This window comes from Ammospiza nelsoni, chromosome 11 (assembly GCF_027579445.1).
Source record: "Ammospiza nelsoni isolate bAmmNel1 chromosome 11, bAmmNel1.pri, whole genome shotgun sequence".
NCBI classification, from domain to species: domain Eukaryota; kingdom Metazoa; phylum Chordata; class Aves; order Passeriformes; family Passerellidae; genus Ammospiza; species Ammospiza nelsoni.
Window position 1 is genome coordinate 9,586,681 of NC_080643.1, and position 288,358 is coordinate 9,875,038.

Sequence of the window (288,358 nt, forward strand, 5' to 3'; positions counted from 1 at the left end):
TGAACTAAAAAAAAAAGTAGAAAGCATCTGTGTCAGTCTCTTCTGAACCTTCCCTAACCCAAAGCAATTTCTGTTGCTATTAATATCATTTTATATGCGGTTGGAACGCTGGTGTTCCTCTGCGCTAAGTGCATCTGGTTGGGGGTTTTTCCTCATCATCTTCTTGTGCCTCACTGTTCATTATGTTCATTCAGCTGTCTTCAGAGAGTCTCCTGAGACTTCCTAATGTGGAGTGATGTAAGATTCTCTCCGTGTTCTCCACAGTTCAGAGCATGTTCAGTGCTAAATGGTTCATATCAGGATCTTGTGTGAGTGTTCCACAGTCCTGTGGCTTCTGACAAGGATCCTTTTGGATGTGGTTAAATAAGTAATGGTTACAAACACCCATCAAACACTGGACTAAATAATGGATATTCTGAATAGCCTGTGATCTTCCCTCTGCTGTCCTCCCTGTCTTGTTTGGATAAAAGTGTATTCTGTAAATGTCATCCCAACCAATTTAGGCCATGTAAGGTTTGCAGCATCGCTCCCACTGAGGTCCTGGGAGGATTTGTAAGGCAGCTCTGGGGAAATATGTATGAGGTTCACAAGCAGGACAGGATGTGGTGGGTACAAGAAATGCACAACCAAGCACTAGTACATGTCTGTGCATGTAAGGGTAGATACTCCTTACTTACAACAAATGAACTTTACTCGAAGAGCAGCCTGTTCCTGAGAAAAGTAAATGCCCATTTCTGCAGAGTGGGTGCTTATTCACTGGCATCACCACTTCTGTTGTATGGATGAGAGATACCCACGAGCCTGCATGGATGAATGTTTCCAATAGGGACCACCCAGAGCTCTCTAGCCATGGACTGTCCTCAGCCTGTGCTGTCTTTTTCCTTGAGCATTTTATACTGAAGTGGAGGTGCAAGAAAGCATTTCCTAAACCCTCTTTCCTCCTGGAATGGTAATAAGAGATCAGAATATGCCAAAAAAACAGAACTGAGATTTTTTTTTTGTTTTCTTTTTTTTTCCTTTGAAAAGACTTTTTAAACATTCCACCTCCACAGAATTAACTTATTTTAAAAACCATGCATTTGTAGGTGAGGATTGTGTGTAGTTGATGTTGCCAGAGAATTTTTTGAAAGTTGCTAATTCTGAGCACACAAAGTTTATGTCAAGAAGGTACAGGACAATGCACAGACTGTTCCTGAAACATCCAAACTCTACATATTGTTCCTTGAGTTTGTCACCATAGCTTAGGTTGATGTCTCATGCTCTTTTATGACACCTACACACTTTGATGCCATATGTTTTTGGTCTGCCTTGTTTTGTTGGGGTGTGGGGTGTATCCTTTCCCTTCCCCATTAGAAACTCAAGCTGTTCAACTGGTTTTAATACAGTGCCACCTGAAACATGAAGAAAGTGTTGTGTTTGTGGATTTTGGCCAGAAACCATAGAGTAAACATCTCTGTCCTCTCCAGGCTCCTGGTGCTCTGGTGTCTTGCCAAGCAGCTCAACAAATGCCACCAGCAATTCTGGGCTTGAAATGCCCAAATGTCTCTTCCTTCTCCACCAACATCAGAGGAATGGGGCAGCTCCAGCCAGTTTTCATCCACAAAAACAAACAGCTTCAATTGGATATTAGAGCTGTGTTCTCACACACTTTTTTCATGCAGCAGATAACCTGGAAAGAATTTTATGGTGGTCTAATCGCACAATTATTTTAAATTTTTCTTTAAAACACCATTTTGGAGACATCCATTTCATGGAATTCAAAGCAATTGGCTATTCTCAAATTAGCAGCTTCTTGTATTTGTGGTGCAACTGGTAATGTTTTTTCCTTTAAGATGAAATTTCTCTGCAGCAAAAGCATTAATAGCTGTGTGAAAAGATTTCTAATTATAAATTTTGCCTCAATTACTAATTAAGTCTATTGTCAGACTGAATAACTTCTTTTAAACAAATTATGGACCAAAATATCTCTTTTGTAAGTAGTTTTTTTATTACTTAGTGATTTTATTGCTTTTGTAGAAGTTATCCTCTCATGAAACAGCTGAATTTGAACCACAATAGAGATGCTGCTGCATTTCAATCTGAACAAGAGCTCTGGCATTAGGCTGAAACCCAGTTATCCTCCTCCACACAGAGTTAGGGCCCCAAGGTCTGTAAAAATTTCCTGCTGGTGCATTCAGATGTGTTTAGTTCCTCTTGATTTATCCTGATTTCTATCCTAAGGAAACAAGGCTTAACCTTGCTGCCTTTCCATGAGCTTCCTTCTAAATCTGTGACCTCTTGGCTACTTTCAGACAAATTTAGTAGCAGTCTCAACCACGACTGGACCCTCATACAAAAATGTAGATGCCTTTTGTGTCTTAGTCCGTGCTCGTCTTGATCTCTTTTCACTGTTTGTGGGCATAATCTTGCTGTTATAGATGACAGTAGTTCTCAAGGCAATAGGGTGACTATGGAGAATGCTGCCATGAGCTGGTTAGCACAGTTTGCCTCTCACAGCTTGGCTGAGAAGGGAACCTGCACAGTGCTGGAGGCAGGATCTGACCCTGTGCACACGCTAATAGCCCCATGGCCAGGGCATTGGCATACCTTGCATGCTCTGGATCTTCAACACAAATCAGCCAACTTTTCCATTTTAATAGTAAAGGAAGAAGACACTGGTTTGCTGCAACCATTTCTTCCAGGGCCAGTGCCCTTTCCCTACCCACAGTGCAGGGCCAGCATTTTCAAGGGAAGCCATGCAGCATCTTGGAGGGCCAAGCTCTCTGTGACCAGCTGGGTCCCAGCACTGCCCTCAAAGCCTCCTCTCGCCAAGATCTCAACACAGGACTTGCATGACTTCTGTCCGTGCTGATTCCTCTGCCCTTCCTAAGGAAGGGTTAAACCGAGTTCTCAGCAAGGCTGTAGGGAGGACACAAGGCTGCAGCCTCATATTTCCTTACGAGCCCCGTGTGTGTGTGTTTGGGAGGGACTGTAATGCTTTGACAGCAGCTTGACATTGCCTTGAAAGGTGCTGGAGGCTCTGCAAGCACTTGCCAAGAGGGGGTGGGGGAGAGGAAAGTGTGTCAGGCAACACTGCAGTCGCAGCCTCTTCGTGTGCTCAGCCCCGCTGCTGCTGCTGCTGCAACTGCAGCTGCAACTCGGGGCTGCTGCGCGGCTCCGCTGCCGGCCAAGTTCTGGCGCGGGGGCAGCGCTGCCTCCGCCGCAGCACCGCCTGCCCGCCCCCCTCCGTCTCTGCCTTTTTTAATTCCCCCACGCCCCGCCTGACATGCCCATGAAAGCCTCGGAGGGGCTCGGGCAGGAAGGGGCCAGCGCATCCCCGCGGGATGATGCCCGCTCTCCGCCGGCGGGGCGCGGGGTGGAATTCCGCCGGGAATGAAGTGCTCGCTCGACATTTGCTGCATCTGCCGGAGCGTCAGGGTTCAGTGGCTGCCTCCCCTTCAACCAGCTGTTCCGGTTAATCACTGCGCTTCCAACTTTTGCTTGGCAATGCCCGATGGACAGTGCAGCCGAGAGAACTAGCACCGGATTTTTAGGACCTCATAAAAAAAATCCCCCATTCCCTTCATTTTCCTATTTCTACACGGGACTGGCGAGCCGCACGTTAAACAGCCGCGTAAAGGTATTTCTTCCTAAAGGATTGCCAGATTTCTGAGTCCTCGCAAGCTGGAGAGCCCCGGACGGTGGGTGCTGATCTCGGTGCCGGGCGGTGCGGGAGCCGCGTGTGCGCTGCGGCCGCGCTCGGCGCTGGGAGCCGGCCCGGGCTGCCCGGGAAGGGGCTTCGGCCAGGCAGGGAGGAGAGAAAACCGAGCGGCTCTTACAATTAATTGAATGGTTTGATAGATAACAGCAGACATGCTTTGTGGACTGAAAAAGGATTTGCAGTCAGACTTTGGTGAGTGAGCCTTGTTTGTATTTTTCTTTCCCTTGTCCAGTAGTTTACTTTTGTTTAATCTGATTTTCTTTAAGCATCTTCAATATCATGAACGGTTTCATGTGCTACTTTCAAAGTGGTTTTACAAATCCAAACCGTTGCATGCAAACTTAATTACTTTGATTTGTGAAATATTTCTTGGCTTCTCTGTAAAGAATTTCTCCCTGTGACCACTGGAGAGTACCCTTCAGGCTGCCTTCTCCTTCTCCACCTTGAAGATTGGCAGTCACAGGGGCTGTTCTGGTACCTCAGATATTGTGGAGTCTTTAAAGCTGTTTTAGCTTTTTAAAAAACAAAATCTAAATGTAGCTCCTTATTTCCCAGGCTCAGTGTGTGAATGGTCTGGGCATTCAGCAATAGCGATTAGAGGGCTGGGAAGGAAGAGGGGAGAAGTGCTCTGCTGAATGTGGTGGGATCACTGCCAATGCCCCCCATCCTGTATAATCCACTATTACCTTGTCTAATAAATATTTCAGTTCCCGCTGGAAATCTGACATTTCAATGAGCTGCTAACCCCCACTTTAGATATGAGTTCACTGTTACTGTGGAGTATAAAAAAAATCTATTTCATTTCTACAAAAGAGTAGATAGATGAGTGTAGAAGGACACCTTTACAAAGGGCAGGCATCAAATTCCCACCTGACTCTTTCCAGGATGGACAGGCTCTTATATTTCTAGCTGAGTGCAATATTCAGGTACTTTGTTGCATGTTGTAGCTCTGCTTGTTGCAGCTGAATGTGCTACATGGAGCTTGTCTTCCGCTCTGATGCAAGCATTTCCCTTCTGAAAGCAAAGACATTGGAGTTGGAAGTACAGAGGTAATTTATGGTTTCTGAATCATTTTGCACTGCCTGAAGTGATGTAGTGAGACTGACTTCGTCCTCTCCTTGGCATCAAGAAGCCCTAAAGCACGAAACCTAACTTTAGAAAATTGTTTTCCCTCCCTAAATCTGAGGGTAAAATAAACCAGGTGGAAAGCATCTTAGCCTGGCTGTGTTGCCTAATCCCACAGACAGTGACTGGAGGCAATGTCCACCTACTGTACCAGCACAGCAAGAAGCATTTTGGGGGCTTAATTTGAAGCTGCCAGAGACACGCTAATGAGTCCTGATAGGCTGAGGGAGTCTGGGCGTGTGACTTGGCAGGAATGCACTTGTTCCATGGAAAGATCAAAAGACAACTTGGCAGAATCTCACACTGCTCTTGGGGTTGAGCCAGGACCTGGGCCCTGGTTTGGAGGTGGCTGACACTGAGGGTGCTCGAGGGGCCTCCTTGGTGCCACCAGCCACAGAGGGGGTCATTTGTGAAGTCCTTCCAACGTGACACCAGAGACATCTGGTGCTTCAAGATGGCTGTGTTGTTGCAAATGGTGATGTCTGGATCCTGGGTGATCAAATGAGAAATTTTCCTGATGTCAGCCCCAAACATTTCTCAAGAATCTTGGGCCAATGTTGTGTCATGTACAAGGGAATGGTGCAGTCACTGGGTGGGTACGAAGCCTTTTTTACCCTGGTGTCAGACCCTCACAGCTTATGCTTGTGGTGCTCCTGAGGACCAAGATCATGGCTTTAATGGGAATGCTTTCTGGAAGTCTAGAATGGAAGCAGTGAAGGGAATTGCAATCTTACCACTCATTTTAGCATTTGAGGTGAAATAGGCAAAACCAAATGGATTGTTTCAAAGAAGCATCCAAACATTTCAGAAGTGCTTTTTGGGCCCACCACCATTAGGGTATTGATGATTTCTTTTCTTTCTGTCAGTTGCTTTCAGACATTTTTTGATGGGACATTTTAATCATAGAGAGATTTTGTGTGTCCTTCAGAATGGAAGGGTCAGAAAACTCAAAGCAGCAGTGATGTTTTATGGGAGGTGGTGTTTATTTTCTATTTAGAGTGAGTGGTTCTGCTGCTAGTAGGGTGATTGTGTTTCCACAAGAGCCTTTGTAATCCTGCTGTTGGAGGACTTCCCTGAAATCCTTTATGGCCTTTCTGAAGTCCAGGAACATCCTCTATGTTTTGCTCTAGCAAACTTCACATTCAGTTAGTCCTTACTGCAGGATCACTGCAGAAAAGGGCAGAGCAACAGAACTCACTGAATCTCGTTCGTGCTGCTCCAAGTCACACACTGAAAATCCCATCTCATACCAGCTCATGTAAAATGTTAATTGAGGACAGTACAGACACTTCAGAAGACCATTTGTCTTTCAGACTTATCCATTTGGGTGACTTAATTATTTTTGATTTTTTAAAAATACAATTTGTATAGAAGGCAAAGGAAGAATAAAGATCGTAGATGAGTGAGGATGTTCAGTGCTTTTCTATTTGGGTTTGTTGTTTGGTTTTAGGTGTGGGGTTTTTTGTTGCCATTAGAAGCCATGCTTTTAGCAGGAGATGGACTCTCTGCAGACCAAGGAGAGCAGAATTTCCTGTCCTTTTTTGAGACTGGCAAACTGCACCCTTTATTGCAGGATGGGAATGGCCAGAAAAAGAGACCTGTTAATAGATCTCTGCCCCTTCCTGCTCCCAGTTTTCAAGAGATCAGCTCCCCTGTGTTCTCTCTCTGCTTGCCAAATAAGCAGGGGAAAGAATAGAAAAAAAACATGCCTGAAAGGGATAGAAAGCTAATGTGAGGAGCAAGAATAAGACAGGAGGAAATCTTCATAGATAAATCTCCTAGGAAGAAAGATTTTATCTTTGTTATTGAAGAATTCATCACAATAGTGCTATTTAATATAAGTCCTGCTCATCAGGCTGCTTACGTCACTTGTCAGCTTTGCCTCAGTTGCAGCCAAATGAAAGATTAAGAGAAAAACTAACTGGGGTGTGTGTACCAAGACAAACATCTCTGGGTCTGAATCATTGATCTTAATTTCCTTGAGACAAAACTGGGCAGAGAGAGTTTGTGCTATTCCTCTGCCTTGAGATAGTATCAGCCATACCTGTGATATCACCCATCCACATTGCATTTGAATATATCCAATCTGGGAACAGTGCATCAGCTCAAATTAATTCAGTACTCTGAAATATTAAGGAAAAGCTTTGCTTACTTGTAATTTCAGTGCCTTTGTATTCCATCCTAACACAGATGACAGATTACTCCTTTCCCTCTGTGCATCACATCCAAATATTTGAAGAGAGCAATAACACTTTTTTCCCTCCTCCCTCTCTTCTTTTTAGCATAGACAACTCATCTCTCCCCCCAGCCTCAGAAGTTGTGGTCTTGCAGATATCTGACCAGCCTGCACTGATTCAAGCTGAATGAACTCCAGCTGGGCCACATTGTTGTTGAGCTGTGGTACCCAAGCCTGGGGTCTGCATTCAAGCCAAGGCTTTTATGAGGGCTGAGTAAAAGAAAAGAATGATTTCACAGATTTTGTAGAGTATACCCACCTTGCTTATAGCAGGGTGTTAGCTCTTCTTGCATATGACATGGCACTGTGGATTTACATTTAGTTTGCGGCCCACAGTATCTGAAGAGTCCTTGCTGTCACTTTGATAGTTTTTCCCCATCCTTCATTCATTAGATTTTTCCTGCCTGGGTATGGTAACTTGCATGCCCCTCTACCAAATTGTACATCTGTCCTTTCATGAATGAGTCATTCTGGGTTCAAAATTTACTTCCCAGCCTGCTTCCAGTCCCTCATGCCTTGTGGCTGTCAGTAAACTTAATAATATCTTTGCAACCATCCAGGTCATTTAGAGAAAACCTACCAGGAAACCTACCAGGCTGGTGGAGAGTCCTCACAGAACTTCATTTAATACCTCTTTCCCTCCTGATTGTGAACAACTGATGAATTTTCTCAGTGTGTGGTTTTCCAATCAGTTTTGCATACACTTCATAATCATCTGTATCCTGCTTCCCAAACATACTTACAAAAATAGCACATGAAACAGTGTCAGAAGCGTTTCTAAAATTGAGATATAGCAACTTGCATTTTCTGTCTATCCAGAAATGTTACTCTGATATGGAAAGCAATTGAGTGGGCATTACTTATTTGTGGTAGATCCAGGTTTGCAGTTAGTCCTCCTCATTTGGTGTTAACAGCTCACACACAGTCAGCTCCAGGGACTCAAAGAGAGGGTGATGGATTTGTCATTCTCTCGCCCCCACTCTGGTAGCATGTTGTTTTGGTTTGGTTTTTTTAAACTGAACATTGCATTTTATTCTTCAGCCTTGTGATCTCTTACCCCCTCCTCCTTAGGTTCTCATGGCTACCTCCTGATGGCTTTAGGACTTTGGTGACCAGGTCTCTAAAGCTTTGTTGACTAAACTTTTAAGTATAAATGAGCTGATCTGTGCTGTCAAAATGAATTCTTGCTCTTTTCTAAAGATTACCCATTCTACTGAAATTTCTCTTTTATAGAAGAAAACAGATGAAAGTAATATTCTACAGCTTTTCATGGCCTATAGAAACAATTTTTTAAATTCAGTTTTTCTCCTCCAGTATGAGGAGGGATGAGTATGAAAGGGATGCTTTTCAGTGCAAAGACCAGGGAGATTTGATACAAATATTGGTCCACAGTGTCAGTTAAACAACTGCTATGGAGGTTTTTCTCTCCAGTGTTAAATGTTGGAGCCCAGTTTCCAGCCCAGGCATTAACCTCCCGGCCACCCTCCTTAAGAAAATTTCATTGCCACTGGAAGAGGCACCCTCTGACTTAGAGTGACCCACAGAAGGGGACTGAGTTTCATGTGGTGTGTCAAGTCTTGCTTTTGGCTTTATATCTGGGATCATTGTTCTTTATAATGTTGTTCTGTTATTAATCCATGGAAGCCAAGGGTAACTGCACTGCCAAAGTGCTTGCATAAGTTAGGGCATGTAGGATTTGATTTCTTTTGAAAATGGACTGTTAAAATTGATTGTGTGCGGATGTCAATGTTTACTGCTTGTGATATTATCCACCTAACTCAAGGATGCAAATCATGGAATTTTACCCAGAAGGCTAGAAAAAGGTATTGGGCAACTTGGAGGGAAGAGCACCTCTACTTTTGTGTGTAGGCATGTGTAGGTGTTGCAAATAAAAGCAACAATTAAATCTAACAAGTAATAATAATCAGAAAGATGTGCTAATGCAGAGCTGGAGAGGAAAAAGTAGAGCAAAAAAATATTTAGCAATGTTCATCAATTGACAATGAAATGCTACCAGGCATAAGAACATTTAAGGCTCTTTCCAGCTGTCGGTTCAGCTACTGCATAAATTTTAGCATGTGAGTAATCCCATCAGGGTAGGCATGGTCTTAAGCCTTGATGGGATGGGGCCCCCAGGTCATTGTACGCCTGTCTATTCAAGGTGGCAGAATTTGGTTTCAAGACAAACGTGCTTGTGTGGGCGTTAGGAAATTCTGGGTCTGTGACAGTCTGACTGCTAGTCTGCTTCTGATTTTTTATTTCTTATAATATTATTATTATTATTCTGTTCATAGCAACAAAAAAAAATTACTAACTGAGCTTGATGTTCTTAGCCACCAAGTTTATTAATCTGTGGATTTATAAATCAGTCTAGTAACTTGAAATGTGCAAAATCACACAGGATGAAGAATTTCTCTCCCTCCATTCCTAACAATTGCCACCCCCGATTTTTTATTTCAATGGAAGTCTTTTTTTTTTTCTTTGACCGTGTGTTTTTGTTCAAGGATCTGATAATTGCATGCTTGGAGATGATGGCTTTTCAAAAGCATCTTTCCCAGCAATTTTCAACTGGAGATGTGGATAAAAATATCTCCCTATTTTTTATCAGAAATGTTTTCAGTAATGTGCAATTATGAGCTCTGCCTTCATTCAATTCATCCTGGAAGAATTTGCTTCACAGGGAAATTCGTTTCCTAGCTGCTGTAGATGCCAGCATAGTTGGCAGCTGCAGGTTTTGTGGGGAGGAGGGAAAAGAAAGGCCCTGAAATTAAAATTGCTGTGAAGTAAATTGATCTCAACACCTGGAACCCATGAAAAGATGGAATCTCATACTTTTTTGTTAAATCATTGTTAAACTGCTTTGCATGTCAGTCCCAAAACAGCCCTGTAAATTATTTAGTGTGGCTGAGGGATGAAGAGATGATCCACTTCATCACTCCTCACAATTGATCTGTTTCTTACTGTGCAGGTTCATGTTAGCAAGGTGAAGGCATTGTGGGTTTCTTCCCAGCAGTACTCCAACTTCCAGCCTTAATATATAATCAACACGTTTGTGGTTTATCATAATGAAGCTTTGAGGTAGGACCTGGCTCAGGTCTGGGGAGAACAGCACTGGTGAGAAGGTCTGGGGAGCAGTTTCAAAAGCATAAACATGCTTTGGTCCTGGGAGGCAAGAACTTGTGCTGGAAAGAGTATGATCTGGCTCCCTGCTGCCAGGTGTGTGGATGAAAACAGGACTTGTTGCATTCTTCTGCATCATTGCATCTTCCCCTTTCCCAAAGTAGGGATGTAGGTCCCTGATCTGGTGTGTGCTTCTGTTTTGGAGGTCATGTGTCCAGCTGTTTGCAGAGATTGAGTAAATGAACGCATTTGAGACTCCATTAATTCTTCACTTCCAAGTTCTGTCCTTCCTCAGAGCTATCTCAGTATGTGGGGAGCCCAGAGGTCCAGCCCTCTCAGCCCCTGCCCTATGGGAGCTCTCACCTGAGGCTGAGGGTGGGATGGCTCAGCTCCAGACATCTGCTTTTTCAGCCAAATAGCCAACTTCAGGCATGGATCTGCTCCTCATCTTTGAGCAGCCATATGCATGACCATACAAATGATGAGGGTCTGAGTCAGACCTCCAGCAGTCCCCACTGTTGTGCTACCAGCCCACATGGAGGAGGTGCTACAGCAATAAATCTGCTTCTCCATCAGATTTCAGTGGAGATCTCTTCCTTTCCCCTTGTGGGCATGATGGCTGATCCATACAGGGTCCTTATTGCAGTGAATCCTTCACCCTGAAATGTGAGGGAAGTGGCCTGCTCCTGCCCAGTGATTTATAGAGGATAATTTCTTTATGGAATGTGGTGCCATTTGGGTAGGATTAAACTCTTGGCATCAGATGAAGGTATGTGTTTTGCTAAGGGTTTTTTTTTTTTTTTTTTAATAATGTAATGCATTTCCCTTACAACCCACTGTGTAAAGAGATCTTGTTCCTTCCTGCCATGAGATGCTGTGCTCTGCTGCTCCTGCCCCCAGAATGCCTCCAATCTGCAGCCCATGAGCCCCCAGGAGCAGGGGGGATTTTGGGCACCATCTCTGCAGGGTCAGCCTCAGCTGATGCTCTGCAGCAGTGAAGCCATGCAGGGGAATCAGGGGGGTGTGAGTGTGAGGTAGGAATGGACTACGTGGGGTCCTGGGATAGAGCCACAGAGCTATGCCTGGAGTCAGTGGGAAGATGCTCAAGGATGTGCAGATCTGGATGAGACAGCCCAGGTGACTTGTAAACCTTGTACCCGTGGAGTTAAAATCAGAGTGAAGTTAGAAGAGCTCAGAGACAGAGGGTGCATCACTCATTGCTCCCTATTTCCCTCCGAGCCCAGGTGTCACTCTGTGGTCCATTGCTCCCTTGCCTGTCCGTGCTGTGCAGCATGTGGATCTTCTCCCTGCCATTCCCTGCTCCTTGTTGCTGCAGCCAGGCCATGGGAGGTGACTGCTGCCATCAAGGTGGTGGCAAATACCACCCAGATCCAGGCTGGCTGCAGAGACAGTTGAGAGATAGATGCTGCGATTTGTGAGGCTGGACAAGAACCTTGAGACAACAGAGAAAGTTTTGTTATTATTAATAATAATAATTTCAAAAAAGAATCAAAGAAACTCCTCTTCCCCCTTGTATTTCAATTTATCCTAAATCTTTTCACTCAAGCAAGCTTGGCAGAAGGGCCCCATCACTTAGAGGGGGGATAAGCATTCACCTTACAGGAACTGGAAAACAAAATGTTTGGAAACTGTGGTGGAGGTGGGCAGGCAGAACTCCACTGGCTTTCCCTCCTTTGTAAAGGAGCCTTTATAATTCAGCAGCTGACTCCAGCAGCGTCATGAGCTATAATAGGCAATTAGCTCCTAGCAGATTTATGTGACACTGTGTTTTATAAGCAAACAGTCATGTGTGTTTAGTCATTAAATGGACCTGCTGTATCTGACATTCACTGAGACAATCTCTTCCCCCTCACCTCCCTGAGCACGCACTCAACTCTCCTGCAGCAGTGTGGACACACAGACACCCATACTTGTGTGAAACTGGTGGAAATGTATAATCAGCAGCTGCTTTTGGTTCTGGCATGTAGTGGCAAGAGGTAAACTTTTGACAATACTTGCTTTTGGAGAATCCAGACTACATCTGGAGGTTAGAGAGGTGGGAATGGCAGATATCTGGTGCAGGGATGTTCCCCCACAATCCTGAGGACCCCTGGTGAGGTGAGGGGTTGGATGGGCCCTTGCACAGCACCCTGCCAAGGACTGGCATCCAAGTTTTTGCAGTGCTCCCCAGACTTCTCCAGACTTGGAAAGTAGTCAGGTTTAGTATTCATAGTTAATTTTAGATATACCTGCGCACGCATCTCTTCCACACATCCATTACACACTCTGCAGAACCTGCTGGTTTTAATTTTTATTAGCACAAGTGCCTTGTTGAATCAAAATTAAGTGGGTATTTGGAAGCATAATGTGAAGCATTACATTTAATGGTCTGTGCTCCTGCCTGGAGAAAAGCTGTCACGTGCATCTTCTCTCTTCCCAAGACTCTGCAGTCTTTAGCTACACCTGAATTTTCCCGAGTTCATTGCTACTTCCTACTGTCTATAAGCTTTAAAACTCCCAGCAGCAACCATTCAGGTGTGTTTTGCATCTTTTCAGATGTAGCCTCATTCTGCTGCCCACCTGCCTGGCCTTGGGTTGTGGTGTGTGAGGAGAGGGCAGGTTTGGGTGCAGGTGGAGCTGCGCTGCTGGAACTGCTCAGTCCAGCCCTGGGAGAGCTCCTGTGCCTCTCCCCTTCTTATCCAGGCTCCCCTCCCTTGTTCAAAGGGGAGCAGGTGTCTGCCTGGGGCAATGCAAAACTGACTTTTCCTCAGTCCTAGGCATGAGTCTGCCAGTCCCTCTGGCGTTTGTGATGGTTGGGAGAGCTGGGACTCTCACCAAATTGCAAGGGCTGTTCTAACCAGTGTCCCCATTTCCCAACCTGAGCCTCCTTTTGGCCATACCTTGCACCTGGCTAATCCTTTGATTGCCACAGTTTTGGGTTTCAAAAAAAGGCCAAGGGAAAACTGACCCACAGAGCTATGGGGCATGAATTCTTCACAGAGCAGGATTTCCTTGTGAAAATTTCAAGGTTGTCTTGGCTTACAGGTACTCGCAAGAAGCATCTTTGTGAGCTTTTCAGAGACTCACAGAGAACAGCTTGCGGCATTTTGTTCTGAATTTCACCAGGAGTTTCCATGTCTTTTGTGAATTCTTGTGCTGGCTGAAGTTGAGACTGGGTTCTCCACCTGTTTTGTTTCACCTGTGTGATATAAAGCAATTGGAAAGCAGCACAGCAGTTTGCATTAAGGCAGCCATGGGAAACAGCTGGAATACATTAATAAGTCTGCTGGAGCAGGGTCTCATCCATCTTTCATACTGAACAGATGTTTGCTTTCATTGAAGTGGTGCTGTGCTGATCTTTGACATCAGCCTGTTTGGAGGCTGGCACGTTGGCAGAGTCTGAAGCCAAGTCAAGGCTTAATGGGAAGCAAGAAGTGGGCAAACACAAGAGCTGAGCTTGTTGAAAGCAAGATTTAATGGGCAATTCAGGCAAATTTTTAACAGCTGGTTTGATGGGATCAGGCTGCACCAGTTCCAACGTCCAATAATTTGGAGCTTTGGAACTTTCATATTTCATGTTGTTGTCCTGCTAAATGTGATATTCCTGACTCTTCGATTTCTCTCCTTCTCCCTCCTTGCTTTCATTTTAAGTGAGGCTCTTGCTTACTCTTTCTTTAGTCATTTAGCAATAAGCTTATTCCATCTCTCACACAGCTCCCTTGAATCCTCCTGACACAGTCTAGGATAAATCAGCCTGGGCTCATACATGGGCCATTGCATAAGAGATGGTTTGTGTGTCAGAGTCTAAAATCTACATATGTTTAGATGAGTCCTGAAGTGGGAACATCTGTATGTATTAATATATAATGGCTTTTACCACATGAATGAATAATCCAACTCCCACGATTTGGTATTTACTTTTTTTGAAACATTGCTACTTAGCTGAACACTGAGGGAGAATCACATTTATGGGAATTAAGTCCTAGTAAGGTTTAGCAGAGCTTCTTGGATAAGCTGGAAACAAGTCTAAATGGGGTGCCAGAAATCTTTCTTTTACAATAGTTAATGCTGTCTGGAATTTCTTCCTGAATTTTTGACTCCCACTGGCTTTTAAGCACTTTGCATCAAAATGCAGTACAAATCTGGGATAAAGCACCTGATTTGCCACCTACTGCATTAAATGTCTTCCTCTGTGATGTCACCTTCCTGCAGCATCAGCTGCCTTTGCAGTGCTAAAATCGGTTCCCAAACCTTGGGGGCTGCACTGTGAGCTGGGGGCTCCAGCTGGGGCATCACCTTATTGCTGGCAAACCTGACTGTGAGATGTCTTAGTGCACTGGTCCGTGGGATGATGCAAAAAGCTGTTGGAGATAAGTTTTACCCGAATCTATTTGCTCACTTCACACCTTGATCCCTGGCTCATGCTTTTATTGAATGTTACTGCCCTGAAATGCACCTCTTCTGTTGCCTGATTTGCCAGTGTTTGTTTTGTTTTGTTTTGCTCTGCTGTTTTTGTTTTCCTGTGGTTTGCAAGGGTTTTCTTATTGCTGTTGGCACTGAGATTGATGTATACCACACATGGACCTGTATCAATCTCAGCCACCTCTTGAACTGCCACTGTAAATCTCCCAGATTTGATCCTTCATTTAATTTTCTGTGCCTTTCCTGAGTCAGAGCAGACTTGTGATTGGGAGCAGAGAGAGGCTGCTAACCTGGATATGTGGTCGGGTGACCTTCCTTGAAAAAGCCCTGCTGGGCTCCCCTTGCCCACCCCTTGTTATATCTTGCTGGTACAAGTGTTGCTTATGTCAAACTGATGGGATCAGCAGGGAAGCAAGATGTGATTTGCTTTTCCAGAAGCAAAAAGAAGGGTCTTTTCTCAGCTTATCTAAGGAGCTGTGTTTTCTAAAAGGTTTCCTTAAGCTTGCTTTACTTCTCTTCAGTTGGTCTCCACATGGACTGCTGTACGTTTAGAGCTGCTAAAATTTTGCATGTGCTCTTTGGGGCACATAATTTACTTTTGTAACAAGGACTCTCTTTAAAATACTATAGAAGTAAAACAAAAAAAGGCATTACAGCTGTAGCTAAGTCCCTCTTTGTAAAGGATTATGAGGCTGAATGTTGGCACAATGTTCTTTTTGCCACCTCATCTTCCCTGTCTGGTGAAGAATCCAGTGGTTTTTCCTTTGCTTTGTCTACTGCCTGTCACAAGAGATTTGCTCTTGACAATTTGCCTGCTGAACTGGGAAAAGTTATCTGTCTGTAGCAAAGCCCAGAATTAAAAACTGTTGTCTCAAGTCCTAATTTACAAACTCCACGATATCCAATGATAGTTTTCATTACTCCTACTTCTATTTCAGAACTCATGTTCTGTTTTTTTACTTCCTATCCAGGTATATATTTGGAAGTGGGTTTTCCAGTTTTCCTCTGTTTGAAATAAAACATCTTTTCACCATAAAAATGTAGCTCAGGGAACCCTGTCAGTCATTGCTTTTTGTCTCTGCTGCAGTAATATTGATGTATCCTTCTGCTTCATTTGAGGTGGGATCTTCAGCTTTGAGCTGGTCAAAACTGCAGAAAATATTTATTATGGGCAAAAATTACCCTTTCACTGAACGGTGATATTTCTTTTCAGCCAATTTAATCCCGAATGGCACCTTCACCTGTTTTGTTTTGGTTTTTTTTGTAAGACTGGGTTGTGACTGAGCCATTCAACATCCAGTTTCACTCCCTGCATAATACAGGTCAAAGAGCTTAGTTCCTGGGAACCATCCTCTGAATTGCCTAAGGGCTGCCAAATGCTTCTGAGAAAGATGTCCATCCATCATGCCAAGATATTCTGTAACACAGTGTCCAGGTCATTAATTCTTTGCATTCAGTGGAAAGAGAGGACATGCACATGTTCCAACATCTAGGATGCATCTATAGCTTCCCTTCTCAAATTCTGGCTCTCTAGCTCTGCCCTGAAGGGTTCTGTGCTCTCCAGCCAGGCTCACACACCAGACCAGATTGCCTTCTCCCTTCTCTACAGTACAGCCCTACCTTGTACTTCTTAAACTCCTTTTCTCCTTGGAAAGTTAACAGCCTCTTGATTTAACAGTTCTTTTGTAAGATCTTGGAGGATGAAAGACAACAAGTACCGTTTTTAAAGCAATCATAATAGGGATCAAAGGAGAGTTTGTAAAAAGCAAAATAGGTGCAAGAATTTGCTATCACTATCACTGCAGCAAATTGATCTCCACTTCAGAAGATGGAAGTCCTGACTTCTCCCTGTTCTGTCACCCCCAAGCTGTTGCTTTGTGCTTCATGCTCCCACCCAGGCTGGGCATGAGGGTGCCCAGCTCTTGGCACTGCCAATGGCCCTTGAGTCTTGTCTCTCTGTCTCCTCCCTGGACCTCTGTGAGTCCAACCCCGGCATTAGATAAGACAGTAAAAACCCCAAAAAGACACCAAGATGAAATATATTTTAATATGAACATTGATAATGTTTTTGGCTTCAACTATTTATATATCAGAAAATAAAAGCTGTTGCCTGCTAGGGTGTAGCTTTTGACAAGCTGCCTTAGTTGGAAGGCAGCTTGGAGCCAAACCCTTTGCAGTGAAAACATTCATGATGGTTTTCATTAAAGGAAACCTTGTTTTCCTTTTTTGACTAACTCCAGGGTTTTTAAAGAAGTAAGTAATAGTGGCCTCTAGACTTAGGTGGCACCAGTGATTTGAGTGCTAAAGTCTAATAAACTGACAGTACTTAATTTCATTTGATTGAAAACCCACAATAGAGCTGTCTTTTATTATTTGATTTTACTCCACAGTCACTTAGCATGGCATTTGGAGCTTGAAAGAAGGTAAGTCCTCAGGGTTTGGATTCAGCAGGCTGCATTTCTTATCCACCTCCATATTTAAGAAAGAGTTTGGAAGCTTACATGGAGTTAATAGGGAGAATTGATTCCCTTGCCAGCTAGGATTTACTGCTGCCTGCTGCTTAGATTAATAAATCCAGTTGTATCTAGTGAAGCATTCTTCCTTGGAAATGATGTTAGACTTTATTGGTAATTTCTCACCATATTACAATTTCTAACTTGGATAATTTCCATGAAAGATCAGTCTGAAAATGTATCTTATTTGTCTTGAATTTTTACTCTTGAAAGTTAGTTTCTTCAGATAACACAATCAATATATCAGCAATATTTCATCTTTCTAGCTTAGTGTTGGACTGTCCCCAGTATACTCTATGCTGCTTAATAAGAGAAATTGCCAGATTGACTGGAAAATGTAACTTTAATAACATCATTTCAGGCACTAGAACCATTGAGAAATAATAATCTCATGGAGTTGGTTTTTGCACTATTCTTGTCTCTTGTGCACAGAATTACTGTGGATGCTCTGTGTGAGTCTGTGTGTGCAAACAACCTGCAAGGGGGTGAGGCACTGCAGGGCTTCCTCTGCCACTGGGTCATCCACAAATATAAACTGGTGAAGCTGTCTGAAAATGCCTGGGAGGATGAGAAGGATTGCAGGAAGGGAAGTCTCTCTCCATTTTTCTCTTTCTATTTTTTAACACTAGAAATGCAAATCTTGCTGGGGACTGCTTAAGAAAAGTGAACAGCAGAGAGCTCAGTGAGTGAAGAGGGATCTTCTTGGTGTTGATGTTGTTAGAGAATTGTTAGGAAGAGATGGATAAAAGTGAAGACTCTTGGGTTTTTTTTGGAAAAGCTATTTGTGCTGAAGATACAGCCTGTGAAATCCCTCAAGCAGCTCTTAATAAGCCTAACTTAATGCACAAAATCATATCCTCACTGGAATCAGAAAAGAGTCATCCCTGATACTTTTAAATGGAGGAAACAAAATCACAGGGTACTTCAGAAGAGCAACATAAGCTCCTCTGTGAACAGAAGAGCAAAGGAATGCTTCATTTCCAGCTGATCTGCATCCACTATCCCCTGGGCTCCTCCCTACCATGCAGAGGAAAATGAGTGGTGAAGTTGGGCTAGACCTGGTTTGCACAACAGCTCTTTGCTTTTCTGAGAGCAATAACTTAAATTTTCTCTACTCAAAACACTTTAATTGAAAGTTACAAGATTATAAACCTCTTTCAGGCTGCAGTCTCTCTCCCTCCTCCAGGCTGATGGATATTGGCCACTGGCTTCCAGAGGTGCAGAGGACAGTAGATGAAGAGCATGGGAATTAAACTTTCATACAAAACCAGAAGAGACAAAACAGGAGGTGGTTTTAGTAATTTTTTTTTTTTTACTTTTATAGGTATTTTTTCTTCCATCTCTCAATACAGCTTGAGTAGCAATTAAGAACTGCTTCCAGGTCCTCTATCACAGAGTCCCTTGGATGTGCTGATTAGATAAAGCGACTCTGTGTTGGCTTGCAAAGCAATAATGAGAACAAACAATGCATTGTAGCAAGGTATAGAAATTATATGAGTGCATGAGTGTAATGATTCTTAAATTGAGTTTTTTTTTTCCTTTTTTCCTTTTTTTTCCTCCCTTTGAATGTTATGTATTTAATGAAAACAATGAAGAGCACCAGATGTTGGCACTGCAAGCTGAGTCCAGCATTCATTCTTATCAGATGGGACTTGGATCAGTCTTTGAGAGGTGTTTAATATCCTGTGAAAGCTGATGTGAGTTAAACCTTACCAAAGCCTGGCTTTTCTGCAAAGTTAACTTAAATGGGTTTTGTGCACACAAAACTTGTTTACTAAAAGCAGAAACTCTTCCCACATCTTCATGCAAAGCAGGAGTCTTCCATCAGTGTTATCTGCTACAGTCTTGCAGGGGGTAAGAAATATGCTTTTATATCCCCTGGAAGCCAACCTGCTTGGTAACAGAGACATGTTCTGGCTCATATCTTGGTCCCATAAAGGCCACTGCTGTGCAAATAATTATCTACAGCATTTCAGTTGAAAATGATTGCTTGAAACAAATTGTTCCTTTAAAAGTAATCTTGGTTTCTTATTAAAAATAAAAAAAAAAAAAAACAAAACCCAGAAGAACAAAGCATGGAGTTTCTGTTGAACAATAGGCTATTGTATTTTCCTAGAACTGATTTCTGTGAATACAGCAGCAGGTGTTATGAAATTGTACATGCCTGAGAAGGGTTGGTAGGTGAATGAATACAGAAGAAAAGAAGGAGATGTGGAGGGTGTGGGGAGACGAATTTCATGCTGTGTCTATTGAGGAGAAGGAATTAAAAAGTACAACTTCCTTTTGGAATACCTTTGAAGTTTGGGCAAGTTCTTCCTGGCTCAGAAGCCAGGAGCAGCAGCTACACAAGTGGATGGAAGAGCTGCCACAACAGCCTCTGGTGGCACAAGAAGCTGCAGTTGGTGGAGCACGTTCCCAGGCCAGGTTGGGAACACAATGTCATTGCAGTGAGGCTGGCACAGGGACTGGCAGCAGGTTCAGAACAATTTTTTTCCCCAGAATCGTCTGGGAAAACGGGATAAAGCTCAGTTGTTTTTGGGGCAAGAGCCTTATTTCCAGCAAGGGTATTTCTTGTATAGTATGGCTGTTTTCCTGGGCTGTTAACTCAGAAATTTGTGATGAGAGAAGTTAAGAGGAAACTTCCCCAGCTTCTCATTTGCCTCTGGGTGGCTCCTGAGTATGAGCTGGGAGGGGATTTGTTGCCAGTAAAGGGATAAATAAGAGGCTTTTCTTTACAAAAGGCAACAACCTCTGCAATGTTTAGTAGATTTGTTGATACATGTATTTATGAAATTAGGGAGGAGCTGCTCCCTAAATAGCTTGGTCTGTTCCAGCCTGAGCTCACTGGTTAAGGGGAATTTTTTTTTAATCTTTCTGGCTCAAAGGAAGGGAAAAGCATTTCAAAACACTGCTTGACTTTGGATTAGTGCTGTGGGAGAGTCACATGGAAGGTGCCCTGGGCTGAGGGAAGAGCTAGAGCTGTGGTGGGCACTGGGTTTTTCACTGGCATTCTTCAAGCCCACCCCACCTTCTCAAGAATAAAAAGTGATGAAACACTAGGCCCTTTCAGAGTTTAGTTGGCATTTTTGTTTGTGGTGCTTTTTGGTTTTTTATTTATTTATTTTTTTTTTAATGCAGCAAGCTAAAATCAGTGTGATGAAAATTTAAAGCAGAAGTGACTTTCTCTTTTCTTGTTTTAAGCACAGGAGTGTGGACTATCTTGTCTAAGGATTTAGTGTATTTGTTGCTGTATGCTTGGATTAGTTTTATGTAGGGCAGGATTATGCTTTAGCTCAACTTTTTCAGGAAAAGCAGTCTAGAGATCACTGATAGAAGTGTTTCATCTGTTTCTTGGGGTTCTATTTATTTCTATTTATTTCTCTTTTCTTTAAGTTTAATGATACAGAGCCAAATACATACTGTATTTCTAGAGATGGGAAACGACCTGAGCAGCTGTACTGGTTATAGTGAACTCATGTACAGATTTTCCAAGGGCCTGAGGAGCTATGGATTTTGATGGGCAGAAGAAAATTCAAGCCACCTGCTGAGGAAGGCTTGGGGAAGGTGGGATCCTTTATGCAAACAGCTCCTTGTCTGAAGCCAACACATGGGAGGAGCTTTTGCTCTGCAGTGAGCTTTGTAATTAAGTACTTTCAGGAAATCATGCGGTCTGTAGCAGTATTCAGTGGGCTTTTTGTTTTCCTGTCCTGGGCTCTCTGGATCTGTCTGTCTCCCATGTTAAAGGCTAAGTGCCTTGAAGATGAGAGGCCACCACTGTGCTGCTCTTGTGCAGAGCTGACACTGGCACTGCTGTCCCCATCCTGCTGTGGTGGTGCTGAAATATCCCAAAGTGACCTGGGGAGTTGTGCTGGAGGGGCAGTTGGGTACAGCCTTGCAATCCAGCCCAAATCCATCACTGGTGCATGAGATGCCTCTGGCTGTGCTGCCATGTGGAGTGCCAGCCTGGGGAGAGTGGGGAGGATTGTGTTCCTGTCCTCCTCTGATGATGGTCCAGCTCCTGGCCAGACTATAGTGGGGGCTGTGCCATGTGTGAGCTAAAAACAAATTTCAGATTCAGAATGGGTGTGCATGGATATACCACTTTCCTCTACCCCTCCTTCTGGTAATATATCAAATTTTTAAAGGTGATGAGATGCCTAAAGATGCAGCTAGATGATTATAGTCTGTTTTTGAAGTACATGTCTGCATCTTCAGGCACTCAGAGATCTTTAAAATCCCAGGCACTGGAGGTTTGCTCCCAGAACCGCAGTTTGAATCATCACTGGTTGCCTGACCCACGCTCGTGTACCCTTGGCTGCTCTTTGCCTGACTACACATAAATGCCTCCCTTGACTTCCAGAATTAACTCTCCTCAAAATGGATCAAATTGCAATTAGTTTTAGTCATTTGGATTTCTGCTTCCAGTCCTATGCTTTTATTCTAGCAAAAAAATACCGGCTTGCCTTAGTGTGAACAGCTTTTGGTTCTTAATGCTGGTTTGGTATTCATTTGCCTAAACAAGGAATGCAATTACCCTGTAGCAAAATAACTGTCTCCAACTGTCTTTTTTCCATTAAACAAATGGGAGGTTTTACCCCTTGGTCTTCCCATAAGATTAATGCACTTTCTCTGCAGGAACTGTCTTAAAGTGATCCAGGAATCTGAACAACTTGCATACAGCAGTCTAATTGTCACAGAATCTGATTTAGCCAATGCTCATTTTCATTAAGAAGTGATCTCTGCTAATAATAGACACTAATAGCTCTTCTAAATGAATAAACCCCCAAACTTTCCTTTTTCCCCCCACAGGCAGGGATAATGAACTCCTAAATCAGTGCTCTTTCCAAGGAAGCTTTTTTCCCCCATTTTAACAATTTGGTTTGGCAGCTAACTGATGTCAGGAGATCCTGGTGCCTGTGCTTGCAGGGGCAGTAGAGTCTGCCCTGGCTGTCCTTCATTCCTGCCCCCCAGCCAAAGCATGGAGATTTTTCCTGCTCCTTCATCTGTCCAGTGTGTTTTGAAGGAATGAGATGGGGATTCTCTCTTATTTACTGTCACTATATATGGTACACTGTACACTGATGTGTATCACTGTTCTGCACTGCTTCTGCAGGGGAGGAGAGTTCAAAGCTCTGTGGGAAGGTGAGAGGACTCAGAAGTTCTTCTCTCTCTGGTGTTATGTAAATAGTAAGGCATGTAAATAGTAAAAACTCTTGTCAAAGGCTTACAGGAACTTTGTATGTTGCCACAGATTCCCATCAATATAGGGATCAATATACGGAAAATGTTGCAATCTCAGTTTTATTGAGGGTCTTATGCACTTGGTGAGCTTTTCTGAAAGGTCTGGAGCCAGCATTACCATCACTGCTTGAAAACCATCAATTACACAATCTTTTTTTGGAAGATTCTGGCCCTCTTGCTGTGAGAGAAAAAGCTTGATAAATCCAACTCTAATAGCTCTAGCATGGATTGCTTGCAAAAATAACCTGCACAAGATTTAAAAAGAGAGTTACTTTCCCAATTTTAAGGAGAAGAGAGGTTCATGGATTTTCAGTGCTTGGGTTGGTGCTGCAGTTTTGGCTGACTGAGCAATCAAGGCTCGTTAGAGCCTCACCCCCAAACTAGCGCTATGCTAGGCAGAAGAAATTACTGAGAGCACAAAAAGAAGGAGTTCCTTTATTTTAAAAAAACAATATAATCCCTTGCACAAACAAACAAAAGAGTTCATAAAAAGTGACTTCATTATTACCAGCTTGAGTGGCAGAGCAGGAAATGGGCTGCAAATGAACAAAGAGCTGTGCACAGGCAGAGATGCTCTGCAGGCAAATGCCAGCTCCCATTTCCGCAGGCCACATGTGGCAGCCTCCTTTCCTGTGCAAACGTTGTAGCCAGATAATAAGAGGAAAAACCCAAACATTTTTCACATAATGCACTGAGTTTGGAAGGGAGGAGCAATAGGAGGAGGGTAGCTGTGGTGCTGGTTATTTGCTGGCTGATGTGACTGTCAGGAGCAGTGGCACAGGGCGGCGTTGCTAATTGCCGGCAGGGCCTGTAGCTCGGGTCACTGCTCTTGGCCACTTGGCTGCTGCTGGAAGCTGTTGTTAATGCACAGGCAACCTTTTTCCTTGCTCAAAGGGAAGCCAAGGCGTGTTTGCCAACAGCTGTTGGGGTAGGAAGGGCAAGCAGTAGCGAATTGGGGTTTCCTATCAGCGCTGATTGGGGTTGTGATGGGGAAGTGGAGCGTAGAAGGGTGCTGGTGCCTGTCTGCTCTGGGGCGGTGTGTTTATGTGAAACAGATGGTTCTCTGCTTCAGTTTGCCAGCAGATTATGGAGCTGGCTTTGAACCATCTTGTGTGGTTTCCCAGGAATGCAGGGATCCCATCCACAGCAGAACCTCGCTGCCTTGAGCACATTACCTGGGGGTAGAGCTGGCAGCAGTGCTCTCCTGTGGAGGGCAGCTGCATGCTGGGGTGGTCCTCGCCTACTGCAGTGGCCTGTGGCACCAAAGGCACACTGATGCTCCAGTGCCAGCAAAAAGTTCCAGCCCTGGGCGGCCCAGGGTATGTTGCAGATGCCTTTTCCACTGTTACCTTCGGTGTTTCAAAAGGAACCTTCTGCTGCCTTTCCTGAGCTTGGAGATTCCTCTTCCAATGTGCTACTGCATTTGGGAAAGAAATAAAGGGTGGCTGTAGCTGTTGGGAATGTGTGCACGGAGCAGTTGGATTTGTCCTGCTTCTCCTCTGGGAATTGCCACCTTCCTTTATTCACCCAAACCATCCCTGTTATCTGACTCTGCAGTTCTGCCAGGGATGAGGTGACTGATAGAGAGAGGAGAAACCAGAATATTAGGAAAAACCTCCTGGTGAGAGAGACTAAGATTTTACACTGTCTTTTTTCTGTTTATGGGGAAAGTGGGCTGCCAGCAAACTGAATGTTGGGATTGGGTCTACTCTGTACAGACCCTTGTCTTGAATGAGGCTGCATTAAAATTTTTCTTCATTTTGTATGGAGTGGGACAAAAACTTCTTTGTACCTTAAATGTAACTTATTTAAGGGCTGTGGACAGGAATAAATTGATAAGGTTTTCAATAACCTGTATTTATACTATCATGTACCGCTTCTAAACCTTCACAGCTACTGAAAAATTCAAGAATGTGGTCACTGAGAATGGGAGTTATTTGGTACTATATGGTTACTGGAAATTATTGATTGGAAAAGTGCCAGCTTTTTATGAAATGCCGTAAAAATAGACATTTTAGATGGATGGAAATGAGATCTGCAAAAGCATGCTGCCTTCTCTGCAGATAAACTCTGTGATAACACTGTAGCAGTCTTCCAATAGGACAATACAAAGATATTTAGATGCTTTAAATTTCAGCTTATGCTGGACAGTGTATTTACAGTGTATAATGCTATTCTCTCTCCACTCTGGCTTTTTTTCCTTTTAATCATTTAAAAGAGGGTGCTCTCTATATTGTACAGAGGCTGGAACAGCAGCTCGAAAAGGTGACTGAAATAATGGGATCTATAAGAATAGGCAATTTCACTCAAGTATAGTGATTTAGTGCCCTGTTAGTGTCCTGATGTATGACTGCATTTCCAAAGTTTTTTCACAAGCATAATGACAGGCTTGAAACTTGTGATGTTTCAAGTGTCCCAGCTTTCTCTATCCTCAGCTGTTCACATAATTACAGGAGTAAGGGAATTTTGTTCCCTCCTAGCAGATTAGCTCCAAGAAGAATAAATCAGATAAAGTTACTGTCTTCCTGTTTCCCTCTCTACAAGGTGAGAGTCCACATGGTGCAGCGCAAACCTTGGGCTGGTAATGTTTTTTCTTGCCTGCAGTCTGTGATGCAGATGGGATTCCAATTTTGGTGTCATCAGGACAATTTCTTAAAGAGCTCTGGTTCAGTGGGTTGTGGCTTTTGGTACTAATTTCAGCTTCTGTGTTTGCTCTGCTCACAGATGATGGCCCTTACTCAAAGGGGAGCAAGGACTCTGGTGGGATGGACGCAGCCCTGGTCTCCAGGAGGCAAAGCATCCCAGGTAAAGGAGGGGGTCAGCTCCTGCTCCAAAACATTGGGGTTTCCATTACAGTTTACCTGGATACCCCTAAAATGGGTAAAACCCCTCAAAACACTAATTTTGGTGCATCTATCAGCAAGGCTTTTGCTGGAAGACAGAAATGGATGGTGGTAACTGGTCTCAGTGAGTGGTGTGTTACTGGTACAATCCCTGTCTTGTGTGGGCCTGTTGACAGTAGTTACAAGGGGGCTGGGAAAGGACTAATTCCTGCACTGAACTGACACTCACAAAGAAGAAAACAGCAGCAAAGAAGAGAGGGAAGAAATGCTGCCATAGCTGAGCTCATCAAGCTCAAGGAGGGAGACTAGCAGTGTCTGGCAAGCTTTGAATTTCCCACATCTGACTAAGTTTGTTTTGATATTTAGTCAGTCACAGCCAATTTTTGTGTGAGATAAACCTCCCCAAGCAGAAACACCCCAGGGGCTGAAGAGGAAGTGGTAATTAATTTGCCTCTGCTGGCACTGGGCTTCATGTGCCAGCAGCACTCCAGCAGGTCTGGATGGGCTGCCTTGGACAACTCATCTCCTTCCTAGGAAAGCCAGGGACATGGTTTTGACTTCTGGCTGCTAATGACCCGTCACAGGGTTGGTTTAATGTGTTCTAGGTAATGGGGAGGGAGGGGGGCCTTCTGCTATTGCTTCATTATTCAACACTTGTTCCAGAGGATATTCTGCATCACACCACTGTAGGGCAGCCCTGATGGGGAGAGGCTCACAAGAACCAGTGCATCCAACAACCCCAGCTCAAGGCATCTCAATGGGGAGGGAAAAATTCAGGTGTGCTCTTCCTGCCCTGGGATGCAAAATCCAATCATATATGCCAGTAGAAGAAATCAAAATCTGCCCATATATGGTGCTTAAAGACTATATCTGGCACGACTAGATCCTCTACACTTTAAGGACTAGCTCACTTTTACTGTGTGGGTCTGTGACAGTGGCAGTAGATTTATAGAAGGATGGGTCAAAATTCCTTGTGACTGACCTTGATTGGTTGATCTCAGGGATCTGCCTTTTTTTGAAGCAGTAATTTCTCCTTGAACCCATAACAATGGGTAATTGCACTCTGGGAGTCCTCATTTTAAACACTTATCAAGGATCAAAATTAAACCTCGTTGAAAAGCTAATAATCTCCCCTTGTGGCACCATCTGTGTTGATCAGTCATGTCTGTAGTTGAGAGGAAATTTGCAGGATGGTGCTGGATGTTGTTCTTTCCAGCACGGTGGTGAGCCCCCCCAAGGTTGTGGCAGTCCCTGGGCTCCTGGGTTGGTGAATTGAAAATTAACTTACTGCAGCTGGCAAGGGATCAAAACTGAGTTTAAAGAGCAGAAGTATTATGGACCTGACATTTTTACAAGGAGCTGCCAGTGCCACATTAAATGGGTGCCCAGCAGTGCCTAAACGTCTGCCAGACTGGAGCTGGATTGCAAAGAGGTTCCCTACTCACGTTAATCAAGTGCACAGATTATTCTTGGAGGTGCTTTACAAAACAGGTAGTGCATGGCAGGGCTCTAAGTGAGCTGCAATTTCTGGTGTCCTGGTGGCTTTGAACAGGAGCAAAGTGCTGGTGATGAGGCACCACAGTGCCAATAGATCCTGTGTTTTGGATGGATGGAGAAGGCCCTGCACCAGCATGGATCTTCTGTGTCAATATGCTGTTTAAGGGGCCCTGCCTTGGTCTGGAAGTCAGAGTGCAAGAGGTTTCAAATGTTTCCTCTCCAAACAGAGCATCTCATTTAAGCCTGGTAAGGTTTACTGTGTAAACAAGCACCTGGGCCATTTGCAACATGGGGTTTTTGTCCACATCTGTGGGGCTGCTGTTTGTTGTGTGCTGCCAGTGCCCATCACACCCTTCTCCTCACAGACTTGGAGAAAGGCACCCTGTGTGAGGGTGACAGGTTTCCTCCTGTAAAATCATGGAAGATTTCAGTACACTGAGGTAGTGGAGATGGATGGATAATGCTATGGACGAATTATGTAAAAGCTTCTGAGAGGAGGCTCTGACAAGGTGTGGATGTTGTCCTATTTGCCCCCCTTTGATCAGAGAGTGAGGTCTGTTGTATGCAGCATTGTAGAGCTGCCTTTTGCCAAGTCTTTGAAGCTCTTGGTCTTTTCCTTAGGCCAGGATTGATTGTCCTGCTCAGTTACTGCCCTTTCCATGCCAAATCCAAGCTGGAATGATTAAGGAACTCTGTTTTTGTAAAATCCAGACATGATCTGTGATGAAATCAAAACTAATACTGGGTTGGGCTTATATATATAGGTGCTGGACTGACAGGAGTGTTGTCTTGGACTAGAAGAGGTAAAATGTGCAGTGCCTGCAGCACCCAGAGAAGCAGAACTGGTGCAGCAGGTGCGGGGTGGGCATCCCCTGGACCTGGTGGCAGATAGTGCATGTGGAGCAGGTCATGGTGTCAAAGTGACTCATGTCTTCAATTCCAGCTACAGATGAGCTGGTAGGAGGGAGCTTGACTTGGACTAGTGCAGATAGGTGAGCAAATTGCTGTGAGTGAAGGTCATGCCTCCCCCTCCATCCCCTGATGATGGCAGGATCTCACCCCTCTCCACATTGTGTTCTGTATGTCCCAGCTATACTGATGTCCCATGATAGTTTTTTTATCACAGTATTTTAAGATCCACCCTGTTTGGTCCATCCAGTCAGCTACTGCAGGTCCACATCTCCTGGACCTGGCTGCAGGAGCATCCTTCTCCTGTGTAACTGTGACCACCTGACAGCTCTGTTGATGCCCTCCCCACTCTTTATCAAATATAGTTCCTGAGGTGGTCTCCCTGAACCATTGCTGAGCTCCCATCACCCTGGTTTTAAATTTTTCTACTGCCTCCAGCACCTTGAAACACAAGGCTTTTACTCTCTCATAAGCCCATATTGCTCTGCCTTGTTTTCCTTGGTTCTGCCTGCCAGACCTGCATGCAAACATTGCAGTGGGTCTACCAGGACACACTTCTGTTTTGCAGCTTAACTTCAAATGAACAGAGGCTTTTTCTTCATGCTAGGTGTTCAAATCTACTTTCCCACTACCTGTAGGAAAAGGGTGTCCTTGGGACTGGGGGAATGTGCCTTCCACTGAGTTGTTTTTCTTTATTCCCAATCTTTCAGAGGAGTTCAGAGGGGTCACAATCGTGGAGCTGATTAAGAAAGAAGGAAGCACCCTTGGCTTAACCATTTCAGGGGGCACAGACAAAGATGGAAAGCCAAGAGTCTCCAATCTGAGGCCAGGGGGACTGGCTGCAAGGTGAGAAATGGAAATGGGGTGCAGAAAGCACAGCAGGAATGGAGAGGAATAGTTACATTTTCCAGCTACTGAATGAATAGAGTTATAATTAAAGTAGTTGGCACCCAAGACCATTTTTTCAAGTGCCCCAGAATGCAAAGTTGTTGCTTCAGGAAGCAGAACATGTTCTATTTTGAGTTATTTCCTATGCTCTGTACAATTATGCTCTGAAATTTTTTTGTAGGGATATTTGTGGTTCTGTGAAATTAGGCAGCCTTGTCAGGAGAGCTGCATGGTACAATACATCTTGATCAAGCTAAGTGGTTTAATATTGTATCTGTTCTGAATACTGAGTGTATAAGTAACATTATTGGCTCAGAAAAGAAATGGGTAAAGAAAGGCTCCAAGAAGCAGGAAAAAGGAAAGAGTAATTGAACAATTTTGCAGAAAACAGGCAAAAGGAAAGATGTTTTCTCTTTCCCTGCTGGATTTTTTTCAGACAGCTCTTGGTGTGCTTTTCTTTGACTGATTGCTCTACATGAATGGGAACTGAGCAACAGCAGAGAGGTTGTGAATACATACACTGCAATTGTTGTGTACGTACAGATCTGAGCACTTGCCACCAGGAAAGATAGATGGCTTCAATTCTAGCACTTCCCTCTGATAGCAGACACATGCAATCAGACAGCAGAGATCAGTCCAGCATTGCTGGGCTTGTTCAGAAAGTCCTACAGTTACCAGCCAGCTGGAGACTTTGTGCTACCACTGCTTTTTATTTTATTTCTTTGCAGGAGTGACCAGCTGAACGTGGGGGATTACATCAAGTCCGTGAATGGCATTAACCTGACCAAGCTGCGGCACGATGAGATCATCAGCCTGCTGAAGAACGTGGGCGAGAGGGTGGTGCTGGAAGTGGAGTATGAGCTCCCTCCGGCCGGTGGGTGCCTCTCAGACAATGCTGCTCTCTCTTCTTGGCTGCCTTTTGTCCTGGGGTGCAGCTGGACTTGCTTGTGCAGAGGTGCCGTGGCCAAGGCAGTGTCCAGGGGCGTTTTGCCGTTGCCTTCCCCTGCTCTTGCGGGCGGTGGAGGCTGCTGAGCTCTGTGCAGTCGGAGCAGAGCACTTTTTCCAGCACAGTGGGTGCCTGCTCATGCACACTGGCAGGGGATGGCTGATTAGCTCTGTCTTGCCTCGGAGTGACTCGACAGCACAGGCCAATCTGCCTCCTGATGCTGCTTCAGCTTCTCATTTTCCCTTTTGGAGTGTGGCTGCAAGAGTTTTAATTCAGTCTTAAACATGTATTACCAGATGCCCTTTTCTGAACCGTGGCAAGTGCTGTTAGTCCTCAGGATTCTTTGAAGTGTTATGTGTTTTTAGAAGGGAAACTGAAGCAATCTGCTTTCCAGCTAAGGGGCTTTGGCGGAAGATGGCAAGCCCAAATAACAGGGTTTATGTCCTGTCATGGGAGACTGTATGCTCTTGCCCCCATTTGTTTTGATGATTGATGTTCCTGGTCAGAACAAATTCCTCGATACAGCTTCTCATCACAGTCTTTCAATTGTGAATACAATCCCCCAGTTATTCCTCATTCATTTACCCAGATCAATCAGACAATGACTGGGCAGAAGAAATAGAACAACTAAAAATAAAACGACAGGAAAAACAAAACTAATGAAATCTAACATTTTGCCCCAGATAAGAAGATATTTTACACTTCAGAGCTCTGCTGTATCTGCTGCCTTTAGATGAAAAGTATTGAATATAGAAATGACAGTGTAAAGCCCAAAAGAATAAAATCTAATCTGGAGTGCATGAATCTGTATCCATCACTCCCCTCTCTTCTGCTCTACATGTTAGTGAGTTTTTGCATACACATCTGGTAAAGCCAGCTGTGGCTCAAGTCTTCCATGTCCTCATTCTCCCTGGAGATGACCACTCAACCTTTCTCCTTATTCTCTGTGATATTCCTCATGAGGAATCTGATAAACTGAATTTGCCAGCCAAGGAGTGGTGCCAGCTCAATCAGTAGCAGCAATGCAAGATGTCCTCAGCTTTAAATGAGCAGGAAAAGCACAGAGATAGTGATTTCTCTCCAGTGAGATTATTGGGGCAGTTTATTGATGGTCCAAAAAAAGAAACGTTGCAAAATACAGGGAATTGTCAATTATTGCCTGATTCCAATTCATTGTGGGCTTTTATCTGCTGTGAGGGTTTGTTATCGCTGTGTATGCTCACCATCCCCCTACCTCTCTCTTTCCCTGGGCAAAGAACAGAAATACAGTGCAATTCAATAACTTGTGCTTGTGGGTTTGACTTTTTCTCCCCACTCTGTAATTTCCTGCTTTGAAAGGGATCTTGCAAGTCCAAATCTAGTTTTCAGGCTACTGTGTCCTATCATCTCTTTCTTAAATAAACCAAACCCTGTGTTAACACTGGCTTAGGTTTTCCACCTCCCACTGATCTTATGAGAGGCTGTTGCAGCACTTCATACTTCAATGCTTAGGACAGAAATTGGATGGCTTCTGAACTCATTTGTGGATACTTTATACCCTTTTCTTGGTATTTGAGCATCACCCCTTGGCTGGGAGCCTTGAGCACTCCCTTCTGGAGTATTTCTAGGCTGTGTCCCTGTTAGCTGTCTGTGCACAGCAGTAGGAGCAAAGTGGGGACAGTGTTTGGACCTTTATTTGGCCTCACTGTAGCTGGTCCCCAGGGCTGTTTGCCTGCAGGCAGTATCATGCCTCCGTTGCATGTCTTTTGGGTTAGCTTAAGGGCTGGGCTAAGCCTAATTTGGCTGCAGGTTGCAAGCCCTCAGGGTGCTTGGCAGAAGGGTGAGTGTGGTCAGTGAGGAGATTTGCTTTGAAATTCTCCTCCTGAGCCAAGGGCAATGGCAGTGTGGATGTGCCTAGGGCACCCTTCTTCTCCAAGTCAATTTCTTGGTCTTTTTTTCCAGATTATCCTTGTGGCTATTCCTGGCACTTGGTTTGAAAATTAGGAATTTTCAGAGTGGACCAGGCTGAAATGTCACGTGCAGTTCTGGGTAGAGAAGACTGGGAAATTGTCCCATATTCACTGCAGTAGTGCAATAAATCATTAGCTAGTAGGGGACATCAAGAGGTGGAAACCATTTCTTTCTTTTTGTCTTTACTTTGTACATTTTGTATTTTGTACAAATAGTACTGTGTATTTAACATAAAAATACTGAATTGCCCCAAGGATCAGTTTAAAGGATTCACTTAATCTTTTTTAAAATCCAAAATATGAGAGGTAAGGGAAAGAAACCAAATTTATGCATTGAGGATTTGGGATTTTCATTTTCTTTAAGGTCAGCTGGTGACTTGATTCCTTATGCTGCTCCTGTTTTTTTAATAAGTTCTATCTGTGGCAGAAGCTTTTGAGAAAAGCAGAATGCATTAAAGCCAGTTGATAAACGAGATGGTTTTACTTGAATGTCAGGGTATTAACCACGACAAATTTGAGGGGAGATGCACAACACTGAGCTGGTGAAATCATCCTAATACCTGATGTTGGCTCTGATAAAGGTTCATGTGTCCAGGTTGGGCTCTTTTTGCTTCCAAGCAGGGAAAATAAAATATGGGTTTTGGGCTGGACTTTAATTTCAGTGTTGTTTGGATGAATTTTGATACTGTTTTGCACTGTGGTTGGAAAGGTTTAACTGGGGTAACTGGGTCTTTCTCTCTTCCTTTTAGTGCCAGAAAGCAGTGCTGGCATTATTCCCAAGACCATTGAAGTGTCCCTCTACAAGGAAGGCAACAGCTTTGGCTTTGTGCTGAGAGGTTAGTAGCTTCTCCAGTAAAAAGCAGAAGCAGAGGTGGAAAGTGGGAAAAGTAAGAAGGTGAATGACAAAAACCTCAGCTAAGCAGTCAAAGCATGTCCTGGAGAGGATCCCCTGCTGCCTCTAAGGACTGCTGGCTGTCTAATCTAGGGCAGTGATTTTGCTGGCAGGCTGTGTCGGCTGTTGTGTGATAAATGTCTCTTTCTCAGTGCTCTCACTCAGACTTTCAGTCCTCTGGTGACTTACGGCTTTCCTGCTTTCGTTACAGGGGGAGCCCATGAAGACTGGCACAAGTCCAGGCCACTGGTGCTCACCTATGTGAGGCCAGGCGGCCCTGCAGACAGGTACTGCTCCTCCACATTGCCTTCACAGGACACACAGCAGCTGTCCCTGAATGTGTCCCCTTCCTGTCCTCCTGCTGGTGCCCCCTGAGGCTTCTCATGCTGGTGGTGTGCAGTGCCAGCAGTGTTGCGGTGCCTGTGCTGTGAGGGGAGGTGGGCACGGCGCTCCCAGGCTGGCACGGTGCACATGTTGGAGTTAAAGGCAGAAACTGCTCCTGCAGAGGCAGCCCCTTCATTGGCCCTGTGCAGCTGAATTGCTGATGCTGTGTTGGAAAGCAGGAGCCAGTCTATCTATTCTTGTGCTCATAATTTAATGTGATGGGCCTGGTACTATAAATAACCCAGACTACTGTCCAAGGAGTGTTCTTCCATCCTACAGGATGAGAGTAATTGACTTCCTAATATGTGTATGTATGTATATACACACACACATACATATGTGTACACACACAAATAAAATATGTTCGTATATTTACAAATAGATAATACAGATATACAGCAAATATAGATATAGAAATATAGATATATTTATAAATATAGATGTTTTATAAATATATATAGATTATTTATATCAAATAAAATATGTTCATATATTTACAAATAGATAATACAGATATACAGCAAATTTATAGATAGATATAGATATAGATATATTTATAAATATAGATATTTTATAAATAGATATAGATTATTTATATCAGTATAAATAAATACATATACATACATAAAGAAGGGAATTTATGTATATACATACATAAAGAAGGGAATTGCCTTTGGCTTCTTACAGGGAAGGGTCCTTGAAAATTGGGGACAGGCTGCTGAGTGTGGATGGGATCCCTCTGCACAGCATGACCCACGCTGATGCCCTCAACATCCTGCGGCAGTGCAGCCAGGAGGCACTTTTCCAGATCGAGTATGATGTGACCATCATGGGTAAGGACAAGATGGTTGTGATGGGGTTTTTTTCTCTGACTGCCTAGGAAGTATGTGAGACTAGAGACAGTAATTGGGATACTCAGTTTCAGTGGAAAAATTGCTGAGCAATGTGCTGCCAGCATGGATGTAGGGGGTAAAGTTCAGCACTGGCTTTGTTAAATGCATTTGAAATGCCCTTCTGCAGGGATGTGTCTTGATAGGAATGATGAGTGGCTTTAGAGGAGAGGGCAAAAGGGGATTTTCTAATGTAGGCAGGGAGGGCACAGGAGAAGCCAGAGCTAAAGGGGGCTGGAGTGCTCTGCCAGCACTGCAAATAGCACTATTAAATGTGAGCAGAGGAGTGAGCTGCATGCAGGCAGACTTGCTGTGGCCTTGGTTCTGAATTTTGACCCCGCTTAATTCTGGAGCTTCCTTTTCTAAGAAATGTTATTTCAGATCTTCTTCTGAAATAAATGAGGGGTGATCAAATGCTTGACCCCAAATAAGACAGAATTTACTGGAGGACAGAGGATGAGTATTTCTAAAGAGCATTTTACACAGTTTGAGGGTTTGGTGGGTTGGTGGTTGTTTATTCTTTTTTTTTTTTTTTTTTTTCTCTTTTGTTTTGGTTTTTAAATTTAATTTTAAATTTCAAGCCCTGGGAAAGGGTTTATTATTAGCTACTGTAAAGTCATTTTGAGCTGGCTTTGTGACACACAGCTGTTACTGCAGGGAGCGTTGTTAATGAGTTTAGGGTTACCACAGAATTTGAAGCTGTGCTGGTTCTGGAAGCTTGTTGAGCTGTGTAGTAGGTTGTGTTGTTTCATATCCATCTCCAGAGGGGTTTGTGCCTCCCTGGAGCCATGAGCTTAAAACCTGACTTGGAGCAAATACCGCCATGGAGGTGATTTGTTGTCTAGGTGTTTCTTCTTGGGTAGCTCTCTCACCTAAAACTGCGAGGGTTGAGTGAACTTGGAGGGACAGCAGAGTTTTATACAGTGGCTCTCCATCTTGTGTTGCTAATCTGTGGATCAGAACTAGATACTTCCCAAAAATGTAAAACCTGCCCCTTTCTTAGATCATTTTTGCCTAGAGACTGCTCTCTGCAACCATGTAAAGGAATATATTTGCCCTGCTTTCTTTTAAGGCAAGATGATACAGAACATGTTGCTTACAACAATCTCTGCAGAGAGTTTTGCCAGGCAGCAGCTAATAATTGCAGTGGGAGATGAGTACATTGTCCCCAGTTCACAACTATTACAGCCTCTGGAAGAGGATGAGGGAAGGGAAGAGCTGGTGCTGAGTGTGGTCTGGTGATATTTTCAGCCTAAAGGAAGGAGTCTTAATTCCCATTTTGAAAACCTGGTGGGGGGCTGGGCACACCACAATGAGGTGGCGCTTGTCCTCTTCATCATCAGGAAAATAGAGGTTTTTATATGGTGCTCACTCTCTGCTGCAGCTGTATGTGCTGGGGTGGTGTGGGCTGACCCTTGAGGAGGGAAAGTTGTTTTTCTGCATCTGCCCTTGGTGAGAGCCCAGGGTTGCTGTGGGGGAGTGTTGAATCATGGCATTCCCCAGCTGTCTCTGTGGTTTTCCAGCCAAAATTGAGCACTGGGGATGATCTGCATGGGGCCAGCCCTGCTCTTGGTGTGAGGGATGGGGCAGCTGCCTGCCATTGCCATGAGCATGCCCTGCCTGCAGGGATTTCACCAGGGAGGCCAGTGTGGGATGGGACCATGGCAGGCTTTTTGTCAGGTTGGCTAAGATTTCTCGAGGCCACTGAAGGAATTAAAATAATCTGCTATTTCCATTTTGAGTGCCAACTGCCCATGGACCCTCCAGGGGCATTGGGAAAATCTCTGCCCTTTGCTGATGCCAGATGATCTTTGCAATGAACAGATGCTTTCCCATGGCTGAACTTTATCTTATGGGCCTTTTGTAAAACAGGGGAGAATGCAAAAAAAAAAAAAAAAAAAAAACCAACAAAAAAAACCCAACAACAACAACAAAAAAAACCCTAAAAATCCACCTCAAGTAAACTGACCAGCCAGAAAATGGTATTTGAATAGTTTGTAAATAATCTGTGTGTGCCATGTACCAGGGATCTGGGCTGCAAGCCCTTAGGGTTGACTCATGAAGGAGGGAAGGTTGCTGCCAGAGATGATGGATGAGCAAAGCAGTTTGCTGTGTCATTTTCCTCCTCTCCCTTCCCCTGGCTGCCTCTCCACCCATTCAGTTTTAGGCTGAAGATTTTTAAGCCTGTAGAGCCCTCCTGCTGGCAGAGTGGAGGGATGGTAGTGTCCCACAGGTGGGTGACTTGTCAGTGTCTGCCGAGCAGTGGCAGAGGAGGGCCAGCCTGAAGAGGGGCCCAGGAAATCAAATGCCTCCATGAGCCTGTAAAACTGCAGGGGACAAGAGCTGGTGGGCTGTGTCAGGAAGGGGGTAGTTGCTGACTTTGGTTCTTCTAGGAGTTTTTGGTTTATTTTGTTTGCATTTGTAAGGGATGTCCCTTTCCCTTTCCTTCCCCCTTCCCCTTTCCTCTTTTCCCTTTTCCCTTTCCTCTCTCCCATTTCCTCTTCCCCCTTTCCCTTCTTCTCATTTTTCCTTTTCTTTTCCATTTCCCTTCTTCTCATTGTCTATTCCCTCCTCTCTCCCAAAGTGCATTACAGCAGGAAAAATTCATCCCCTACCATTACACTTGGCTTGTTCCCCAAGCAATTGCACTTTCTAGGCTGGTTACAGGAGCCATTCCTCCTTACAGAGGTGAGCAAAGCCAAATGAAGTTCAGAAACCTAGTGCAAGAATGAAACTCCCCCCACAGTACTACCTTAAAAAGAAGCTGCTGAGAGAAAGATCTAGAAAACACCTGCCAGGCCCCTGTTTTGAGTGATGGGGTGATCACCTTTCCCATATCTTCAGCACTGGGGTGAGTGAGAACCTGGAGCAGGCTCTGTTCCCCTTGTATCCATCACAATATTGCTGGGTACCTTGCAGGTGTATGGGTGTGAGCAGGTGTTGCACAGCCCTTTGTGTCCTCCTGGGAGGCTGTAACTGTGCATGATGGTGCAGAAACACCTCCTGGTGCCAGTGCAACAATGCCAATTGACTCCTTGCAGTGAAGTTATCTCATGGCCTGCTCTGTCCCTTCTGTGTTTATTTTAAAATTAGCTCGAGTGTAATAGCTCCATGTTAATCACACCTCACAAATATTGCTGGATTGCTGACTCCTGACTTTTGATTTGAGACAAATCTTCTCCTAGAATAATTAATAGAGGCTTGGCTGGTATTTCCTCAATGAATGCCTCTATAAAATGGATTTGGAGCAATTCTTGTCTGTGATGGAGATGAGAATTAAAAGGGACAGTGAAGTGGCCCATGCTATGTGTGGCAGGAGGAGTGACCATGGACTGGAGGCGGGGCTGTGGTTTCCTACAGCCTCAGTAATAACCCTGGTCCTGAGGTCCTGAGGCTCTTTCTTCTCACCATCATGCTGAGACCTCTTTGGGAAGAATTTTGCAAAGCTGAGCAGCTTGGATACTGGGTAAACTGGAGAGGAGGAGGTGTTTTCCTTGCAAAGAAAGGTCCAATGGTCCAGCAGGACCTTTTTATTTTCCTTATCTTCTTCCCTTCAGGTGGAGGGACATAAATCCATGTCCTTCTTCAGAGGACATGTGCTGGACATACACAAAAAACTGGCTGCAAAACTGACACATACCTGGTGTTTGCAGTCGGAAGAGATCCTCAGTCTCTTGGTGCTTCCTTTGCTAACAAATGCTTAAGTGCACCTTCTGCAGCTTTAGCTGGGTGCTTTGTGTATCTTTTGATTAAACTGGGACTGTGCTTTTTACCAGACTTGCTGATCTCCCCAGTGGTCCTTTTCATCAGAGAATAAACAAGTGTTTTATGTGAAGCCTGCATAACCTTTAATGTGGCTCATTCCTCCTGCTTCCTCCCCTGTGAAAAATGGCACTGTGAGTAGACCAGAGCCTGAGCATCCCTTGGCTGATCCCCAAGGTGAATTTCCAAGGTAAATTTCTATCTCCAGAGACTAAGTATCTTGAACAAATCTCAGAAAAGACCTTGCTGCAGCTTAGCTTCCCAGATCTGCATTAAAGTTCCCGTTTATCAGAGAGCAAGAATGAGCCATGCATCAGGTTTGGAGCCAAGTAGCATCAGCATTTTTAGTGGAGCGTATCTTTGGAAGGGAAAGGCCTTAATATGAATAATTAAGGGTTGAGGAGGCATCAGGTACTTAGAGGGCTCTGCAGGCCTTTTCTTTGAAGCGATGGGTCTTCATGAGTGCTTTCATGGGGGCTGTCACCTGCACATGGGAGTGCTGCTTATTGGATGTCTGATGGTGATAATACATTTTTGAATCCCACCTCTTTGTGATGGCTTTAGGTAATCTGGAAGCAAAGGTGTGTAACAGAGCTGGAGGGAATTTCTGTCTAATCAGCCAGAAACACAGGCTTTCTTTGTCCTCCCCCTTCCTCAGAAGAGATGGATAGGTTTGGTGGAGGCTTATGCTAACAGGTGCAATTTCGTAGGAGTTTCATAGTCTAACTTACAGCATCTATTAAGCTTATTGCAGAGATGCATCTTTTAAAAATGAGTTGCCCCTGTATTGTCTGATGGGAGAGGAGGCTGTTGTGAGCAGGGGGTTGTCAGTACTGTGTCTGCTCCCACTGTCACACTGGAGCAGCTCAAACAAGCAGTTGAGGTGGTATTTTGAAGGTGATGCTGAAGCACAGAGGAGTTGGTTGGCTTGTCATCAGCCATGGAACTTCTGAGTACTTCAGATAGTGGGATCCTGTATCCATATGCCTTTTCATTTTAGTTTGTTTGGGAAAAAGCCAATAACAATGATGTCCTTATGATCTTCCTTTTTTGTGCTTATAACACCATTGATGTGACTGTTGCAGGACCTTTGAGCAATCTATTCCTCAATATTGCTATTTAATCCAAAATAAAAAGAGAGTTCTTTCCATGAGTGAATTGTTGTAATACTCTTCATTATCATGTAGATTTTGTGCAGAGACAATTTTTCTTCTTGAGTGTTCTTCTTTGTTAACTCACCATGTGACTTGGACCATAGATGTCCAAGCTAAAGATTTGCTGCTTCACATGGCAAGTCAGCACTGGCCAACCCCTGCATTTAGAGATGGAAATGGCTGTATGAAAAGTGTCTTCAGGTGCTCTCTTGTTTTGCAGATACTGTAGCCAATGCTTCTGGTCCTTTACTAGTCGAAATAGCAAAGACTCCAGGGTCCACGCTGGGAATCACGCTGACCACAGCCATGCACCGCAACAAGCAGGTCATTGTCATCGACAAGATCAAGCCCGCCAGCGTGGTGGACAGGTACAGATCTGCACAGGTTGCTAGCTCTGCTTTTCCTTTCTCTGCTGCTTTTTTCTCTCCTTGTTAGTTATAAACTATTCTTCTCAGTCTTGCCTTGAAATCTTCCATGTCCATGTGTTCTTAGCAGTGTTTGTGCTAAAAATATCTGACCCACCAGCAGTGGGCGCTCCTCACCAGGAGTGCAGGTAACTCAGTGCATGTGGGAGCTGAGCTTTAGAAACCTCAAGTGTGACTGTGCTGGAGCTGGGAAATGGCTAAAGCCTGTTAAGGAAGCTTCTGTCTGGAGCCTTTTCCTCCTGGACAAGGCAGGAAATCCTTTACATGGGGATGCACAGACAGGCTGCTGTGCAGCACTAGCTGTGTTCAGCTGTGTTGCTGAGCTGAACTCCTGGCTCCCAGGATGTAAGTATACTGCTGGGTGAGCCCTTAGACATCCAGACTTACAAACTTGAAAGATTTTTTGTGAAGCCACCAGCAACACTGACTCAAAGATGAATATGTTGGTTTTGCACAGCCTGGTTTTTGGCACCAGGGGGTGCCACAGCAGTGGCTTCTGTGAGAAGCTGCTGGAAGCTTCCACCATGTCCAGCAAAGCCAATCCCTGATGGCTCTGAAGATGGACATGCTGCTGGCCAGGGCTGGGCCAAGTAGAGATGGTGGTAACACCTCTGTGATAGCATACTTCAGAAGAAAACCAAAAGGAAGTTTTGCGCGCAGTGTTAATTCCAGCTAGAGAAGAGGAGAAGGGGAGAATATGTGAGGGAAACAACATTGAGACCCCACGGGCAGTGGAGAAGGAGGGGCAGGAGGTGCTGCAGGTGCCAGAGCTGAGATTCCTCTGCAGGCTGTGGTGAGACCATGGTGGGGCAGCTGAGTCCCTGCAGGGGATCCACAGGGATGCAGAGATCCACCCCCAGCTCATGGGGATCCACAAGGATGCAGAGATCCACCCACAGCCCCTGGGGGAGCTGCCCATGCTGGAGTGGGTGGATGCCTGGAGGAGGCTGGGATCCAGTGGCAGACCCAGTGGAGAGAGGGGACCCTGCTTCCAGGCAGGAGCAGCCTGTCCTTGGAGGACTGCACCCATGGAAGGGTGACCCATGCTGCAGCAGTTTTGGGAGGGCTGTGTGCCCATGGGGGGAATTCACATTGCATCAGGTGTGGTAGGACTGCTGCTGGTGAGATGGAACCGTGTTGGAGAAGTTCACTGAGAATTGGCTCTGTGGGAGGGACCCCACAGTCTCACAGGGGAAAAACTCCTCTCCCTGTGCAGTGGAAGAAAACTTCAGGTGATGAACTGACCAAAACCCGCACCTCTCTCTTCCTGCACTGTCAGGGGAAGAAAAGGTGTTTTAATGGCTCCTACTTCTCATTATTCTCTGATTTTGTTAGTAATGGACTCACTTTGTGCTTTGAAGTTGAGCCTGTTTTAGCCTTGGAGTGTTTTTTCTCAGTCATTATCTTAACTCATGAACCCTTTGTTTAATTTTTTTTTTTCTCTCCTCTGCCCAGCTGTGGAAGGGAAGGGTGAGTGAGTGGCTGTTGTGGGTGCCTGGCATTGGGCCAGTGTTGGAGGAGTTGACAACCATCCTAGCTGGGTAATGCTTGAACCTGAGCTTCAAATTGGAATGAAAAAAAATTATATATGAAAAGAAATTAACAAGAATTTGAACACTAAATTGCAGTTGAATTTTGTGTGTATTCCCCTTTCTGAAAGGACGTGGATTTTGGCTGTGTATGTAATTACCTCTCCTGCTGTTCCCTTTGCAGGTGTGGTGCATTGCACGTTGGTGACCACATTCTCTCCATTGATGGCACAAGCACAGAGCACTGCTCCTTATTAGAGGCAACTCAGCTTTTAGCTGCCACTTCTGAAAATGTCAAGCTGGAGATATTACCTGTTCACCAAAGCAGGCTGCCTTTGAAGCCTCCAGAAACAGGTGTGTCTTCTGTGCCTACACTGTTGGTCACTCTCAAAACTCACTTTAGGTCCCTACAAGGGGTTCTTGCTTTTTAGTGCTGGCAACAGATTCCAAAGAGAGACATCTGTAGAGGAAAAAAGAATGGATGTTTTGATGAAATGTATGTGATTAGACGATGTTCTTCAAGGATGTGAATAGGAAAAGAGGCAACATCTGAACATCTGTGCTTGAATAGGGAAATGGGAGATGGGAATCCCAGGGTTTTGCAGTTCTGAGTACTGTGCAAGCCACTTCCTTAGTGCCTCAGATAAGAGACTTGATAGGGAGGGAGGAAAACAACCTTGCTGCTGGCAGATATATTTCCAAGCTCAGTTTTTATTTTCTGATTCCTTTGTAAGGAATTGAAAGGTGAGGTTTGGAAAAGATGTGTTCAGTAGCTGGACAGGGTCCTGATGAACTGCCAAAGCTGGAATGCAAATGTTAATCTTTCAGACCAGCCTGCTTGAGAGGCAGCTGTGTCTGGGCAGCCAGGGGTAGAGTGAGCCCATCTGTAGCTGCTGGTTTCCACCACCCATACAAAAGAAATACCAAGGAAGTAAATTCTGGCTGCAGTAAGATCAAGCCCAAAATGCCTGTAAAATGTCATTAGAAATTCACCCTGGTGAGCATTCTTGTTGCCCACTGTTAGTTCCTCTCTCCACATGAGAAGCTGTCTCAGGCTTGCCTATAAATTTCATTGTGGCCATGGCCTCAGTATTAGTGTATTTATTGCAGCTCTTGCCTGCAGTTTTGTTACACTCTGTACTGGCAGTCTTGTAATTCAGGTGTTTTGGGTGTGACTGTTCAGTACCAGTCCCTTTTCCCACCATTTTGAATCACTTGTCTCTCAGGGACATGCATTTTAATAAAATTGATGCACAGTAGCCCTGGGCACATCTGCTCTTTCCACTCTCTTCTAGGGAGGTTTGGGGAAAGGAAGAAAATATCTTATGGCCTTCCTTAAACTGATAAAGTGAAACTTAAAACCATCTCCATGTCTAGAAATAAATTCCTTAAATGTCCAGTCTAAATTGTGCGGAATTGAAGCAGTTTAACAAAGTGAATGGGTGACTTGACCTTTGTGCCCAAGAAAAAATGGAAAACTATAATCCTTTTTCAACAGCTGTTAAAATGAATTATTCTCCTCTTTCCATTAGTGTCCTGCTCCTAATTTTCTTGAGAATATGTGCATTGAGCAGCTGCTCAGGAGAAGGAGGCTCTGTGGAAGGACAGCTTGGTGTGATCAGAGCCTGTTCACCCAAACGCCATACACAGATCAGTTTGCTGTGGCAGAAATATAGAACACAAACTTAGGTCAACTATTGCAACACATGAGTATGAAAACTCAGGGATGTAACAATTGTTCCCATTTTTGATTAAGCTCTTTAATCCACATGAAGGATCACAGAGAAGGATGCTATGCCAACTCCACAGGCTGCTCTTTCTGAGTTTAGCAAATAAGAAGAGTGATGAAACATGGACTCTGCAAAAAAACTCTTGTGGTTGGCAAGAGAGTGGAGCCCAGGGAAAGAAGCTGAGGAGAGGATATTCGCAGATCCATCCCTGTTCAGCACTTGCATTACTGAGTCCTTTCAGCCTGTGAATGCATGGTGTTCATAATTCTATTTTTTAAAGTGGTTTCTAATGCAATCAGCATCTGGTTGGAGGAGATGGAGAGGGATCTGATGCTGGATCAGCTGCCATGTAAAAATATGGCCTAATGCTGAAGCATGGGATTTGTCAAACTGAGTTGGCTTTCTCTGTGGTTCTGGGGGCACTTGGAGAGTTTGTGGGAGGATTATGCCCTGCTCACAGGATCAATGGGGGCAGATGGTGCCCAGGAGCAGTGCTGGGATGGATGGGTTCCCTCAGGCAGGGATGATGTGTGAAAGATTGGGGAAGGCTGTTGTAGGGGTTTATTTACAGAATTGTCCAAAATGCCTCCTCTCCCTGAATTTGCTGACAGCTCTTTCAAAGGCACATTTTTTCTGTTGTTAATGTAAGCTAAGAATTAATAGACAAATGGGAGAGTTTTAGTTATTATAAGTGGATTAAATTATTTTGTATATATGCCCATAAGCTCTGTCCCCTATGTTCAAAGTGCATAATTTTATTAAGAACTTTTTGTTTTGTCTAGCTATAGCTATTTTGATTGTTGTTTTTAAAAGCTGCCTGGCTTAAAATTTACTTTTGAAAATACACAAAATCGAAACCCAAGAGCTGGAAGTGTATTTTTAAAAGCTTGATAGACTAAGTGTTAAACTCACTAAATGTTTAGCAAAGATTAAATATAATCACTATATTGTCTGGAAAATCTGACCTAAATGATTTAATGCCTGTGATACACAGAAAATGGATTTCTACTGTTCAAGGCACTAACAGATGACCTTTAGAGGAGAACTCTGGGTGGGCTCAGTAAACTAAATAAGTCCCTCTCTCAGGTTTGCACCCTAAGAAGGTTCTGATAGTGCCAGTGCTGGTGGCATTTCTGCCTAGTCAGAGGCCCCAGAGGGCAGGAGGAGATGTCATTCTTCATGGGAAGGTGCTGGCATGTCAGTGCAAGTGGCTGTGAGATGAAGAACCCTTGGATAATGTGTGGGTGTGGTGATGCTCTGCTGCGGGATGCTCTCCATACTAGCTGAAAAAAAGCTTGAAATCTTACTTGTTAGCCAGAAATTCCTCTTGGAGGAAAACAGATTCAGGCAGCATGGTACGGAGATTTGGAATAGAATACCTGGTGTTGGACAAGGAAAACCAAACTGACCCTGTGCTGCCTTGGGGAAAAAGGAGCATCAATGAGAACAGACAAGGGACCTGTGCCTGGGCACTGTTTGAGGCACTTCAGAAGAGACTTGTGGCTTTGTGGCTTGGTGTTGCAAAGCTGCAGTTCCTGGGCAGGGGTTTCCAGATGATGGATGTCACACTGCAACAGATTCTGCGAGCATGTGCTGGGGTTAGGGTTGAAGTTAAAGCAGTGCTGTGCCCTTGAACAGGCTCTGCCATGTTGGTGCTATGCTTTCATTTGCTGTTTGCCACAGCATTGGCATATTTCCTCTGCTGGTGCCCCCCTTAATTTAAGCAGTGGTGTACAAACCCCCTTTTGTTGTGGTGAGCTGGAGGTGGCTCTCTGCTTCTCCTGTCTTTCATCCATGTGTGCATCCCTGTGCAAGTGTAGCTGCTAAACTACTCAATGTTTATGCTAAAGTTAATGCTTAAGCCAAGCTAAGTGCTCACAGCACGTGGGGAAGGCATTGAGCCTTGTCACAGGGAGGGCAGCTCTGGAGCAAGGTGGGAAACAGCACAAGGAGGCTTCCCTGGTGCTGTCAGAGAGTGCTGATGGCCTCTGCAGGAAACTCCTGGCTGGATGGAGCTTCTGCACATCACACAACAGACTGCAAATGGCAATGACATGTGTGCACTGCCAGCACGGCTGAGTCAGGCTGGTGGCCCTGGATGCAGAGTTTATTGTGGGAAAGGGGTGGATTTCTGCCACTTTGCATCAAGTATCATGAGGTTACATGGGGTTGCATTTTTGCTGCTGATGCTTGACATGGTGTGGTTGGGTCCTGGCTTATTCAAAGTCAGTATAAAGCTCTTTTCTACAATCTCCTGGCTTATGGTTCTTACCTTTTCTTTCTCTCATTTCTCTTTCCTGCCTGTGGCAATTTTTGCTCCCCGGGATGCCATCAGTCAAGGTCCAGAAGAGTGACCACCATCACTGTTGGGACCCCTGTGTCAACTACTGTCACACCCACCACCCTGGACACTGCAAGACACCCACTTGGACCCAGACATCTGGACAGGATTACTGCAAATGTAACCTCAGTGCATGGCATTGCCCTCATCCTGCCCGTGTTCGTTCTTGTTGTGACCCTCCATTTCCTTAATATTCAGATCCATAGTGTGGCTTGTCACTTGTTTACTCCTCAGTCATCTAGTTCTGCTTCCAGAGCCCAGTGCTGAGGTGCAAAATCAGTATCTGCAGCCCAGCACACACAGATCTGGTAACTGAGACAAGAGGAGTGTGCTGGGCAGACCCATCCTGTTACCCCATGTTCCCATGGTTTCATACAGCAAAAATGAGTTTCTGTGGGACAGGGAAGAGTCTCTCTGGTGTTGTGTAGGAATGTGATACAACTCATCCAGCTCAGCCCTAGTGTCATACAACTTGTTAACAGCAGGATTATGGCAACTTCAAAACCTGCACTTCTTGTCAGGAGTGGGCTCTGTGCTGCCCCAGGTTTCTTGTCTTGTGGTAGTAAGATAGGGAAGAGGACACATTGCGCTGTGTCCAAACTGTTGGAAGCAAACATTCCTTGAGTCTTGCACCCTGGAGCTGGACAGGAGGAGCTGCTCCAAACCCATGAGGTGTTTGGTGACCCTGTTAGTGAGAGAACCACTGCTGCAGCCCCCTGTGCATGTCCCTAACACACTCTGTGTGTCCCCAGCTCTGGTGGCTGCCAACTTCTCGTCTCCCACCATGAACGCGCAGGGATTCCCGTGCCAGAACTCCAACACGCTACCTCGCAGCTCCCACCCCATGAGCCCCCGCACCACCATGCTGAGGAGGAGGCAGAAGAAGAAGGAGCACAAGAGCTCATGTAAGAGCAGTCCTGGGCCAGGCTGGGTTGGAGGGGACATGCACACTTGCCTCGCCATCCTTGTTGTCAATGGTTAGCTGGGGTAGAGCCTCTCATCTCAGCACTGTCAGTGCCTCCCTTGTCCTTGGTCACTGTCCCCACCACCACCGGACCAAGGTGTGGACCCAGGCTGTTACACTGACCGTGGCTGCCCTGACCTTCTGCTTCTCTTATCCTCTCAGTGTCGCTGGCCTCCAGCACGGTGGGTCCTGGCGGGCAGATAGTCCACACGGAGACGACAGAGGTGATCCTCAGGGGAGACCCTCTGAATGGCTTCGGACTTCAGCTCCAGGGAGGCATCTTTGCTACGGAAACTCTGTCTTCCCCACCTCTCGTCCGTTTTATTGAGCCTGACAGCCCGGCAGAGAGGTTAGAGACCTTGCCCTTGGATGCTGATGGTGCTGCTACTGAACATTTCATGGTTTGGTTTGTTTTCTCTCCTCAGAGGCTCATTTAGATATTTACTATCATCCTTGTAATATCTCCCATTCTTCACTGGGCATGGTTTACTGTCACTGACATTTCTGCACTCGTCGGCTGACCGCCCTCGCACCCCAGGTGAACGTCTTGGCACCAGGCTGCGGCTGGTCTGGGAGGAGGAGGAAGGGAGTGTGTGTCTGCGTGAGAGTGCCATTCCCATTCCCTTTCTTTCTTTTTTTTTTTAATTCCTCTTTGAAAGATTAACCTTTTGTATAGGTGCAAAAAGGGGAAAGGTCTAAACAAGTGGCCCCTGTGAAATGTTTTCTGACTGATTTCGTTGTAGCAGAGCCCTGCTGTATAAACTGGCCATAAAGACAAGGCTTTGAGCCTCAGAGACAGGGCTCTAGTTGAAGAGCAGGTAGGTGCTGTAGTTAATCCCTCCTGCTTTTGGCTGTGTAATGCTGGGGAAAGTGCAGAAGGGAGGAGCAGCATTAACTGCTCTCTGTCCCCCTCAGAACACTGGGAGCAGTGACTCCCCCAGTGTGGAGCCTCAGCCCTAGAGTTCAGCTGCTCCCAATGCTGGATTTAGAGTGCTGCTGGCTGGATTTAGAATCTGCTTGAGTGTCTGTGCACTACAATCTAGGTGTCTTCTGGTAAGGCTTTTGTTACTAAACACATCAAGTCCTAGCATGGCTTGATCTCTTCAGGGGTTTAAAGGAGAGATGATTTCTTTAGGCTGGAACTTAATGTCCCTGTGCTCATCTCTCTTCCCACCTTTGATTACCACTGTGGTCTGTCCTCCCTAAGGGTGCCAAAGGTGCAGCAATGTGGCAGTATTGGTGCCTGCTGCAGAACCTTTCTTGAAGAGATCTCTGATGGCCCCATCAGCATGTGCTGAAGGTTTGGTGCCTCCAAGCCAGCCCAGAAAAGCAGCACACGAGGGAATTGTAGACTCATATGGCAGGGAAAGAGTCTGCAAAATGAAATGCACGTGCTGTGCATTTCGTGTGCAAGTCTCTGTGTTGTAGCTTCTCTGGTCAGCCAATGCAGAGGCAAGGTGGAACAGGAGTACCTGGTGCTGGTGTCTGTGGGAGGACAGCGACAAGGGGCTGGCACAGGAGAGAGAGCTGTCTTGATGCATGTTAAAAGAGATTTTAAAAGCCTGCTATGCCTTTTGTTTGTTTGATTGTTTCCAAACAGGGTTTAAAAATTAAGGTGATGGTTTTATGGGTTTTTTTATCTTCTATTGTGGGTGAACTTGGTTCATGTTGTGAAGCACCAAATTCCTTTTATAAATCAGGCAGCAACAAAGCCTGCTGTCCCAGGGGACGAGAGAGATGTGCTGAAATCTGCCTGGCTTTGCTTTATCCTCTTGCCAAGCCTGGAGGAAAAGCAGTGAGTGGCAGGGCAGCCTTGGCTGGCTCTGATGTGTCACAGCCGCCGCTCGCCCCGCGCTGCCCGCCCGGCAGCGTTCACGCTCCTCTGGCTGCTGCTTCCTGGAGACTGGGAGCAATCCTCTCTGCATTTGCAGCCTGGATTTGATTTGGGGATTAAATCTCTGCTGTGCATTTCATTCTCTCCTAAATCATACTGCTCTTGCTAGCTGGCAGGAAAATGCAGTCTTTCCTCCCCATCTTGAAGTGATAAGTGCACTGGGTTTGCAGTGAAGTGAAAAAGGCAGTTTTATGTTTTTATTTCATTTTTTGTTTCTTGCTGTTTTACAAAGCTCTTTGGTCCATCATTCAAGATACATTATTCCCTCCTCTTCAGAGGTTCTGCTGTAGTTGCGGCCCAAGACATTAGAGCCCTTTTCATCCCCTATACCAGGCTGTGTTCCCAGCTGAGGCTGGGCTGTGCCCTTTCTTGTGCTGCAGTTTTTGCTCTCTGCCAAAAAGGTGAGCTCTGGGGATACAAGGATCAGGTTTAGCACCTTGGATCTGACCTGGATGTTCACACACTCTGCAAAATCTGTGGATCTGAATGTGCTGTTGTTCAGCACATGATCCTCGCTGGCTTTGTCCATCTGGATTGTTGTGGAGGAGCCTCCTCTGGGGTGCCCAGCAAGTGAGAGTACTACCAGGGAGGTGCATGACATCACCTCTTTTCAGGGATGTCAGGCTGCCTCACATTTATTATCTGCTTTGTGCTAGCTTGTACCAATAGATTTGATGGAAAAAATTCACACCTGCCTGACTTGTGATTTGTTTTACTGCAAATAGCCTCTAATAGACTTCCCTCCCAACCTGTTGTTTTGTTTCCAGGGTGCATGATTAAGCCTTTGGGTTCTGAACGAGACAGTGATTCAGCCCGTTATCAGCAGGGAGGGTAGAAGGGGAAGAAGCCTGACATCCCCTCTTGGCTACCTTGAAGCTCACAGCTTTTGTGTCCTTCCTCCTCCAGCTGTCATTGGCAGCAGAGGGAGAGTATCTGACTTCTCCATCCTGGTATCCAAAATCAATGCTTCCTGCTGAGCTACATGTTTTGTAGCTCTGCTCAGACACAGTTGTTTGATCATTGTGTTTCTGCCTTTTGGGTATGAATAGTTTGCAAAAGTGAAGTTTAGCAGCTGGCTGAAGCTGTCAGCAGAGCTTTGATCCATTAGGGGCTGAGACCCACCCACCAATGTGCAGGCACAGATGTGCACACACATACACAGATGTGCATGTCTGACCTGTGCAGGCTGGCTCAGGGGCATGGGAGGGCACAAGGGATGAGTTTCTGCATCCAGCAGTGTTGCCATGGTCACAGCTGCTCCCCCCACTGCTGAGTGACCATGCAGACATGGATGATGCTGAGTGAGCTCTTCAGTGTAATCCCGCCCAAGGCTTGAATATGTGCTGCTCTGTATCAAACAAGACACCTCCGCTGCTCTATTGCTGTCTTCAAGCCCAAGGAATGAGTCATGGCAAAATGCAAATCTGTTCTACCCCAGGGAGATATTCCCATCATGGACTCCAGCACATCCATAGTGCTGTCTTTCACTCCAGGAGATGCCTGTACTCCTTGCTTTCTGATTTTAAGACACTTATGCTCCCACAGTCTGAAAGCACTTTTTAGGTGCTGATGTTAGACTGAGCATTTCTGTGACAAATGCCTTCTCTTTGGAAAAACTGTCTGAAGATTCTTGTAGAATCCCATGGCAGAGCAAAGGAGAGCTCTGCAAGACCCTTGGCTCCCCAGGCTCCACTCCCAATGCAAGGACTCATCACAGGTGGATGTCTCTGGAATGATTCTGAAGGGTTAACAAGAGATGTCAGGCCTCCTTGTACTTGGCAGAGGAAGCCAGAAGGTTGTGGCATCACACCACAAACTTTTACAAACCTACAAGACCAGGCCTTAAACAGCTGTGATTAACTGAGGCTAATAATAAAAGAAATAAAATACCTCTGACCTAGCAGAGCTGTTGGCTGTAAAAGACTCCTCAGGCAAATGCACCTTGAGTGAAAAACCATGAGAAATGGCTGTTTTGGGAAAAGCAGCTCTGGTGGAAAAGCTGGCAAACATTTACCTTGATGCAGTGTAAAACTATCTTTTGAGCTCCCAGCCCCTGTGGCTGAAAGAGTGATGCTAAAGTGGATTGTGTCCCTGTGTGAACTCTAGATGACAGTGATGTCTGAGTGATGCAGCTGTTGATCCCTCCTTTGCAAAAGGTGCACTGCCAGGATAGCAAGAGACCTCTTGGTGGCAGAGGAGTCATCTCTGTTCTGCTCGGTGCCATCTTCATATTTATAAGCTGATATTTCTATGTGGCTGCATAGCCACAAGTCCAGTAAATGACTGTAATTAAACTTGATGTGATTTATTCACAAGGGTGGGTTCATTTATACATCATGGAGTTGTCTGTCCTAATCCAAGAATCCTTGAACAAACAGGTCTGAATTTGCATCTCATAAAGTAGCCAGCATTTTTCCATGGAGAGCATGAACTCTGGCAGAAGTGTGAATATGCCTTCCTACCAGTAAAATAACCTCCCTGGGCTCACTCCAAACTTGTTCATATCTCAGCTTTTGATGGGCCACTGCACAAGCTGTTGTGCTTGTTCATTTTCCTTGAATTCAGATGTGTGTACTTTTTCTTGATGCCTCGGCCTTTCATACACATCTTGTTGTTTGGACATGAATAACACAGCCAAGTGTCTGCTGCCTTTGATGCCTTTGTGTGCCTGGAAGCTGTGGTGCTGTTTTCTTACAACTGAATTGGGTGTGTGTGATGAAGAGTGACTGGAAGGTTTAGTAAAATCAAGCTGTCTTCTGTGAAGTATCTGTGAAAGAAAGGGGAAGACAAAGATGTGTTTGATCATTAACAGGAAGGGAATAAAGATTCTCTGGAGAAGACTTAAAACAAGATAACTAATGTCTTCTGGAGAATCTTTGTGGTAAAATAACTCCACATTTTGAGAGGAACCTTAGACTTGATGCCATAACCCTAAACCTCTGTTGGAGACTAGCTAATGTTAGTGATTGAAGACTGGTTTCCCAAGCTCTGATCTAGTGGACAGCCAGGTGATAAGTGGAAAGTCTAAAAAGATGTAGTTAAAGTGAACAAAACTGATAGATGAGAAGGGAGATGAGCATTTTCCCATGGTTGCAGGGAGCACTGCAGTCTTACTTTTGTAGAGCCATGGGCCAGCCCAGGTGGGAGCTGAGATAATGTGGGAGATGAGATAACTTAGAGGATCATCTTGCTGGTGTTGCAGTATATGTAAAAAAAAGGAGTGTGGGTGGATACTGAATGTAGGAATATGTGAAAAACACCTTGCTTATAAATGCAGGGGGTCCCAAGAGGCAAACTGTGCTGTAGCAGTACATCTCCAGCATAGCCTTGCCATCATGATCTCCTTCCAAAGTAAAAATCCTGCTGATCTCTGTTCCTGGAAAAAGGGGGTCTAAAGCAAGAGCCCCAAAGGGTCAGTTGTGGTTATATTGTCAGGTCATCAAACTGGAATAATATTGGCCTTTCAAGGCAGTTAAAAAGTATCACTGTGCATTTGGCTTCCAGAAATGCAATTAGAAGGGATAAATGATTATCTAATTTGCTGAGACATTTCGGTGAGTTTATTGGATTGTAGCTTCAGTATTTGCCATGAACTAAGCAGAGGAATCTGTGCAATTTTCAATGCCATTAGTTTGTGTTCCAGAGGGTGCAGGTGCATGGGAAGAGCGGTTTGTGGTTAGATTGGGAAGGAAGTCACATTCCCTTGTGTTTATCATTCTCATCTCTCAGCCATGGTGTTGATTATTAGAAAGGTGATGGTTTCTTTTTTCCCCCCTTGGTTGTTGCAAAAAATGTGACCAGAAATGGTTATTTAGGAGCAAAGTATGTTTGAACTTTAGAAACCAATAAAGGTTTGCCTCCTTGTGCCCTTCCAGGGACCCTGGGACAGTCACAGCAAAATGAGTTATTTTCTCTTTGGGGCCACCTCTGTAGAATATGTCAGTCCTTTGTGTGTCTTGTAACAGATTTGCCTGGCAAAAGTAACTCATGGCTGGTTGTGGGGTTGTTTTCTTCCTCCTTCCCTCTTTTTCCTTGTCTCCCTGTTCCCTCTTTTCCCACTGTGGACTGCAGGTGTGGCCTGCTGCAAGTAGGAGACCGAGTCCTTTCCATCAACGGCATCGCGACGGAGGACGGCACCATGGAGGAGGCCAACCAGCTGCTGCGCGACGCGGCGCTCACCAACAAAGTGGTGCTGGAGATCGAGTTCGACGTCGCAGGTGCGTTCCCAAAGGAGCTGCCGCTCCTCTCTGCCCATGGGGCTCTGCCAGGGCCTCTGCTGACCCACAGGAGGGAGAGTATTCAGCAGGCTCGGAGGAGTGAGAAACCCTGGGATGACGTTCTCCATTTCTTGTTGTACTCTAACGTGCACTGAGGTGGAGGGTTCTTCTGATCCTTTCATAAATGTTCTGTGGTCATTGCTTGGCTTAGATAAGCCTAAGGAGTAGATGAAGAGGACACACTTTAAATATTTGCTCATTAATAGGAATAATATTCATATTCATTTATGGCCTTGAAGCCAGGAGGGAGCCAAAGCTATAGGCTAGGGGTAAAGTGCAATTTTGTATTAAAAAAGATTTTTTTTTCTATTTACTTTGACAGAGCTGTTTCAGTTTTGAAATACAGTGTGATATGAGCACTTAACTTGATGTTCAGAGCATGTATTTTTAATGAGAATCCAAATTTCAACCTGAAGTCCACAGGGTCTCAGATAACCTTATTTGAACCAATAAAGCAGTGCTTTATGGGCTTGTTTTCTTGGTTCCAAAGAAACCATCCATGCAACTGAAAACTCTCTTTTTTCTTCTTATTTTCTTTTTTGTTTGTTTTTTTGCTTTATAGAGTCTGTCATACCCAGCAGCGGTACTTTCCACGTTAAATTGCCCAAGAAAAGAGGTGTAGAGCTTGGAATTACAATCAGCTGTAAGTATTGCTCAGGCTTGCAGTAGCAGTTGCAAGAGCCTCTCCTTTCTACACAGGCATTTTAGAGGGCTCGACAGAGAGATAAGATCATGTGGGGTTTCTGTGCACTCCAGTGCTCGTGATTTATCCCAGAATGAATCAGATGTGTGGCTCCTGCCTCCATGAGCTGGCAGCTGCAGAGAAAAGCAGTTGCATGAAGGGCTGGCACAAAGGATGTGTCTCAACTGGTCACTTGATCTGTGGTGCAGAATTATGTTATGTTATATGTAATACTATTTTTATTTCCTTACTCACACTTGTGGTATGCTCTTTTTAAAAAGAATTTCCTGGGTCTGGTGGGACCCTTGCAAAAAGAGGTGGAGAGAGAAGAAAAAGTAAGAGGTGACCCCACAGCTTGAAGGGTAGAGAGGGGAAACTGCCAAGAGGAGAAGCATGAAGAGGGTGGTTGGGTTTAGAGGCAGTGGAAGCACTTAAAATTCCAGAGTTTCCCAGGAATTGTTTCATTTTACAAGCTCAAGCCATGCAGAAGGAGAGCCATGTGCCAGGACTTGGTATGCACTGAGAGAAGAGAACATAAACCTTTTTCATTTTCTCTCTTCTCTGCTCACTCTTAATTATCTCGGTTTCCCTTCTGAGCATAGTTTTTAATTTAAAGACCTTCTGGCCTCTTTGGAGAGGGTGCTTTAGGGGGGTGATCTAGGCAGATCCATCCCAGTTTTCTGGCTAACCTGGGGTCTTGCTATGCCTTTTGTCAGTGAATTTTTCCTGTATGGCAAACACATGCAGCCCTTGGATCACTCATCCCTCTCTCACTTCTGGGTAAAGTCAGTTGAATCATCTGAGGTTTGCCATGCCCAGAGACTGCCACCACCTCTGGTGTGAAGCAGAGCAGCTTGTGAGACTGCAGTAATGGGATCTCTTGTCTGAGCCCTCAGGAGCACAGATCCAGCTGTGTCTGGGGAGTGGAGTCGCAGGGGACACTTGGAAACTGGGTTTCATTAAAAGAGAAGCTATGGTAATTACCTCTTGACATTTACAGCATTAGTTAGAGAGTTAATTGGAGGTGTTCTGGTCTAAGTGGGATGATTCTCAGGAGTGACTGGAACATTGACAGGATGATGCCTTTGCACCTAGTGATATTTCTTGTCCCTCTTCTCAGCTTCTGCTATTTGTGCCACAAGGACAATCCTGAGAAATAACAGCACAGTGTTTAACATTTGGCTTGGTGGCAGTTAATGTCTGAAGACATCAAAGTGCTTTCTGAAAGCAGCAGGCTGTCTGTAATGGCATTTCACTGGTGGGGAGCAGTGCATGGTGCAGACTGTGCTGGGTTCCAACCTGCTGCCCTGCCACTGCCTTGGCATTCCAGCCTCAGGGAGCAACCCAGGATAATGGATCTGGTAGCAAAAGCTGGATTGAGCAAGGCCCTATTAAGTTTCAAAGTTTAGTTTATGTCTGGGGCTAGAGAGTAAAATGAACTTGGGAGCTGCTGGCAAGAACAGAAGTTTTTATTTGTGAAGTCTTATTTGAACAGGATCTGCTTCAGATATGCATTTACACTTCAAACATGTTTTTATGTTGGAAAGGTTTTAATTTCAAATCTGTTAAAAGAAGTGATTTCACACACTTTTTTGAAATCGCTGCTAATAGAAAGGAACTGACCCCTGGGTTTTAAATAGATGCCCATTATTCAACTACAAAGCAGCTTTTTAACACTATAATTGATTTGATCTTTTTGATTGCTGAACATGTTTGTAGGACATTGTTTAAGTAATGCACATGCATAAACCTGAAATATATTGCAGTTGTTTCCTGAGTCAAAGCCAAAATTATACTTAAAAATGGAGAAAAAGACAGACACCCAGAGAATGTGGTGGCAAAGATGAAATTCAAGCTTAATCCTAATTTTGTTTTCATATATTAGTCTATATAATCCTATGTCCACATGATCCTTAGCAAATAAGTTCATAATTTTTTCACTCTGCCTCTGACCAGGCAGATAAATATACCAGCTTCAAACATTAAAACCAAAGCAAGCAGCCTTATGTTAAGTACTTCCTGCAGAGACATGATGTGCATGCAGGAGTGTGATGCAAACAGCAACAGAAAAGAGGTAAAAATAACCCTTCTCTGTTTTGCTCAGTTCCTTTCCTCTCAGTTCTGCTGAATTGAGTGTTTGTGTAGATCTGGAAACAGCTTTTACAGCTTTCCTTCTGATATGGAAAAGTATATAACTACTGTTTTAAAGGGCTTGGTTTACTGGCCTCTTGCATTGGATTCTTGTTACCTACTCTGTAAAACTGGAGCAGCTTGAGCAGATGAGAAGGTGAAGGGGTCAGAAGAAGATCCACTGCACTGTCATGGCCACAGAATTGGGTTTATTCATGAACTTTATAGTCTAGCTACACTACAGAGGTAAGATGAGTTGCTTTCACTGAGTTTTACCTCTTGGCTTCAGCTGGCTTCTCTGTAGTTAATTCCTCTGCCTAGGAAGGTTTGCCTCTGCCTTCTTAAATGGGCAGAGGTGTTATGACCTCATCAGAGGAGCACTACAGAAATAAATGTGATCAAGTTCTTGCTGTGCTGTGGCTTTCTGAGCTAATTGGGAGATGGGCTAGGTAAAGGGTGGGGGGAGAGCAGGATTCTTGATGGATGAATTGGAAGAATTCATGTAATGGAGCTGGCTGTAGGAGGAGCCATAAATCTGCTGGAAATGCTCATAAAAGGACTGGAAACCCAGGAGATTTGTGTATGAGGAGGGCAGATGCTGCTGGTTCTGGGATGAACTTGCAGAGAGGGGCTGTACTTGTTCCTGGTGAGGGGCAGATGTTTGCTGAGGGCATTTAATTTTTCAGAGATTTCAAGGATTTCCAGAAAGAGGAGGCTTGGGCTGGATGAGTCTTCAGCTGTGGTGTGAGAGCATGGATGGGTTTCTTCCCCCTGCTCCAACACAGTGTGGCAAAGGGGCACAGCAAATCAAGATGTATGGTGGAAATACATGCATTTAGCACTATTTCCCTTTCCATTCTCAGAGGATGAGTACAAAATCCAAGGGGTGAGCCTCTCACTGACAGTGCTTTGAACTCCTGAGGGATCTCTGTGCCCTCAAGCCTCATTTCAGTCTCCTCAATATGCTAAATGACATACACTGAAGCTGCCACGTGTGTGCTGCTCCATGCACTTTGTCCAGAGGTGAAGGATACAACGCCAGCTAAACTCTCATTTTCTCTGAGAAAATACCCAGTATCTCAGCCTCTGTCTCAGAGAGAAGGGCATTTGCTTGTAGAGCAGCTACTCTGGCTAAAGCGCAGACCATACTCCTTTCTGCTCCAAGAGCTCTGAAGCTTACCTATTTGCAGCAGCCTCTGGGGCTCAGAATGGTAAGGATGCAAATACTGCTAAACTGAGAGTTTTGGCACAGGAATGTGAAGATTTGACCCTTGTTAGCCTGAACAACCCCTCTCCATTAGCAGAACCCATGCCTCAAATGCTCTGATCTTGCTGGCTGCAACCAGTTCTAATGATGCAGTTGCACCTTTGAAGGTTTTGTGTAAATCTCTTATAAAGTCTCCAGTAGTGAGAAGCTAATAGTTACGTATTCTCAAACGTTCAATACCTCAGCTCTTAAAATAAGGTATAGATTTGTTATTCCCTTCTGCAAAATGATAGTTGATTACACAAAAGATTACCTTTTGTATTGAGAGTTTGGGATTTTTTTCCTGTCTCAAATACCCTCTCCGAGGGCTGGTTGTGACATTCACTGTAGGGTAGAGATGTGTTGGTGTTGCTGTTTCAACAGATACCGAAATTGCCATTAATTTTAGATATGCATTAATGTTTTATATAGCTTGTTTATCAAATTACCTTTATATATCTTAACAAATCAATTCCTGTGCCCTTGGTGTGAAGCACTGCAGATAAGGAGGAGGCAGTATATCTGCTTTCAGGTGATAAAACCGGAATTTGGGTAGATAGATAACTTCGATTAAGTCGCTTAAGCAGTGTAATCACTGTCCTAGTGAGAAGATGGATCTCTGAGCCCAGCAAATCCAGTTTTGCTGGCTCTGTATCAGCCTGTGCCCTGCCACCAGCCCAGGCGAGCGTGTCTGCAGGCGGGGCAGGCTCAGCAGCCACCTGTCCTGCCCCCTCACTCACACTGCAGCTGATTCACTCCACTGCTTTTATCCTGGTGGGATGTCCTGATCTGGTTTTGCTACCTGGAGATTGTGAAAGGAAAAGGATCTGTGATGAGGCAGATATCCTGCTGGAGGCACTGGTAATTTATGCACCTGCTGCTAAACTTAATGAATGATAGAGGAAAATTTGGGTACTGAGGATTTGATTTTCACTGCTGCTCTTTGTAATCAATTCTGATTCACTTTTTTCCTCTTCTCATTCCTTAGCTATCCTGAGATTATTTGGTTTCTGACTTTGTTGTTTCCAATTCAAAAATTCTTCTTATTTAAATGTATTCTTATGGCATTATTACAATTTCTTTAATTACACATTGGCAGTGTTGCTTTGGCTTGGTCAATAATGAAGGGCATTTTTAGCAGGTTGATGCCTGTGAAATATGTGCTGGTGCTCCTTCGAGGGGAATAATTTACCAGCACAAGTCATTATGCATTCTATTAAAAACACAAGCTGGACATGTGTTCCTGGCCTCGTCATCCATCACAGTGTAAACACTGAGTTAGCCACAATCCCAGCAGAGAGACTGAAAGCAATTTATGAAAAGTAAATAACAGTATTGATCAATTCACCTTTTTATCACTGCCCTGTCACCACTGCCAAGCAGTGTTTTCATTTTGAGTTTCTTCCCCACCACATGCTTCTACCTTTACCAGCTGTTGATTTATGGAGCCTTCTTTGGGCCACTGGAGCAGATTTAAACTGTCTTTTGTACTGGTAAATCCACCAAAAATACAAACGGGTCTGAAAAAGAGCCTGTTTCCACCTGCAGTGGGTTGCCCTGGCAGATGGAGACCACAGCCAGGATGCCTGCTGAGAGTGAGCATGGGTTTCTGCACGCCCGCTCCTGCCTCCATCTCTTCCCTTGGCTTCCTTTGCTGCCATCTCCATTTCACACACAGGAGAGCAAAACCCAGAGGCAAGGCTGAGTGTCCAGACTGTGTCTTCCTGCAGCAGAGTTCCCAAGACAATGTCCTTTGAAGAGATATAACCACATTAACAGCAGAAATGAATGGATAAGGAGGCTTTATTCATCTGTGCAAATGTCTTAATGCCAAAGACCACAGCCCTAATAATGATGTACTTTAGGTTGGTGCTGTTTTAATTGCAGGCAAATTGGAAATTGTCTATTCAAAATCTCACCAGGGATTCATGAATCTAATGGCTCTGACCTCTACTGAGCCACCCCTTCAGTGACATTTCAGTCTCTCACTGTCAGACAGGCAGCTGTTGCATGGATAAACATTGTCACCCTGTGTGAATGGTCAGGATGGTTAAAAATGTGGGGCTCAGGGGTGCTCAGGGCAGCCTGATCCCAGCAGACAGGCAGGAAGCCCATCTGGACACTGCTGGGCTGCAAAGAAGGGCTTTGGGATGCCAAAGGTTAATTAATGGAGTCAGTAACCACAGGTCTTTAGAATGAACAACAAGCCTCTGTTCTGTGCTGTGAGACTTCATTATCTTAACCTTGTATCTTACGCCTCTTGAGAGAACATGGTTACTCTTTAAGTCTCTCTAACTTAATCTTCAGATTTGATGGTTTTATAAAGCCTTTGCATTTACATTAAGAAATTATGTATGTGGTGATCCCCCATCCCTGGAAGTGCTCAAGAACAGGTTGGGTGGGGTTTTAAGCCCAACCTGGTCTAGTGGAAGATGTTCCTGTTCCATGAGTGGAACTAGATGATTTTAAGGTCCTTTCCAATCCAAGTGTTTCTATAATGACTCTGTGATGAATATTTAGAATGTTTTACATTTACAAGGACTGCCATTTATTAAAGTTTGAGTTCTCTGTTGGTAGAGACAGTTGTATGCAGTTGTATATGGCTCTTCCATTTAACTCAGGTCTCAAGGAAATCTGTTCTGAGAGCAAAACTTCTAAAAAAAGTCTGCGAACAAAACCCAGAATGAATTTTACTTAAAACTTGCTTTGTTCTCTAATGGATAAAGCACTTGGTTTGTTATCCCTGCTTCTGTCATGGGAAGCTTTTGCTGTGTTCAGTGCTGACACCAACTGTGGAGCTTCAGAAGGACAAGGTCCTGTTCTCTGCTCAGAAAGTGACTGTGTGCAGGATCCCCCCACATGCCACAGGACTTGCAAGGCAGACATTGAGATAAACAGAAATCTGCTGAGCTTGAGGCATGTTGTTGTCTGTGCTTTCTTACTGTTTTTTTTTTCGCCCCTCCCTCTTTGCTCTCTTGGTGTTCATGGTCTCTGGACATGTTGTTGAGCTGAGCCTTGGTCAGGTTAGGGATGGCCAATCCCAGCCCACCACCAGGACAGGTTAGGATCCTCCCTAACCCCTTTCTGTCACACTGCCTCTGCTTTGAAACTAGTAAACAAACCTTGCAGTGAAAAGCATTTTTGCTAACCTGGATTGTTTTGACAGAACCAGGCTAGGGAGTGATTAAACATGCAGCAATGCCACCTGACCCAGGGCTTAGGGTGTGCTCAAAGGGTCTGCCCTCACTGCTGCTTGGACACCACTCTGTACACCTCTGTCAGCAGCAAATGCATATCCAATACTAAAAAGGAGAGCAACAATAATAATTGTACATCTCAATCCCTGTGCTGTTAGTCCATGGTGTGTGGCCTTCTCAGTCAGCATGGAAATTTCTGCATTGTTTTTACCTGAACCTCACCCTTACTCCCACTACTCAGCTTTGCCCAGTGTCTCTTGTCCTGACTGCAGTCTGGCCCATGCTGTGGGCAGGCTGAATATAGGCACAAGCCCTCTGGGCATCTCCACAACATCTTCCTCCCTTAGATCTGCAGACAGAGCACAGCCTGAGTGTCCAGTCCAAAATTGTCTGGTACCAGGCTCCAGTAAAACGTGGGGAAAATAGTTCCCCCAGGCTCTGTACCATTCAGCAGTCACATTGCTGTGACTATTATAAAATCAGTCACAGTCTGCTTTTTGCTGTCTGACCTCACTGTGGCTCTCAGCCCTGCCACGACTGAGATTGGCTGTCTTTTTTCTCTCTTTAGTACAGAAGGTTTGGTTATTTCTGGGAGAGGATATCCTTAAAGGTGTTGGGTTAGACATATGTTTTCAAATTTCATAAATGAATATAAACAACAGAAAAATCTAGAGCAGAGAGGTTGGTAAACACTTACTATGTCTGACTTTCTGGGTGCTCTCTAACTGCTGTTCAGGCAGGTGGATCTCTGTGTGTTTGTGCCACGTGCCTCACAGATATTTTAATCTCTGCCCTGCACCGGATATGTTCAAAGGCTGTGAGTTTCTTTCTTCCCACACAGTTTTTGTGAGAAGCTGAGAAGCTCTGTCAACTTTAAATGAGGCAATGCAATTCCTGTAGCAAGGCAGGGTGGAATGGATGCTCTTTCTTGGTGTATGTTCGGCATGTGCATGACAAGGAGGTCAGGAGGAGTTTGAGTCATAAATCTCTCTTGGGTATCTCAGGAGAGCAGCGGGTCTTGCAGGCAAGTCTGAAAATGTAAATGCTCCCAGAGATGCGTATTCACATCTCGTGGGCTGAAAAAGTTATCAAGGTCAGCCAGGAGATAGGAGCTGGAAACCACCCACCCCTTCCAGCTCCAGCACAAACCACCCCTGATTCATCTGGTTGTATGATTAAGTGCCCTAGAGAGCTGAACCAGCTGAAAAACTGAGCTGGGTTATTTTCCCTGGGTTATTTTCCACCTGGAAAATTTCACAGCCCACTTTACTTGAAGAACACAGAAATGCTTGTATGGAGTGCGGGGCAGAGCTGGGTGCTCTCCAGCAGCAGTGCTAATTCTGACTGCAGCCATGGCCTTTGGCTCCCTTCTTTTGTATGTGAGGGGTGGTCAGGGGTGTTCAACAGTGCTGGGACTGGCAGTGCCACCTCTTCCTGTTGGACACCACACATCTGCTCCTTCAGGAGTCCAAAGGAAATTACCCTGGGCAAAGGGCAACGAACAAAGTGCAGGGATTTATATTTGTTTTTTTTTTTTTTCCTTTCTTTCTGGAGAGGCTTCCAGAGTTCAGCTGTGAGGCATCATTTTGTGATGGGAATATAAATCCCCTTTCCTTATGGCTACTTCTCCCCATTAACTCTCCACCATCCCTGTCCTAGACAGCAAACTCACCATCAGGCTTTGTACCGTGTGTCTCTTTTGCAGCTGCAAGCAGAAAGCTGGGGGATCCTTTGATCATCTCTGACATCAAGAAGGGGAGTGTAGCACACAGGTAAGTGCAGGATTTTCCATCTGTCAAACCCACTGCAAAATGGGTGAATGTCTACCAGAGAAGCTGAATGTAGCCCAAGCAGTAGCACTTGGGTCTGGATATTTCCAGAATCCAAGGAGATCTCAGCACTAGAGGTTTTTCTTAGACCACAGTAGGGTTTGCAATAAATTTTGTCTGTATTGAAGTGAGTAGAATTGAGAAGATGACCAGGGCACTGGTTTAGATGTCAGCTGAGTCTCTAGGAGATGGATGTTTAATATTTAAGAGCATGTGGTAAAAGGCTTCATATATCCCAGGAGGTGCTATGGCTCATCAGGTAGTTTGCCATGTCTCAGCTCCTGCTTTGGTGAACAGAGAGAGTGAATTGTGGGCACTGGTGGAGAACTGTGCAAATAACTCAGGATTTATTGACTTCCCCTCTGGTCCCAAGACCTCATAGCAAGGCATTCAGAGGAATTTAGTGTGTCTGCATTGCTTATTTCTAAAAGTGCCCACACAAGATTTTCCATAAGGGGTAGAATATCTGTCAGTTAAACATCAGGCATTTTCAGGGTTATAGGCAACCCAGGATATTTATCTAACCTTCCTGGCTTGTTCTGTCTGGATGCATGCTCTACACAAATTTCCTCTCTTTAAAATTACAGGTGTAATTTTGTAATTAAGCTCATGGTTGTTTTCCAGAAAATATCAAGGACAGTAAAAAGTTAACATTGTCATTTCCACTGCAGAACTGAATGTGTTGTGGGATCTGAAAGGCAAATACAAATGTACTCATAGTTTTCTTTTCCTCTCCATGTAGAACTGGCACCTTGGAGCCAGGAGACAAGCTGCTAGCCATTGATAACATCCGACTCGACAATTGCTCAATGGAGGATGCTGTGCAGATTTTAAGGCAGTGTGAAGACCTGGTCAAATTGAAGATTAGAAAGGATGAAGATAACTCTGGTACAGAAATCCTCATGCAAACTGGTGCCTGTCCACTGTAATGACATTTCCCAATAGGTAGTGCAAACTAACAAAGATAAGGGCTGCTGCTATCCGGTCACCACTTTCCAATTGATTATAGTCTATTTTTGTTATTCTGCCCTTAAGTGATGTCTGGAAGGTTAAAATCCTATTTGGTATGAGTGTCACTGAAGACTTCTGGCTTTTGCTTCTAGAGGCTGCAAGTCTTTCCTATGACTACTTTTATTTGGGAAATGACAAGAATTCAGCATTCCTGTTTTCTCTTTCAGACGAGCAGGAGACAACTGGTGCTATTATCTACACGGTGGAGCTGAAGCGATACGGGGGCCCTTTGGGAATAACCATCTCTGGGACAGAGGAACCTTTCGATCCTATTGTCATTTCAGGCTTGACTAAACGAGGGCTGGCAGAGAGGTGAGGTTTGGGGACAGAGCAGTTGAATTGATTTGAGAAGGGGTCTTGAACCATGCCAAGTTTCCTCTGCTGTCATGAACTCTTCTTTGGTGCCTTAGTCTGCTAAGGAAGGAAGGTGCTCTGAAGGTACCAAGTGACATGAAGCAGTGGTGGGGGCTGTGCTGCTGGGGCAATGAGAGGGATGCTTGAGGAAAGTCAGACCCAGTGAGTCAGGTGAATTCTGCAGCCAGGAATACATATTTATTTGCCCCTCTTCCACAGTGGTGCTTCCTGGTCTGGGATTTGCCATGCATGCCTTGTGTCAGGAGAGTACCCATCCTGCCTATGAAACCTCCATAGGCTCTGTCCAGGACTCCCCTGTTGCTAAACTGGCTTATGGCCATTGCAGTGGTGTGTCCTGCTGAAACCAGGGATCTCAGGTGTATTCTGACCTGTCCTAGCTTCTTGCTCACTGTGTTACATGTGAGGTATCTCAGTGCAGGTTGCTGTGCCCAAGCATCAGACATTTATACTGAATAAATGTAGGAACAGATTTACCTTCAGTCACTGGGGAAGTTGCTGTGTACCTGGGTCTGAATATATGTGGATGTGTGGGATTTAAAAGATCAGGACATTCCTGAGAGTGTAAGTGGAGCTGAGTCATACACTCTATCTTAATTAATCTTTCTATACGGGAGCTGTGACTTGTAAATAGATAATTTCAGCAGCCCTGACTCATGCTTCTCTGAGGGTCTCTTACTTTGTGCTGCTGAAGCAGAACAGCAACAAAAAACCCCCTGAACAAACTGGTGTAAAGTGCAAGACCTTGGGGACGTTTGACAGCATATCTGGCCTTTTGGTTTTTTCTGTCTCAAGACCATGCTCCCTCTTAGCTGGGCTGTGAAACAGCTCCGTGTCCTTTACTGCAGTGGGTCCCCAGAGCTCTCAGCACACTCCTGTGCATTTCCATTCCTTCCCTTTGGGGCAGAATGCAGAAGGTCTGTGTCTCCTGGGAACGAAGGGGATGGACTTAATCATTCGTGATTCTTCTCACTGGGGATTTTATATCACTGCCTGTCACTGCAGAGTTTGATCTTCTTCCCTATAAAATAGTAGCCACAGAGTATCTAAGGCTTTTCTATGTAGCACTTCTGTATTGTACCTGCAATCCAGCATGAGAGAGGTTAAGAACAGCAGCTCAAATGCTGTCAGGTGTCAGAAGACAGGATTGTACCTTTGTTGATCTCAGTTCCCTTTGCAATTCCACGGCTGTTCCTCCTTTGAACTCGGACGCACATCGGTGCCTGTGCCCAGGAATGCAGTGCGGGCGAGTGCTGCAGTACCACTGAATTTTGATCAGAAGAGAGCAGCCAGTGAGCAATGAAAAGCCTTGTGAGAAGAGTGATGGAGCTGTTCAGCATGCTCACTGTGGCTGAGTAGCAGATAACAGCATGGGGACAGGCAGCACAGGGATGTCTCTGGGTAACCTTGGCTCCCTGTGGGGAGGGTGAGGAGCACTGGGATGAAGGCTGCTTGCAGGAAGGGTGCATTATTTCTCCTGTGAGTGAGAGAAGGGGATGAATTGACCTTGTCAAGGGAAGAGGGGTGCTCCTAGTGCCATCCTAAATTGTCGCTTTCCTGATGTCTCAACCTTTATCTGTGCCACAGATGCCCTTAGCCAGGCTCTGATTGAAGGAGGGGGTCTTGAATCCAAATCCATGCTCGTGTTGGAGCACAGGATATTGTTCAGCAGCACTGACACTGGGACCTGATCCCAGTGTCTGATAACAGGAATGCACAGGCCATTCTTGTAGAGGCACAAGTGAAAGTCTGCTCTGCATTTTGGGCTGCTGGCAGTGGGGGAGGCAGGGTGTCCTCTAAGATTTGTCACACATCTGTCTGTGGGTGACTGGCTGCCTAAGTCAAAAAGGCTTCAGAGTCAGATGATTTAAGTTTTATCTTGACCTTGAACAATTTTTTTTTTCCTCGTGTCTGATCTTACAGAAACCTCCAAAAACAGCTCAGGCTGTTAGAGTGGTGTGGAGCTGTGGCTCTCTCCCATGTTACTGTCTGTGTCCCCTCCTTGAGTGCCTGCATACAGCTTAAGCCTGTGCCACAGGACTTGTGCTTTCCTTCTTCTTGACCAAGGGAGTGTGCTGAACACTGAATTCTGGTTGAGGTGTAATGGTTCTCCTAGAGCAATTTCTGGCTATTGCTGACATCTTAAAGTGCCAGACCAGCCTCCTTTAGTGCCACCTACTCAAGTAGATGGGGGTGGCTGTAGGAGAGTTTGGTCTAGGAGTATCCAGCAGCAAGCCATCTTGGCAGGGAGGAAAACGGATGGTGACCCTACTCACGTGCCACGTTAATCCCTACAACGTGCATGCAGTCACCTCTTCCCCAGTGCTTGCTGAGAAGTTCTAGCAGCCCCTTTTACACCTTTCTGCTTACCTGTTACTCAATTCTGCTCTTGCATGTCCCCTCTGAGCAAGAAGGGACATGCAGCCCATGGCTCCTTGGGTGTTTGAGGTGAGTTAAGGACTGTTGGTAGTAATGGAGAGGCACCAGGTCACTAGCTGGAAACTGCTTTCTCTGTCAGTCCTGCTCAGCTTCTGTCTGCCTGGCCTCACAGCGGGGGGGCTGAGAGGGCTGGACTTTGGTTTGCTTTCTCCCCTTTGAAGAAAACTACCTGGCTGAACATGACCTTTCTCTTTAATTGTTTCTGTATTTTTTCCTGCTGAGAGACTTTCACAGTTACTGCAGAGCCATCATGTTGTTCAGGGCTGGGTTGGGCTGGTGTCTTGGATGGATGTGTTCCCATGCTGGGAAACCTTTGGGACAGCAGGAAACCCTTGAATGCTGAAGCACTGCAGTGAAAAAAGGATCTTCTGTAAACAGCCAGCAGTTTAGTTTGATTTTTTAAACTACAATAGATGAAACTTTTAGGACAAATCGTCCAGCCCCAGTTTCATCTGTAATTTGTAATCTGTAATGTGTTTGAACACAGAAATGTTTGTTTCCCTGACAACTTTTCCAGGCTGATTTGGGTGGCACAAGATGGACATCTAGTGGCTGGTGGGACCATCATGGCACTGCTGAGTTCCTCAGCAGCAGCAGAAGCCTGAGCAGTTCTGCCTGCTGCTTGGCTGCATTTCCTGATTTGATGTACTTATACTGGATGTTTCACAGCAATGCGTCTACAGAACTGTGATATTCTGGGGAAAGCCAAGCAGCTGTGTTACCTGCCTTGATATATCAAATTCCAGTTCTGCAGGAACTCTCTGCAGTCCAGTTTGGAGATGCAACCCGAGGGAGACAAGTTGCCAAAAAGGACAAAAAGATATTGCAGTCCAGATTTTCATCTCCTCCTGACTCCATCACAGAGGTTCCTGATAGCAGAACTCCCACAGTACTTGAGGAGGGGGTGGTTGCTGCTCTTGTGTGCTGGCATTTGGGAGCTGGAGGGTGAATTTGGGAAGCTCAGTCCAGCTCCAGGCTTGGCAGTGGCAGTGGACACATCCTGCCCTGCCTGCTCCTCCCAGAGCTTCACTGGGAAGAGGTAAAGTGAGCCTTTGTCTGTGAGCAGACAGAGGGGAAGGATGGAGAATGGAGAGAATTGCCATGACTTGTAGTTTCTTCATGCCTGTTGCTGAAGCCTGAGGATTTGTCTAGGTGAGAGCAATAGCCAGTGCTGGAATGTGGCTGAGCAATGAAACACAGCCTCTTCCTGAGCTGGTGGAGAAAGTCACAGGGGTGTAGCTGAGTAGGGTGAGCTTTAAGCACACCATTAACTGCAGCTGGTTCAGCTCATGCTTGCACACACATGAGCAATTTTGTTGATTTGTTTTGGTTTGGGTTTTTTCCAATAGGTTTCTAGGTTTGTCTCATAATTTCTTTCCATCAGGGTGATCATGTCCTTCAGTTCCATGTTTGATGACTGTGTTGGACTCCACATACTGAAAATGTTTGTGCTTTTAACCCCGTTGCATTGAAGTGTTTTGTCTCTAAGCTGCTCTGCATTCCCAGTTCCCAAGGGGCCTGGGATTTGAGGAGCTTATATGTTCCCATGTGTATTTGTATGTCTGTGCCCATGGAAGCTGGGGAAGAACCAGATTCCTGATATGTGGTGAAGAGGAATTCACAGCTATAGAGTGTACCAAGAGGGAACAAAGACATATTTTAAAGTGTTCATTTCTTCTAGCAAGAGCTGAGTGTCCTGTCCTCCAGAGGAATTGCTTCTCTGGAGTTCCTGACAATGCCTTTTCCCTCCAGAACCGGAGCCATCCACGTGGGGGACCGGATCTTGGCGATCAACAACGTGAGCCTGAAGGGCAAACCACTGAGCGAGGCCATCCACCTGCTGCAGATGGCAGGAGAGACCGTCACCCTCAAGATCAAGAAGCAGACAGAGAGTGAGTTGAGGAGCTGGGTGGGGAGGGGGAAGGCTCACCCCAGCAGGGACCCTGGGCCATGGAACAGGCACTGCTGGGCGGTTTCTGTCCTGTTGTGGAAGGTGGGATGAGGCAGTGTGGTCATGGGCATGTGGGAAAATGTGTGTTTCTTGAAATTCAGACTCACAGATGAAAGAAAGGCAACCCAAAGCCTCTCTGTGGTGATGGGAAGAGATGAAACAGCAGGTTTATTGGCAATAGTAATTTTTAGTTCAGATTGAAACCTTGTACTTGTTGTTGCTTCCCTGTCTGTGTTGGTATTTCTTACAGAAGTGAAGCAGAAGTTACTTTTAGAAGTATAAGAATATGGGATTTTTTAAAAAATATAACCCTGCTAAATGAGCAAGGAGACTCTGATTTGGGAGAATCCATGAATTTCCCACACACCCCCAATCTTTAATTCAACTTTTTGAAAACAATTGACAATAAATCTGTTACACTTCTTTTCTTGGCTTGGGGTTCTAAGATCATCTTTTGAAGCATCTAACTTCATTCTAGGGATCCCCTTCTGATTTCTCTGCCAAGCTCCCTGCGGCTTTGAAGGTGTTGTTGACATAGTATAAAAAAATCAGAAGCATACTTAGTACTGGCTAGTCACTGTTTTTTTTCATTCCAGTCTCTCCCACCCCCGGTATTTTCCCTTTTTTTGGTGCCATGCTTCTGCAGTCTGTAGATTTGTCTGGACTTACCCAGCCAATGGCCCACAGTGCTGTGGGAATTAGAAGAAATCAAGAGATAAACCTTTCTAAGCAAGCATAGCCTGTCCTGCATCTGAAAAAGTGGAATCACTCTTAAACATAGAACCTCTATAGACCTCAAAGCAGTTTGCAGATATGTGGCAATGCACCTTTTTTACAAATGGATGAAGAGTGGGCAGGGAGTAGGGATGTAGCAAATAGAGATAGAACTGGAGAATTGATTCCTCTTCAAGAAGCCCCAGTCTCTTCCCCTGTTGCCAAATGTCTTGGTCTTTGGTCTAAAATGCTCTTTTCTCCCCCTGCTGACGCTTAGCATTGTCACAGGCGCTTGGTGAAATAATTGACATGCAAGTGCCTGTTCGAAACTCGTTAATCATTCTGAGAATGAAGCAGGTGTAATTGAAATTTCAAGGTAATCTTGAGTTAATCATGGTGAGCAATCTTTTGAAGGCTTGGAAAATAGGAACTTTCAGGACACCAGGCTTTGTTTGGTAAAATAATCTGTCCTCATTGACAAATGCAGACTTTCAGAGGGCTTTTTATCCCTCAGGTCAGAGATCCAGGGTGTGGATGGCTAACAAGATATCTAATCAACAAGAGCTTTAAAATACTCAGTACAAAGAAGTGCTTATGCTGAGAAACCATTCTTTGCATAGCTTTTGCCTGAAAGGAAATTTGATGTAATGATAATAAGAGCCTGTTAGCACTAAAATAATGAAAGGGAAGGTCTGAGCTTCATCATTCACATTCAGCTCCCATTTTCCAATCACTGATCAGGGGAAATTCTGCCTCAAAATACCACACCCAGGAATTCCACTGTTGTCACATGTGTGGGAGACTCTGGAGAGGTGGTGATCAGCTTTGAGTTCTGAGGTTGTACAGTCGTGGAAGAGGGCTGTAACTTCAGCAGTGGTGGTTGTCATTGGAGTCTAATAAAACAACTGTTTGTAGCCAAGTTTGCAGCCAGCACCTGCCCTGGTGCTGCTCTGAGTATAAAGGAGGCCCTCTGAGTCCAGAGAAGCTACAGGGTATTGCTTGCAGGAGCCAACATTTCTCTGGGCAAGGCTGTTTGGAGGAAGCTTCCAAATGTACAGGAAGATGTGCTTGTGAATTGAGATTAGGTCCCAGCTCTCTCATATGTGGTAATCCTCAAATCCCCATGGCTGCTCCTTGTATTCTATGTGCTAAAAACTCAGAAAGGCATTTTTTCTTGATTTAGCTTGAGATAAGGATAATGCATTAAATCCTTTCAGCTTCATTGCACATGACTTTCTCAGCTACTTTTGAAGAGCTAAAGAGGCACTTTAAAGACTTGCAGTACCTGGCCTTGCTTCCATGTCAGCATAAGCTTTTCCCTGAGGCTTGCTCTTCGTGCCTCTAAAGCAGGATGTTCTGGTTGCAGAATCCTACCCCAAGAAGTCGGGGAGCATAAATGAAGTGAGTGACCCAGAAGATGACCTGACAGACTCCCAGAAAACTAGCAAGCTGTCTGAGATATACTCCACCACAATTCCAAGCGTGGACAATACTGTGGAGTCCTGGGATGGCTCTGCCATTGATGCTGGGTACGGAAGCCAAGGTAAGCCAGGGTTTTGTTTTCTTAGGGGTCTCTGCTCTGTCTGGGTCTTGTCTCTGAACAGGAGCCAAAGCCTGTGGCCTGACCACATTTGTACGGCCTATTGCTTCCAGAAAGGAACAGAATACATTTCAGAATGCACTCAAGTGGTGCTTTGAATTGGTGTATCTCTTTAGGCTTTTATTGGCACATTTGTTCTGGCTTATATGGCATCACACTGTTCTCATAATTTTCAAAACCATTACAGCACTTTATAATTCTCATAATCAGAGACAGTATTCACTGGCCATATGTTTTACAGAGTATTTGGTCCATAGCTTACTTTTATTTCTCCAGAGAGGCCTTGTAGGACATAATAATCCTCCTCAGGATGTTTTAAAATCCACTAGAATGTCTTGTGACTAGAAGCACTTGCTTAACAAAATAATTAAGGTAATACTACAAGAAAGTATCTCTCTCTAGTGAGTGATCAGATGAACACATCTCTTCAAGGTCAGGTTTATTCAGCTGTAGCTTCCAGCAGATGTGAAACTGGAGTAGAGGATACTCTATGGGAATATATTTTTACTTGGAGAAAAGCCCTGGAAAATAGCTATACCAGTTCAGATTTAGTGATGTAAGCTAGCATTAGCCCATGTTGAAACAAACCAAAATCCTGAATCAACACACAACAGGAAACTGGTGGAAAGGCTCCTGTCCAGAGCAGAATGTGAAACCAGGGAGGGATGCTGCCTGGTGCTGCTGCAAAGTGTGAGTGTGCTGGGCTCACTGCACTCTGGCTGAGTTCAAAGGACAGCACTGCCCAGGTGTCTCTTTCCCCATCCATGTGTCTTCCTTCAGCCTCTCTTCATCTGAAGTCTTAATTAGGGAGCCCAGTTGGGACTGGAGGCTTCATTAAGGAGGAATCCCCTGGCCTTCACAATGCTGCAATCCTTCTCCATCTAATTGAATGTTAACACAAGTTGGACACTGGGAAGTGATTGCTTTGCCGGTAAATTGAGAGCAAGTAATTGAGCACAGCACCCCAGGGAGCCGGGCTGGTGCCAGGCTGCCCAAGATCCACACACTGCAACTTTGCTTCAGGGGCTCTCTTGTCTTCTCTGCTAATTGCATTTGGCTGCATGGTGGTGCAGTGGTGCTGGCTGGGAAGGGGGTGCTGGAAGGTAGGGAGAAGGGCTTGGATGGTTGCCCATGGGATGGCACAGAAGGCAGGGTGCAGGGAAACCTGTGAATCAAAGAGCCTGGAGATTGGGGGTTACACCCCAAATGGAGAACTACAGATCAGGCTCTGCAGCCTTGAAGGCTTTTAGGTTCGTCCACAGGAGTAGGAGATTGCTCAGGGAAGGATTTTGGCAGGGAAGCTGTGCTGGGCCTGGTGGGAACATGCCACCAGGTGGCTCTGAATCCCAGGGATCCCACCCTTCTCCCTGGAAGGAGGAGGTCAATCTATAATGACTCCAAGTGACTGCTCTGGACACGTGCCCCTGTGCCCAGCCCAGATCTGCTGCCCACCCTCTGCAGGGACCTGCATCCAGGGCCCCTGTCCTGCTCTGGCAGGCAGTGAGTGCTTCCCACTGCTGTAAGATGTTGGCAAGCAATTTTCCTGGGGCTTTCTGCAGAGAAGTCTAACCTTTAAAAACACACAGAGGAAACAATCAGTTGAATGAAATAACAGACCTTGGCATTTTCAGAGAAAGTGTTGGCATTGTCTTTGGGTATTTCCAGCACTGTTAGCAGTTTAGGACATCAAGTCTCCCTTAATTACATGTTTCTCCATTACTTCTTCCTGTTTGCTTGGCACAGTGTGTGATGGGAGCATATGGTGCTTCTTGGAAAGGCTCTGAGGATTTCTCTGAAACACTGAATGGCCAGTAGGAGGTGGGCAGGGGACTCAGGAGATTTATTTCTCCTGCAGATGGCACTGACACTGCTGAGGAATGGTCTGTTTTGAAAGTTTTCTGTTTAGGCATCTTCTCATGAGACTTGAGGATCTTGTGACTTGGTAGTGATGGATTTTCATCTCTGGAGTAATACACTGCAGTATGGAAAAGTCCATGGGGGCAGATGTAGTGAAACTTGTCTGATTTCATACTAACAGTCTGTATTGATCTCCTGTCAAATGTGATAGAGATGAGCCTCCTCTGCTCTCAAGCCAGCAGAGCTTTTCATCCTATTCCTTGCTTTTCACACACACGTCCCTGAAGCAACTTCCTATATCTGCACCAGCTGATTCCAAAGACATGGGAATTCTGAGAGAACTGGCTGGCAGCTCTTAGGATAAGAGCTGTTTTTTTCTTATCACCACCACTGAGGGAAGCTTGTCAGGATCTTCCCTTTGCCCTTTGAAGAACTTGTTGTATTTAAAGGTGACTGATTCAACTACATAATTTCTGCTGGGTTCAGTGTGGAAACAGGAGCTATTAACCACAGCTGGCCCTGGCTGGAGGCAGGATCTGCATCTGTGTGTATGCGTACTCCCAGGTCTGTGGATCCCAGATCCACACCATAAAACTACTGGGAAGCAGGGGAAAAAAGGAGAAATGGGGCATCCCATGTCAAAATCCTGAGAAGCTGCTTTGGTTAAAGCCAGAAGAGGCTGGAAGAACTGCTTTTGAATGACTGAGATGGAAAATGTACAGTCCATGTGATCTCACTTTTGGGACCTAGGGAAGGAGGCTCTCCTGGCTCTGCATGTCCTACTCCACTTGGGGTTTCTGACCAGGTATTGCCCTCTCTCTTCCTCCACTCCTGGCTTCCCTAGGTACCTACATACCCCAGGCTGCTGGCATAGCCCTCCATCCACACGAGTGGAGACACAGCAGGCAGAAGAGCAGCACCCCTCCAGCAGACCCCAGGAAAAGCTATCCCTACATGGATGGAAGCTTCAGTGAAGATGACTGGGACAAGCCCAGCAGGTAAGGAGAGGTGGGAGGAGGATGGAGGTGTCTGGAGTGTCAAGGCACAGGGACAGGGGGACATGGGAATGTGATGGAGTGGCCAGTAATGTCCCACTTGGCATCAGGGAGCTGTGGGGAAGGATGCTGGTGGTGCACCAGCTGTGTTGGGCCACCTCCCCATTGCCAGGTACCCTGAGTGTAGCTGTGTGACAGCTCTGCCATGGCCAGGTGACATTTTGTGTCTGGAGTTAGGGTGGTCTCAGCTGCATGGACCACAGGTTCCCTCCATGTTTCTTACTCCTGCCATGTAAAGGCTGCAGTATTTTTGTAGCTTAGGTGTAATAAATAGACATGGTCAGGGCTGTCCCTCTATGTGTTGGCCAGGCTTTTTTGAGTAGGGATGCAGCTTCACACCAGCTCAGTGCCACAAAGCAAAAGAGGCCAAGCAAACCCTTGGAGGACCAGTGTGAGGTTGCATATCCATGTTAAAATCTACCAAAACTTTGGCTGGATTCTCTCTCCATCACACTTTGGCTCTTCCAACACTTCAAAAAAAGCTGTACTCAGTGGACATGGTCAAATTAATCCCCAGTTCAGCATGGGGAAAATGCTGTAACACCTCCTGAGTTCAGGGAGGCAGCTGCAGCTGCCCTGTGCTTTGGGTGGAAATCCTGCTGGATCTGCATTGGCCACAGGCTGCCCCTCACCAAGCCACACATAATGGAAAAGCCCCATTGCTTCAAAACTTCCCTCCCCTCAACATCCTCCCGAGTCCCCACAGTTGTGTGTGTCGTGTTGTTACTGTCGGTTCTTTTTTCTCCTATCTTTTTTCCTTAACTTTTGTTTGTCCAAACAAAACCCTTAGAACATCTCATGGCCATTTCCACCTATTTAAAGATGATCAAGCTGGCAGGAAGGCTGGCAGCGCTGGAGACTTTGTTCTTGTTTTGCCTCTCAGCAAGAGCCAGCTCACAGAGGTCACTGCTCCCTCCTGGCGAAGCTGCTGGCAGCTGGAGTTGGCAAATCTGAGCCCTTGAAACCCCCATGTCCCTAATGAGGACTCCAAGCCCTGATGTCAAAGTGCAAGTGAGATGGTTCATGCTGCTGAGCCCTCTTTATTAAAGAGAAAAACAAACCCTGACAGCCTTTAGCCTGGAAGAACCTGCTGACCCAGTGATGTGGGAGCCCATTCTGATTCATCTGTGTCCTGGATGTGTTTGTGTATTGCTGCTCTGAAAGGCAAGATTGGTAACTAGAAGGGACATTTGCCTCTTTGGGAACCTGGGAGCAGAGGAAGGAAATGAGTAAGGGGAAAAAATAAAAAAATTCCTTTTTGGGGAAAATTTTGGTTTGTTTTTATAAAGTCTTGCTGGGTGTTTATTTGACCTTTCTGCCTGGCATAAAGGCTACTGTCCTTTAAAAGCTGATGAAAGATAGGGGGTGAATTTAAAATACAATAAGCCATATCATGTACTGCTCTCTTCAGGAAGTCCATGATCCCACAAGGAGCAAAAGGGTGTGTGAGTGAGTTTCTGCCTGCTACAGACTCCCATTTAAACCAGTGGATCAAAGGGAAAGTGTGTGCTAAAGACTTTGCAGTCGTTAAACATCTGGAAAAAAAAAATGGGTCATTATATATTTAATGGAGGCCAAGCTCTCTGTGACATGTTCTCAAGTAAAATGTTTTGACTTTATTGAGTGGCTGTGGTGGATGAGTTTCCCTTCCTGTCTGTGGAGCTGAAGACCATTAAACCATGCAAGATACTACCACAAGGTGCAGAGCTGGAGCATCATCCATGCAGCTCCTTATAAGATGTATAAGATGCATTAGGGCTGCTCCAATATCACTGTCCCCTTGGGGCTCTTCCCATGACTCATTAATGGGTTTATTGTGGTCTTGATTTAACACCACAGAGAGTTTCCTTCAAAAGGCTCCTGTTAAACAGAGCACTGGTGGTCTGAGTTTTGCAGTCTGGTGTTCAGTAAGCAGTGTCCAGCATCACCTGCTTTTTTGTTCAGAGGATTTCACCATGTTTAATTGCTGTTTGATTTGGAGATATGAGACTTGACCCTGGTTTGTGGTCAGAGATAAAAAGTGCTGCAGCTGCCAAGGTGGGGAATTGCAGAACCCCCAGCACACAGTGGTCACATTAACGTGTGTTTGTACCAGCTTGAGAGAGGTTCTCTCTAACCTTACTCTCTGTTGTAGACAGAACTGATGGCAAAATTTACACAGCTGTAAGTGCCAAGACTGTTATACAGCAAAAAAAAAGAGAGACCTCCTGAAAGTAACAGCTCAGTTCCCTGGCCATCCCAAAGCAAATGAAACTCGGTTTGTATGGGTTGTACATGACACTGTTGGTACTGCTGGCTGTAGTGTGTGTTTGCTTGTCCAGCCCAGGGCAGTCATTTTTATATACATCTTTGCATTATTTACTCTCATAGAGACCTAATGTATTTATCATTTTCTCACCATGTCTGTTACCCTCTGTGTTTTTCTCTCTCTTCTCAGGTGTTCTGTGTCTCAGATCTGAGCTCTATCCCATCAGCCTTTGTACTAACAGTCTCTGAGGCTCCTGGTTTACCCATAATGCATCCTTTTTTCTTTCACTTCTCTATTTCACCAAAAGGTCTTCCTAAACCTACAATCTTCCTACAGGCACTTTTTAATTTACCCTTTGAACTTTGACATTACTACACCAACTTAATGCTTCCTTTGAAGGACACTTGCCCCGTTAGTAAATGCATGGAGGTCTCGTATGTGGACTCTTGTTTGAAAAGTTCATATTGTTTGCTTTTGTATATGAAGATTCTTCAAGTCTGCTTTTACTGGTGAGACACTTGCTGTAGCCTTGCAGCTTTCACCCTGCTGCAGAAGAGTGCTGACAATATTTGGTTCCTACGTTACAACAGATACCCCAACCGCCAAAATGGCCTTGAGACCACTCATGAGGACAATTTTTGGCGTGTTTTTGGAGAAGCTTTGGAGGATTTGGAAACATGCGGCCAGTCTGAACTTTTGAGGGAGATTGAGGTAAATCACTTTCTGAATTTGTTGCTGACCTGACTGTTTTGCTATTTCCATAAATGTTAGACTGTTTCCCCAGATGTTACTTGCCCATAACATCCCTTAACTGCCAGTGGTACGAAGAGTTTGGGTTTAATTCCTGTCAGGCTTTGTGCTAATGGGTAACTCTGCCTTATTAGACATCTGGTTGTGTGTGCTCTTTCCCTGAGCCCATGTCTTGCCTGCCAGGAACTCCACGCCCTTTTCACGAACCATTGCTGGCCAATTATCTTCACATGACTGTTGGCAGGCCTTCCCCATCCAGTGGTAAACCCTCTGCTTGGGAAGATATTGTCTGTCCAAAGCACTTGAAGGCCAAGCAAGAGGAGCCTGACAGGCCCCCATTGGGACTGGAGCTTGGCTTGCTTCAAGTGCCGACAGACACACGTACCTTGCATTCAGCTGTCACTCTGCCGGAAACTTTCAGTGAAATAGGTGATTGGAAGCTTTTCAGCCAGCCTTCCCCATGGAAAAATCTGAGAAAGTAATTGCTTCCTGCAGAAATAAAGGTGTTTCCTCTCTTCACATACCACTTTCTCTTTTCTTTATCCAAAATGCTTTGGAGGTCATGTTATTGTGTCCGGTTATAGGATGAGGAGCCTGGATTTCTAAGTCTTGGGATGCAAATAAAGGGCCCTCTTGAGACTGTGAGCAGCAGGAAGCAAACCTGCCTGGCAGGATGGGGCCTGTGCTGCTCCCTTCCCTAGTTCAGCTCCCAAAGCCTGAACAAAGGAGCAGGACCCCATAGGACCATCTCTCCCTGTGCCCTCCAGGTGCAGAGAACTGGGGAGAATTCTCTGGGTCATGCCCTCCATCACTCCCAGTGGGACTGGTTTTCTGTACACTTGCATATTGCAGAGGCCTCAGAGAAAAAAAAGGCAACTTCTGACTAATTGAAGGTCGAAGAGGAAAGTCCTGTTTTGGTTTGTCTTGTGACAAGGGACTTGCTAATTGTTCTTTCCTCCTTGATCCTTAGCAACTGTAAGTGGAGGAGGAAATCTCAATTAAATTTATTGCGCTGAAGCATGGAATGCTGTTTTTATTATCCTAACTGCTTAAGAAAATGCTGACTTAAAAAATCCCACAACACACTCAAAATCCCAAATCCTCAGCCCTCTCAGACTATAACTTTTTCCCTTGATCATGTATTTCCTGGATCTGAATGTATTTAGAAATGAGTTTAGGCAGCAGTTGATGACTGCTTAAGAGAAAGTGCCTCTCTGAAATGATGCATAAATATTTCTTTTCTGCTGGTATTTAAATACAAAAGACAGGATTTGTTGGACTCTCATTTGTTTTCCAGGGATCTGTGGTGCAATTGCTGTTTTATGCTGTTTGGAGCTTGATAGATATAGAAATGTTTTTAAACATTTAAAGGAATCTTACTGAAAGCTGAGCACCTCCAGGGTTTCTGTGTATTAAGCATGTTTCTAGAATATTTTGAAAGTTTTGAGGACAGAAGGGAAGTGCTCTAGTTTTAGCAGGAATCTGTTGGGTTCAACTCCCCTTTTATCAAATCCAAAACACTACTGATCCTTTCCTCCCTCTCCATGTGCTCAGCCTTTGTGAAGTGTGCTGTGGGATGTGCAGAGCTCACTGAGGCCTTTGCTATATTGCAGCTTTCTTAGCCCCAGCACTCAGCCTCCTGTGATTTTATGACCCTTAGAGATTTGATTTGTTTGTATTTTTTTTAAGGCCCTTCATACTTTGATTTTAAATAAGAAGAGGAGTCATGCAAGGTGACCCCTGATAGTCCAGAAACAGGTTCACACACAGTCAGAATCCAATTCCAGGCTATGAGTACGGGAAGAAACAGGCTTTTTCCAGTAAAGTGTGTGTCTCTGCTTTGCTTTGAGGGCAGCCAAGACATGGGAAAAAATAATGCAGAGCAGCCACAGGCTGGAGAAGTCTGGAGTTGCCCTTTTTGCTGCACTAAACCTAAAGCTTATGGAAAACTTTAGGAAATTGCTTATGATGCTGCAAGGAGGATTTAAATGCCGTGAAGATGGAGAAGGAGCCCAGTGCTGTTGGGTCCTGGTTGGTTGGGTGTTTGCAGCCTGTGGGAGAGGGCAGTGGCATGGTGTGCACAGACCTTTCTGTTCTCCCTGGCTCTGCAGAGCTGGGACAGCTCAGCACATCACCCTGGGGGCTGAGGCTACCAGAGGGCAGTGACCAAATGTACCCTGGCTGGCTGTGCTGTTGTTTGTTAGTCTGCCTTTCAAGTATGTGGTAAGTCAGTGTCCTTCCACGTAACAGGTATTTGAGTTTTGCCCAAACTTGAGCTGATCAATTCATGTGTGAAGACCTGAAAAGTGCAAAGATGAAAGGTTTTCTGTATTTTATCCAACCCTTTTTAGGATAACGTGGGTAGTGCTGGCATTTTCCTGCTGCTACCATAATTCATTTTATTTGCCTTTGTTCCACCCTGGAGCAAAGAGCTGGGGGGTCTTGATTAGAGATTTAGTTGGATATTTCCCCTGTGCACAGGAGCAATTGCTCTTTGACTTGCCACATTTAGTGTTGAAGAATTTTTCTGCCTGCTCCATACCTTTCCTTTAATTTCTTCTACCTTTTGACATTTATTGGCACTGCAGACCCTTTGAACTTGAACTTTGAAATTACAGGTTTCATTACACTGTTCAAATGGACTCTGTGACCTGGAGCCAGCTGAGGTTCCACAGACTGGATTCTTGACTCCTTCGTTAGCTTTGATCAACATAATCTCATTAGTGAAAAGCATTGCCAAATGGAGTCCAATCTACTTAGGGGCATCTTTTAATGGATGCTATCAAGGATGACCAGGCTTAAATACTACTTAATTTCATATTTTTAACTCAATTTTGCTCAGTGACAGCTCCTATTTACTGACAGATAAAATCCTAATTTTTGTGCTGAATTGCCCTCAGTGGAGTCCAAGGCATTCGCTCCCCTGGGCCACTGCCAGCACTGTGTGATGCTGGAGAAGAGCTGCAGCCTGCAGAGGTAGGCTGGAGAGCCAGGCTGACACTGGCTCCTCTGGGAGCTCCCTGAGAATGGTGTATTCGTGCTCCTTGACTCAAGATGGTTCATGCACAAGATGAGGCCTGCCTGGCCCAGTTGGTGTAGAAGGGCTCATGGAAAAATAAGGCAGTGCTTCACAAATGCTTCCTTCTGAGATTAGCTCCCTGTTGGGGTGGGGGTGGAGAGCACAAAGTGGCTCAGCCATAGACCTGGAAGCAAGCTGCCAAGGTCTGGGAAAGGATCTTACAGCCAACAGGAAGAGCCTCTTGGTGTTTATTTTCTGATTAATGGGAGCAGTGGTGCTGCCGTGTTGTCCGTGGCGCTTTGGTGGCCGCGTGGTCCCGCTCTTGCTGCTGCTGACTCAGCAGAGTGATGCTGTGCCCTCGCCCTGCAGGCATCCATCATGACAGGGAGCGTGCACAACCTGGGCTTGGAGGGCAGCAAGCTGCTCCTGGACTCTGTCAACCCCTCAGGAATGAGCCCGCTGAGGAAAGCCAGCTCCAGCTGCACGGACGGACAGATGGAGGGCAGCAGCTCCCCTGCCAAGAAGAACGAGAGGAACCTGGACATGAAGAAGATGGAGAAGGAGATGCAGGAAATCATGTCCCCGACCCCCCTTGAGTTTCACAAGGTGTGTTGCCAAGGGTGGGTGTAACTGTGGGTACTGGTGGGGTACTGCACTGCAGTACCTCGGTGGTTAAAGCTGTAGAACATTTGCAACCTTGTAAGAAATCTGCTTTGCTCAGAGGGACCCCCAGAAACTGTTCCTTGTTAAAGCTGGCCCTCACCAAGGTCTGCAGCAAAGGTTTACAGAAGGTCAGATTAAAATGAAGGAGCCCCTTCAGAAGAGTAATGGGATTTAGCTGCCATCATTCAGCAGGGTTCAAACCTGGGCTTTGCTGTTTCTCTTTATGTATAAGATTTCCAGGTCCTTGTGTTTTGGCATTTGTTAATTGGTGCTACAGATAAAAGTGAGAGAGCTCAAAGTATGGCCCCCTGGAGACCCATCAGCTCTTTTCCTGTGGTACACTCCATTTAGTAGGCCACTTCTCAAATAAAAAACTACTTCCCTCTGCTTCCACTCCACTTCAGTGATGGGATGCTGGTTTGATTTCAGCATCCAGCTGAATGTAGCCAGTTTAACCATTGTGCAAGGCAATGGTAATTAGGAAAAGTAATTAACTGTAGAAGCTGCTGATGTAGAATGCAAGCAGGGAAGGGAGCTGGAGAGGTTTCAAAAATTTGATTGCCTTTTTCTTTCCTAATTTGACTTCAGAATGCAGTTATGCTAACTGGAAAAAACAACTTTTTCATGTTTGATCTGCTTTTGCCCTTCAGGGCATGGCAAATGTGTCTTTAAATAAAACTCCTGGGTACCTGAAGGAGAAGAGCTATGTAATTAGGCATGTCATAGGGTGACTCTTCATTCTGCTGGAGCATCTGGTGTTGGCTGTGTTTGGAAATGAGGGTGAGACCAGGTGGGATGCTCCTGTGTGTCATCCTGAGCATTGTCCTTCCCCAGGACTGCAGATCCATGAGGCTCACCCAGCCTGGAGCACAGGCATGGTAGAGATTCACTCCCAGCTCATGGGAGGCAAGGGGAGATTTTGGCAGTGTTGGGGAATCAGTTGTCCCTGGTTCCCAGTGTTACCCTATGGTAAGACACTGCCAGCAGTGCTCCTCTCCTTTGGGCAAGGCCAAAACGTGACATGCCCAAGGGAAGGATGATGAGGTTGCCCATTTCTTGTCCTCAGAGCATCAACACTTACTGATATGAATTTTCTGAAAATAACTTGTAGATAATATGGAGAATTTTAGATGTTCCTGCTGAGTGATGTATTAAAAATGAGCTGTCTTCACATTTGACTCACTACATTAAAAATTCCCAGTAAACATGTTGGTTTTTCATGTGCTGGTCTGGCACACCCAGAGGATACACAGCATAACCTGAGCCAGGGAAGGCGATGCTCTCTTACAAACACTTGTTTGCTGCTCTTTGGGTGAAACATGAATGCTGTCTGTATGACACTGCCTGTGTTTCCTTCCACATCCAAGAATGAGGTACTGTCATGGGGTTGGTTTTATGCCAGTCACCAAAGCAATTCTCCTGTGGTAATGGTGTCATAATAAGGTGTCAAAAAGGCTCAGTTTGTGTTATCTGCCCAGTCTAAGAAAAACCTGCCCATGAGACCCAGAGCAGAACTGCTGTAGGTCTGCACACATAACTCATGCTGCTCCCATCCTGGCAACCCTTTACATCTCCTCCTTACTCTGCTGCATTGAAACCTGCTTCTTCTCTTTCTGCCTCTGCAGATGACACTCCACAAAGACCCGGAGAGCGAAGACTTTGGATTCAGTTTGTCGGATGGCCTGCTAGAAAAAGGTGTCTATGTAAATATGGTCCGTCCGGATGGGCCAGCAGATCAGTGTGGCCTCAAGCCATATGACAGAGTGCTTCAGGTAATAAATGCAAAATGCAGTTCTGGAGGCTGGGACGGAGTGAATGAGTGGCTGAGAGGAAGAGAGAAGTGAGACCCATCCATGGCAGCACTAACTTTAATGAAAGGTAATAGTTAGCCAACTAGGTTGGCTCTTAGCCACCAACACTCAATGGGACCTGTGTTTTATAATAAGTAATCACTAGGTATACCTTCAGGTGGTACCCCAGGTGGTACTCCTGGGTTACAGTGGTCCAGGGCACAGTCTGTTCTGGCACTGGCCTTTTTGAGCTTGGACAGCTCAAAACAAGCAAAAAGCTGTGTTGCTTCCTTTCCTCACCCTCAATCCTACTCCTATTTTTTGGATGAACCAGACTGCATTGACCAATATGTGTTCCTGTGAAGACCCTTGTGGAATTAAGTGAAGTTCATGAAGTTCTGTGCATGCCTTTGACAACTAGAAAATTTTTCTAGGAAACACATCCTTCAAGCAAGGTATTTTTTTATGGATATTTTTCTTTGAAAAATGCTTCATCTGAAATAGCTGATGCAGAACAGAATAAAAACTCTGGTCAAGAGCACAGTCTGTAATAAATGTGCCCTGGGAATATCGACTACTGGAGGGGCAGAAAAAGCCTGGTGAGTTTTGGAGATTGGAGAAGAAGAAGCTCTGTGTGGATGAAAACCAACTGTCTTAGCTTTGAGGCAACTCAAACAGCAACTGAAGGAAGTGCAACCTCTGTGGAAAAATTGCTACCATTTGGAAATGCAGATATTGTGACCATATTTGGAAACACTCAGATGTTTAGTTTTACTAATTTCTAGGTGGGGGTTCTTAGCAGTCGGATTAGAGCCAATACTTTATGTACATCAGGTAACTGGAGGACTGGCAGCACTGTGGGGAACCTTGTTTAAGCTTGTTATGGTCTCTCGCCGGTTGGCTGCTATACAATTATTCCTTCTCAGCTTCAAATAAAAGATGGTGCAAGAATGAACAAGAAGCTAATTAGGCTCTGGGCTGCCTTTCTGTTCAGTGTTGGATGTGCTGCTTTTTGTGAGTGCCAAGTGCTCTGGGAGGTGTGCCCAAAATCCTAAACAGAGCGGCATGGAGACTTTGGACACCCTTTTTCCACACGCTGTGCCGCACAGCTCACACCCACGGGCACACGAGGTGCTGCCATCACGTTGTCATGTGGAGCTGGGAATGAGGGACTGCAGACCTGCTACAGGTGACTCCCCTCAAGAAGTGCAGAGCTGCATTGCTGAGGATGCTGCACAGTGCTGCTGATTGTGGGCACGATGACGTGCCCGAAGGCCATGGAAACACCTCGTCCCTGCTGTCACAGACCCTCTGCCTCTTGGCTGCATGGATGAACTGGAGCATGGCATTGCACTAGGGGCACTTCTGCACTGGAGCTGCCTGGCTGGCACAGAGCAGGGGTAGAACAAGCTTGTGGTTTATCTCTCCTTGTTCACAAGTGGGTTAGAAATTGTCCCTCTGCTGTAAGGGGCAGTACTCTGTGCGGACACTGGCTGGGGTGGGGGGACACTGCTGCTTTCACAGACCCAGCACCGTGGGCATGCATTAATTCTGGGAAGGGGCTTGGGATGGAAGGGTTGTATGGAGCCAAATACCCACCCCTTATCCAAAGAAGGAAGCAACCCCTGGCCCAGGGTAATGTTCACTCCAAAGGCATATGGGAAATTGCTTTTCCCCTTTCCTTTTCCTCTTCCCATCCCTGTGCTGTTTGCCAGCCTGCTCTGTCCCAAAGCTGTCATGGCACCAAGCCCAAGTGTTCTTGTAGCTGTAGGTGAGAGAGCTGGAGTGATTTCTCCAGATGACCCAGCCTAGAAACGTGCTCGAAGGTCTGCAAGAGCCAGCAGAAACTGCTTTCACAGTTGAACCCTACAGAGAGAATTTGCAGCTGCCTCCTGAGCCCACATGAAATGTGTCCAGACTCTGTGAAATGAAGGATATAAATGGGGAGAGAGGAAGAAGAAATTGTTTGGTATAGTCTGAGTTTACCTCTGGCTGAGCTGGAAAATGGTTGCCAGAAGCCTCAGGCCTTTATTTGTTTTCTATGTGCTGGATACTTGGCACCACAAATTTAAGGCCAGTAAAAGCCATTATGGCAAAAAAATAATGGAAAATGGCAACTTTTTTTCTACAGGCTTGAACAGGAGAAGTGGTTTTGAGCCCTACAGTGTTTAATACTTGTAATATTTCCCCAGGCACTGAGGGTCAGGGTTCATTCCTGTCCAGACTTTTCCCCCCTTCCTCTATCAGTTACTGGATTGCTCCTCAGCTAAGCATCGCTGCTCATTCTGAAGGGGTGCTTCTGCTCTTCTCCATTGTGAACCTGGAATCAGGGACTCTCATGAGTTGTGTATTATTTTCCAGCTGGGGTTTAGCACTAGTCTTGCATTTGCTGACTAACAAACATGATCTTTCTGTTGTTCCTTCCCCTGGCATGTCCTAAATCCATCCTGGCAGGTAAACCGCGTCCGAACGAGAGACTTTGACTGCTGTCTGGCCGTTCCCTTGATTTCAGAGGCTGGAGATAAGCTGGACCTTGTGATTAGCCGGAACCCCTTGGCACTGGCTGCCAATGCTCCCTCGGAGGGGAACAGAGAGCTCCTGGCACAGGTGCCCCGCAGCGCCGAGGTCAAGGCGAGTGTCCAGACGCTCTGAGCAGCAGGAGCAGAGCTGATGATGCCTCTGCTGAGCTCTTGTGGTATTTGGGGTGTTTTTCCTGATTTTTTGCACTGGTATTTGTAAATGCTCTGTGTACCATAACCTGAAAGTGGGGAGGTGGGTCTCCAGTGAGCCTGTAGACCGCCAAATATTGCTGGGAAGGTCAGAGCTGGGTGTACGTCTGGGGCTGCGGCAGCGATGGCAGCAGGACAAACTGCCAACAGGAGGAAGGAGCATCCACAGCCATCCCCCATGGCAGAGCATCCCCCTGTGCTTCTGCCATCGAGTGTGCAGGGTCCTGCCTCCGACATCCTCCTCACCCTGAAAGGCCTTGGTCATCCTACAAACACACATGGTGCTATTATGTTCTTTGTTTGCTCAGTTAATCACATACAGCAAGACTGAAATGCCTTTCCTTTTATGTTGTGCCCAGCTCCATCCTTTCAACACTCCTGGCAAATCAATTCCTGCAGCCCCTTGCACTCCCAGTGCAGGGCTGTGGGGAGAACCAGTTAAAAGACACTTCAAAATGTGCTTGAGAGTGGCTAAATGCAATTCTTGTGCAAAAACTGGTATTTGCAGCTGTCTCCTGCCAGCCCTATCCACACTGTCCCCTTGGCTCACCCTGTAGTGGGATTAGGCACCTTGTGTGGCTGATTCCCATGAGCAGTGTTGTTACCTGTGCTCAGTGGTGACGACAGAGTAGAGGCCAAACCCAAGGCTAAAGGCCTTGAGTACCTGCCTGAATCCCCCTTGTTTGTCTGACCTTACAGAGATGTCTTGCTTGCAAACCTGGCCTGTGCTTGGAAGTAAATAGCAGAATAGCAAAATTCTCAGGGCTGCCCCTGATAGTTTGGATCAATGAAACCTTGCTGTCTCCCCTGAGACAGAGGAATGACAAGCCCTTGTTGGGTGGGGTTGTGTCCTGTGTCCCTGTGGGCTGGGTGGTGTGTGCCCCTTTGCCTGTTGCTGGCCTCTTGTAGCTCTGTGGTCGCTCCCCTCCTGCCCGAGAGCCTCAGCCCCGCGTGGCAGAGGGGCTGTGGCAGAGGGGCTGTGATGCTTGCATTGCCTGCCCTGTTTCCCACATTAGCACTTTATGATGATGTCCCTGTCCTGGTGGCAGCGTGCAGCTTCTCTTTCCCTTTTGGCCTGGGCCAGGGAGTCCAAGAGCTCCCTCCATCACACACGGCAGCTCCAGAGCCCACTGTCCCCGTTCCCTGCCTGCCCTTCCAGTTCCTCCATCCCCAGCTGCACCCGGGGGTGTGTGGAGGGAGTTGGGTGGGTGTACAGCTTGTGTGTGTCGCTTTGCTGAGCCAGGACTTGTCCCTGCACTGTCTGTCCCCTCCAGCCCCTGTGACAGCACAAACGAATCCAGGTGTTCCTTCCAGGCACGGCCCCATCCAGCTCTTTGTCGTTGTAGCCATTTTCTCTTTGAGTATGCAATATCCCATACCATTGCTGCCACAGCTAGATAATGTGCCATAATTGATACTGTGGAGCATTGACAGTGCGGCCGAAAGTGTTTTTATATGCAATATTCTAAGCAGTGGAAGCTCACTGGGGCTTCTCATAGGTTTTTAATGAAGACTTTTATTAAAGGCTTTAAAAAAAAAAACAAAGGAGGAAGAAGAAAAACTTGGTCCTTGTATCCCTTCCTATGCATTTTGAATGATATGAAGATGAAATGCATTACTTAAATGTGTATTTTTATCCATATATTAAAGTGTATTCCTTGTAAAGTATTTTTATATGCTAATTTTCTTATGTATCTATGAAAGCACAATATTTAAAAGTACAGCATTTCAAAGAATATTTTAGTCCTGTTTTGGACCTATTTGTAAATCTCTGTATTTAAATGGGATTGGAATGACTTTGACTTTTTTTTTAAATTAAATAAAAGCAAATGAAATGCATTTATTTTGGTTTGTGTTGCTTTCTGCTGGAGGATGATAGTGAGGCAATGCTTTGCTTCCAGCCCCATTTTAACTTGCCAGGGGACGTTTTGTAAGACACTGGAGGACAAGGGGGAGGCCATGTAGAGGGTTTTGCTGGGAGGCCATTGTTTGTAGGGCTACCAGTGTTGTCCCTTCCCACTCAGCATAAGCAGCAGGACTTGGGTTGCTCCCTTCCCTGTGCCCATGGAGATAATTTTGCTGTGGTTATTAACAGCAAGAGCTGGAGATGCTCATGCATGTGGTTCCAGCACTGCTTGCAGCTTTTCCACACGGGGAATCTTGGCTCAAAGCTGAGCTGCTCCGTGACAAAACACTGACGCAGCAAAGCACGTGGCAGCCGTGACGTGGCAGCGTTTGCAAAGCTGTGGTTAATCCCTGGGGATGGGTTAGAAAACTCCAGGAGAATGATGTGCTGGCAGGAGATATCCCATCTGGTGCTCAGAACCCTGCAGCTCCAGCGGGGTGCCTTGGGGATCTGGATTTGGTAGCCACCCACCTCTGAAACCAGACATCCCAAGGAATGACTGCCATGAAGCCAGAACACAGCTCTTGTGTCCTTGCATTGAGGATTTGTTCCCTCTGCTTCCAGTGTGGACAGCACAGGCTGGAATGTTCCCTGGGTAAGGCCTTAGGGAATCTCTGCTCACCATCACAGAGAGGCTGAGCTGGGTTTTACAGCCCTTCATGGCCAAGTGGGTAATGCAGGAATTTTCAGAGACTGAGCAGGGTCTCAGAGAATCATTGCCATCCCACTTAGACTGGGGAATCATTGCCAATCACATAAACACCCTTTATCTGCCATCTCTGGCTGCCCTCCGGGGGTGAACACCTCAGAACAGGGCCCTGCACAGAGGCCTTGCCAAACCTGGAGCCATCTGAGGCACAGGGGATGCAGGAGGCTGAGTGAGCACCCATGGAATGAGAGCTTCAGGGCTCAGTGTGTGTCCAGGGGTTCCCTGTGTGTCCCAGGGAAAGGTTAGAGCAGAGCTGCTCTCTGGGATGTGCCTCAGTGGGCAGCACATCCCCTGCTGATGTCACTTCTCATCCCACGGGCCTTGGCTGATGGGAGCAGCTGCAGCCCTGGGCAGTTGATGGCCACCGGGGCAGGTCCTTCAGTGCTCTTGTGGCACTTAATGGCTTTTTAAATTTCCTATTTATTTATTTTATGTTAACCTGAGACACATTGCAGTCGCTGTCTGTGCTCTTTTGAGCCTGCTTAGCCCAAGCATTGCAAGCTATGCTGGTGAGAGGAGAAACCCCTGACAAAGTCCTTAATCACATCCAGCAAAATAATCAACCAAGCCAAAAAACCCCAACTAAAGACAGCTGTGGGAGTGATCCTGGGCATGGGGTGCTGGAAGCTCAGCAGTGATGCTCAAATGTTTTATTTTCACAAGGAGGAGCCACCTACATGTTGGTTTTTTCTTTCCCTACATCAAATCAGGACTTCAGGAATGGACACTGGTTTCACCTCCATCTGTTTGACTGAAGCCAAAGGGATCAAGAGGTCAGTGAGCTTTTAAAAAACAGTCCCATTCACTAGAAATATAAATGTTGGGATGCGGTTTTTCCCTTTCTTTTTCTTCCTATTGGGCTTTTCTGACATATTTGAACTCTCACAGTAGTGCCATGCATGGGCTGGGCACTGGCTGGTGAGAAATGGCTTTCTTTGGCATAATTTGTTTTTTTAATTTTGTTTTTATCTCTTTGATGTATTTTGTTGTGGTTCTTTTCCTCACCCCTTTTTCTTTTGCTACTTATTAACTTGTATCCCAATAATTTTTGCACTTTTACCCTTCTGACTCTTTCCCCATCCCACTGAAGGAGGGGGCGAATGAGTGGCTGTGCGTGGGCCTGTGCTGCCAACTAGGGTGAAACCATGGCAGATATGAAGTTAGATAAATTTCATATATATATATATAGTTAGACATATTTCATGTATATATAGTATTTTATAAGGGCAAAAAACCCCCACACCAACAACCCCAAAATAAGTAATAAGTTTAAAGGAAAAACTGAGCTACTCAAAGACCAAAAAAACCCCCATCCAACAGCATAGGTGGTTTATAAAGGAAAGTTTTATTTTCAGTTAGAAGGTGATTACAAACTCATCTAAAAAAGCAAAGATGACTTAAAAATATCCATATACATTTTATTTATCTAAAAAGCAAAACAGAAACTGCAAAATACAAACATTTACCATATACACAAAGGCTATGGGGTTTTAGGATTAAATTACACTCCAGGGTTTTTTTTCAAATACAAATATTCCGTTTTGGAACACACAAAAAATGTTTTAAAAATATTTTTAAGGTTTTTTTTCTTTAAAAAAAGTTCAGATGACATTTTCAAGGAGGCTATCATCGCCCTCGCCTCCTCGCTGCATGTGCTACTCATTATCACATTACTGTAGTCACAGTTGCTAGGAATTTAAATAATTAAAAAAACACCACTGTTTTTTAGCCAAACACATCAAACAAGATGGATCACCTCTTACAATGTGAAGTCCCTGGCAATATTATCAGGTAACAATCACAACATTACACTGGAGAAAAATAACATCCTATTGAACAACGAGCACTTCAGAACAGTACTGGGATGCTGCGGTGCTGAGAGACCGGCGCTGGCTTCCAGGACAGGAGCAGGTCATGAACTGACTCAACTTGCCCCCTCAGGTTTTGTTTGTTTTATCAGCCTCTCAACATAATTTTGCCACTGTTTGGTTTTTTTTTTTTTAAATTTTTTTTCTTTATATATTGAAAAAAAATTTCAACTCTTTCTAATAGCTGCAGAAGCAGGTACATTTAGGAACAGTGTGTATCGTGCTCACTGTGCTACAGGGCTGAAGCCTTCCCCCACAAATGCACACACACACAGCACGTGCACAGCTCCTTAGCATCATTGAGTTTTGCCTTTTTTTGTTTTTAATTAGCTTTATTTTTCCCATTATTTCTTCTGATTTCTCAAGTCAGGCCACCTTTTCCCTGTGCTGCAAATGTAAAAGTGAGCAGCACCATTCTGCTGTGCACTGCAGAGCCACAGGGAACAAGCCTCCCAAACTTGCCTCTTTAAAATTATCTTCAATTTACTTTACTCCTGAACTTGTGGTAATTAAATTCTGACACTTCTACTGATTATTTCAAATGAGGACACAGCAGCAATACAAAAAGCCTGTGTCTGCCATTCAATTGCCCAACATTACCAGCAGGGTCAGGCTCTTTTCCAGGCACAATCCCTGTCACCAAGGTTTTCCATCTTTGATGGGCATGGGTGGGTGATTTGTTTTCTTAAAGTTTTCAGCCTGCAAAATTTTGAGCTTGTCCCTGTTTTCTGGTGAAATGGTGTCTCAAGCTATTTCTGCTCTTGTTTTAGAACATGGGTAAATTGAAATCACCAATTCTCAATGACAACTGGAAAAAAACCACACAAAGAATGTGACTTTTTCTGTTTATTTTTAATAGAAACAAACAAATTGAGTTTTTTTTTTTCTGGAGAAGCACTGTCCATGTACACATTTCTTTTGGGCTGGCAGAAAAGAGCCACAATCTGGTGGAGGGTGTGGGGCTGGTTATATTCAGGCAGTTTTCCAGTGGATGCTGGTGCTGGTTATATTCAAGTCTCTCTTGAGCAATCTTTCCCATAGACTCAAATTGACTGCTAGCACCATAAGAAATTTTTTGTGACTAAAATATGGAGCTCAGGGCACCTCTTCTGCACAAGTTCAAGGGTTTCTTAAATGTCAAGTGTCACCAAATCAACTAAATACTTTGTTTCTTAAGCTTATTTTTGATTATAAGAAATAAAACAAGCTACCAGGGTCTGACAGTTCCTGACCTTTGCTCATGCAAATATACAAATACACAACTACACGTCAATCCTAACCACAAGGCTTTGGATGCTGATTTTGGAGAAAACAAGTCCAGGCCAGCTGCCTGAACCCACACCACACCCAACCTCCCATGCCAGGAGCCATGTGGTGCCTACAAGGAGCCAGGAGAGCTTACAAATCAAACCTTAAGGCTTCTTTGGAGGGCCATGGCCCAGGATTTTGTTATGACTTTCCCTCTTCCACCACCCCCATTTAGGAAAGACCATTTGGACACCCTGGCAGGTTGGCTCTTTGCAGGCAAGTGGTGTCTAAACCTCCTCAATCCTCATCCTGAACAGCTTGGCAAGATTTACACACATGATTTGCAGCCTAGGAATAGAAGCAATGTCCCCACTGTGTGCGTGCATATGAGGGTGGAAGATTTCATCTACTAGTCTACTTAAACACAGATTTATTTTTATTCTTTTTACTGAAAGTGAGCAACTTCCATTGAATCTCCTTGGAAATGATGTCAGGGTCATCTTTCTTCCAAGTGTACTTGAGCTGCTTAACTAACTTGTCCACTGCATTCAATGCACAGCTTATTTAACATCTTATATACATTATGCCTCCACGAGTGATCCTGCAGGGACCACAAGACATGGAAGCTAATAATCAGTTATTCAAAAGTGTTCAAATCCTTCTCCCACAGCTGGAAGTTTGCCAGTGATGCAACAAGTGGGAGCTTTGAACCCAAAAGTGAAAGCACAACCTCAACAAAACAGAAAGTCTCCTTAAGCAAATAAAAACAGACCAGGAGGAGACTTGGAAAAGATCTATTGAATGGAGATGTCCATGTGTCTTCAGATCTACGTGAGTTATCTAACGCTGAGACAAAGAGGAACCAGGAGGATCTGCAGCTGGGAAAGGAGGATGAGCACAGGAAGAGCTGCAGGAGGTGCTGTCCTGGCGGCGGCAACAAAAGCTCTGCTGATGTTGTTTGGCTTCTCTTGGTGTTACAGCATATTTTTAAATATAGCAGCAGCTATATTTTTCCCCCCTTCTTTTTCTCATTTTCTCCTCTCCTCAAGAACAGCAGTGAAAATCAATTTTGCTGAGCTGTTTCAGCAGATCACACCTAACTCCTTCCACCCCACTGTTGCTGCTGCGGGGTGGCCACCAGCACTGCTCTAGATGGCAAATACAGCTGCCAGGCTTCTGTATTTTCATTTACAACACAAGAACAAATCCATTGTGGACCTACTATCTCAAACTTGAAAGAGGACTTTTCTAAGTGTGTGGATCTGTTTGGACCAGATGAAAAGGAAAGCTATAGATGAGAAGGAAAAATAGAATAATAACAACAACAACAATAAAAAACCAGTTCTATTTATGAAATCATACTGTTTAAACACTGAGATACAGACTACTGGTAAAGTCCCTTAGAATAGATACTCAGAGAGATCATCACTAGTGACAGGTGAACTGAAAAGGTTTGGAAAATTGAGAAAAATAAGAAATAGATCAGAAAAATGTCATGGGGAAATATTCCCCTTTACATTTTTACTATCTCTTGATTTCAGTTCAGCTGGAAATAAATACTGCTGAAACTCTGCTGTTTTCAAGCCCAGAAGACCCCATGAATACAAAGGTACATGAAACATGAAAAGGTGTGCGTGTTGTCTTGGTTTATGCTGGCTTAAATCTCAGGGATCTGGTTCTAAAGACCTCATGCCAAAACTGCACTGTTTTCCCAGATCCAAACCAGTTCATCTATAACTAGTCATGATGCTTTAACACAGAGTTCCTCATTTACACAAAACAGGTAAAATATGTCATAAGAATAACAAGTAAATATTGGAAAAAAATCAGTTGTCTTTGCAGTCAAAATAGGTAGAAAACACAAACATTTTTTTAAAAATTACGTTTTAATAAATTTGGCAGAGGATCATGTTGAAATGCAAATTAATCACCAAGAAAAGTTTAGAAATCTGATAAAATTGTTAGGTAAAAACCCCAAACTGTAAAAATGCAAATGTGCTCACTGGAACTCAAACCCCAGATAAAACAAGAATTAAGTACATTTTTTTTTTTTTTTGTTGTTGGGGAAGGGAGGAGGGGAGAGGGGAACTGTTTTCCAGAAGCAATGATTTCTTGTCTCTTGGTGAGTCCCAGCCCTCCCTTGCAGTGGTGCTGAGGAGCACAGCAGGGCCAGGGAAGCTGACACAGAATCTTCAGTGAGGTTGTTGCATATGTGCGAGACCTTTCCCTTGGAACATGGAAGCGACTGATTTGAATGGCACAGTTTGTACTGAAATGGGGCTGGGTTCTGTTCTCTGCTAGTTGTATTTTGAAAGGTGTAGTATTATTCCTCTGGTTCTTCCCACTGAGGCACTCTCCACAACATGGGAGATGCCTGAACACCCAGCTGACTCGCTGGAGACATCGTTGATGTAGCCAAACCATTTTTTTCCCTAACTAAAGCTTGTCTCAGCTCTGTAGCAAAACAGTCATGTGCAAACTATATAACCTCAAACACAGTTGTATGACAACGTATATATATAAAAAAAGAAATGAATCAAGCATCAGTGTTTCATCTGTACTCACAAAAAACATTAATTTAGACCCCCCCTAACCTTCTACTTCCTCTTCATCCATGTCTGTTGACTGCAGACACCGACTGTAACTCAAAAATGAGAGTCCAAGCTAAAGCCCACTAAGAGAGTGGTTTTGGTTACATTTCCTTGCCTTTGATTGTTAAAAAAATAAAATTGCTGCATGCATATTTCTGTATTTTGATGACACTCACTGGCACTCAGAATTCCTCCTGTAACCTTGGGTGGTTTCTGCTACCAGCCCAGTAGGTGTTATTTAGATGTTTGCCATCTCCAGCTGTGCAAAAGTTTCCTTCAGAACTCTCATAATACAGCAATGAGAAAAAAGAAAACACAATTCTACCATGGCTGGTTTTGTTGCTGCAACTCAGCTCTCTGTTGTAAAAGTATCTACAAATTCAAACTAGAAAGATTTGGAAGTTTGAATGCAGCGATGTTTTTCTTTAAAAATTAATAATTAATAATTATTTTGGTCCATCTCTTAGTTTTAAATCTCCCTGTTTCTGTTACAGAGAAACCAACAAGTTAAGAAATGTTTGTGCTGCTGTGGCCAGTTAGCACATGGGACAAGAAAAACTGAAATAAAGCTACTGTGTAGGAATGTTAAGAACTGTTTATGTTCCTGTTTAAATAAGTGACAACCTCTGCCTTGACAGACTAAGCTTACAACAGAATAAGCAGATACAAACTCTGCTTTTATCAAGTATTTCTTCTAAATACCTCTGGAAAGACTACCTGTGTTATCAAAGAAAAAACCTCTCTCCCTCTAATACAATGCCCATGTGACAAGGCTGAGTTTTGCCAGAGAATGCGTTCCCAGCACAACCGGCTCAAGTTAAAAAAAAAGAAAAAAAAAAAAAAAGAAAAAACCCTCAAAAATAATAAAAAGGCTTTTGTCCATGTTTTGGACAGTTTACAGGACAGAAACATTCACCTGCATTACATGAAGTGGAACCCCCACTCCTATACTCCTTGTAGGGGGTTTCTCTTCACTTCCCAGTCTCACCTGGAATGGAATCCAATTCCTTTTGACCAACACAAAATATTTCAGTGTTATGTGTTCCCTTTGCTTTAATTTAAATTTCAAAGAGCCCTGTCCCTTCAGCAGATAAGAATCATAAATATGTTTGCCACCCTCCAGCCCCCTTAAAAATAAAATAAAATAGAATGAAGTAAAATAAAATAAAATAAAATCATGGGTTAATCCAATGATGAGCAAGGAGAATGGGGCCTCCAGGTCCACTACTGCTATTTAGTAACATGGGACAAGGGACTCTCTTAGTCCTTTTGTCTGTTCCTCCAACAGCAATGACCTCCCTTCCCCAAATAAATAAATAAAGCAAATCCTGGTTACTGAACTTGGAAAAGCATTTTTGAGATACATGGATGAAAAGCACCTGTTTGCTGTGTGATATTATTATCATCATTACTATTATTATTAACATGTCTGCTATCAATACCAGTTACACCAGGTGAGTGGTTTTGTTCCTCCTGTCAGGGATGACCTGGTTTGTGTTCACCTCTGGACGGTCAGAGTCCAGAAGTGATTCCTTTATTTTCCTGCCCAAACCAAAGTCCAAATGAGCAAGCAAACACCTTAAGAGCAGGTGCTGCTTTCCCCCCTTGGCTGCTCTGTGCTCATCCCTGCTGCCCTGGGGACAGGCTGCCCTCCCAGTTTGCAGAATTCAAGTTTACACCAGTGCAACCACACCAAAATATGGTTTGCTGGAAAACTCAGGAGCAGGTACCCAACCTCCCTGCTCACACACAAACAGCAGGCATTTCACTTATGTTAAAAAAAAAATCTCAAAAATTTTAAAAACAACAACAACAAAAGACTGAACCATGCCAAATCCTGCAAATGCCTTCCCCAAGTTCTCTTCAGTTGGTGTGACAGGGTGCCAGTGCTGTCCCTGGGAGGTACAGCCACAACACTGTTCACATCCACCTTCTCTGCATCCCTTGCAAACTCTCCACTCCAGCTGTTTGGCTATTTCCTTACCCAGGGACTGCACTAAACAAAACTCTCCCCACTCCCTGAAGTGACCCTGACACCTGTCGTTTACCACAGTTGAACCAGAGGGTGGAAATACTACACCTTTGAAAATTCTCTTGAAACAGCATTGTTTAAAAAAATGTAACTCTCAACAGAGCTCCTTTTGTGTGTTCTGTAGATTACCCTGCTCCCAACCATACCAGCACCTAAAATTGCTTTCTGAGACTTGAATGTATTGCTGGCAAGACAATCAATTCAAGTGGTAAGGTGTATAATATTTAGAGATAAAGATATATATATTTAAAAAAACCCAATAATAGTAAATTCTTGTAATATGTCTAGTCTGATATGAAAGCTCTCCCTCTACAGAGAGACGTCTGCTGTGATTACCTTACAAAATATAAAAAAAAAAAACACACACAAAAAATAACTTTCTCTGTGAGAAATAAAAATAAATCCTAGTGCAAATATAAAGCTCTGTAAACCTGGTCCTATGAGAATCTATGGTTAGTAAACGGCAGTTAAAGCAGGTTTATCCTCTCACAGAGAGAGCTCACATCATGGTTTCCACAATGATATGAGTTGGCTTGATCAATCCGCCATTCGAAGTTCCATTGGGGCAGAAGGGGGTGCCACTCTCTGTCTCCTTGGACCATCGATTCACCTCCTTGGGGGCAGCCACCGCCTTTATCCTCTGCAAGAGAGAAGGCGAGCACGGGTGAGAGGAGCACAAAACCTCTGTGGAAAGCACAGGTGAGAGGAGAAAGAGGCCTCTGAGGAAAGCAGAGGGGAGAGGAGCACAAAACCTCTGTAGGGAGCAGGAGGGAGATGAGTAGAAGGCCTCTGAGGAAAGCACAGGTGAGAAGAGCAGAAAACCTCCAAGGAAAGCACAGGTGACATGAGCAGAAAACCTCTGTGGAGAACAGAGGAGAGATGAGCACAAAATCTCTAAGGAAAGCTGAAGGGAGACGAACAGGAGGCCTCTGAGGAAAGCAGAGGAGAGATGAGCAGAAACCCTCTGAGCAGAGCAGAGGGGAGACGAGCAGGAGGCCTCTGAGGAAAGCAGGCCCCTTCTCAGAGCAGAAACCCTCTGAGGAAAGCAGAGAGGAGATGAGCAGAAGGCCTCTCTGTCTCCACGTGCAGGACATTCCAAGGACAGGGATGGTGGCTGTGGGAGATGTGTGGCTCTGCAGGGATGTGGGGATCTGTGGAGCCTTCAGCTCCTGCTCAGCTGCAGAGCCTGACTCGAGGCAGGGAAGTCAGACAGGAGCTTTACCCAGCTCCTGCACTTTGGGCTTTCAGTGCTGCAAATGGTGTGTGTCCTCCTCCCTCATTTAGAAACAGCTCTGCCTCTCAGCCCAGCCCTCACTGCCAAGTGGCAACTTCTGTCCTACATCCAGTTCACAAAGGAAGAACTGAATGGCATCTGACCAGTGTTTACTCTCTTTCCTTTCCTAACATGGGCTTTGAGCAGTGTTTTGGCTACTTTTAGACTTGTCTCTCATGGTGACAATGGTGACAATGAACGCAGGAAAATTAACACTTATGCCCTTGGCCATAGCTGAAAAAGGCCATTAACACTTGGACGAAAACAAATGCAAATGTTTGTGCTCTGGGATGTTTGGGTTTGGTATTTTTTTAATTCTATTCTCTTTTTTCCTAACCCAAAGTGTCCCACTTTCTTCTCCAAGAATACCCTGAGCTGCATTTAAGAACAACTTGTTAGACAAAAAGAAAACTAATCTGAAAACTTTGAAGAGAACTGCAAAGTTTCATGCTTGCACAGCCTCTAAAAACTTTACACTGCAAGAAAAAAAAAAAAAATTACAGGAGCCCAGACCGAACTGCAAAGGGCAAAAGATTTCCTGCAAATCCAAACCTGAGGGAATCTGCACTGTCAAGTCTCAGTCAGACACAAAGCTTTCCAAATACCAGGGCAATCTGGATCCAGTTTTTCAGTTTGAAATAAAATAAACACAAATTTTAAAAGCTAAAAAGTGAAGCCCTCTGTCAAGAGAGTTTGACTTTTATTTAGTCCCCCACAGTGAAGACCATGCCTGAGAGCCACATAATCCACAGGTGTATCTGAATTTCCTTGAAATTCAATGAGTTTTCACACAACCAGGTTTGACCCAGGTCTCTCTCTCCTTATCTTGCTTTTGCAGCAATTTTAAGGATGGTGCTTCTGTGTCCCTGGGGACTGGAGAAGAGAAACCTGAGACTCAGATACACCCCAGTCCTTGAATGTTTGTCTGCACGTGGAGGTAATGATTTGCCAAGCTGGAAGCTGCACAAGTGGGACATGAGTAAAATCACTTGGTGTTTATCTGGGGACAGAAGGCTTTGTGTTTGTTCTCTTTCTACTGTTTGCCCAGAGGACAGGTGATCTTTAACAGCCTTATTTGCCTTACCTGGGCAAGGTGGCAGTTTTCCAAGCATTACTTTGTATAAAACACAACAAGTTAAAGCTCCCTTTCTCCTCTAGACAGACAATTGGTTGCTCTTACCTCAATGAGTGACCCATCTGACCGAATGATGCGGATGACCATCACCATAGGGATGCAGATCATGGAGGAAAGGGCGAGAACCCAGCCCAGGCCAATTGCCCAGTCTGGGTATGTGTAGACCTTGTTGTAGGTCAGTGGTTTATACTTGGCCAAAGAAAAGATAAAGCACCCCTGTGGATGAGAAAGGAAAACAAAGTGAGGCTCAACAAATGCTTAAAGCAGCAGGGCTGTGGTGCAACCACTGGCCTGAGGAAGACAGGCAGTGAAAGGCAGAGCTGATGGATACCATATGTACTTTAAACCAATGGGGGAATTGTTCTTCCATTTCAATCATTGGAAGAGCATCTGCATCTGCTTATAGCATCTGCTGTGTGATGACAGAGTGCTGTGAGATGGTGCTGAACAGCTGCAGTACACTGCCAATTCTTCAGGGCTCAACTATTTGCTGTACACTGCAAGATTTACCAGGATGTTCTTCCCACCCAATGAAACACTTCAAGCCAAGCTCTGCCTCAGACTGCTAAAGTCTCTTTATTACAACGGCCTAGCAGTCCTATGTCTTAAAGTAGAGACTGCTCTTTGGAGAGTGAGTTTTCTCTTCATGAATGTAGAATTTTGCCAATCCTAAGAAAAATCCACTTAAATGTAGCCAACTGCAATTCATGCAGGCACAGTAGAGACTAGAGAGCTGTCATGTCAGAAGCTGACATCTGAGAACATGATGTCTTTGAGAGGTATGTTCAAGCCTTCAGCTTCTCTTTGCAGATTGGCCTCTGAATGCAAGAGCCCTCCCTTGAAGAGAAGCAGCAAGAGGGGGCTTAGCACTGCCAAGTGTAAGACTTGAAAGAGCACAGGTCACTACTCACCACACAGAGAACTGGTGTGATCACAATCCAGCTCCACTTCATCCAGGGACCAGGTCTGTATCCAATCATATCCTCAATGGCATCATAAATATTATCAGCGCCTGGAAGAACCAAGCAAATGAAAGCTCTGTAAACACTGTAGGATTAAAGCTGCTCTCCCAGGCTCCCCAAGGGGTAATTTAAAGGGAAGGTAAGGATGTCAGATGTATTCTTCAAATGCTTCCCACAGCTTTGAAGTCCAAGATGATTTTCTTGAAAAGCTCAAAGGTTGGGGGGTCTCCCATCCCACCCTCCCCTCATTATTTGGCTGCAGGAGTGCGAGGCTGATCTCTCCTGCCCCTGTCACTCCCCCTCTCCTCTCTCCAGACTCTCTGAACTTCCCAGAGGAATCACCATTGACAGCAAACAGTGCACCTGCTTCTACAGAAATCTGACTTTGTTTGTTTTGCTTTTCTGAGGCAATGGAATTCATGGAGAATCAGAGAAATAACCAGTCCTAATCAGCAAACATCTGATTATTGCCCAGCCACAGCTCAGCTAGAGAGGCCACTGTCAGACTGTGGTGCTTGGCATTGCCAAAAGTAATGGGGCAGAATATACTTTCAGCTTTCTTTTTGTACTTTCTGTTTGGTTGGCTTGTCCCTGCAGACACTGCAGCTCTGAAAGGAAATTCTCTGAGAGACAAACAGAAATTTTCACGGCTGGCCACACTTTCAACTCTCACCTCTAAACGTAACACATGAAAACGCTTAATTGTGCCCTTATTAATTAGCAATGGAAGAATACTCATTTTTTGGTGGAAAAAACACTGGAGTTTGGATTCATCCCAGATGCAAATTTGTCTCCAAGAGGTCAGGGCAAATTTATATTAATGGCATGTGTCTGTTGCTGCGAAGAAGACTCTGGGGCAGCTGATGATTAAATATTTAGCTAGAAAAATTGTCAGTGACTCATCAAAAGTTATGAGATTAAAGGATTCTCACTTACCATAAACCCAGGCTACAGCAATACATTCAAAGAATGCAACCCACAAAAGGCATACACCACTAGCTGCATAGTAGTCAAAGAGTTGAAAAACATACATGCCACCCTGTAAAAGAGAGACAAAAATTGTTAAGATCCAACAGAAAAAAAAAAAAACAACAAACCAAGAATTCAGGCCCAGCCCCCAGTAACATCTACCAGCACATCCCAATGACTCCTGTCCAACAAGAAGCAGCATCTGGCAAACAGGTAAGGTAAATATTTGGCATTACCTTCCCCAGGGAATATGCATGTTTACTACAGGAATAACTCCAAACAAGACAATGATTAAACAAAATTAAGCCACTTAATATAATCTACTGAGACACTTAGATCTTTCCTTCTTACAAATATTTCAGGATGAACATTTAAAGAAACAAATGGTTGCCTCCTAACATTAACACCTTAAAAACACTAAAAATGAAGTCAGTTCATCAGGAGGGTCTTCATTTATTTATTGAGTGAAAGGGCTACTTTCATGAAAATAGTTCATTTTTTGTTTTATAACTCTATTTATACTCTGCTGTTAGACTCTACTCTTACTACACTGCACTTTCCCTTGAAAAACTGTGGGGTTTGGGCATCTTTGCTACAGGTGCTATTTTACCTCCCACAGTCATGCTCCTCCACTTGTTTTTAAAATCTGACTTGGATCTTATTTTGAAGATAAATATCACAACAGTGCAGGCACTGGAACATATCCCTGTCTTGTTTACACTAGAATAAACCAAGTGGAATTTAATCAATTCAAATCTGTGTAAGATAAAAATCTCTTTCCCTGCATGCCACTGGATGGGTTCTTAAAGTGCTCTGCTGAAGGTTTCCTCTATGTTTCATCATTTAGAACTAGATGTTAATGCTCATAGTCATGCTGACTGGTACCTGAGATCAGATTGAATTTAATGAGGTTTCATGTTTCTGTTCCTGAGACTGAAAAGGGAAGGGACATGTAACTCCCATTCAAAATGCTTTCAGATCTAGGGATGAAAGATGCTCTGTCCATCTAAAAAGCACTTCTCTGAGTCACTAATTCTTTGCAATCTGAGTCACAGCTAAAACTGGCCTGAAAAATGGCTGAAGAAGAAGGCAATTTGCAGCACTGGTGCTACTTACCTCAGTCACCATAGTTAGTCCCAGAAGATAGCTAAGGAAACACACTATAGCGATGAAGATTTCCCGTCGGTAACCCTTCCTTAGGAAGGATGGGTGCAGATCAACTAATGACGTGATCTGTCCTTCAACTTCAACAAACTGTACAGGGAAAACAACAGTGGAGAAATGACTTGAAGGTTACCATGCAGTTCATCCAGGCTCCTGCTTGAACAAACCCTCCCCAGCACCACCCCAGCCCTGTGCTCTGCACAGCTTTTGATAAAGGAATAGAAACCGTTCCTTTGTAACCCTGAGGTTGGAGCCTGGGGGTAGCTTTCAGGTTGGAACAAGTTTTCAGAATTTTTTTTCATTACCTAGAAGCCTTATGAGCTAAAAAGGGGCTCTGCAAATGCAAGCCACAAGGATGAAGGAGGCACTTATGTGCCTGATGACAGGAAGGCACTTATGTGGCTTTTATGCTGTCACTGTTCCAGATGAACACAGGATGTATGCTAGAGAAGAGGCAGAAGGAAAACACTCAAAAAAGTCCAAGCTAGGAGAGTACCTCCCAGACTTTTGCTGATGTACCAGGAAAACATCACAGATACCAGTTAGGTTAATTCCACAATTTGATATAACTCTGCTCTTGGGTTTGTTAGTGAAAATCCAGCCAAGGCAAAGCATACTGTGATGTGAAACAACACCTCTTCTTGACTGAACATGTCCTTTGTGGAGCTGTGAGAGCAGTGTCTCTGACTGAGGCTCTGGGTACTTCTGCAGCAATAATGGAGCTGTTCATACAGTCCACATTCAGTGATCTGGCAAACTATTTCCACTTGTAAACCAAAAATGAAGCTCTGAATAAATGAGCTAAAAGTCTTTATATCACTTCATGATAACTGTATTTATACTTACTTGTCTTTGGAAAACTATACAACTGTGTAACTTGAGTTAAACAAATAACACTAACTGGATTTGAATAAAAGTTGAAAGTTAATTAAAAACCAGATCTTTCTGCACCTGGAGGAAAGCAACTACTGAACTTCCCCAAGTAAAATCACGGAAGGGATCTTTTGACTGATCTGTACTTTCAGCCTGGCAAGGTACAAAAGCACCAAGCTCACTGAAGACATGAGGATATGGATTGGAGCTATCCATCAAGGCTGCCTCCGTAGAAAAGATCTTCACTTTAAGTAGAGACATCATCTTAACTAACAACTTATCATGAGGAACCTAAAAAGAAGTTATTTCAGAAAAAGCTGCATTTTCCTACCTAGCACCTCATTGCTCTTACAGCACCCAGAAATGCCCTGTAACAACCCTGCCCTATTTCCTGAAGTTCTATTTAGGAAATACAGACTGTTCTGCAAACAGATTTTGTCCTCCACCAAATTTTATTGCCTCCTGTCTTGGTACTTTGACTTGTGTAAAACTGGTTTTCTTTTTAAATGCAGCCCTTTCCTTTGAGCTGATTTGATCTGAAACTGCTCTGGCATTCCAGAAACCTGCTTGACTGCACTCCAAAAAACCAGAGGGGTGGAGGAGAGAAATTAAGCGCTCCAATTAGTTTTAATCATTCTGCACAGTGAGGAGCTTTTTAAAATTACTAGACAGCTTCCAATTTGCATAAGCATAGGGTTGCTGAACCACAGCATTGGCTACTTTCACATTTACTTAGGAGCAATTGAGAGTTGCTCAGTAGAGTTCAAAGATTAAACCATAAAGAGCAATTTAGAGCAAATGAAATGAGAAAAAAATGTCAGAGATTAAGTACACAACAACTGGGTAAAAATTCCATTTACAGAGCTCTCCTTATATGAGAGAGCATTTAGGCTACAGAAATATTTCATCCATATATATATACATATTTATTTATTTATTTATTTAGTCTTAGTGACTTTCCATTTGAATGCAGAAAATTTTGGCAATTTTGAATATGTTGTTATTTCATAATCCCTAGTCACTCATGTTCCCTTGTAAGTAGACTATCTAGAAATGATTTACAGGTTCCTTGGCAGTACTTAGTCCAACATTCCTACAAGTAACCACTGGGAAAAATAACCTAACTTCCTGACCGAACTTTCTGATTTTTTTCATGCTCACTAATTAATAGCAGCATGTGCTATAAAATTAGTACAGCTGGAATCTGAGATGCTTTCTGGCCTGTCTGGAGGTACTGAATGCATGCTGCTGACGTGAAAGTCAGCAGGATCCCACATTGCTCAGCACCTCGAAGCCCAAAGCCACCAAAAAAGGCTGCAGCTTTGTCCTCTCACTGAACACCCTGGATATACTGTACAAAACACTATGTGCTTTTTTGTACCTCATGCTGACTTTGCTTTTCTTTTTTGACACTTGGCAACCATCAAAACCCTTACTCTTAGTGGTTATTAATTGCTAGTTTTTTAATGATGGTGTATACACCCTGCAGGTGTTTGCAATGGCACAAAGGACTCTGTGGAGCAGACTACTGCAGTCCTTTATGTTTTAAAATGATTCAGCTTTTTCTCCAAAGTAAGAAAATACTGTGACCAAAATGGTGGAATTTTGTGGCCGGACAGGAGTGAAATAGTGAAATTTAGATTAGGGAGTACTGCCTTAGTGGGATAGACCCTACTAACCCTAGATGACAAAGATTTACTGAGCAACACAATATAATGAATCAACAGTTCTAGATTCATCAAGGGCAGCCCCTACACTAAAAAGCAACCCAGATGAATTCCTCTCAAGCAGCATTAGAGATTTTCTCTTGTTAATTCACGCCTGTAAAACCAGCTTTTCTCAGTGAGCAGTGCTGACACAGTAAGGCACACATCCCTTATCCATTGTACTAACCTGGCTATCCAGTCCAAGCAACAGAAGCATAATAAAAAAAAGGATTGCCCAAAAGGTGGGCAGTGGCATCATGGACACAGCTTTTGGGTAGGCAATGAAGGCCAGGCCTGGACCTAGAGAAAGAGAAAATAGGGAGGGGGGAAGGGAAGGGAAGAAAAGTAGTAAGTACCAGCTCTTTGGTAAAGGCAGCCACCCTCAAATTCAGGGATGCCTGGTTCCGTTCAGATAAATCCAAACGCAGCTGGGAGTACCAGAAATGAAAGAGTTTGGCTCTTTTATCTGAAATCGAAGCACGCATGACTACAGCAGCAACCAAGGGCAAACCCCCAAGGCCAGTGCTAACAGATCTCCAGTTTTAACATCTGTCTCAAACATGTCAATAATGGAGCTGTCCTACACCTGCCCTGCATGGACACAGGACAGACTTGGGGCCGGGGGACAAGGGGTGACCCAAGGGAATGGCAGAATCCCACTGCTAGCCCACATGGTCATGATGAAGATGATGATGATGAAACTCTTTTGCATGCAGGGAAGGGGACTCTGCTATAAACATTCCCTGAGATTTCCACTAATGCAACCACTGCCTCCCTCTGTATGCAACCTCCAAACCCTGCATAGCTTTTCTCAGCTGGGGTTTGCACTCCAAGGAGTTTGCTCCTTCTCTTCTGCAAACCCTCCCTGCTGCACTGAGTGATCAGGCTACTCCTAATTTTATCAACTGAAATTTGAGGAAACTGCTGTTAGGAACTGCTGGGGTGTAAAATCACACTGTGTAAAATTGCTTCCCCATGCTGTTACACCATCTGCCCCTATCCAGGTCAGCCTACATGGACCTGCCACGGTGACACTGAGCATGACCATCATCAGCCCCAAGTGCAGGATGGGCTGCAAGTGTAGGAGAGCAGCAGGGCTGGGGCTGAGTGCTGGGGGCTGAGTGCCCAGGTTCTCTGCTCTGGGACCCAAAGTGTGGAGTGCTCCTCCCTAGGCGGGGTCTGGCCTGCCCTGTGGGCAGGTGTCACCTCATTTGTACCCACACACGGAGCACAGGTGCAGTGCTCCTCTCCAGAGGCACCCTCACCTGCAGCCAGGTGCTATCAGCTGTCCTTTGTGAGAGCTTTAGTGGAGAGAGGAAGAGCCCTCCACCAGTGGGAGACAGGAATATTGGCAATTCTGCATCTATGGCAGGCTCTCAGAGGAGATGAAGAAATTTGGTGAAGCTGACAAAAAATTCTGAGGGCAGATTACAATTCAGAGTGAAACCAGGAATGCCTGGCTCATCTGCTTGTTTACTTTGAGGAGCCTTCGAAGTGCCAGTTTTCAAGTGGATTCATGTAATTTTCAATGGGAAAAGGATTTTTTTAAAGATGCTGCAGTGTGGGGCCAAAAAAAATCTTATCTCTGGTCTGTACAGAAAAATCTCAAACACTGCTCTCCCTACCTCCCACTTTTCCTTTCCAACAAGAAAGATGGAAAAAGAAGCAAGAGAAAGAGGTAAAATGAGATGACTTTTTTTTTTTCAAACTAAAGAAAACTTTTAGTCACTGAAAATATTTGAACATAAATAAATACAAATTAGCCAACAATCAAACAACTAATTTTATTTTAATGAAACACAACTAAGATTTTATATGCCAGAGGATACCAAAAAATTGGTGAATGTCTCAAATTTTGGGGAGTTTTGCTTTTTTTCTCCTTAATCCAATGGATACAGTAGATCCTCTCTGAGGGAGAGCTGCTAATAGATGGCATTTGCAGCTGATCTGTGCAATTGATGAGACAGATGTAAAACTGCTCTCCTCAAAATTTGCTGCAATTTGTATGCTTTGGCCAGTGAAACTGTTCTTGCACTGTGATACCAACTAATACCAAGTGCCCTGACCTCTGAGCTATATTTTGATTTTCCTTTGAAACTAAGTGTTGAAATATAAAAAGTCCATGTGAAAGAAAATGTTCCTGGCAAGCCCTCAACTGAAACATAAATAACTAAAATTTGTATTTAATTTGAAACCCTGTTGTTTTGAAGAGTGTTTTGCAAAAGTGAAACACTTGTGGCTGCTATTAAAAGCCAGTGAACACTGCTATGATCCCAGCCCATGCACTGGCTGATTGCCATGGGCTGCTGTGGCATGGCTGGAGAGCTGCAGAGGCAGAGACCAGGCAGGCACCAGGAAACCCAAGGCACTATTGTCAGACAAGCTTAATCTGAATTTGTTTGCAGATGGAATTAAAAAAAAAAAAAAAAAAAAAAAAAAGCAAATCTTGTGCTGGTGTAACAGTGCTACAAATTGCACGGGTGGTAAAGTATTTTTTCCAGCCAAGCAGAGGCCACACAGATTAGACAGGACTCACTATGGTTTTGTTGAGCTCCCACTGCTTTCCTCTCTATCTTTAAAAGAATTTCTCAAAAGAAAATGAAGCTGTTTATTTAAAATCTGCTTTCACTCAGGAGTCAGAAGTCTGAGTTAACTGTTGAGTAAACCTGCTAAAGCCAGTGAAGGCCAGCAGTGACCAGCCCTGGCTGACAAGTGTGTCCCAGGCACATGGCACCTACACTGAATCTGGCACTGGGAAAAAATGTGGCCATGAGATTCTGCTCTCAGCAAATTTGCTGATGTTCCCGTGGCTTTCAGGAGGGCAAACAAATGGTGTCATGGATAGGGCAGGAGGAATTTAACTCGCTGGGCAGAGATGGGGACTCAGCCCTGCGGACAACATCTTCTGCCAAGTGCTGCAGCCAAGGGGCAGCACCTCTGCTTGCTTTGGCCTGACCCAGGGGAGCAGCTCTGACCTTGCACCAAAAGAAACCAAAAAAGGCAAGGCCAGAAAACAGAGGCTCAAGCACCTGCTGAATCCTCCTGTGCTGAGGAGAAGCAGAAAGGAAAACTTCTCCCAGAGCCCCATGCAGGTCCTGGGACACTCATCCCAGGGGGTCTTCAGTAGCTCTGCACTTATCTCTCTGAGAAAAGCAGCAAGAAAACACATGGGAGGTGGTTTGGATACTTTTGGATAATTTTAGTAGTGTTTACTGTCATGTAAAAATGACTTGGCCAAAGACCAGCAGTGATGGGCACCCACAGCATGGTGAGCCGGCTGCAATCTCTGGCCATCAGTGACATGGATTTAAATAAAGGAGTAGGCAACAAAATATGCAAAAAAATCAAAAGCCGAGTTCAGAAACTAGTCTGTGCCCTTGCTGTCCCTATAATCAATTATCAAACTCCACCCTTTAAAAAAATGCTTTTTGAGGTATTGGAAAAAGGCTATTTAAACACTAAGTGAATTAATTTGTCTTTAAAGATTACTTAACAGTCCAGTGTTACTATAGAATTGTTTAATTCTAGAAATGTCAGGTGACAGGAATGTAGCTGCCTCTATCAGAGATATAATAATAAAAATTAGAATAAATATTGACCAGATAAAAACATAATGTACAAATACTTAAAAATAGTACTCTTGGAATTGATCCACTTACATATAAATAAAAAAATAGGGCTATTTATGATTCATTTAATAGGATTATTCCCTTGCTTCCTGTTTCCAAACAAAGCAATCAACCTCCAATTCAAATAAGCATTATGGCCAAGATTGTTACTAATTGCACTTGCAAGAGCTATGCCAATTGCAGCCACCCAAGAATCCAGCGGTGCCATCAATGCCATTAGTTTTTCATTAGCCCTTGTGAAGTGAGACATTTTTCTTAAAGACTTAACTCCCAGATCCATGTGATTAGAAGATATATTGACTTTTTCATTTTAACAGCATGTTTGCAGGGGAAAGCTTTCAAATTCTATGCAGGTGAATTAAAAGTGCTCAAAAAATTAAAAAGAAATATCAAAAGTGCACTCAGGTGACATTGTTATTACTAGAATCTGATTAGCTTTAAGCCTCATGGCTGTCAAGGCCTGATTCATTATTTTTCCATGGTAATTCCCAACTAATCTGTCTGTTCTATGTGAAAACACATGGTTACACCTGCCCTCATGGACTAGAAATGCACAGAGGAAAAATGTCATCTGTTTTGTTTGAGATACAGTCACAAGCTATGAGGATAGAGCTTCTACCTCTGCCTGTACATAGGTGAATGTTAATGGGAAGGACACTTCTGGAATAAGGGAGGAACCTAAGTGTACATCAGATTTCAAAATGGACTTTGAAAGTTCTGTCAACCTCACACTGAATCTGCAGAGAACAAATGCAGGATTGCAACACCTAGAGTTCCTGCAGGTGAAATGGTCCACAAAACCCTGGAGATGGAGCTCTCCAACTTCTCTTGCCTTTCAGTGAGATTTGGGAATATATGTGTGTGTGTCCCTTCAAAAGGCCAATGTGCTAATCCTACTCTAGTGCTGTGAGCAAGCAACACTAAGCTATAAAGATAAGTAAACATGGACAATTTGAATTTGAATGGAAATAAAGGCAGTCTGAAAAGAAGGATGGAATAAATTCTTGAATCAATGGCATTCTGGACTCTGGATAATGGTTTAGTTATCTTAGCTCTAATCTCTACTCAAATGGATTAGCACAATCTAGGAAATGTGTTTGCTGCCCTGTTAATCAAGACAGAGTAAACAGTACAACCCCAGCTAACCCTCACTGCTCTAGATTAAAGCCCAAATCAACAACGTGCTTATTTTTTCTGGCAATTATGGGAAACCTTGTTCTGTTTTATCACTTAGATGTTAGCTGATTGGGTCTGCAGAACTTTGCTCACACGCTGGGCGGCAGTGCCCACCACCACTGCCACCAACACCATCGTACCTGACTCTGCCACATCAGCAATGTTCACCCCTTGCTCTTGTGCCATGAAGCCCAGGACGGAAAAAATTGCGAAGCCAGACACAAAACTGGTACCACTGTTCAGGCATCCCAGCAGCAAACAGTCCCTAAGTCACACATATGTCATGGAGCAAGTTAATTAAAAAAAAAATTAACCCATTGTCCCTACTTTATTTACATCATTTAGCTAAAACACTAAACCCCCTTAGATGGAAACTTGCCTATAGCAGTTGTATTTGTACTTGTTGTAGCTCCCCAGGGAAGTCATTGCTCCTAAGCAGATTGCATATGAGAAGAAGATTTGTGTCCCTGCATCTATCCAGACCTAAAGGGAAAGATAGAAATACTGTTATTACCAGCATTGTTGCATTGCAATAATCAACACAAACACACAGTTCAAACTAAGCAAAATCTACTAAATAATTGTTTCCATTGAGGGTGAGAGCTAAAGGACCAGGGAGACAGGGAAAGAGAACAACACATTCGCAAGTTTGGCTTTCACAAGGAAAAGAAAATTGTTAGCATCAGACCCCAGAAGAACACAACCTCTACAATAGTTCCTGTTTCCCCTCCCCAGAGAAGCTCAGTATTTCTAGTTTCTTAGTCATTCAGCTGATCCTTCCTGTTGGCACAACAATAAACGTGTTCAGTGCAATGGGAAATGCAGAAGTATTTATAACATTGCTCATTTCTCTTGTAACTCATTTCAGTTAGAGCCAGCCGACAGTCCTTAAACTGAGGATGTGAAAAGCTTGAGAAACAGGTTTGTGTATTTGTTGTGCTTATTTTTCTAGCTTTCTGGTTGTTTTTGTACCCGTTCAAACGCAAGATAAAAAGCCACAGGGGTGGGGGGAAAACAAGCAAAATACAATGCACTTTATAAGATACATATCTGATCTTGGTCTCATGATTCTTTGTCCTGAGTACATTAAAAAAAACACAGAGTGAAATAACCATATACTATGAACTTCTTGGCTAGTAAATACATAGCAAGCTATCAAAACACATCCTCTGAATCCCATCTGTTCTCTTCTTTCTGCAAATTCAAGTCTGCTAACACCAGTGGAAACCACCAAGGAGTTTGAGGAAGTGTGAATGTAGCCTGAGGACCATTACCTCCTCCCTCCCACCATCACTTCCAGCACCTTGCTGAGAAGATTCAGGAGACTCCTGTCTCCTCAGAGAGATGCCTTTGCTAGACTGTGGGTGGGAGCCAGCCAGCTCACATGAACCTCTCCTACATTATCTGCTGACACTCTGGTTGGGGCTAACAGTAGATCATAAACGTGATAGGGTCCCATAAAAGAAGATTAAACCATAAAATATAATGTCTCCTGTGAAAAGGGTGTCTTGTAAAAGAGGACAAGACTAGACAAAGAACCAAATTTTCATGATATTTCTTTCAATTACCCTTTTCCTACTTCAGTGCTTTAGTGACCATTGGAGTTTTATTTTAACCTAATACTCATTAGAAAGCAGTAGCAAAGACAGATGTTATTTCCTATTACTGTGACAAACATTTTACTATTTTCAAAGATCCCTTGTTTGCTTTTTTTTTTTTTCATGGGGGAATATTGTACTTTTCATTTCTCACATGAACACTGCTGGCTGAAACAATGCTGATCTGCTCAAGTGTCCCATACTTGCATTCCGTGAGCACAGACAGAATTTCTATCTATACAGAAAGAGTAAGCCTGGCTCCCACTAGCCAGGGCTAAGCAAGTAGTTCCTGTGCCTCAGAAAGCATTTTCTCCACCTTTGCATGGCTTTTCATTCTTCTGTAATTTCATTCACTTCTCTCCCAGTCTCGTCCTCTTGAGCAGTGGGAGATAAGTGACACTGGTACTCACAGTTGTTGCTTGTGGTTCCACCTGTGAAGCTCACGTGTCTTTCCTTTGAAACTAAAGACTATCCTCATTAAAAAAATGCATCTCCCTTACCTGACCAACAAGAAAGCTGAGATTGTATAACGGGACAGAGTCTACAGCCTCAGAGTCCTTTGACACAAAAAAAATACACACGCATACACACACAAACACACACATGGAAAGATGCATTAACACATTTAACAGTGACCTTCTCAAGCAGAGCTCTGGAAAATATAACCCAGCATTAAAGTTCATGCTATATTTGGACCTCTAAAGACTGTGGAAAAAAACTGATTGCCATTACATCACCATCACCCTCCACCATCCCCCTTTGCACAGGAAATCAGCCCGCTCCCCACTCCGGGTTCTGTACCTGTGGGTCAGCTAACCGTGAGATATCAGGGTACAGATAAAACTTGATGCCTTCTGCAGCTCCAGGCAGGGTCACGCCACGGATGAGTAGAACAAGGAGCATGATGAATGGGAATGTGGCAGTGATGTACACTACCTGGAAATAAGAAAAGAAAAAAAAGGAATGTTTAGTCTGTGGCAGCCAAAGCTACATAACCAAGAGAGGTCAAGCAATGGGAATTCAAAGCCCCCTCATACCTAAAAAGGGTCTGACCTGATTTTCTGTGTCTACTTTTAGTTTGGCGGTCTTTACTGCCTTAGGCCTGAAGGCATTGCATGAATCCCCCCAGAGGGCCCAGTCAATGGTCACATCACTCAGACCTGATATTGTACAATTCATGACTTTTGTTCAAATTCTGCCTTTGTGTTTGTCCTCCTCACATGACAAGTGCCAGGGAAGGGAAATGGTTTACTCACTGAGGGCCCCTGAAACATTATTACCTCATTCTTTATTGGAACTTTCAAACCTACAAATGGCAAACTGTTTCACAAGTTCTGCTGCTACCTCTGACCCTGCTGTGCAGCCCCACTGCTGCTCCTACAGTCAACCTCCCCAGAACTGCGTGCAGAGGTGAAGGTCATTTTGTCTATGCTCCTGGTTCTCCCTTCCTATCTCCTTGAACACATCAAGCCCTTCAGGTTGGCATCAGCCTCCACAGTGGTAATTTCCAGTCCTATAACTTCGTTCTTGCCCTTGCTGTCTATTCAGCAACATCATTACTGGAAACTAAGGCTCTATTCATCCAGTTTGAAAATATGTCTTCATTATCTTTAACCTCTATTCCCACTCTCTTTGAATAACAGCCTACTTTTTCTCTTCTTGTTATCTCCTCATTCATTTGATGAAAGAGCTCTTTGCTTTCATCTCCAGCACGAGGGTTAATTGAGCTTGCATTTGGACAGTTCTATCTTTAGACCCACACTTTTTGACCTCTAACATTTTGCTTTCTTTGCTAATCAGTGCTTTCTCTCATTTTTTATATAACTGCTGTGTTACAGTCACTACTGTCCAAGAAAGGGCATTTTTCTTGGAGTCAGATGATTCCCCCAGGTAATTACAGTTTGCTGCCATGAGTTAAAATGCATTTTTATTTTCCAGAATTTACTTAACTACTACAAAGCTCCCAGGATGCTCCATTTTTCTTCATAACTGTGTCCTCTGAGAATAAAGAGGAGAACTCAAACCCTGCATTGCCATAATAATTCACAGAGTGGGGTTGATTTCATAGAATGAAAGGAAATTTTTTCATACATGCTCTTTTAAATTATCTCTGAGTTTTCTGTGCATTTTCCACAAATACCATGTATTGCACATTAGCCTAGTTTCACCAAAACCAGGATAAAAGGAGGATTTCTGCACCTTCTTTTTTTTTTTTCAAATAAGCCAGGACTGTGAAAAAATCAAAGTTTTCCTACCAAAAAAAAGTTTTGATGTATTTGCAGGAACCAAATGAACAAAAACCCACAGAGAAGTCTTTGCACTGCAGGTAGAGGTTCTCTCACAATGCTGCAGGAATTTTTAAGATCAAGCACATTATCTGAAGCTTAAGCATAACTAATATTTTCCATCATGATTTCACATTTATTTGTCCAAAGCTTTACCAAAAGATTTGAAAACTACAGCTTCCCCCCACCCCCACCCTGCTCTCCAAAGAGCCATTAACACACTGGAAAGCAGGGAAGTGCTATAAACAACCCTCTACTAAAGTAAACTAGACTTTTCAAATAATTCAAGTCCTCCATTAGAGTTTACAGTTTACTTTTCTTTGACCCCAAAGTTAATGGAGCCACCTGGAGACTTCCCAATGGTTTTGTTGGTCTTTGGCTACACAGCCGCACGAGCTCTGATGCCGTGGAGAGCAGAGAGGGAATTCCTACCAACCACCCTGCTCTAGAGGGAATTCCTACCAACCACCCTGCTCTAGAGGGAATTCCTACCAACCACCCTGCTCTAGAGGGAATTCCTACCAACCACCCTGCTCTAGAGGGAATTCCTACCAACCACCCTGCTCTAGAGGGAATTCCTACCAACCACCCTGGTTTAGAGGGAATTCCTACCAACCACCCTGCTCTAGAGGGAATTCCTACCAACCACCCTGGTTTAGAGGGAATTCCTACCAACCACGCTGCTCTAGAGGGAATTCCTACCAACCATCCTGCTTTAGAGGGAATTCCTACCAACCACCCTGCTTTAGAGGGAATTCCTACCAACCACCCTGCCTTAGCCATGAGACCATTTTGCAGGATTTGCAGAGAACACAGGTTTTTAGATGTCTGATTTTTACAGACCTGTTTTCAACCTTTTATCTTCATGGGGAGCAGAAATAGCACCACGGGGAGGTTGGAATGCATTTTCTGAGCAGACACCAGGGTTGTCAAAGTGCTGCAGAAATGTTCACTCTCACCCTGCTGCTGCAGGAGATTTATTGCACCCACCTTTACCATAAAACTTGCATAATCTCCTCACTAAGTCACATCGGTCAGAGGGAATAGAGAAACAAACATTTTTGTCAATGCATGCTTTACAGGTGTGGAAGCGGCTCCTCGGGGGAAAGGTGGAGGGAATCCAGGGCAAGGCACCAGCTTTTTAATGAGGCCCATTGATAAAAATCACAGAAAGCAAGGCAGGAACTGCAGTAAAGCAAGGGGTTTAGTCAGCAGTGGAACTCATGAGGTCAGGCTTCCTACAAAGTTTTGTCTCCTGGCTGATGCTGCAGTGTGCCACAAGCTAAAACTGCTAAATGATGCTCTCTCTGCAGCTGAGGCACTTGGAATTTCTCCCCCTGACTTTTCTGGGGACTTATAAAAGATGAGTTCACACTGTGGCCTTTTTCTTAGGAGGGGCACTTATGGGGTCACTTCCACCTAGTTGAGAAGAAATATGAGGAACATAGTACTTTGAAATCCTTCCTCCTCTGTCAGACTTATCTGAACAGTGCCTCAAGCAATTTTGAAAGCTAAGAATTACACAAACATTGGCTTCAAAAACTTATGAAAATAGGTATAAAACCACTACTGAATGCAAGGGGCAATAGTATTATGCTGCACAACAAGTGCCTGGCCAAGATGTGCAATGGAGCAGGATGTTCAGGAGCGATGCAACTGTTGTCCTTTACAAGAAAACATGATTTTGAAAAGCATGTGATGGGACCAAACCCACAAGCTATGTAGGATCTTTGTTAGTGACAATGCTCCTGAAGGATTACCTAAGTTTAGCCTTGTGTCCCCACAGAACTCTTCTGTAAGCAAGTGGCATTTCAAAACTGCTGTGCCTCCACAACACTCCTACCACATCTCTGTTAACACCCATCCTGCTGCACTGGGATGAACTTGGCTGGAGTGAGAACACAGACACACAGTGCAGAGCACCATCCATCACAGGCCTGAGACCTTCTGCACTCATGACACCAGTGGGATGTTCATCCTCTGAGAGCCAAGGTGGGGCTCAATCTGTGCTTGTGTCTGCTTCTTGATGCCCTTTCAGTAGTGGCACCTTGACTCACAGGAATTTTGGACATTGATAATGACTTTCAAAAGTCAGTTGAATTCTCTTACTCAATGGAAAAATATAGTTTTTCCAGGAAACAGTGAATATCTTCCAGAACAGCATTACTTAGTATTCCTAACATCTCTATCTGCAATGATTATAGAATGGGTAAAAGAGCACTTACCTTCCCGGTGGATTTGACTCCTTTCCAAATGCAGAAGAAACAAATCACCCAGACAAGGAGGAGACACAGTGCTAGATCCCACTTGATAATACCAATATCTTCAATCCCCGAGGACAAGCTCAGCACATTGCGCCTGAATATTTGAAAGGAAACAAATGAGAGATGCAGGAGCTCAGTTGATGCAGACTCTGTTGTGATGGCTAAGAATACATGATGGTGTGCAGGGCAGCTGATGCACAGACAGATCTCTGCTCTCAAAACACATGCTAAGTCAGTGGATTATGTGACCAAAGCTGTGCTTTGCAAACCTACATCTCCCTATGTCTGTGGGGCTCCTTAATTCAATATACTGCATTTAAAAACCTTCAGCTCTTTTTAGCAGCCTATGAACACCCCAATATGAGATAAAAGAGAATTTGGTTTCTTGAAGATCAAAAAACAGCTTGCCCCAGTGAAGCTGCCTTCACCCCACGTGGTACACCCCATGTCTCCATCATGGACACTTGCAGATGACCTGTATCCACATGTTTTTGCTCCTTTTCAGTTCATAGCAAGGCTGCCACGAGGAGGAAAGGGAAAAAGCAATGCAGGGAAGTGTCAGGCCACGTAACTTTGCAGGGTGAAGGTTGGAGCCATCATCTCTTCTCCCTTTGGGACCCCCAAACCATCACTGCCCAGGTGCTGCCCCCTGCCCTCAGCACCTCCAGCACTGGCGTCTCATTTAGCTAATACCAGATTATTTGGGAAATTTTGTTCCCTCACTTAGATTAATAAATAAAAAGTAATTCCTGAGCTGTGTTTTAAGGGAGCAACATCTAACCATTAAAAGAGCCTGATCCAGAGGGGAAATATTCATTAAGGCTTCTTTTTTTTCAAAATTCTCATGGCTTACCATTACGTACTTAATTTAAAGTATTTTTCAAATAATTTCATGCAACATTCACTGTCCTCACACACTACACAGGCCTTGTCATACTCAACACTTCATTTGTCAAATATGTAAAAGAACAAACTGTTTCTTACTGTTCACTAAGCTAAAACTCTGCAAATGAACCTGGTAAACTCAGCAAGATTTTTTTAGTCAAAGAAAAGTTTTGACCTCTATTACCAAAAAAATGCCTTGCCCCAAGACTACAGAAGAGAACTTGCTGCTTAACAATTTTTTTATTAATTATTAGTTAAAATTTTCTTTCAGGCAGCTGTAAAAGTCAGGCACTTTCATTCACCAGAGTCAAGGAGAGCAGAGCCCAGAGCAGTCTGGGTCAGGCTCATGTGTGGGGAGTCACAGCTTTGCATGGGGATCCAGTACAAGACAGACCATGGTGGTTTGCCTTTCCCCTGAACTAATGAATTATTTTTTTTTGCTATTACCATGGAAATAATAGTGAATGAAGTCACTGATGGAAAATCTGCAATTAGTTTTTGGAAAAAGCCCTGGATTGACCAGTTTAATAGGACTCAAGCCCGTGCCCATCTGTTTCTGCATCTCTGCTTGCCAAGCTCACTTGGATTACCTGTGTGACCGTGTTCTCACACCAAATGCTTTCTTCTCTCTGAACGTGTGTCTATTTTGTTATGGAAAAGGACTAATGGCACCAGACAGGGTAAGTCTGCCCTAATCAGCACAGCTATTCAATAGTTATGAGAACTCCCTCAGTAATGAATATTTGGCATAAAGTTGTAGTCTTGCTTCACCTGAGTCTAAAGAAACAAAGGAAAATCCTGCTGTGCATATACAAAAGAAGAAAATACATTTATAAGATGAAAAAGTTCAGCCACAATCTCTATGCCTTTTTAAAAAATAAATGGCAATTTTCCAATCAAAGGGGCAGTTCATATTAAAAAGGCAATCTATAGAGTTGGCTCTTGGGAAACAGTGAATAATTAACTGCAAATGCCTTTTGGAACAGGGAGCTTTATTAATGCATTCAGCTAAGACTTCTTTGCTTTTTACAGCAGAACTAAAAGCAAGTGGCCATCTCTCCTAGACTTTGCCCCAGCAACTCTTTCAGGATTTTTTGGAAGACACCCCAGTGGGTGACTGAGAGCCAGATATCTTGCTTTTCTATGCTTTTCTTGCTTATCCCATCCCACAAAGACTGACTTCCTCAAGGAATATGCTCAGAATTACTAGGGGAGATTCTGCATTACGATTCTTTTATGACTTCTAGCCCTACATATTTTTGCAGAAGCACTCAACATGGATATTTGATCCTGTAAATTCAAGTTCAGGAAGGAGCATGAGCTGGGCTGTGCTGATAGCTCTTCAATCTTGTTACGTAACCCCCAAGCTACTGAGATTCAGCCAAGCCCACTAGCTACCTTCACACCATCACATACAGAGTTGTTAGTCATTCAGATTTATAGTCTGATGCTGTCATTAACTGTCACTCATTTATAATCAATGGGACAACAGGCTGGGGCTGAGTTTGTTATAAACAGGAGTTCTTGACCCTTGAACATTAATATGTTCTAGTGTGTGCAATATGGAAATGTAACAGGAGCTGTAACTGGCTCTACAACATAAACAAAAATAAAATGAAGAGAGTTATGCAATCCTTGGGGGATATTCCAGCTCATTAATCAAGTGAATGCTGACAGGACCTTTCAAACCAGGAAAGGTGAAGCACCCTTTCATGTTGGATGGATAAGAATAATTAACACTGAAGAGTTTGTACAGAAGAATATTAAAATGAGAATATTAAACAATTTAAAAGACTCTCACATTTGCTCCTCAAGGCAGAGACAGCTGCTCTAGATTTTGTTTAGTGTTTTGTGCGGCTCCCTTTAGGATTACATGCCATTAGCATGTGATGGTCTTTCTTGGGATTTGGACGAATAAAGTCTGCTGATTACCAAATATTTATAAACACTTGGCCAGCACCAGACAATCAGAGGTTTTGTTCAACCCTAATTACCCTATTACACTTATCCCTTATGTATTAATATGTGCGTAAGCCTGCAAGGTTTTGAACTTCAAAATAAAATCTTCAGAAATAAGACCTGAAGCATGTGATACCAAGAGGTAAGTCTCCTCATATAAAGCCTGATTTTCTTAACCCCCTTTTATTGCTGCTCAAGCAAGCATGTGATTTGCACCAAACATTAATTCAAATGAACTAAAATGTCAGGCTGCACAATATATCCAGCCAGGCTGAGAAGTTCAACCTGAAGAGGTTAATGCATCCATGTGGTCAATTATACCTGGGCAGCACTAGTTGTACAAAGCAGAACTGATGAGGACACTATATAAATGTCCCACAATAAAAATGGCATTAGGTTTCAGAAACCAAATACTCACAAAGCTCTGAATTAAACCAGAATTAATTGTGCCACAAAGAAAATGGATATCTTCAGTTAAAGACTAATTATTTACCTGTCCTTTCAATGTTGGTAGCTGTTTGGCTGGCAGCCAGTATTGTCTGTGGCAGCATGGTACCTGAAGTACCTCAAGTAGTTGGTACCTGAATAGTTTGAAGAACTATTTTTAATTTCAGAATTGTAAAGAATACTAGCATGTCTGGGAAAAAAAAATGGGGATATTCAGTGCTTGCACCATGTGGAAGCTATGCTACTTTTATTACAACAGTGCTGCATGATCTATGCTCTTACTTTAAGACATCAATAGTTATTTATGCACAGACAGCAGCTATTTTTAATAGTCCTCTAAGTGTCATGACTCCTGGAGGCAGCTTGCTCTGTTAAGGGCAGTTTTGCCCATGATGAAACAGTGAATTATGGGCAGTATGTCTGTCCCAGTAGGATTACAAAGCCAAACTCCTCCCTAGCAAGACTCCAGGGAAGAGTTCAGCTTACAGTGTCTAAAACTGTTGAGGACACAAGTTAAAGTGGCTGCAAAGTGCAGGGAGAGCTACTCGAGGAGCACAGATCACTGAACAACCTTTGCTGCAACTCTGCTACAGACACAGTGAGGGCACAACTGAGACAGCAAAGTGTGTGAGGATCAAGGATTTTCTGTCCAGCCTCAGCTCCTCCAGCCTGACTACATCTACAGGAGGATTTGGTTCAACTTACAGAGGAGTCTTCTGACTTGGCTTCCCTTAGAGGGAAGGCAACTAAAAGCTCCATCACCAATGTGCTCCCATGGGGACATCATTCCCCTTATCCCTGGCTGCCCTGCCACAACACCCTTCATCAAACACCTGCTGTGGTGTGACCCACAGAGAGCTCTGCAGTTCCTCAGAATTCTGGAGTCCTCACTCTTTTACAATCCCTTTCCCAGCTCCCAGCCCTTTTCCTTTCTGTTGTGGTATCTTCAGTCTCCTGAATTGAACATGCTGCCCGGGGACCCCAGGGAGACAACTTGGCCCACAAATCTGGGCAGTACAGTAGGAGTTTCCAGAGCAGCAGGACAATTCCATGGCCACATCAGGAGCCACCAAGCTAACAGGTGCCCCGGGTACAAGAGGACTGTCAGCAAAATCACTGCACAAAAGCAATAATGAACACAGTGCTTTGGGAATCTGGGGGAGCAACTATTTCAGGAGCAGCACTGTAGACCTCTGCTTCCTTAGGAGGCCTTGAGAAGACCTTGGAACACTTGATGAAACCTCATTTGGATTCATGGCCTTGAGTCCGAAGTCATTGTGGGAGGGTCCAAGGAGTGAGAGCTGCTTTCCCTTCCCTCTCCTGCAGCCTCTCAGTTCCCCCAAAATATCCAAAGGTATCACTTAATCGTTTTCCAACTTCCCCCATATTTATAAGGGAGGAAATCACCTGGGAAAGCAGCTGTTCCCCAACATGGAAACACAGAGCTCATGGTGAAAACGCTGCTCTCAGAGCCTGCACCCTCCCTCTCACACCAGCCACCAGAGCCTTTTAACAAACTACCAATCCCAGATTCAATCTGCCCCTTTATATTTTGGCTCTCGTGTTACAAATTTTAACACAGCTCCTAAGACTGCTTTTTTTCTAAACCTAATGCATGACAAACATCTTCAGCATGAACATGATTCCTGCTGGGGCTTTGGCTGATGCTTATTTTTAAAAATAGAGAAGTAGGTACAAGTTGATCAGAGATGAAACTGCACTTTAAACATGCTGAAGAAGCCAAGCTCGGCCAGAAACTGATTCTACCCATAAGTGACTATCTATCTGAGTAAGCAAGCAAGCAAAAAAATTATTAATAAACTATTTGAAGATCCTTTGGATTTAAGTTTCCCTACAGGTGTCTTCCTCTGCTGCTGTGTTTTGACTTATATAAACATACAAGAGTTTTGAGGTCATGCCTGTTCAGAGATCATGTTATGCAATATGATTTAAAACTTGAAAAATAACAGAGAAATGAGAATAAGAAGCTTATGACTGATGAAATTCAGGCATCTGGCAAAACAGCCTCTTCAGAAAAAAACGTTCTTTTCTGCAGAAAAGAACGTTGTAACAGAGATGACCTGAGAAACCTAGAATACAGGACAACGTTCGCCACCTCTGTCATATTTATTACTGAGGTCAAAACCTTATATTGTCATCAGACTGAAGAGAGATGTGTTACAGCTACACAAAGTGTACAGCAAATTCTAACAGCTGGGGAAGAGACAACCACAAAGGTGATGATTTGTCGCTGTTTCCACTGTAAATCCCTGCTATCAGGGTATCTGCAGTGACTTGTTTGTGTTCTCCTGCCACACTCAGAGAATCCAGCCAAGAAGGAAATAAGTTTTCTTTCAAAGAAGAAGCTGTATTGGGCTTTTAAAGCTCTCTGCACGGTGTAGGATAAATACACTTACACATCTATCACCTGCCTCCACCACTCCCAGACTTACCTCAAGATAGGTGAGAACCAGTAGCAAACACTGGTCAAAACACTGACACGCTGCTCAGTTTTCTTTCCCTATCTAACACTCCCCACTGGGCTTCCATAAAATCTCAGGACTGACCTCTGGCATGCCACTGAAAGTTCCCTGAAGGCACCATGAAGAGGGGATACTTACTCCCAAAACTCTGTGACAGGAGAGGTGAAGTTAGTGGCATTCAGTGATATCCAGAGCGTTTTGTTCTTCCTGAGAGTGTCCTCCACACAGGTGGGCGTGTTCCACTTCTGGTGGCAGTGTGCCCATGGCAGCACGCTCTGGAACGACTGGAACAGATAGTAGAGTCCCCAGGCCAGGATCACGATGTAGTACACATTCAGAAGGGACACAATCACTATGGAAGCATAACCAATTCCTGGAAAGAAGGGGAGAGACAAGAAGAACGTGCAGATGTGACAGCTGCTGCATCTCCTGGGGCTGGTGCCATTCCCATTGTGCTGCAGGCTTGTCTCCCACCCTGCCCCACTGCTGATGGAAACTCAGCTCAGCCACACATACACACAGACCTGCCACCATCTCTGGCACTCAGGCTGAGTTTCTGGCTCTGGTGTGCTGACACTGAGGGGAGGACTGCAGGAATTTACCCAATTTAACACTGACACAGCTATTTCAAGTTTTAGTAGAGGGAAGTCAAGGCTTTGCTTGTTTGCTGCACCATCTCACTTCTCAGGTACCCATGTGGGCAACCTCACTCTTGCCACACTGTGCCCCAACTTTCCTGGCAGCAGCTCAGCTGGACACCACCTGCACCACTCAGTTATCAACTGGCTGGGCTCAGTCTATGTGGGGGGAAAAAAAAAAAAGACATCTCTTGAATGAGTTAAAAAGGGATCTGTGTGAAAGTGGTGGTTTTTGCCTCAATTTCGCTTGTGCAAAGGAAGCATGGTATTTGTGGATCTTATGGTTACCTGGATCAATCTCTGCTTACACAGTTTGCCAGTTATGGACCACAAGCAAAATAAAAATATTTCCTTTAAAAATTTAGAGCTGTCTCTTACAAGAACCTGAGGCTCCCTTTAACATCACTCCAATGGATATTCCAGCACGTGGGGCTTTTTATATATAAAATATACTGCCTCATATTTTGCAGTTTAAAAGCTTGTTGCAGCAGAAGTCTTTATCACCAGAGATTATTTCCATGTCAGATGGAAACAAGCAGAGCAAGTGCTATTTATTCTGTACATCTGCATTTCTTTCAGCATATACAGCTAGTCACATTAGCTGCACTTTCTCTTTATGGATGCCTGGGAGATTGCTATTTAAACAAGGAACATTCCTTCTTCCTCCTCCTCCTCCTCCTCAAAAAGAAAAAAAAGTTTTCACAAAAGTGGGAGGAGGAGGAAGAAAATTAAGCTAAAGCAGCACAATTACATCACCCTCAGCAGCATTTTGAGTATGAGGTGGGAGGGTGAACCTCAGAGAAAACCCCCACTTGTGCTTGGGGTGACATCAGGGGAGAGAGATGCCTGGAACAGCAACAGTGGCAGAGCTAGAGGCACAGCAGTGTGAAGCGCCCACTCTTTCCAAATGGGATTTGAACAGGGCCACAGGTTTAGCGTTGTTATTTCAAATTATTCTGCCTGTGCTGTCCAGCTGTAAAGGGCAATCTACACATAAGACAGGCATTCTCTGTCATTTTTCTAACCTTTCATTTTTCCTTCTAGCTAACTTCCAGAGCAGCCTTCACACTGCTCCTGTGAGTATTGAGCAGGCAAAGGCCCTTTGATGAAATCAGACAAACATTTGCCAGGACCTGCTCAGTTATGATCTAAGCCCTGTTCCTGAATCCCACCAAAAAATGCTGTCCAGGTTTGGACTGCATCAGTAGCAGACAGATGATGCCAATGATAAACTTTCACATGGAAGATGGATTTTAATTTCCAGACCTAAATAACATTTCAAAGATGGTTTCATTAATGCCATCTAGCCTTCCAAGACAACAGTTTCTCTGCTACCTGTAAACAAAATGTGCAATTGCCTTAAAAGGCATAATATGCAATTTCTTTCTTGGTTATTGGCAGTTTTGCCAGTTAACAAGCTGATAGCATCAAAATCAATATCTCACTTTGTCCTTCAGACTCTCTGACTTCTACCTTTCCAGGAACCAATATCATACCCTTAATTACTAGAGCAAATAGCTGAGTTAATGGGCATGAGGGGAATGGTGCTGCTACATATGGCTTACAGAGGGGGTCTTTAGGCAGCAAAGCACAACAAGATGTACTAACCAGTGAAAATAGGGCAGATCTTTTCCCAGCATGTAATTCCACCTTCGGAGGTATACTGTCCTAGCACCACCTCCAGGAAAAACACGGGAAGACCTCCCCCAAACAGGAAAATGAAATAAGGTATAAGAAATGCACCTGTTGAGAAAATACAATAGTACATAATGAGATTAAATAATAGAACTTACACAAGATCATCAAAAAAGTGGCAACAGGCACATATGAAGAAAGATATTCGATACTTTAATATCACTATACAATAATTTTATTCTGGGGTATTTTTGCTCATTTTTTCTGAAAAAAGGATGAGTATAGGCTGGAAAGGACATATTCTTACCTCTTTAAAGTGAATATCTCCAATAACAATGGCAGATTGTTAGGCACATAATACTTTCATATGGCTCAGACTGCTCTTACTCTGAAAACCCCTGGTCTGAAATCCTAATGGTCCATATTAATAGCATGTCTTCTAGTTAAAACTCAGTTGTAGCAGAAGTAAAAGAGCAGGAAAGGTTCAATAGCACAACATCAGAAATTGCTGCATTTTTTTTTCCCGATTAAAATTTTACAAAAAAACTATTGAGTGATGAAACAATCTCTCTTGAAGACTGTGAGGGAGGCAGAAAACACAGGTATGAACAGTCTTCTTAAAAACTGGATGAAGGCACTGAAAAACAGTGAGCATGGGGCACACAGAGCGATTCAATAAAGTTATACTAAAAACTATTGAGTGATGAAACAATCTCTCCTGAAGACTAGTGAGGGAGGCAGAAAACACAGGTATGAACGATCTTCTTAACAACAGGATGAAGGCACTGAAGAACAGTGAGCATGGGGCACAGAGAGGGACTGCTGGGCGTGGATGGGAACTCACCTCCGCCGTTTTTGTAGCAGAGATACGGGAACCGCCAGACGTTGCCCAAACCGATGAATCCCCCCGCCACGGACAGCAGGAAGTCGATCTTGCTCGCCCACTTCTCCCGCTGCGGGGGCTTCCCCTCAGCCTCATCCTCAGGCCGTGTCCCCGGGCTCTTGCCGGGGGAAGGTTTGAGGATGTCCTTGTGGAAATCTTTCAAGCACTGAAGCTTTTCCTTTGTTGCCATATTTCTGCTTTCTACACAGAAAAAGAAGAAAAAAAACAAGAGGGGTTTATTAAGCAGTCTTTTCCAGCTGAGCTCTCTTAACACTGCAAGAACTGTTTAGCCAAACTCGTTCTATACAAAACAGTGTTGTTTATTAAGCTGAGACAGGAAAATGCTCCTGATGACTTCACTGACCAGGAGAGGCAAAGTCCCCCTGCCTGTGTGGTCACCTCTGTGCAGGCAGAGCGGTGCAGAGCACCGTGAAGCGCTGGCTCTGCTCGCTGCTGACCTGCTGCCCCAGCAGCGCTCCCCGTGCCGCCTCCCGCACGTGGCGCTCCTGGGCAAGCGTCTAACGCTGCTTCCATGCCCAAAATAAAGCACAAATCACTGCATCTGGCTCCTTCTAAAACATTCATGTGAAATACAGAATTGTAAATCTCACCTTTCCAGATAAAACCCATTCTTCTACTTCCCAATAATTTGAGCGATCCTGTGTTATTTACTGCCTGCAATTTCCATTCCCTCAAGTACTATAAACCTTTCAGAAAACTATACATTCATAAAAACTGCAATGGAAAGTCATCTGTTCAAATCAGCCTGCAGGAACTGAAGGAATCTTTTCAGTTTATTCCATTTTCATAACTGCACTGTTTTCCCTTGACATCAATAAAAGGACAGAAATAAGCCTTTATATTCAATTATTGTGAAATGCACACCTATGCAATGGAACAGTTTGCTGAGAATGATGGTTCCTTAGTTAATTAAAAAGTCAGTGGCATGAGTCATATTAAATAATAGCTGGTTTAATAATTTATATCTATAATTTTTTCTCAAAATCATAGACATTCAAAAATAATAACAGAAAGAATTATTCTAACAAGTGTCTTTTTAACCAAGATTTTCTAATGAAAACAATTTAGGAGTAACTCACAGCTTTTATGTTAACTGAGATGTCAGGCATATGTGGCCAATTAATTCCCCACATAACTCAAGTGACTTCAGCTGGCTCTGACCAGTTATTATTGCATAGTGTGTTGATACTGAAATTTTCACCAGAACCAAGCAAACAATCACGTTTGTTCCAGATCATGACCACTCGCTGCTTATACATGTCATTATGAGTATAGTCATAAAAAAATCATGGTGCAGATTATGCTGTTTGATAGCTGCCAGCCTCCCCCATACCTGCACACTGGTTTTGATCTCTAACCTGACTGAGCTCATGGCAGTGACCCGAGGATTGAGCTGACATTAGCTCTGCAGGAAGTTTTTAATCTGCACAAGATTTTGAGATAGATATGCATCACTGTACCTGCAATGCTTTCCAGTCACCACGGAAAGTTTCAGAGGGCTAACACAGCCACAAACCACAGCAGCTCCGCACTCACCTCACTGGTGGCCTTCCAAAGCAGGCACTGTGACAGCACCTGCCTATCAGGCCATGATCTAAAGAGGGACTTTAATCTCCACTATGTTAATCATTATGACTTTCTATTGGTTTTTAAACCAGGCCACTGGTGACACGAGCACTGCAATACCTCGTGACCAACAGCAGAGAGAGCTCACAGAAGGAAAAAGTGAATCACAGGGTGATGGACCATCACACCACTGCACGGGGATGAAGGCAGGGCATATCCCACCAAAATAGCTCCTGTTGGTCACTGTTAGAGACATGGTATGAGATAAAGCAGTAATGGAATAAAAATGGTAGGGCTGGCTCTGTAACAGTCTTTAGGCCCTTAGTTGCTTTTGGGCTTAATTCACAGTAGCTAACCTGAGTTGGGTATCATGAATTGAGATTAATGGAGGAGCCTCCAAAGGGGATTCACAGCAGCCTTAACCTCCCTGAGAAACCTCCAAACTCCAAACAGGCACCATCCTGCATAAACTTCTGGAGTCCTCTTTTGAGGAAGAAAAGAAAAGTGGACATAACTGATTTTCTTCAAAGAGGTGGATGATGTCCTGCTCTCTCTGCAACAGCTACCAGGTATGGAAAAAGCTCATTTTTGCTTTGTTTTTCTATTTGTGCTCCTTGAATCCCTATCTTTCATCTTAGTGGAGCATGTCACAACCATCAGGCAACAGGCTATTCTGGGCTGAGGAATGGAGGGCATTTGGATCGTCTCATGGAAGTTGTTCTTCACAGGGGTTATTGAAACACTCATCAACAGAGGGGGAAAGTGTGCATAAGAGAGAGGCTCACACCTAGTGTTCAGGGTATGCTCTTTTTTTCACACAGTTTTTTGGTGAACCAGTGGGACAGCCATAAACCTGCTTAAGAGGGCACAGAGATATAGATTTATAGATCCCTGCAGGATTAGGTTTGAAATAGCAGCTTAACTGCTCCCTGTGGAGACTGATACTGGAAATACCCTGAAACAGACCACTGGGAACACAGGCTCCCCTTATGTAAAAAAACCTAAGGAGACCTTCAGCATTAGCCACCTCTAAGATTAAAAACTCTTCAGGATTGCAATTTTTTGCAATCTACTTTTATCTTGTGACACAGGGTTCTTTATTTTCCTGCCAGCTCTAATCCTCTTGCCTGTGGATTTACTTTGACCCAGGTGTCAGTCAGTTCTACCCAGAGTTTGGAAGGCTGACCAGTTGATTGCATTCTGTAAACCCTGGCTCTCCCTGGGACAAAGTGATCACCCTATGGTTTGTCCCAGTTAGCAGCACACAAAATGTGAAGTGATGCCTGTGCAGACTCTTTCTTTGTAAGTGAGTGGAACTACATTATAAAAAGGGATTTCTAATTTGTGTCAAGATACCCCAAATTAACGGCTGTGCCTGAAAACCTAATTAGTAAGTGTAAATTATGCTTCAGACTCAGCTGGTGTGTGGTGAAAGATCGTGATCTCTCCCTTAGTCCAAGAACCCTCAAGGTCATGCTTCCTTTTGGGGTCATTTCACTGTATAGGTGGCAGGAGATGAGCCACCAAAACTTTGGTGCCAGTCACCAGCTCTCAATAGTGAATAGGGGCACGCTACCTATCCAAGGCTTGCACAAAATTAGTAACAGCCCAGCTTCACTGTGTACAGAGCCAAAATCCCAATTGTGTCTGGAAGACGGCAGCTGTGGCTGGCAGGCACGTACTGTCTACCAGTACCACAGGAACTGTCACTAAGTGGCCACCTGGGACTGTGGTCCCAGCCCATGTCACGTTCAAGGGATGTTGGATTTATCCCCCTTTGCTGCCAACCATTGGTGTCCACCCAGCCATTCCCAATTACAGGAACTGTCTACAAAGGCTGCAAGGGTGGGGGGTACGGACGATTCTCCCTGGTGAAGAAAAGCCAAGAAAAGTAAGTTTGTTTAGTGAAAGGCATTGTCTTTTTCCTTAATGGGGTTGGAGTTTCATTTCCTTTAGCTATGTCCCACTGGGTGAGGCTAAAATGGCTCTTAAGGGAAATAGTCTGACAGAGATGCTGAAACAATATGTTGTCACCGCCCAGGTCAGAACCAGAGAATAATAGGTTATTTTTACTGTATCACTTAGTGGGGATGGTATCCGAGATCTAAGTCCATCAGATTCCCCCAAGGAAATATATTGTGAAAAAATGCTCTCACAACCACAGAGTCCAAAAGGAGCGATCCAAGTCTGAGGCATGTGTCTGCCTCCCAGAGACACACGTCTGCCTTCCAGGAGCCACATCTGACTGTGAGAGTACACCCTCCAGGAAGCTTCAGATGGCCCCAGGAAGCTTTGGCTCCATCTGATGAACTCAATATGGATAAATAAAAAGCAGCAGTCAAGCCTGCTATTTATGGTGTGCCCCTAGGCTGAGCCCAGTCACACTGCAAGAGCCTGATCCAATAGCAAAGGGGAGAAAAAATCTGGCCAGGCCCAGAACTGCTCTCACATACACTGGTACAAACCCTCATTAACTGAGGATGGAGTAATCAATTATCAAATCAATGCTGGTAAAATATGGAAAAACAGAACAAGGGATCAAGCATGGACACTTTGCACTTCCCAAGTATCTGCTCACTGGTGCAGCCAGGAGGCCCTTCCACACGTGTCTGTGTCTTGCACAAATTTCATCAGGTGAAATGCCCTGCAATAACCCAGGCTCTCCTGCTGCCCCCATGACTGATCAGTCTTTGACGCACGCACAGGTGAAAATATCTCCATAAGAGGAGCACTTTCACAGCCAGCTTGGCTTGGGCCATCCCCTGGGCTACAGCTATCAGGAGCCTGCACCTCAGATAACCCATACCCTTTAAAAAAACACTGGCATTGAAATGCAATCCCTCATAACACGCAAAAACCATGAGGGGTAGAGGAAGGAGAAGGCTGCACAGAGGGGGCAGATGGTGAGCCATGCCCATGAGGGAAGGCCACCAGCACAGCCAGAAGCTACTGGTTGTCAAAACAGACACAACTCCCAATACTGCTGAACCACTGACTTTTTTTGTCAGACAACCCATGGATTACACATCTGAAAATACACTGTGTTCAGTTTTTGCTTTGGGATTACAGTAATGATCCGCCCCAAGCTTCTTACAGCTGAACACAAGCGACCAATGCACAGCAACACCTTCCAGGAGGAGCCTTGAGGACAGGCACATCATGGATGCCACTTCATTTAAAGTCACTAAAAATCAAATCTTTCCAAATGCTGATGGAAATGGGAAAATCAAAGTCTGCCTGAACACACAGCTATGTGTTTGTAAATATTTACACATGCTAAAATGCATGCCCTGTCTTGCATGTGAACACCAGAAACCACAGCAAAGAAGATACTTATTTTTTGGCCAATGCATATAAACTTCGATTAAAGAATCAGAATACTGAATTGCTGACTAGAGTGGTAACTGAATGTGTTTTTTTCTAGCTTCTCTTTCTGTTGGAAAACTAAAAGCCAGGTACACATTCAGCATCTTTCACCTTGATGGGAAAGTTGCTTGAAGAATAATTGTATGGCTGTACCACTGTTTAATGGACTATTTCTGCAATATCATTAGTTCTGCTTTCAAGGACCCTTCTCTAGTAAGTTCAGCCTGTGCAGAATGTATATCTTGAGCTTCTCAGTGCTGTGTCATCCTTTTCTGCCTCAATGACTTTTGAAAGACATCAGTTTACCACATTATAATTAATTCTTCTAACCCTGTTTAAGCTCACTGCTTCTTTAGACACTGCCATCTATCTTATTTTCTGTCATTTATTTTGTATCCTGCAAATTGAAGTCAACATTCCCTTAAAAACTGAGCTTTCCCAGAACTGCCAATCTATTTGTGGATTGGCTCTTTGAAAAAATTATTATCATTTTACATTCACATTCATGAATATTTCAAAATTAGATGCCCTGATTGCTGGATCAGAGCTGGTCTTCAAATAAGCAGCTTCCACTTTCATTGAGAGCAATGGAAAAACTGCTATTGATTTCAACAGTAGTAGGATCAGGTCCCAAATAAAACTGCATTTATTATGTTTGGCTCATTTCCTAGGATTACTTGGAACTTTGAAAGCTGTAATTCTTGATGTTGACAGCTCTTCCTCCCTCCCAGGGCAGTGTGGTTAAGCCAATCGATACATGATTAAAATAAACAGCCCCTTGATCAAACTCATGGCTTCAGTGCAAGTCTTTCTGATCTGGAGGAAAAAAAAGCCTTTATGTCTGCCAGCCCTCAAGGCCTCACCAGTGTCCAAGGAGCACCTGACTTCACTTATTGTCCCTAATTCATATCCAAGTTCATTCTGCTTCATTGAACAAGATACCTACAATTTCTGAAAAATAACACCACTCTCTTTACTGCACACACTGCCTCTCCTCCTCTTAAAAAGTGACTCTAAAAATTCCCTGAACTACAGCTCACTGCTCTGTCTTTAATGGACTTCTCTTTTCTGTATACTTTTCCCTGAGTTTGGGTTATTTAAACACTAGAATCCATTTGTCCTTTCTTAGTTTTTGCTCCAACTTTCTCTACCTCCCTTCTCACTTCTTCATAATTTCCTTTTCTTTCACTGTGATGCTTTTTTTAGTCTTCTAAGACTGACTGGAAAATCTGCTACCGAAAATTTTCTAGGAGGAAAATGAACTTCTTTATAAAGCTGAAGACTACTCTGAAAGAAAAGCCCAGGGCTTAATGCAATTTCTTTTTCATCAGTTGTGGTCTGGACAAAAGATATCTTTTTTCCCTATATGCTTTTTTTCTTGCTGCTCTTTCCATTCATGTTCTTCAAATGCTTCAAATAGGCACCATGTCACAGCACCGAGCTATTATAAAATCCTGCATCTTTGCTCAGATTTCAGCAGCAGAAAATCTGCAGTCACATAATACTCTAGATGCTCATTTTGTTCTACCTATTTATGTCAAAGAACAAAGCAGTTATAACTAGACCCGGAACAGGAGGAAATGAAAAACTCCATTTCCGTTGTGTGGGGTGGAAAGGAGGAAAATGAACACCTACAAATTCCAGTGGATTTCAGAGGGAGCATGACCCTGACCCTAAACAGGGGCTGAGGCAAAGATGATGCTCCTCAGCCTCAGAGATGGAGCCTGATTCCTCAGGAGATGGCACAGGGCAGCGCTGGCAGTCAGCACGGAGGAGCATGGCATGCAGTGGAGCTCTGGCACACTGAGCCACACTGGTCATGACTCTGTTCTGCTGAAATCCTCTGTGGGATTTCAGTGTCTCCTGTATCCCAAATGTCCTGTCTGGACAGCCATGGTGCTCCTGCTCTGTCCCTCCTCTGAGAAGGGGTTGCTCTGGCAAAGACAACCAAGGGAAGGAGTGAGGGGTTGGCAGAGGCAGAGAGACTGAGGGGAAGCTGCTGGTAACTCTGTGCAGGAGAACAGCCAGTTAAAACTTGGGTTTGCTCACGTGAGGCCAACTGCTGACCCAATGTAATGCCTCTGGGTGTGCCAGCTCACAGCCTCCTGACTGCCAACAGGCTGGGAAGAAGCACCAGCTTCCCACTGCCATCCCTGCCTGCTCCCTCTGCTCTACCAGCTCACCCACTGGGAAAGTGGAAAACCATTCCTTCTCTGGGTGACACCACCTCTTTGTCCTTATGACAGGGACCTTAACAAAATGCATTCTATCCATGTGGGGTAGCAAGCTGATGGCTTTCCAAGCAAGATGGGCATGGTTGAAGAAGATTCAACAAGCTGTGCACATCCTCAACTCTTCAGCCTCCTTGCACCCTGAAGTTATACACCTTCTGACCAAGGGAACGAGCATTGTTGTATTTTACTTTCAATTCTGAAGGTCTGCATCTGAATGGATTGAAATTCTCTATCAAGCATGGTGTCAATTAAATAATTTCTATTGCCACAAATGAACCACATCAAAATCAATTAAGGGATGTCCTTCATCCTGCTATAAAAAAGGCAAACCCCCTAAAGCTCACAAAGTTTATGAACTCAAACAGCCAGTGGTGTGCACTGTGCCTATTGAATTTTTTGCATGTGATTAATAGTGTATTGATCCTATGTGACACTTCTGCAAGGCACTTGCAACACATGATAATGTCAGAAAGCCAATTTCCATGCTACAATAATGGAGCACTGCCCCTGAGCATGGAAGATAAACAATAAAGTAGTCATTTAGTGAGGCAAATGTGCAATAAAACATACAAATTCATTACATCAAAGTAGTTTTTTCTTGGAGATAAATAATTTCACCCTCACCTATTTTTTCTTTCATGCTAATTCTAAATTTAGCCTTCAATTAACTGAGTTTACCAATGCTAATGTTTAGGGCTTTCTCACAATTAAGGAGTACTGTACTCTTTCATTATGCTTTCTAACTAAGTAAGAAACAGATGGATGTGTAAGATTACACATTTTTGGAGAAACAAGTAGAGTCTTCTATACCCAGCAAAGGCTTTGATCAGCTGTTGCCATACCTGCCTAGGCCACCCCCACACAAAGCCAGAGTTGTGTTTTTACTGCCTCTATCCATTCATCTTAAACAATAACTGAGGAGAGATTTTTATCCCACCTGTGGCAGCTGTACAAACATGTCACACAGCACCTTATTCCCAGAAATCTAGATCCCCACACCACCAGTGGAAGGGAACAATCCTTTCTTCTCCTTTGTTCCCGTGCCCCATCTGCTCAACACCTGATTATTTTTTTTCTAGAGTACATTAATGGAAGGAAGAGTTGTGCAACACAGGTCTGTGGGTGGAAAGCAGCCAGCCAACCTGCACCAGGAAAACAGCTATTACATGCATGCGATCCGCAGGGTTAGTCCCATTACAGGGCTATAAAATCTGAGCAGGTTACAAAGCCCTGAGGGCTGGGCTGTGAGCACTAAAACTTAATGGTGAGAGTGATTTTAGCCTTAGTGACTTTTGATTTTAGCCTTGACTTCTCCTCCATGCTGGCAGTATATATCAGCAAAAATACGACTCAGTGACAGAAATGAGCTGTAATCTTTTAAGAAGTGGAGCATCAGCCCTTTGCTGATGAACCAGGCTACTCAGGTGACTGGGGTGCTCTGCCAGGGCACCTCCTCTCACAGGCCTTCAGCCACAGAGATTTCCTGAGCACCTTGAGGTTTAATTTACTGTTGTTGTTTTCTTTCCTTCAAGCAACAAACAAGAAGAAAAAAAAAAGGGAACAAAAACTTTAGGCGTATGAAGTTTCGCACAGGAAATGAAATGGAAACCACTGACACGGCAGCGCAGCAGCACGAGCGGGTCTGCAGGAGACGTGCAAAAAGAAGAAGTGGCAGAGCTGATGAACAAGCTCGGGGAGAGCACAACTTTGCAAAACAGATTGGTGAAACATAGAGTTTCACACACACAAAAAAGTGAAGCTCTGTAGCCACTATGATATTTATTTGCTCTCCTGCAGCTGGTGCCAGGTGCTGGCTTGCACGGCCGGACAATGGCATGTTTTGTTTAATCCCAGAACAGCCTTGGCTCTGTCTCCAGCTGCAGCCCCGTCCTCTCCATTTCCCTGGCTGCCCAGAGCCACTCACTGTGCTCCTGGAGGCCATTTGAGAAGGGATAGCATTATGTCCTACAGGCCTTGCAATGGGCATTATTTGATCAAAATAAAGAAATAAAGTTCTGAGTTGCAAATAGATCCTTTGGTACTGAGCACTCAACCACCATGTTTTTAAATACCATGTGATTCAGACTGATTCCCAACCAGAGGTGTATTTTCAGTTCAGTTTTGCCCATGGGTCTCTGACATTTGCTTTCACAGACCGAGAGCTGTGCTCATTTTTATGTCAAGAGATATGAAAACCAAACAGTGCCAGAGCAAATACTTCACTTTTCCAAGGAAACTAACACATAAACCACTTCTGCATACCACGGGCTGCAAAGTGCAGAGCACACACCAAGCAGGAACAAAACCCTGGGCTCACACACTACTTGGAAAAGCCTCACAGAATTCACTCTTGAATTGCAGCCTCCAAAGGGAATTGTATTAGAGCAAAGGCTGACTCCAATACAAGTATCTGCAGTCCCACCTTCCTACCAAGGTCACTCTCACAGCCTACAGGTACTCACTTGTTTTTTGTTGGCTTTTGCAGGTAAGCTTCCCCAAATACAGCATGTGAAAAGCCTGAGTATTTTTCTCCATCTCTTCTTATCTTTTCAAACAAATGCTAGTTGGTGGTTTCATTGTAGGTTGCTTTTATAGTCCTGGCCTGACTACTATAAACTGAACTTACTCCTGTTACCAGCTGAGGATTTTTCTCAGTGCAATTTCATCTTTGTGAACACACTCAAATAGGATACCAATACGGCACATTAACTTTATTATCTAAAGCTGTCTTCATCATGACTACAATTATTTTTTACTACTTGGTTTTCTTATGCAAAAGTTAATAATGGACAGGTGGGAAATTGTTTGTAGTTCCAGTTTAAACAATAGGCCCCTGACAAGCAGCTGAGACAGTGACAAAACCACTTCACATGCAAAGTAATGGTAGAAAGTGAGAGACTTCCTTTGGTGGACTTGTCTGAATTTCTGGAGGTGACCTTTGCAAGAGTTACATGAACCTGTGATAGCTTTACAGAAGGAGAAATCACCTAGGTGATTCAAAGTCAGATATACTGCTTGAAGTTCCACACTTGGATACTCTCTGTCCATGGAATTTGACTTGTAACCTATTGCTTGTGTACTGCACAAAGAGCAGTGGAGAAGGGAACTTCAACCCTACTGAGCAACAGTATCTCCCATTGCTATATTCCCTTTACCAGGCACAAACCCCTTTTCACACTTGAAAGAGCAGTACCCTGCATCATTTAGGCAGGATCTGTAAGAGGTATGTGGTTACAGAAAAGGGAGGGCAGCAGTGAAAGCAAGTCTACCCTATTAAATCTTGATTTTAGAATCCTGTCTTGCATAAAAGGGGAAAACAAAAGCTTTTGGTTGCTCATATTTAGTCCTTCTTCAATCCACAATGGTAGCCCCATTTGTAAACTTCACTTTTGATAGAACCTGATGGGAAACCAGGTGTTTACACAAACAATATACTTCTTGTTGATAAAGTAGAGAGATGGAGAGAAAGCACCTTATCTTGTCAGACTTGAAAGAGAAACCCTATGAAATATTCCCATTTCTTTTTCCCACCAAGGGAGTTTTTGAAGGTTTTTTTTTGCCTTAGAATAGATACATAATTGTCCAAAATCCCCATGGCTGATATGGTGAATCTGAGTGCGATCTTGCTTTCTCTCAGCACAATTAAAATAACATTGTTCTGACAAAAGGCGTTTTTTGGCTAACATATGGGCTGACCATGAAAATTTGCTGCCCGATGGGGCTGGCAGATGTCCCTGTGCACGTCCCAGCTTTCTGGCAGACAGCTGCAGGGCTGGGAGAGCCCTGAGCTGAGGAGCAGATGATCTGTGCAGCATTAACTCCCTCACGTGGTTACAGCCACATGAGGAAACCAGCACGTAACGGCCCGGCCAGGGCACTTGGTGGCTCACTAAATCCTAAATACCCCAAAGCTCTCTTCAAGGCTGCTACAGAATGAGATTTGTCACTGAAAAGGGGGAAAAAAGGGTGATATTTACTTCTAAATGCTTCCTGGTATAATTATGCTTCAAACTCTTCAATTGATAACTTCAGTTGGAACCTACTGAAGATTTGAAGAGAACTCAAGTGAAATCCTGCTACAAATTCCAAAAAATTTCAGAGATACCCAAATTTCACCTACTAATCTCATCTGAGGTCACCATTTACATCTTGATATTGTTCCCATGTAAGTAAAACTCTGTCACCTCACCTCACTGACCTCCAGGAGGTCTCTCCTGCTCCATGCCGGTATGAATGACAGAGAGTGAGGAGTTAATGACATGCACAGCACTGTGGCTGAATCACTACAGGAAATGGGCATTAAACAGAACCATAAAGTAATTCAGGGTAGAAGGCATTGCTGGAGGTCACATTGCCCAGCCTCCTGCTCAAAGAAAGGCCAATATCAAAATCAGACTGGCTTGCTGATGGCCTTATCTGGTCAAGCTCTGGCCAAGTGTTGAGACTCATGTTGTACAACCCAACTCATCCCATTGCTTCACTCTGCTCAGGATGAGCATTTATTTCACATAAACAACCTGAATGTCTCTATTGGACAAAGAAAGAAGATGAGGAGAAAAAGGAAGAGGAGGATTAATACAGAATGACAAGTTGATACCAAATGGAAGGCTCACTCTTCACTCTTCTGGTACTGCACACACACAATACAAGCAGTTGGAAAGCCAAAGATACTGAGGGGGTCTGTGGTGAGTGACAATGGGTGAGCTCCAGGTGAGGTACAGAAAAAGCAACAGTCCCTGGTGGCAGCATATCAGACAATAGCCATTTTATTGTCAGAGTAAAACATATTCCTTTAAGAAAACCAAACAAAAAGCCTTACTGAGTGCTTCAGTGCATGCCAAGCAATTATTGCTCTCCACAATGTGTCCTGTGACTCACTGTGCCACAATGAACTGGCATATGGTGCTCATTCAGGGTATATAACTCACACATTAGCTCTGAAGAGCTAATAGTTACTTGGATTCTAGTTAATTTTGGGGGTTTTTAATTTTCCCATGGCAATGCAATAAATGTCATGCTTATTATTGTATTATTATTTTTAAAAAGTGTTTTTAGTGGCAGGCAAGTGTCATTAATGCCTCAGATCTCTCGTATGCAATGAAAATCAATTCAGACCAACTCTGGCATGCAAAAGCACATAAATAACTGGTAAATACTACCTGTGGTCTTCTGAGTCCAGATTTGACTGATGCCAAGAGCAATCAACTCCTTTTTGGCTGCAAAGGACAGGAGGGCACTCAATACCTTGCAGAAGGCACTCAGTACCTGGCAAAACCGAAGCTTTCTGTGTGCCAGCTCCCCATGAAAGAGCAAACCATGGAGCACGTGTGACAAAAAAGGTTCTCTTCTCTTGCAAGGGAAGGCAATCTCCCAGAGAGACACAGAGCCAGCTCCCTGTAGGGTGTCAAATACTATTCTGGCCTGGAAAGGGGGCACTTTCTCTTATGAAAGGAAACATAAAAAGTAACAAAGCTTCTCTCTCTGAGTGAGTCTGCCCAAGAGCAGTAGACTAGAAATCTAATTTTCGTCATGAAGAAAACATCAGAGATGCTTAAAAGCAGAGACTGAGTAGTGGCAGAAGAAACTGTGTGTAATTACAACAAAATTCTTCTCTTGTAATCAAGATGCCTCAAATAAGCCCAGGCTGACCATGACTTGTGAGGACAATCAGGAAAACATGGCTTCAAGAGAGTTCTAATGGAGCTTTCCACCCTACCCAGATGACTTCATGGGGGTAAGAATCCTGTAGAGGTAAGGGCTACTTAACACTTGTGTACATTTGACAGAAGTACACCAAAGCCAGTGCTACTCATTAGCAAAAGTGAATCAGAAAGATGGAAGTGGCTAATTCAGATTTTGTCCATGTAGGGACTCAGAGCTGCAGCAGAAGTGAACGGGGTTGAAGGCCAGCAGGGCTGATTCCTGAAAAAGGAGTCCTGACTTCTGACATAATTTGCACAATAAAGCAATAGCAATGCTACTGGAATCAACAAAACTATGCTGGAATACATCAGTTGGGAATTATATCCTGAATTTGTATGTCTTTGAGCTAATTTCATAGGTGTAAAACAACATTAACATCTCAAATGTGACTTGGAAGGCAAAACATAAACACTTCAGCCTAAAGCTCTACTGCTCTGATCCCCAAGGACACAATTATTCCTTCAGTGGTTTCCTGTATAGACCAAATGCAATTATTACCAATACAAATATTTCTCCCTGTGTTTTTGCTTTACAAAACATAAATTTGGATTGTGTCATCTCAGGTTTTTTTCTTTAGCATTTAACACAACAGTGATGGAAGAATTTGGGCATGACTTTACTATGAATGGCTGTGGGGAATAAGGACCTGCTCTGCCTATTTCCTCACCTTGAATCTCCTGAACTCTTTAGTTGAGTGGGAGATAGCTGAAATTGAGCCTGAACCAAGACTCCCAGCATTTGACCTGCACTTTTTGTCACTGCTCCATAGGTTCTTTGCTAATGGTCACAACATATTCCCCATCTCCTCATAAATATCTTTATTAAAATATTTGTTGCATCTCACTCAGCTACCTTCCTCTAGGAATGTGTTCAAGAAAAGGCAAAAGTACATAACAAATAAGTAGAGGTCAGGCCCTTTTCCAATCAAAAGTCATATTCATCTATGCAAAAATGTCAAAGACTTCATTTCACCCAGGAAAAAAACCCCAGCATTTAGGTAATAACCACCTTCTCCTCATTACAAGGACCCTCCTGCCAGAGAAGGAAATGCTGCCCTTGACCAAATCCCAAACATTCATTCTCTTATTGGCTAATTCATGACAGTGCTAGCTAAATTTTCATTATAGAGCATTATTTGTAGCTGCTGTTTTCATGAAGCAGCTGTAATAAACAAGTGAGATTTATGTTCCCTTTAAAATTGCTTGAAATAATTAGTGCTGTTAAATTTAGACTCTGAAAAAATCTGAGTCTACTGATTTTTCTATTTTTTTAATAAATACAGAAGCTACAAAGCAATCTGCCACCACCAGTCAGGCCTGGGTCAGAATAGTATGCAGGCCATATAGCAGCCAAAATGTGTTTCAGATGAGGAAATAACCTAACTTCTCCAAACAACCTTTTAAAAGTAAATGATGGTTGTGCTGAATGAAATGCTTTAACAACTGCACTGTGTGCTATTTTTCTCCAGCCTAAATGCAGACAGGGCTTTATTTTATTCCTGTTCTGGTCTGAACAGGTACAAATGGGCACCCTGGATGTGGATCACACTGGTGAGATCAATGGAAAGCAGGATCAATACCAGGACCCAGACCCAGACCAGAACTTTGCAGCTGATTCCTACCTTGATTTATGTGCATCTAAAAGCCCTGACCCACGTCAGACATTCAGATACCAAACTCAGAGCTTGTGGTTTGCCCTCATCTCTGCATCATTTACTTTTTCCACTCATTGCCCATCGACCACAGCTGGCTGTATTGACAGTCCAGACACTTATTTAGAATAAGCAAACACGGTGCCCTCTCCAGCCCAATTTGGCTGTTTCACTGCTGGTGCTGCACTTCAGAGCCTGATCCAACAAACCTGCTTTGTAGCACAGAACAAACATCCTCTAAAAAGCTTTCCAGTCCTACTTGGGGGTTTTTGGGTTGGTTGGTTGGTCAGTTCTGTGACTCACCAGCCTTACAGTATTTTTCGTGGTGCAGGTGCCACCACCTCAGCGGTCCAGGTTTCCTCAGAGCAGTGGGAAAGACAAGATGAAACTCCAGGGGTCAGGACAGAACCTTAACAGAGAACCTTCTACAAGAGAGGTCTAATGTCCAGCAGATGTTCAGCTGACTACAGCCCCAGGAGAGGTGAGGAAAAAATGATCTGCTATGGGAAAGACCACATCATGCCATGCACAGAAGAGGTACAGAAACAATATTCTTATTGTATAATGAGGAAAGGGACAAAATGAAGACAAGGAGAAGGCTAAACCTGCCAATTTTTATGAACTTTTTTAACTAGAGGAAGGAAAATCAGGATATGCAAATAAGAATGATGAAGCTGGACTAACATGCAAAAGATAGCTGTAATACGTATCAAAATATTAAAATTTTAAGTACTTTTCTCTACATATGGTAAAACAGTAACAATTTCTATGTAAATTATAAAATCCCAGGGTGTTAAAATAAATAATGGCATACTGTTACAAAATATTCCTGGATAAAATAAGTGGCAAGAAATGGGATGGGGATTTAGTGCTCGGAAGTATAAAGCCCAACATCCCAGGAGAGCAGTAACATTGCCTGAGGAACAGCTAGGAAAGCCATGAATCCAAGAATAACCTAAAGGTGACTGCAGGTAAGATTAGCCAAGTAATAGAGTTTCTCTGTGTGATGCTTCTGAGTGATGCAGAAGGGTCAAAGGCTAAGCTATTTCTGGATGTGGACAAGGGAAGGGGTGATAGGAAATATAAAGCATAGTGCTATGTCAAAAAAGCCACAGTGAACAAATTATGAGTTGTTCAAATCTCCACAGATTAGAAAGCAGATAGAGAAATTAAAGGAAATACAAATAAGGACAACAAAAGTGATCTAAGGAGAGAATAAAAGAGCTAAAATTAGTATGTTCTATAAAAGAGAAGACTCCTGGGCTGAGAACCAACTATCCAGGTACTGTGTGTAGAGGAAGGTAATTAATCTAGCTCAAAAGATAGTAAGACAAGAAGCAATTGCTTGAATTTAGGAATGGAAAAATTCAGGATCTATAATAAGAAAAAGTAGCTTGAAGAGACACATCTGGTCAACAGGGAAGATTCCCAAGGTGAGAGCTAAGGCACACTTACTGTATGCAGTCCAGAAGAGATTGTATAAGAATGGGGCTCAGGGAAATTTTGCCATCCCAACTTTCTACTGTCCAGAAAGATCACAACAGTCCAACTTAATGATCTTTTAGTTGTGTTCTTTTATGGGTTATCTTCAAGACTGCTTCCCTATTTAAAAAAGCCCCAAAACAGCACTCAACCTATACATCCAGGCAGTGACAATACAACTACACCAGAGCTCAGAGCTGGGGGTGAAGCACTCCAAGGAGCATGGCAAACCTCTCTGCCTCTTTTCTGCCTGTGCAGTGGTGTGGACAATGTGAGTCTATTGGGTGATGGGCATGAGAGAGTCAGCAAGAACAAAAATGCTGGCCCAGACCTCAGATTATGCTAAGTCCCTCAACATTGAGGTCAAAGGCCAAAGTGGGAACTATCTCTTGTGATACTCGTGGTCTTCCTCAGCCTTGTGTTAAGACATCCTGCACAGAATCTTTCAGAGTCACTGCATACATTATGTACTTTGATTTATGATTAACTGAAAACCAATGCTAGCAGTGTTCAACAACTCTCAGGAGCTCCAAATAGAAAATAAAGAAGAATATAAAATTAAATCCCCAAAACATTTGCAACAGACCTTACCATTTTCAACGACAAACGGGTACACACAAATGTGAGGAATATAAAACCCAAGTACCCTTAATACCCTCCCTTAAACAAATCCCATCCCAACTGCACTCACCAATCGGGACTTCTGTCCCCTCCTCAATGTAGATGGGCAGTGGTGATTCCTCCATAGGATGAGGCACTGATGGAAAGTAATGAATTGTGGTAGTATTTGTCGCAAAGAGACTAAAATAAGATGGTCCCTTTCTTATCATTACAACTACATATGGCTGGTTGCTATCACAAAGAGCCCCCTCTCAGAGTGGTCACCTCCTGTCACAGAGACTGGCCCAAGCCATGGCCTGAGGGGTTAATCCCCACTGAGCACTCACTGCCACAGGAGCCAACTCTGAACAGGACCTGGGAGACACCTCTGTCCTGGATGCTTCATCACCATCCTGCCATTTCACTGTAACCTCAATGCTCCCATCCCTGGCGTTTAACTCTCTCTTGGAAACTCCTACCGGTGTAGAAGCCAAGGGAAGCCAATGCACAGACAGGCACAAACAGAGTTATCAGTCAAAGTCATAATATTTCATGCACAGAACCAGAGGAGAGAGGCTCTGGTGCTCAAAGCTTGCCGTCAGCCATTGAAAAGCCACAGCATGTGATGGAAGGCTGCACTGCAAATGGCCTCTGGACCACTGACTTTTCATTACTCATTTTTGAGAGTATGTATTGGACTTAGGAATTTTCTTTGGGATACTGCAATCCATAAGCAAAACTCCCCAGATCTGCAGTGTGGGGTTATTCTGCAATTTTCAGACACCCTACAGTCACTGCTGTAGGGTTCACCTCTTTGGGTTCTTCTCTATTTGGGAGCTTCTTCCCTTAAGGGGGTTTTTGCTTTACCATTTCCCCTTTATAATCTATGGGAAGCATATGCTTCACAGGATTTTCAAGAGATTTGAATTTTCCATTCTACAATGAAATAATAATGAGCTACAAATGTTGAAAATGTTCATACTCAAAAACCGTCTGCATTTTTTTCTTCTCTGTTACCTTGTAAAAATGATGATGTACCTTCTCAAAGATACAAATGCTTAACCTAGTCTCAGCTAGGATTCCCAGCAGCAGGAAAGGAGGATTCTTTAATCTTTGGTGGGGTATCCTTCACTTAGTTCTGGATTTCTTTGCTTTTGGGTTTTTTGGGTTTTTTTTTAAGATTGTCTTATCCATAAAACCAGCCAAAGAACACTTGTGGTTTAAAGCTATTAAATAAAGCATCTAACAACGTTTCTGCTAGCAACACAATCAGAATAAAGAGTGTTTTCAACAGATGCTTGACTAGCAACAGGCATAATAAGAACCCCACGCTGGTGTTTTGCAGGATGCCAAGGGCAGCTCCTGCCTTTCCATCAGCCCACCCCTCGCTCACGTGGAAGATGAAGGGAAGCACAGGGGAGAGGAAGAACAGAACACGGCTGCCTACAGAACTACTGTACAAGCCACGGAAATCATGGTCTACCGGGACGCCTTGAGCAAGCCACTTTTATCTAGAAGCTGAACTAACATTCCAGCTCAACAATAGCAAAAAAAACCATTTGTTACCACACGGCATTTTGCTACATATTAACCAGCAAGTTGCTACGCAAGCATAATGGAGTGCTGCAATTCCGAGATACATGTTGTTAAAAAAAAAAAAAAAAAAACAAAAAAAACTGATTTATGGGAAATCAGCCTGAGGTGAGTGCTCGTGGGCTTGCCATGCCACTGGACACAGTACATGCTCGGAAGTTATGCGAAGCGGGCCCTGCATTGGGAACAATGCAGTTGTTCTCCTTGCTAAGCTAATTTTGCATAAAGGCAATGAGAGTCTTCATCTATGCATCCCCGTAAAACATTTAATCAGATTTATTTACTAGGAAGAAATACCAGACCAGAGCTTTCTATACTACTCAACAGTTTTCAAAGCTGAGATCTGCGAAAACCAGGTCGCTAGATGGTGTGGAAAAAAACCTGTTGGGTTTTTATGGCATGCAGCTTTCTCAGTCCCATAGGAATACTTTAACAGGCTCCCCCAGACTGAGAGCCAGGCTGGAGCCAAATGCTTCCACAAAACATTAGCAACAGTACCCACCAATGGCTGGTGGCATCTACTCGCCCTAATGGGCATCACCAGAGGTTGTAGAGAAGGCCTGAAATATTTACAGGCAATTTACAGGTACACACACAGACACTCTCTCTTACCCATACACACACCAGCACACAACAAATGGCTCTATGGGCAGAGCTTGGATTCTGTAGGATCCAAGGCACAAAAGCTGACTCTGTCACAGCGTTTGGGGAGCAAGGATTCTAGGTGCTAAATCAAGCTCTCACTTATGTGTCTCCTCTGCTTTGGACAAACCATTTTAACATTATCCCTCCAGGATTTACACACCGACTTTATGGGCATGCTGCTTAAAATGTCTGCAAAGTGCTTTGCAACGTTTTCTAAATTCTGTGGTGATACACACAGAAGAACTGCACAGACAGATTTAAGATATCAGTTGCTGAGCATTATTGCTGTATAACTACTGCCTATTTTTGCATGCTCTATACTTGGTTTCTGCAAACAGATGGTAAGTGTTCAGTATTTTAATGTTTTAATGAGTTTTTTAAGCCTTTTTGTAATTTCATAAACAAGCATAAATAAAACTTACATGAAGAAGAATCTCTGCTGAATGTATTTTCTTTTCCTGTTTGGAAAAAACAAAAGAGAAAAAGAAAAGGGAAAAAATATTTTAAAGGAAAAAAATATGGGTCCAGCAAAATAAGTCAGACATGTTTCAATGCTATAATGCACTGCATTTTCTGAATTTCATCAGTAAAAACTCCTGTTTGAAGAACACCAAGACACTGAATGTAGCATCAAAGCCAGAACAGGAGATCATTCCTTGTGTGTTTCATCCCATGTAGAACATCACATGTAGTTCTATATGTCTCTAGATATGACTATATCCCTCTAAATAGCAGGACAATTACACTGCAATGGTAAAATAAAATACAAATGCCATATGATCTGGATCAAAAAATGAAAAAATAAAAGAACCTTTAACTACATTCCAGCTCAGCGATAACCCCATGGCTCAGTGTATGGGTTGTTCTCCTACCTACAGACATGGGACTCACACCAACACCATGAAGCAGAGCCCTCCTACTGCATTTTGGCACAGCAGGGTGGTTTTTCCATGCCAGTGCTCAAGCATTGACTGCATTCAAGCCCAGGTTGGGCAGCACAGCAGCGAAGGCATCCTTGGAGGCTGTGACAATTCTGAGTGGCAGAGAACCACAACAGGAAACCCAGCAACTGCTAAAATGGGGAACCTTCCCCACAGGCCTTAACAGCCGCCTCCTGCACCATGGCACTGCCACCCTGCTGCCACCCACCCACCCTTGCTGGCATTGATTCACGCTCCCCTTCCACCAGCTGAGCTGGTGGGTCTGGTGGATGCTCTTGGAACAGGGTTTAGGGCTGGCACTAAATGGCTTTTTGCTGGTGTAAATCTGGAAACATTGGGAAAAAAGAGACTGACAGAAATACAGAGGATGCTGTAGGACATCAGCCATGGTTTCAGTCATGGACTGGCAACACAGCAGCCCTTCCAACAGTAGGTTTTTGGGGAAAAAAGTCTTTAGACTTAATTCCAGTGAAGAGTGGAATGTTCAATTAATTTCTACTGTATTACTTTGCATCAATATTAGCTACTATGTAAGCAATTTAAAGTTTACATGCCTTGGGATGTAAACAAAGCTCACACAAATCAATTAAATCCATGGCGCTACAACAGCTGAGGATTCAATTAAATAGGCATGTATGGAAGAAATTCAACAAATATTAAATCACTGAATTTTCATCCTCATGCTTTTCTCCTAAGAGCCAAGGATCCAATCCTGCAAGCAGCCCCCTAAAGTGCCATTAGAATAAATTTTAGTTCTGTGTAAAGAGCTCATACTGGAGCAGACACAGGATTACTTTTTAAAAAAATAACCCTGATCCATTCTGGTCATTAAGTTAGTGATGAAAAGTCGAAGACACTAATCCGACAGGGTAATCTATTCAAAGCTTCACTTCTTAAATGATGTACAATTTATTCATATGACCAATCAAATAAACATTACTTACAAGAGGCTGCAACTACCATGGCTTTCCCATCCATTTTAAAGTGTTGTAGTATGGTTAAATTTAAAAGAAACTAATCAGCACAATCTTTTCAGAGATGTTTGCCAGAATGATTTAAACCCCAGGTAGGGCACCACTGCAGAGACTCCCCTTACTGGTGGAAGTGGCAGCACTGCCACTGGGGCATTGGTGCAATGTTGCCCCACTGCCCACTGGAACAAAAATATGGGGCACTGGAAAATACAGAAGGGGCAAAATTAAAATAATAGGGAGTTGCTGCTAAGCCTTCATGTGCAGTGATGAAAATCCTAGGAATATCACTGTCTGGAAAGTGCCCAGGAGTCTCTTTGGAAACATCCAGCCCATAGGACCTGGCTGGAAGCCACTAAGACACACTAAGAGTATTGATTTAAAAAAACCCTCACTGAAATATTAGCAATGATTAGCTGTACGACCAGATCCTCACCAAGGCTTTACAAACAGAACTCCACTCATGCATGGGAGGTTTCCCAAGCACTCTATAGCAAGAGCAAGCCAAGCTAAAGTGTCTTCCTCGTTTTCCAAGACAATGTGACACCTCTTTTCTGCCAGGATTTCACACCAACTGAAGTCTCCTGCCATTGCCCCAACACTTCACCTCTGACATGAAAGCTACAGGCAACTCACACAAAAGCTCCACATTTGAAACTACCGATGAAGAGCTGTATGCCAAATTTTGTTTCTGGTTACAGAAAAGGAAATAAACCAAATAAACCAGAAGTCAGTAGCATTTGAAAGATTCCAAATTTCTACCCGATTCCAGACCAGGATTCCTTAAGCAAACAAACCAAATGCCCCAGGAATTTGATGCAGCCGCCCCGAGCACGCATCCACCCTCTCGGGGCCTACAGGTATCAGGGTGCCACCTGCGACCTCCTGCTGTTTGCCGAGTCTGACAGAAAGGAACGCTCAGAGCGCAGGTGGGAGCAGCAGGTGGATAAATGGCAGCAAGAATGGCAGCGGCCCCCCCTGTGCCGGCCGCGGGCCGGGGTCCGGGCAGCCCGGGCAGGGGAAAGGTGTCTGCCGCCCTCCAGTGGGAACACGCACCCGGGCACAGAGGTGCGAAGGGGAAAGGCAAATAAAGAGAAAAAAGACAAAAAGAGAACATGCAAAGCAGATAAGAGACAGTTGTAGGGGTAACAGGAAGATACTATCTCTGAAAGTGCCAAAAATGACGTTTCTAATGTCAGTTCAACGAGGGCAGGCCAGACATCTTCCTTCCACACTCGTGCTTCGGACTAGGCTTGGTCCGGGCGAGGGACACTGTCACTGTCACGCTGCTGGCTGCCTCAGCTGCTCACACATTTTGCTTAAAAAAAACCCCCAATAACCTTCAAGGAAACCTTTCCGTGCCACTTGTGGCAAAGGCAGGCAATGCCAGAGAGCAGTCAGCTCGGCTGAGCGCAGACCCAGAGGTAAACACCCGGCTGTCAACAACCATCAGAGCTTTCACCAAAGCCTCTCCCATCGAAATTCCACAGCAGCAGGTTTTAACGGGCTGATTTACCCTCAAACCTAAAGCCATAAAATCTGAACCGGTAGCAACTGTCACCCGAGCCCTGAGTTACACGGCCGATGACATGTGTCCCTGTCAGGACTGCCTCACTGTTTTGCCTGCCCAAAACTCAAAACATTTTCACATGCAAGCAATAAAAAAAATGCAGTTACCAAAATAGCACTATCAACGTAACCAGCTCCTCTTGGCACATTTTCTTAATGCCTTTCCCAATACGGTTAAAAAACATGGGAACTCATCAAAAACCTCCATCTTTACACCTTGGCACAAACTGTGCTGGAATAAGTGTGGGGCTCTATTTCTTAGTGTTTATCTGGATGCTCTCCCACTACTTTTTCCTTTCTTTTATTTTCATCCATGCTTCCCTTTAAACATAACTCCTATTAAACAGCAAAAATCAGCTTCTACAATTTCTAAATACCAAGTTTTGCCACTCTTGGAGCTGCCTAAGGACAACACAGCTTGCCTTCAGTGTCATAAATAACACATACTCTGCACATTTCTTCGCCTGGGTGAAATAAATTCTCCCATGCTCTTATATGGAAAGCTTGTGAGTCCTCCCACATACCTCCCGCTATAATACCAGGCAGCAATGGGCATTCATTATCTTAAAGCCAGCGGGTGAATTTTGGATCCAAGTTACCCCCAAACAAACCCAGAATTATCACCCCTTCGCACCACGCTGAGCTTGGTAACCTGCCCTGTGTAGTCCCTGAGTTTTATTTCTAAGCCCCATCACTGCTTTGATTTCAGCACGTCAAGAACCCACAAAATAAAAGGAAAATGAGGGGAATAAAAAGGAAAATGAGGGAAATCACAAGAAAGCAGCAGCAGCGGTATTACCCACCAGGTAGGCCCATTAGCATCAGATGTAGCATTGCCTGTACCAGTCTCTTCACTCGAGGTTAGTGCACGGCAAACAGAGAAAGCACAGCGGGGAGGGGTGGGAGAAAAAATGGGCAAAAATAGCCGGGGAGAGAAGCGTGCGCCGTCGATGTGCTGGAGGGCCGCCAAGGGGGAATGGCTGAGAACGTTATCGCCAAAAAAAGTTAACGCAAGGTGTGGGGGGGTGTGGGGTAAATAACCGCTGGGGAGGAAAAACACCGCCGAGGTACTGCGAGAGCTGGGGAGGAGGGGGCTTTAAGGAGGGGGATGAATTAATAAATAAATGGAAGGGGGGGGGGGGGGGAAGGGAAAGCGCTCCCGGGGGCACCCCGAGCCGAGGCGGACAAAGGGAGGACGATGCCGCCGCCACCAGCCCGGCTCGGTTCGGCTCCGCTGGGCGCGGAGCGGCCGGCCCTTTGTTCGCCGCGGCGGCAGCGAGGGGCGATCCGCGCCGCTCCGCGCCAGCCCCGCCACCGCCACCGCCACCACCGCAGCGGCAGCCCCGGCGCCCGCCCGCCCTCCCGCCCGGGAGGTGCCGGTACCTGTGTCCGCTGGCCGCGGTGCCTGCGCGCCGCTGCGCCCCTGCGGCGCGTCCGGCGGAGCGGTGCGGCGCGACTAGCAGCGCCGAGCAGGAGGAAACGGTAATTTATAAGCGCTTTCTTCCTGACCTCTCGTGTCTGTTGTCTAATGAGGGAGCTTTGAGCATCACCCATCCTGCTGAGTGGAAAAACACCGGCACGGCCTCTTCTTTGCTGGGGAGGGGGGAGCCTAAAGGAAGGGGTGTGGGGGAGGAGGGGCCATGCCGCAGACACGGCGGCGGAGCCCGGGCTGGCAGGCGGCCGCGGGCCGGCGGGGAGGGGCGGGCGGGTGCGGGGCAGCGGCCGCCGGCTCGGGGGGGCCGCCCGGGGCTGCCGCCCTCCCCCGCGGCTGCCCCGGGCAGCGGGAGCGGCAGCGGGGCCGCCCCGAGGGACCCGGCCCGCGTCCCGCGGCGGGAGGCAGCGGAGCGAGGCTCCCAGCCGCTGAGCTCGTCCCGGCATTTTTCATTTTCCTGCATTTTTTCAGTCGGTATTTTATATCTTTACACAAAGAGTGCCGTTCTCACAGAAAAAGCGTCGCACGGCGCTGTCACCGCCGCTGCCTGTCCCTGCGCCTGGGCCCTAGCTCTCCGCGTTTCTCCCCGGCCCCCGGGGGGACTGGACTCTGGAGCCGATGCCGCTCTGCCAGGCTTTGGGGACAGGTTTGCTCCCGGAGCCGTCTGCTGCTGGAGGAGGCAAGGCGGGAGCGTGGTCTGGCAGGTGCCTGGGAGGCTGGGACATCCCTGCTCTGCCCTGCCGCCTCCCAAGCGCGATCCCCGGCACCGGAAAGTCCCGGTGGCAGCGGGAGGACAAAGTACGGCCGGGGCGATCGGCGGGGAAAATGAGCAGGGCAACGTTTTGTTTTGCCTCGGGTTTCACAGAACCGAAAGCAGGTCCTCCTCCCCTGCAGGCGAACGGGTATATGACTCAAACATGTCCTTGCTCTCCTACCTGCATCCCCCCGGTTCTCTTAATGAAAGGATTCAGCAGCAGACAGTGTCGCGAGGCATTTTCATATAACCCCTGCTGAAGACTTAGAAAGATACGCTGTACTGCAAAATGTCATTTGCATTGTGGGGGTACAGTTGTGGTGAAAAGGAGAATCTGGGGCCATCTGTGTTTCACAGAAGTCCCACGGTGCTAACCTTGCAATGGGTACAGCAGGGATGGACCAGAGGAGAATGAATAATCCCCACACCTCTGCTCTCTAGGTTTTCCCGAATACAAGATGAAACCTTTCTACACCACAAACTAGGACAGCAGTTACCGGGGGACCACCTCCGGAACCCATAACCTGTGCATAGGCTGCTGGGGGGGATCAAATTCCTTCACAGCAGCCTCCAGGGAGGGCTCAGAAAAGGCTGATTTCCTTAGCTGGTTCTTGCAAAAGCTGCACCATTCTGCACATTTTTTGATGGCAATATAGGATGCCAGAAAACCCTGTGCCACAGTCATACAGCCGATTTTCCCTTACTCCAGTGCATTCTGTGATTTTCCATATCCAAGCTGATTTGAAATGTGAGTAGGTTTTTAGCAGAAAACCAGATAGAGATAGGATATACACAGCTAATTGATGACATATCTCCACCGAACAGCCTCGTTTAAACTCCTAACGATGTAGTCCGTGCTGCCACCTACGTCTTCTGATTCAGGTTTCTTGTGTACTGCAACTTGGATTCGTAGGCATCCTTTGCAGGAGGCAGCTCACATTTTGTGAGGCTCCACGAGGGACCACAAACAGGCAGCTCTGGCTGCACTAGGGAGCGAAGCAAAAGGTTTCTCACCGGCTCAGCCACTTGTTTGGTTGCAGGGAGGATGCCTAGATGCAGACTAGGAGCCAGCAGTCACATCAGTGAAATGTAAGTAGTGGCTGGAGCCTTGTCTGTGTGAAGGATCCTGCCAGCACAGCTGTACCACTGACAGCAGTGGAATATTTTGCTCTAGTTCTCTAGAGGAATCAAAGTCTGTATTTTGTCTCTTGCTCTCTCTTCTTCTGTTGCTCCTCACTTCTTAAAAGTCAGCCACACAAAGTACATGGTTTCTCCATGTGTTTAAAAATAAAATGTTTGGGGTAAAAGACCAACAGCCAAAGCTGTTTTGAAGTCAGAGGCATGTAAACAGTACCTGGAACCAATAATAACAATAACGATAACAATAACAACAATAATAATAATAATAAGAAGAAGTCCTTTTGTGCCATAAATGTGCACATTGCTATCTGTTATTTCATTGTGAGACAGCACAACTTCTGAGAATGTGCCTGATGAATATTTGGGGGAGCTCTGCCTTCAGCTGCAGTGGCGCACAGCAGCACTAACGCTTCTGGCTTCTCCACTCTCTTATGTAACAAAAATCACACGTTAGAGCCCAAATTATAAAGCATAAGCATGTGTATAATATTAAGCATACAAATGGTGCCTAAAATTACTATCCTTTTCATGTAGGTCTGTTTTTAATCTGTTAGAATTTTTGCTTCTGCAGCTTTATTGATTTCAGTGTCCGCTAATGCAGTTCATAATGCAATCAAGCCTAACCCCTTAAAAACCCCACTGTGAAGATATTAACCCAAACTTAACTAAGGCCAAAATCACTCTGGCTACAGGTAGGTGGAGTTCAAATGACTTTTATACCTCAAGTGTATCCTGTATCAAGATGCTGTAGCAAGCAGAACACCATATCCCTGTGGCTGCATTGGCAACCAGTCAGAGTGGCAGGTTTCTGCACCCCAGCCCAAGGCACGGGTTTGCCATCACCTTCCTTTGAGTTTTCCCTCTTTCTCAGAGACTATTTTTGCCATTACCGTGCTGATCTGCTTGCTGGAGTTTTAAGGTGCTGGACGCTGATACAGCGAGTGCCTCTTGTATCTGTTTAATCCGATAACACAACTCTTTTTTAATCTCCACGTCTGGGTCACAGGGTTTAAAAAAGACACTGGGCCAAATCCCCAGCTTGGCTACAACGTGTGGAAATGTACTGAGATGGCACGAAAGTCAGGAGAGATTCACTGTGTTTGCACCTGGGTAGAGAGGTCTTGAGGGATGTGAGTACCAGATTTCAGATGGATGAATATTAACCCAAGGCTATGGCAGAGCTAATTCAGGTTTCCATAAGGTGAGGTGGAGGGAGGGATATTACACCAGGACCTAAAATGTGCTCATCAGCAAATTCACATTAATTTTTAAATGGTAACTGATTCAATATTTCTTCATTTTTCAGGAGAAACCTTGTTTTCATTGTTTGGCTGCTAGAGGGAACATGATGTTTCATGGAGTCAGGACCAAGACTGGGCATGGACAAAGAGGAGATTTTGCAGGGATTGGGAAGATTTTACAAATAAACATTAAAATTTAAAAAACCAAAACTTCATCCAGACATGAAGTCCAGCAGAAATGTAGGAGAGAAATGGACAGCACTGTAAAGGATTGTGTAAGCAAGAATGGCAAAAACATGGTCTGAATAAATCCATTGCAGTAATGATTTTCTATACATGAATTTCCTACACAAAGTTATATGGGGTCAGTCTTTGGGGTTCCCCTGGATAGCAGAGGATCCTGAGCCTGAAAAAGGGAAGCAGATTTTGTGAGGGATTTGCATATCATGGAGTGACTCTAGATTGCAGATTTTAAGCATTACTAAATTGGGGAATAAATTGTTGCTATTGCTGTTACATACCAGGATATCTCACTAATCCACACAATCCACTAAGTTGCTGTAGTTTTAGTCTTTGTTTATTTTAGATGAAATTATGGCCCGGACAGTTAATTTTTTCTTGGTTTATCCATATAAATCATATATAAATAAGGTATCAAACAGAAACCAAAACATGACCTGTGTTTTTGGTACACTCCCCATCACGTGAACCTGCCAGTGATAGAGCTCTGCACCCAGCTTACAAGATAAACACAAAGGCAATGAAAAACCACAGATCTTCTTGAAAAGTAGCCAGTTGGTATTAAATTCTCTTGCTTAATGGTCTGGTTGGCCTATTTTGCTTATATTTGAGACTGCCTAGCCATTATGGGATTGCCTGCACTGGTCCTTTCCTTACATCAAGCTAATTACAAATTAACTTAAGGCACTTAGCAGGGCTGAGAGGCTGGAGCTGGTCCTTTCTGAGTTTGGAAATGCCCATTTCTTTACAGTGGCTGATTCCTAAAGTGAGGGGCAAACACACAGGAACCAAACAGCCTGGAACCAAAGTGGTCACACTGGCTTTTGAAAAAAGTGAGTGTCTCAAGGTAACTGACAGTCGGCTACCCGGAAATAAAAGCCTCTCATATATCCAAAGGTTTTCACTGGGATTTTCAAGATCTCCTGAGCAATTTAAAATCCTTGAAAGGAATACGCTATAGAATGAAAAATATAAGTATTATTAAAGAATGTCTCTGAACTGAAAGCCAGCCAGTTTCATAAAAATGAGCTAAAAAAGCAATAACAGGTAGTCTGTCTCCTGCTGGATACTGTATGAACCGTATGTTTTGTATTTTGGAAGTCACTCTAAAACAATGTTTTTTTCTTCACTATTGCTGTTGGGAAGAACAGTAGAAGAACTATGTATAAATGAGATTAAAGTAATCTAATTAAAAAAATAAACAATGTGCTTTCATCTTCAATTCATATCCAGTCATTTGGGATCTAACTTTAAAAAAAAAGAAGATAAAAATTTAGAAATTCAGAAAGGATTCTGAAAGACAACTGTTTCCCTTTAAGATTAATGATAATCATACTTGTGTGTTCAAGGGAGAATAGATCCATGGTTATGTAACAGGATAAAGAAACAAAATCCTTTTTCCTTAAATTAAAATAAACCAGTATGTGTGTGAATTTTAGTCAATCACTGAAAATTCAGGAAACCCATTTTCTTTCACAACTGCATTCCACATGCTAAAATTGACGTCTTCTAACTTTTAAACAGAATCACAATAATTAAAGACAAAAAAGATTTGTTTGTTGCATTTGACCACAGTTTGCCAATAGAGGAATGTTCCCTAGGGAAAATTCTGTGGCACTTGCCCTGTTCAGCAATTCAAATACTCATCTTTTTATTTTATGTGGCATTAGGAAATCCAGTTATTGCACTTCCCAGTTGTTGTTTGTTTGGTTTTTTTTCTTTTTAATCTGATTACCTAGTACTAGATATATGATAACTTATCTCTTTTAATAATTTTTTTGCCTGAAGTATTACATAACAGTTCTTATAAAATCTTGCAATGCCTGCCTAAATTTGCCAAAACCAGGACAAGAACAACAGGTAAAGGATTTTTTGATATTGGCATTGTTCTTTGCTGGCCTAATCATATAAAATTTATTTTAAAAACCACACAAGAAAACAATTTCCTACCACAGAACCTCCATTTTCCACTTCTGTATTTTACAGAAGCACTCATACCAGAATTTCTGCATCAGAATTTGACACATAAAACTCCTTTATCACATGAGTTCAATTTTCCAAAAGAAGGCAAATGGTAGTATTAATAACCAAGATATAAGCCCTGAAAAGGCTAAGTCACTGAATGTACTTACTGAAAAAAAAAAAAAAAAGACATCTTGTTGGATCTAATTCTGGAGTCATTGTTTGACACAATGCAGAGCAGTTGGGATTTGCATAGAAAGGCTTTGCTGAGCTCAGGTGATGTGCACTCGTGCGTGGGAGAAGCTCGTGTGAGCTTTGCTGAGTGACTCTGAGCTTTGTTTGCAGACCAAAATGAACTCTGCAGATGTTGGCCCATCCTTGCACATGTCCACACTCAGCATTTCAGTCCTGAAAGCAAAGCTCCACATCTGGGCAGTGTAAGTGATGTTCCCTCACTGGACCAAGTGCTCTGTTAGCGCTACTGCAGTAGCACAAGGTGTGCTTGGAGATGATGCACATGGTGAATTTGCCTCTTTCCCTGCTAGTAACACACCTGCCATGCTGCAGATAAATATTCTGCTGCTGCACAGCCTGCAGAGATTTCCTGGGCCTCATGAGCACAATAGGTCCTGCCAAGTCAAGATGGTTACATGGGTGCAGCCACGGTGATACGGAATCTGGGAAGATACATCTGAGAGATGTAAGCTGGGAGACAGGGAAAAAGTTGTGGCAGACCCACTCTGAAAGCAATAAAAGGTCAACAGAGTCTGAGGCTGCCCTGCAGAACCACTTCCATTTCCATTTGGAGCTGATTATTGAGCTGGGCAGGGCTGGCCTAACCACATCCCAGGTGACAGTAGACATCACAGTGGAAAATAGTCCAAAAATGTACTGTGGAGGCAGCTGAGCCTTCATGACTTACACAATGGCTCCAGAAAAGCTGATGGATTAAACTCACCAAAGAAGGAGAGATTACTTGAGTGAATTCATACATGCTCATATTTCCTTCTATTTGCCTATGGGTCCCTCTGCTCCCTTCCCTCTCAAAGTGATGGTGAAATAGTTATAAGGAGTGTATAACTGAAAATTATACACTCCTTATATGCTTTTGTTTATTCTGACAAATTATATTGGAAGATATAGGCAAACACTGGGAGAAAATCTGTAAGAGACAAAACCATTCCCAAATGCATGCTTGTACGAGTTCAGACAGATGGAATTCCTAGCTAGGTGAATTAATGCACTGCAAACAGAGAAAGGGCTTCAAATGCCTGAGCGTCTGGAAAAAAAGAAGAAATTTAAAATGAGCCCTGCAAGCTATCCAGCAACTGCTCATCCACTATCATGATTTTAATTACCAGAACTGGAAAGCAAGCATGTAACATAAACTTAAAAACACAGCGTTTTCCAGACTACCGGTCCAAATGCAAAACAAATGGCTTGCATCTGGTGGCGGGGAGGCAGAGCTGGGGCGGGAGCTGAGTGAGACAGGGGCACCTGCAGCTCTGCCCAGCCCAGCCCTGCCCAGCCCTGCCCAGCCCAGCCCTGCCCAGCTCAGCCCAGCCCTGCCCTGCCCAGCCCAGCCCAGCCCGGCCCAGCCCAGCCCTGCCCAGCTCAGCCCAGCCCTGCCCTGCCCAGCCCGGCCCAGCCCTGCCCTGCCCTGCTCGGCCCAGCCCGGCCCGGCCCGGCCCAGCCCGGCCCTGCCCGGCCCAGCCCGGCCCTGCCCGGCCCAGCCCGGCCCAGCCCAGCTCAGCCCAGCCCTGCCCTGCCCTGCTCGGCCCAGCCCGGCCCAGCCTGGCCCAGCCCAGCCCTGCCCGGCCCAGCCCGGCCCTGCCCAGCCCAGCCCAGCCCAGCCCGGCCCAGCCCAGCCCTGCTCAGCCCAGCCCAGCCCTGCCCTGCCCTGCCCACCGTGCCCTGGCACGGCCCAGCCACTGACACCCGAGCATTGCCCGCCTGCTCCAGGAGATGCCTGGGCTTCCACCTCAGCTGGCAGCTGCAGGGATGCCAGCGGCTCCCAGGCTGGGTGACCTTGGTCCTCCCCCAGCAGTTCCCTTTTCTGGACCTTTGGCACCCTCCCAAGTGATCTTTCAGTCGGAATATCCGTGGCCGAAAATAAATTCAGCAATATTCACTGCGGCATCCCTGTACTTCTCTTTTGGGATACCTGATGCTTATGTCCCAACCTGGGCAGAGACTGGTTTTGTAAGGTTTATCTGGGTGCAGTAACACTACCAACCCAGCAGTGCATCCTTGCAGAGAGCGATTTCTGCCCCAGCCAGAGCAATCCCGCTTTGATGTCTGTACATGAAAAGGGTGGTAAAGGGGAGAGGGTGGAATAGGCTCAGCATGAAGCACAAACTATCCAGACTTGAGCCTCTAAATCTCTTTGGCCAATGTTAATTAGCTCTGATTTGTATCAAAGCCCAATATTATCACTTACTGATTATTAAATGTGCCACAAATGGTTAATATTTTGTGAACAGTTGGTCATAGAGTGTCTGTAGCACTGAGCAATTGACTCTTACTCTCTGTGTCAGCCAAAGTCCTCAAGTTTTCTCCTTTTTACTTCTGCAAGTTTGTCTGTTGGGCTCATGAAGTTCACAGAGAGAAGTGTGAAGACTTGCCCCTATACTCCCACATTTCCTTGGGAAGCACATCCCAGCAAAGTGTGGAGCAGCCAAAGTGGGTTTGGGATGCCCTTGGCACTCACAAAGACACCCTTGACTCCTGCTGCCCCACAGCAAGTGCTGCTGGAGGCCATTGGCACCATGGAGGAGCTGCATGGCCAGGCTGGGCTGTGGCAGTGACCAGGCATCATCCTGAGCAGCAGGGCCTGGGACTGCCTGGTGGCAGAGCTGAGGAACTCATGGAGCAGAGGCACACAGAGGAGTGTGTGGTGGACCCCAGGAGCTTTTCCATCCAGTGCCTCTGGAATTCCTGTGAAACAGGGGTACAGCATCTATCAGACACATCCCCTGGCATGCTGAGCTCAGGACACAGGCACCATCTCCAGCCAGAGCAGAGGACACTACCACATGGCCACTCCACCTGGCTTCAACTCAGCTTTCCCCTCAAATGAATTAATGCCACCCTAGCAGTCTTTGCACGTGTCACTGCCTGAATTTTGTGTCCCTGCTGTGAGGCTAAGCTCCCAGTTCTCCCAGTAAGATACAGGTTTAAATACAGGTCATGTTTCTGCTGTTCTCCACCAGCAAAACAGCTGTTTGCTCTAAACATGGAGATATTTTTGTAAGAGCAAAAGCATGAATTATTTCAAACTTGCCTCAGGATGAATTTTCAAGGGTACTGCGGAGACTGTTTCCACAACAAAACGGGAGCTCTTCCCCTACTGAATTGTTCATGTTACTTTCATGAATGCTAGAAAAGAGGCTGGCTTTTTCCAAATGTCAGCAGATACCTGGAACAGGAATTTGTTTCCATAAGTCCTTTGGAAACTATTGTTGTTGATGTTGTCTAATCTGACCAAAAGTTCAATTTGGCAATTTTTATCGAGCCTTGCTGTTAGGTATAGGCAATTAGCTTAACAAAATATCAGACAGGATGTCTGCTGTGTTTGCAATGCCTGTTGCTCTGATCCTTACCTGGTGGGAAATGGCTATGGAGGAGCACAGCCACATCTTTGTAGCTGTTTACATCACATTTCTGACAGAGCTCCACCCTGCTTTCCCCATTTGTACTTTGTTTTTCATGAATAAAGGTCATGGCATTGGCATCACAAAAAAATATTGTTGGAATTCAGCCGTCCCTTCTGGGTAATAAACAATAATTTACTCCAAGGCTGGCAGGGCAGCAATCAGAGATGGAAGGGAAGGCCAAGACCCATTGAGATCTCTGCAGACCTCCAGCATCCCACAAGTCAGCTGTCTCCCTGCCTGTGCTGGGCCTGTGCAGACTCTGCATAGCCTCTAATATTTTGCCCAATCTAGATTTAGGCACCCCCCAGCTGCTGGCAGTGGGTCTGCTGTGCGTACCTGCCTCCCAGCCAGTCACTCTACTGGAATTTGTTGTCTAATAGTCAAAGGGCATTTTCTCTGAAACAATGTCCTACATTAGCCCAACACTCCCTGTGTGTGCTAGTGGCCTGGGGACATGGTTACCAGATGTAGTTGCCAAGCACTGGTTGCCCCTGCTCTAGAGTGCTCTCCAAGGAGGGGCTGTGGCCAGGGCATGTTGTTTAGTCTGCTGCTTGTGTGGGACTCTGACTGGCTGTAGCTCAGCTACACAATTCATCATTTTAGCCATGCTGTATCTAGATCAGGGAATAAATGTATAGTAACAACATCCCTTGATTCAGCTATAAAGTAAGTGAGATCTCTCCCATGTTTCTGTATTAACATCCACATCGACCTGTGTTTGTGCTCATGTCAAAATCACCACTAATCTTTTGGCTCTTCTAACCTTTTGTTACACGTGAGGCTCTCAAGCTGTCTGGTGCTTTTTCCTCCTTTCAGGCTGCCAGTACTTTCCAGCAAGATGAAATTTTAAATAGCTTCAATATTCCAGGAGTAATTTCAACATTAGTGCCTGTAGAAACACTCCCCTAAACTGATGGTCCCATGGTTTTATGATTCCCTGGGCATGGACCAAAATCTCAATTGTTCTGAGGATATAAGGGAAATGAGAAGTTGCTGCATTATTGCTACAGCCAGGGACACACAACAGCCAACAAGCAAAAGCTCAACATCAAAAGCATTGGGAATACTTTTAGCACAAACACTACTCAAGCAATTCCCAATTCAGTAGAAAGCATACTGGAGAAAAATCTCCAGGTTAGACAGACCTTCAACTTTCTTTCCCAGGATCACACCAGTTGAGCAGCAAATCAAATTCTACAGAAGTAGTTGGGGATTTTATTAGTAAACAGCCTAGAGGTGAATTCCTCATTTTTTTTCTCAATTAGATATGTTTGAAACAGAGAATTTTATGAATAATACTTATTACTTGTTTTTACATGGTACTTTAGCATAATCCCAGAAATTGTAATTTAGGAAGTACAGATCTTCCTTGTTGCAAAGCCCTCAAGATTCCTGTGGCAATAGCCAGGAAACAGATAAAATAGAAGCAATTAATAAAGTATTTCATCATTAAAAAATTTCCAGCACCAGAAGATTTTACAAATCACCCAGCAGATTTTGTACATCCTCTGGAATTTGAAATTTTGTCAGTAATGAAAGCTAAATGAATGTTGCATACAAATATTAGGCTTAAAACAATGTCACATGGGTGTCACATGTTAGTGTGCACAAAAATAATATTTGAAGGGAGCTGCTCAAATAAAATCAAAATTATTTATTTTTTTTATAAAGCAATCTCCTCTTGATTATTAACAGACTAAAAGCTGCCTTAAAGAGATTCTAAGGCCCCATGCTTCTATTTTCCCTTAGCATTGACTAAGTAGCGGTTGAATTGACATCCCTATTTAAGGTTTCCACATCTCTTAGTACTATGCATTGTATTTCCTCTGTGAAGTTTCCTAACTTCTGCTAACCATGTAGCCCTGGGAGGCCTGCAGAGCACATCCACGCTCTATAGGAAGTGGTTTTGGCGTTGCTCTAGCAACCCCAAATCAGTACTGAGTAAGCAGAGGTGCTGCTCAGCAGAGAAATCACACAAATGTCTGTACATCCTCACTGCTATTGAGAGTGGAGGCAGCAGTTATGATGATCAAGCCTAATGCCCTTCAAGGAAATTGCAATTCTCTCTTTTATTCCTCCCCCATGTTTTAATTTGATATAACTTCTATTCCTGGTGCTGCCAATTCTTTCCTTTGCCCAAAGTGTCCCCATACAGGAAGTCAGGTTGGATCACAAATCCTTTGTGACTCTGCAGCAGTGTAAAGGGAGAAGGTTCTCACCCACTGGAGAATCCAGGTCCTCTTTTACTTTACACCAGAGCTGACTGCATTTTGGAAGAAAGAAATTAATCCTTTTCTATTTTTTCTAAATGCGAAGCTCCTTTAATTCACCCTTTAAAAGCATTTGGGGATCATCTGATGAAAAGTCCTAAGGAAACACAAGGCATCCCTGCTGCTTGGGTTGCAAAGCTAAAGCTCATGCTCTGAAAAGAGAAGTGTGCGTAGAAAAAAGAGCTTTTGAACACAAAAACAAACAATGGCAATGCATGCTGACAAACACTTCATCTGCCTGCTTCCATTTACATATTTTTACATATCCATGGAATACTGCTGAGGGCCTTGGTCACCTTGACCTGTCACTGACACAAGTCTGTTAAAGCTTTCTTCAAAATTAATCCCTGCTGCCACTCAGGTATTTTTTGCTGTTGCTTTTGTTTGCTATTAATCTTTGAATTGCTTTCAGTCTAAAAGCATTTTTCTGGTCCAGAACTGTACAGAATATATCAGGCAATCCTCTAGGGGCACTGAAAGAAAATCTAAAACTCTATCCCCCATGATCTTATACAGTCAACCCATATCCTTTTGATTTTAGACCTTGTTTTAGGTCTACACAAGAAAGGCTTTGACATCTTTAATTTGGTTTGGTTGTTTTTTTCCCTTTAGTTTTGATTTCTTCCAGTTTTCTGGATAGATTTCACACAGCTTGCCACCACAGCTCTAGAGGACAATAAAAAAGTATGGGAACTCCTCCAAAGTACGTGTTTGCAAGGAGTGCTATGCCAGGAACATCATTACCAGAGTCCCAGTAAATAATCCAGAACCAATGCCATAACTTTTATGTGTACCAGGGGCACTGAAACCCATGCTGAAATACTTGGCAAGTCTGCCCTTCAACTAGGATATATTGTATTGATATTGGCTGTGATCAACCACAACATTCCTTGGTTTTGAGGTAGTATTTCTGAAGGGGGAGGTTTTGTGATGCCAGTTCTTTTCATATGTTTTCCTGTCTCACCCTATCTCCAAGCCCAGCTAATCTGATGATATCCAACTGTCCTAATGAGCTGCATCTACTTCTAGGCTGAAGCGTTGACAGCTGCCTGTTCTATTGCCAACAAAAACTTCTGAGACAACTGTATCTCATTCCTGCAAGTACGCAAATCACTTCATTTCTAGCACAAATATGAGATATAATGATATTTATTTTCGTTGATCCAGGTTGAAAAGGAGGCGTGTGAAAAATGCCATCCAGCCCTCAATTATTTCCTCACGTGCAGTTCAATCCCTCAGTTGGAAACAAGGGCTGTGTCTATTGGCTACAGAGAAATCAAGGGCTCATGTCCCTTACAGCAGAGGTACAGTCACATGGACTAAGGTCAGTGAGAAGGACATGTTCCTCCAATTAATGTTGGCATGTGTTTATTTATATTTTTATACATTGGTAATTCTTCCATTTGCTGTTCTTGGAGTCAGAGCTCTTGGCAAGAGCTTCAGGTTGTTTTTATTCACATAGGATTTAATGCACTTAATTTTTCACCACCACCTTGACCATCTCAAGCACGTGGGATTTGCCCTCTTCCCCAAGACTGTTGGACCCACAGACTCATAAACCTTTCCTTCCCCTGGACTGCCTTCTCAAAGCACAGAAACTGGGTTATAGGTAAGACTAGGCTCACAGCAAGTCATTAAAAACTACTCACAACTTCTGGAGAGAAAGCTATCTAAAACAGATATTTGCAGGAGAAATTTTGTACTGGGGGACTACAGCAATAACAGACAACAATCCCCAGACAAAGATGGAGAGGAGACACACAGAAACACTGATTTTGATCCAAATGCAGTCAGAACAAATAGAAGCAACACCTCCAGTGGCAGCTGATCACAGCAGCTCATCTCCATGTAGAACTAGTACTTCTCTTTGTCAAGAGAAAAACTCACGTCTACCCTCTGCCCCTTAAAAATTTTATGACTTGCCAGATTCCAGGAATCACAGAAAATACTATTGAACCAGGGCCAAGGACCAGAAAATCTAGGGGAAGCACATCTTGTAGCAGCCTAGGTCACCACTGGGGCTCCTCCTTTTCCAGCCTTTCACACTGTTTTTCCAGCTGAAGATGGGGCCCACTTCTCCAATTCAGCTTTGCCTCAGTGAGTTACTCACACTCATACAAGCTCAAAAACTTGAGACTCTTGACTAGGATAAGGCTGGAAGCAGGGAGAGTTTGTTATTGTTCTAAGGGGTTTATGTCGGCTTCTTCAATTAATTCTTGGGATATGCTCAGACACTGAGATGGTGGAAACCATAAAAGTAGCTAGATTAGAGCAACAGACATAGCAGTGGTATTGGATACAGAAATAACAGTCATTGCCAGTTCCTTGGGAAGACAGGACAAATGAATAAACATCAATCACAACATCTGAAACCACCAGGCTTGGAAAAGCCTCTTGATTTTAGGAAAAATCCACTGAAAGATGCCAGGGCTAGATCTGGCATCTGACTTTTTCTCAGGAGTATAATTGCCATTGAGGAAGAAAGGGATTTTTGAGGAGCCATAAATTCAGGAACCTTCTGTGCCATTATCTTTTAGTAATAAGCTCTATGGACAAATACAAGGCTTTGTTTGTTTGGTAGGGCTTATTTTTGTTTTTATTTTAAATATGTAGTTTTCCCTAAGCTTTTTTTCAAAATATTTGTCATGATGAAAAATTGCATGCTGTCCCAGGATGATGTACAAACTGAATGCAAAGGCAAGCAAAATATCCAAATAGGTCTGACTCTTGGTATCTCCCAAGTACAAGATGGTCTCACCTCTCTGCTCTTACCAGATCCAGCACACCATCAAGAAGGGAGGGAAGAATTCAGGAGGAAATGATAAGTATATAAGGACTGAATGTCAGTGTAACTACACAATAAGTCCTATCCCAGCTATGAGACCAGAAAGGTATTTTCAGTTTCTGGTGTTATTTACGAAGATGTTTCTGAAGGAATGCAGACTGTGCTGTTTTGGGGAGGGAGGAATTGGCTTCTTTAGAATTACTCAAAACTTATTAAATAAGAAGCTTTCTGTATTTCCTCACAGCTGGAGACCAGTCATTGCAACACAGATAGAAAAGCTGGAGGCTGGAAGAAGAGAAATTCTTTTATTTAACCCCAGTTCCTTACACACACAGCTAGTGTGTGCAAAATGTGTCCAGGTTCTGTGAAGTGTGACATACTGAATATCTCTGTCTGCCTCAGCAATATTTGAAGCTTTACATTGAGCTGAGTGCTCAAATCCCAGAAGGTGGCCTTGGGAGGGCAATCCCTTAGGACATCCTTGGTGTCAAATTCTTTGATGATATTTGAGTAGACTAAATGCATCACAGCGAGGTGACATTTACCTTCTACAGAGCATGGAGGAGACCATGTGTTATGAAACTCTCTTCAGCTTTGGTTTCCTCAGCAAAAGGAAAATATTAAAGAGTAAATCCAAACATAACCACAATGAAGTTTCAAGAGGTATTGATTCAAGATGGGGATGCCCAAAATACACATTAAGGGTGGAATGCTGGCACCATGAATATCAGCAAGAAAATCTCCTGGTGGCTGCATTGGAACTGTGTCCATACAGTTTATCCAGACAAAGACAGTATAAACACCAGAGGCTCAATTGTCCCTGAGCTAACAGTGCTCAGTTGTTTAAGCGCAGGAAATGGCCCACCCTTTTCCCACCTTTGTACACCCAGGCAGGGGTCAGGCACAGTGTAGCTGCCACAAGGGCAAGGCTGATTCCAGCATGGGTCTGACACAGGGTGACAGAGGCAGGGGGATGGCAGAGCTGCTGCCCTGGAGCTCTGCCAGTGGTGGCACAAATGGGGACAACGTACGGTTCATCTGTGAAAATGCCCCTTGGGCAAGCAGATACTTTCTACTGGTTATTTTGGGGAAACTGGCTTAAACCACTGCTCAAGACACAGGTTTTTTTCTTAAAGTCAATACTCAGGTGAAAGAAAAGTTCCAATAGTTTCCCTCAAAAGTCTTATGTGAGACAGAAGTCCAAGGAAACAAAATTACCACAGTCATTGTCACAACACAATCCCACCTTCTTCCAGCATCTTTTGCCACCAAAACAGGATCCTGAAGTAGTTGTTTTTAGTTCAGGATTAAGATGATTTCATCTTTCACATTCATTATCTGAATAAACGAGTACATACTTCTCTCGTTCTTCATATTTGTCTTGATTATTCACCTTTGGTAATGGAACATGTAGGAGTGGGAAGGCATGAGTTCACTGACAGGGAGTGCCTCTGCAGGCAAAATGAGATGCAAGTACAAAAATCAAAAGCCATGATGGAAGGGAAAACTATTTTTTCATTTTCTCCTAACCTAAAAACTCAAGGCAAAATAGTTGCCCAGGCCTCTTCAGGAACTCTCAACATATTAAGCATTGTGAAGCCCCCATCTTGGGAATAGTGGGATCAGGCATTGAGACCTGAATTTCCATGCTACATAGACATGCACATATTTAATCTGGTTGTGGTTTCCTTAATATGCAAGGATCCTAAAGCCAGCTCTGGTTTGACTCATCAGTTCCAGCTAATTTTCAAGCTAAGGACTCTAATAAGCAGATTCAAGAGCATCTGGGCAAATTTAGCTCCAACCAATTTGCCTCAAGAACATCCTTTGAATACATTTGCATAGTCTGTGCTCACAAAGCTCTATCAAACATGCTTTGCCAGCTGCTGGCTGGGCCCCTCAGCCTGGCACACTGTTCTCACTGCTAATACCCACTGAGGCCATGAAAAAGGGTTTAGAGTCACCCACTCTTCCTTTAGTTGATATTATGTGTACCCCTGTACCATGGTGTGCAACAAATGCCTGGAATAATGATGATTTAAATGCTGGACAGGCAGTGTGCAGGCAGGGAGCTCATGCCCCATGTCCCTGTGCCACAACCTTGACCTGATGACAGGATGTCTGAGAGTGAGAATGCAGAGCCATCACTAGCACCAGTCTTGGCTTTCCCTCTGCAGTGCCAAGTTTGATAGTCTCTTTGGTGATCCAGGCACATGCCCATTAAGAAAGTTTATTTTAAAGATGTCAGGTAGCAGCTGATGGGTGGTAGGAAAGTTTTAGTATTCCAAATCAGGCAGTGTCTGAATGAACAATCTACAGATGTGAATGTCAGGAGATGTACTGGCAATACCAGCGCTAGATTCTTTGTGAACTCTGAGTTCTTGCTCTTTGGTGCCTAATTATAGTCCCTGGAGCAGTTCATTACGTGCAGTGTATCGGGATCTAGGGATCCTGGTCAGATTTGGAGTTCCTTTGTGCCAGGTGCTGCACAAACACAAATGCCAGCTCTGGTAGATCCTACAAGCTAAGACCCTGCAAACTCTTCCCCATGTTTGAACTTTCTGCACAGCTGTAACTTCACTGGGTTTAGTCTGATCTGTGCAGATATGCAGTTCTATTGTGTTCCAGCTCATTCTCTATATAACACCTACTGAACACTCTGCAACTGTTTAAGAGCATGAAGTAAATTGTGCATAAATGTTTGCAGAATGTGGGGCTAAATAAAGATCAGCAGTAATATAGGCAAGTGAGTGAAAGGGAAGATAAAAGTAACCATAAGGGGAACTTGTGATTACGTAGCCTGGCTACATACATGGTTTGTGGGCTTCACAGTTTGGTAGTTTTTTTTTGTTTGCTTAATGTAAATGAGCAAGAGAATTTAAAGAATCCCTGCCACCTACTGAAGCCAGAGCTGCAGTGTTGTAGGCCTCACCCAGTGCATTTATAAAAGTCCTTCCTTGTTCAGCAAAACACTTGGCCATGTTTTGCACTCTAAGAGGAGAATACCAAATAGCATGTTCTGGGCAAGAACTGGGGACCACTTGCCTGCAAAGTGCAAACCCAAATAAACATGCTATCCCTAAAATACTCCTGTACAATGAGCATATGCAGGGAGGAGGTTTGGGGGTGTTTTTTCTTTCAATATTTGTGAACTCTTTTCTGTGTTCCTTGGCTAGCTCTAACCAAAAGCTACCTTTAGGAATGTTCTGTATTCCATCTAATTTAGATGTACCCAATTTAGATGCAAGTTCTCACCATAGATCACTTTCAGAACAAGTTTCTTTGTAAGTTGTTGACAGAAAATGGTTATAGTCCTATTATACTTGAGTAAAAATGCAAACTGAGTAATAGAGGGAATATCTTTTCCTTTGGTCTACTGGAGTTTATTTCCCTGTTGTGCAAAGTTTTGTCACAAACTCACTTTGTCTTGACTTGTACTTTTTGTTCTCCATGAGCAGTTTAACAAGCTGAAGTTCAGAGAATTTGCAGAGTGCATTTGTTTTGGAGTGACAATATTTCCAGGGAACCAGAATTCCTAAAACAAATTATGTTAATCAGAAATATGTTGTAACTTCTCTGCTTTGGGAACACTGAGATAAGAGATCACCTTTAACTTACTGACACACTTCTGAGTTTTGGCCACTGAATTGTTGCAGCAATCTACACATCGAGTATCAGCTATTTGTAGCACTTGGCAAACAGGATAAAACAGGTGAAACTCTGATTTTTTTTATCAGCTCTCTGCAGGTTTAAAAGCCTTATTTAACAAAGAGTTTCTATACTTACTGAAGTTAAGCATACACTGAAGATAAGCAAAGGCCTGAAAGCTTTGCTGAATTCACACTCAGTTAAGTAAGGTTACAGGGCTTTTGCTTCATCTGGGCCAGAGCTAACAGCTGAGTAGTGATACTGGGTGCAACAACCAGAACTCTAAGGAGGGTGTGGATGCTATTTTTGACCCACTTACATTGATTACTATTCAAGTTTTGTGTCAGTTACAACATGTTCATAGACACAGAAAATCTACAAACAAGCCCAAGGTACCTTCTTGGTTTAACAATACCTCTCTTCGGAGCCCTTCAGTTTTTTACCTTGGCTGGTGGCTTTGTTTTCACCCCTGCATGCCAAGTTGGCTGATCTCACTGAATATTGATATGTGAAACAAACAAGCCTCCCCTTTATTTAACATGAGTCTTGTTTGCTCTTCCTGGCATTGGATCTTTCTTAGGTCTGCAGGGAGGGTTAGCTTTTAATCTGTGTTATTGCAATGTGTCTCCATCAAGATAGAGGCATGCCCCAGCAGGACAAGATGCTATGAAAGTTCAGGTTGCTGCTCTTTGCTTCCAGCAAAGGAAATAATGTTTTAGCCCCCCATGTTGAATCACCAGTGGCCAGCATCGAAACCTTTTGTAGACCAAAACCTACCAGACCGTTGATATTTGCAATTCCCAAGATGCAGCTCAGGGACCAGCAAATCTAAGGCTGAATTTGAATTTACTACTGAAGTCTTGATCTTGTTAAGCTTGACTTGCCTAGGAAATCTTCCTTCATGATATTAAACCTACTGATTTAAACATGAACCCAATCCCTTTCCTACTGAAATTCTTCCTAAAGGCATTAGGAGAAGCCAAAACTTGTGGATTACCCTGGTGAAAGAACATGCTATGAGCAGGCATTATGGGCTTTGGGAGGAACAAAACAGAGCACAGTAATGATTAGAAATCCCAGGATCACACTCTCAAACCAAACACAAGGTTCTTACAAGTTTTTCTCCGAAATGAGTGGGAGGGTGGCTTTCAGGGCTATGTCAATGCTGTATTGCAACACACCTTTGCCATAACTTTGTTTGACAGTTCTCCCAGTGTACCTGCCTGTGGACAAAACTCACTTTCCAAAGGTATTCATGACTTTCACGTACAGACCTTGTTCCTTCCAACAAAAGCAAATGAAGCTCATGGAGAAAGACACTTAGAATATGACAATCTGCTGACACACATGCAAAAAGTGTTTTTTTTTCAACTCAGAATAGCCAGAATACCCCTATGAAATATTCTTTCTCACACAACATACTGTTTTCTCATTATGTGTGTTGACATTTTTCAGACTGACCTCAGCTAGATATTTTGTTCCGGAGTCCCCATTTAGTGGAACATTTAAACAATAACACTTTGAAGCATGCTCAGTCTCTCTTTTGAAGTCCATTCAGGCTCTGCCCTAGGGTCAGCAGGCGCATTCCAGAAATGATGCACGGACCATCTGCTGTACAAGTTTAAATCCCACTGGTCCTATACCTAGAGGTACTAACATGTTGCATAACTAGCATTGAAAAACAGCCTGTCAGTTCAGATGGAGTTTGGATTTATTCCTAGAGCTCTCTTATGCTCCCGCTGGAGGGCCTGCGTACAGTAACCTTTGAATGTGGTTTCTGGGAACTACAAAGTAATGAGATAAATAATAAGAAATGACATTAAATTCTTGCATTCAAAACCTTTATTTTCCTTTGCCCATTTACACCATTTACACCCTGGCTCTGTGATTCCCTGGATTTACTGTCTGACACATCATTTAGGTGCCTTCCTATTCCAGGCTTTTCACTAAGATGGGCTCTGGCTTACTTACTCTACATAGTGATCCATGGCTTAGTGTCAATTGCTGAACAAGGGAAAACCAGGATGGTGCAATATCAGGAGTGAAATTTTCAAGAAAATGCCAATGATTCATATGACCAGGGAATATTTACTTGGGTAGGAACCTGGCATCAAAAACTTGACAAAAATCTCTGCCAAGAAAAGTCTTTGTCTATATATTTTATCCATTGTGCTTTAATGTCATTATTAACTTAACAATGCATTGGCTGAGGTTAATGTATATCAGACCCAAGCACTGTTGGTCTCATTGATGCTATGTAAACATAGAGGAAGGAGTGGTCCCTGCCCTTGGGAGTTTAAAATCTAAACTTGGACAATACACTTCAAACATATGGTATATCCTGCAGGCTGAATTACCAAACTTCAATCAGCATTAGCCTTAACAATTAATTTATGTTGCACATATGTTCTGTATTTGGGGGCAATAGCCACGATGGCCCCTTGACAGAAATGTGAATGTATGTACATGGTGACCTTTTGATGGTGCAGAGGGACATGCAACAAGAAGAGATCCATGAGATGGAGAATGGCACAAGGGTGAGCATGGCAGAGAGCCATAAATAGAGTACAAAAGAGGAGATGTGGAAGTCTTGAGACATAAGTGAAGGAGAACAGCCATATCAAAGCAAGTTTTTTCAGAGCAGCTCTAGCACTAGTTGAGCACCAAAAGAAGTGGGCACATTTCCACTTCTGAGTATCTGTCACTTATTTAGATGCCTCCTTGGAAACTGAGTTCTCCAGAAAATCTGTCTTCAGTGGTGGGTGCGGAGCACTAGACAATCTGGCCTGTTCATTTTCTCAGTATGTGGTTCATCTGTTCTAAGGAACAAGTCCTTCTGGAAATGGGAAAAAAAAAAAGGCAGAAAGAAATGCTGGATACAGAAAAGCATGCAAGCTGCCTTGTGGGCTAATGATCAAGAAAGGCAGAATAAGCAAAATTTCATAAACCAAATGAAGTCAAATGTCCTATAAACACTGCAGTAGTCCAGGAAAGATGGTGGACATGGGTTAAAGCACTGAGTAGGAGTCAGAAGATATGAATTGGCTGAATTGTTTCATCTCCCTGCACAAAATGTTCATATCTGACCAAACAAAACAAAACAAAACAAAAAAGGTGGAACATGAATATTTGACCCACTTCCCTACAGGAGGAAATTATGAACATTAGTTAAGATCAAAACATAGCCTCAGAAGAAAGGAGCAGCCCACGGGATTGAGGGGAGATCATCTGAGGCTTTCTGCCTCCATAAAACAGAGCTGAAAACTGCACAACAGAGCATGAAGAGACCTAAAGCTGTAGAGCATAATGTGGGACACGCTTCCATGTAGGCAGAAATCCAGCCCCCAGCTGTGGAGGGATATAAATCAAACATTTGTTTGTCATGCCACACGATGGAGTGTGATGTAGCACTAGTGGTAGCCAGTCAAGTTTTTAGTTAGAGCTCCTCAGACCTTACTGTCACCTCTGAACCCTCTGAGTCAAACAGTCACCTATTGCATAATGAACCTCTCTCTGCGTCACCTCCAAACTTGTCCTTGCATCTCCCTGGTGGGATCCTGTAAGAGGATTGGGTGGGCCATGAGGGAGCAACTCCATTGTGTGAGCACAAAAAGCCACGTTCATTAGCAGGCAGGCATCTCAGGACCAGTTGTGGAAAAAAAGAGAGTGGATTTGCCATTAAATCGGATATTCTTGGAGGTTTTCCTCAACACAACTCCCTCTTTAAAGCTAACAGAAGCAATTGAGAGAACTGCTTAGTAATTCCTGAGTTCCAGTCCCAGCTCTGACATGAACTCTGAGGCCAATATAATCCTCTTGTTCCCTACAATAAGGCCTCAATCCTCCCCTGCTGTAAATCAGCCTAACGCCATTCACACAAGTTAGTGTTACCCCATTGGAAGATTTGGTTCAGAAATTAGGGCACCACGGGACAGGGCCATGCAGAAATACCCTGGAAAATCTGTTCCCCAAAGAAGTTTACACTTCAAACCAAGAATACGTGTGCTTGTGAGCTGTCCTCATGACATTTTGGGCCCACAGAGTGGTTGCCTCCTGACAGGACATGTTCCTGTGAGATGCAGGTTTATGAGTGATAGCTATCTCAGGGTAATTAACCATCTTCAGCTGCTGCTGCCAGTGAAGGGAGGGAGCTTTGCAGTGCCCACTGCACAGCCACAGACTCACTCTGCAAAGGAGCTTCCAGAGACTTGCTTTGTGCAGGAACCAGTTCAAAGGGGCCAGGTCAGGATCTGGGAATGACCCAAATTTTAAACAAGGTTCCTAGCTCATATCCATTGCCATTTTCTAGTTACATTTGCCCTCTTCTTGGTAAACAGCAAATATTTTCTTGGAATCAGTCTAATTTCTTATGCCAGTGGCAAAATAAACCCCAGCTCATCATGGATGTGTCCTTTCCAAAGAATTACCACAAAAATGTCTGAAACCCTATGAAAGCTGTTAATGACTATAAATCTCCATAGGGCTTTTCCCCCCCTTCCTCTTCCCTCTTTTCTCCTTGCTCTGATGAGCTGGTGAGTTGGGAATGGCTTTAAATACCACAATAGTCATGGCAGGACATCAAGAAAGAAAAAGGAACAGGGTTTTGAAATACTTTGTGTAAGGCTCCAAGCACTGGAGTTGGTGCTGAGCTGACTGGCGTGTACCACACAGCAGTCAGATGATCTCTGCAGCTTTGGGAAATAGGAGAAACTCTGGAGAAGGGTGGGGGGGAAATGGTCTCTCCCACATTGGTCTTTATTGTCTTATGGATTTTATCACAGTATTGTTCTTTATTTCCTGCTATTTATAGGCTCTCATGTTTTGTGCTGCTTTCATGTTTGTGTTATCTGCCTTCCCACGACATGCTTCACCCCAGCCCTTGCCTACAGCTGGGTCCATAAAGGCACATGGTTTGGAATGGCACATCAGGGCTCATCTTCTTTCCCTGGGCAATGAAAGCAAACTGCCCTTTTCTGAAGCACTGAGCAACCTAAGATGGTGATTTAAATGATGGTGGTTGTTCTGGAAACTCTCAAGACAGGGACTGAAGAGTTTGTCAGACAGTGATGCTGGGGCTGTTTGCTCTGAAGTCCACATTTTACAATGAATTTAAACCATCAGCCCATCAGTATATGACTTGGTGATAACCACTCCAAAACCTTCATCTGACTTCTTTTATAATTCTTTGTACAAGATAATGCAGAGAGATGTGCTACAGAGGCTATCTCTGTCGTAATTCTCTGTGATTTAGGGATGCAACCCCACTGACCTGAGCTAGCAAAAGTGAAGCTAGTTCTGGTTTGAAACAAACATGAATTTTCCAAAAGTCACATCCTTAATAAACTTGCTGCCTAAAAGATGGCTCCAAAAGGCCAAGGGGCTAGAAATAAAAATGGGAGAGGTGAAAAATAGTGCTGAAATCACTCAAGTCAATGATTGAATCCTATCAAGATCCTTGTACCTTACCCCAAAGTAGTTTCTAGGAAGCCAAAACACCAACTCCCAGCACAAACCAGGCTGCTGGTTGGGCAGGCTGATGCTGAGGGATTTGCCCGCACCAACAATCCCTTTTGTGCACTTAGGGAGTGACAACAAGGCTCTTGCATGATTCTACAACTTGCATCACTTCTCATGTACCAAGCAGCCTGCCTTGGAAGAGTCCACACACCTCAGTGCCAGTAACAATAGGAAAACCCTTTCACCTAAACAGAGAGGAACAGCAAGCCCTGCTCTGGGACCCTTTCACAACATTTACTCAGCAGCAAAACCTACTATGGGCTGCTGGAGAATTTTAAAGAAAATTAAATACTTGCAGAAAGATGAAGCCAGACTTTGGCAGGTTTGCTGATGGGACTTTTGGGCAAGTTACTCCCACTTTTTTACCTGTGAATGTGTGCAAAAAGGCCACAGAACATTGTTCTTTGGTGCTATGGAACAGCATAAAGGCACCTGTTTGCCAAGGGGGGGTCATTCTGTTTTGTTTCTCAAATTGTGTCTACTTTGGGAACATCCCTTGAAAAAAGAACCACAATTCTGCTGTATGCAGTGTGAAATATAGGTTTCATTCAGACAGACAGAGGTTTCTGTAGTTCTCCTCATTCCCTGCACCAGCCAGACTGAAAGAAGAGAATGGACAGAAATTGGAATCATGTATAATGCACCAGACTAAGCAAAGATAAAGTGTGGTGCAAGGAGAATTATGTGGTGACAAAGAGCGTACTCATATTGGTGAATCCCGGGATTCTTTATAGGTGCTGCTAAGAAGCCAGTTTATGTCAAGCCAGGAACATCACTAAAGCACATTTCTTGTCTCCCAAGCACTAGTGAGTCCCAAAAGCTGCCATTAAAATTTTTTAGTATCCATTACAGGGAAATCATTGGTTGTAAACAATGTGAGGAAAGCTATGTGAAAATTCTTTTTCAGGGTGGGATGAAAAAAATGTCAATAGGGAACTCCACAACACTGGAAAACAAAGACTGAACCAACTCTCATTCCATCTGAGAACCAATTAAAAGCGCGAAACCAAAGATTTCCAGCAGAGACTGCTGCAAAAGCTTAAAAGATAGTGGCTCTGGAGCAACTGCTGTAAAACATAGCCCCAGCCCTCCCAAAAAGTGCCAAGTGCCTTAATGTCCATGGGAATCAGCGTGGATGGGCGTGTCACCTCTCCCAAGCCCAGCAGTTACATTCTCCTTCTGTCCTTTGTTTCAGCTGGTGAAAATCCGACTGTTCTCAGCTCGGTGCCTGGTGCAAGCCAACTCCTGTTTATCTCCTGAGCCACACTTTGCAGAGTGTCATCAGGTGCCCTTTTGGCCACCATCTAAGGAGCACTGACAGGTTGTGGTAGTTTTCCAGTCCGACTCTGAAATGGTTATTCACACTTTTATCATGGCAAGATTAGATAATTGTAATTCTTTATTGGCTGTCTTCCCAAAGGGGGCTCTGCACAAACTCCAGATGGTGTGAAATATGGCTGGCAGGATTTGAGTTAAGAAGGGACAGTATCATCCATTCTGTTAAAACCTCCACCTTGGCAACTGGTTAGACAGCAAACTGATTTCAAACCTGTCCTTTTCCCCTCTGTGCCCAGCTGAGGCCAGGTCTCCGTCAGCCATATTTTGATTCATTATAGTCCAGAGTATATTACCCAGGCACACACTACCTGGTAAATAATTCCCTGAGGAGTCATTTCAAAAAGGTGAGGGAAGTATAAACCTGATTTCCATCTGCTCATTCTACTCCATAGCCTGTGCAAAAGCTGGGCGGGATTCTGCAATTACACCCTTTGCAAACATCACACAGTGTCAAGGATCAATCAGCTGCTCTTAGTGAACTGCCCTAACCAAAACTGCAGCCTAAAAACCCGTTCCTGGCCACCTGCTCCCAGGCATGAGACACCAAACCATAGCCATCCTCTGGCATAGCTAGGGAGAAATGGCAATGCCAGCCTTATTCCACAGAGGCAGCCATCTAAATGCAGCACATCCCTAAGGCTCTTCTAATTTTCAGGTGGCCAATCCCTTCCAACCCCACTGTGAGGTGCCAAGGGGACACCCGGACAGCAGCCAGCTCCCTGCTCCTGCCCCAGCACTGCAGGGCCTCATCAGAAAACACAGACTGCTGGTACGTGTTCCTATGTGCCATCTTTCACTTTGTATAAACAGTGGTTACACAAACAATTGATAGGATAATAACTGGCTTAATACAGACCAGCACAAATAAAACCTTCCGGTGTTTTGGGCTTTTGTCTTTTTAGAACTTTCCCTTTCTGGAAGAGCGTGATACGAAAGGTGTATTCCTTCCCATATGCTTTGCTTTCATATTGAGCCCAAGAGTTAAAACCTTCCCTGATTTATCTCATAGTGCCTAAACTCCTACAGGCCTTTTGGGCAAGGGAAACGTCCTGGGCAGGCTGTCATTAAAATCTAGTAAAGAATGATAATTTGGTTTCTTTTTATCAACTGCTATTTACACAGCAGAATGTGATTTGCTGCATAAGGGGGAGAAGGGCTGGGGAAGGCTTTGCTGTGCACTGGAATGGCATGGCAAACACGGCGTGCTCTCAGCTGTTTACCTTCCCCGTCACTTCTGCAGGGAACCTGTGACCTGCCACTCATGGACGTGGATATAAAAGCTCATGCTGTTTTGGTTGGTTGTTTTTTCTGTTAGTGCAAGACAGCTGACACAGACTGTTTGCTTTGGGAAAACAACCAAACCCTTTTGTTTTGCATGAAGGGGGTGACAAAACCTGTATATAAAGAATTGCCCTGACTCTGCAAACAGCTACTGCACAAGGAAGAACGACTGGTGGTCAGCTCCAGGGCATGCTGACTGTCATTTTAGACCTACAGTGCCACTGTCATTTTAGACATTTAGAAGCCTTGGGAAGCTGAAGACACAAAAATATTTCCCCATATGTATAAAACAAAATTGTAAGAAAAATTCCAGCAATGTGAGAGAATAGACAAAATCAGGATGGTTTACTTGAAATAATGAGAATTTAGAGTTGAGACAAAATGCTCTCTGCACCTTGTGCTATACTGTTCTGCACTTTCTATAGGACTTAAAAGTATATAGCAACTTTTTGTACTGCTTTTACAAACCATGTCCTGCTGGACCAGATGTTTGGCCATTTTAGCACAAGAGATATAGTGAAAAGGGCTTTGGGATGACTGCAGCCTGTACCACCCTGAGAGCAGCTTCAAGGACAGGAGCTACCACAAAGTAAACCCAGCACTTTGATAAAGCCCTGCCTCAGTGCTACTTTCAGCATGCTACAACCTGTGAGAGATGCTGACAAACACCTCTCAGTCACCCATTCATTCCATTTCCAGGTTTCTCCAAACCACACTGTGAAGGTGCCAGTCCAAGTCCCACCAGTACTGAGGTACAGCCTTAGCTTAAATTTAGAATGAAATTTTTACACATTTTAATTTTCTAACAGTTCATTTTAAAGACAAATTTTATCAATATTTTTTCAGCTGGAGCATTTCACAAGTGGGTGGGTTCTAGGTATCTAAACAGGCATCTAGAACTATTTGAAAAGTTTGTGACCCTCCCAAAGGCAGGCAAAAGTCAGGGCCTACAGGAGATTCACATCCTCTTTTAGGACAGACAGAGCTCATGTGGGACACACAGAGGCACTGCAGTATATCACATATCCTATATAGTGCCAGACATATACTTAAAACTGTGTAAACTGATAACTGGTTAATTGCTTAAAAAGGCCTGGTTTTTGCAATAAAGCCACTCTCCTTTGCACTGCCTGGGGACTCTGTGTTGTTTGCTTCATACAGGTAAGCAGCTTAACTGCCTCCTATGAGTGAGTCAACTCCATGTTTGCAAAGGATCTGCTCCCAGCTTGCCTGCTGAGAACTGAGCCATGAATGCATTCTGTGCATTTCAGAAAACTCTCTGAAGGGAGTGCTGTGAAAGCAAATACCTGCTTACATTACATAAAATATAACAGCTTAGTTGTATTGCCCGTGAAGTCACTAGAAAGGTCTCAATAACACCAGAGAAACCCAAGCCATGATCTGCTCAAGCCTTCATGCACACAAACATCAATCCATTCAGCACATGCATATGATGCTGATAACCATCTGATGAGCCATGTGACAGACCAGAAAATCAGACAGCAAACCTCACCCCAGTGTGTGACACAGAGCCCACCAGTCCCAACACATGCCATTTCAAGCCTAGCTCTTTATCAGATGAAAGGAAGGCTCTCCTGATCACATAAACAGCATAATAAGTGCTGGAGCCCTCAGCTGTGAACATGAATGCTCAATATGCCAGGTGGCTCAAGCTGCAAGCATGTAATCTCCTGTTGTTGTGTAGCTTTCAGGCATCTTTCCATGTTCTTAATTCTCCTGATAAATTTAGAGAGATTTCTTTCCAAATACCACATTTTCCAGCAATTCATAACATATCACACATCATGAACTCTATCTACCACACTGCAGCCCAGAGTGAAAGAGCTCAGATATTCCTACAGATCCACTCTTGAACAGCTGGGGGGAAGCACATTAAAAAGAGGCATGTTGTATTCTCTAGAGACCACCACTGTGATCAGAAGTGTGAATGACTACCCAAACCTCATGTTATTTGCAAAGCTGTAGAATGAGTAGAAAAACAAATAGATCACAGGCATTCATACAGAGGCTTTAATTAGAGAGAAGAATGTAGCTCCCTGCATAGGAAAGCTATGTCTTCATGTGGTGCAAATCAACACAGCTCTATTATGGAATTACATCAGTCTGTGCCAATGGGGATTCAGTCCAGGTATGCACACAAGGATGTCTGTCTTTACCATGGAAACACAACACCTGGGTGAGGGATCACACAAGCAGCTTACCAGCAACTGTATTAATACTTGACAGAACAGGAAAGAAAAATGGAAACAATTGTTCTAATTGAAACTATGGGGAGTGTGTAAGTCGGGCAGAATGCACAGCAATTACCTGATTTGGAGCTGAGCCACAACACCAGCACTGCTGCTCCTGCTCTATGGGACTGCAAAGGAGCCTAAATAAACAGGTTTCTGGTTTTTCCATCGTTGGCTAAAATGGTTGTTTAAACAGAAAAGTTCCCCTTTTTACACAGGGAACTGTGTAAAAAGACATGGTGCCTGCCCAGATCTGAGGACTGAAGCAAGGCCACAAGCTGAGGAGCTGAATTGCTGTCCATACTTGCACCAAACAGCAAAGAGATATGGTGCTCCCTCAGAGAGATATTTCCTGCCTGGATAGTGGATAGGCACAGCTTTGACCAGCTGGGGGAAGGAAACTCCAGGTTACTACAAATGAAATCAAGACTCCAAAAGAGTTAACATGAACATTCTGGATTTCCTCAGACTGGAGATAGTACCAGCTCACAGTTCCCTCTCCTTGCAGTCTACTTGCCACATACCACCGATATTCCTCCCTCACAGCCATCACCAGCAGGCTGCAGGCACTGCTCCTCACTCACCACCACATCTCTCATAAAGAGAGGCAAACCTGCCCAGAAAGCTGTCGAGAGGTTGGTCCCCAGAAATCCCCCATGGCAGTGGATTCCCAGGCACAGGGTGCATGAGAGGCACAGAGACAATGGTTAATAACAAAATGAGGCTCCACTGGTAGCATGGAGAGGGTATAACCTGGCCTAGAGTTATTTTGGAGTATCACTTGAGAAGCAGCTATAGTGTCTACAAGAAAGACCAGATGAAGTCCTGCAGAAACAAAGTTCCTTTTCTGAGGAAAAGCCAATATGCAATAGCTTATCCAGTGAAGCCATTCATGGTCCAACAGGGATGTTAGTCACATAACAGAGGAACATCTTGAAGCATCTGCTCCATCATCAGTCACTGCTTTGTGGCAGTGCCATTGACTGCAGCCACAGGGCTCCAGTGCTGCAGACCCTGCACACACCCAACACACAGGTCTGAACCTGTGACCTGCAGCTTCTGCAGACCATCACAAATCCCCTGAGACGTACAGCTCCCCACAGCATTGCAGGTTGTTTTTAGTTAGACAAATTCAAATGGCTGCCACAAAAGCTTAATCTCTTTCCAGCCACACTCACGCTGAGTGTCAATAGGAAAAAGTCCCATGAATACGCTTGATAATTACAGAGCCATGGCTGTAGCAAAGAACAAAGTATAATGCAGGCTTGAATACTCAGGAAATTGACTGCTGATATGTTTCCATTCATTGTTTTGTTCTCTGTTCTCAGTGTTATATTAAAATCTCCTACTAAGAATGAGCTTTCTTGTTTAATGGAACTTGTCAGTTAGAGGAAATCTGCTTGAGCTGTTTGATCTATTCTTTAAAATAATATTAATTGCAAATTTAGCACATGACCCTATCTTAGTTAGTTCAAAAACTAAAGCTGATCTTTTCCATAATGTATTTGTTTCCCAGAAAAATCACGGGCCATCACTTTCCCATTTGAACGCATTCACTGTCCCTTTGCCCCACTATTCAGTCCTGGCTATTCATTAGATATGTTGATCAGTTGTACCAATCACCTGACATTGTTTTCCTGACTCTGTTAGTGAAAAGTGATAGTAGTGAATAGCAAACAGTAAACATGGAGCAAATCTCTGGTCACGAGAAAATCCATGAAACCTTGCAGTTTGTGAGCATCTTTACAAAATCAACAACATATCCATATCCCTGACAACCATATCCACATTCAACTGCGACCTCACATCTATAGGAAATCACTCAGTGCTTCTGCTTGCCTCCTCATTCATGGAACTGGCTTGTCTATTTTTAATTCCATGTGGCTCATAATTAAGAACTGAATTTGCATGTTTGCTATTCATCCCGATGCCCAGCATGTGTACAATAACAAATCTTGATTTCAGGCTCAGAAGCTGATGTACAGCAGAATCTGAATTTCCCAAGTCTTACAGTTCAATGGTATTTAAATCTGAAGGTTTCACTTGCTTCCTTGCAGACATAAAACAACAATTTAGAAGAATCAGAGGCAGTGGCCAGTTCAGACTATGTAAATTTATAGGATTATTTCAATTTGGTGGTTCTGAACCTTTAATGAAAATTTGCAAAAAGGGCTTGCATAGGGTGGTTCACAGAAACAATATTTATTTTGTGAGTGTCTTCCTGCACCCAGTTATATTGGAATGATGGAAGAAAGGGGAAACGGTTGGTTTAAGGGCTCATATAATTAGATATAACACATTCTATCATCATCAGTACTCAATCCTTTATTTTAGGCAATCTCAAAAGACTTTTGGAAGTGCTCAGAAACCACTGTCCATATCACCATGACCACAAGTGCTGTCGCTTTTAGGAATCTGACTTTACAAACAGAGAAGTGGTGCTGTGAGCCCGCTCCATGAGAGGCAGCAGCATCAGTTCTGCAGCTGGCCCCTCTTCCCCTCCATTCCAGCACCTTTGGCAGGCATTGTGAATCCCCTCCCTGGTGTCAGCAGGTTTGGTTATCCCTCTTCTCATTAATTTGCTTCACCTGGACTTGCTAAGAATGCTGCCGTGGTGCTGTGCACCCCCACCAGTGTGAATTGGGGGCAGCGAGGCACCCCCAGAGAGGCCCTCACTGAGGGCTGTGCCTCAGCCACGGCTTGTGGGGAGCCTGAGCTCCCTGCCCACACACCTCTCAGGACATGAACCATCCTCCTCTGCTCCATCTTCCCTGCTCTGACTAATTCAGGGAGCTCAAGGTGCAGGGAACTCCTCTCTAATAAATCCATCCTCCCCCGCCCTGATCTTTTATTAAAGCAAGAGAAGAATTGTTCAAACCAACCCAAGGGAAGAAACCCGAAATAGGAGATGACCTCCTTCCAACTCTGAGGTGTGGACCCCTTCTCGAGCTCCCTGGTTATTCCCGCACCTTTGCCTCATTCCCTCCTAGAGCAAGGCCCTCCCTCGTGTTTTCCCCGGCCCATGAAGAGCCCTCTGTTCCGCATGAGTCACGCCGCAGGCCGGGCAGTGACATCAGCCCCTCACAGCCCCTCGGGCTGCCCTTGGCACAGCGGGGTTTGTGACAAGGGCCGGGCCGGGCTGCCGGGGGAGCGCGGCCCAGCACGGCCCAGCACGGCTGCATGGAGCGGGCTGCTGTGCGGGATGCCACCCGTGAGCAGCTGCAGGAGCCCTGGTTTTCCTGCCTGCCAGCAGGCAAACCCTCTCCTCGAATCCCCGGCAATGCTGAAGCCCTGGCGGCTGTCACTCCCTATGCCAGCCCCACCGGGACACGGCACATGCTGCAAACACCTTTTTCTTTGACGGCGCTGGCGCTTCATCTGAGCCAGGATAAAGAGGGCGCGGCCGGTTTTCAAGTCTGCTTTGCGACTACAATAAGAGCTCTTTATGGGTTTAAAATTACCATTCTGCAATATTGGCAAACCATTACCTCTTCCAGGAAAGCTGCTCAGTAGTACTGCAGGAAAGTTATCCCTCTGGTGTTGTAAGCTGTGCCATCGCAGTCCTGCATTCCTGAGCAGAGACTACTTCAGCAAGGGATTGAATGGCTTCATGACCTTGATGAATGCACAGAGTCAGTTCAAGAGCACTCAGCTGTGCAAATGAAATGCTGGCACCTCACTGATAAGAGGGGAGAGTGCCCATGCCAGGGCAGAGGGGGGGGACATGTAAGGATGCAGCAGATAATGGTGGCTCGAGGTGATGGCTCCAGCTCTGAGCTTGCCGTTTTGGGCAGATAGGCACCCTACCAACTTCAGGACAGTCCCTTTCCCTCTATGGCAGGAGTAACTCGCCTGGTTTGCCAAGGCCTCACTATAAACAAAATGCCTAATGAAGTATTTTTCTAACAATTTTCTTCTTCTAGAGCTGCTGGAGGTCAGAGCCATCCCAGAGCAGTTTGCTCACCTGTGGACTTCAGCAAAGACCTTCCATGTCTACTGGGGAGAGGTGACAGGTGAGCTCCCCCAGTCTAACATTGCTTTGAAACATCAATAAGGCAATTGCTCACAGAGAGGAAAAAAACAAACTTCTCAGTTTCAGTGCAAGGAGAGTTCTGCTTTTGCTCTCAGCTCACTACTTTGGTGCTGTTTGAGGGTTAGACTACAGTTCAGACCTACAATTCTGCTTTAGATTTAGCTGAACCTCCATGAAATGTCACGTACACTTATGATATTTCAGCACAAGAGATGAGAAATGCCTAATGCCTGATATTGCTTTCTAAGGCATTTTTCATCCATGAGACTTCTATACCCTGAACCCAAATCCTTCCCCCAGTTTGTCGCCCAAGCCTAACTCTGTAGCTAGATAACATCCCCCTTTTCTCTTTCCTTCTGCAGACACAGCAGCTGTTCTGTTTTGCTGCTGAATGAAGCAATGTTTTACCAGCTACAGTTTCCTGATTTGCACATTTTGGTGGCAGCGCTGTCACAGAGTTCCCACCACCAGCCCCTGCCAGTGTCCCCCCTGCCAAATAACACTCAGGCCTTTCAGCTGGGCCAGAGCAGTTGCTCCTGGGGGCAATGCTGATCAGGCACTGATCTAGTTGAAGCAAAAAGCAAAGCAAACCAAAACACATACACAAAAAAGAAAAAAAACAACATCCTTTCTATTTTACAGGGTTTTTTGTTCACAGTCTTAACCACCAGCAGTTCCTGATGTGGCTTGCTGCAGAGTCACATGAAGAGTTGTTTAGATACAACTGGGAGGGGGCTGAGCTGGAGTAAAACAGTGTGGAAAAAAGCTGAGATGGGAACATCTCGAGACAGAGTTACTACTAAAGCTTCCTTGTCCTTAAACCATGGCCAAGGTTTCTTATCTTGGACCACAACCAGGAGATCACCGTAATTTTCCAGTAAACAGCCAATTCATTTCACAATTTATACATCATCACACATGCCCCATGTAGCAGAGAATCGGCTCTACAGACTCCTTTCAGACCTTAAAAGGATCCTTAGGCTTCAGTTTTCATTTTAAAATGAATACAAGCATTCAATTGAGCTCTAAGCTATTAAAGCAAGACATCACTTCACTGATAAACGAAATAATTTCACAAAAATTCACCTAATTGTCCGATTCACCTATGCCTTTAGACCAATGTTTTGGGATTCCAAATTACACAAATAATAACAAAAATAACAGCAGCACATTCCATCTTACTGAATGAAACAGTGATATATCAAAACATAGCTCATGATACATTATCACTGGCTGTGCAGGAGTGTGGGTGGGAAGCAGGAGGCTGCAAGAAGAGACAGATAAAGCAGCTCCCACATGCGACTTTTCCCTCTGTACTATTTTCCTTTTGCTGAAGAAGCGCAGCAAATACATTAACACATGCATGAAAAATGAGCTGAGGTAATTCCATCTATGAGCATGTGATCGGTCCTGCTGCCACAAATGTTTTCCCTCTAGGTCCATATCTGAAGCTCACACAGACTGACTCACTCTGCGGCCGCACGCGTCACTACTACCCGGCAGCGTCAGGCTGTCATTTGTTTCCTTTTGGAACGGGATGTTCTATTATAGCTCCAACTCCCACTCCATAGTTTATGAAATTGCAGTTCTTTCACATACTCCTTTGTTCCTGAGCTGCCAGGAGTTTTCAGTTTGTTTCTAAGGTGCTAAAAGAGGATCAGAGTGGCCTGAGCTCAGGGATGCCTCACGTGAAGCTCTAACAGGATGTGTCTTTTAATAGAATGAAGGTGTGATGGTTCTCAGTGCACTGTAGAGTTTGTTCTTCAGGAAGACAAAGGAAGCACAGTGCAGAACTGTTGCTTCTGGAGTTTCTCCCACAGCCAGGGAGAGACTGTCATGGACATGGAAGCTGAAGCTCTGGACATGCTGATGGAGCCATGAAAGCAGAACCAGCTCTGCTCAGAGTGTCTTGCTATGATGCTCAAATATGCAACACTTGTTTTTCAGCACTGATTAATTTGACCCTCTGCTCTACAAATGCTAATCTACATCTGTGTCTTATTCTGGAATAGGTAAGTGTTTCTGAAGTGAATCCCTGGCTGACTGTGCTTCACTTAATACCACATAGTTTTTTGCTCAGCCTACAGGGCTAAACTCATGCTAGCCTCGGGATAAAACCCCCAAGTGTCGATAGTATAGACACGGAGTTGTCAGCACCAACTCTTTTGTTCTGCTGGCTTGGTGCTCCTGTCATATCAAACTACCCCTGCTTGCTACCTGTCTTTCAGAGCCCAAAGTCCTGGATCTGTTGTATCTCAGCACACAATTGCAAAAGTAGGAATGTGATGTGATTCTAGAAGTGCAGCAGAAGGGAGGAAGCTGCACTTCCCCAAGGTTCCCTGCCCACTTAAAGACCATGTTCATCAGGATACACCTGCTGAGTTTCCTGCTGTGAACATCTGACAGGCAGCTGATAAAAAAGGACAGAACCGAGGGAGCAGAGAGCCAAAGAATGAAAGGATGCAAAAGATGTTGGCATTTTCCTGCTTACTTTTGGGATGCTGCTGTGATTCAATGCAGGCTAAAATGGCTTTGTCCTCACACTGAGTGCACAGCAAAATGGATGCATTGCTGTGCATTGCTGTGTCCCCTGCTCCAAGTGCTGCTCCCCTATTTAACAAAGAGATATAACCAAATGGGGAGCTGACATTACTTCCTAAGGGTGCAGACATTCCTAACAAGGAGGTCAATGACAACTTCAAGCATAGCAAAAAGAGTATTCCTATAATTCTTCAGAACAACGTTATCACTTATTACCTGTCACTGGGAATACAATAAGAATCCTAAATATGACTTGGAGACGATTTGGAAAAGCAAAACTTACAATTTGCAAACTGCACATAACATTTCTCTGAGACACAAAAAGTTCCTGAGGTTCCTGCCTGCAAGAGGGTGCCATAAGCATCCCTGCAGATATTTATTCTGACCTCCTGGACCTTTGTCCGAGGCTCATTTATTGGGTTTAAATAAATAAGCATTAACAAACCCAAGGCTTCAGATCTTCCACTGTCCTGCACTGAGCCAAGATCTTAAGCAAAGAGGCTTAAGTCACATCTATATTTCCTTTGACCTAGAGACAGAGCACAGCTCAGTATATCCCAGTTATGGAGCAAAAAGACCTCTATGGCTGTACAACCTTGCGTTCAGCTGCCTGAGAAATCTTTAGAAACTGCTGTAAAGGCAGATCACCACAGGCTGGCATTCCCTGCTTGCTGCAGACACTTTCACATGCAGCACTGGCTGGGCAGAGCAGCCAGAGCCCCAGCCCTGACTAACTTGCACGACAGCCTCAGGAATCCTCCTGGTGCTGCCTCGCCAGCCTTGGGTAGTGCTGCACTGCAGGAATACAGTGCCCAGCCTCTCAGAGCCAGCCCTTGAGCTTTGGTAGCTGCCAGGACAAAAGACAATCTCTAAATGTCAGCCAATATAATCTCACAGACATCACCTATAACTTTTCCTGGGCTTACCTGGGTCGCTGTGGAGGGTAGGGCACTGTTTCCCCTGACATTCACAATGAACGCGTGCACCAGAGAATACGAGGCTCCTCGTACACAGCGTATTGTTCTGGATTTCCTATTTCTTCAGGGTTGTCTTGGCAACGAAGAGGGATTGCCGCTAGAGGTGTGTGAAACACTGGGTAACAAAAACCATCACAACTCCCACTTGTTTCATTCCATCACCCCTTTAAACCTGACTCTTTTTCAACCTGGAACTGCTCTCAGCGTGCTGTGTGTCAGGAGGGGCAGCGCAAATCAGCGCAGACTCCTCTGCCTCCCCCTTTCCCCCAACACAGTGATTTTGAAAATAACAAAAAATGACATTTTTCATTGGAAAATGATGTCTATCCAAATACCCTTACATGCTCTGTTCCCATTCTGCCTTCAACTACCTTTTTAGGGAGTAGTTCCCTGGCAGGCAATGGAACTGGCAGCTCCAGAATGGATTTAAGCAAAATCAGGATGGGATTTTTCATTTGTTTGCTTGTTTTAATTAATGACATTTTTAGTGATGTTAGTGAAGTCAATGAGGTGACTGTGAACTGATTTCAATATGATCAGGTCTGCCAATTTGCCCTAAATAAAAGGAGCCTTTCCTTTGTACAGAGAAGTGATGCTGGACAGAGAATGCTACACCTGGTCAGCAAACTAATGGAAGTGCCCCACTTGCCCTTCTGACTCAGCTCCTTCCATGGACAACAGACCTTTATTTACTATGGATGGAAGTATTCTGAAAAGTTTTTAAAGCATCTGTGGATGCACACAGATGCATCAACATCACCTTGCTCATTCATGTAATTTGCCTTTATTTTTACTTACTGAAGGCATTAAAAAATTAACCCAAACAGCTGTTCAGATGCCTCTATTTTTTTATGCAGCAAAGGGAAAAAAAGTCTGAACAGCTGTGTCAGTGGAACACATCCAGGTGGCATCCCTAAGGCAAAGTTTTTACAAAACCTGTAAGATAATATTATTATCTTAGTTATTTTATTTCTTTTTTATTACTTAGCTCTTGTAGATTCTTAAAGAGGTATTAGCTAGTTATTTCTTCACCCTCATCCCTCAGTGTTTGAGCTGTGCTGTAGCTCAACACAGATGATGCAGTGATTCAGCCATCAAAGGGGAAAATCACCCTTTCAGCAGAATCCTTCTGAATCTATTCTGGGGTCTTAAATGGGATGTGAGTCTGGGTAAGGAGCAATTTTGCATATCTGGCTTTTCTACAGGGAGAAACTCAAGATGTGGCACCAAAAATTGCCTTAGGGACGCTCAAAAGCAGAGGGAATTTGTTTTCCAGATTGTATAACTAAGCTGAGACACAGAATTTTGTTGCAGTTCCTTGACAAGGTAGCTGGGTCATCCCCAAGGAGAGGCCAAGACTCACAATTACACAAGAGTCTGAAAGAGCAGCTGTTTGGGACTCCAACATGTGTAGCACTGGGGATTTGGAAATGGCTGGTCAAATTCTCAGCTGTGTGATGCTGAAATCTGTATCAGGTTCACTGACAAAGACTCATGAAGAAACTCCCTCACTGAAGTTCTGAATTCCTCAACTAGTGTCCCAGAAGTTTCCCATTCTGCATGGAGTACATTTTAGCTTTCTAAACTCTGGCACCCTTTCCATGCATTTACTATCATGTCTCAAGCATGAGAATCTTCCAAACACCAGTTCCAAGCTCTGCATTTTCTGGCACCACACTCCCTCTGTGCCATCACACCAGAGTCCAAACCCTACACCCTGCCCGGTCATCCAGGGCTCATCTGCTTGGTGCCTTCCACAGAAACCCTCCTAAGAGTGGGATTCTGTTGCTATAAGGCAGCTTGCTGAATTATGGATGTGCTATCCATAAACTGATGGTTGCTATTTTCTGCCCTGACATCAGTCCTTGGATTAACAACTCTGTAGAACAAAGTGAAAGCACTGAAGTGTCAAAATTACCAGCCACATCACAGGTGTTACAGCAAATGATATTCATAATAACGAATAAAAGTAACTGTAGTGATTAAGCAATTTGTTGCTGTTATTGTTTTTTCTCTTATTCCCACAATATTTGACAAATATGGGCTCTCCTCTCCAGAGAGTTCTGGAGGCTGAAGAAATGTTTTCAGGAGACAGAGTGCAAAGAAAAGAGTTGCTTTTCAGCTTATAGCATTTAGTTATATAGATAGCTAAATGCCTGAAATCTGTTTCTATACAACTAAGACTTTTATTTTATTTGTTTAAATTAGCTTGAGGAATAAATTATGTAAAAATATCTGTACAGTCCTGAGAAGGACAGTCTTCCAGAGGAAAGCTCAGCAGAATCATCCCTGAGTCTAAAGGAAAATTTCATTCTCCTCTAAATCATTCCCTTTTGGTACATTCTCTTCATATTTAGTAGGTGGATGCAATTCCCTCTCCATGTACTAAGCTTCTGTTATTACAGTTTGAGCACAATATATGTTTATTTGGAGTCTAACACGATCATCAATCAGGAAATACCACTGCACTTCATATTATGTATTTATTTATGATGTTAGGATGAAATTTACCTGGGTCCAGAGAACAAAATTAGGCTGTTACAACCCTTGGTTTCATATAAGTTATTTTCCTCTCAATGCCTATGCCCTGTGGACACAAATTTATTTCTCCAATACTGGATGAAAAATCTCCCATTCTTTCACTGCCTCTAGGTAATGATGTCTATACCTTTCCTTCTGCTTCCAATTTTGTGTCCATTACTTGAATGCTTGAAAACATGAAATACAATACCATAAGTCAGAGAGCAAGAAAATCTGCAGCATGTAGGGAATATTTATCTTTCTTTTCAATCCTTTTGTAATTAAAGAAATTCTTCTCAATCATTTGATATCTTCAGTGACATTATCATACTTCTGATCTTAACCTTCCAGTTAAGTTTTAGGAGCTGGTTAGCCATTAGAAAGAAGGAGTATTTTGCAGACAGGTTGTGGGATGAAGATTTGGAAAATCTCAGTCCTTCTCTGAAGTATGTCACACACTGAGCAATGAAAGATGACTTTAAATGGAACATGTATTAATAAATGTAAATATGAAAATGGAAAATTACATCACAGAACATGAAAGCTCAATGTAGTTAATCATAACAGTAATTATCTTAAATAATAATAAAAATATCAATGAAAAACATTGAGAGACCTTTGCTAAGTGTCCAAATGTGTTCTGATTGCCGTATTTGACAACTCTGCAAGAACCTAAGTCTCAGAGACTTGGAATCTCCATGAGATTAGATAGTATTTGTACACAAAATGCAGGAGAGCAGTTAAATGAACAAATGGCAAGTTTATCTCAAACAGAAGTGTTATAAAACCATTAAGCACATAAAAGCTTATTCAGTTAATTGGCTAAGGCCCAGCAAAGATTTCACAACACTATCAGCAGGGTGTTGAAATACTAAAAAAAAAAAAAAAAAACAAAAAACAAAACAAAACAAAACAAAAACCCAGAAAACAAAAAAACCCAAGAAACCAACAACTCAGCAACCAAAAGCATGATTTCAGAAAAGCACTGCCATTTAAGAAACACTCTCTTCAGTATTTATTAGATAAGAAACTGTTTATCAGAATGTATGTACGTTCTTCCTGGAATCAAGGTCCATGCAGTTTATTTCACATACAGCAATATTCTCTCAGTGCTTTGCAATTTTTCCTTGCTCAAGTACCAGGAAAAGTGGGAGACATATACCATTACTTAGAAATATAACACATTTATATTTACTTAGTGATTTGTGCTGAGATAGACATGCAATCACAGTGTAATGAGTTAACCAACAGGAGCTTCTGGCACTTCTTGTGCACAGAGGAAAAAAAAATCTCTTAGGACATGGATGGACAGGAATGTGTCAAAGCAGGGACACAAGGAAAGGTAGCTTATGCAGCTACTGATACAATAGAAAATTTGAATGTTGTGAAATAAAATAAATAAAATTGAGGTGTAACTTATGTAAAGCAAATGAAAGATGTGCCCTGGACATCCAGTAAAACTCCAATGTACTTGTACTGATCCTGTAGCAACCTTTGAAACAGAATGTTTCTGAGTTTCTACTCTCTCGTATATCTTTTCTTAGGAATAGTCTGGCCATCTAGGAAATATTTCACTCTACCTTCCAGCACACACAGAAGTTTGAAAACAATGCAAATGTAAATAGTTTCTGATGCCAAACACTTCAGCTGCCAAGAAGAAATGATGCATTTTGTACCAGGGTTATATTATGACCAAGATTAATTTTTGGATTGTCTCCGGCTATTCTTTAACAAAAACACCTCCTGATGAAGTTACAGCTTGTAACTCACAGGTTTTGTATATTGAGGGGAACTTTTCCCAACAGGTGATTTACACTGTTCATACAGAACAAGCTGTACTGTGACTTGCCTTCAATCCAGCTGCCAGATATTCCAGAGGTAACACTGTGGGAGAAGGGACCAGGTATTTGAAGATGAACCTACTCAGTGATGAAGATCTTATGGAACACCAGAATAAAACCAACCAATGAATATACCCTAAGTTCTCTTAACAAAAGGAAAATTTCTCACCATTATGAGATAGGAAACTATTACCCAGTGAGAATTGGGGCCAGGCCTCAAGTGATATTTCACAGCATGAGTTATAGATCAGGTCACTTGGTGCAACTGCACCAATTGAGTGGTCACACATGTGCTTGGAATGTCTCTAACCAGGTCTGCTCTCTTGCTTTGTAGAAGAAGAAAACCTCCATAAAAAAGAAACCATTTTATATATCTACATTTTTATATGCAGATTCATCAATGTTCAAAAACAACTACTATAAATTCAAAGATGAATACTGGAATCAAACCAGGCATCATCAAAAACAAACCTAAGAAAAAGTAGAAGGCAATAAAAGAAAAGAAGGGAGAACTCAGAAGTGGTAGAGAAATAGTGAGAAAATATTGGGAATGTGTCAGATCATTATCAGATAGAACTTTCTTTGCATCCAATTGTAGTTACTTTTGGGAATAGCATGTGACCAAAATTTGCTTATGACTGTCATACCAGAAGAATCATTTGAGTTTTATGGATTCCTACCATGTCAAAACCTTTTGATTAGAAGTGAATTTCCCTGAGTAATGTGGCAGCCTCTCCTTCCAACAATCAAACAATATTTGTCTGAGTCAAATGCAGTTTACAAGGCTTAAGTCATTAAGCATGACTGAGCTGACCAATCACACCACATGAACACAGACTCATTACCCATAAATGATTTCAAAAAAATAACCACATCAAGTAAACCAAAACCTCAGAATCTGGAACAGTGGAGGGACTGAAAAACTTCAGTTTCTACACGAGAAATTTGTCAAAAGACAAAACACTGCACTGGACAAGGAAATTCTTTTGCTGAAAGTTGCATGCTCAGTTATATGATTTCATTGCTGGTATCTCCCATTCTTTTTCCTCCCATGTTTCTCTCTAGGAAATATTTCCAGAACTTGCTGGTTCAGTTACCTGTTTCAGAGCTGTGGCATTCAGTAGTTCCAGGAACAAAGCCACATTATTATAAGTACTTCAGCTGCAACATTTCTAAGGAAATTAGACTGAATATCATAATCTCCTGCTGACTCTCACCTGGCAATTTTAAATTCTCTAGTGTGGAAGTAGACTCTGAGGACAAAACACTAATTTTTAAAATTTAATTAATAGCAAAAGAATAAATTCAGGATAAAAATTTCAAAGCCTGGAAAGGTGAATCAGAAAACAGCAAGATGAGAAAGGATGAAAACCAACACCACACTGATGACTCTGGAAAATTCCACGTCAAAGTACATCATGGTACATCACAAAGTACACATTTTGTTTTGGTATAAGATGATAAACAGTACACTTGGAGTTCAGAGGCTTTTTTTAAAAAGTGTTTTTAACCTTTCTTATTTAACCTTGTACTTGAATAACAGGCCATTCCTGAATTTACAGTCATGAATATTCTCCACACTCACATGTAAAGTTACATTGGCTTCCAGCAGATTACGTTTTGGAGTGCAGACATCAGCCCTGAACATTATCTTCTGGCCTTCAAGCTTGTCAAATAACATTTAGTATTTAGATAATGGCTGCTATCTAGAAATGAGCCATCTTGATGTGACCAAGGTATTTCGCCACTCTGCAGAAGCTCATGCCGTGAATCAGCAGCAGCATGAGAGATGCTCTGTCACTCTCTGGTACTCAGTGCTGCTTTACAGAATGACACAATGTCAAAGATAATAGCCAGCCTCTGGACAAATCACAGACTAATGAATACAGAACATTAAAGCCCAAAGTAATTTTCCCTGTACCCCCCTAGAGAACTATAACCAACACTATAGAAAAGTCTCAATGAAATCTTGCTGAGTTCTGTGTGGAGCTCTGTTGAAAGCCAAGAGTGATGTAAGGTTTGCTTGGAGTTTGAACTGAACCCTCTGCATTGTTCTGAGAGCTTACCATTAAAAGAAGAATAAATGTTAGCAATAAAAAGGTCAAGAAAATGAACATCTGACAGCATCTAAAGATCTGCAAGGGACCTCATAAATATATAGCAAACATCCTCCCTGATGGATTCTCCAGAAGAGAAGAATTCTACATCACCCACACAGCACATTTTTTACAATCTGTTTATTTCTGTCTGGATACAAAGGACTGAAGCAGAGTGTTTAACATATGAGTTGCAAAATTCAAAGTTTAAAGCTTAGGAGAACAAGCAAGATTAGAGCTGTTCAACAAAATCGTATCTCCTTTCACAAAGTGTCTTTTTATTATTATAATTTGTCAATAAAACAACAAATGAGACTCTCAGCTATCAATACTGTTAGGTGCCATGGCTTCAGGTACACCAAAATAAATTAAACAGCATGGCCTTGAATTATACCAACACCACAGGCAACTGCTGTGGGTTTTCCCACCCGATGCGTTGGTGAGGGCTTAGGGTATTTGCTGGCATTTCATTCTCTGGTGCCCTAAACTTTGAAGAATCTCATAAGGTCTGGCAATTTTTGTTTGGTTAGGTCCCTTCTACATGGGTCATGTGTGACCAAGAGCAACTTTTCATGAAGAACTTAGCAGAAACTTGAGCATGCTCTGCCAAAAAGCCCCTGGGAAGCAGGGATTGTTGGCATATCCTTGCCTTCAAGCAAGCAGGGAGTAGAGGGGCTCCAGGTAAAAATGGCCTCTTCTAAGACTTTGAAAGCAAAATTACAGAGGATACAAGTGGTAAACACAAAAGGGGAAGACAGACAAACATGTACAAAGAACATGCATAGACAGAATGGGAACATTGTCCTGTCAGAACAGTATTTACACACATAGGATAGAGGTGTACAGGATTCTGTTTCTGCTCCTGGCATTCAGCCCTGGGTGGTGAAACAGCTGATGCTCTAGGCTGTAGTGGTCCATCCTTCTTCCAGCTGGTCAGAGACCAGCTGAGGGACCTCTGTAAGCACCACATAGCTCTGGCAGCAAGGACTTGCAAGTCAAGTTGATGCCTGCACACAAATGCTTGAAGGAGCCTTTAGCTGCTGAAAATTCTACTGCCCTCTCCTGTACCCCTTGTCATCTCTTAGATCACAGCAGAAAACAAAATGGGCAAAACACAGCTACCTGGTCATGAGCTAACTCTTGAGGTCCATCGTGTTGAGTTTGTGCTCTGGAGCTGAAGTGAGAATATTTGAGAAAAGGAAAAAAAACCCACTTCCAAGAGAAACCACACAAAGCAGCTAGAGAAAAAGAAGTGACAACAAACAAGCTCTGCAGTCAAGAAAAGGGTAAAATCTTGGCTCTACTGAAGTCATTGGGATGTTTGCCAGAAAGCTGTAGACAGCGTGTTTTATCCAGGACTTTAATTAGTTATTAAATTATTCAATGGCAAGTTGGCTGGTTTAAGGCACAGAAAAAAAATCATAGAATAGAATAGCTCCAGCATGCCTCTCCCTGCCCTGCCTACCCCTTGGAAGGTTCAGATCATGCACAGCTTTTTTTATGGGAGACTTATTCATTGAACCTTAGTTGAAATCAGTAGGTTGCCAGGCCAGGCCCTGCCTCCTTCCCAAGTTTGGGGATGAAGATAGGAAACACCTGCTAATGATACCAGAGACACAGCAAACATCAAAGCTGTGTGTCAGCAGAAAGCACCCTGGAAACCTGGCCCCTGCAGGACTGACACAGCCTGTCTGGTGGGGAAAGTGCACATGAAGAAATAGGATGCTGTGTTCACTTAATTGACGTACATTTGAGAGGATTTGAATTATTCTTGAATGACAAACCCACAATTAAATAAGGCAGCTCACTGCCTTCAGGCCTTTGCCACTTTGTGTAGATCCCCACAACCTGAACCATCTATTCCCACCACACACTTGTGGTCTGCCTCATTTTTCTGCTTTCCTCACTCTCCTTCTGCCTTTCCCCCCTCCAAAGTACACCGGTTTCTATGGGAACAAAACACATCATGGGAATGGACAGAGTTGGGTGATGTCCCCACATGCAGACCCAAAACAAGGTTGAAATCAGTGCTTTGCAGGTTCTGCCAGGAGCAGACCCAAAACAAGGTTGAAATCAGCGCTCTGCAGTCTCTGCCAGGAGCAGACAGACCCAAAGCAGGGCTGAAATCAGCACTCTGCAGTCTCTGCCAGGAGCCGGGCAGGCGATGGGCACTGGCCCCACGTGTGTGCACACGTGTGAGCACACGCTGTCCCCGTGTCACACCAGGCACACACATGCACAGCCACCGGCTCCCTGGGATGGCAGAAGGCTCGGCAGAGCTCCTTCCATCCCATTCTGCTTTAATATAGCTGAAAATTGCTTTGACAGCTGAATAGCTTCTTTGTTTATAACTCGTTCCTGGCTGACTCTGCTGCATTATGGAGCTTTGTAAAGAGATTACTTTGTCAAAAAATGAACATATATGGTCTAGGCATGAACAATTTAGTGTGATGAACTGCATTCATTTTCTGTGATATGCAGTCTGCACATCTGCTGCCTGTACTGCATATGCCTTTCTCCGTGGGTTTCATTTTCTGATCTCAAGTGTTTTATGAATTTTCTTGGGGTCTTTGGGATTATCTGTTATCTTCTTTACCCTCTTCTGGACAGATGCAGAGAACTTACATTATGTCAAATTTCAAGACAATTTGTCTCACATTAAATGTATGAAATCAAAATTTTGGCTGCAAAGAACAGATTATCAATGTTATCTACCTGCAAATATCTTATTCCTGCCTTGAATTGCTAGAGGTTTTTTGTATTTGAAATAGGAGTTCAACAGAGTAGACCGCCAGCTTAGAAACTGGACCTGCTATAGGGAACACCATATGGAACATATGCAGCTTCTTACTGTGTCCCTTCATCCCCAGTGCTAAAATCCTAAGTAGACAGATCTCTATTCATATGACTTCAGCTCCACCTGAACCAGTCCATTGTCTTTACAGAACATTATCTATAAAATATTAAAGCAAATGTAACCTCTACTGCACTACAGGCACTTATCAGGGCCTAGCACAGTGCCCTGGATGAACTTTGCAGGCTCTGAAACCATTGCCTTGAGTTGACTGCTCTGGTCATCTCTGATCATCATTGCAGTTTTTACTCCTAGCTATGGCTTGCTTAGAAATTACATTACTGCAGATTGACTTTGTGCCCTGCCTGGAGGCACAACAGAGACTCAGGGCATTTTTTATGGTTTCTCCTGTCTTATTCCCCTCTCCCTCAGTTTTTTAAACAAGCAGCATTCATTCTGATGGGTAGATGATATTATCCAGTATAAAAATGACTAAGAACATTAATTGTCCTAACAGTAAAATTCCTATCAGCTTTGTAGTAGGCATTGATTTTTCCTGGATTGGAGATTGAGCATTTTTCTTACAGACATCACTGGAGGCTTTTCTTGTGCAGACACAGAGCTGGGCTTTGCAGCCTCTTGCATTTCAATGGGTTTTGCTCAGCCCGTGAACTGTCAGAACTCCAGTTTACACTACACCCTGCATTTTGCACTCAGCCACTTCTGAGCACACCAACCTTCTCTATAAGCAGTGGGGAAGTTGGTCAGACAGACAAATCCCTCCTTATCTCTTAGTCATAACGCTGATCCACCTCAGATGATTTAAAGAGCTTCGCACATATTAACCTTTCAAATAAAAAGGAAAAGAAAATGGCTTCTTTGCAAACCACTGTTGGAAAACAGAAACTGCAGAATGATTCCTCACAACCTTACTTGCTCCCACTCATACCCCTAATGAGCACATATTTCACAAGAGATGGCACACTACATGCTGATTTGTTGCAAAAAAGAATATATGTATTTGAAATTCAACATCTCTACGGAAGTCCTTATATTAGAAACTAGTGCCTTGACTACTTAATTCCTTAACTTTCATGCCTATGGCAAATGATGGACTGGTGTCACTGACAAAAAAAAATATCTCTAACCCTGCAATATTGAGGTAAATAATGAAAGGCTGCACAACTGGTTTAGAAAAATTATACTGGGAATTTTCAGATTTAGCAAGAAGTCATGCGGTCTTCAGAGTCAGTAAATTTCCACAGACAGTTTCTGTTCTTCACCCCCCCTTGTGGCAAACATGGCTGAGCCACCAAACATGTCTCAATCGGTCTGTAACCTGCTCCTGCACAGGAAAATCCCAGCCCAGCAGGCTCCAGCTGCACCGGGGCATGGCCAGTGCCAGTACAGGCAGCAGGGATTTGCACTCCTCACTGCTCGTGTGCATTGGCCAGAGAGGCTGAAACACATCAAAAGCTTTGTGCAAAAAGAGACCACGAGGGAGAAGAGAGGAGAGTCATGGTTTGCAAAGGAGAAGTAAATAATTTCCAAGGGCAGGGACCCAAGATACAGAGAAAAAATGAGAAGTAGAGAGGGGAAGGAAGGCATGTCATCACCTCACAGCATGATGTGTCGGGAGTAAATACAGCCTTCCATGTGTTCAGTGTGCCTTGCCCTTTCCTTTAAGAGCTCCGTATTGTTCAATGGTGAATTTCCACATTCATATATCTTCTCATTTCGGCGCTGCTGGCACCTAAAAATCTGAGTTTAAGTTTCCAAAACCAACTAAAATCTCCGCCTCTGACTCTAGTCTTAGCTGTGCTGTGCCAGTGTATGAACATGACTCTCCTTCCATAAGATCATAGTTAATAACAAGCTAAATATGTCCCACCTAGATGACCTAGAGGGTGAAGGTGTCAGTCCACATCTTATAAGTAAACATGAGACCTTATTGAAGGCCACTTTCCCCAGAAAGGACCTTCAATTTTGGACCATGACAATGATTCAGTGCATAACTCCTTTGATTAAAGACACATATCCAATTTTCTGTTTAGGACTGTGCCAGGGAATACACATCAGACACTGGACTCCAGGCTCCTGCCACTTTAGACCCCCCAGTCTATCACAATGCCTCAGATGGTTGACTTGCATCAAGCTCCTCTTGGACATGAGAATACATTTACCCAGAAAGGAGATCTTATATGCTCTGGTTTCTGGAAATGTAACTGACAACACAGGGGTTGATGCTATTAGCAGATGGAGACCTTTCCTGTTCAGAGAGCTTTCAGCCTGTCCTACTTATTGGAAAAGTGGGCATGGTGGGAGCAGTACCACAGGCCCAGCTCTCAGTGCCCATTAGAGGTAAAGATGCTGGACATGAGCACATAATTAGGATTACCAGGTTGGACCTCAATAGATCAAAGCATTTAAGACTGTGTCTGCAGAGTTGAAGAACTGAAGGAAGTCCAAGGCTATTGCAAATGTATTTTTACTGTCAATGACATATTTCCCACAAGTACTGGCAACCTTTCTCTGGATCTCATGAAAATAGTTCCTAAAAGCAATTTTGAAAATCCAAGCCCAGAAAGAAACACCTCAAAGAAGCTCTGAAGTAATTTCCTTTAAAGAGAAGGGATAGGCACAGGATTTTCCTTATTCTCTTGTCTCAGAGACAGGCAGTAGGATTTTGCACAACCACAACAGCCTGGCTCAGCCATCCACGGGATGTTACCAGTTCTCCCTCAGCAGGGCATAAGTCCACCTGAAAGAGTAGTGATAGGGAAGGAATTGCACAGCCACTGCCCCAGCCTGAATATCATGAGGCTCTTCCAGACCAGCTCTGTAAACAGGAATTGCCTTTGGACCCTTAAAAACCACACACCATATCATTCTGGAATGGCGTTAATCTCCTGGTCGTGGAGGTCAAAGCAAGAGTTCTATTACAAGCTCTGTGAAACACATCTCCTTCCCAGCCACTCACTTGCAGGGAACAAAATCCAGTCAGCCAAAATGATCCATGTGTAACAGGACACCAGAGCAGGCATTTGAGGCAACGTGGGCGAGGCATTTTGGAGCTGTGAGACCTCCGAGCTGGTGCTGAGCCCTTGGTGAGGCAATACTGGCTCAGAGCCACAGTCAAGGAAGCAGAAGAGACAGTTTTCTCTTTGCTTCCTTGCAGAGAACAATGGTCTGTGCACAGACAATACCAGCTGGAGAGGCCACAGTCACACCTCTCACCCAAGGTCCAGCAGGGCTTTCCACGGTACTCCCCAGCATCAACTGTGTTCCCAGCCCCTGCTGTGCTTCCATCTTGCCCAGATCAAGGGATATAACATATATCCTTCCTCTGCATAGTCCTGGTTCATTTATCTCAATAGCACTTAAAGCAGCTGAAGCCCAGGAAAGACTGGACCTTGTGTTACAAATGACAAAGCCCCAGCCTTGGAGTCACGTTGGCTGAGCAATGATTGACATGTGCCAGAGCACAGGCCAGAGCACCCTGATCCCCAGGGTGTGGCAAGCTGGAGGTAAGCTGAGGACCCTCCACATCTCTTTCTTTAACATATTTTCTTTGTATTTTCCTCGGGGTCCAAAAAGCACATTGGATTTGCTGATAAACTTATCAGTAGCAGAGTGAAACATCCGTTTCATTTGTGCTGTTTACACAGAGGCTTTTTCTCCAGTTGGTAAGTTGGAATTCAGTGAACAGGGTGACCCGGTGTTTTCTTCCATTCCTCACTAACGCTGCTCCCAGCAGTGTGTGCCACATGTAAGAGGATGGAGAGAGACTCTGCATCAGGGACCAGCCCTCCCCCACCTTCATGCTGGACTCTTCACCTCTACACTGGAGGTGGTCTCTCCCCACACATCATTCCCAGCCCCAACCCAACCCCTAGGGATGAGGAAAGGCTGTGGCACAGTGTGTGGATGCCGATTACATCTCCAAACAGGAGGAGCACACAATCGGTGGGATCCGCCTGCTTTCCAACCCCTTTGTGCTCAGGGGCAGAAATACAAATAAGCCTCAATGTCTTTTTCCTGCTTATATGAACCAAGATCCGTTTTTCAATAGCAGGCCCTGTCAGATAAGTATTCCCTATTCTCAGTGGTTATTTTTGGGAGAGAAAGCCTTTTGCTGGCTCCCATGACACTCCCCTTCAGCACTTGGGAGGTGCAAGGGGATGGCAGGTAGAGCTGTGATTCAGGGATGCTCCTACACCCACTGGAAGCTGGTGTTGCCATGCCAACCCTGTAGCCTGTGCACAGCCAGCCCAGGGCACTGCAGGCTGCTGCAGTGTCTGTGCTCCTGCACTTAGATCACACTCAGGACCTTCCATGGAAGATTTGTTTGAAGTTTTGATTGCAGGATGGAGGACAGTGTCCCACTGAATTTTCAGTTCACCAGCCCATCTCCCCACTTAGTCTTGTCTCAAAGAGAATAGCATCACAAACTTTATGAGGGAGTTTTCCGCCCTAATGAATTACATCACACAACCATTGCTAGTACCCCATGTTGTTTCAGAAAGACCACAGAGAAATGGGCAGGAATGGCAACAATCCTCCCAACAAGCCCAGGCACCCCTGGCAGAGCCGCACCCATCCTTCACCCACTCAGCATGTCGGGTCATGTGCTGCCTGAGACAGCACCCAGAGCCCAACTGAAACACTCATAGCACGTGACCAATTACCTTTCCTCTGCTTAGACTCACCAAAAGGGACATTTTAAAAACTGTTCATTCCAAAAAGCACCAAGTGACAAAGTCAGCTCTATGCAAAGCCAATGGAGGTGGAGGGCACTGCAGATGGCTCAGAGCAAAAAGACTCGTTTGTACTTTATTGCCTTGGAGAATTCCCTGGGTAATTTCCTTGGTATTTTCTAGCTTACTTCCTTATTGCTCTCTGGGTAAACTAGGTCAAAACACTTGCCTTGTCTAAGCCTTGGTTTGTCAACATATTAAACAAAGGCGATGGAACAAGTTGTTCCTTGCATTTTCTGCATGCAGTTCAACCTTACAGAAAGTCCATACAATGACCTTCTTCTCCTTCATTAGAGCCAGGAAGGCCATTGAAATCCCCAAATTCAGACAAGCTGAGGAGTGTTGCATATTGCTATAGGCAGTTCAAGAGCAGCATATCTGAAATGTGAACAACTAGATTATTAAGTAAGATGTGCTTAGAGTTGCTTAGCATTTTGTCCCTAAAAGAAAAAAGTGCATCACCTATAATTGTTTTTTCTTGATCAGCCTACTGGTTAAAGTAGGAATATCCTTACAAATCACAATATCTTGAAGTCTCAAGAAGTATTATAGGAACAATGAGATTCTACCACCCACTTTGCTGCATCCCAGATCTGGTTGCTCCTTCCTGAGATACTGCAGTACATCCCAGCTATGTTGGCTGCCACTCTACTCCCACTGTTCATTCACCTGCACTGATTTTCCCAATAAAAAGCTGAGCATTTAAAACCACAGTACCTTTGAGGGGCCTGCAGCATGTACAGTGGGATCTGATAAAAGGAAAACTACTGTGAGCAGACAATACAGACAGAGGTGGTCAAGGGTCTTTGAATCTGAATTAATACATGTGGCTATCAAGTTTGCCTTAACAGAAAGGGTTAGTCTACAGCATCCCAGATGGGGAATGAAAAACTTTTTTGAAGAAGGTAGGGGTTTTTTTAATAAGATGTCAGCCAGCAGTAATGTTTTACTGCACTGTTAACATGCAGGTTAAAATATACTGACAGATACCACATAAGACATAAGATTGCTCTTCAGAAAGCTTCTGTATTCAGAAATATGGCAATAAACCAAGACCAATATTATTGCATATTACATGGTATCAGCATTCAAAGACTTCCTAATATAAGAAGATCCAGAAATCTGGATAGATTTTTTACTTATGTGATTCCTTTTGCGTTTCAGAATTTGGGAGCAACTTTGGCATCAGGTCTTCAAAAATGTTACCACAGTCTTTTCAAGGGTAGAGATAACCAAAATGAGCATTTTAACTTAGCAAGACCTCCTCAGGGAAGTGGCGGAAGAAACTGTTGTCAGAACAGTATTGCCATGACTGTTGTTCCTACAGCATCCTTTAGCTGCCTTCCACTCCCTAAGTTGCCCTTGCCTGGCTCCTCCTCTGCCTGTCCCACCTGTGGGCTCTATCTTCTGTTTCCTGGCCCTGCATGGCTTTCTGCAGTTTATGATATCATCACAAGTCATTACTTCAATCCACACAGCCAGGCTTGGTACACAGGTTCAAGAGTGCAAGATCTTTGAACTGCATTCCTCAAGTCCACTTTTCGTCCCACTATCAGATTGGTACTGACCAAGGCCAAGTGGAAAATCCCAGCATGACAAGCACAGGCTGTCATTCACATAATGGCTGTGATCAGAAAAGAGTTGGTGAGAGACCTCACCATACACTGAACTATGTGAATTATGTGTGTTTAGTCTAACTGGAATGATTTCTGATATCTCAGGGTCAAAGTCTCACAGTTCGTAGGCAAACATTTTAGAGGACTTGTATATTAATGACATGTCATTAGCCAGAATCAGAACTAGTTCTGCTTAGTCAGTTACCTTGGAAGGAAAACATTCAGCCAGAGACTCTGAGACATGGTCTGGCTCCAGGAGTTAAAATGAGGACTGTTTCCCTCACTGCCCAGCTATCGCAATTACACAGCCAAGGCTGGGGATTCCAGACAACAGAGCTACTTCAAGATATTGGGAAGGTCCCTCACTGCCTGTTGAGAAAAAACCCCAATTACACACCAACAAAACAAACATCTAATTTTTGACAGTTTTAAAGCTTGTTTGCCTGATTTCTTGCTACAACAAAATAAAAGCAAGTGCCATAGTGATGACTTTGGGCCATTATTGATCAGTTCCTTTGATGTTCATGTGTCTTGTGCTGCACTGCACTGAGTCTGTAGGGATGTACATCCTGGAGCATCCCAGCACATCCAGTCCCCAGAGGGGCTTTGCAAGCTGCTTAGGTAACTGTTGCATTAAATTACATTTAGCTTGAGTGATCAGTAGCTCGTCAGTTGACTTCTGGCTCTGATTTCTAATAACTGGAAGCATCTGACATAACGAAAGCCCTTAGAGAAGGCACAGGGAAAGAAATAAATGTGCTAATTAAGCTATGCAGAGTGCCTTGGAGAAGAGTGCTCCACTTCAAGGATACCCTGACATTTCTGACCCATTACAAGTAGCAACATAGAAATTTCAGGAATTTAATGTAGAGTGTTTAATTGAGACACAAATGAAAACAAATCAGTAGAATTTAAAACTGATTTCTTCCCTATAGCTTAGTAAATATTCTTAGCCACTAATGTGGCTGACTTTGATTACAGAAGGTAAATTATCCTCATAAATGTGATAGAAAACCATGCAGGCCCAGCACATTTATGATGAATTCTTTGCTTGCAGTGCAAATGGAAATGTAATAGTCCTATTGCTGTATCCTGCTTAGCACTTAAATACCATTTTTCTCATTTATTCCATCATTTCAACCTAAGGACATGGAGGAATGTAACTGGCTCTCCCTGTCTCAGTCTTGTGCTATTAATAAAGTCCATGTGAAGAACATGCACATTTACAGCACATCTGAAACCTGTGTATGTAACTGGTCTCCAGCTAGAATAGTTTCCATGCCATGTGTCTCCATATAGTCCATCTTTCTGGCACATGTGACCCAGAAATGTGTCATCGGGACTCATGTAGTCACTGGGCTGATGAAAAGAATTCAAGGGAAACAGAAGAAGCATGCTGCCTCCAACCTTTGCTCAGCTTGCTGCTGTTCTCTGAAAAAGTTAGCAACACATGAAAAAGATGTCCTCATCCCAACCTGGCCATGGTCTTACCTTTTCATACAGCTGCCTTTTATGTAAAGCCATTTTCCCAGAGATTATTAAGACAAAGGTACTAAAAATTCACAGCTGTCCGTTTTTGAAAGCAAATAATCACTCCCATGCAACGGCTGAAAGGCAAACTTGTACCTAAAGACTTGCAATTGGCATCACTGAGAGTTTTCATTGTCCAATTGAAATGTTAAAAATAAAAATAAACAAAATCCACAGAGAAAAATACACTGGATTTTAACATTCTTTCACATTTCATAACCAAAGCTGCGGTCAGCAACACGGAGCAAGAAAGATGTTTGGTTATAAGTCATGACTACAATCCAACAGTCTCACTGGCATTCCAAATTAAATGGATGTCCAAATTAAAGACATTCAGACTAAAGATGAAGCATCACTAATAACCCTGTTTTGTCTAGAATGAAGAAAAATCAATCCAGTCAAGTGCTCAGGAATATAACTGATGCAACATTGTTCTTTTGGGCATTCTTGTCAGTGATTTACCCCATGTGTTTTAAATGCCTATAACAGTTAAAGCAGTGGACAAGATATTCTAGTCCTCTGGGCATGAACTGTCCTCCTCATGTTTGCTCTCCAGGTCTCCCCACAGCCACATCCTTCTAAGGTCTCCCTTCTTCCTTCCAGCCTGCAGCTGGTGACTCACAATTTAATCAGTGCAGGATCAGAATATTCACCTGCCAGATCACAGCAACCTTGGTCTCACTGCCATGACCTTCACTCTGCCCGTTCCCCACTTTTCCTTGTGACTCCCACTCATTACTCCACACCTAAACTTGAGACTGTCAGCACTGCAGGGCAAAGCTCCCACCATGTGTGGCACTGAGCCCACCCTCCATCACAGTGCCTGCAGACCCTGTGGAAGGCCATAAGCATCTTAACTGCCCAAAGGATGAAAGGACCACAATCCTCAGGCCTCATCAGGTTTGAAATCCAGGGTAAAACTTCCACGAGTATCAAGAGTGCTGGATGAAGCAGCAAGGGGCTGATCCTGAAGGTAATGCTAAATGCCAGTTGAAGGACCTGCATCTTCTCATTGGTAAGGGATTTCATCTTGCAAATGGAAGTCCTAAAGCCAGCAAATCATTTTAACAAGGACTGTGAAACTCCTCCAGCAACACTCATTAGAAAGTTACCTGTCACAAAAGACATGAGGCAATAATGAGTCTGGAGGTGTAGGGGTCACCAGAGGGTGTTTTATCCTTCTCTCTATATTTTCTCCAGAAATAATAAAGGAGATACAAGATAAAATGTGAGATTATGTCACAGCAGAAGAATTTCTCTACCCAGAGGAAGATAAGCCTTTTTGACTAAAGTCAAGTAATCTTCAAAAAATGACTGAGCTATATTACCATGCACTCTGCAGTTTTGTACAATCTTTCCACTTCCCCTATTTTATGTAAAAAATATTATATGTTACATTATATAGCTCAGCTGATCTTAAGGTGTGCTCCAAGTCTCAGCTGATCTTAAGGTGTGCTCCAAGTCCAGTTACTAATTAGAATAAGGAAAAATATCAACCTAAGTGGCAGGAATTTCATCATGTCAGACTGGCAATGGAAACTTTAACAAGGAGAACAGTCAAATCATGTCAGACACAGTGTTTGATTATCCATAGATGGATTACCTGAGCCATGGATTGGCCCATTCTGTCTTTTCCTTACAGCTTTGGCTGTGTCACAGCCAGGACAGAGACTCTCACCTGCTTACAGCTTCCAGGAGCCCCAGGTTGTCTGTGGCTCTAAGGACATGCATTTTCTGCATATTAAAAAATGGAGACACTGAGTAGTTAGTGTCTCACTGGCACATGTTTCACATTAGCTGGGGACAATCTTCCCCCTCCCTCTCCCTGCCCTTCTTCATTATCTGCATAGCTGGCTGCAGACTGTCTCTGAAGGAGTATGTTTGGGAGTCATCGCAGGAGTGTATTATGAAGGAAAGAGCTCAGCCATGATCATATCCTAATTATAAGAACAGAAAGGCCACATAACACAAAATTTCTGCCTTCCAGACCTTTGTACTTCAGATCTCATTTTGCATCCAGCAGTCAATGCTGACACTTTTGCACAGGCCAAGCTCATGAGCCCACAATTTGTCTGGTGAAAATCTGCACTTCAAACATGGATTTTGGTGAAATTTCACGATACAGAAATGTTTCAAGACAGCAGCCTGCAGAAAAGCAGGGTATAGACAGCAATGATCTCCAGTTCTCTTTGCAAACACTCTGCTGCAAAGGTGCTTTAATTGTATTTATGTTGGTAAGTGCCAGAGGGACTTCAGGGTGCTCAGGCACTTCATGGGCTCCATAGCAGCAGGAAATCTTCCTCAGTGGGGTGGGGAAGCCTCAGGCTGAAAAATCTAGCTGGTTGCTATCCAGACCACAAGGATTTCAAAACATATGGTACCCACAGGCTGGATCTACCCACTTGCAACACTGTGCTTTCCCTGTGCCATCCACTCCCTCCCAAAAATCCCACAATTGCTTTTATTCTGACTTAGCTCAGCTTTCTTCTCTGAAAAGACACGGTTGTAAAAATACAAACTTTTGGACCATATTGGAAATAATGATTCTATTCATAGTTTCCAAACTCTCCTTTAATCATGCTAGGAAGACAGCAAAAGAGCTAAATCTAAGTGAGCTGCACAAACTCCTCCATAGCGCTTTCATAGGTACCCAGAGAGAAAGGGCACACACAGAGCTCAGCGCATAGAACCTGCCTCAGAGACACCAAGGACAAGTTAAGATGAGGCAGCAGGAGCACCTTAGGCTGGAGGAATTGACCTATTTCAAAGCAGCTGAACAAGGATCTCAGCCCATGCAGACCCTTCCTTTCCTAGAGTCTACTTTTTTGATCCTGGTAAATTTGTTACCTCCGTTACACTATTATTTACCTCAGGTTTACTTATTTACTTTGATATTAAAAGTTAGCTACACAAGGCATTGTACATTTTGTTCAACTACAGTCACTGTGAGTTTCCAAAGTCCCCACAGCATCATTCACCACACCTAAAATTCAGGGCTGTGACTTCCCTGAACTATTCAGTGATATAAATTCTTGGAACACAAGGAAAGAGAGCCTTATGCCACACATATGGGAGCATGGCTACACAGAGATAACACCTGCCAGCTTCAGGAGACTTGTAATGGCAAGTTTTTTTTTCATTGCTTTCATTATCTCAATTCTATATATGGGGTGTTGCTGGAAATCATGTGAGTTCTTGAAGGTCAGCTCCTCTGCTAGTAAATGTATTTAAGAGTTTCACTTTTGGACTGCTGGAAAATGAAAGTGAGGTACTACTCAATAAACTTTTGCTCTACAAAAAATTAATGACCATGGAAATAATTTTCATTTCTTATACTAATTTATAACTGCCATGTCCTCCCTTTACAAGGAGAGCTTCCTAGCATGAAGGTATGCCCTAGATTTCGTGAATGATGACACTGTCATCAAACACAAAAAATAGCTAAATGAAATGATAATAATTAAATGTTCTCAGCTGCATTTTCCCTGAGAATTTCTGCATGCTTTGAGTGTGGGAGAAGTGACTCATTCTTTGTGAAGAGAACACAGTATAAATCCTGCTAATTATTTGTGCTGAGAGTGGTATCTACAATTCATTAATTATATGAAAGTTTTAGGGCTCTGGCACTTTTTCATGAAGTACCATTAATATTGCAGCTGGCTAAGCTACAGACACTCTGCAAGATCTTGAGAAATCATATTTCAGATAGGGTAGAAATACTTTAAATATATTTTTATTCAACATATTTTAGTATTTCTTCTTTGAACATACTCCCCTGACAAAAGAAACAATCTCAGCAACCCCGGCAGGACAAAAAAAGAAAGCCTCAGCTGCAGCTAGAATTCAGAAATAGATATTATGCAGCACCAAGAGATATTGTGCACTGTTATAAGATTCCTGGAATGAGTGAAGGACTGGAAGTGAATCCCCTGCCGTTTACCAATCCCCTATTACTGAAGGCCACATTCCAGAATAACTCTCAGAACGAGCTAACAGGTTGTTAATTAGTAGTCACGACTATATAAATTAGAAGCAGGGGACTAACAGGAGCCCAGACTGTGGCACAGGAGCCCCCCAGCCCATTCCACAAATGGTCTCTGTGCTGCCCATGCCCAGCCCCAGCAGTGAAGCAGCACAGCAGAAAAAGCTCTCAGCAGCAGTGTTTGTATAAACCAAGAAGAGATGGCACTATCCAGGGAAGAAGAAAGGAGGAGGAAGGTGAGGAAGGCAACACATGAGGTGATGCAAATTCCACCAAGCTTGAAAGAGCCTGTCAAGTCCTTCTCCTGCTATGGATAAGTTGCCATAGCTAACTGAGCTGATCCACCTTTGTGATAAACTGAATCCTGTTCGGCTGCAGTGCCATTTGTATCCAGGCTGATGTGTGTGTCTGGCTGTCTCTAGGACATACATTAGCAAAATAATGGAAACCACCAGATAGCATCAGTCAGGTAAGATGGCTCATGTTCCCTCTACAGTCCAAAACGTTGCAAAAATACAAAATAATATTTTAGGCTGGGATGACTCAGAAATCAGCATCAACTTGCCAACTTGGAAGGCCTTAGGATGTTTGCTTCAAATAGTATCTTGGTAACAAATTCATATGTCACATTCACATACACAGATCTATACATAATGAGATAAAAGGCCACAGCTCCTTAGGAGAAACCCTGTTAATATAGAAATACTAAGATAATCTCCTGTCTATGAATCTCCTGTCTACAAACAGAAAATTTATAATTCAAAGGCCCTTCATTAAGTGAATAGAATGAATAGATCTATTTCTAGAGCTCTGCCCTGTAACAGCCTCCAGCAAGAAAAGCCCATTATTTGTTTATTTGTTTTCATGGGGGTTTTGTTAGTTTTTGTTTTGTTTTTGTTTGTTTGTTTGTTAATCTAGCATTTTTATCATGCCTGGGTTTCATTTGGGAGAGTTATATTTTGGGTAAAGGATTTATTCTGAATGCTTAGATTTCTAATAGGCTGAAACCCGTTGAGTTTTGTTTTGTTGGGTTTTTTTTTTGGTTTTTTTATTCAGGAAGAGTTCCCTTTGGCATTTACGAGCTCCAGTAGGACAGGGATGAGCCCTTACATTATGTATCAACAGTTAACTTATGAACCTGATAACAGTTTATTTTAAGGATGCTATCACAGAATTGAACTCTATGATCAGCAGTAACAGGAAGAACTAAGAATTGGAATAGTCCGACTGCATGTGAGAATCAAAAGTTCCTGACAGTCCCCTGAAAAATTTCCTTGCAAGGAGGATGCCATGTACCTTAAAATGTTTTCAGGTAGTATCAAAGGAAAAGCCTTGAACAAACCTTCTGACTGAAGCACACTGGAGATTGGGTGTACCTGCAGAGATGGATCTGTCCTGGGTCAGTCAAAGAACTAGATTATTACTGCACTAAAGGAACCAAACACTTAAATCATGACACAAGCTGACCCTAAAGATCCTGTAACATTAGATCCTTTCTTTACTTTGCCTGGTCACCAGTCACATGTGAAAATCATGACAACTTCAAGCATCATAATAAGATTTGTAGTATTTTCCCATGGGTTATTTTCCAGACTGGAAAAAGATATTTGGGGAAAAATGTTTTGGAAACTGAAGTCACATGCTTTGATGTGAAAAAAAAACCAGCCAGCCTGAAATTATATATTCTGACCTCAACATTAAACAGAACTCATCAGTTTCTTAAAAGAAAATACAGTATGCTTTGGAAATTAAAATTAACTTCCACATGATCAGAGCAGAAACCTCATACTTGATTTCTGTGCATTTGACATGAAATACAGAAACCTTTGATTTAGAGTTCATCATATTTCAGTAGGTTCCAGATAGCCCTAAGGGCAACTCCAAAACTAAAGGTAATTATGAAAATAAAACTTTGAATTTCTCAAACAAAACAAAGGTTTGGTTTAAATCCTGAAAATAAACTTGTGGAGACTGGTCCATGATGGTTCACCAGAACTGGATACATGGACTGTTTCCACACTAATCTGGCCACACCTGAAGCACATCTGTGAGCAGTCTATGGCTGGCACTTAGGAGAGATGCATGTAAAAGTCTTAACTTAATCTCACTTACAAATTCAGTCTGGACCATCCTGCTAAATGTGCCTTCAAGGAAAAAGCTCCCAAGGCCCTCAGCAGACAACATAAGATTAGGCATCACTTGCTTGACCAATTAGCTGATATTTGATGTTGTACATGCTTGACATTAATTCCTTTAATCATGAAAAGGTCTACAAAGTCTCTAACTTGCTAGAAATAAGCAGAGACAGAGGGTTCCCCAGTGCAGAAATCTCTAGGTCTGCCCTGCCAGTGGGTTTAAAGCTCAAGAAGTCCTACCTCTCCTTGCTCTCAGGGTCTCACTCACCTCTCCTCTCTCTCCAGAATTTATTTCAGTCTCTGTAGTAGCAATTGGGACAGACAGGCAGCTTGGCTCTGCCTTGCCCTTCTGTGGCTCACAGAACCTTGCTCAGCCCTGAGCAGGACTTGTCCCCGCCAAAAGACAGCACCCAGGAAATGCTGTAGCTGCAGGGCTACAAAAGCCTTCCTGTCAGTGAGCACCTCTCAGCACAGCACTATTAAATAAACAGCACACAGTGGTGTTGACTTTACCTCTGCGTTGTACCCAGCACGTAGCCACAGCTCACTATTGCACCACACACACCTCATGTTTGCTTTTCAGTAATGGCCTCTGTTGGTTTATCCCCTCCAGGCCCATTTCCCACCCCTGACTTGAACCCGTGCTGTTGTTATACTCCCTCCTAATTGCCAAAAATTGTTTGTCTCCTCCATGCCCTGGGACTGTTCAAGGTATCCATTTCACAGCGCTGATGCTCCTCTTGTATTGAAGCCAGTTTGGTATTACAAAAGATGACATTACTAAAACTTAAAATGCTTTTCTTAATAATGACATGATACAAATTTAGTAATGTATGCTACATTAATTTGCTGGTCTGTTCCACTTCCTTCCATTATATGAGCATTATAAAGCAAACCACCCAATTCCCGATAACAGTGTGTTACTCTCAACACACATAAATGCAAGGCCTAGCTTTGGTAGATTTTGAAACTCAAGGACAGTAAAAGAGGCCATTTGGAGACTCACTGAGAGGTAATTATCTTATTCTGTGTATATATTAGCTGTACAGACCTAACTCTGGCTGCACATTAATGCTACTTTGTGTTTACTTCCACACCAAGGTATCCCGTTCAGCACCAGGGGCTTTGCCTTCTCACAAGATCATCCCTCAGACTTCTCAAGGGAGAAGAATTTGACCTTACAAGTTAGACTTTAGAAAGCCACCACAACCTTAAAAAGCCTCTGTTCTCTTCCCATTGAAACCGATAAATTTTAGTTTTGCTTGGCAGATCCTGTTTCCCAGAGACCTGCCTCTCATCCCCTTCTCCTTGTCCCACATCCTCCCCTCAAGAGCTTTCCTTGCTCCCATCTCCCCAGCCATCTTGGGCTCATTTCCAGGGCTGCTTGTATAAACACAGCAGCGTGCTATAAACAGCCAGTCTCCTCAGCTTTAAACTTCACTACTTTCTGTTTCTGAGGCAGGAGAGGGGGAAAAGGGTATTCCAAGGGGAGCCCTTTGACGTGACCGTGCATCTGCCAAATCAGCAGTTCCCAAGCCTGCCTGCTCCCTGCCTCATTTCCGGGCTCATGACCTCCCTTCCATCAGCGCTCCCCGGGTCGCGACCCCACCTTTGGGAACTCCTCATCTGCATCAGTCAAAAGTGACGCCCCGAGAATGATTTTCTAGCTGGTGCCATGCTTGTTTGTGCTCCTGAGGGGCGTGATTACCCTGGGGTTCAGGTTCAAACTTGTCTCTTTGCTTGTTTGTAAGTTTGGAAAGAATTTCTGGGTGTCATTCAGGCAGTTGATAGCAAACTCCAACTTTTGACTGTTCCGGTTAGAGACAATTATACCCCAACTGACCTGGTATGGCTTTAAGCTCTTGGTTGCAAAGTTCATCCGTGCTTGGAAGAAGCAAGGATTTTGTTTCTCTGCAGAGCCTGAAAACATCATTGTTTTCCCTGCTTGCATGTCACGATCCCTCAGATATAACAATTACTGTGCCCAAAGCACTCCTCATGCAGTGACACGATTTCAGCCCCCACACTCTGCACCCTCTGTGCTGCACACACGCATGCAGGCAGCTGAACTCTCACAGCTGGCTCTCTGCACATCAGCATGTCTTTCTCTGTGTGGTCACCGAGACTCAGGCGCTAGTGAACATTCTAATATTCTGATTTCCCCCTCTGCTTTGTCATTTTTGCTTGGGAGGGGGAAAATCAACAGTGATTTGAAGACATCTTGAAAACACCACTAAAAATGCTGAAACTGTCAGAACATTTGCTGTTTGGATGTGCTACAGCAAGTCCTGCCTTGGAATTTCCCTGGAATTAAAACAATTGGCCATTTTTCAATTACCTGTTTCTTCTGTTTTCACATCATATCCTTATTCAGCCTACATGTCTCTGTAGAGTAGTTCTGCTCCTGTATTAAAGACCAATTCCTTTAGCTTTCCTGCCCACAAAATCTCTCTCAGCTGGTACTCTCTTACTCTAAGCCTAAAGCAGCTGTTTGACTTTCTCTTTAACATCATTGTATTTCAATGTTACTGTTTTTCAGTTTAAACAGCCAAGAGATATCTGCCTAGACACACCAGGCTGGAATCTGGGGAATGTAAAGTGGAAGCTCAGCAGTAGCAGCAGCACCTGGGCGCAGCCAGCCTTCATACCTGCCTTGGGAAAACATAAAATATAAACATCAAGTCAAAGGGAAACCAGGTAATACTGAGTATTAACTAAGGGAAACTAGTTATTAAAGTGTATGAAAGGACATAACACCACCCCTGCACTTGAGAGGGATAAAGTTATTCAAGATCAGTCAGGAGCGAGAGAGAAGAAAGACATTTGTGACTTTTCACCACTCAGGCACATGTGAGTACATGAGGCAGTTGGACACAATCCCTTTTTCTAATTATTCAGTCTCCATTTGAGGTTTAAGCATCTGACTTTGGATGCTGCCAATAAAAGAGATTAGGCTGAAAATGTTTCAGCATGAAAGGCAACCACTGAAGACAACATCAGGGCTTCTCTCCCCCAGGTATGAGGGCAAACCCCAAGGGCTGGCAGTGCAGGCCAGCAGGTGAGGAAAACACTTTCTTAGAATGAAACCTGGTGAGCATCAGAGCCCATAATCAGCATGGAGAAATTCCTGTAGTGATGTGCATGAGGCCATCACTTGTTTGTCACTGTAGTGCACTTGCAGAAGGGTTGCAGATCCCTGCTGAATTGCAAATGGATTTCACTTTTGTCCTGGGTTTTGTTGGCACTGTGTGCTTACAAGAGTGCACAGAGGTCAGGTTTGCCTTCTGCCTTCAGCTGTGCCATTATGAAATAGAAAACTGCTGGGGATGTCGAAGTGGTGGACTCGAAGCTGGTGTGGTTATTGCTACTGAGTTGAGAATACTTGAAATATCTGTCTGTGACATCTCCAGTTCCAGCCAGAGGGATTCAGATGGACAAAACTTTCAAGGTTTGAGGGCAGTTGTCTGGTTGTGGTTGGATTTTGCTTTTTTCCTCTTTTTAAATTTATGCATTTGGATTTGTTTCAGCTAGGAGGGAATTAAAATTTTTGCCAGAGAGGACAGAGCACTGGACTGATCTGAGATTTGCAGAAACTAATCCAACCTCTTGCTTAGAAAATGTGTCTTCATGAATACTGTTCTACATAAAGGTAAAACTGTACTGTTAAATGCAAAAGAGATTCCAAAATTAGAATAATCTTATTCATCTTGTTAATATACATTAGAAAAGGATTGGTAATATGCATGGACTAGATGGAATTTAGTAAACAGGTTGACATAAAAATATTTTGACCAGTATAGGAGATAAAGCCTCCTTTTGAAGAAAAGGGCCACTATCAAAGGTTCATGGCTGAAAAACTAATTAGAGCACAGCCATTGTAGTTACACGATATTTGTATAATCAGATCAGACTCCCATTTGATTTATCAAATGCACAGGAGCTCTCGTTTCAGGGGTGTATGGAAGCACACTTTGAAGTGCATATTTGATATCTGGATGAAGCTCTCATGTACAGGTGCAGCTTTTGTAAAACATCCAAGAAAATACAAAGGGCCCTTTTAAGAGAGAGCCTCCCCCCGCTGGGAAAAGTTCTTCTCTTTGGGATTACAAGGCTATTCAGCTAATATTAATATTTGGGCTATTCTTGCTGATCCAAAGGAACCAAACAGCACATGGAAATGTTGGAAGGTCATGGGTTTCAGCTTGTCAAAGATACTTTCAGGTTTGTTTTGTATTTTTTAGTAGAAAGGCCATATGCTTTATTGATCCATTGAAATATGACTCTGGAAAATATTTTTCAGAAAAAGTGGATGCCAAAGGGTAAAGGAGTGGAGTTCAGCTGCATCTCCATCCTGGCTTTGAAAGACATATAACCACAGTGTTTAATGTCACTAAAGGTCCACAGGTCTCTCCTACCACTGCCAATACAGACCAGACTCCAGCAGGCATCATCAATATATGTATTTTAGACCTCGGGGCACCAGAAGGCCTATCCTAAACATGAATAATTTAGGGAAGGGGGTGTTTCTTGGGAAGGTTTTTAAAGGATGAAAGTGCGTTTGAAGAAAACAAAACTTTGCTTGCAAATCACATAACAGCTGCAGAGCAAGGCATGAAGAGAACTCTAAGGTGAACTCTGCTGGCCACTCTGACAGCCTTGCCAGGGAGCTGAATGAGGAGAGCTGAGCTGGCACATCTTGGTAAGGCTCCCAGTGCCAAAGGCTGTACACTAAATGGTGCTAAGGGACCCACTCTGCTCAATTTATTACAGGAAAGATAATCATGTTTGCCCATTTTACTCATTTATCAGTTCTGAATGCGTGCCCATTAACTATATAAACTGTAGAGAGGAAAAAACAGTTGGTGAAAAATCCTACAAAGCAGCAAGGGAATTGACTAAAAATCTGTAATTATGAGTGAGAATGAGTGTCAGAAAGTTCATAGGGCTTCCTGTGTGATCCTGTACTTGTCAAAGAAAAGGATCTAGACAAGGTCTTGTTTGTGAAACTGAAAAATCCACATAGTCCTTGAAAGGAGATGAGCTCTTCAAAATAAAAAGAGGGCAAAGGCAATAATTCACCACAGTTTATTTCTTCTTGCCCTTCATTAGATTATTATTCCCTAAACCAACCCAGCAGGAAACAGAGACATGGAAAATAAGTGCAAGTATGTATTGCCATGAGAGCAGTAAGCCTTACTTCAACAACTCTCAAAGAAGTTTAACTCTATTATATGGTGATAGAACAATTTCATCTGAGACACCAAATCTTCAGTCCCAAAGACAGAAACATTTAAACTGCATCTGAGAAATGGGAATGATTCTACAGACGTGGAGGCTCATGGAATTACAATGGCTTTCTTCGAAGATGCTGAAAGGCGCAGATGCCAAAACAAGATCAAGCTGAAACTGATAGTGCACAGGACTATATGAATCAACCAGACAGCCCAGTGATGCAGGGGTCAAACAGATGGGAGGAAGAAAAGAAAAAAGACTGCAGGCCAAGGGTATTTGAACTGTATATGAACACATTTACATTCAGTGTGGCACTATCCATGTGTCACACACAAAAGTGGGACCCGCGCTAGCCCTGAGGAATGCTGCAATATTGCCTTATGACAAGACATTCACTCATGACATGGACACTTCTCTAAATTAAGTGCTTTCTAGTGCCAGATAGTCTTTCAGATTTGCTTTTTCTAGTGCTTTTTAAATAGCTTGCTCTCCAGTGACCTGGAGTCACATGCTTGTGCCTTTGATCATTCAGAGAGTATTTCACAAATTCTTTGGGAAAATACTCAGATCAGCCTAGATAAATAACAGAGCTATGCCTGTCAGAAACTCCCTTCTCTACCCGGAGCCAGCTAAAGACAGGGGGAGATATTTCCACAGTCAGCACCAGAGCTAAGACTAAGGAGTAAAAGGTGCTCACCTGTAAGTTTGAGCTCTAGGGCTACTGCTATCAAGAATGACCAATGTAAAAGGTCAGTGGAATGACCCAAGTAAAGACATTTACCACATGAAGGTGCAGAATTGAAAAGGAAGGTTGGGATTGTATCTGGGCAGCTCCTGTTGTATCAAGAAGTGCATCTCTGCAGACAGGAACAGGCAGAGCCAGAACTGAACTCAAGAGGGTGGCAGAGATTATTGGGTGGGCTCAGTCACCACATGGGAAGAGCAGTGGGGACTTTCTTTGGGTGTGAAGGGAGTTCACAGCAGTGGGATCCGAGTGAGCTGCATTGGTGTGCTTTTAGCCCTTGGGCTTCACTAATTTTCATATTTACATGTCACTGGTGTGGGAACGTCAGTGTACCTGTGGCCAGACAGTTCCCTGTTCCCAGCTGTCCCAACTGCACAGAGCAAGACAGAAGGAGGCACAGCAGTTTTAGAGGGATGGAGTGATTTTGAGGTCCTTGCAGGTCCTTTGTCCTTTCTGGCATGCACCAGAGCACTTGAAGGTAGCTCTGAGATGTTTCCCAGGGTGTGCAATGGGCCCTGTCTGCAGAGCACTTCAGCATGGCCCATTTCCAGGGTCCCTGTGCAGTGAGCCATGAGCTGAAAGGAATACACCAAAGAGGTTGTTCTTGTCTCTCCTGCCCCCTTTCTACAGCCTCTGAGAGTGGCCAGGACAGCATATAGGAGGATAAGTGCAAGCAGCAGTGAAGTCCTGCTCCAGAAGTGATTGAGAACTCTGTTAAATAAACTGGCTGGTGAAGTCTGATGCATTAAGTCTCATGGTTCATCCTTGGAAGGAAACTACAGAACTTCAGTTATGATGCATAAGATCGCCACAGACTTCAACAAACACTCCACAAGTCAGCAGGAATTCACCAGTATGAATGAAAGCTGCTCCACTGAATCCTGCAATCCACTGCACAGCAGATTGCCAAAGGACTGAACCCCAGAGTGCTCCATGGGGGCCCATCAGGTATCCCTGATGCCTCCACCAGGCATCTCTGTGTGGGTGCCTAACTCATTCTTTCAGGTGTACCTGACAAACTGAAAAAAAGATTTAGGAACCCAGAATGATGCCTTAAAACTGCACAGATGTTAAATGGCACAAGCAAACAGTACAAGCAGCCCTTCTCCTTCCAAATCCCTAGCCCCTCTCCTAGTGCAAATCTAAGACAGGATGCAACAGAGGGCAGTGAGTTTTAATGCATAATCAGAAGCTGCTGTAAAAGTCCTTGTAGAAACATGAAATCTATTATATTTATCACAAATTTGCTAAGTAAGGTTAATACCCTGGCATTGACCCTGTCTCATGTGCCCTTAATAACATTATTATGCTTTGTCCTGTTAAGATTTTACAGCAGAAGAGATAACACCTGGTCGATAATCCATTATAAACAGGTACTTTTCTTCTTGTCCCCTTGCCCACAGCCTCCACCCCCTCTGCAGCAGGGAAGGTACTGCTTCAGCCAGAGAATTTTCCAATGTCAGCCTGTAACCATCATATGCCTGAAGAAAAAGAAACTGCTCAGGCATTATGGTCTTTATCCTGGCAGTGGAAGAGCCTGCATGAATATCAACATTATCATAAATAATTCAATTGCTGAAAGTCGTCCTAACATCTGAAGGAGCTGAATAGCAACCATTTCTCAGTCCTTATGCACATCCACTCACAGCAGCTGAGCTGTGGGAGTATATAGACCTATTTTTCAGCTAGCATGATAATCAAGACATTCCTCATTTAAGAGTGAATTCATTTGCCTTTGTATTAGTCCTAAATAAAAATACCAGAAATTGCTAAGCAATCTCCAACTCAAGTGAAGATTAAATTGAGGCTACCAAACTCCTTTATTCCTTAAAACACATATAAAGCCCCTGCAACATTCTTATCTTGGTGTGAATCTAAACATACTGAATAAAATTTAAAAGCCCCCATTTCAGGCTGGTTTTTCTCAGCAGCCCCAGTGCAGCCATAAAAATCAGAATCTGTCCTTAATATCTCTGCGCACTGGTACTGTGCAGAACTAGCTCCAGACTATTTATAGCTCACTCTATATATACACACTGCAGCTTCCAAAGGAATATTTTATCTTTTGGGAGGACAATGCTTTCAGTAATGTAAGAAGCCAAAGTTTTGCTTTAAAGAAAAATCAAAAAAACAAAACCTCTGCTCAAACCCTTAATGTAAGAAGCCAAAGTTTTGCTTTAAAATAAACCAAAAACAAAAACCAAAAAACAAAACCCCTGCTCAAACCCTTAACCTGGAAGAGTGGCCCTGCACTGCCAATCAGATAATGGGCTTAATTCTTACATCACACTTTATTTGTAGCTCACTGTGTAGTTAATGTTTGCAGCTTATCTAACAGGAGAAATGTGAAACCAGAGTTTTAGAACAATAGAAACAAGGCTGTCACCAGCAGGCTGCCAATGAATCATGTCCCTGCAGTCAAGTTCTCCCAGAAGGTCATTTGTAACAGAAATACATCCCTGCCTGAGCTGGCAAAATGCTGAAAAATGTCTCTCAGTTTTATCCTAATAAAACATCGAACAGATCAATTACCAGAACAACTTCACCTGGTAGGATTTTTAAGTTCTATTGTCTGCAAGAATTAATAGTAAAGGTTACTGAGTGAGCAGGCCTGCTTTCTTCTGTGTCTGGGATTCTAGAGGTGGTTTTACGTTCAATCTAAATTCAAGGTAACAAAAAACCTTTTATAAACCTTAAGAAAAGTGATTTACTGTTCTCTTTCACATTTTCAAAATCAGAAAAAAAAATTTAAACACTAAGTAACTTTCTTCCATATCATTCAGAACAGAAGCCCTGAAATCATGGAAAGCCAGCAAGGTCTGCAAGAATGATTTTCCAAGAGACAGAAAGCAGCAGTGATACTTACTTTCTTCTGTTCAGGGAGAGATGCAGAAAAAGGACAAGGAAGTACCAAACACCCCCCCCCCCCTCAAAAAAACCCAAAAAAACCACGTGCCCAAACCTGAGTCATAAAAGCTACTTTTTGCTCATATGGAATTATTTTAAAGTAACTGCAGCTTAAAAAAGCAAAAACCATATTTTCTGCTGCACTTGCAAAAGAGCTCCAGATTTTCTGCAAGAGGGAAAGCAGATGATGGGGGGAGCTGTTCTTTTTAAGAAAAATGTCATTGGCACAAACAGCTGGCACTTGGTGACGTGTTATTTATATGTGCAGTTGCTGTGTTTTTTAACAGATAAGAAAGCATTATCTCATTTGTGATTCAGGTGAGGAACACGAGCAGCTCTGCAGCGCCTCTGGCTGCTGCACCACGTTCCTTATCACATCAGAAACATCTGTCACTCTGCAAATGGGTCCAATATAAAAGTGCATCAAATGTGCTGTTTCATGATGAGGCAGAATTCTGCAAGGAAACCTGAAAAGCAGCCTCCCCCTGCAAATGCTGGGATAGTCTGTGCCATATTCACCAGTTGGGATGAGAGCAAGGAATGGGAGGGGGAAGGGGGAGAAAAAGAGAGAGACCTTGTGAGTGTCATGATTATAAATGATCCTTTCTCCAGGAGCCAACTGTGCCTGAGAACAACCTCGCCTGTGAGGGTCATGCTGCAAAATGATTATCACATCATAAACAGACCTGGCAGAATCCTGGCTTTCTGATCCAGAGGACTTTACTCAAGAAAACACTGATGGGCTGGGGTAGGAAGGATGCATGGAAAGGTGGCCAGCATAGAGCTGCACTTGCAGGGGCTTTGCTTACAAAGATGGAAATGAATCCGTTTTGAGGGCAGCTGAGGATGAACTGGAAGGAGCTCCCACTTCCAGGGAAGTCAAGGTGTGCCTCTGGTCCAAGCTGAGGGGAAAACCAGGGCATGCTCATGCACCCCTGTTCATCCCTGCAGTAATGCTGCACATGGCACAAAGTAAGAACCCAGCAATTCATCATATGCACCAAGTTTTCCTCTGATGGTGTTCTCCAGAGAGCTGGGCTGGATCTAGTACCCCCATGAGTACAAGGGCATTTTTGTACTCCTCTTTAGCAGGAACAAAGACAACTCAAGGTGCCTTCAAAATCCCTCATGCCTAGAAATGCCTCTGTAGCTCTGGAAGCAGGCAGCTGGACTGAGATCCCCATCTGTGTCACACTGAGCGACTGCTTCCTGCTTTGCCTTTGGGCTTTTATTTAAAAATACAGGAGAAAAATGACTGTTTCTTTAGCCCTTGCTGAGAAATCCCTTGAACTTCAGCTGATACACAGGGGAAAACTAAGGACAGACTCTGAACTGGGTTATTGTTCCTTTAGCCTGTGCACAGCCACATGCTGCCTTTTCTGTCCCATCAAAGACCCCCCTGGTGACCCTTTATGGCTGCTGTACATCCAATTGTGGATGAAATGTGAAACATCCTCTTTTTTCCCCAAGGAGTACTCAAACCAGGCATGCAACTTAACAAAAATAAGTGAAAATACCTATTTTAACTTTGCTTCTAATCAGAAAACATATGTTAAATATGCATACATCAGCAGAAACAGCAGGTAAGGGCTCCCACTCTAAAACAAACAGAAACATGCACTTTGAACCCTCATATGAAATTGCAGTAAAAGCCCAACCCAATAATTATTTTCCTTGATTTTCAGCCAGACGAGGCACAAGACAAATAAGTCATCAAGGACAAATAAAAGGAGGTTCATTCATCGTATTCAGGGCTGGAATCTTTAATGGTCACCAAATGAACTAAGATAACTAAGTAACCATTGTAAATATTAATCTTTAAAGGAAAACAATACTCCCAACAACAGGAAGTCTGATAAGACATTGGATGTGGCCATCAGTGTTATGGAGTCTCTCTAATTTCCTTAGTTTTTTCTTATGCCTCTGGAGGGATCAGGAAGGGGACCATATGGTATCTCTCAAAGGAAGTAAATTAACATTATTAATAGCTAATGTGGGAGAGGTGAAACAGTGATTGTTCGTTCTGGTTGTTATTGTGCTTTTGTTGGGGGGGAAGCCTGCCTGCTAGTAAGCTTAAGCACTCAAGCACAAATTCAAAATCTTGTATTTATAAACAGAGATCTGATAACAGTTGCCTAAGCATCCATGATGCTTTGCCAGCGCACGCACATCGGGCTGAAGGGCCTGTCCTGGGGTTAGCTCACACAGGGACAGCTCAGGCTGCAGTCCCTGTTCCCAGCTAATGCCTCACAAGGACCCCCACAATCTCCCTTGTGTTGGTTTATTTTGAAGCAGAAGGACAAGGATGGGCAGATCTGCATTTTGAGGGGTGCAGGCTGTCCTCTGGCATCCAGGGAGGGAATCAAGGGGCCACAGAGGAGGTGGGCTCTCACAGGCAGTGGTCACCCTGTGGGACAGCTCCTTTGGAGCCCATAGCTGCTTTCCAAGATCCCTCAGCAGGGTGGTATGGAAGTGGAACAATTATTGTGTGGGAAGCAGTGGTAACAAAGTGCTATATTAGGATTGATTGAATTGGTGACTTGGATGAATATGTCAGAGGTCTGGGATCCCTTGCACTTTATCTGCACTACAAGAATTCACCTTTCTTAGGCCTCTGCTTTTATCCCCCAAATACTTAGAGGGTGGCATTTATTCACTGTAAATAATATTGCCACTTAACTTTGTGGCTACTTGAAAGGGTGAGACCCTGATGTCAAACTCATCTGTTTGTCCCAGAGCACCTGGGACCATAAAATACATTTTTCATTTTTTTCAACAGTACCTATACTTTCTATTTTCTTCCCAATAATGAAAACCTGAGGCAATTTCTAGCTGGCCTTGCAGAAGTGGACTTTATGACACCTTACGTGTTGAGACAATCTGCAAAATAAATTTGATAGATAAAACCCAGAGGAGTTGATTGCAATTGCCATTATCCATTGAGCTAGGTAGATTTTAAATAACTTTGGGGAAAATGTTCAATAAATTCCTCAAAAGAAAACAGTGGAATTTGGTATAATTAACTCACTGGACCTTAATAAAAATTGAGTAGCCTAGTAAGATTACCTCATCCTTCAGGGCACATGGTGATTACTTCATAGAGGTAAAGGAATTCCCTCTGCCCTTGAAAGCTTATACTTCAACTGTAGGCTGTCAGCTGGAATTTGATTTCTAGGCCTGAAGAGGACAACTTGAATGTTTTCAGACTATACAGCCTTCAGTTAAACTTAGGTGGAACTGCTCTGTAAGAAAACCCCTTCCCTACCAGACAACTCCACTTGCAGAGAGAAGTCAGTAAATTCTGATTAAGTTTGTGTCTTACATCTGGTCTAAAATACCTCTTCCTGGTTGATGATGGGATGTTTTATTTCTTAAGAAACTCATCACATTGACCAAGAAGTTCATGAAAGGCTGAAGAGATGTGCATTGTTTCCTGGCTCTATGGAGTCATATGACATGGATAAATTGGTCTCTGTGCTGAAGACTGAGTGGTTTATAATGTTGTGAAGTTTTCCACACTGCAAATTTTAGGGCCCTTTTGTATTTCAAGTTACGTAAACTTATAATAAAACTGTTGTTCCTTGGCTCTGCAGAATGGGACTTTCTGCTCCATCAGAAGAGGGTTGGTTTCCAGACACAAAAGGGAGGATGCTTTCGTGATAGCTTAGGAGAAGACATTTGCATAATGTCCACAGAAGTATGAGGAGACAGATGTTTTGTAAGGACAGCTCTACAATAAGGAAAAACACTAACTCAAAAGAAATTTAATGTGTCAAGCCAAACTCTAGTGATTGAAATACTCTAAGATAACAAATCTGCCTATTTTTATGATCCATATCAATATGATGGTATCACCCTGATGATTACATCTCATTAGAGTGTGGTCACACATTTGTTTCTTGTTCCCTGTCCCCCATCCTTGTAGGGCACCACATGTGGTTGTTTGGTGGTGGCAGATGAAGACCACTCTACTCTAAACCCACCACAACCTCAAAAAGCAAAGCGAGTCACAGTGCACTTCCAGGGAATGATAACACCAAAGGTTTACAGATCTCAAAGGTTCACAGATCTCAAGAGTCTCTGTCTTACCCTGATACCAGCGGGGTCTTGGAGTGCACGTGTCTGTGGCAGCGAGAGAGCATGAGCAGCACTGGGCCATGCAAAGGTCACAGGCACACAGTTAACCCCTGCACAAAGCCATTGCAGCTCGTTCCCTATCCTTATCATGTAATTAATCACACTTTGTGAGAGCTTCAGGAAGGAGGGTGTTGTCTGGGGTGGCTGCGATAACGCAGCTGCAACTTGGACTCTCCACCCAGGCAAGGGATTATTGGAGAAACCCAGCACTGCCTCCCTCCCCACCCTGGACCTTCTGGCTTCTGGGAGGGCACAGAACCCATCCCTCTTCCCTGTTGGCACACAGAGCAAAGGGCAGACTTGGCTCCTGCCCTGTTCTTGACCGGAGCAGCAGCACCTGGAGCAAGGCCTCAGGTGATGGTGTCAGGTTATTTGTGGAAAAGCTCAGCAACTTGCTTACTAATCTCTGGAAAGAAGGGGGAAGCAGAGAAAGGAATTTAACCCCAGGTGCCTGTCGGTCAGCTGGCACAGGCACACAGTGCCTCCCAGGGCCACCCCAGGGGAGTGTGCCTCCAGGGCACAAAGCTCTCAAAGCCAGGGCATCTCTGACTGCCACAGGACAATTTATAGGACAAATATTGAGGATAATTAAGGATAATCTCTGCTTTAGGTGTCTTACAAAGAAGGTCAGGTACTGTCTTTCCTTGTCAGATGTGATGAAGTCAGGCAGTTCCCACAAGGAGGAGGTATTTTTTTCTCAGGACAAGTAAGAATAAAACCCCTATTTAGATCCTAAGGGTTTCCTAGATATAATCTTCTCAAAATTTAGACAAGATCATTACAGTGAATTCTGTCTCTAAATAGCCATAACAGTGAATTACATTACCAGCATCCATCTCCCTATGGTACATGCTTTCCTTAATGTTCTCATGCTAGCAAATACAGAGAAATGCTATAATGCTAATGTCCCCAGCACAGACACTAACATCATTTCAAGCAACTTGGCAGCTCAGGGTAGATTAGATGGTCACATGAAAGCAGAGGAGGAATCTGCCCTGGCAACTTGTGCTATTTTTTTCTGTGTTTAATCTGATGATTTCATAATATTTGGTCATAAGATGTTGTTTTGGATATTCAGTCATTATCATGACAGGTTTCTTCCTAAATAGCCTTTGGGTAACAGATATTTGCATTGCTGGTGAAGTGGCAAAGTTGGGACTAACCAATTCCTGCTCTTGAAAGATCCCAGTATCCCCAGCTGACAGGATTTGAGAGGACATGTGTTGCATGATCTCTTCTGCTTATAGATGTGACAACTGAAACCAGAGGAGGTCTGAGAAAAAGGCATGTTCCAGCCTCTGTTTCACAATCCTTGGGTACATAAAAGCCCAGTTACCAAGAAACCAGAGCAACAGCATTTCCCCACCCCTGTGAAGGGGGAATATTCCTTGGAAATATCTGTCTTATGCCACAGTGGGCAGGATGCTGGAGGACCAGTAGCCAGAGGAGGCCAATGGGCCTGTGGTCAAACCAAGACTGTGCTCATGCAAGAGAAAAGTTCTGTGATTTCTTTGAAAAGGCTGATTCAAAACATTGGAAAAACATGTGGCAGCACAGGCACTGCTAGAACTGAGCCATTTGCAGCACTCCTGACCCAGCAATCCCCTTTGTCATGCCTTGGTGTGTCCAGCTCTTTACATCCAAGCACATTGCTGCAGCACTTGAGCAGCTTCAGCAACATTTTTAACCTATCAGCATATAACTATACCTTAATTAAGCTGATGGGATTGAGAGCAGAATTTGATGCTCAAGGCTGCATATGGCAATTGAGCTCTTACAAATGACCGTGTCCACATAATTATGAAAATAAGAACTGAAAGAAGCCTTGCTGTCCAGGTAACTCTGCAGTTCTACATACTTCACCATGTTAAACTAATGCCTGTGATTTTATTTTATGTCTGCTCTGCTCAGTGCTTTCATGATCCTCAGCTCTAGCTCAGTTCACCTTGTCACCCACGACCAAGTCCTGTGAAAAGGCAGGTGCTGAGTTCAGAAGGATACTCCCAGCAATGGACACCATCTCACAAATAAAGCCTGAGGAACAAAGCTGACTTGCTGCATGCTAGTCTCCAGCTTTGGGGTCTTTATTTTGGAAGAGCTCCCTGGAACTGGAGATGGTCCATAATTCTAGCCAAGAGTTCCATCAGAGCTTCACCAGCATCCCATCTAAAGCCTCATCTCATGAAAATCCATCTCATCTTTTGCTGGTTCCTAACAGAGTGCAATGACAAGGAAGGGGGCTAGCATTATTTTAAACTCTAGGACACTGTTCTGAAGCTTGCCACATTAACACCCCAGATTTTTAATTCAACTTGATGAGCACTGAGTCTTCATACCAACTGTGCCTCATGGAATGTTATGCTTGTGTTCAGGACAAGCTGCTGTGCCAGCCTCAGCTCCATTCCGTATCTCATGTACCAACTATGTGACCACAAGTAGTCCTTAAACCTGCCAGCAAAACGGAAGAGAAAGACAAGCTCCATTGCCCTGTCCCCCTCTCAGGAGCCCAATTCAGCTCTGTTTACAACAAATTTTGTACTCAGGCAATAAAAGGTGCTTGCAGTTAATAATATTGCTTGGACAATAATAGGCATATATCCCCAGTACATATGCAGACCTTCTAACTCCTAGACCTTAGAGGAGATACTTATAAAAATACAGATATCATCATATAAGTGTAGAGATTGGAAAACACAGGCTTGAGAAAAGTATCAGATTAATCATCCAGAATCCCACAAAACTAGAGCCAGAATCACACCTACAGCTCTTAATTTTCTAATGTCCAACTGTCTGAATATTTTTCAGTCTGGTTCTGCTGAAAACTTATGTTGTGACAAGAATCTAAACACTTTTTATCACTTTGACTTACAAACTATGAGATCACATTTATCAGATGTAAAACTAGAAGTAATGCATGCAAATTTAAAGTTTTCCCAAAGCAGAAGGGAAACATTTTAGCCTGGAATGGTAAGGATACGGTGGGCTTACTGCAAGAAATTACTTCTTATTCAAGGCAAAGACATATTCAGCTTGACAATGGATCTTTTAGGTTTGACTTAAAAGTAAAACAGGGCATGAAGATTTATTTTTATTGTGCCTTTTCCTTACAGGGCTCTACATATTGCTAATAGCTGAATTCCAGTCACAAAGCACACTTGTAGAGATAAGTCCAGTACCTAAGCGGCTGACTGCATTTTCTGATGTCCTTAGAAAACACCAACCTATAACTAACTTAAAATACCAACCAAGAAAAATAGTTCAGTCTGTAATACACTCATGTAGTTACATCACTGATGCCTTCCCAGAGTGACAGGGACAGTGCAGGATGCACAGTAGCCTAGAAATGGGTTGGGTGCAATACATCTGTAGGGTAGAAGTGTGTTTTTACCACAGGTGCCTTAAGCACAAAGCTGCATCAGGCTTGGGGCTCTTTGGACGTTCTCTCAGCACCATCACGTTTGAAATTTTGGGTTGGAGCTGTGCTTATTCATCCATAATGACAAAGTCAGACTGATCTCTGTTATTCTATTCTGAGCCCAGCTTAACTTCATTAACTATCAGGACAAGGTCATGCTCTGTTAAGTTTGTACTTTCACATCCCATAGTAACTTTGAATCATCCTCACTGTCAATGCACTGACATTTATGGTCTTCTACTATCATCCCTTTGTTTATGTTCAAAGTTCATTCACTGCCTTCTTCCATTAGGGCTCTGTAACATATTCTCTGCCCTAATATCTCTTGTTACCTTTTTCTTACTTGACCCATCAGAAGTTTCTATCTGTCACCAGAGGTAGTTTCCATGGAAACTCTGAAGAACAGGCAAAGTTAACGAGGCATAAAATGAAGACTGTCCTCAAGCTCACCCATTTTGAAAATCTAGGTCAGCAATGTTTGCTTAAAACATTCCACTCTTCTAAAACCATGTTCACTTGACTGTTAAGGATGTAATAAAAAGAGAAGCTCTAGTATATCCCAAACTTAGTATGTTTAATATAATACTGGATGTTCATGTGAATAAACTATTTTTACAATTTCTCCCAGCCTTTTTTCCCTTTCAGTTTCCTTGGATAACTCACAGGAATTTAGTTTTATCATCCAGTTACTTATCTTCACCAAACATTTACTCTGGCCATCATAATCTCTTTCAGGTAGTGTTCAAGAAGCCTGCTATGATCTCACTAGGGGCAGGAGGTATTGGCTCTGTCATCCCTTTTAATCTCATTTAGAGGATCTACAGGAATGAGAGAACAGTCTACATGAAAGCCCAATTCAGTCTTAGCCTGCACAACACACAGGCAGAAGCCCAGTAATGAAACCAATGCTGAAATTTGGAATTTGAATTTCCTTACAGTTGATGTTGTCTGATCTCAGCCACCACCTCCAAGCACCAAATGCTGATCTGTTGAAATGCAATGGACTGTGCTCCAGTAAATGGTTGATAGCATTCAAGGGGTTTCCTTAGTAAGAATCACAGTTTCTCTCAGGAGAAGAAACAACCATACCAAGTGCTAGTGCTAAAATATGCTGTCAAGTACATAAGGTTATGAAAGGCTGCCTCAAAAAAGCTGCTGTGGAGGGAAATAATGCTGATGATTTGTTCATCATTTCCTCTACTAGTTGAAAGCAGATGCAATCAGCTGAAGTCAAATACCTTTTGAGATGCAACTATACAGCCAACAATACCCATGTTTTTGGGCATGTCTCAATCTGATCTCCACTATTTCCCTCTGATTTATACTGACTGAGGGCCTTCAATGCTTTGGGTAGCTGAGTGATGACCTGCTCCTGTTAAAAGGTAAGCTCCTATGGAACACAGAGCTTTTTTTCCTGTTTTTTTTCTGTTCACAGTGGATGGTGATGGGATTTCAGCTGTAGATGACAAGCAAGAAACAAAGGTTAAAAAAATACCTATAACCTCATGACTTCCTGAGAAAATAAGGTGCACATGATGACAGCTTACAAAAAAATCTGCTGTCCCAGTAAAAACCTATTGCAATCCACCCTACATTTCTTGCGCTATCAAATATCAAATCTGAAGTAAATCAGGCCTTTTTCTGGCCAATTCCCTTTTCTCTGCCTAAACCCCTATGTAATGTGTTGATTTAGAAATTATGTACAGCCAGGACAGTTTGAACAACATCTGAAGCAGAACAGCAGTCCCCAAAAACACTTCAGTGTAATCCAATTACACTAATTAAAATAATTATTTCCACTTAGTTTGCTACTGAACTGCTTGCTTGGCACAACCAGAGTCAGTGCATACAAAGGTCAGGTGCTGCCTCTCCAAACTCTAGGGAGGACATAAAAAAAGTAATGTAGCAGGATGCAAGTCTCTGAATGCTGGTTGTGGTTTGGTTTTGCTCAAGTGTGTCAGTTAACAACAGGCAGGCAGATGGAGAGCTTCCAACTTGTTTCTTCTTGTCTACACACATCATGCTTTCCCCCCTCAGCTCTTATTCCATTCCTCTGTTGTGCTGCAAGCTGAACTCCCAGCCTGGAAATTTTCTCCTATGGTAAGTTTTGAAAGAAGATGTGCTAAAAACTTAAAATGTTTCTGCAAATGGGTACTTCATGGCACTGGCTCTAGAACAAGAATCATAAGGTAGACAGATTGCCCTCCAAATTTGCAATTGAAACGTCTGCTACTTGTGCCTACATCTTTTGCAGAATTTCTGGAGGAAAAATCAATCCCTTTTAGAAAGAAACAAATAGAGACATAACTGTCAAACTTATTTTCTACTTTTTTTAGTGAGCCTAAAGGAAAGTTTCCTTCAACTCACTCTATGTTGTCAGTATAGCTTTGTCTCCAGCACTTTACAATTTTCCAGCATGCCTGTCTGCTGCCAAATCCTTCCCTTGACATGACCACAGAATAAAAAATCCTTTGCTTCCTTCATTTGAACATCCAACAAGCCACAGTGGCTTTCTTAACTACTGCCTTCTATGAAGAAGCACAGAAAGTAGTCCTCAGTCATGCCCACTTGAACAACCATGTGAAAGAGCCTGATTTCATTTTTCCTTGTAACAGCACAGCAGACCTCTGATATTACCCTGAATAATGCCTCTGACTGGCTACTTCAGCAGGCCCCTGGGTCTTTCAAAGTGCCACCATTCTTCTCCCCTACACAAGACAGCAAGCCATTTTTCCCCTCTGTTAACCCAGGGCCAGGGGATTTCTGCCCCATTCTCTGCATTTGGACAGAATAGATGCAAAAATTCCACAGAGATTTGGAGCACTCAAACCAACAGTGACTTTGGTATAGCAGATGCTGCTGTAAAGGAACCTGGTGGCTTCAAAAACTGGGGCACTGGTGGTTTTCTCATATGCCTTCATGTGTCACTCATTATCTGATCTGTATCAGAAGGACAAGGCCACAATGTGCGTGCTGTCAGTGTTTCCCTGTGCCTTGGACTTCTAGATTCTTTGGATATCTGAGCCCTTTTGCTGCAGTTCAGATAACACTTACTGTACTCATCAGCAGGTGTGAGGTTATCTGTCAGTGTGTCTTCATTCACAACATATACACACAAATTTCCAGGTGAAAAATGGGTGAGTTTGGATTAGCCTTTGTTTTAAGTCTGGGGTGAAATTAAAGAAGTTGCAAGCAAAACAAAGTAATAGAGTTATCAGTCAACTCTCAGATTATGACAATGATGGGGAGAAAAAAATTAGCCTATTCAGTAGATCAATAGATTTATTGGCCTATCTGGGGAGAACATAAATAATGGAACATATGCCAAGCACATTGGATGGAAGGGACAGAGTGATCCATCTCCAAATGGCGCCTGCTGAATTGTGGAACATATAAAATATGCCCTTGCAATCTATTGATTGTGATGGAATTGGATCAAAGCACTGATCTCCTAGCACTGGCACTGCTCTGGCCAGAGCCTAAAAGACCAAATTATATGACAAATCCCAGCTAAGAATCTTTTAGGTTCCATTGCTTCTGTCATTCTCAAAACTCAGAGTGTTTTTGGTGCATTCATTTATGTTTCTCCAGAACCTCTGAGTTATCTTTAATCAAGACTTACACGTTGATGACAAACTTCATTCTGTCATTCAGATGTCCTACTTCTATCCCAGGAATGCAGCTAGATTAGAGTTTGCCTTATCCCAGGAAAACTGGGAGATATTAATCCATTCTTGTGTTACATCTTGGCTGGGCTCCTCACACTCTTTGCTGTCAGCTTTAACAAGCAGGGCCATGAATTTTTTGCAGCTTAATTTGAATTTATCTGCAAAAGATGCCACCTGAGACTAAACATTCATGTATCATTTTGCCTGACTTTAGAGCCCATCAACTCTCTCCCCAGGAATGTGAGGTATTGATATTAACAATTCCTCTGCTCATGCTTATTGCCATTCACTGATCCTCTGCAATGGCAAACATTGCTCCAGGCTCATCCTTTCTCTTTGCTCCTGGTGGACAGATTTAGTGATCTGAGTGAGGGAAGAGAGCATACTAATTAAATTCAGATATTGAATCTAAATCAGGAGGTGCTGCAAATACCAGGGAAAGCAGGGAAAACACAGTTCAAAAGGAATTCATAGCCCCTGGGACTAAATGGGAAAACCTGTCAGAATGCAAACAGAAATGTTTGGTAAAGAGAAATAACATGAAAGATACTTTCACAACAGAATCATTGCAAAATTTTTGATGTTAAATGGATTGTAGAAAGCAAATCAGATCAAAGCTTGAGGTAAAATATGGCATTAATGAAAACAACACATGATTGAGGAAGTTTCCTTCATCAGAGGCAGAGCACATTTCTATATTTAATTTACTCCCAGGTTGCTACAGGCCACAACTGCATCCATAAAAGCCAAAGAGCAAGAGGAAAACCAAATGTGATTTATAAGGGTAAATCTTAAGGACTAAATGTGAGTGACGCAGCCAAATGGATGGGGAGGAGCAAAAAGATTGGCATAAACCTGTTGGGAAAACTACCGTGGAAAGGAGGAATTTGCAAAAGCTCAGGGGACTCAACTAGGAAAATGAATGAGTCAAATTTTGAAATAAAGGAGGGGCCAGGGTTACTGTCCAGGAAATGGTGAAGTTGAGACATCTGTTCACCTAAAATATACTGTCTAGGGAGGTAAGTATGATGGCTGATGTAAATCTGGAATGGGCTAAAGGGCAATAGAAAGAAAACATTTTTGTATTTTTTGTGCATAAAATGGCTACATTTTTAGGCACCAAAGGATAAATCCTCAGCTGAACTAGACCCCTGCAGATGCACCAAAGTCTGTCAGTTTACACCAGCCAAGATCTGGCATACCTGTCATAATTCGCATGCTGGGCTGTGAACAGTAATTAACCCTGGCTCCACCCAGCAGAGTTCCCTTGCCCTTTATATTTGTTAGTCAATATATGCTTTAGGAAAACAGGGCTGAAAAGACCTTTTGGATTGTCTGATCCTTTCTTTTGCTGTTACAGTGAGCTATAACCTCTCCAGCTGACAAACTGTAAAATGACTGTGGTTTCTTGTTCCCACTGCTCTTTGTTAAAAAAACTCCCTGTATAACTTGTTAGAGAACCTAACTTAACATCTAAAAAACAAAATCCATTTTAAAACCCTCCCTCTTTCTTTGTTAACAATGTTCTTCTCTTATTCTGGTGTTTAACTCTCCATTGAGAAAGAGGGATAAATGCCCCTTCTAATTACAGCTGCTAAATTAGAGGAATGGTGACTTTAGCAAAAGAACTAAAGATGTTACTGTATGGCTTCTTTGGGGTCATTTTCAGAGGTGATGCTTTGAAATGGACCATACCCACACGGTCCCAGGAGGGCCAGGATTGCCAGGACCAGTCATGACAATATTTTGTTTACTTTTTGTAGAAAGTCAACAGTGTTGAGTGGCTGGAGATAGCAGACTGAAACCCTCATCCAGATGAAGTCAGCATCAGTTCTGCCACTGCTGATGATTCTCTTGCATCTGCACACCTCAGATACTTGTGACATCTGCCATTGCTCCTCTGCACCAAAATTCCTCCCCCATCCTAAGTTCACAGCAGCAAAGAACTCTTGTACCCCCCCCCCCGTTCCAACCTTCACACATGCTTTCAGAAGGCAAAATTGAATGACCTTTCACCAGGCCAGAGTACCATCCTCTACATTCAGTGATGCCTAACTTGCCCTAGGTCATCACCAATAGGTTTTTCACAGGGTTAATGATCTTGGGAAGCTCTGAAAAGCATTAGCACAGAGAGCAATATAGAGCTGAGGTCATGCCAGGAGGAGGTGGAAGCCTCATGAGACTGGCCTGACCACAGTTGTCCCAGAAAAAGGGCATTCACCCCATTCCAGACAAGTTGGCATGGGGAGAAAAGGAAAAAAATAAAATCAGGCACTGGCTCATAAAAGGTAGTAGAAATTTAATTAGAAGAAATGTTGTGCTTCATATGTGAAGAATTGCACAGACCAGTAATAACCTTTATAATACCAGGGCATAAGTTCACTGGGGAGCAAATTCACTCTTCAATGCTGCACTCTACAGTGAATGAGGAAATAAAAAGGCCTATTGAAATCCATTTTCCCTGGCAGGTATCTTCAATGAGATTATCAAAACAAAGATACTAGAAATTAAACAGATTTATGAGCCATGATAGTAACAGATCATTTGATACACATGGAAAAGCAACCAAGCTTTCCAACAAACCCTTCAACTCCAAGGCAGAAATCTCTAACTTGAAACTAAACAGAGGCTAGGGAGGCCTGAGCTTATGCTTAGAAATACACCTTTTTGAAAGTTCTGTATTTGTTTTCTTTTGTAGGGCAACTTTCTGCTCAAGTCCTAAGCAGCATCACATACTTTTATTCTGCACAGACTTCCCCTTTCCCCTGCCTTCTGATAGAGCAAATAACCACAAAGAATAGAGTTCAGGCTTTGTTCTTCCTGTTGTTCAAAGAGCTGCAGACAGGGGAAGGCAAACAGAAGGAGGTTTCTGTGTTACAAGATGTAGATTAGAGAGGAAACCCAGCATCATTTATTGGGTCATGCAAGCTGAAGAGGAGGAAACTGGCTCTCAATGCTTCACATGCTGCATGTCCATGAATACCTTGCAAATATTAACTAATCCTCATGAAACCCCTGAGACAAGTTAATATAAACCATTTATATGTAGGCAAACAAACAACAAGAGTGTCCAGAACCTGCCTGGGGGCTTTGTCAGTGACTCAGGAACTGGAGTAGGTCAGTCAAACATCTTCCAACCTTCTCTAGTCCATTGGCTTCAGTGTCATCAGAAAACATAACCAATGTCATGTGAAAGGTCCAAGCAAGGCCCAACCCTCCCAGACAAGCTGGGACATAACATTTCATGGAACTCTGTGCTGGGATTATGGGATGAGAGCAGTTTTGAAGGGGTGGGAGAAGACCCTAAGAGAAAGGCTGGCCATTTCAGCTCAGCTTTGGAAATTTTGGGTTTCTTCCATGTGTGACTCAGTAAAATTTGCATACATGGCATTTACATCCACACAGACATCAAAGAAATTCTTAATTTAGAGAGTTCTCAGCAGTAAGACTAACAAGCTAAAAGGCATTTTCCCATGAAAGGCATACCCTCCTCGTGTGTCTAATCCAGGAATTTAATGCAGCACTTCAATAACTAAATTTACACCCTTATGTTCTGTCTCCTCACTTTATTTAATTTCCCTGATTACTAAAGAATGAATTCCATTCCTTATTTGAGCTGCTGAACACAGAGAAATGGCTTTTTTCTTTCCTTTTGATAGAAAAAGTTTCCATTGGCAACAAAAACCTGGACAGTTTTGTCCAACTTTCCTGCCTGAATTATGAGATTGAAAGAAAGCAGCAAGAGAAGATCCTAATTCTGTAAAATCCAGTGGCTTGGAGTGAAGTGGGGCAGCTGTGACATAGTTTAGTGCAGTAGAACCAAGGGAGTCCTCATCAATCTAGATGAAATAAATTTGGTCTACACTTGACAGCTGAAAATTCAAATACTTTAAAAGAAGTTACCTTAGCAAGAGAAATGATTGCTCAAAGGAAGCGAGGCACATGCAGCAATTTGATACGGGGATGGAATCCAGGATTCCCATGGTCTGTTCCCAGCCTTGGGCTGGCCTCCTGTGAAACTAGGAGGCAATCACTCAACAGCTTTTCCTTCACTTTATTCTTCTTTATAGGATGTTATAGGACTTAAATGCAGGACTTCACAGAGGATATGTTCCTACAATTCATTATTTGGGCTGAAATGCACCAGCTTGTGCTTTGATATCGTGGGCTGAATAGTGCCTGAATTGCTCCATGCCTTGGTTTTCCACTGACATAAAGAGAATATTTATGTGCTTTGAGATCTTGGATGGAAATGAAATGCAAACACAAAAGTGCTACTCTTCTATTGAGAGGAAGAGACAGTTAAATTCTGCCCTTTTGCTTCTCTACTCTATTGGGATTGGCATGAAAACATAAAGATGACAGGCTGGGCCCCATTCTATTAAGATTTAAATTTAGCAAGGAACTGGAAAATTACTGGGAGCCTTATGTCTAACCTCTGCCTCAGAAGAAAATATGCATAATTCTTGTTCCATAGCTAAATTTGAGTGAATTACCAAATGTTGCACCAATAAAAGAACTGTCCAACACAAACCTTATCTGCCTGAGATGCAGATATCTGCTTACAATATCCTTCGTTAGTTAAACAAAACAGAATCATTGTTGCTAAGAAGTTAATATTGTTTAAGATTCACTGGGTTACACACAGAACACTTTCCTGAGTTCCCCCAAACACATTCCTTTTCTGTTCTCTTCATTCCTTCCCCCCCTTTTTTTCCTTTTGTAGTGACTTGGCTACGGCTGAGGTTTCCTTTAGGTGAACTTGCTCATAAGGTGATATGAACTTTGAGGCAGGCAAACATTGCAGCTGATACAGTGAAGGGTAAATAGATGTTCAGATCAGAGCAAACAATTCGTCTGGAGAGCAAAATATAACTGAAGTAATTCCCCAAGCATTGAACAGGAGCCTACTTGCTCTACCTCCTACCAGCTCATTCTTTTCTTGCTTGCAGCCCTTTAAACCTGTGTTGCCAGTGTCCAAAATTCCTTCATCCAAAAACTGACTTATGGGAAAATTAATTGAATGAATTAACACCCTTCAATGCTTTCTGTGATATATTTTTTAATTTGATTGGCTTTTCTAGTGCTGGAACAGTACATGCCACAAACATGCACATGGAAAAGAAAATATGAAGAACCATTTCATTACCAGAGCAGTGTCAGTGAAGATGCCAGATGTAAAACTGAAACCCAGCAGGACATCACTCCATGGCAGCTGCTCAAAGCTACACTTGGGATTGATCTGCTAAAACCATGCCATCTCGTTTTCCTTGTCCTGCAGCATTATAGGGGCTACCATTAAAAGCACATTTCTGTCAGGGTAATTTCACCTGCCTTGCAGGTGTCTGCCAGCAGAGCTGTGCCCTGCTGAGAGGTGACCACACCACAGCTCTGAGTGATGCTGTGTGCACCAGCTGTGCAGAGCTGCCTGGCTTGTGAGCTCTGGGTGCCCTCCAGGTCCTTGGCCACAGCTCTCTGCAGAAAGCTGTGCAGGGTAAATGAGGGCACAGCCCTGCCACTGTAACCAGACATCCTGGGCATCTCCCCACAAGGCTGCAGCGTGGGCAGCGCAGATATGCTGGGGGGATGTAGGCGAGACATAAAACCCAACAAGAGATGTTCTGCTCTCTCAGAAAAAAGCACTGATAAGAGCCACTTTTTATAGCATGTGCTTTCCCATCAGAGATTAACAACTCAAATATTTTTTCCAGTGGTTACCAATTTTTCTAGCCTAAGGACTGATGAAAAACATTTTTGAGAGTCTGAAAAATGAAGCCTTTCATTTTACACACAAAACAGGCAGAGAATTTGAGGCAGTGTTGGAAGCTGCATGATCCAGGATCAGTCTGAGGGTCTGTGTCAGACTTTAATGGGTTTTATTCCACAGGCTGGCAGTGAACAACCCCTTGAGCCATGAGCAGGCCTTGTAACTAAACCAAAAGCAAACTCCTCTCCAGCAAGCACAAGGGGACTGAATCCAACTGAAACTCATGGCCTATGCACAAATTCACTCTGAATTTCTCCTGACACCAAGTAGGCCTCATTATAAGGATAACATTCAGATCTCAATGTGTATCACAGCCAAGCAGGGACAGGTGAAATGAGCTGTCTCTGCACTGAAAGTGTTTGACACCACTTGCTAACTCTTCAAGGCAGAGAGTTACAAGATATGACCCAGCATCACAGAAATGACTGGCAGAATGAAAATGTGATCATGAAATGTGATGACTGAGTTTGTCTTGCAAAGAAACTTTAAAGTCTGGCTGTTAGGGGCTCCTGAAATAGCATTTCCCAAAGGTTTACAAAAAACTACAATGAAGTAGTCAGTGAAGATGCATCATTGCCCCATCCAGGCAGAATTAGAATATTTCATCACATGTCATCAACCACTAAAGGAAGAAGGCACATGTTGACTCATCATGGGTGAGGTGGTAGGGATCTGTGGCTTCAGAGGATGAGGAATTACTCTGCTTCACAGTTCTGTCCACTGGGAAATCACACATGGCTGTGACATACAGCACAAACCCTTTTTAACACTCCCACATTACCCTGCAGTTTGAGTTTGTTTTTTTTTTTTTTAAATATATTTCACAGAATCTCAATGTGAATGTGAATTTAAGAGCTAGATGGAAGAACATGTTCCTTTTCAGATCAAGGAAGATCACTCAATAAAATCTGATTAAATGAAACATTAAGTGATGCCAAGATCAAAGAGTTTCTCATCTCAGAAATGCCTCCCTACTCTACAGTTAGATACAATCACAACAGAACATAACTAAAGAGATTCAAAGCATCTATAAAAGAAAATGAAAGAAAAAAAAAAAGACTAAAGAATGGTGCCCTAGATCTAAATTGCAGGACTATTCCCTTCTGCCTTCAAGACATTGTATAATCTGCTTTCTGGATCAATCGGGGTATCCTTTTTACACTGCAGAGCATGAGCACTCTCTGGAACCAGAAACAGAGAAAAACCTCCCAGGAGCTAAAGGCTGACAAACCTCCCTCTTGCTGATCCAAAACATAATTCTTTCAGCAGCTTGCACAGCCCTAAGCACAGAGGATTGTACACACACACATCACCTGCACATACCTCAACCCTAACATGGCCCACACAATCCATCCCTGCAAGGAGCACAAAGGGAGAGCAGGTGACATGTGACAAACAGGACTGTCACATCCCTGCTGCTTGGGATAGAGGGAATGGCCAAGCAGGAGCAGACAGGAGGCTTCTCAGCCCCAGTCCAGGGCAGTGTGTACTTCCATAAACCCATCACAAACCCAGACCAGGAGTCTTCCTCCCCAAATCCCTCTCTCCCTTACATCACCTGAATGCTCTCTCCTCTGAGAACATCCCTCAGGTTCACCTGCCATGGACCCTTCCTTGCCCTAGTCCAGCCCCACAACAGCTCCTATAACTTTCCCTTTCCTCCAGCTCTGTTACATAAGCTACTACCTGCTATTTTAGGTTATACATAGCAACATGATGATAAAAACAGAAACAGCAAGTTTGGGTTAATTTCCCTCCCTCCTCTCTTTGTTTGGTTTTCTGGAACTACTTCATCCCAAACATTTGTAAATAGTGCTTGGAGCTACATTCCAAGTTTCAGCAGTAAACATTAAACTATCTAATATATATATAGAAGGATGCCTGTTCTTCCAGTGTATCCAGGCAACCTTGCAATACAAAGTTAAAGCACAGTTATTTGTTCAAAAAGTGTTTTCACAGCTATTTCCTCTTCCCCACCCCCCGCCTTGACTTTTTCCACTAGGCACTACTTGTATTTATCATCTGGAGATTATGTTCCCTTTTTCCTTTTTAAAAACTATAACAGCTTGTTTTAAGAGCAGCAAAGCATAGACATTTAGCTTATAATAAATCTTAATTTAGTTTGTGACAAATGAAAGAAAAATAGCAAAAGTTTCACAAGAACACCTGAATAAAAACTCCTTTGTCACATGCTGTGTAACTTTGGAAAGAAGATAATTTCCAAATATTAAAGAAATCAGAATTCTGGAAGGAAGGAAGAAAACCCCATTTATAAAAACACTAAAGCAAGCAAAAAATGTGGTTTACTGCTTTCTACCTAACACTAGCTGAAGGTTTCAGAATAAAACATGTTTCCTCAGAGAGCAAAGGTCAGATTGAACCAAAATTTTTCTAAAGGAAGAATATAAATTTTTATTAGATTTTTCAGTTGAGAGCTCTTTAGAGTAAAAAGCCAGCATCTCAATAGGGAGTGTTTTTTATTTCAAAATGTTAATTCAAAATGAAAAGTGTTACTTTGACACATTGGACACCTTTATTTTGGTAGGCAGTGTTCTCATTTTATGTTATTTCTTATTTGAAAACCTCTTCAGAATATTTTTCTACTATATGGCTCAAAATTTCAATTATTGCTTCCTATTCTGATGAGAAACAATTTTTCCTTCTTATTAAACTTTTCTTCTGGGCTAAAGAATTTTGCGGAACATTCCCTGATTTCATTGCCATTCTTTTCTAATTAAGTGCTACAGTACATAGTTGACATTTTTTATCAGAATAACAGCCAATTAAATACTGAACATTTTGAAAAAAAATAGAAAACATGTATTTTTTCAGCCTTTAGGGTGAATGGAGAGGAAAAATACAGAAAATTCTCTGAGAAAATGTAACTATATATTTTGGCAATAGCATTCTCATGCCATCTTTTGCACAGCTACCTCAGTGTTTTCCAGCTATCTTCATATGCCCAACAAACTAAATGGTGGGCGACATTAAAGTTATGAAATCAACTCTTACTTTCTTTAAAGAAAGAAACCCCACTAAATGATAGTTTTTGCCTTTACAGAATCTGCAGATTTGGGGTCATGTGGATGAGCTAGGAAAACAAGCCTGACACAAGGAAGAGCTGGAAATTAATGTGCTACATTTACGAAGTACAGAGACATTTGTACATCTCAAGCATGGAGAATGAACTTCCATTGCCTTTTCCAGGCAGCTTCAGCTTCCAGCAAAGAGCCTTTTCCAAAGTGTTTTGTTCCTCAATTTACCCAAAAGGAAGCAATGGGCACGAGGGCAGATGCTGATTTAGTGAGCATAGACTCCTATTGGGCAAGTGGCTTTTCCTGAAGTTGTTTATGCTGAGAGATGACTTTGAGAAGCTGAGGTCAGCAAGGGAATATAGTTTATTTTTTGGCCTCAGAGTTCTTGTGTAATTTGTCTTTCAAGTTCCAAGAGGGAATGTCAGTCACAGTTTTTCCTCACTTCAGTGCCAAATCTTGGTTTGTTTTTGTTTTTTTCTTGAACAGGTAAAGGTCTTGGGTCTTTACTGACTGCTTGAGCCCATAGGATGCTGTCTAAGAACAAAGGCAGTAGGTAAGGTAAGGCCTACCACAAATTTCTTCTCATTTTGAAGAATTCCTTAATTCCAGCAGCTTCTCTAAAGGATATGAGGGATTCCACTAAAATTGATGGGACTGGTGAAACAAAACTCTTAGTGATTTTTTCACTTCCAGTGGCACCCTATAAAACTTAACCCCTAGGTCTTTGAATATATAACTCTCTCTCCCAGTGGTAACGCAAGGAGGACATCAATAATTTTTTAAGTTCAGTTGTAAAGTACTTGAACAAATAAAGTACCTGGCAAATAAAACAGCTAATAAAGATCAAGAAAGATGCTGTTAAAACACATCAGTTTTCCAGGCCCTGATTACAGCAGTGATAAAATACTAAGAAAGCAGTAAGAACAACCATAATTGTGTAGATCCCATTTTCCTGTTATTTACCTATTAAAAGAAAAAAAGAATATAACCCAAAGAAAGCAAAACATTTGTAGCAAGTTCCCAAAAGTCTCTGAAATATGTCAAATGTCTGTGTAGACACTGCAACACATTTTCTATTTCATTGCTCCCATACATCAAGGCAAGCAATGGTTAAAAGGAACAATTTCTCATGGTTATAAAATACAGGATTCAGGCAGAAAGTCAACAGTCCTGCTCATGCTTCCGGTGCAACAGAACTTTCTCTTTGTTTTGATTTCTCTTTTTTTCCCTTTTAAACAAAAATTGGCATACAAAAAAAAAAAAAAAAAAAACCCAAACAAACAAAAAAAAAAAAAAAACCAAAAAAAAAAGCCAGAATGGAAGGGAAACAGTTCAAAAGGTGTTTTTAAATACTTTTCCATCTCAGCTGGACAACAATTCACAGCATTACTTGCAGCAACAAGTCTGGGTGAGTACAGACTGCCCTGTGTGCTCCCAGGCCCAGCAGGGTGACAAGGAATATCGGTTTTGCTGGTGATGAGCTTTTTTCTTGATGGTATTAGCACTGAAACATTGTCCACCTTTCTAATGTAAGGTAGCTGCCCAAGCTTTGAGCACAGACAAATATCACCTCCCTTAAGCTTTGTGTAAATAAATGTCTTGGCAGGAGCTCACATTTCTGGATTACCTCTGCACATAAATATGACTTCATTTCCTTAAAAGCAAAAAGTAGCTAGATGGGGGTAAGAGTTGGTTTGGTGATTAACTCTGCCTTTACCCCTTCTCATCCCCTGAAAGCTGGGTATTGGAAAAAAAATTCAGACACAAGTCAAGCCAATAGCGTGAAGGGGTGAACTTTTCCAAAGAGAAATGGAGATTCAGCACCAAAGGTTGTTCTCTTGTGGCACAGGACACGGGCTCTTCCAGTTATCTGAACTCAGCCAGTATCACTGTCCTACACCTCAGGAGTCATCCTGCATCACCCATGTGGGCAAGGGAGGGCAGAGCCACCCTCCACAGGCTATGGGTGCCATTCCCCCCTTCCCTGCAGACAGGCATTGGCATCCAGCAGTGGTACCAGGTGCTGTTCTGGAGCCAAGTGTCTCACTGTCCAACACCCCTGACCACAGACAGCATGGTCTGGTCTCTGAAAATAGGGTTTCACATCCCAAGTAGCTCTAGCAGGTGCACTCCCATCCTGCTTTCCCCATGTGACATAACAGTGATTGCCACAACAGCAATCCTTCCCTCTCCACCAAATCTTCTCTCCAGGATTCTCAGGTGACCATAATATACATCCTCAATGGTGACCAAAGCCTTCTCTACCCTCCTCATTAAAAAATGAGCAGGATCCAGCCATGTGATTTGACAGAGACAAGGCCAACATGCAAGACAAACAGACAGACCTTGCCAGCTGCAGAGCAGTCTGCATTGAGGTGTGAGATTCATCCAAGGCACAACTTCCTTGCCTTCATCTGGATTATACAAAGAATAATTTTGGCCTGGGGGCCAAATTGATCCATCTGGTTATTAACTGATAGCAGTAATTAGAGCTGGTGAGCTACTGAAGCTGCTGGCATCTCTCTTTGCTTGGTTCTTTGCTGCCCAGCAGTATAGTTCAATTCATCACTGTACTAAGCAGTGAAGCTTCTATTCTTAGTAACAGTTTATCCTGCCCAAAACATCATGTTTCAACCCCGTGTTTCAAATCATGTTTCAAACCTGGAAAGAATCTAGAAATAGGCAATGAAAATGTGAGATATTCTGACACACAAAGGCATGAAGGAAAGGCCAGCACAGTTCAAGGTGAAGACAAATCCCAGGGGATTTTTCAGGGAGTGCTATACAGACTAGACAATAGCACAGGGAAAGCTGGCAGAGTCATGTACCCATGGGGGAGGCAAGAACAATCAAATTCTTTACTTATACCACAAGCATTTATCTGCAGTTAAAAATAAAATTATCTTCCTCTTCTCCAAAACCAAGAGTTAGACACATGGATAATAATTCAGAAATAAGCAATAAATGTCAGGAAAAGTTAGTGAGTTATAACTTTGGGTACTTTAGATCCTATGAATAACAATTTAATTTATAAAGAAAATCCCACCTTTCACCTGGCTGTCATCTACAGGCTTCCTTTTGTCCATCTCAAAAATTTGTACTTTGAAGAGGGGGTGCTCATCTTCTGGTGACTGGCCTGTCTTTTTTAGGACTTTCTGTGTTTCATTGGTTAGATGTACAGGAAAGGTTGGTTCAGAAATCCAATAAAATGAAAGTTGCAATTAGAACATCTGAAAATTCAGGTGTGTTCTGATCTGGACACTGATTGAAGCACACTCTCACCAAAGGACTCAGTGAAGCAAGGATACCTCCTGACTTTTATGGGGTTTGGAATACTGTTTATGCTGGTGTTGTATAAATACACCATGGTCCTACTCTCTAACAAGAGCAGAAGCCAAGGATCCTACTGATATTATGAAAGTGCACCTATTCAGTTGCCTTAATATTGGACCAATTACATACCAAGATGTTCAAAACCTCTTGAGTAATTTAGGACTCAAGTTCAGGAGGGACCCATCATCTCCTTATAACTAGGTATGAAGGACACTGTGAAAAGATACTCAAATTTGTAGCCGGACTCAGCAGTTCTGTGCTGGTCACCCTGGGAGTCTTTGCTCTGCTTAGCATAAAAAAGAGCACACAGATGACATCTGTCCAACTCATGTTGCACGCATGCTGCAGGAATAAAACACAGGTGCTTGAAAAGCTTGGTTTCTACTCTAACAGAGCCACATCACCTGAAGTGCTTTACTGGGTTTGCATTTTCTTTTTGGAGAAGGGCTGAGAGGTCCCAAAGCCTTACACTTTATCCATATTATACCTGTTAAGAGCTGAAACTCAGCTTGCCTTTCACCTTTCAAAACATGTAGGTCACAAAACTCTCTTTCCCACCTCCTGCCAGCCACTTCAGAATCTGGAAGGCCACACTTGGGTCGCTGCATCCATGGGCTGTGGAGGGGTGTGCGTGTGACCAATGCCCTCTAGAGGGTGGCCATGGCCCGGCAAGACACAGGTGCTGCTGCCCACCCATCACTCCTGTTCTCAGCTAAATACCTTCCCGAGAAAGGTGGGATCCCATGGGGGGAAAAAAAAAAAAATCAAAAGTGGATTTGGGTTTTAATAAAAGTAAAAACCTGTGAAGGGCCATTCATTGGAGGATACTTGGCAGAGCTCACGCCATGGTGTAAGAGTTTCCTGTACAAACACTGTAGTACTGTAAGCAAAAAAGATGAATCAGAAGCTAATCCTCACCTGAGGAGGTCTTTGCAACAAAGGGCCAGTTTAAGAGCACCAACTGCCATAGGGTCCTTTCCTACCTACCAGCATCTTTAAATAACTTGGCCCATCACTCAAGGCTGTGTCTGCATTTGAGAGAATATGTATCAGCTAGCCAGAGACGTGGCAACACTAAGAGACATTTAAGTGAGGTCATTTCCATTACCAATGGACTCTTTCAGCCAGCCCAGGCCCACTTGTAAAAAAGAGAGAGATGCTTTTGGTGTTATCCTTTTGTCTCAATCCATTGAATGTACTCAATATACTTCCCTCCAGGTATTTCTGAGCACTAACTAAAGAGAAGAAGCCTCCACCTGATTTGGCCTTTTTGAAAGTGTCCACATAAGAACTCTCTCTCCAAATGCAACCTTGGTCTAACCTTTCTATATATGACTTTGATCTGCAGACATGAACACAGCTTTCATCAGGGTGCTGCCATTTTGGAGGAAGGATCCAATGGAATGACTATATTTATATCTCAAATATTTCACAGAGCTGTTACATACAGTACAATCTATTCCTTTCCACTGCATATGTATAAATAGTCTCCTCCTAATCTCGGGGTCAGTTGAGCTGTACCTCAGTGCCACTCAGGACTCAGAAACTCCGTGTGTGCTTGTACCCATCAACTGCTCTAAGTACACAGGTCTCTGCTGTCACACATGCTTTAAATCCTTGCACCACAGATCCACCCAAGAGTCTCCAAGGCTCTTTTAAAACCTAAAAAGCAGGTGCCTGCCCAAAAATCCCATCTATAAAACCTCATATACCAAATACTGTGGAAACGTCTCAAGTTGGGCCTGCCGCAAATAAAACCTCCAACAAAATAAACCAGCTAAGGGGACAATAGGCAGAGCACTGACTGGCTTCTGTTCCTATTACAGCCAGTAATTTGTGGCCAAGAGCATATTACAGGATGTGGGAAAGTAGAATTCATCCCTGGGCTTCCTAGTTTGGGGCCAGGGCTTGATTCCAGCTTTCCAGTGTCTGCACATATACTTGGCATAACACAGCCCAGGTCCTGCTGCAGCCCAGCCCTCCTGGTGCTTTGAGTTTGGGGCTGCTGGGTATCTTCCTTCACATTTCATCTGTGGCTGCCCACACAGGAGCCTTTTTATACACTGCAAGCTTTACTAGCCCCTGCAGACCAGTGTCCCTGTTGAGCTAGAATCTATAGTCCTGCAAGCACTCAAAAGACCTTTCTTTTACCAGGTAAGACAAAAGGGCTCCTGGCTGGTGAGCATCCCACTCATCCCAGCCTTTTGCTGAGACTGAGAAAAGCTGTACCAAGGAGCAGGTCTCTGATGCCAACTTAAAAATGGAGGAACCTCTCTGGGCTCCCACAGCATTTATCCTCCCTCTAAACCCTGCACAGTATTTATCTGCTCTCCAATGCTTTGGCAGTCTGGCTTTAAATGCCTCGAGCATTGAAGCTCCTTGAGTTTAGACAGACCAAGAAGCCAGCAATTAGGAAACTCTTTACCAAAAGCCAGCTCACATATTGCTTTTGCCTCATTTTTATCATCTGACTACTCTTGTTCCAATTGTTTATCCCTCAAGGATTATTTTTTTAATGCTTTCTTTTTTTCTCCTCAGAGTGGAACTTGTTTTGCCAATGACTACTGAAACCTAGCTTTGTATTTGGGAAGCTTCAACATAATAAAAAATTCACCCATTAATGTTTTACAGATATCAGTACAAACTCTAATTCTTAATTTTAGTCATTCTTTAAAAAAAATGCAAGAAATGATCTTTCCAAACTTCTGGCCAAGTCTGCTGGCCAGGTTTATTTATACATGATCCCAAACTCCTGAGGTCGTAATAGTTCCAGGAAAAGAGAAAAAAGGAAAAGAAACACTTTATAGGATCTTTCATTGGTTAAGTCCACATCTATTTCTGCCTGATATCCAAAGCCAATTTGAGCTTCCTGATCAGCACAATTCCCTGGTTATTAGACTTGTTTTTGTAATTTCTAAAAATAGAGAGCAACTATATTTTTTTACGTTAGAACATGAGTTTTTCTTAAAAGACTGGGATGTTAAGGAAAGAAGCCACTAGGGGAAAAGGCAGGAAAAAGTTCAGAACATTTCCTTCAGCCAGCTTCTAAAACACACTGCATTTCCTCTCTGCATGAGTTGGAGAACAGTTTTGGAAAACTCTTGTTTCTCACACACTTTCATCTCATGGCTGGTTTCAGAGACAAGTATTCACAGCTGTGTGAAGCAACTGAGAATCTGCTATTTGCAATTATTATGCTTCTCTTGATCTATAAGAATCTGCAGTGCTTATGCATGGATCCTTTTGTCCTGTCAGTCCCACTCTTGCCCCCAGCCTGCTGGCTCGGTGTGGAGCATCCCTTGAATCCCTGAGAGGACATCTCCTCCAAGGTGGCACACATCCCATCCCTTCTACTCTTGCAGAAGGGTCCTGAACACTTTGTAGTCAAGTGATGTCATCCCCCTCTTCAGCTCCTCAGTCACCTTCATGGACACCATTGGTAGCTCACAGTCTACACCACTAACACCCATTGGTACTAAAATTGCTTTCTTTTTCCACTCCTCTATTTGCTGGACACAACAGATTCCCTGTCATTATGTTTGCTTTAAGCCTAAACAAAGCCATTTCACACACATTCCCCACCAAATCACTCTCTATTTAGGAATGTTCATAGCAGTTTCCCTCCTTAGGATTTTAAGAACTTTGAAAACATAATTCAGCTTCTTCATTCCTGAAGCTGGCAAATGTTAGAATATGGTTTTCTGAAGATGTGCAAGCTCAGGTTCATCAACTGGTTCAAGGTTATATGTCTCCATGGTGCAGGTGAGAAGAAAACCCCAGCTGGAGCATAAAGCCTCTCTTCTGCTGCCTGTGAGCTGTAACACACTAATGGAACAGTCCCATTTTTCTCCCTGTCTTTTTCCCAGCAGGGGTCAGTGAAAAATATCATCTTCTCTTTCCTGGCCTTGTCTTTCTCACATCTGTAAACACCACAAATGATACCTTTGGAAATACAAGTTAGTCCTATTCCAGAAACATGTCCTTTTCCTGATGACTATTCATTTGGGGCTGTCAGTGATGTCCCTGCTGTGTATTTTGTGCAGGTGGGAGGCTTGGCCATGTCACACACACAGAACACACCCTTGCCTGAGAAGGGAAGGCACTCAACAGTGTTTACAAGAGTACCTGAATTTGGCCCTGGGTGCCAAGACCTGAATTTGAATGGACTAATCCCAAAGCAAGCTCAGTATTAAACTCAGCTATGCTTCCCCATAATTCACTGACCTCAGGTCCTCCAGCAGGTCAGACCAGGTATCCATATAATGGTAACAGGTGGTTCCAAGATGAATGACCTTGCTCTTTAAATACACATCTCCCAGTAAGAAACTACACCACATTACACAACACTAGAACATAATTAACATCCCAGCAGTTGGTTCTGAATGTGGAACTTGCACACAGGGAGGGTAAAAACCTGTCACAAACACTAAGCAAACTCCCATGCTTCCGTTGTCCTGCAGGTCACTTTGCTTCCAGCCTCCATTCCCTTCCTCCTATTCCCATCCACCCACTCAGGAGCTTCAAAGGCTATGTGACAGGGGCACAGAACTGGACTCAGAGAAACAGCCTTTTACTGCCATAAAAAATATTTTCTCATCTGGGTAATTTAACCTATCTTCCACCTGAAGCAATTCCAGGACACAACACAATTGTACATGAGCAAGATAATAAAGGTATTTTTTATGAAATCTGCAAGCACAGCGTTTACCAGGTGGGACATGAACAATCATCAGACAACACTTAAGACCTTTATTTATTTTCTAGAGAAGCACCTTCTAAATGCCAGAATCAGGGCAGGTAGTTATCTAAGTTCGCCAGGTCAGTTTTGAGCGTGAGCTTCTCCCATTTTTCTTCTTTTCCCCTGTTCAGTGTGTCTGCCCCTCCTGGCAAGCAGCAGCCTTAAGAGGAAAGTTACTGTGCCCAGAAAGGGCTTGGCACTGCACTAATGTACTTTGACAGTGTGTTTTCTTCCCTGGCACCCAGCCACACACAAATCCCCTCTCTGAGTCACTCCCAGTGAGAAAACCAACACCGGCATTCTGCTCTGTTGAAATGGTAAGGTTGAGAGAGCAAACATAAAAGGAGCTGCCCATCAGAAGGGGCTGGGGATGAGCTGATGTCTGAAAGCATCAGAGGCAAGGGGAGGGAATTCCTATAAGTACAGCATAACGCTGATAAGGGGGGAAGAAAGAGAGTAGTGAAGGAAGCTGGAAAACTACCACTTGGCAGAGCAGAGGATGCACACTCCCATCAGTGACTTATGGCAAAGTCAGGCCTCCCTCTGCACTCTCACTTTCTGCTTTTCTTCTTACTTTAATTGCCATAACATTTCTTGCAGTTATCAGGGCCAGTTTTGTCCTGCTCTGTACAAATGTGGCAGATGCCATCTTGGCAAGTACTGGGGTTGAAACAGGGACCAGCAGAGCAATAAAAGCAGGATTCTCTGCAGCTTGAGGTGGGAAGCCAGGCCAGCAGCTGGGAGCTATAACAGACCAATATCCTCTGCAGATTGGGCACAGATGTGGACATGTAACCACAGGCCAGGGTGTTACACAAACACATCATGTGGACAAACTGTGCCTCAAATGCTTACAGCCTCAACTGGCAACAGGCAGAGCAAGAGCTGGACAAGCAGAAGATTGCAGTGAAGGTGAGAAATGAGTCTCTAATTTTCTTAGAGACTTCCATTTTCTTAATTAACTTCCATGCTCTGATCTCTCAGAGTAAGATCAGAGCATGAAAGTTAATCTGGATATTACTAGAGAAGAGTAACCAACCTGCACATCTTCCAACAGATTCTTAGTGTTTGTATTTGCAGGATCCAGAAATGGAGAGGAATTTTAGGGGGCATTAGTTTAGCTCCCCTCAGGCTGCTTTGCCAGAGTTATTGAAGTAGTTAGTTACTTTACATGGGAATGAAACAGGTGGAGAATAAGCCAGAGGCTTGCTTGGCTGAAGGTAACGTGTCTTCTGCCTTGGAAAAAAAAGCAGAACAAACGTCAGCAGGGCTCCATTCAAGCACTCCAGTGACTAAGCCCTCTTGGAAACCTTTAGACACAGCTTCTTATACTTGTCTCTGAAGGTAAAAATATGGCAGGGCGTACAAGTCATAGGTCACTGTGTGAAGACATCTAATTTTGAGCCAGGTACTAATAACAGGAGCATCCTATGAGTGCTTGGGGCCATTTACAGAATGAGCAGCTGGTAGTTCCCTCCCAGCATAGGCATAAAAACCAGATATATAACTATGTAACTACAGTCCTGCATATTTGAAATTACTCTTATGCTCCAGGCTGCTAAAAGCTAGTTTGAAGAGCAGATTTCTGTGTTTAAAGCCCTCTCTGACCAGGAAGTAGTTAAGAGACTACAGAGTTGTTGCATGAGACAGAAGAAGAACTGCCACAATATTACAGTCTTGCAAGGAGAATTAATCTATTTCCATAATTGCAGTGTTTGTTCCGTAGACCAAACAATACACAATCCACACATCAACCTTATGCAATCTCATACACAGTAAACCAGGATGCCCACAGGATCAAGTATAACCTGGTGGGTTTAGGCAGATACTCCAGTCCACACAACTCTGAGAAACAGTAATCAATGGAATAAATAAAAATATGAGCAGGCATCAAATTACTTCAAATACCAAGGAATAGCACAGGAGACTAAACCTTTATTATGTGGCAGCCACTGTGAAATGGGATGTATAAATAAAACCAAGTGCAAATGGAAATTGCATGCAAGGCAGAAACCCTATAGAGCTCAGCATCTCCCAGGATCTCATACTGGGCATTGGTGATACAACCACAATATCTCTGGCAGCTGTTTCCCCAGGCAACCTCACTGTGTCTCCTGTCAATGTTTCATGACAAGAGCATCTCCCCTTGTGCACACTCATGCTTGTGTTGAAAGGCACCAGCGTGCAGCACCCACTCACACAGGCCCTCACAACCAGCTGGTTAACACTTGCACCCACAGAATCTTTTAGAAGGGGAATGAAGCAGAAAAAGCCAACACTCACCAAATCAGGATCAACCAAAGCTACTCAGCCTATAGAAACAGTGTGAGAGGAAAGCATACTTCTGATGCATAGTATAAGGCTTCACAGCACTTCAAATCATACTAAGAGCCTTCTACACTCAAGCTACATAAGAGTAATCAGTTGCTCCTAGAAGCAGTCAGGGTGCAGAAAGATGGAATTCTATCCAAATCTTATGGCTGAGGACCCTCACAGGTATGGATGTTTCCTTGGCTTCCCCTTCTTCTACCAGAATACGCAGACCAGCTTTGATCACTCTCTATGATTGCTCTGGGATAAAACCTTTACTTTTTCCAAAATACAGCTTCAGACTTCAGAGCTGTACATACACACACATGTAGAGCTGTCCACGAGTGCCTAAACCTGTGTGCACAGAAACACCACCTGAGTCATGACAGGGCTTCTGCAAAGCCCAAACCATGGGCTAAGGTACATGTGTAGTTGAGATGAATCAGCACAGACATGATTTTATTTTCACCACCTGAGGATCGCATGCTAAATGCCTCTTTGTGCTCATTTAAAAGAAGCTGAAGAGACAAGTTACAGCTCCCAGGGAAAAGCACATGCTTGTTTAAAGATGGAGCCAGCCCCTCCTCGTTCTAACAGCAGAACCAGATGCTGCACTGATATCACTACCCTTGAACTTACCCTTGTCTGAGTCATCTATGAGATGGTTGAAGCTGACAGGTTGTTAAAAATCATTGCCCATGGATTATATTCAGAGAGAGCTTTAAAATATTTTCTAATTATTTTTGCTTCCACTCCACCAAACACTGTTAATCAAGAACTATTTCCAAAACACACTCTATTGTAGCAGAGCTACACTCCACAGGAGAGGCACCAATTGGGTTGGAGCCCTTCCAGCTCCAACTGTCAGATGACCTAGGTGTTCTCATTCTTAGAATAAGGTGCTCTTTATGGGCAGGGAATTTACATTTTTTCTTTATTTATTCAAAATGCTAAGGAGAATGCTTAGCTATGGGGAAACCAAGCTGCCTGGTTGGATTTTGCATTTTGATGACCATTCACTACCAGTGATACACATAATGCTTTTCTTCACTTATTCCTCGCTTCGTTTCCCAGGTTGTTATTTCTTCATGTTGCACATGAAGACCTGGCCTCTGCTCTCCCCATGCGGTTGTGACAACATGCAACACCCAACCCCCTTCCTGTGGGTGCAGCAGGAGAAAATTGGAAGGAATTTTGCAGCTCCAAAACCTTGTGATCCAGCTTTAAGTCTTGCACTGGTTTTTGGGCTTGGCTAGCTCTGTGTCATGCATAGCTGTTTGTTTTCAAAGACTTCACACTACTCCTGATTTTCCTCTACTTTGCATTCCTATTTTTTTTTACATCCAAAGCTCAGTATGGGAAAATGTGAATTCAATACAGAACAAATCTTAGTGCTTCAAACACTGTTACTTGAAAGTACCACAGCAAGTACAAAAATCAGGACAGAGTCTAAAGAGGAATAAAAAAGAAAACTCCACAAAGAAAAAAACCTCAGATTTGTCTAATAAGTGACCCTTTTCACTGTGGAAGGCTTCACAGATTCAAAATCCTTTTCATAATTCTCCTAATTTAGAATTGGTAAAACATGAAGTTACCCCTATTCCAGTGGTTTGAAGTCTCATCCTGAAAAATGTTGGGGAATTTTTGAAAGAAGCTTCACCATACATTAGTAGTTTACATTAGACTTGCTATCAATGTGTAGAGATGGTATATATAGATAAGAAGTACTCAATAACATAATTTCAGTAAAAATGGCACAAGATAATTTACTCCAGGATGCTCTAAAAATTAGTCAGTTTTAAAATAGCTTCTTTTCAAAGAGTGCAAACTGTTTTTACCAAAATAAAATCTTTAATTTAATCTTTCCTCAGAAGCTTTGAAAATTTATATTAAGAATTTGAAAGCCACTTAAAAAAAAGTAAGAATATAGTAATACTTCTGCTAGTTAACTAAATTATCAAGCAGCAGCACTGAATCTAATAAAAACAAGTCCAAGAGACTAAATGTGCTTCAGTCTGGATTTTCCCTCAGCTTGTTTCCATCCATGGTTAGGCATATTTTCCTGATCACCATCAAAGGTAAAGAGGTCCCAGATCACCAAAAATCCCACCCCAAACAAAGAGACCCACAGCAAACAAATAAAAAAAAAACCCAAATCACATCTTGAGCCTGAAGATCCTGAACTGTTCCTATCTGGAGTGTTTGTTCAATTTTGCGACTACATTTATTTATTCAAAGAGTGTTTTCTCACTGGCTCTCCTCCCAGGCATGTTTAAACAAGCAGCAGCACATGGTGCCAGGACACAACAGAAACGTGTTCTATGGACAAGTAAACACAATACCCAATGGCTTTAGCTGCCCACACCACGAAGGGATTTTGAGCAAGTCACATCAAATTATGTTTCAGTCCCTGGACACAAAGCAAAGTTGGTTTAGAGCTCTTTGGCTATGTTTTGGGTTGTGGTTCTTTTATTGCTTTGGTTTTTAAGCCATTGGCTGGCCCGAACTCCCCAAAGATGTGGGCTATTCATTCTGTTCCAGCTTAAAGACTCAAACTGGACTTGATTTCAGTAAGAAGTGCATGGTCTGTAACATGGTTATAATTTAGCCTGGAAGCACAACGAGCCATCACTACCATGCACAGCCTGTGTGCCCAGCCCAACCCGTCAGCACAGACTGGTTTTACTGGGCCCTCATGGAGCGCATGCGGCCTGGCAGCCGTGTCACAGTGCAGGAACTGTGAACCGCGGCCCTCGGGATGTTGGGCTGTCCAGTTCCACTGCAGCCAGGTTAAAAAAAGAACACTCAGAAAGGAAAAAAGCATCTTTTCCCTGGAGCTGAGGTTAGCCCTCACCATCAATCTGCCGGCGGTGGCTGGGGTGACACCCCAGCTCCTCCCGTGCGGAGCTGGAGCCAGGCCGCAGGAAGCGGCCGCCCCCGCGCAGGCCTGGGCAGCTGCTCCCACTGCCATGGCTCTCCATCCCCAGGACACTGCTGCAGTCATTTTCCTGTTGTGCAGGCAGGAGGGAGGGGAGCGACCCACACGTGGCTCCTACAGAGATCACAGCCTTGTCAGCAAGAGCTGAAAATACCAGCAAGTTGGCACCGGTTCAGAGCTGCGGCCTCCCCTCTTGCCCTTTCCTCCACAAACACCCTCCCTGAGTCATGGATCAGCACTGGATCCATCCATAAACCCTTCCTGGAAGACCAGCGCATCTTGACCTGGGACCAGATATTTCCCCCATCATCAACATTTCTCCTTGCTTTTGTTATTGTTAGAATGATCCTTTCAAAATTTATTTTCTTAAAAAATGGATTCCAAATCTTGAGATGATTCTGCCAGAGTCCAACAGCACCCCAGAGGGCACCAAGCAGAGCAGCTATAGTGAGTTAACTGCAAGGAACACAACTGTGGCTCTCTCAGCAGAACCCAGGGGCCTGCATCTACCCACCAGCCCAGCTGGTGAACTGGCCCTGCCTTACCACAGCTGTGATTCTGGGCTCCCCAAGGCTGGAAGTCTCAGCAGCTGCTGCTGAATTCCCTCTAGAACAGCCATTTCAATCTCAGCTCCATGTGGAGCACACTGGCAAGGAAGGAGGTGAAGGTATAACAACCTGGATATTGTCCTCCAGCACAGCCACCTGGTGTGGCAGCACCACAGCAGGACACCTCCCTACTGCTTCTGTCAAAAATTTTTGCTATTAGGCAATGCCTGTATTCCATGTTAAATAAAAAAAGCCTTCTCCAAACCTGGAGGACCTTCATTCCCCAGCCTTTCATTCTTTTCTCTGTGCTCATGTCTCCTCTCACTGGAATATTTACTGTTTTGATGTCAACTTGCACCAAGAGCCACGAGGCATCTGACAGCATTTTGTCAGTGACAGCACAGCCTTCTCCTCTGGTCCCCATTTAGTGAAAAACAATTCCTTACGTGAGGCAAACCACCACAAGCTCAGCATTTAGAGCCTAAGTGTCACATTAGACAGGAACATTAGGATCTTCTTCTGTGTAAGATTTTGGCACCTCCTCACTTTTATGGCCCAGAACTTGACATGATAAAATAAAACCCCAAACTGAGGTTCAAGATGTTTATTATGGTGAGGAAGAGAATTGTATGGTGTGGTAAATTTCCAACACAAATAATTGTGACCATTATTTTGAGGCATTACCACACTGTTCCATATTTGCAGTCTGGGCGTGGGTAGATTTTGTTTCAAGGCAGCACATCCATCGCACCCCACTGCCCTGTGCACAGCCTGGCTCTGAGGGGACTCATGTTAAGTGCACTGGATTTGGAGCCCAATGCCAGTCACAAGTGTCACTGGAAATAACATGATAAAGGAAGAAGTAATAGAGCACCATGGCAGAGCATTTAAAGAGCTGGGTAATCATTGAAGGAGGACAGAGATGACTGGAAAATAAGAAACCACTGAAGGACAGTGTTTCAGCAGGCTTTCCCTGCATCCCCTCAAGCACCAAAACATGCTATGATTATTTTAAAAGGTATATTACTAATAATAGTCATGCTATGGCCAAAACAAACAATATATTTGCCTGCTTCCTAAGGTGTTTGCACTTCATCACTGAGATGACACTTTTCAGATGAGCTGGCTTTTTATCATGTTTTTAGCTGTTCTAAAGTAGAATGTTTTGTTAACTTATATTTGCTGCACATAGAGGTTTATTACTGAAGAGTTGCTCATAATTGCCTAATCTTAAAATTAAAAGGAAGTGAATTAATTTTTTTATGAGAGTTAAAAATATTACTAAATCTTAGAAGTTCAAAATAAGTCATGTTAAGAGTGGTTTGCATAGGAGCTTCAGGTATTTACTTTAGGGCCAACATTTTTTGAGTGTGGCACTTTTATTCCAGCCAACAAATAGGAAAACAAGGTATTTGAGGCTTAACTAAACTTCTACATGCCTCTAAAGGTAAGTAATGAACTGACATGAAATGTCAAATTTGATGTCTCTTGTACATAGTCTCATTTAAGCTCTTCTCCCAAGTCTAGAAAATCTTGCCCCCATCTGCCTAAAAGTACAAAACTTCTCAGGTTTAATGGTGCCCCTCACAGTAGCAGAACTGCACAGTAATCAAGTTTGCAAAACCTTTTACTGAAGTGTTTCATTTCCACCTGACAATGACCACAGCTGGGCAAATAGCCAAGTCTTCAGCACAAAACTGAGAAATCAAGGAAATTCCATTTGCCATTGGCTCAAAACATGTTATTAAAAAGTATCAATTGTTTAATGGCTTTTTGAAGTGAAAAATATCTCCAACGCCTCCAAAAGTTCTCTCTTTAGGTTATTTAACCATATCAAAACCTTGCTGGATTTTTTTTTCTTAGGGAGGATTTTGGTAGAAATGAGAATGGATAGCAGAAAGGGGAGGTTGTTTGTTATTCATTCTAAATTTAGACCAAGTCATCACTGAATTTCAAAAATGTCAAGCTGTTTCAGCATTTCTGTAATATTATATTCTGAAAACACTGAAGCAGAACATTTACACTTTTTAAAGTAATGGCTCCTTTCAGCAGAAATAATTTGTAAACAACAACATGAAACCAAGGAATGGAAGAGTTGAACAGAGACTTTCCTGTTCCCTGGAAGACTACCTGTCCCCTTGCACTCCCCAAAACCCCCAGAAACCCACCAACCAACACCAAACCTCAGCATTTAAGCATATGACTCCGCATATATGTAAGAAATAGCACATAAGTGCTGACAAATTTGAAGCCTAAGGACTTCTAGAATAAAGCTGTTTGTGAATCCAATTGATTATGATTAAAATCCAAGCATCTCACAGTATAGGTATTCCCAGATAATTATTGCATCCATGCCATCATTTGGGAAAATAAATATCATCCCAAGGAAAGACAAAGCAGTATGGTCTCTTCCCATGAGTTACATGCAAATAAAACCAGGAAACAAACATCTTTCACACACTGCCCATTTGAAAGCCTCTATTTGCATTATGAAAACAATCTCATTCTGCACACAACAAATACTCCCAAGTTTTTGTCATCCATCATCTTTCCTCTTCTAAAATTGCAATGACCAAACCAACAACTTCCCAGCTCTCAGCTCTGCAGTTCTCTGTAGCAGAAACACCTGCATAAAAAGTTGAAACACACCACATGCATCATCTACTCCATCCAGTTATCAGAACTTTTCAAATTTAATTAGTGGTTCATATTTCCTCTTCCCACCTGCTCACAAGTCCTGGAAGCTCCCTGTGCAGGTGACGTGTGTAGCTGCACTAAATCTGCATTGTACTGCTCTCTGCAGGAGAAGGAATGTTTCCAAGCCTAAGGACATGGTGGAAATGGATGAGTTATGGAGCCCGTGGGGAGTGCCCCCCTTTCACCATCACACACCTCCAACAAACCAACCTGAGCCTTTAAAGGGTTGTAAAGCAAATCTCTGCTTTGCATCTATAACTGGTGGGGGCCACCACTCCACTGTCCCCCAAAATAAAAGGAAGTGGTCCCACCTGTGTCTGGACACCTAGGCCTTACACTTACTTTGCTGCAGCTATTTTACCTATTTCACTCCCCACAAAGCAGGTACAGAAGTCATCAACCAAGCCACCTGTCTACTCCTCATGGCCCAGCAAACGTGACACTCCCAGAGCAACAACATGGGAGCCTGAGCACTCCTTTCTACAGAAATAACTACAGCAAAGGAAGCAAATCTAACCTTGTGCCGTGCCATCCTGCCAGCACACCTCAACTTTAACCTTCAAGGTTTCCCCCATCCCTGTCCATTCTGCTGAGGCTGCCAAAAAGGGTGTAGTTAGTGTCATTTGGGATGGCAGGATCTGCAGGCCTGCCATATGACCCTCTGGAAACTAGACTGTACCCAACACTTCTATTTCCCCAGGCCATTAAACAGCTGTCAGAGTGCTGACCTATAATTCTTCCTGTCCCATCCCATGCAAATTCTGAGCTGTTGATTGAACATGGAAGGCTCTAGGTACTCGCAGTCATCCACGCATCTAGAACAAGGAGCTGCCTAACCATGGGCTGCCCGTGCAATGGCCAAAAGGACTTTGCAGCCAAAGATAAACACACCTCTCCAGTTTCCAGCCAGCTATAGCTCCTAAGCCAGGCAGCCTTCTCTTCTGCTTTATACAAGGAAGGAACTGGTTGTTCTTCAGGAGAGGTGCCAGGCACACCTGCCACCACCTTCCAAAAACAGATCGGTCACCTTCAGCTCTGGCAGGAATCTCTGCTTCTATCAACAGTGCGTTAAATGGCTTTCAATAAATATCAACCTGACATGGGAAATTCAGGCGGGGTGATAGCATCATTTTAATGTTGATATACGCAAATATAAAAAAAAAAAAATCTGCATTTACTTGGCAGTGATTAAATGCCTTTTAGATCACAGGTTTCAGCAGCAATTTTTTCCCCAGAAAAATTCAAGTAGAAAGTGGAGGACTGAAAATGCAAATCTTAAGTAAGAAATTCTCCTAATCTCCTTTTTTTTCATGAACTTGTTTATACTCAGCCCTTTTCCCTCTTCTCATTTCCATGTATTTTCTTCTTCCCCTCTTCCTTCCATACCCATCCTTTATTATACATACATATGAGATGTTTGTGTTAAGGAAGACTATGATAATTTATCTACATGTTGGATGGTAAGACCCACTCTCAGAGTAAAAATTAAGACTGAAACTTGAAAAAAAATTTTTAAAAATTGCCTCATAACCTCTCCCTTCAAACCACTTCTAATTCTGCTCTATTTGCTTTACTTCTCTCGTCTACTACATACAACAGGTATTCCCCATGTGGTTGGATACAGCAACAACTCAGAGAGATGGGAGATGAAAGCCTGCTACCTGTTTTTTATTTATGTCCTGTAAAACCCCTGTAAAAGAGCACATGGAGTTACACAAGAGATCCTGTAAACAAGATGAGGGCCAGTTGCTTTTTACAGCACAGAAAATTTCCATTTCTTGGAATAGGCAGATCAGCTTGGAAGGAAGTCAGCCCTCACCTCAAGGTCTTTCTCCCTCTTTAGGGCTCATCAGAAACAGCAGCTAAGCCAGAAGGCACTGCCCAGGAGGCAGGAGAGCCAAACAAACAGATCAGTGTAAGGCACAGCCTCAGCTGCAGTGATGTTTCCATTTCTTGCCTGGCCAGGCACCCGGAGGTGGGGTCGTGTTGTCAGACCAGTATTGCCTCAGCTGCCAAGCTCAGCAGTCTGGAGATTTCTGCTAGAGAAGCACAGCTGGGACTGGCAAGCAGCGCTTGTCTCAGGGTTAATATATGTCTGTGTGCCTCCCCTGACGGACTTGGGAAACCAAGGAGAGAAAACCTGAGAACTGTTCCAGAATTAGATCAGATGGCCCTGAGCCATCTTCACAGCCCTGGGTACCCAGAGAGCTGGGGGAGAGTCTCAGATTTGAATTTCACACTGGTGGGCAGGTCCAGCACCAGCAATGATGAAGAGAAAAGTTCGTTTGCGCTTCTGCTCCCCTTCCCAGCTCACCTCTCTCACCATCTGAATCTATTCTTTCTGCTTTGTTTTCCCTCCTGTACTCAGCAGTGCTCTGACTTTCCTCCCCCCAGCTCTCCATATGCAGTTCAGCTCCAAGCTGTCACTCAAAAGGTTGACATTTCTGAAAAATGTCCAGATACTTCAGCTATTTCTATTCTGTCTGACATAAGGTGAAAATCTGAGTCAGCTGGCTGTGCTCTGTCAGGTTTTTTGCAGCCAGCGTCCTGCCTCTCAAAAACACCCACCTAATTTTGGAAACGCCAGTCTTAACTTTGGTGCTCCTGATGAGAAGCAGAAAAACATATTCAGCTTAATCCCAGCTGCAGAAAAGGATCCAGAGAAAGAAAGATAATATAAATATTAAAATATATTTTTATAAAAATATAAAAATGAATATTAAAAAAAAAATCCAACTTGCTCCTGCACACTTACAAACATTTTATGTAGTTTTTATGGGAGGAAGACAGAAGCCTCTTGCCAAAAATATTGTCTGGGCATAATTATTCCTCTCTCCTCCTCCCCCTGCCAAGCTAACCTCCCTCTGAATCAGGCCATAAGGAAGGAATAGAGCCAGACAGGACTTCTACACATTTTGGCTCAACACACTGCAAGTGTAAGCTGTCAGGCAGCACTGTAGCAACAGAAACGTGTTACTGAGTAGTATGGGAATATTAATAAGCAAGAGATGGACTTTAACTTCTGTCACAAAGCATCCTTCAGAACCACAAAAAGAATAGAAAGGGAAGAAGAGAAGAAAACAAACTAATCTCTGTTCAGGTCAGTACTCAGTCATTCTAGGGGGAACAAATTTACCCCAGGCCAAAATCTTCACCATGACAGTGGCCATTTGAAGTGACTGGTAAGTCTGAGACTTGCAAAATTGGTTTAACTCTGCTCCCAGTAACATCAAAAGTAATCTACAGATAAGATTCAGTGAAAAGTGACATAAATAAATAAAAAAAGCACTTTTGAAAAGCTCAATTTTATGTTCCAGCTCCAAAAGCAATAAAAAACATACCCCAATCCCAAACCTCAGCTCATCCTATTTCCATGGCACAGAATTAGGTCTACCTTTGTCATGCCTTGTCAGCGTTTCTCCAATTGACCTTAGAATTTTTCAATTCTGAAGGCTCTGTACACTCCTAAACCATCTGTCCCAGGACATCACTGCCTTAAAATCCTATCAAAACCTGCCTCTTCAGCAGCATAAATCCATTCCTTCTTTACAATTTTTCACAAAACACAGTTTGGTCCCTTTCTTTTTGCAGAGATTTCAATAGAAAAGCTTTTTTAATATCTGAAAGCTGTAAAGGCTAGGGTCACTTTGCACTAAAACAATTTGCACCAATACTATGGTGTCACATTCACATCACCTAGAAAACAGCAATGAATTCAAACCTGGAGAGTGAACCAAAACACCTCTAATATTTATAGATAAAACTACTGTAGGGTGCAACAGCAAGAAACAACTTTTGGAGGTCTCACCATGATCACCACCCACCCCCAGATTCTTGGCAATTAGTCTTTTGTACTTACTATTAACAATTAGTCAGCTACCAGCCCTGAGATAACTTTAACAACTATTAAAAAAACATAGAAAATTCTCAGTATCACTCACCCTTCACACCACAGCCACCTCTCCTCATTTAGCAGTGTGTCTGATGCCAAGCCAAGCCTCCAAACGAAAAACTCTCACCCTTGAGAGGGGAAATAAAAGCAGGGCCTCTGGTAGCTGCACCTCATAAGGGTAATGAGGCTGCCAAGGTGCCACTCTGCTGGGCTGCTCAGGTGTGCTCTGGCCTTTCCTCACAAATCCTCTGAGGACTCTTCATCCCCGCCTGTGGGGCTTTGTGGTTTACAACTACAGTTGAAACCAGAAGAAGCCTGTGTACTATTTCCAGCTTGGTTGAGGAACTTCTGGTGAAAAAGTGAAAAATGTTTCTTCTCTTGGAAACCCTTGGCTTTAAACCTGAATCAGTTGTGAACTCTAATTCAGAATTAAATTGTGGTTCTTTGTCTTTTTCTAATTAGTACTATCACCTGTCTGTTATTGGCATATCAAACAGATGTTGCCTGTCATCAAAAGTGGCTCCTGCCTTGTCGTTTCATTAAGGTAGGGAAGAGAGCCTACCAGGTATTAGCCAGGGAAAAATCAGGAAGAAACTCTAACCCTATGGTCTAAGCACAGTGTTGGGTGCTCTTCATTGAATTTAAAGTATCATTCTGGTACCACTGAGAAAATTGGTTAATGTCTCTGGACCTTGTCCTCTGGGATATCATCTCCATTTAGACCATAAAGCCATTGTCCCCAGTTATCCATCCCTGCAGGGGGGCCATGTTTGCACAGTGCTTTGTAAACTTATGTTTTTAAGAATTATCTGCTGGCACTCGAGTCAGAAGCTGTAAGTCATTCTACACCCTCCAAGTAAGAAATTGGATTCTACTGACATCCCTGGGAATGTTCTCTCTGGCTTGAAGCTGTTCTTATTTAGGTATTGTAAGTGTGTCCTGTAGCCAGTATTGTTTTGTGGCCAACACTATTGCTATAGCTCTATAAATCTGCAGACACTCTGCAGCAGAACTGCAGTGCCAAAAAACTGTGGAGTTCTCTGCTCTGCTTCCAGTTTGGGAGCACATGCTGGAGCAATACAGCTAGGCAGATGTGGCATCCTGAACACCTGATAAAACCTGGTGACTGGAGAAGGATTTCTGCACATCTCTCAACTGAAATGACTGTTTTCTGCTCAAATGTTACAGCAAATGAATGAAAAATGAACAGGGGATGTTGCATATTAGTGCTTCTAGGACCTATACCCAAAGAGCTATAGTTGGCAGTCATTGGAGGTGTCTGTGTCTTCTCAGCCTTCCTTTCCTCCCCTGCCAAATCAGCTCCCAGGCTTACTTCCTTTGTAGCATGGAGAGGATAGCAGCCTGCTGGGGGACTGCTTACTGCAGGAAAAACAGCCCCTTCACAGAGCAGAACAAAGAGAACATCAATCCAAGCTGATGGGGCCAGAGGGGCTTCTCAGTGCTGCAAAACCCACCTTCCCATCTGTGCAGCAACTGCAGGAGAGAGCTGGGAACCCCGGGGATGCTCTCCCTTGGCATTCTCCCAGGTTCTCAGCTGGCTGCTCTGCTCTGCTTGGTGTGAATGAGAGAAACTCTGGCTTCAGATGCTATTCTGCCTCTTTCCAAAACCCCACAGTCTGGCAGGAAGGGAGGTGCTTTTAGTAGGGGGAACTCAAATTTATTCAGTACAATTCAGCCTGCTGCAGAGGACTGCTCTTGTAGAGCAGGTGGCAGCATTACAGTGACAGCACTACCTGCAATAGCTCTGCAGCAATAATTAGCATTATGCTAAAGGCATAACATGGCCTCTCCTAGGCCTGTCTGCTCCACTAACCACTGCTCCCACCCACAGCAGCTGCATCCCCATCCCACCACCTGCTGCAGGCCAGGTGAGTGGGTTTGTGCCAGTTTAACCCCTGACCATTCCATCTCCAGCACAGCCTCTGCCAGGCAGGACAGCATTCCTCCCAGGTCAGGTACTAAAGGACAGTGCCAGTCCTGTCCATGGAGCTCCTACCTGCCTCAGAATATGGAAGGGGAAGAGGGTGGAGAGTTGCCAGAGCTGTGCTGACAGCAACTCTGTGTGTCATGTGCTGTGGCCATGGGATTTTGCCTTTGGGCTGGCTCTTAAATGGCTGCTCAGTGGGAGTGGGCTACTGTCTGGCCTTGCAGCTCACAGCACAGGAGGGGAGCTGAAGAGAGCGGCTGTTCCACTGCTGAGATGGGGACAGTGGGTTGTTATTAGTTATGTTGTGGTGCTGCTTAATATGTTCTGGGTGCATTCCAAAGGCAGAGAGAAGCAGGGGCCCTGCCCTGGAGGGCCATGTATAATTGAAAGAGCAGTCAATGCATTATCCAAGCTGCAGGCTCTCCAAACAAACCATCCCTCCCATTCAGAGGATTGTTTGAGGCTGAAGGGAGTGCTGGGGATCATGCAGACCACCCCAACTACTGTCATGGACTGGGATTTATTTAATCTTCCCAGAGCAATGGCTGGAAGCTTAGAAGAGATTCCACAGTGTCCCCTGATAGTTTGTTCCAATTGCTGTAACTCTTCTTGGAATGATGAGGTTTTTTCCTAATATTTATACTAAACGTTCCCTGCTGCAGCCTCAAGCCATAACAGCATTTTCTGTCATTTTACTAATGAGACTGTTTGATGTATGCTCTTCCTCAGTACATCCCTTAATATATCTGAGCACAGCCAGCCTGTCTCCTCCATGGTACTAGCTATCCCAGGGCTCCCAGCATTTCCTCAGAGGCCACAGCACTTTCGTGGGTCAGTGCACAGCTCCAGCCTGCTTGCCCGTCTTCATCTCAGCTGGTACAAATGAACACTAAACACAGAATCCTCCTCTGACTTTCTTAATAAGTTCCACATGGCCAATGCTCTCCCTGCCTCCAGCATTCAGGCCCTCTGAGCTCTTGGCACCCCATCATTTAGGAGCCTTCACAACCATTGACACAGTGAGAGACTCTCGAGTTGTAATTGGGGTCTTTTGTTACTGAGGCAGAGATAACTGGGGGTCCACAAGGTGCTCCAGAAAAACAGTGGTGAAACTCGGGCTGCATCCAGAAGTGCTGTGGGTGGACGTTTATGCCACATTCCCTCCATTCTGCTGTCTCTGCATAAGGATAAAAAACACACTGTCATGTCCTGTTCACACAGACCTGGATAATCAAACTTAGATCAACTCAGAAGCAGATTCATTAGATTATTTTTTCTTTCCATTTCTCCTTGTCTCTCATAGATAACAGGTAAAAGTATATATGTTGTGGTCTCAACAATGAAAAGCAAATTAATTATTTATTGCAAGTCTTCCTGGGTAAAGCCTTTCAGAATAATTTTTTAATCTCTGACACCCCAGTGAAGTGTCTGGAAAGGACCTCAATTTCTGGGATCATCATGCAGCTATGCAAGAGCTTTCATTGATATCAGAGCACCCAGAATCCTGATCCCCTCTGAAAGTGTTGGTCATCATTAGCAAAGAACTGGTTAAAGTGTGCAGCAGCTGCTTGATTCTTCTCCTCTGGATACAGCTACGTATCTGGGGTTTCACCAGGAGTAATGAACAGTGAGGACTAGATAGATGAAACCAAGGCTGCACTTGCTGGTGATTTTATCTTGATAGAAATAAATCAATAAGAAAAGAAAAAAAAAATAAAGAAAGAAGAAACAATAGAATCCAAGACAAAATATCTGTAAAGAAAGATATTTTGCAGAGATTTTTATGAGGTTTCAGGTGGCCTTCCTTAATCCTGACTCAGAGAATTAATGAATATTCCTGACTCTAGGAGGATAGACTAAGGTTGCATAATGTTATCCTCTCTGAATTTTCTCTCTGAAGTGCGTGCACGGACTTCATTGATGGCCTTGCCACAGCATTTAGTATTCATAAAAAAAAGTATTTGCTTTTGTTATTTTTACCTGGCCTTTCTTGCAGTCCTGAATCACATCCTAGGCAAGCTTATAGTCAATCAGGAATAATCAGTGACTTTAAATGACCATTAGGCTTAAGTGTTTGGGAAGAGCAGTCAGTTAATAATCAAGATCTAGAGGACATTCCCTTGGTTAATTTCCAGGGCCTGCTTTGAATTTCCCCATGCATTAAGGGCTTGCAGATCAGCCTAATGATTAGAGAAGCATAATTCAAACCTTATGATTAGAGGAGCATATAATAACAAAGCCTGGTATTTCTTCCCAGCTCAGAATGTGCCCATGTAAACATTGTGTATTGCACTTGGCTGAGCACCCGAGCTGAATCCCATTCTTGCTGTGCTATCCTCCAGCCATAGAAGCAGGTTCATACATCACAGGGCTGCTGGCAGCCTTTGCCAGCTGCTGTGCACATCACATCACCTGTTGTGATCTAAAATCTAAGTGTTTACATCGTGCAAGGTTTCACAAAGAAAACTAGACCTCAGCTCATAATCCCAAACCACTGGCTTCCCCTGGAAGAGTCTGGAAGCCTCTAAGGGGGGGATAACAAAATATTTTGTGACCAGGCCCAATGGTAATCATGGCCATCATGATGGCACTGATCAAGGGACAAGTGGAAGAGGCAGCTGTGGGCACTGACAGGATATCCACACTGAGGACAGGGAGATGAGGAGCTGCACTGCCCATGGAGCCTTGCAGGGACCATATGTGCTGTGACATGGCAGGATTCCCAAAATGCCAAGGCAAATCAGACAGGCTGTGCAGTCAGCACAGCCAGCACAGCCAATGCAAGCCCTCCACTTTGGAAGAGGAAAGGATGCTGGAGGCTGGGTAGCCCCAGGGCCAAGAGCTTGCAGCTGCCTCACTGATTTTGCTCCGGGTTAAGGCTGACAACTGCAAAAACATTCCCTGACCTTGCTGTTCTTTGCAGGGTTTGTCACTCAAAGCCAGCATTTGGCTGGACTCAGAGGAAATCACAGACTCACTCTTTCAAACGTGGGGAGAAAAATGAAAAGCCACAGCTAAAACAGCTGCTTCCTCCAGCCTCCCTGAGCCCTCGGGTGGAGACCAAAGCAAGCTGCTTCCCCTGCTCTCCTCACTGGCTCAGAGGACAGCCCTCCTACATGCTAGGCACTCTTAGCAGGGAGGAGCTCCTGAGGAACCTCAGGTGAAGTTGGTGGAAATAAAAAAAAAACCCCTTAAAATCTTAAAAGTGAGATTTCATTATGTACTAGAATGAAAAGAGATGTGTAAATCTTCCCTGGAAAATGGATTTATCCTTTGCTGAGACCCCATCCCAGGTGAGTGCCTTCCCAGCTGGGCAGAGCCCCAAGGTGCTGGAGCTCTTCCAAATCAGGCTGCAGTGCTTTTCTTTCAGTTCCTGCAAGGAAGATGTCCCAGGGTCTCCAAGCAGGGAGTGCCACCCCTCTGTGGTGTGCAATGCTGGGGGCTCTTCTCTCCTTCCCTCCAGCTTGCAAAAGAGAAATTTTCCCAACAGCGTGTTAGCTGAAACTCCCCTGGGAGAGCTGGTGGAGAACATTGACAAATACTTAAATTGTGACTGGGTACAGATGGAAAATGAGCACTGAGATGTTCTGATGGGAGCATGTTTATAAAGAGCTTAGGGTATCTCAGGTATATTCAGCTCAAAGGAGAAAGGGAGGTTTAACTGCTTCCTTATGTTAGGTGACCCCTCACTGGGGGCAGTGGGTTCAGAAGTGAGCCTGAAATTCTTATTCATCTCCTTAGATCCTGACTGGGTTATTTGAGAGCATGCAAACAAGTTGAAATAGGGCAGGAATGAACCCAAATTCCCTGGGCTGTGTTTACCAGATTGTCACTCCTCGCAGACACAGCGCATGTGACTCATGTCTGCAGCGTCAGGAGTGAACTGCACACCCCCGTGAATGGAAGAATGTTTCCAGACCTACTGTGACCTAAAGTTCCTCAGGATTTCAGCCTCCCTAGGAGGCAAGGCAAGGCAAGGACAGACAATATGGACAACTGTGCAGGAACATTCCTCATTTATCACAGAGAATCCTTCCATAAAATGATCAAATGTGCCAGAAACAGATTATTTACTCCTGAACAGTCACTCCAGAATTGGGGTTTTCTGTCAGAAGTCTCAAAACTTCTCTAATTCCTGGGCTAAACAGATATTTTCAGTAGAATATAACAATACCACTGATCAGTTCATGCCCTTCCATTTCTGCGCTGAAGTTGATTTCAACTTAAATAGATTTTAACACCCTGACTCTGTGTGCCCTGTATCCCATCTTAGCCTCATCTTCTTAGGCAACTGACAACTTCCCTTCCATATTTTTTAACATTATTATCTCTCACCTCCCCTCTAGCCTGCTCTCTTTCAAATTTTTTCCCCTTTTGTGATAATCCCAAATTTCTTAAGCTCTGTTAAAAATTCCCCATCATGACCTTATACTTTTATTATTTCACTGAAGTTTAGACAGATGTGATCTATCACATCTCCTTTGTCCAGATCTTATCAAAGAAAACCATGAAGTGAATTAGACATGGTTTATCCTTTATCAACACTTGTTGTTTATCTCATTTTTCCATTTCTTCCTTGTATTTATTGTTTCTTTCAATAATTGTTCTGATAGCTCTGTATGCTACAGCAGTTAGAGTGATCAGTTTATGCTTTTCCAGATGGCTTCCTCCCTCCATCTTAAGTACATTTTCTATTCTCTAGCAATACAGAACTACCTTTAGCTTGATGAATTAGTAAAATATCTTTTAACAAACTTGCAGTTTCATCTGCCAGGTCTCCCAGACTTTGAGGGTGAAGATGTTTTGCTTCCCTGCACACATCATTTAAACAGCTTGTGTTTTATTTACCATTGGCCACCCTACAATTTTTCCACATTCAGTATCATTAAAAGGTACCTATTACAAGTTTGGGTCATCATTGGACTCCTTAAAGAAAAAAAAAATTGGGGTACCCCCACCATTTTCTGCATCAGATCATTGATACTGTGTCTGCAAATCTGACTTGTCTCCCCTTCTCCTCCCTTGTATTTCCTCCTCTCTGCTTTTAAAGGAAAAAGTAGGAAAAACCTCTCTGTATCTCAAAAAACCATCCTTTTCTGTCTGTTTGTTCATATGTGCTTTGGTCACCTGACAGCATTTGTGTTGAGAGAGAGTGGAGTAACTCCAGAGCAAGCAGGAAAAACTGATTCTGATTATCCATTCCAACAGGAAAGAAATGTTCTGGCTGCTGGCAATGCCTCCCTGGAACACTTCTGGACTGTCCATAGGGAGTACATTTTTAGCTCTATAGGTTGAAACCAGTGTTATATTAAATAAGTATTTAATTTCAGCTGTATGTGTAGTAATGTGCAGAAAGGGTCCTGAAGTGAGACATGCAGATCATACAGATAAGATCTGCACAAGGTCAATTTCCATGTTTTAATTCCAGCTCCAGGATCTTTGCAAACACCCTGTCCCTTTCCCTACTTAGAGGCTTTACTACTGAGTGGCCTTCACTCATTTCAGATGGGTTTGTTGCCAGATGTCTCCGCAGGCAAGATTGTTTTCTAACCTCATTCTCATAATAAATATGAACACTGCTTTCACAATACCTTTCAGCATGGGAATTCAAAGTGTTTTAAATATGTTGAGCATTTTAACAGCAATGAAGAACAAATTTTGTAAATTGTGATTTAACCTTGTAAGAGCAGATGAAAATTAACACCGGGAAGAGTACTTATATAAGCTTTGTGCTTCTGATGGATGAAAACCTACATCAGATCTTTGGACAAACCTCACCTTTAACAGCCTTTTCCATACAGAGATCCTTCAGACAGAAAAGATGTTTCCTGGAAAGCAGTTTATTTCAAGGGGCTTTCTGCAGCTGCTGAACAGCTCTTCTCCTCCAAAGCAAGGGAATGTATCCCTTGTATGTTTGGATTCTGCTATAGAAGTTTTATTGCTCTCCTGCCACATTTTGCTAACTGTACAGTGAACCCATTAAACTGATGTTTGCTCTCCAAAGCTTCAGGGAAGACAGAGACTCAGACATCATCTAGCATACGAGTGTTCTTGCCCTTTGCCAGGCTTTTCCCAGGTAACAATTCTGTCAGCACTGCTGCCCTGCCACCACAGGGATCTGGCTCTGAGTTCCCCTACCCTCAACATCCTCCAGTAGGGAAGGTCTGGCTTCTTCAAATCTTCCTCATCCCAAAGATGTGATGTGCTCCTAGAACATCCTGCAGAGGAAATAATTCATTCCCAGCAAAGTGTGATGGCTCATATTGACCAGACATTTTCTCTCTATTGGAGGACAATGTGTGAATGAGGAGCAGCCCAACACCCATTGTATGAGAAGCTTTTCACCCTGATCCAATGCTTTGGAAACACTGCAAGTTATTTTTTGGGCACCACAGCATTTGGTGTCAATGAACTGCCTCTCCTGCAGAAGGAAGAAGTTTGGAGCCCCAACCCATGCTGTAAGCTGCAGGACTCCCAAATCTGCTTGGCCTCTTGGATGTGCAGGTGGGACCATGGAGCTCCAGTTCAGCACAACAGAGGTACCTGGGAGCTGCAGACCCTCAGGATCTGCCTGGCTTTCTGCTGGCCATGGTAGTGACAAGGCACAGATCCAGGGGAATTTTCTGAGGGAATTTATTCATTTAGATGAAACAGACGTTGTTTGTTTTCAGTTAATCATTGCTTTCCAACAAAGAAAATCTTGTGAGAGAATTCCCAGCAAATTCACTTTCTAGATTTCAGCAGAGAAGCTCAAAACCAGCTCGGATGCCCTCTCCCACCTCTGCTCACAAAGCTCTTGGCAACCTTTGCCCCTTGAAGGTCCCCTTGGGGCACACAGACCTTGCTGCAGTCCAGCAGCACTGGAGAACAAAGAACCCATGGAGAGGAGACACACTTTGAAAGTGGGTTGTGGTTTATCTTCTCTAGCTCATTCCCTCATCTTTTTTTTTCCTGCAGCATTTATCCCTGCCTTAAAAGATCATTTTCTCTTCTATCTCCCTCCAGAAATACAGTGGCATGGCTGGTCTACTCTTTTCTGAGATAGTGAATTGGCTGGGGACCTCAAAAGTCAGAGAGTGTTGGCAGCTGCCACAATTTTTTCACAAGTTTCTAAAATCTGATTTTCATACAGCTCTGGCAACCAGACCAACGTGATAAATACAAATTTTCACTTTCTTTTACTTTCGATCCTGCATGATAGCAGAAAAAGATGTGATGATTGAATGGCAAAAATGAGAGAAAATAAAAGAGAACTCAGGTCCTGAGGCTCCTAGTCTAAAGAAGTAGGTGAAAATCCATGAGACTCCATTAGATTTTGTGCTTTTGGAAACACTTTTCCATGTCAGTATTTTGAACTCAGTTTTCCCATTGCAAAGAAGGCAGATTTTCAATGTTTTAAACAGTCAGCAGTAGAGATGGTGAGAGCTTGCTTTTTTCCACAATAGCAGATTGAAGTATTCTTTAGTAAGAAAAGATTTTTGTTGAGCTCAACAAAGACACTTAAAAAAGGGAGACTTTACTGCAGTTAGAAAATATAAACTGAATATAAGTCACTTCTTCTCTTGGGGGTCATGATTTTCTCTGTGTATAGGTCATTCTCTTTTTTTTTTTTTTTTTGGTGAAACATAAGGTAGGCAGAGCAAAAGTCATGAATATATACTTTTAAAAAATTCTAAAAATAAAAAATCAAAAACTCACTGTGGCCTGACTCCATAAAGAAGAAAAGGTTAAAAAGTGTTCAGACTTTTTTCCTTTAACACCACCCTATGGAAAATCACACCAGTTCTGTAGCACTTGTCAGAGCAGACGCCTTGCTTTAAGCCAGGCAAAGATTTGGTGCTGTGTATTTTGCCCTTTGAGTGTGGGAAAACACCACAGGGGAAAAAAGTGTTAGTACTTTCCATTTCTTGCCTTAATGCTCTCAGCCTGCAGAGTTATCATTATCATTCCAAAAAAAAAATTATAGCAAACCCAGCCATCTGCTTAAAAAGCCCAGGCTGGTCATAAATCCACTGGATCCCTTAGATTTAAAAAAGGGGGAATTGCTTTGAAGCAATTGCAAATTATGCAATGCCAGCCCTCTCCCTGGGAGTGCTGAAACCTTTAATCACCTAAGGAGGGGGAGATGCCTGGGAGCCCCATGTCAATATTATTCCTCTTACATAACATCCTGCTTTATTTGCTGATTGAATGGGATTTTTTTTTTCTTTTTTTGGTTTTAACTGAAGTTGTCTCTCACATGCCAAAAGAGCTTACTGGTGAATTGCAACCTGTTCAGAAGAAAAGCAAACCTCACCCACAAGCAAAACCAAAACAGCATGACAGATTGAGATTTGCTATCTAAACCCAAACAACCATTAACAACAAATAATCCCACAAAGAAGGTACAGCGAGCATTGGGCACCTTCCTGACACAGAAAATCAGGGCCAGCCTAGCAGGACAGAGAGACATAGCTCCCCCTCTCCTACAAACCCAAATTACCCACTACATATTTTCTTTACCCTCCTGCAGGGAAAATGTTTTATTGATAAGGCTCTCCTGGGTCTGTGATTACCCCCAGGGCTGAATGAGATCTGAGGCTGGTTGGTTTGACATCACGTCTAGACTGTGCCTTTCCCTGGCAAACACTCAGTGTACCTGAGAACAGACCAGTGAGTCCAAAATTGTGCAAAACTGGACAGGAGGAGCCTTTAGGGGCACGTTGGACATAGAGGAGACTGCACAGAGCCCCTGGGAGCTGTGTGTAGCACAAGGAGTCCTCCATGGGTGCACTGACTGCTCCTCACACTGTGCTGTGCCATGGCCCACCTGGCACCTGCAGCTCTCTGCCCTGGGCCTGCTGCATGGGTGTTTGAGCTGCTGGGGAAATCCTTCTGGAGGTTACAGCCTGGTGGTTTAAGGAAAACAAGCTCAGAACCAGTTTTCCTTCAAACACAGCAGCTCTGGATCACCTGCCCAAAGCTGGGAAGAGAAGAAACTATATCTGTCTCTCAGTGAAGGCTCCATTCCCTCTTCCAGCCCCCTGGGCTCTGTGATACACACATTTAGGGGCTCTCTCACAGTGAGTGAGAGAGCAAACATCACATTTGTACATGAAAGCAGACCTGTGCCTTGCCCTGACTTCTTCCAGGGTTAGTGCATGCAGAGGGCTGAGTGCTTCATCCATCAGCCTGGCACATGGGTCTCTCTTCAGTCTCTGTTCCCTGGTAGAATGGGAGAGGGTGGAGACCTCAAGTTTCCTCCAGGACAGCCAGGCACTATGATTGCCCTTGCCATCTTTTAGGCTCACATGATAAAGCTGCTGCCTGCAGACCAAGCCCACACCAAATGAATTGTTGTCTGGGCCAATCAACACCCACAGGGCCCAATCCCTTTTGTGCTCTCCCTCTTTGAACTGGATAGAAATCATCTCTCTGAAAACCCCTGGTATTTTTAGGCCAGAGCTGAGCTGCCTGAATGGCTCATGGCTTGTTGCCTGCCTGCCCCTTGGGAGCAGGGCATGGAGAAGGCATGGGGATGAAAAGGCACGGTCATGCCGTGGTGTTTTGAAGCTGTCCGCAGCTCCCTGGGTGCCACAGAGAGTCTGTAGGCAACTTATTCCACAAACAACATAGATCTGAAGAGTCTCTACAGGAGGGAAGAATTCAAAGGTTGCTAAGAGCCACCTTTGCTTAAAAGTGGGGATGGAAGACCTGCAAAGAGTTTCCCTCTGGTCCTGGTTAGCAGCTGCCTGGCTCAGCTGAGCATCCATCACGCAGCAAAATGTGATAATTGTCCTTCTCTGTGTTCCCCAAACCTGCCAAGTGTGGCCAATGCCCACTGTGAGCAAATCTCACCCTCATGATCTGCTCCCCATCCCTGTCCGTGCGAGGAGCTGGCTCTGCAGCGCGCCATGGAGCAGCCGCCGTCCCCTCGTTCCTGGGCTGCTTTGTCATCGCCAGCGCTTGTTTGGGAGTGTTTGTTGGGAAGCCCATGGTGGCAGGGTAGGCAGTGTTTGTTGGGAAGCACATGGTGTCAGGGTTGGGAAGCCCATGGTTAAGGGTGTTTGTTGGGAAGCACATGGTGGCAGGGTTGGGGGTGTTTGTTGGGAAGCACACAGTGGCAAGGTTGGGGTGTTTGTTGGGAAGCACATGGTGGCAGGGTTGGGGGTGTTTGTTGGGAAGCACACAGTGGCAAGGTTGGGGTGTTTGCTGGGAAGCACATGGTAGCAGGGTCACTGGATGTTGTTGAGGTTTTTTTCCACTTGCGCCTGGGGGCCAGAGAGCTTTGTGCGTTTCTCAGTCTGTTAAACTCAATTAAAAAAAAATAAAAAAACCCAACATCGGGATAACTTAAAGCAGATGTGAGCACAAGCCTGAGACCCTTGTGAGCACAAACACAGCCATTTCATTGCAATTCCAAACGGCTTTTCTGGCAAGCCTCCCCCCCATGTCCTACATTCTTTCATTCCAAGGAAGACAAACAATTCAGACTGGAGCAGCAAGGCACGTTTTTCAAATAAACAGGTTCTCTAAGACAGTTTTTGCCTTTGTGTCATCCCAATACCACATTCCTCACTTAAAGGACCTTCTGGGATGATCTAAATGACAATTTCTGTCACACCTTCCATTTAAATGGTTAGAAACACCCCACCCAGCCCATGTGAGCCTCTCACATGGAAGTGTTTTCACCTTCATATGCCAACACACTATCTTCATGACCCGAAGTTACAGACAGGATCTGTGGCATTTTTGGATGCTAAAACTAGAAATTCTGTGGAACCTTGCACTGCTGTGAGAGGAACATCCCTGGAATGTGAAGGGCACTACTTGCTGGTGACTGGGGATCCTTCGAAAAGCAGGTTGCAGGGTCATTTCTGCTCATCAACGCTACGTCTGTGGTTTTAAACAAAAAAACATATTTTACCTTACAGGTCTTTAAATGGCCCAACCAGAGGGAGATTTTTGGACAGAAGTAGTCCATAGCACATTACTTGATTCCCTTGTTACCTTAATTCCACCTCTCATTTCTCCCTGTGTCCCTCAGACCAGCAGCTGCCTTGTCCAGAGTCACTCATCCTCTCCTTCTAGTTTCTAAGTTTCATGCTTACTTCATCAGCTACTTTTGAGTCTGGCCATGATTTCTGTGACTAATTCCTGGACTCTGCTCCAGCCCTGCTTATGAGTTCTCTTCAGCTCCACATTGCTCCACCTGTCTCTTGCTAAGTAAAAGCAAGGCCAAGTCTGGGAGGATTTTAGTATTTAAAAGTTTTGGTTTGTTATATGTTTGCATATTCTCCCCTGTGAGAAAGAGCAGAGTTTGTCTCTGGAGAACCTCAGGAGATGCAGTTCCAAAATCTGCACCTGGGATCCTGTTTCTCCTGGACCTTCCCCATACAAGGAAACCAAATTGAGGCAGACTCATCTGTAGCCTTCTACCCACAGAAAGCAGACAGCCAGTACTGGCAATTTCCATTTCAAATCAAGATGGTATGGAGATATCCTGGGCTGCTGTGTGTGGTCAATTTGAAGAATTTCTTAAACCCTTGAGTCAAATGGCATGTATACTAATTAAAAGTGATTGTAAATATTACATAATAGATGTAATAAATATAATAGCAGGTAGAACATAATGAATAAAAGATAATAAAATTGATTATTTCTCACTGAATAAATAGAGAGGGATTAAAAAAAAAGGAATGCCTTCTGCAATGTGAGGACAGAGCAATGGCTTGAGCAGCAACATGAGGTCAGTCTCTGGGTGAACAGTTTCAATCTGTACCACTTTCTCCCTCACTACAACAGATTCATCCCAAGTTTCAAAGCTGGATTATTAATAAGACACAGATACAGGTGTGATGATCAGTGCAACGGCACCAAAGTGACTCCAGTGGTAGGGGAGAAGCAAGAGAAATGAGAGGGCCTTCACAGCCCAGCCCTAACAGGAGGTACACTGTTGCATCAGCTAAGAACAGAAATATCTACTCCAGCCTCCTAATAGGATTTTCATATTCCTCATGAGCTTAACATGGGAAAATATGTACAAAAATAAATCGATCATTACAAATCAGGATGATGAACAATCTTTAAGTCTCCCAAATCCTTCTAAATCCCTTTACAGGCTTCTGTATTTCTCACAGTAAGTTCCTTCAGTTAATTCTGCCACTGAGTTAAGGTACCCAGAGGAGAAATAAAAAAGCTGTGCTTGGAAAAAATTTTTCTTTGACTGCTGGACTTTACAGGACCCAACAAACCAAGGGACAAGCACTTCATATCAAGGACAGCTGCATAAACTTCCTGAGCACAAGAAATTAATCATAATAAAAGGCTTTTAAATTTTTTTTTAATACAGTTAGGTACCAAAGATAAAAGGGTTATTTCCCAGAATCGTTCCTGTTTGGCATGGATCCTGATTGCTTAGTTGAGGAACTTTTATTATTGAGCTTTTCATAACCTCTAACCTCAAAATCTGGGGAATGCCTTACATGGAAAATACAGAACACAGTAAAATTGCAAGTGTTTCTGGCTTTTGTGTTCTCTCACACCAATATTCCTTCCTGCTCTTCAGCAGCTCAGCCCAGGGCCATGCAGGCAGCAGAGTCTGAAGGCTGCTCCCAAGCCAACTCTTGGCTAATAGAAATAATTCTGAAAGTTGGGTGGGACTGAACCAAGCAAAGTAAATCACTCTTTAAGCCTACCCAGATTTGCCTCTACTTGTATGAGACTGTGAAGTGAGTGCTTAAGGATTTCAGGCTTCTCCTGTATTGATTGATGTTTCAGATATTCCAGCGCTCAAAAGCTGCTTGCTGCCAATATTGATTAAGTGTTCTCTCTGTGGTTCTGCAACACGAGCCCATCCTGCTGCAGGGATGGGTGAGAGCTCAGTGCCTCTTGTCTGGAGCCAGCTCCACAAAGTGACCCGGGCAGGGCAGCCTGGCCCTGGGCAGGGCAGTGTCCCCTCACCCACCAGGCTCCCACTGCAGCTGGTGCAGGAGGCAGGAGAAGGAGGAGGAATTCCCTCCTGCTGCCAAAATGCAGCGTGAGCACAAACACTGAAGTCACTTTACACCTTTGCTCACCCTGGAGTTTCAAGCAGCAGGGAACCAAACTGAGCGTGAGGCAGGAGGGGGCCCTGCCCTGTGCTGGCTGGGGCAGCACAGCTGGGATGGCACCAGCTGACGTGGGAGGGCTCTGGCACAGCTGCTCCCGAGGCAGGAGGGTCAGGAAGCTCCTCCATCCCCATCTGCCAGAGCTGTGTCCAGTCCCAAGCTGTCGCTGCTTTAGTATTATTCCATCACATACCAGCACTGCCTCTGGCTCCAAGCTCATCCCACAGGCAGAAAATAAATTTTAGGGACACACGTGTTCTGTCATGGCCTTTAGCATCAAAAACAAATATAAAGCTATTAAGTGCAAGAGGGGAAGCTGGTATTTGGGGATGAAGGAAGACTTGCAGCTCAGTTCTACAGGGCATTCACTCAGAGGAACAGCCCCTTTGAAATTATCATGCAAATCTAGAGGCTTTTCAGCAATTTCAGCTAAATCCTTCAGGCTTGTGTGCACAGAGAGGTTAATTTAGTTTCAAGCAGTATGGATTAAAAGCAGAACAGTTATTCCTGATTAATTCCCTCTGTGATCACTTCTATTTTGGAACAAAAATGCCTGACTGAACCAACCCAACTCATCTGCAGCCTGGTTTAGGTACATTAAGTCAGGCAGTCTTTCCCAACTGACAGTGTTTGTAAAGACAATTGGTTGGGAACAGTCAGGAGTTGCTTCACAGACAGTCAAACCTTTACTAGGTCAGGAAAAACACATTAAAATATGGAATATTTCCTAGATGAGACTCAAATATCAACTACATCATTAACAAGTTCAGGATAATTCTTCCATGAGCCAATTTCTGATCTAACCCACAAGAACTTGACCGCTGACTTTAGAGGAAGTTTTTCCAAGAATTGGAGGAAAATAATGTTATCAGACCTCCAGCAATGCTTCCAGGGGAGTCTGTCAAGGGTGACAGAACTGACCCTTTATTTCCATGCAACTAGTTGAAAATCTGTCAGTTGGAAAGAAAATTTTATAGGAGGGAAAGCATTGAAGGTCTTGAGTTGCTTGTAAATTACTTCTTAGCTAGAATTTTGTTTAATTTGTTACAACAAGAAGTGAAATGAAAACAGTGAGAAATCCAAACATTTCACCAGTCAGGAAACTAAAAGTGCAGAGGGACCTTGACCAGGGAAGAGTGGCTGAAAGGAACATTACAGCACAGCAGAGAACAACTAAAACCGAGGTAAGGAATCAACAAACGATCTGTGGGTTCAGGGGATGCTCTGGGGCCTTCCACTGGCAATATCTAGGTACTGACCCCTGATCTGCAGTGAAAGCATTGCCCCTACTCCTTCTTTCTGCTCAGGAGTGATGCCTGCACTGGCTACGTGCAAATCTGTGTTTCTGTAAATCATCAATTCTGCCCTGCAGAATTCAGACACCTCCGAAAGGGAACATGGCAGTTCTGTGGGTGCTTGTGGCAACACTGCAGGGCAGGCTAATGACAAAGTCAAGGACAATGATCTGAGATGGAATATCTGGTCCTGTTGCAACTCATTCAGACAAACTCCAGCAAAACATCTCCCTCCTCCTACCCTGAAGGCAGAACTTTCACCTACCAAATTCACATCCCACTCTCACCACAAACTCTTTCCCAAAACCATGTCTTGCCCAAGCTGATCTCAGAGAGACTAATCCTCAGAACTACCTTTATCAATCTCAGTTTAGTGGATGAAGAAATGAGGAATTAATTACCTGACTAAATTAAATGAGCAATAATAAAGAATCTTTAAAATTGGAAGTGTTAGTCCAAAGCACCTTTCAAGTTTCTGCTGTCACTCTCAGCCTGGCTTGCTGCTATGTCCTACAAGACTCAGGGATGGTTAATAATCTACATCAATTTACAATTTCTCAGGTCAGGAAAATCAGAATAAGAGGTGGATCAAATAATATGAAAAATAAAATGAGGATATTTGGGCAGTAGACACCATATAAACATTATTCCCATCAGTCACTGTTATTTACTGCTTGTGAAGCACAGCAGAGAGCACAGAACAGGGCAAGAGGGGGCTGGTCACCAGGCTGCAAGTGGACAGGGTTGCCAGGCTATAAATATGCTGATGTATTTTTACACTTGTTGTTGCAAAGTCAGGATGGTCGTTGTGATGCTGGAACGTTGCTGGGGCTGTTTTCTAATTATAATTAGATTCTGTTACTTTTCCAGTGTCATTATCAGAGACACAGTCATGTGTGCTTGCTTTTAAATGCTGCTGGCCCTGCTAATTATTCTGGGCACAAGGGAACTCTACAGGGAGAGGGGAAATAATTCCAGTCCCAGGAGCGCCTCCTTCAGATGGAGGGTACCACTCTGACCCATCATGTCCACAGCAGGGACACTCTGCAGGGTGCTGTGCTGATTTTTGGATGCCAATTTCAGTGAGCACCTCTCCAGCAGCCCAGCTCAGGGGGTGCTGCAGCCTCTCTGCAGGTGCCCTCATTCTGTTGACTCTTTTGCACCTGTGGATTCAAAGGCAGGATTTGAAAGCTAATGTACTGAAACATTTCCAGAATCCAAAAATAAGTGACACCTGTCACTATAAAATGACTTGCTGAAGCAGCCATGCTTCAACATCTGTGCCTGACCTGAGCATCTGATGCTGAAAGGATTTTTCATTTTTTCTGGGAGCACCATTGTTCTGCATCTCACAAGTACCACCACAGGGACCTTCCCAAACAAACTGTGAGGAGCTGTGCCCAGGAAAATCAGAACCCTGGGCTTTGTGGGTGTAGCTGATGGGCAGAAAGATTCCAGCTGAAAGCATTAGAGGACTTACTGGAGCAGCTCCTCATCTACAAATCCACTGGAAAGTGGAATTAAATGATGGGACTTAAAGCTAGGGAGAATCACACTGTCTCTGCTTAATCTTCCTATTAGGATAAGACAACCAGGACAAGGGCAGGAAACACCCTGCCACACTGATACAACACTTCAGGAAGAATTTTTCTGGAATTCTGTGCCACCAATGATATTTCTGATGTTAAGCAAATAGTAGGAAAAAATCTGAGATTGTTCTGTGTAAATGTTTGAATGCTCCCAGAAGCTTTGGCCATTCAGCCCCAGGCCCTGCTCTGCCTGATCAGGTTGGGCTGATGCTCAGTGTGCACTTCAGCTCTTGATACCAAGCCTGGAGATTCCAGATTCTGCATCTTACACCATTCCCAGGGTGTGTCCCATGCTGTGGAGTGGCCTTTGACACATAAATCCTGGTCCATCAGACCCTGCAAACTTCCCTGTATCCCTTGGGATGTGTCTCTAGGCCTTATGCATTCCCTCAGGTTTGTGTATGAATGAACTGCTGGAGCTTCAGAGGGGAAAAGCTTTCAGGATCATCAATGGTAGTGCTTTTATCAGCTGCAGATTCCTCTTGACACGTTCTTTCTGTGTCAGAGGAAATACTGATTGAGCTGACTCTTGCACTCAAAATTCCACAGCAACTATTTATGGTTTTCCCTTATTACACTGGCTTTATGACCAGAAAACAAGACGTTAGTGCCCAGTGTATCTCTTCCTTTGTTCAGCATCAAGCCCTGAGTTCTACTTTCCTTTTTATCAACAGCTCTCTCCCTTCCTGATGATGATTATTGTACCTTTCAAACATTGGTAGATTGTTTTAAGTCACCTTTTAATCACCTTGTGCAGCCAGGGCACATGTACTTAGCTCCATTAATCTTACTTTATTTAGCTGCCATACTGCAGAGCAAGATGCTCCCATCAATAACCCTTCAGCCTCCTGGCTCTGTAGGAATATTAATTCCTCTCATCCCAGGGGGATTGGTCACCTCTGCAGCCCAGGGTGCTCCAGAGGTGTGTGCAGGCCACCCACTTCACAGCTTGAAAATGTAGGGAGACCATACAAAAGAATCCTTTTTGCTTTTAGAAGTACTACATATATCCTTTAAAGCAGGAAAGTTAATTAGCCTGGCTGCTCTGAAAGTTTTCTCCTGGGAAAAAAAAAAACTTCCACTCCTTCAGTGATCAGAACTTTTTAATCCTGGTGCCAAACACATTTCTCTGAATTAGTATTGGTGGAATGAAAAGGCTTTCTTCTCTGCTGCAGACTTCTCTCCCAGGATAAATCTTTTTGGAATTTGCTTTACATATTGTGCTTTTGAATGTTCTTTTAAATGTTAAAAAATGACTGTGTGAGAATGTCGCCTTCTCATTAACAAAATTTACTACATATTTTCCTCCATTGTTACCAGTACAGTTCCAGCAGTGTTAACAATGGGAACCCTAGAGCAAATGGTCTGGCACCAGCACTTGTCATCCAACTATGGCTGGTCAAAAATGTGTTTGAAAAGTGGCCTTGTGTTTTTTTAAAGCATGCTTGTTTTCAGTAAGCACTTCCAAATGATTTTTTAAAATAAATAAATAAAAAATTTCAATGTTTAGTCGTATTTTCATCAGAGAGATACTGAGGGGTTTCTGGGTTTTTTTGGGAAAACCTAAGGTGGTGAATAAAGGAAAGTATTGTGTTCCATTACCTGCCTTTTTCTTGGCTGGGGGGAGGGAGTTAGTGAAAAGAAAACAGGAGGGTATAGGTATCTTAATTCACAATGAACTGAAGCAGTTTTTTTAAATTCACAATCACTAACAAAGTGGGAAAAAATCATAAACCCTCTGATGTCTTTAAAATTTCATTCTAGTGTATATTCCTTCTCTTTTTATCACAGAGGAGTGTCAGTATAATATGGCCCATCATGACAACAGTGAGTAATCAAGTTTTCAAGTTTGCAAGAAGCTTTCAACACTAAGGTAAGGAGACCTCAGCTAAATTCAGCAAAGGCACAAAATATTTTAAAGTGTTTCTAGCACTAGTGGAAGAAGAGTAACAGCAAGTGAAAGCTGGTGAAAGCTCTGCAGGCAGCCAGAATGGTCTCCTCTGATATTAAAATTTAGTAATCTACAAAGCTGCTTCCATTCATTGGAAACTACTGATACTTTTTTTTCCTTTTGCAAATACCTAATTTCCTTTGTTACCAGAAATCTCTGCTGTAACTAAAACACAGCAAAAGCACATGCTCTGAAATCCCTCAGCTGTGCTTTCTTATAGCCATGGAAACAGAGTTTTGCATGCCTAGGGCAAGGCAAGGTGGATTTGTCAGGGTTTTTCCTTTCCCTTGCCACCTTTCACAAAGTCTATTTGCTTGTTGTGAATATGCAAATCGAGATCCTGGACTGAGAAATTTTTTATTTAAACCCAGACCAAGGTCACACCTGTGCATGACTGACACCTGCCTGGCCTTCCTCGGTGAATTGATTTTTATACTCTTCTCATAATGAATTTAAGTCATCAGCTGTTAATACTTCTGCAAACCTACTGCTTCCTTCCTGGTGTTAGGTGAGGATTCAGAGGACCCAGTTAATGCTCACAGCTCGATCCAATTTAAGAACAGGATTTTGAACTCAATTAGGTTTCTTACTGGCTGCTTCTGAACCTGAGCTGGGACTAAACTGTGTGAGAACCTTCCATTGGGTCAGACAGAAATAACCCAAGATATGTCACCACACCTGAACAAAAGCTCTGCTCCACTGCTGATTTGGAGCTCTGCATTCCCAGTGGTCCTGTGGAGCTGCCTGCAGTTGTATAAGAATCTACTCATTTACAATACAGCCCCTTTTTCTTTTTTTCTTTTCTTTTCTTTTTTAAAGGCACTCATAAAGTGATGTTATTAATAGTTTGTGATCTACTGTGCTTTTCATCTGAGGATCTCTCACAAAGCATTTTAGGAGACTGAATCAATTTTCAAAACACTCCTATGTAATACTATCCCAATTTTACTGGAAGCAGTGCTGAGGCAGTGGGAGGCAATTTTCCCAAGGGTTCATTGGTAGTGTCAGAAATAGAGCCCTGGGCTTGGACTCCAAATATAGCTGACATTCTCATCCCATGGCTGAGCACTGGATGCAGGAGTCCCCACTTTACCACTGAACATCCTTCTGCTTCCCAAACGGCTGCCTGTTGCCATGGCAACTGCAGTTCAGCTCTCTGGACCAGATTTGCCTCTGTTACATCAATGCAAATCATGAGCAAATTCATTGAAAGTGATGGAGCTACCCCAGATTTCCGTGGTCAAGGGAGGATACAGAGCAGATTTAGTCCCTCTGAATTTGATATAAGAAGGTGGTGATCTCTTGAGAGGGGGAAAAAATTCTTTGATCATTGCAGGGGGGGAAAGGATGAAGAATATCTTGCAACAAAGGTATAAAAAGAAAATCTGAGAAAGTAACTTTGGGGTCACCTGATACTCTCTGATCTTCTTCTGACCATTACCAAAGGAAGGCTTTATTGCTCCCAAAGGAGTGTTCTGCTTCCCCCTTGCACTGTGCAAAGGCCACGTTCATGCTTTTACTGTGAGAATAAGGGATGGTGGAGAATGGAGTCCAAGAATCTGCAGAAGGGTTGTGGACAAGACCAGCTGGTGCTGCTGTGTGCAGGGCAGGATGAGGGAGCTGACAAGAAATCCTCAGGTTGCCTCCCTGTGGCCTCTTGGCCTCTTCCTGGAGGGAAGGGAATGCCTGATGGAATGGGAACCCAAACAAACAATTCCTTCAGTGTCAGCCACAACACTGCGAGGACCTGACCTGCTGCTAACCAGGGAAATGGAGAAATGTGGGAGGCAAGACATGAAACAGGGAAAGCTCTTCTAGGAATAGTGACCATCGCCTCTGAGCTGCCTCGTTTCCTGCAGCACCTCAGCTCTCTAGACCGGAGGGCAAAACTGAGGCTGGCACAGCCAGTGTCCCCTCCAGTCACACCCAGCCTTTGTGCAGTGAGAACTTGAGGCTGGCATGGGTGAGGAAGAGTATGGTAAAGTACAGAAAAGGGAAATAAGGCATCTGAAAGGCTTAGAAGTTGGTTGGTCACCCTGCACTTGGGCTAATGCACAAATTCTAATTTGAGATAAACTTCTCCTATGATCCTGGAAAGCAAACCATCCTATCCTGTGTCCAAAGCTGAGCAGGCAGCTGCTCTTTCATACAGTTCACAGAGACACTGGAAATAGCCTCCCATAAAGCTCAGTCTGTCCCACTAGCAGGGGCTTTGCTGTTACTCTTGCTGCACTTCAAACACTTTATTCTACAATTATTTAACTTCATAAATTATTATTCAACCTTTCCAAGCTACCAGTCATGCACATTACACTGTCCCTGACTGCTCAAGGTAAATCCTTTGGGTCGGGTAGATTCAGTACTCAAAGGAGGTGTTACCACCATGGCAAAACTGATGCAAATTTTTTTAGTGGAACTCCTGAAAATCAAAGCAGGAGCTGGGAAGTCTGTGTGCAGCAAGGTCTGGCACCATCTGCTGTTCCTTATGGCAAAAATCCTGACAAGTTTTAAGAGCTGTTTATGCATTTGTGCTGCAAAAAACTTGTGCTGTTCTGGGGATGAGGGGCACATGGCAGTGACACTGGATGGGAGTGGGACTCAGCACCCAGTTTGGAGGCCCACAGACACCATTCCAGAGGTCACTGCAAGATTGGTCCTTGCTCTTATTGAAGAGCAAAGAGTGACTTTGGAAAGCAGAACTGATCAGACCAAACACAGTGACCCTGCTGAAGGTTCCAGAGCTGCACCAGGGACGTGCTCGGTCAGCCAGGCCACGCTTTGGACACAGGTTTCATAACCCTCAGGATCTCTTGTGAAACTAACATTACTTTTTTGCCCACCTCAAAATAAGAGGTCAATGCTCTGAAGCAGTATCTCATCACATGCTGAAATTCGTATTTGTCCTATGATTTTACCAAAAGCCTGATCTGATTTCAAGCTTTTTAAGGAATCCCATGAACACGAGGCTCAGGCTGAGGGACCAAGGTGAGCACTTTGCACATCTGCTACTGGAAAGGGCAACCAAGCATAAAATTACTGGGCATAATACAGAAATTAAGTTTCTACATTGTGAACACTTTCAGTTTCTTGGGAAGACACAAATCCAAATTTTCTCTTTAAGCAATTTTCTAGTTCTATCCAAAATACTGGGTAAAAAGCTTTAAAATACAACACAAAATTGAGTTGTCATAAAAGCAATAAAAAATTTTGCTCTTATAAACAAATTTGTGATTTTTATGTCCACTTCATTACATTTTTGAAGGCACAACATATATGATTTAAGTACTTGATGTTAGTAATAGTACAGTGCCATTACTATGAGACAGCAATATCTATCCCTGTATGATAAAGGCAAAAATTGACTTCTCCCTTTAAGTTAGACCACATTAATCTCCCACAAAACTCCCTTGAAGGTTTATACTCAGAGAATGGAGACTGTCCACTGACTCAGGAAGTCTTGCCACTCTACAGATTTGCCATAATTTGAAAGGACAAAATGTTTACGAGGAAAGGCAAAAAAATCTCAAGATTTTAATTTTATGATCATTGTTTAAAGTTCAGAAATTAGGCAGTCATATTAATATTGGAAACACACTTTGTAAGTAGGTGCTTGAAAAAGGACTTTGCTTCTATAAAAATGGGATTATTTCTAAGTCTGATGGAAACATCAAAAAATGAGTATTTCCATTTCCAGGTGATCCAAACAAGCCCATTTTCTCAGAGATCTTGGAAGAGGAATATTTGGGGATTATTGTCACAAAAGTTTACAGGATGACCTTCTGCTCCACACACTGATTTTCACCGACATAGCTCTACAGGCAGTAGCTCAGACATGGTGAGTGTTCTGTGTCCAAGAATGGCAACAAACATTCTTTGGATCTATGTTTTTACCAGAACTTTTTACATCCAAACTACAGAATTTCCTTATTTTTTCCTCCCAGGCATCTCTGAGCACAGCCCTACACCAGGACTCCTCAGTGGGCATTGTCCCCCATTCCTCATGGCTGCCTGTGGCAGCAGGGAAACACTGCAGCCACATCAATTCTTTGGGCTGAAGATGTAGAAGGAGCTTTTCAAGGTCAGGAAATATCAGAAGAGTGAGTGATGATCCCTCTGTGAGAAGGCCTGATACAAGTGATTTTGTCAACACTGCTGTTTTTTGCTGACTTTGCCCTGATTTTTTCAGGCACTGCTCACTGTTGTTTTTCTGACTACCTAACTCTGTTCCCTGGGCACAGGTCAGTTATAGCAACATTCAGAACACAAAAGGATGGAAACTGAACACTCTCTGTCAGCTAAATATATATATATATATATACACACAAATATATACAGTTGGGTTTGCGTAAATGAGCTTTACCCATAAATTCGAGTCCACCCCTCATTGGGGTATAGAAGTCCCTGATTGCCTCTCCTCAGTAATGAGACAGATCAACAGAACAAAAACATCCACAGACAAACCAGGGGCTAATTACATGATTGTGCCAAAACTGGAAAGCCATACAAAGGGAGCAGCAGCAGCAGCAGTAAACTATCTCAGCTGCTGCATGAAAATAGAAAAAAAAGTGTTTGGCTTTCATGTTCTCTAGCATGGCTTTCACTTGCTTGAGTTGGTAATTTGCCCATTTTGCATGAGTTTTTGGCCTTGTGAACTCAAAGGTTATTTTCCCCATGGTCAAAACCCATCCTGCCCTCATTCCATGGTCCCCAAGGTGCAAACTGCAGCTTCTTGCAGCACAGCTCTGCCCTGCACCTCCACCATGGGATGGGGAACCCTGCAGAGACCTCTCAGCTGGCTGAGACTGGGCAGGGCAAGGGCAGAGCCAAGTCAGACATTATCCCAACATGCCATTAATCTCCTCAAAGAGAGTCTATTGTAGTGAAAAATCAGATTTAGGTGAATTACAGTCAGTCTAACATGGGTGCTTAAAGGGAGGAGGAGGATGCTTTGCTGAATTCCAGGTGAATTTCCAGTGAGACCAAAGTTTTCTCACATAAGAAACCAGGATATAAACACTCCCTTTCCTCAGAGAGGGGCCAGGTGGGTAAGCCCTCTTACATTCCCAGTAGAGACCAATTACCAAAAGCTGTAAAATCAGTAAGAAATTCACAATCCCATTCCACAAGCACTTAATCTTCATAATAAATTAAATCTAAGAATAAAACATACATATAAATGGTCAAAAAATGAGGAGGCAAAACCTCAATGATCAAAATTCTGTCAAAACATGAACCTACAAAAGGAGCAGCACTGCTGGTCCCAGCTGAGCTCCTCCCCACACTCTGGTGCAGAGCCTGACCTACTTGATACGTGTTGCTGCACTGAGGCCCCAGCACTAAGTATCTTACACCCCTCAAATCGCATTCCAGACTTATAATTGCAGAGCAGCTGTCAGCCTGAGCCTGCCACAGCCCCTCCCCATCTGTTCAGCCCATCTAGCATTACAGCAGGGGACAGCACGGAGCCTGAAACGGGATCGGATGCGGAGCGGGACCTGCTGCACTGCCTGGGGCTGCAGGGCATCACTGGCACTTTGTCTCTATCTTGGAGGGCCTCAGGCTTCACCAGAGCAGTGGGCAGAGGCTGACAAGGACAGGGGATAAGGGACACTGCACAGGGATCAAATTCTGCAATGTGACTCTGGCAGCTGAGTCAAAAAGACAGACATCCTTGGCTTCGCTGGGAGGAGATGTTTGACTTCTGGCAGGGCTGAGAATCATTTGAGAGCCCCTTAGAGGAAAACCTGATACCCTGACTTTCCCCAAAGCCTCCCCCTCCACATCCCTCAGTATTAACTCTTTCTGCAGTAGCTGATTTTACATAATCTTAAATCACCTGTCCTGAAATGTAAACCTGGAGGTACACATCTCCAAACTTGTGTGCCATTGCTCAGACAATGTGCTGATGGGGGAGTACCTGTCTCTGAATCAAACCACATAGGTCTTGTCCTATAGCCTTTTCCGATAGTCCCAGCAAAACTCCAGATCAAAATTGATCACTTTTCATTCTCAAGAAAAATTATGGAAACATAGAGGAAGGACTCAGATATTTGATTCCATCTGCTTTGCAGTAATTCAGTTTCAGGGGAACATGCTGTATTTTATACAGGAGCTGGAAGTGCTCTGACTCGCTATTGTTGCCCACACAGACCTTGAACAAGCAGTGTGCACAATCCACATCTCCTGACTTTCAGGAGTTTTAGATCCTCCCTAACCCAAGTCCTAAGGCACTGCAAGCGGTCAGCGGGTATTAAGATGTGAGGAACAAAGCATGGTGCCATTTCCCTCTCTCTGAAAGTGAAGAAATTCTTGCCCTCTCAGCTCCAGCCATGCTGAGTAAGGGTGCAGGCAGCTCTGTGCTGAGTTCCAGTGGTCCTTGTGCTGACAGATGTCTTTGCTCAGGGCTGCTGGGGTCACTTCCCCTGTTCTGCCCTCCCAGCTGGGAAGCCTCCTTTAACCCTGCTGCTTATGCCTCCAGGTGGTCTAAGATCCCCAGTTGCTCTCAGGGTAAGAAAAAGGCTCCCTGATGATCTGCCCAAGGAACTTCTGCAGGCTGGGACCTGTCCAGGACAGACCCAACCCCATAACACAAGCAGCCCCTCACTGACTGGAGCTCCCCACCCCACACAGCACAGCCAGGATGCTCCATGCCCTGTTGTGGCAGCAATGCCCCCTTTGCTCATCCTGGACCATGTGGGATCACAGCTGCCCCAGCAGCTGTGTCCTGGCACTTGTGCCCTCTGCATGCACACGTGTGTGTGTGTGTGTGTGTGTGTGTGTGTGTGTGCTGGTGGCTGTGAGTGCCAGGCTCCCACATGGCAGCAGATTGGAGGCAGAAGCCGGCGTCTCACAAACTCATTTCCTGGCAGAGCGTGCATGGGGGAAGGGACAAGCGCTCTTTGTCAGCCCACACAGTTTCACCCAGTCCCAGCCTGGATAAGCCAAACCTCTTAAAGGCACAAAAGGAGTGTTCTGCCAGCAGCAGCTCTGCCCTGAGTGCCCTGGAGCAGCTGGCACGGGGGCAGCTGTGGGTTCAGCCGCTGGGCAGAAGGGATGGTGACGCACAGAGCTTTATCTGGAGATCTGCTTTATCATTTGCTGCTTTAACCTCTGAGCCTTTGGGCTCTCAGGGCCAGATGCTGGGCTCTGGGCATGCCCTCCCTGCAGTCTTATCGATGCTGGCATAGTCACTGTGATGGTTTCCCACCAAGACTGTGCACCAGGTGCAAACAAGCCTCGTGTTGCCCACTATCCCTCAAATTCCTCCTATGGATCAGTTTGGAGCCACATGGCCAGAGATGTCAGCCAGAATTTTCCATCTGGGGCAAAGCAAACCCTTTCCACAATTTCCCTGCAGAGCTGTGCCAAAGGTGCAGTTTGGTATGCTCATCACTCTGGTATGTGTTTCCTCCCTACTTACACATCGGCATATCCAAAGCTTTTGCAACCTATCCAGAAAAAAATAACCACCACAGTAAGAGGATATCGCCTCCACGAAATCCCCAAGGTAAGAAAGGCCCACACTTCCTGACTTCTGACTCAAGAGATCTCTAATCTCAGACTGCTGGAAGGCTGGAGGCCATACCAGCCAAAGGACCACTCTGCGCTTCATCTCATCTTCTGTCTTCACCAGTGGCTGCTCTGCATCCTAAAGACAGGATACAGAGCTACAAGGTTTTTAGCCTGGCCATAAATTCTCTTCTTATAACGAATAAAGGGATATATTTTACTGCCAGGACAGCTGCTGGCTCCACACATGCCTCCCTAGCTCAAAGCAGCACTAAGGAGTGGAGCTGAAAGGGCAACATGTCCTTTACTCTGGATCTCCAGCCAAGTCCACAGGCACAGGTTCCGCTCACAGACAAGCAGGAATGCTCATGTGGACACTCAGGATTTCAAAGCATTTGGGCAGTCACACGAGTAGCAACACGTGTGAAATCTGCAGCATGGGATGGGGTTTGCTGGCACGTGGGAACTGATGCCCCCACAACATACTTAGGCTGATGTCCCTGAGCTTAGCTCAAGGGCTGGCACCAGACTTCCAACACAAGGCTTCTGAAAAAATGCCCTGGTACCAGGTGCTGCAGGAGGAGAGAGGAAAGCACACTCTGCCATTACAAACCACTAGCAGATGGTCTCATTTGGTGACATCCAGAGGACCACATCAGTCCACCACAAACAATTCAGCTCCTTTTCTGATAACTCCTCAGGGGCCAGCCTTGTTCTGAACATCTTATACGGCCCCAGCAGTCTAACACAGATCCTGTGTGTATTTTCTTATTGTGCATTCACTCTACTCCATAAAGGCACATGTAGTCCTCTCACATGAAAAACATTACTGGGGAGAAGGAGTTTGAAATTCTCACGTATCAACAAGTCATGACACAGCCCAGTCTCCAACCGTCTGTACTTGGCTGGCTAACACACAAATAAGAAAAATCTTTCTGTCTTCTACAATGGGATTTTAGCTCATCTTAACCATCTGTTTGATTTTTTTTCCCATAGTAACAAGTCCTTTTTGGAAAATTCCAAGGGTATCTATCTAACCACTCCTTATAAGGCATTACCACCTTAATATCAGAAATTGCATCTTTCCTGTGGACAAGGAATAGTAGTTTTCACTGATATAAAATGGAATTTTTAACTGCTCCCTTGACAGAAAAGCTTGAACTGGCAGTTTTATAATGAATGCTGGAAGCTGAAATTAGATCACTTGTTTAATAAACAAGTGCAACAATAATAATAATCAAGTGTTTAATAATCAAGAGCAACCAACCTATGCCAGAGCAAGATTTCACAATGTTTTATTATTAATATCAAAAATATATTTTCTTTCTAACACCCAGAAAAGAAAGGATAGAAAAAGAAGTTTGGAACTGACCTACTTTCATTGCCAAATCAGCCTGTTATGGAGCCAAAAGTATTCTATCAAACTTCTTATTGTTCTTAGCAAAGAGATGCCATTTCTGTGAATTCAGAATGATTTGGGGAAAGCAACATCTCATTTTGTGACCTGAAAAATTTTATACAAGTCTTTCAAACAGTTCCAGAGCACACAAACTTAGGAAACTGCCCCTGTGAGACAATTTCTATAATCTCCTTGATCTTTCCCACTTCTGAAAGTGATAGTGGTTACAGCTGCAGAATAGTAGCTTGCCAAATGTCAGGCTTTTATCTATGTCCTTCTTAATATTTGATAGCTTTTCTAATCCCCAACTTCTAAATTCATGTGATAAACCCAGAAATTCTGCTTGGGTAAAATAGCAAGGAAATATTTTACCTCTCCTTATCGCAAAGTGCAGCTTCAAGTTGTAAACTCTAGAGGGTAGAACACCAGACAACAAATAAAAATAAGTAAAAACTCTTTATTATTTTCAAAATGTAAATGCAAACCTCACAGTTGTCTGGAGCCCCATGTGTGATGCCGTGAGTGCTGGGAGTTGAATGAATTAAGCTCATTCCCAAACATCTTATTGACAAACAAGCTGTTTTTGCACTGTTTGAATTACCTAATTTCTCAATTCAAGAGTTCACAGGCAGGAATTACTTTTCTGGCCAGGTGATGGGGTTTGGAGGAGCAGTTTTTGGGCAGAAGTGTCCTCCTTGCTGCTGCCTGAGAATGCACACGCTGTGCCCACAGCCCTCCCTGTCACCTACCCCTTGCCTTTGCTGCCAAGTTTGATCCTCAGCCTGGGATTATTTATTTCCACTTGCTGATGTCAACTGCTGAGTGAGTCATGGGAGGATCTGAATAGCAACCACATGAGCCATCTTCTCCAGAAAGGAGGGAGCACTCAGGACAGACCCTCAGAGCTGGCAGGAGGAGGAGGCTGCCACCCAAACATCAGGACACTCAGACAAAATGGGGTGAGGGAATGGGATGGGATTGTTAGTGAAGGTATCCAGCTCCCCAGAAAACAGAACCTCAGCAACACCTGGCCTTGACTCTCACCTGAAAGAGAGGCACATCCACAACAAGCTACACTTAATCTGATATCTCACAAAGAGCAGCAGCTCTAAAAATTTGCAGCAATTTTAAAAGAGCAGGCATAATAATTTTTGCAAAGCCATCACAACCTGCAGTGTTTCTTGACTGTCTTGCATACAACTTCTTTTTTAGGGGAAAATCTTCACTTCCCCTCCCCATATCTAAGAAGGCAGCAAACATTTGATTGCTTCACTGCACAGATCCCTTTCAGGATCCTCTTCCATCTTGATTAAATCCTAAATGTTTTGCTGGAACAAAGAATGTGCCTAGCAACCTTTGCCTGTGTCTTCAGAAGTTTGTTTTGCAGCCAATCTCCTTTCACACTTGCACAGATAACAGAAAAAAGTCCTAAATGTACCTGGACTTTACTGTAAGAGAAGCAGAAGGGAAGAGGAGCATTGTCAAATGACAAATGTACAAATGGAGGCAGCTTCAGGACACTGTCTTTACAATAACTTTTTTTTCCTTTTCTTCTCCTTTTTTTTTTTTTTTCTTTTTGGCATTTAAGTCAGCCTACAAGAACACAGACCCTTTTAAAATCCCAGCAGGAGCTTAAAAAAGAAAATTAAACTGAGTTTGTTGAGACCTGGTCCCAGCTTCACAGACTTCTGAAGCAAAGTTGTGCTCTTTGTAGGCTGTCAGATGCAGAAGACAACAAATCCAGATGTTTAGGATTTACCACAAGCATGGTCAAAACAGTAGAAATCAGAAGTGCTCCAATTTATTGGGATACCTACCAATTCTAACATAACATATTCAGACCAAGAGTGCAGCATAAAATTCATTTCTGACAGCCAAATCTTTTCTCAAGTGCTTTAGCATTGAGAAGAAAACACTCCTGTTCCCTCACGATTTAGGCTACAGATGGAATACAGAAATTTCTGCAGATCTGCTTCTGTGGGCAGCAGACACAGCTGGACATTTTGTTTCAGCTCAGTATTCCTGTTTCTGTGCCAGAGCATGTCTAAAGCACCATTTTGCATTAAATTTTTCAGGTTAAAGTATTTCCACAAATGAGTGCACAGCTCAGAGAGAGAGCCTTGAAGAATCATAAAGAACATTTCTATCTGGTAAGTACCACTAACTCATGTTAATGCCAAAAGCCTACACCATGGACCTGAAGAAACCTGGAGATTCTGGTGCTGCACAGACCTGGCACAAAAGCCCCATTTTCAGCCATGTGTGTGCTCCTTTTGCCTTTTGAGGGCACACAGCCCCAGATCTCCCAGCCCAGCTCAGTTACCTGAGCCTGCCACAGACCCACACTCATTGGAAAACAAGGGCCAGGCTCCCACCAGGAACTCCCAGTGGGTGTCTCATGGCAAAGAACAACTTTCTGCTTCTCCAGGCTAACTGCACACTTGTGCTCCCCAAAAAGAGCAGCCAGGGGACAGCACCATCATGCTGCTAACTGTTTTACACTTCTTATTTCCCTTCCTTTTTTCTCCAAATACATAATTTACTCTGCTTGAGGGAGCCTTCTGAGTGGGTATTTGTGATCTCCTTCTGGGAGCAGCTGGACTGGTAGAGGCTGAATGCAAAGGCAGCCCCAGCTCCCCTCAGCCTGGCCCTGGCTGTGCTGGTGGCACCCACCCATCCCTGTCCCTCCTCCTCCTCCCTGCACTGCCTGAACATTCTGTGCTGCTGCTGCTGCCCGGGATGTCACCGTGAATAAGTACAACTGTCAGATTAAATCAGTGCCTGGGTGGGATCTGCTGAGCCTACGACACACATTCCAGGCACCTCAGCCATGCCAGGGAATGTGGCCAGGAGAGATCTGACTGGAGCTGCTGCACATGGCAAACCAGCTCTGGGGCTGCAGGGGGAAATATGCTGTGCCCTGTGTCAGGAGGGCTGCAGGGGCTGGAAGGGAGGCATGCAGAGGAGGCACACAGACTCCTTTTGCTGTGAATGCATTTGCAGTATAAATGTGCTCAAGTCCCTGGAGGGTCAGAGCAAGGGGTGAAGTGATGGCTGCTGCTGACAAAGCAGAACTTTTGTGTGCTGGGAGCACAGCTGAGCCTGTGGGCCCTAAGCAGAGGTGGTCAGAGGGATGGTGAAGGTTTATTGCTGCCACCCAACATCCAGAAAGGGCCAGGCTTTGTCTAGGAGCCTCCTGATGGCAGTCCCCACTGCAAGCTCCAGCTGCTTGGGAGAAATGCCTGAATTACTTCAGCCCACCAAAGTCCTCCCAGCTGCTGGCACTGTGGTGCTGCACCCGTGCATTGCCCATCCTAACCTGGGCTCAGGGCATTTCCTTCCAAGCTCTCCCTCCATGGGTTGGTTACTGGTGGGCACGCTGCACAGAGAGCACTCCTGGGCCAATCCTCTCAGCAAGCAGAAGGATCAATCTCCTTTCCTAACAGCTTCTGGAAGGTCTGGCCTGTCTCCCCCATGACTCCACGTCACCAGTGGTTCACCAGAACTCTACTCAATATGGCTCACCCAGACATACCAGATCTCAGGGGAAAAGCGTGGAGTGATAAACAAATGTAGTAGTTGGGAAGATAAGGGAAGAGAAGTCATGTATGGACACTGTCCCTCTCACTTACAGGTCTCTTTCATGTGAAAATATGAGCAAACTTATTCTGTGCCTGCAGTGTCAGCCACAACTCTGTCACCACCAATTCTACGTGTGCTAATGCCTTTTTAACATTTTGTGTTGATCACTTTTCCTCCCACTTTAAATATTTTTCCTGTCACCAAGGATTTTTGAAAACCATGCTGTTTGGAAACTGGCTTTCTTACATACATTTGCCACCTGCCTGTGAGTGGAATGCTAATTTTTGATGAATATTTACTGCTGTGCTCTAGTTCAGCATGGGGAAAGAGGAGCCCTGCTTGCCCTTGCTTTGCACTTTGGTGACTGTGGCACCAGGACAAAGATCTATCCCTGAGTGGCTTCATTCACGGCTAATGTTTAATTAGGAAAAGTGGCACAGTTGAAACAAACTTGCCTTGAATGTGCTCACTGAATGAATAGTAATGACAGTAACACTTTGTTACAATATTGTGTGTTTCACCCAGTGCCTTGACAATACTTCACAAGGAGGGAAAGTTTTATGGTTTTGATGGTAAGTGTGGAAAAAGTGAAGTATGAAAAGGTGAAGCTTCTGCAGAAGACATTGGTAGGGACAAGGGAGCTGAGCCCAATGGGAAACTCTGCCAGTCTCTGGCTCTCTCTACTCCAGCTGACAAACACAAAATGGGTGCCCCTAGACCTAACCTCATTCTTAAGGGATCTCAACACCACCACTGTTCTCTTCCAGTCACTGAAATAGAGTACAGGCACTACTGTGGCTGTGAGCTCCTTAATTAGGACAACTGAAAGGCTGACTGACCTTTATCTGGTCACAGGAATGACCTTCCCACCAAGAAGCTGCTTTATCGTCCCAAAAGCCACCTAAGAGCCCATGTGCTTTCAGGACTGAGCTGCTGATCCACATGGCAGTTAGAGTCTCTTGGAGGTGAGGAGTGATGTGTACCCTCCCACATTTTGGCCATGCTTCCCTGCTTTCTCTGGGCCTGGCTCAGCAGCAATAGAGCCTTGCCCTGGACATGTTGACCAGGCAAATTGTGGGGCTCTGTGAGCTGAGCCAAGCCAAGCACTGTGGGGCTTCTAAGTGAAGGAAGGAAGGGAAGAAGCTGATAAGGAATATGCAGAGAAGAAGGCAACAACAAAATAAAGTTCTAAACAAAGTAGAAAGATAAAACTGAGATTAAAAGGAAGGAGAGCTACAGACACAAAGAGAAACTGGACGCAGATGGCCACATCGGCACATCCCTGGGCTTTGCCAAGGCGTCAGAACGAAGATGCAATTAAAATGAAAGGCAGCAGAGTGGTGCCTTCAGCAGAGCCCTGCTCCCTCCCCGTGAGATCACTCAGCACACGCCTGATGCTGTCACTGACCCGGCATTGTCCGGCACAGCCGCTCTCCGGGCGCCCTGCGGAGGAGCCGCGATTTGTAACGCGCCGGGGGTGAAAGGAAAATGACGGGGAGGGAAACATTGGGCTCGCAGGGGGAGGCATGAGTAACAACCAGACAACCCAAAGCATCCGACCTCAAAGAGCTGGGCACAGGGGACACTGGGGCTGCAATTTTTGCTAGGCTTACAGAAAGGAATGTGAGCTTAATTTGTGGCAGTGGGACGCCACTGGGGACTCAGGGAAATTAGTAAAAGGAGGTGTTGCTGCGCTACTTTATAGGAACTTGACATGATGTTCAAATGCTGTCTGTTGGGAGCCTGGATTACTTTATTATTATTTTTAATAACTCCAGAGAGCTTTCTTTTGCAAAGGATCTCAAGCTGAGATGGTGGGTTTGTATGTTCATTATTCATTTGGAGGGAGAAATTGTTTGATGGATGCTGGAGTTTATGTTTCTTTTGCAATGAGAATTGTTGGAATGTTTTGTGGCCCAGATCTGTGTTCTCATTTTCACCACGCAGTTATGTAAGACTCTGAAATAATAAAATAATGCTGGCTTTTTAAAGGAAAGAAATGGCTGCATGTGCTCCCAGTGTGATGGCCTGTGTGTGGTATCCAGTGAACAGCACAAGTCTGATCTGCTGGGTCCATTCTGATGGGTCCCTGACATCCATCAAGATTCTTTATTCTACCGCTGGGAAATGAGAAGGATTCTGTGTTTCAAAAGCACAAAAAATACTAGATTTGTGTATGTGCTATAGAATGCACAGATGTGAGTTGACATCAAAGTGTATATCTCTGATGCTCTTATGTGCGCACTTTGGGGTAAAGAGAAATGGGACACTTCCAGCACTGAGAGGATCTGGTAATTTCTGCTGTTCACCTCATTTCCTGTGTGTGCATCCATTGCATTTTTTAACCCACAGATACTTCCTTTTACAGAGGAATGGACATAAGATCATTTAAATTGAACTGAAATATTAGCTTGTCATCTAGTCCAAAGTACTTCATCAAGCACAGCACAACTAATTTCTCCATCTCCCACTATTCCCTGGGATGCAGCTCTCTGGTCAAGTTCTGATGTCCTGATATGCTGATTCCATACTGGTCCTGGCCAGTATCATACACAGCTGAAGTACACTACATAAAAGTTTTCCTTTTGCTTAAATTACCTCGCTACAGCCCAAGCTGATTTGCTTCTGTTCCCTCTTCTCTGGCTAGCAAGAATATCTGATGCTTCGTTTCCTTCTCTCAGCTGTAATAGAAGGTTGCATAAATTGTTTCCCAATGTGCTGTGT

General features: G+C 43.8%; 2 protein-coding genes and 1 long non-coding RNA gene across 7 annotated transcripts; 2 read left to right on the plus strand and 1 right to left on the minus strand.

Annotated features, from left to right (window-relative positions):
* Positions 1-3,681: 3,681 nt before the first annotated feature.
* GRIP2 (glutamate receptor interacting protein 2) lies at positions 3,682-84,629 on the plus strand. The gene is made up of 25 exons (XM_059480018.1): positions 3,682-3,892; positions 25,082-25,162; positions 28,317-28,452; positions 29,223-29,368; positions 32,139-32,225; positions 32,493-32,568; positions 33,353-33,498; positions 38,692-38,839; positions 40,610-40,779; positions 44,491-44,616; positions 45,249-45,401; positions 45,623-45,809; positions 51,426-51,571; positions 52,194-52,274; positions 60,592-60,658; positions 61,458-61,603; positions 61,894-62,038; positions 66,290-66,429; positions 68,569-68,745; positions 71,504-71,657; positions 74,553-74,673; positions 78,101-78,153; positions 78,238-78,337; positions 80,020-80,166; positions 82,639-84,629. The coding sequence occupies exons 1-25, from the start codon at positions 3,853-3,855 to the stop codon at positions 82,834-82,836; spliced, it is 3,171 nt and encodes a 1,056-aa protein (XP_059336001.1). The 5' UTR covers positions 3,682-3,852; the 3' UTR covers positions 82,837-84,629.
* A 2,225-nt stretch (positions 84,630-86,854) lies between these two features.
* Positions 86,855-145,185, minus strand: SLC6A6 (solute carrier family 6 member 6). Of its 5 annotated transcripts, none has more exons than XM_059480380.1 (16): positions 144,957-145,185; positions 140,515-140,550; positions 137,946-138,011; positions 121,193-121,432; positions 120,322-120,456; positions 118,214-118,448; positions 112,263-112,395; positions 108,554-108,688; positions 106,534-106,637; positions 106,295-106,419; positions 101,537-101,649; positions 98,723-98,860; positions 97,574-97,676; positions 96,587-96,687; positions 95,721-95,891; positions 86,855-93,907 (listed from the first exon to the last, which is right to left on the minus strand). In XM_059480380.1, the coding sequence occupies exons 3-16, from the start codon at positions 137,998-138,000 to the stop codon at positions 93,767-93,769; spliced, it is 1,929 nt and encodes a 642-aa protein (XP_059336363.1). In that variant the 5' UTR covers positions 138,001-138,011; positions 140,515-140,550; positions 144,957-145,185; the 3' UTR covers positions 86,855-93,766. The 5 variants fall into 5 exon arrangements, with proteins under 5 accessions (XP_059336363.1, XP_059336362.1, XP_059336364.1 ...); XM_059480379.1 differs by lacking the exon at positions 144,957-145,185 and adding an exon at positions 144,377-144,552; XM_059480381.1 differs by lacking the exon at positions 137,946-138,011.
* A 33,252-nt stretch (positions 145,186-178,437) lies between these two features.
* Positions 178,438-184,112, plus strand: LOC132078313 (uncharacterized). Its single transcript, XR_009419243.1, has 2 exons — positions 178,438-179,134; positions 179,351-184,112. It is a non-coding gene; the product is annotated as an uncharacterized LOC132078313 (long non-coding RNA).
* Positions 184,113-288,358: the final 104,246 nt, after the last annotated feature.

Coding starts and splice junctions, on each gene's coding strand:
- GRIP2 (XM_059480018.1), top strand. CDS start 3,853: ATGCTTTGTGGACTGAAAAAGGATTTGCAGTCAGACTTTG. Junction 3,893..25,081: donor GGATTTGCAGTCAGACTTTG/GTGAGTGAGCCT, acceptor CTCTGCTCACAG/ATGATGGCCCTTACTCAAAG. Junction 51,572..52,193: donor GATCGAGTTCGACGTCGCAG/GTGCGTTCCCAA, acceptor TTTGCTTTATAG/AGTCTGTCATACCCAGCAGC.
- SLC6A6 (XM_059480379.1), bottom strand. CDS start 144,407: ATGCTACATCTGATGCTAATGGGCCTACCTG. Junction 140,551..144,376: donor GATGCTAATGGGCCTACCTG/GTGGGTAATACC, acceptor TTTTCCAAACAG/GAAAAGAAAATACATTCAGC. Junction 106,420..106,533: donor TACAAATACAACTGCTATAG/GCAAGTTTCCAT, acceptor TGTGTGACTTAG/GGACTGTTTGCTGCTGGGAT.